General features: G+C 32.9%; 1 protein-coding gene across 1 annotated transcript; it reads left to right on the top strand.

Annotated features, from left to right (window-relative positions):
• Positions 1 to 58,666: 58,666 nt before the first annotated feature.
• Positions 58,667 to 204,663, top strand: LOC123690186. Its single transcript, XM_045633296.1, has 5 exons — positions 58,667 to 58,899; positions 84,285 to 84,422; positions 85,638 to 85,736; positions 88,567 to 88,725; positions 204,563 to 204,663. The coding sequence occupies exons 1-5, from the start codon at positions 58,683 to 58,685 to the stop codon at positions 204,661 to 204,663; spliced, it is 714 nt and encodes a 237-aa protein (XP_045489252.1). The 5' UTR covers positions 58,667 to 58,682.
• The last annotated feature ends 83,695 nt before the right edge of the window (positions 204,664 to 288,358 follow it).

Below are 288,358 nucleotides of genomic sequence, written 5' to 3'. Positions count from 1 at the left end.
TCAAAAATTTCAACTCGTCATAAAAGTAGGTCGCGCTTTGTGTATTTGCAAATACCTATTGTATTTTCGCCTTGATTGTATCGAAAGGTGACAAAAATGCTCTTTGTAATCTTAAAATGAATACCCAAGCTTTGTTTTCATTAAAGTATTGTATTAAGGAATTGTTTAAGCAGTTTTGTTTTAAACTATGATTGCTACTTTTGACGTTCATAAGTGTACATTTGAGTACATGAACTGGAGTTCTATATCGGGCTAGTAACCTTTTTGCTTCTTTATAGTTAAATCATCCAATCATACTAACCTTGCTTAGTTCTTAATTCCTAGAGTTGTTAAGAACTAAAAGTCTTCTAGACGTAGCTACGGTTCGTTCATCTACATTTAATGCTCTAGTGCATAGGTTATCTCTATATTACAATTTAATTACTAACATTATTTTATATTACATATATTTTACAACAATCTTCAATACTTACCGAATTTTGTGAATAACGCTCCTCGTGAGATTTTAGTTTCTCTTAGATAGTTTTTTTGCTGTTTACTTGTTTATTTGTTCCTTGCTAGTAAGAAATTTTGACGAAATATTTTCATGTATCTTTTAAGGATACCTACATATTGATTTAACACTGGTCACACTCGCTGGTCGTGGCCACATGTTTTAGGGTTTTTAATATTTTTGTTTGTATATTAATTTTGACATGTGTTTGTCCTAATTTTGTGGTAAAAAAAACAAAACACTAATACTACTACTACAAGTTACTTATTGGATTACGGTCAAAATATCGCAGTATTTATTAAATTTAAAAGGGCATTAAAGATACACATTCAGAGCCTAGGTGACTGAAGATACAAAATAATACAATTGTTCCAAATCCGCAATTCATATAATAATTCTCATAATAAAACATATTCATTTTTGTTCATGAAATAAATTACTATTGACATACCGAGAAGGCAGGATAGGGTTTTTTGATATCATCAATTGGTATTTTATCGATACATATGTTTGTTGGGAAGATAAGGTATCATTTCTTGGTTATGTTTAAATTAAGATGTCGCAAAGTGACAATTCTTTCTTGATTATTTTCTTATATGTGCCTTCTGTCGGAGGTTTACGACGCCGTATCTCTTGCGAGAGCGATAACTTAGTCATTTTATGTTCACCTCTTGCCTCGCTACTTTGGAAGTTCAACGTGCGACTCCCTACGGACCATAAATACATATACATACATATTGCATGGAAATATTTTAAACTTGTGAATTAAAATAACTTTGCATATAAACAAGGTTGAACTTCAAAGGAATGATAATTTTCAGTATATTTTCCCCGTTGTGATAGGCGGGTCTTGTCAGAGTTAACCGACTTTAAATATAAAGTGATTAACATAAATATGTTAACGTACACTGGGTCTATAAAATAATTACCAATTAACGTGATATTTTTATTTTGGCTTGTTACGTGAATTATAAATATTGTCTATTTTCATACATTGAAACAATTGAATAAGCTGGACTCTGCTTCGAAGAGCAAGTGACATCTTTGTCATGACATCATTTGTCATGACTATAAAAAAAGGAATTTATTATTACTCTGACATTGTCTTGGAGTTTGTGTGTAAGGCATGTCGCGTTTGTGGGTGATTCTGTTTACCGATAACAATTAAACAGCGCGATTCCGTCTATTGTTTTTTGTTCCATATTAAAAAAAAACGTTTTATTTGGAGCATAAGATCATTAAGGTAGCACTTATTCCACGTCATTAAATTTGAACCTGTAGGCATCGGCAAAGACAAAGCGTGTAGGCCGAGAGAAAGCGCCGGCGTAAAGAACTCTATTTCGTGGAAGTCCGCTAGCAATATTAAAGCGACTGATCGTGGATGCCTTCAAACGTCTCCAGGTTGACTTCCCCAGATTGTATCTATGGTTCAGTCGGTAGATCCTGTAATAATTTCACTGTTAATTTTTACTATTTATATCGCGAGCCCTCTGGCATTGAGAGTGTCCATGGGCGGCGGTATCACTTAACATCAGGTGAGCCTCCTGCCCGTTTGCTCCCTGTTCTATAAAAAAAAAACATTATTTTTCTTATTTTGCGACTGAGGTGCAAACTAATTATTGCTTTCTCTGGCAGCATGACCAGAGATTCACGTTCTCCACACCACAACACACACCCACATAAAATAAGATTTTTTTATTATTTTACTGTTTTGATTTTAAAATTTTTTGTTTCGTTAGTAATAAATGTATATATGTCTATCTCTAAAATTGCTAATAGATAAAGCACCATTCGCATTGGTTTTATGCGTTTTTTGTTGTTAATCTCAACTTGCTCAATAAATGCGACAATGGAAGGTAAGGTTCGAGCAAAAACCGTGGGTTGGTCGTGAATCGTAAGACTGAATCGTTTGCAAACCACACTTTATAGTTTTAATATCTACGCGGTCCTGTGGTCACCGGAGTTTATAGCTTGTCGAACAAGCTTTTTTATCAGTTCAATATTATTTCAATTTACGGGACTTTTTCGTATTAAATTCTTGAATTTAATAGACATCGTTATATAGAGATATATATATTTAATAGACATCAGACATCGCATAATTAATATAGATATCGTTAATTCATTCATTTGTTTTCGTTATATATTACTTACGTCGTATAATATATTATTACGTACGTTTAAAAGCTTAAATATGAATTCTATTGACATAAGTATTCATACTATATTAATATATTAAATATAAAGGAAGGTAATGTTTAACAAATAAAAGTAATGTATAAAGCAGAAATATATATGAATACTTCGTTGCAATAATCCTTTTTTCTCCACACGAAACCACCATTTGGAAGGAGCAACTAGAATTATCTTTATATTTTATTTAAAGTGCCATTTTAGGTGATGTTATTGGAATTCTTCTTCTTCTTCTTCGCTTTCGCTTTCGAGCGATCTTTTTCAGGCAGTCACTGTTGAAAAAAAAATTTAATTAGGTAAGCAAAAAGTGCATAATACATACAGTTATTTAAACAAAAGTAATACAAGAAAAAAAACTAAACTAAAAAAATAGTAACATGTGATAATGCACAACTTTTACTTATTTTTTTTATTATTATTCTAAGGGCAATGTGACGCCCTTGGGTCCATGGGCGCAGTATCACTTAACTTCAGTCTCCCGCCGTCAATTAAAAAAAGAATTCAGTTTGATAAGTTAAACATTATTATATTAAAATAATAAAAGTCTTTAATGAATTTAAATGAGAATTTATAAAATTATTCACTTAAATAGACGGCTATTTACACTTTACAGCAGTCGTTATTATCTGAGTCGCTGGATATTATATTAAATAAAATAATAAATTAACATTTACAATAATGAATTAATACGATCATTTAAAGAAGAACACTTTTTCAGTTTACAATAATACATAAATTGACGTTATGTATTATTGTAAACTTATAATTATTGAAACATAATCTTAATTTATTTCCCCGGAGTTGGTATCGACTAAAAGATGTAGGGTTTTACATAATTTTTTAAAGTTTACAATAATACATAACTTCAATCCGTGGAAAAAGTGTTTTTCTTTAAATGTTTAAAAGTTATGTCACTAAAAGACAATATTTAATATTATCAATTTGAATTTAGCAATTTTCCCACACCTTTACCTTTCATCCACCATTTAACTCTCTATAAGTCAGAATCAACACACTCAAGGACACACACACACACTCAACAGAAAAGTAATAAGAAACATTTCCAGCGAAAACGCTATATTTATCGCCTTTATAAAAATGTATTTACATGGCTTAGGCAGGCGTAACTTATTTTCGTTTTTACGTTTTCCTTAAGTCACCAGGGACGGTTTCTCTCGGGGAAGATAATTTCGTAGCTACGTGCCACGACCCACATTATTGGAGCAACTTGACCTGAAGTATCTTAAATGCTGATTCTATTGTATTGAAAGGTAAATCCAATTAAAGAAATACTTTCAATGAAATTAGCTTTCTATAATGGAGCTTCAGTTGTTCAAGGATGTTCAATATTGTTATGTATGACTGTTATTTGAAATGTTGACTTGTTATAAATTTGTTAATGTCTTGTTTTTTTTTCGTGTAAATGATTATGATTTTTTTTTGTATAGGTATCAAAAAGACTACCTGGAGTTGCTTATAAATTCATGATACATATTTACAATACATATTTACAATTCATGGTTCACTATTTATGATTAATTTAATTTCGATTCCAGATTGATTTTTTACGTAATAGCAGGCAATGGAGGCTTACCTGATGTAAATGATACCGCCGCCCATGGACCACTCACATTGCCATAAGGCTCGCGAGTGCGTTATCGGCCTTTTAAGAAATTGTACGCTCTTTTCTTGAAGGACCCTAACTCAATTACAATGACACCTAACAAAAAAAAAACAATTGAGGATCCTAGATTAAGGTAAATATTAAATTTACACATAAAATTATGTTAATTAAATAAAAATATGGATATGAAAAGCAAATCCAGTTAGACTAGCGTTCTTAATTACCTCTCTCGATAAAATTCAAAAGACCAAGTGTTTTTACCTTGCTCCAGTTTGTTCCGTATGGACTTCTGTTTCTGTGTGATTTTAATAGATTAGAAGCTGACAGGTGAATAATATTCAGGTGAATTATATATAATATCTCTATCTATCAATTCCTGATAATCATTGTAAGAAGCTTCATTATGCGTAATCTTATGTTTAACGAACTTTATTTCTCATTACAAAAATGTATTTTATTTACATGGGAAACTTAATATGTATATGAGCGAGATACACGTCGCCATTAGCCGTCTCAATTTTAGTGAACTATGTTCACTCTTACATGCATCTTTATAATGCCTTTTTGAATTTGTCAAACGCCTTTGTTAATCTAACTGTTATTATGACAAGTGCAAATAAAAACATGAATATTATATATAATTGAGATGCTGTTGTTAATAAATATAGGGAGTATGTTCCGAGATCCGATTAGTGGCGGAGGGAGAGCCTTATCATTACCAGAGAAGAAAGGGGGGGGGGGGGTCTTGTACCATTTCTGCCACTATATTTTTTTTAACTTCATACTTTTAAAATTAGTTATTTCAACTATGATTTGCGTGTCTTTCCCACTAGAATGTGAGTGCGTGCTCCTATTTCACCATGCTGATAGGTACATGACAAATTTTATTTTGATTAAAAACGAAATTAATTTTATTATTATTTATTACTAAAGAAGTCATGTGGAACATAGTGTTATAGGTTGCAGCTCCTTACTTGTGTTAAACAAAAATCTTGACGGTTACAAGAGTAGCGAAGAGATTATTTCCAGTGATATAGTTCTTCTCTTCCGTTCTACACACTTTTACTTCATTTCTTTTACATCATCACAAAATTCATAAAATGTTAAATTAGAAGCATTTCATATGTATTTCCTTTTTTGACGTTCAAAAGTGTACATTGTGTTACCTATATGAATAAACTTTTCATTTTAGGTCTTTTGACTATCAGAATAAACTTATATAATTATATAATTAATATGGTGTAGTAGTTTGCAATTTATTCGTACAAAACACTCGTAAGGGATTTAGAAACGATACATAGCATTGCCCTGTTTGTTTTGGACGTACTGTTGTTATACTAAGTCTCAACTCTGGGTCTTATTCTTAGCCATCAGGTGTTTCCAGAAGCAGTGGTTAGTTTACTTTAAGTGCCTAGTTTGCTTAGGCAATTTAATTAAAACCCTAATAATATTTGGATATTATCGAAATTTACAAATTGAAAGATTTGCTTTGCCAAACAAAAATAAACAATCAACACAGGCTCTTTTTATGTTTATGGTTTACGTGATTCGAAAGTAAGTGGCGGCCATGTATAAAATTAGCAATGAGACACCTAATTGCATTCATGAATCGAATTTAAATGAACGTTTGAATACTGAGTCGAAACTTAGTGCTAAATCTATGAATTACCCAAAGTTGTGGTCATGTGATTAGCCTAGTAGACCGCTATGGGTACCATTTTTTGAAAAATTAACAGATATGTTTACAATTTTGAAATCTGGAGTTGATTATCGCAAATTTATAACAAGCACACGCAAACAATGGGTGTCTACGAGTTGCGATAACTGCCCTTTTTGGCTGGCGCGAAGCCGATTGCCCCCTAATATATAAAAAAATGCTAGAAGTGATATATGTATATATGTGTGTTGTTTTTTGTTGTTTCTTAGGTATATTGTTAATTAAATGTTCTTTGAAAGTTATGTTGTTGTTATTCAATAAACTAAATATATAGGTGCTAATTAAAGATTTTGGTATATGAAAATATAAGCTCTTAATATAATTAAATGCAGAGGAGAGTAGGATAAATTGTGACCAGGGACACTATAAAACAGAACGGAAGGTAAGCCGCACGCCCTCGTCCTAGATTCGACCTTTTTTACGACGACAGGACGCTATCGACTTTCGTAACTCGAAACTTTAGATGATAACGTTCATGGTAACTTTATACGGCTTAGCCAAATATTTTTCTACGAAACGCCTACGAGTGTTTGAAGCCTGACAAAGTAAGTTGTTAAGAAAAAAACGATTTATTGTATTTTCGCAATAAATTAAATGAAATTTTGAGGCTGTTTGAGTTCAGTTTTTTATTTAATAAACATAGTGATTGATGAATAAACAATGGATGAATTTAGAGTGTCTGTGGGCGGTGGTATCACTTAACATCAGGTGAGCCTCCTGCCCGTTTGCTTATATATAAAAAAAACTTTTGTCCGTTTCGGTCGTGAAGCAAACTAAAACTAAGTCTCACAATCAAACCATGTTTTTACAATAAAGTCTGCCATTTTTACAGCGCTCAAAATTATCTGGAAAACTGGAATTGGAACACGCCACTTGGCCTTTTCTTTTCTATATTATTTTAAAGCTATACAGTATACTACGTAGTGAAATTCTTTTAATTTTAAAAAGATGTATTGCCAACGCTTCTTTCCCCAATAAAACTGTGAACCAGTGACACAGATTGTGTCTCACAGTTATGTCAGCAATTTTCCTCTAGATTTATGATCGTCACCCCAACTTGTAGTAATTCACAAATGCGCGAGAAAATGTGAAGGTTTTAATATAAAATCACAGATTTTAACATACTATTATATTACCCTATATTTATATTTAAATATTATAATCTATAGTATTGAGTTGTCTCTCTCTATTATAGAGTTGAACCAGATACCTGGTTGGTTTACTTAGTAAATATAAGTAACATATGTATCTTTTGAACAGCACTATTGGCCGATTGGCTTCAGCATGATACACTCATCCCTGAGGTCGTTGGTTCGATCCCCGTCTCTATGCCTATATAACACTCACTTGTACAGTGTAGGAAAAACATCGTAAGAAAACCCGATGGTAGCAAATCGATTAATTATGTCAAGCAGAAGTCTAATCACCTACTTGTCTATGAAATCAGTTTGTACGAAAGAGAGGGGAACGATGTGGACAGGTAATGTTTGTACAGTAGATATTTAAAGGAAGATAAAGAAGGAAGTAGCGAAGAGAGACAGGAATGAATTTCATAGTCTGACTACAGTCCTTAAAGGATTCGCCAAGGAAGAGTTATGACTAGGAATTTCAAGGATATAGTTTTCAAAAGAGCTATTTTCTTCCAAAACTTTGAAATTGTTTTTGAGACAGCAAGGAGTTTTAGGATTGAACTGGATGGTTAAGAGACGGAGAACGTGAGCATCATCATCGTCATCGCTCAGGATTTATTTATAGTTTTTTTGCAAATTATGCTGTTTATTTGTTCATATGAAGATACTTACTACTAAATAAAAAACTAATATAATTTATATTTATTTAGAACCAATGTCTACACACGTACAAAAGTATTTCATGAAAGTGTTGGAAATGGAAATCTTTGTTTACGGTCAGAATGTAGGAAACAAATAGGAAGGCAGTTCGGAATCTATAACTCAATGCCAAGTTTTCTGAAGTTTGGCAACTCGTATAGAAGTACTTTGCCCGAAGCAAACAGCCAAAGTCGAAAATTCGTTGTTCTAAACTTACCTGTAAACAAAAACATTTCTGCCAATTCACCAATTACGATTCTGAGAATATATTTTGCGATCGGATTGATTTGTTTGAACATTAATTTGTATAAGCAATACTTGCTCTTTTTGAGTAGTGTTAGCCTCGTGGCTTCAGCGTGCGACTTTCATACCTGAGGTCGTAGGTTCGGTTACATGTATTACATTAAAAAAAAATCTTATAATAAAATTGTTTGGGTTATAGATATTTATACGCTCTCCAAAAACGGTGTATACACTGACTGATAATCTGCAAAACATTTATCTGTAGTGCTTTTCAAAATACTTTTTTTAATATGCCCGTAACAAGCGTGCGTATAAAACACAGAGATCTGAGGATGAAAGCTTAGTATATAGTATTACAGAAAAGGTACATTCATTTCATAATGACACAAGCTGTTACAGGTTTCCTATATGTCCATATCGTATGCGGCTCTCACTCCGAACATAATTTATTTTTAATCTCATTCCTCATGTTTCAGCTCACGTAGAGCTGTCGACGTAAAAGTTCACCACCTGCAAATTGGAAACTGTTCATGTCATTTTAATGCACGTTTTTACAGGCCTTATGTGGTTAAGAATGTGTGTTTAGAATTGTAATGAAGGATTAGTTGAACAAACATTTTTTTTTATTGAAGTTCAATGGGTTGGGTATCTGCCATGAGGTTTACTGCATATACGAAATATGTGATACACGCGTTAGAAGTTATACTTCTTTGGCATAACAAGAAAAAGTTATTTTTTAAGAATTTTATCTTTCGCCTTATTCATGAAAACATCGACACTATTAATAGAAAAAAGTAAATAGTAAAAGTTCTAGTTAAATAATGTTTTTTTAAATAAATAAAAAATTCTACATAATTTAAATGCACACATTTTTTATTTTATGATGTTGACTATGCTTTCTACAGTGTGTGGGTTTTTGTGATGGTGTGCGCGCGAAACGTAAAAATTGACTCTCATGATTTTTGCCTAACGCGCCAAAATAAGTATAAGTTCAATAATTATTATAACTAAAGCAGACCATCATAAATTCGATAATTAATTGTAAAAGTGTAACCTATTGTGGATGCATCCAGTGTGTTTGTATTGTATTTTATTTTTGACTTTGTTTTTATTATAAGGATGTTTCTGTTTGGTTTCCGAATAAATAAATAAATAAATAATAAATTCATATAAAATATCATCCCCGCACATATGACTACAATAAAATTCACAAAAAAGAGTGCGACTTTACTTAAATTACAACCTAGCTTATACAATAATTATGGCTAATAATTAACATTATGCTGAATTAATTTCCTACAATACTAATTAATAGCTTAAACTAAGGTAATGTTGATTAACAGTCACAGTGTTCTATAATGTTTTTACTTAAACATAGTGTAAGTGCGTGTGTTCGAGATACCGCACTAACACTTATATTCATTTTCTTTACTTTTCTTACACTGTCTTTATTAACCCGAAAGGTTTAGTTCTCTTTAGGCGTCTTATTCCCGTTATGTTAAGAAGTTCGATTGCCTTTCATCACATGTCTGTGTCTGTTTTAGTGAGCAAAGGCAAAACGTTTCGCCGTATTTAGGACTGTAGCCACATTAAGATCCTTGTGGATACTTATATTTTTAATTTACATTGTATTTTTATGTACATTGACAATTTCCCGAAGAACCTTGTTCTGAAATCGTTGTATTATTTCTAAATTGCTTTTCGTTGTACTCGCCCCAAAGCTAGATGCAATGCCATACCACTAATAACAACTAATCTTTATAGTTTGCATTATAAAGAAATAAAAAAAAATATGTTTATTTTGGAACATAAGATCATCAAGGTATCACTTATTCCACGTCATTAAATTTGAACCTGTAGGCATCCCTACTCATCGGCAAAGAAGAGGGTGTTGGCCGAGAGAAAAAGCCGGCTTAAAAAATCCTCCGTACTCTTTAAAAAAATAAGCAAATCATCAAACATAACCAGGGATAAAGGCTAGATATAGGACTGGTGTCATCGAAATAGTAATACATTAGTTAGTAACTTTTTATCAGCATCAAGTTAAAGCTGTGAGGTACTGCGGTTTTCTCGACCTGAATAGTTTAGTGAATTTCAACGAATGGTCCGCTGGCCGCGTGCCGAATGTTGCAGTTAAATAATTTGTGATAACCGCTTTCATTTATTCAACTTTAACTAGAAATTTCATGAGTAATTGGTGTTTGTATTGTTCACGTCTGAAATGACTTAATTGTGAAAAGTATCACTATATTTCTTGTAGACAATAATCGTAGCTCGTAGCTACGATTAAGACTCGTAGCATAAATGTATTTTTAAAATGATAATTAAAGTGTTATCTAAAGTCAAGATCCAATTAGGAGAATTTTTAGACGTCTTTTTATAATGCATTTAAATAAATCAATAAATCGTGGTCTTTTAAAGTAATTAACGACTTTACCGTGAATTTAAGAGCTTTTACGAATGTCTTTTCTCTACTGAGAAAAGTCGTACATTATGCATAGATTTTCATAAATCTTAATCAAAAATATGTAAACGTAGCAATGATGTGTGTATAATAGATGCCTTATCTTAATATATATATTTCTTGTGTGCGTGTGTATGTGACTGAACTCCTCCTAAACGACTGGACCGATTTAGACGAAATTTTTTGTGTGTGTTCAAGGGGATCTGGGAATGGTTTAGATTCACAATTTTGTCCGCTGGACAATGTTTTTTTAATTAATTTTCAATTTATTAGTTGTTGTTGATTTTGGAATGTTTTACATTGGATCCAACAGACGGCGCTACCATCGCAGTGTCAAATTTTAAATAATATTCGAATTTTAATTTTAGTCTGTCCCGAAATTTGAAAAAAGTTTTGTTATCATTGTGTTATATCGTGTGTGACCATGTGCTGGATCGTTAGATATTGTCATAACATTTGAATAATAATTTTCATCAAAATGGCTTATTAAAAATTGAAATTTTGAAATTAAAGACGTGTAGACAGGACAACGTCTGTCGGATCCGCTAGTTATATTATAGTACTAATGATAAGAAAATTATTACAGATGTTAATAAAGCATTTTCAGAATAAATCATTCAAATTGACAAATTCAAATGATGCATCTGTGCAACTAATTCAAAGTCAGTCACATCACTAAACATTCTAAGTTTGAATATTTTTATACAAAAATGACGTAGACATTTTCCGATTGAAAAATATTGTATTGCCAACAATAGAAGTTTTCATTGCAGTTAGAGTCTATTACTATGAATTTGTATTCTTCGAGTTGTAATTGTTGGAAAGTCTCAACAATTGCTGACTTATGTCAAGTTTGAACCAGACGAACTCGGTGTCCTTCCCATTATCCCGCACTCTATTCTTGAAAAGGAAAAAGTTGAACTCTTTATGAGATTTTGTTTGTTTTACTCCGAGTTCTTATTAGCTCCCCTGTTGTTTTGCGCCATGTTGCTTTAAAATTGCTAATTACCTTGTTTAACTTTACAAAGGAATATTTAAATAAGGTCTTGTAAAAATTAGAACTTGATGTTAAGAAAATAGCTGTTAATTACAAATTAAAGTGGTATTTTAATGTTTAACAATTTCTATAAATAATATATTTTTAAATATTTTTATTGTTCTTTGATATTCATCATATATATCAAAAATGATTATTGCATATTTCATATAAATTTAATTTATATTTTTATTTAATGTAACATGCCTAAAAGGCATACAGATATTTGTTTTATCATACTTGTGTCTTTAACAAGACATGGAACAGTACAATCTAGCCTAATATAAGACCACTGGTATTGTATTTTATTAACATAACTTTTACACATTTAAAGAAAAACACTTTTTTAACGGATTGAAATTATGTATTATTGTAAACTTATCCTACGTTTCGCGTGCTTTCGCTGGCGCGTCAGCCCCGTTTGTCTCGTCTGTGTAAAAGCTATGTTAATAAAAGACAATACTAATACACTCTGTTACTGTGTTCCATTTTTCAATCATTCTTTAGTACTTAATACTAACTTGCACTCACACTAATTTACAAGTTCAAATGGCATTGCCCTTTTCACTCGTCTTATTAGGGCCAAGGTGTCAAGGAGTTGAATAGCCTGGACATTCACGTTATGGTAGAGCCTATGTTTCCATGTTTGGGTTCCAGCAGTCTTCTTTATTATCGTGGTGACGTCCTCTATATTCAGGTCCCGATAGAGGTCGTTATGTACAAAATTTATAATAGGAATAGATTTATGTGTAAAAGTATCTGAATACAGGATATTATTATGAAATATCAATTTAGTTTATGGCCCTGAAAACAGGTATTTTGCAATATAAATTGTTTTGCAATGGGCTTACTATTAAAAGTATTACTTTTAAAAGTATTTAATTCATCTAATAAGGATACCATTGTGTCTGTGTAAATTTGTTACTATTTGACGAGTATTAAAAGGAAAGATACGTTTTTAAATTACAAAATTCTCTAATCCATCACGAGCCACCGCCTGGCGACACGTGCTAATGGAATACGAATAAATTTGTGATGAGATGAATGGTATATTTATGTAATATGAGGCAAACGAGCAGGTTCATCTAACGGGAAGTGATACCGCCGCCCATAGATAGTGAGTAGAGCCAACGCAGGTGCGTTGCCGGCCTTTATAAATGTTACATTGTTTTTTACTCATATTCTTGGTATGAAAGTTATATGGAATATATTTTTGACATATAATGTTCTTTATATATGAAATAATTTATTTTTGTGAATGTTATATGGGAGAAAAAAAAATATTATTATTATATATGAAATTTTAAACTAAAGTTTTGTCTAAAAGTTAACTCTAAGTATTTTAATAATAATAACAATAGTTTTAATTACAACTAACAAAGCACACACACTTTTACTAGGTAGGCGTAAACGTGTGAGTATGTGAATGAGTGTGTTTGCGCATATATTTTTTAGTGTAGCTGAGAGTTGTTATAAGCCTGCATTGTATCAGTTTTAATTTTGGAACATAAGTGTCATGCCAAGATACGTAGTTAGGCCTGTTTAGAAATCCAATTCGGCAGCCGTAATTTTACGTGATTTATCAGTTTGTATTTGGATATTCCTATTGTAGTTTTTTGAGTATTTTGGACGAGATTTATATTATAAATCTGGATCATTACGTTATGCTGCTTAAAAATACTTAATAAGAAAAGTAAATTAAGTTCTGTCACTAATATAGTACGATTTACGAAAATTAAGAATTATGGATTTAAAAAATAATTGTTTCATGTAAAGATTGTTTGATATTTATGATCACCGTTTATCCGGATGGCAGTGGAATTCATTACTTACGTAGAGCCCGAGCTGTTATCTCAAAAGATGTGCTTTTGTAATCACATTACGCAAATGAGAGCTCGAGAATTCACGGCTGCTTCAAGATAGGGTCGTGATCCCAACAAATGTCTCACACTTCACGACAAGTAAATCTGGCTTTTATCAATGGCACAAAACCGTAGATTTTGATACTTTATTATGTAAATTACGTGTTAGCTTTGTCTGGCCTAGTGGCTTTACGATGCAATTTTTAATCTTGAAGTCATACGTGAATTCGCGCTTAACGTCTTTTTATATATAGATCATATGTGCATGTGTGCGTTGAATGAAAACATAGTGAATACATCAGCATGTCTTATATACAACAATTATTAACGACCCAGAATACTGTTTATAAAAGATGTTGTGATGAAAACATAGATTCAATTTTTATTATTATATAATCATTTCATATTCCTTAAAAAATAATAGTTTGAAAACATTGAAATACATATTAAATGTTAAATGCTTTTAATTTTACATGTACTGGCGGTTTTCAAATCAAGGGCGTAGAATGGACAAGAAGATCTCGCAATAAACTCTCTGCGACTCTTTTATAATCGCCAAGGTTTTTTGTTTTACACAGTGTAAACACTTAAAAAGTAACTAATATTAATGATATTAAAATATGAGACTATATATAAATATATAAATATGAGACTTACAATAAGGTTTATAATTTGTATTGATTACCATATTATATTTTTGGATTTCAGTGATGTAAATTTCAGTACTTACTGAAATTTATTCTTAGGTAAAATACAATCAGAAGTATACAGTAACAGCCAGACTAAAATCGTCTATCTTTTTAAGTTCGTGCGTAATAGAAACGTTTTGTTTAATTAAAGCGTAAAATTACAGCCATTACCAGTTAACATTTAATGGATTTAACTGAAATCCAGAGTGCGCCGCGAGAGTAACTCCATTTCCTGCTACGTGCTACGATTGCTATGCCGTAGCACCGTAGCTCTAGTTCCGTAGCTACGAATGCCTTTCATTGTGAATAATTATTCTTTACAAATTGTTCTCCATTTTTATTTGAGATTTCAGCATGTAGGTCAAGTATCTGCGTTTATTTTACTTGATTAAAGTTCGAAGATGTGATAATGTTTATTAGAATACACATGATTGAATTCACAGTCTTGATTATCAAGTGTTTATAAATAAAACTCATTTCACTTCTTATAAGAAGATTTTTTTTTAAAAAGCCGTTTAAGTATTACCTAAGCAGATTACTGCAATTTATAAACCCCCCCATCCCTTCCTCTTGTAAGCAAAAGTAAGTAAAGCTCCCAAGTAATAGTACATAAACGTATTAATGTTTTGTAGGAATCCTCGAAAATGCGTTTCGTTTTCAAGCATAGACAATGTGTGGGTAATATGTGAAAAAGTACTGTTGACGTAATCACAAAATAAAAAATCAAAGGCCCCCTCCTATAGTGCTTAAGTAATACTTGAACGACCCCTAGTGCCATCACCTTGCGAAGGTTGGCGATCATCAGGGCTTATTTCATTTTGGATGCTGCGCTTATAAAAAATGATTTGGTGCTGGGCAAAACCAAGCAACTAGACGCAAATTGTTTTTCTTAAATTAAATTAATTTGTTTGTGAATTTTTGATTGTTGTATTTTTAAAGTTATACTTCTTTTGGTGCGATGGAGAAAAATGATGAGGGTGAATTTTTACGATGCGGGCGCACACCGACACCTGAATTCGTCATCGTAAAGTTAGGTCTAGGTGCCATGAAAATCGATAACTATGTTCAAGTTGTATATTCTAGTATTTTTTATATTTAAAACTCGTGTTTCGTAACAGTACAATTAAACAGTGTGAATAAATAAATATTATTTTGGTGTTTTCAATTAAATTTCATATACGACGGTGATAGTATTTACTAATAATTTAATTATTGTAATAAAAACTTTTTGATTAATTTTATTATGTATCGTTAATCACTATTGCATTTAAGTTATATTTTTTCCATACGCCAAAGAAGTATAACTTCTAAAAAGAGTGCGTGTATATAAGCACACACGTATATAAGGCAGGCGTACCTGGAGTTACAATGCGCATTTATCATTGAGTACGCGCGACAATTACAACGACACAATTATTCTATCACAAGCCAAAGAGAAGGCTAAAATCTTCGGTTTTTATTAGGCACCACTTAACATGTATTATAATTTAATATGCGTAAATACACAATAAATAGTAATTTACAAGAAAAGCTTAAGTTTCCCACTGATTAGAGCTTTTTAATTATCAAAGCTAAACGTTGAGTGGAGGATCGGCAGCGAGGCGAACGCGACAAAAACAAAGCACTGTCGGTCGCCACTTAGCAATGCTTGTGTATGTTGCTTCTTCATTATCTACTTTTTTATTTTCATACAGAATATTTTCAAATGTGCTAGCCTTTTACTTTGTTAATAAGATAGAAGTCTTCTTTTTTTTTCTTGTTGTTTCTGTGTGTTTTAATGTTATGTCTATGTGTTGTCTTCTTGGCAATAGGGTAGTCATTAAGTATGTCTTATTATTTAACGTTTAATTTGTGAATATTGGTTATTTGACTGTAAAATTAACATAGTGTTAGCCATACTTTTATGAAAATCTACTTTAATAGTTTTGCGTATGTCGCTAAGTAGACATAATTATATTATCATAGATGATAATTAAAATGCGATTTTTGAAATTTTTTAAGTTTGCTATATTTACGTCAATTCATTTAAAACTGAAATTCATATTAACTTTTATTTTTCAAACAATATGTCATATTTTTGTTTCAGTTTTTTATTGAAGCTTGTTGTTTCATGTTCCTTACATTAACACTATGCAAAAGACTCGGTTTTGTATCGCACAGCCCGGAGATACAAAGACCAATATTTAAAACTTGACTTGTTAAGCTATCGCGGAATATGTTTAAGGAGTTTTAAGATATATAATAATCATGAGCACTCCTAACATATACCATTTTGCACCATCACACAATACAGCGAAATTAGGTAGCATTGTTAAATGTGTTGAATATTTTTTATTGTTTGTTTCCTTTTGTAAATTTTTAAACTTTTTATAGTTAAATATTATGTATTCCATCTCTGGCTATATTTCAGAGTCCTTGTTTGTTATAATATATATTTTTTGGTAGCCGTAGGATTAAGAGATAAATAAAGATTTCTTAAGAAAGACTTAATTATGTTAAATAAAAAAATATATGTTTTTTTAAAAGAGTTGAACGCAAAACCAAACTGTTGACAATCAAGCTTAAATCTAACATCGCTTAGTAATAATTATTAAAAGACAATGTAAAATTTCCACACAGGAAATTAACATGTGCGTCGGCATTTATCAAGTATGTAACATCCGGCGGAGATTAAACCATTCGTTATTTATACTAAAAACGCTTTATTAATATTGGAGTAACAATTACTCATTTAAAAGAAAATTATTTGAAATTACGGAAGCACATTAGTTTTCGTCAAACTTTTTTTTATGTGTTAAAATTTTCACCTATTTATATTGAAGTCCTGACTAGAATACAGATTTGTGGATATGGTTATATTGTTTAACATTAGTTTTAATAACATTATTGTATATTAAATAATGATTAAACTGAAATATAATAAGCTATACTGCCTTCGAATACATTCTAAAAAATACAAACTCCACTTTCATTTTAATCGTGTAATTTTAGCATTAAATTTCTTAAATAACTGAATATTTTACCATAAATTAAGAAACCTATCAATAACATTACGATACTAACTTAAATTTTAAGAGTTGCATTGCTTTCAGCATTGCATTGTTTACCAAAAAATAAATTCTTTACAACTCTTTTACTTAACGACAAAAACAGATTTTAAAAAAAGAAAAATTACGCAACAATGAAAAGTAAAATTCATGCAAAAATATAACGATACAGAACCAAATTCACAAACATTGGTTGCGTATTGCGTTACTGTTTTTTTCCCGCCAATTTGTTGAAATATTACTCTTTTGTCATTGTTTTCTATCTAATCTGTGCCTATTATAGACTAATGCTATGATCAAAAAAGTATGCAGATCGAAGGTTCTACTATCCTCATACTCATTTCATGAAGTTTAAAAATCGAATGTTTTTATCAGAGATTTAATGTATCCAATATAATTAGAATAAATCAGAACTACGTCACCGCGGTTAGGTAACTTGTTATGTTTTTATAAGCTTTGTATTTTTTAATGATTTACCTTTGTGACGAGATTTTTTTATACAAAGGTAATAACGATACGAGGCGATGAATATGTATGGGTTTATTAGCTCTTTTGCCTATAAAGCGTTTTTGCATGATCTTGCATAATTCATTTAGGTCATTCTCTTTTTCACTCTCGTATCATAGAGTTTTAATTAATTCGAACAAATTTCTCATTAATGTTAAATGTAGAAGACTTTTTATTATTTTATTTTACAGCTAGTTTTTGCATTAACGTCCTAATTGTAATGTAAATGTTCTATCTTTATAGTTTTATATATAATATTAAGACACACAAAGGTATGAGCCATCGCTAAAGTTACAAACGCTTTTGCTTTGCTCAAAAACTGAATTGGCATTGAGCTGGCCATGTAGGAGAATGTCTAGCAGAAAGTAGACTAAACGCGTTACCCAATGGAAAGGACCACCAGGCAAAAGGCAGACGGTGAGACCCTTAGACCGCTGGGAAGATGATCTGAAAAGATTACTATTATATAACAACTACCGACCATTGTAAAACAGGAAATAAAAAGGCTTATTATTGTTATAAAATAAACAATCAAATAAAAACGTAACTCTTGTATATATACTGTCACGCTATTTTAAATTAATGGAAACACTAATAAAAGGCAAAGTAACAAATCAAAGAATAATCCTATTGTAATGGAACGAGTTGTCAAATGGGCACGACCCGAGTCCGATGCAAAAATGACGGTATCAATTAAAAGGATGGTTCTCCTGGACCTCCATCCATCAGACCGAAAGGTGTGACATAGACAAATGAAGCGCGATTTGATCATTGGATCCCATTCACAACTTATGCAGCCAAGAAAGAATTTAACACCTTTGCTTTCAAATATATTCTAATTCTTACATGTAAAATTATGGAATTAAATACTAACTAATAAACTAACTAACTAATATGTATGTAGTCATTTTAATAGGATGGTTATTAAGTTTGAAGAGGTTGGAAAAACGTCTTGCCAATATCCACGAAATTTGCTCGACATTTGAACGGTAGCTAGTAGATATAAAGTTAGTTTGATACAGTAATCAAAGGAAGTACTTGGCAAGTCCACTTGGCACTTTATGTAACATCATGAGACGACCAAATTAACTTGGTAATACTACGAACCACATATTTTATTAAGGACCGATCTGATCGGCAAACTCCAAAATAGTACATTGTTTCTTTCCATTGTTTTCATAATTGCTTGAAGTAAGGAGAATGAAAAAAACATGTGGTGGAGTTGAGTAGTTTATGTAAAATAAATAAAAAATAAAAATAAAATACGTTTATTTTGGAACATAAGATCTTCTAGGTATCACTTATTTCACGTCAATCAATTCAAACTTGTAGGCATCCCTACTCATCGGCAAAGACAGAGGGTGTAGGCCGAGAGAAAAAGCCGGCGTAAAAAACTCTCGGTACTCTTTTAAAAAAGCAAATCATCAAACAATATTTAAAACAAATATATCAAATTAATTAGAGGCAGCCTGCCCAGCACTAGTCCCAGGCCCTTTTATCAACTGTATCCATTTTGACAGATCGATACACAATTTAAATAACTTCGCTTGATAGAAAAGAAATCCAAACATAGCCAATTTATGACACTTTCACGATATATATTAAGCCAAGTAATCCATATCAGAAAAAAAAATTATATTTATATTAAATTTAAGTTATGTAAAACATTAATTTAATGTTTTACGTAACTAATTGTTCTTACGGGCCGGCGCAACTTAGTGTTCCAAATCCCCACTTCCCGCAATCCGCAGTCATTACTACAATTCTTGCTAAGATTCAGTTCTTAATTTAAAACACGATTAGTTTATAAGTAATTGAGCAGTGTTCGCCTAGTGGCTTCAGCGTGTGACTCGTATCCCGGACGTCGTAGGTTCGATCCCAAGCTGTAATCCAATGGACTTTTTTTATGGCAATAGTTATAACTTTATGCTAGTTTCATCGAATGGACTTTATTTCTATTATATTCAACATTCGCTGAAACGGTGAAAGGTGAAATGGTGAAAAGGCACATAAGGTTGATCTTCTAATTGCCAATGAGATCAAATTATCATGAAACGTATACAAAAATCTGAGGCCCCGACCTAAAAAGAGTGTAGTTCATTTTATTTTTATTTAACACTTATAATGTTGTAATTAAACTAAGTAAATTATTTTATAAACAGCGCTGAAATTTTTAGCTTACTATGCTATGCTAATATGTTAAAAACTATATAATTCATTTATGTTAAAACGTTCCAAATACGATTCAGCAAAACAAAACTGTGTAGAGTAAACATTGTCTATTAATTTACTGATTCGTTTTTCAAAAACAAAAAGACGTTTCACAGACCCGAAGAGGGGTTGACATGGACAAATGAAGTGCGATTTGATCCAATGGTCGGCAATGACCCAACTTATGCAGTCAAGAAAAAGAAGCCAGCTCATTAGGACAGCTAAAGTCTGATGTTTTATTCAGACGCTTGAGAAAACGCTAACCGAAGTAATTTAACTTTTAAACGAGTGACGATTGTTCGATTCAGTGCATTTTTAATAGTCACTCTTAAGTTTCAACGCAATTAGGACTAGTTTAGAAGTGATTTGTTAAATAAAAAATTTCCTATTCTTTAGCTTTGCGAATACAGTAATGGATAGGTTTCAACGCGAATGGTTTTAATAGATCTGTTTAGTAACACAACGTCTAGACAGAATACAGAATGTCACCTCGACGTCGTTTAACTGAGCGTTTCTTATGTCAATTTTTTAAACCACTATGTGGAATTGCCCACTGAAATTTATCCGAATTCGAATTAGTGTTTTTAAAAAAAAGAGCGTACCAATTTTTAAATGGCCGGCAACGCACTCGCGAGCCCTCTGGCATTTAAAGTGTCCATGGGCGGCGGTATCACTTAACATCGGGTGAGCCTCTTGCCCATTTGCCTCCTATTACATAAAAAAAAACTTCTATTATACTATAAGATGTGTGAGTGCTATCTGCTTGTGAAGGTTTATATTTATTTATAATTATTTCCTATGTACTGTCATTTCTTAAGACTTAGGGCCTATTTCACAATGTATGGATAAAGTACCAAATAGCTATGCAACACAAATTATTTGGTCGCTATCTGACAGTCGGAAAACGCAACAAACATTAATTTATCCTATCAATATGTAATAAATAGATTATTTGGAACTTATCCGGACATTGTGAAGCAGACCCGCCCGTATTAAGGTATTCAACTATCAAATTTCAAGTCATTCCAAGTCATTAATTCATTTATTGACTTCGAATTTTGAAACAGTATAAAAATAATATGATAAAAGGAACATCCATAGAGTTTTCAACTAATTATGTAGAACATTAATTATTACAGTCTTAATATTATGATCAGAGTTGGCAGGTGTCCCGTTGACCCGCGTTGGATAATTCTGTTTTCGACTACGTGTTATGAATAGTTTGTGGCTACTAACAGCCCGCTAACCAATGCATCTTAGAAGTTTTGAAACTCGAAATACCACTTCCCATACAAAATACTGTGAAGCACTAGGCTTACACCCAAACCCAATAACCTATCTCATTCCATTTTTGACCGTGAGATAGGCAACTTAATTCAAATATTAATAAAAATGTACCAATAACCAATCGATTGTAATAGCCATCTGCCCTATCCACGGTAAGTCGGATCGGTGTATGTGGATAGACCTTTCTTTGAAAATGACAATTCAACTGTGCCAATATTCTATCTTAAGATTTTATCTTAAACCATTTTTTTAAATAATTAAAAAGCTATTTGATATGTTTTAAACATAGACATGCATACTCTAATACTATTTGTACGGTTTTATTTAATTTATTTGGTTTATATTGATTATCAAATATGAGTGTAAAGAGCGAAGAGATTGCATTCTATCCGTCGCCAAAAATAGATTGTCTTCGTAGGGTTTGGTTATTGGGATGCAGATCGCTCGACTGTCACGGTCTGATCTCAGATTGTTTTCAATCTGAGATTGTGGATTAATTATTAGGTTCAAGCGTTAGTGGCACCTTCCCTGAGGTCGTAGGTTCTTAATAGCCTATATTAATCAGTGTTAATGTAGCATTATAATAGTAAAAGAATTTTTAAATTAGTCCCATAATTTTTGAGCCAATTCTTTACAAACTAACATACAAATCTTTCCTCTTTATAACATTAGTTTAGATTACTTGAGATCCTAAAACAACACATAGGGTACATAAAAGAAAATAGAGCAAACATAACAAAAAACAAACAATGGGAATGAGTAATAATGGGCGTTGGAGAGTTATAAACATTGATTTGAAGGGAGTTTTCGTTCAGTTATTATGTTCGTACGTTTATATGTTCTACCGACGCATATATGGTAACATATGTAACATTATTATTATATTCTAACGTTTATTAAAGCTTACATCTAGAAACACAAAACAATAACGAATTATGCGAATGCGAAGCTGTGTGTAAAAGATCAATTTCGAGGAAAAATGAGTAATATAGACACTACACTAATGAATTTCTATGTGCGCATTTTATACTCACATACATACTTGCCTACAAATAGCAAATCATCACGAAGCAGATACAAATCTGAAGCCCAGACCAGGCCAGAGTAGACAAGTATTTTTTATAGCCGAGATTTTCAGAGTTTTATACAATTTGCCAGAAGAGAACCGGTTTCGACAAGCTTATAATCTAGGGAACTGTGTGGAAATTAAGACAATTATGTGTCTCAAGATGCCCTGAGACAAGTGGAAAGAGCTAGAAGCAGTGAGTCTACGTATAATTTCAGACTTTTCTAGTCTGATATCACCTTCGATTTTGAAGACTTTTCTGACCTTCAGGAATGATAAAGAAGAAGTCTAAAAGGTTTTTAAAATCAGAAACAGAATGTAAATTCTTTAATGTAATGTAAATCCTTCAAGAGCGTGCCAACTCTTAAAAGGCCGGCAACGCACTCGCAAGCCCTCTGGCATTGAGTGTCCATAGGCGGCGGTATCACTTAACATCAGGTGAGCCACCTGCCCGTTTGCCCTGTTCTATAAAAAAAAATAGTTTTGTCTTTTGTATGTTTAAATAATTATAAGTCTAAAATAATACATAACTTCAATCCGTTAAAAAAAACAACAAAAAAAATTGTTTTCTTTAAGAGTATGTAAATAATTTTATTTAAATTTTTTCATAACCTTTGTGTTCAAACTGATTTATTTTGTATGATTCTCATTTATATTTAACGTTAATATATTTAACGTCTAATGTACAATACGCATAAAAGCCGTAAGTAAATTAGTTGCTGACCTCATAAATTTTGTGGGCTTTACGAACACTGATATTGAATAGGGCTATAAATTCGGCTTACTTTAATATTTATAGTTAGTGAAGCGGTAAGAGACAACTATAACTACTATAGTTAATTTATAAACGTTAATTTGTTTCTGTTGTGATATAACACTAACCGTGTATATATGCAATATTTTTTGGCACTTTCCAGCACCCATTTACGCTCAAAACACAGTTTAAATATCACTACATAGTATAAAACAAAGTCCCTTTCTCTGTCCCTATATCCCTTTGTATGCTTAAATCTTTGAAACTACGCAACGGATTTTGATGCGGTTTTTTTAATAGATAGAGTGATTCAAGAGGAAGGTTTATATGCATAATAACATCCATTAAATAGTGGAAAAGTACTGTTATTTTTGAGGTTTCTAATGTGATGTCGTAAATAATTACATTTTTTCCGCTTACATTGCAAACGCAGGCTGAACCCTTCGAGTTTTATCAAAATAATGCACTAAGTATAGTACACATTGAAAAGGTCTACAGAAAAGTCCGTGATGGTATATGTCTATATGGTATATGTCGCGTATATTATCGGAGCTTTCTAGCAACGGAAATAACAATACATAATAAAAACCTGCTTTTCATCAGCATTGCACCCGTGCGAAGCTGGGGCGGGTCACTAGTTTATAAATAAAACAATATTGTATACGCACATAATTTTCCATTTCGTCAAGTGTCAATACCTACTCTATACACTACGCTATATTTTCGTTTGCAAATATTATCGAAAGCGTACATCCTATTTATATTTTCGTATTTAGTTGAACTGAGCGCAATTCCCAAAACATACTTTATGCTTCAATCATTATCATCATTAATTATCACTAGTAGGAATACTAGTAGGAAATGAAGATGTTATTTCATCTAATTTAGACTAGAACAAGGTGTGTGAGGATTGGTTTCAATGAATAAAAGTCACTTTAGAAACTTCGGCCTATTGTTTTGCGCTTTTTGGGACATTACAAAATTTATATAGCCTATGTTACTCAGTACATATTGAAATTGGTCTAGTATGTATTTCTTGAGTTTTTATTTACAAATATTTCCACTCATAATAAAAGCCTTTATTCAAATACATTTGTTATTTACATTTAAACACATTTTCATTTTAATCGTCTTCTAGTGTATCTGTGTGCCCTTCAAAGACAACTTCAAAATCCTGCCATTCCTCTTAGCACTGCTCTCTGCCATGTTCCTGCTGTTTCTTTTATTTGGTCTGTCCACCAAGTGGTCTCCCTCTTTACTTTTAGTAGTTTTTTTGCTCCACTTTTCTATACCACTTGCCATATTTCCACTAAAGAATTAGTTAATAAAACTGACATTTACATCCGTCAAAGAAGTTTTAATAAAAATATCATAAAATTGATTGACACGTGAAATTAACGTAATACGCATGTCTGAATGTTTTAAATGAAAACTTTTCTGACAGTGTCACGTGTCGAATTAAGCCCCTTATTCCCACTAGTTTGGGTTTGTTATCACTACGGCTTATAGACCTTTTGAAGCAAAGGGTACTTTTGACGGCAGAACCACTGAATTATTAATGCAATACGGTGACTGTGATGTACGATGTCACGAATGTAACTAGAATTCGTTCACATGAGACTCACCAAATATTTCAATGGAATAAAAAGAACCAGTGGCGCTAAAATCCCTGGTCCTGGCGTCAGACTTCTCTGTCTATTGTTATTTGAATTAATTTGAATTAATTAGTATATATTATTTCTTTTTTTGTCATTTAGTTTAATATGTGTATGTTGTTCGGTTGATATTTACTGTAAAATGCTGTGTACAGATATAATTGGATATCAGATTTTCAAATGTTGTTTAGTGTGTAATAACTATGTAATCAATATGTTTTCTGTTTTTGTACCTAAATGTAAAAATAAAAATAAAATAATAAATTTGTTTTGTCTAATAGAGAGAAGTATAAAAATATATTTATTTTGAAATATAAGATTCAGGTATCACTTCTTCCACGTCATTGAATTTGAATGGGCATCCCAACTCGTCGGCAAAGAAGACAGCGAAAAAGCCGAGAGAAAAAGCCGGCATAAAAAACTCTCGGTACTCTTTTAAAATAGCAAATCATCTAACAATACAGATATCGCAAATTAGTTGTAGAGGATTAGCTTGCCTGACACTTGACGTCGACCTTTTGTGCCAAAATGTTCACGATGTTACCTTTAAACGTGCAAGTGTTAAATGTGTGAAACTACGTAGCCACAAGAAGGCTGTCGTACCGGGGTACAAACTCGCGGGTATAGATTTTTTAAAAAAAGCCATGAGGGAGAGAATGCAATGACTAAATCGAGTTTGTAATTGGATAATGTATTCTCATGAAGTCTCACCTCACTCATTCAAGTGTTGCCTCTGATATTTTTTTAACTGGCGTTGACCACAAACGCACCAGATGCTAAGTGAGAAACGGAACATCGGAAGGCATACCTATCCAGGAGACGCCTATTAAGCTGCCCTTGTTGACTCTCATACAGTCAAACGCGTCGCACGTTTCTTTCCTTAAAATTCCTAGCATCACTACAATTTAAATAAAATATACGCTTTGCTTAAATTTGAATAACATACTTATTATATCCCGTTAAAACACAAAATAAACACTTTGCTGGTGTGAGTAACTCACCAAGTTTGATGCGATGAATAGTAAAGACTATGATTTTTTTTATTTTTTATAAGAGAACATAATTATAAATCATATAAAATATATCAGTGCCGCTACAACACTTTTAAATCTAAGCCTAAGACAAATGATCATGATTATTTGTCAATCTAATAGTCAAGTAGATGATGACACACGCCGTCGTTTTCCTTCACCGTTCGAGTGAATGGTAAATACACACAGAAAGAAAGTCCATTGGTGCATATCTGGGGATCGAGCCTACGACCTCAGGGATGATAGTCGGAGGTATGACACCCAGAAGCCACTAGGCCAACTCTGTTCAACATTGAATTATTAATACTTCGTAAATTTTATAGCAAAATACGTAATTACTAAGAATACATTAGCGGATCCATTGTATCGGGTTTCGGGACTTATTCTATGCATATATCGTGGAATATTCATATATCATTTCCCGTCTCATACGGCTGTCAAGCGTTATAATATAAATGTTAAGCTCTTCATAAAAATTGGCTCCGGAAAAATATTGAGAACTGACATATTATGTTGTTCATACGCGACGTTCACTGCGTACGATCCGTCGAACGTGTCTCACGTATCTGACATATTTCCCAAATAATTTGCGATGTTTGCTCGCGTTTCGTAATGTGTTTATATTACGACAGCGTTTACGAATTACAAGTGTGCACAGTGGATCGAATTGAATTTTTCGAATTTGGAATTACTGGCTGAATGTTATTATGAAGATACCTGAATGTTTTTTTTTCTATTTATTGTCAATGAAGTTGAACTATTTAGGAGTGAAATAAATGACATTCGAATTTTGAATGCCCAAAAAACAAAAACAATAGAACATCACTTAAAAAAACCTTAGTGTTTGTCTATTTAATACTGCTGTTAGTTATTTTTTTTTAATAATATAATAATAAATATAATAATACAAAAATAATAATAATAATAATACAAATTTTAAAAGTTTAGTCCCTGTAACAGTGTACCTTTAACGATGGCAGCACTTCCTCTCTTTATCGATGCTAATACGTTGAACGAGGAAAACAGCAGCTTTTGGGTCTGACCGGTACTAGACCCCAAAAATGAAAGAAAACTTAATTAATTAAATTATTAAATAAATTAAATTAAATAATTTAGTTATTAAAATTAACATTAAGATATTTCAATACAGAAAGTTGCTAACGTTTCACTGACAGTTATTTTTTTAAAACCTTTGATAGAATAAAAAAAATAAAAAGTAATATAAATATATTTCAAACAGATATGTAAAGGCTTATTTACTGAAAACGGTTTTTGAATTCTCTTAATTTAGAAATACTATTTAATTTTTCACATTTTCATTCAAAGCGTATTCCCAATTCGTATACATTTTAGAATTACATATAGAAATGCGCTCAAATATACAATTCATTACTATTCATGTATATACCAGCGGGACCTGGCTTTGTACGGACTGACTTCTTATCAAATATTTATTGTACATACGGCATTATAACAGTGAGAGAATTAAAAAAAAACAGGCCAGAAGTTTTTTATATGTTATACAAAGATTCAATTATCTCGACATAAATAAGGCTATTTAGCCGTTATGCATACAAGATTTCTACCGTAAGGGGTGACGACCTCCTGAACACCAAATGTTCAATTTCAATTTCAAAAATTCTTTATTCAATGTCCAACAAAAATTAAAAGCTAGCTATATGTCCAGTGTACATTATTATTTTCTTGGAACTTATAACTAAACACGTTTCTTTTAGTATTGCTCTTTTTAAAAACTTATAAAAAAACAGATAAAAATTACAGGTATAATGTTTCGAAGTTTCACATTAATAATGAGGTAAACTGGGAACTATTCAATCTTTAGATGACATTTTCATTTTTGTTATGACGAACACCAAATATTGCGGCTGCAGAATGTCAGCTTTCTTTATCCACTCGCTTAGGAGCCAGTGTTCCAAAGACACTAGACTCATTTCGTAAGTTTTTAGATTGACTAATTAAACGAAGACATTATTAAAAACTGTGCAATTAATTTTATTGTTGATATCAAAAATTCTTTGTCGAAAACAGTTATTATATTTTTTGAACTACTAAAGTTTTTGATGAAACAAGTACAATTAAAACTGTCTGAACAACGTTTAAAGCGAACCGTGTATAATTTACGTAATTCTTAAACGTAGGGCTGCCAAATGACTGGTGGGTTAGTGCAGGTTTTATCGAATAAACGACAACTGAAAGGAAAGAAAATATTAAATAAAGATATTATAATCAGGGTGTTTTATTAATAATAAAGTGCACTAGCTCCCACACTAGGAACACACTTCTTGTGTCGTAGGCTTCAATTTGACATATTTACAGTATTTGACAAAATAGTATCTACATAACTAGGAAGCTAGCGACTCTCTATGATGGAATGGAATTTTTTCAAAAAATCTACATACGTGTCAATACGACGACGACGACGACTGTTTCTTCAGATTTGTTGTCAAAATGAAACAATAAATTAATACAAAATAATAATTTAAGGCACTGTAATTACTAAAATTGAGCCTAATGATTAAGTTTATATTACATTATATTTGTTAATAATAAAAAATATATTATTATAACTTTAAAAAAAGTATATTACAATTCCTTCACTAATTAATCGAAAGGAACTTCGTTCCATCCGGGTTTCCCTTGAAACATCTCAAGTTTTTTTTATAACTAAAGTACAGTTGTACAAGAAGAACCCATACCTTTTCAGCATAATCAAATCAAAATCATTTATTTATTTAGGTTACACAATGTACACTTATGAACACATATAGACACACACCATTAGGGCATCGAAACTCGGTTCAATTCTGAAAACCCGGGTTTTCGGGTCTAAGAGTAATCAAAACCCGGGTAGACCGGTTTTTTCGAGCATTTCGATCTTTTGGCCTCAATCAATTGTAAGCATTCATGGACCCGTGAATGCGTATGAGACCTAGATTTCGAAAACTGCTATCCCTTGCAAAATTTGGTGAATGTAAAGTGATCCCTATATATCTTCTATTTTTCATAGATGTCCATTCATCGAATGATATCGAAAACTTCTTTTCATCTGACAGTATAATTTTTATCTCGTTTATTATTTCTAGCTTCCTTTTATCAAAGTCTTTGAGAATTATGTGGCGAACGGTATCAGCAGTAGTTGGTAATTTGTTGCCGGTCTTTTCAGAAAGGTACTTTAAATCTTGTGATTTTGAGAACGTTCCAAGAGAAATTCCATCAACTGCAGCCATATGAGACACCATAACCTGCATACTTGGGTTGGCATCAGTCTCAAATGGCGCCGGTATTCATCACCCGCGCAACGATACACCCTCCCCTCTCAACTGCTCCACAGTTCACCCCTCTCATGTCCTGAGATGGACGCGCATTTAACTTGCATGTCTTGTTTATGGGTAGGAACGTAGCAAGGAAGCTACTTTTTGTGTCATAAATAATAATTTATCAAAGCGAATTTTTATTCAATTTACTTATTATTGCATTCAAAGTGCTTTAAACTTAATAAACAACAAAAACAAAAGTATAAAAAAAAAACCGAAAAACCCGAAAACCCGAGTTTTAAAAATTGAAACCCGGTTTTTTTTGTAATCCTCAGAACCGGGAAAACCCGGGTTTTTACGGCCCGGGTAAACCCGGGCTCGATGCCCTACACACCATACATATTAAATGCTAAATGCTCCTTATTTCACATTTCCTGCCAATTCTCAAGTCAGGGGCGTAGAAAGGAAGAACTGGCAATAAACTCCCGACACTCTTATTAATCGCCTACTTTTTGTTTTACACCATGTTTGTAAGCTGTTCCTTATGACATCTCAAGTAATTAATAATGATAAAAAAAAAGTTTGACCTCTATCACATAGTTTTGTAAGTACTTGCACTATTATTTATCGTGCATAAACTACATTAATATCCGTTTAACCTTGGATCATTAATGGTTTTTCTTGCATGCTGCGCAGCAATAAACGTTATACAACGCGATAATACAACCCCGTTCGATGAATCTCGTGCTAGGCCTCATAAGGTTCCGCCTTTCATCTTACAAGATCCACTTAAACAATGCCTAGGTGACGTAAAATGGAGCTCAAAATGCATGCTACAATGTCGGTTGTATAATGAGAGGCGGAAACACGGTTTTCTAAGACATTTGTAAGTGAAATGTATTCAAGACTGGCATACCAAGTTGAATTTACAATCTCTTGTGTGAGGTAAAGTGGCAAGCGTATGCAAACTGCTGTATTCAACTAGATCCATACGAGATATCTAGAAGCTGTTTTTTTTTTAATTTGATTTATGTCCAGTAGACGTATTCAGGCAATCTGTAAGGAGACTTTCAATGCGAGATATAGAGAATATGCACAACTAACTCCATATTGTGTATTGTGTTTGTGTGAATAGACACACGAAATTACTCTAATACGTAGGATTAATTTTGCTTTGTGAATATTGCTTCGTGTAATGTAAATCTGTGTATTGTTAATATCAAAGTTAATATTGTAACTATATGTTTTTGTTTAGTTAAAATTGCACATTTTAACTAAACAAAAACATATAGTTACTTTCAATGAATAATACCAACCAACTTTTAAAAACTTGGTCAAAATCACATCCATTCGGATGTTTTTGTAGAACAGGGGTAAATGGGCAAAGGGCAATCCTGAGGTTAAGCGGTACTGCCCGTGAACACTCACAATGCGAAAAGGCGAGTCCGTTTCCGGCCTTTTTTACAATTGGTACACTCTTTTCTTGAAGAACCCTTGGGAAGCCTTCAAGTATAACGTAACGAATTTGGGAATGGGGGGTTTGGGGTAAAACGTTACGATGCGGGACGGGAATTAAATTATGTTTAATTTGTTATTGAAATGTTTTAAGGACTTTATTTCTCATTACAAAAAAATATATATTTTATTTACATGAGAAAGTTAATATGTATATATACGAGCGAGATACACGTCGCCATTAGCCGTCTTAATTTGAGTCAACTGTGTTCATTCTAACATGCATCTTTACTGCCGTTTTTTGCAATAATTGCACACCCTCATACCTAATAGATTTCTTCAAATAATTTGTACGCGGCTTCGGCAAGATAAGCAAACTCGCTCGACGAGTATTGTTAATTGTTAATATTATTTTCGACTTTCCGATACTTTAGGTTTAATGAGTCACTGGATGGTAACGAAGCGTTTTAGTTTTAGGTATAGAAAAACGTTACGGAACGTTACATGGGGGGGGGGGGGGGGGTGACGTAATACTTGAACGCTCCCTTAGTTGAATTGGTACGGACATACTTCAGTGGGTAGCTAGATCCACATAGTCCTTTTGTATGTAATAGGAGGCGAACCCGCAAGAGGCTCAACTAATGTTAATGCCCCGCCGCCCATGGACACTCACATTACCAAAAGGATCGCAAGTGCGTTACCGTTCTTTCAATAAATGCTGATGCACGTGAAAGTTCCTTCAACAACGATCAGTTGTAGAACGGTATACGTTGAGATAATTCGATTCTTTCTTTCTTTTTTTTATAGAATAGGGGGCAGATGGGCAAGAGGCTCGCTTGATGTTAAGTCTAACCGCCGCTAATGGACACTCTCAAAGCCAGAGGGCTCGCAAGTGCGTTGCCGGCCTTTTCTTAAAATTCTTGCGAAATTTCTTTTTTTTCTCCTCAACGTCCTATACCTCACCTAACCTACGTATTCAATAAAGCAAACGCTCCCCAAACAGGCCTGAATTGTTTTCAAGACTCAGAGATTTATGATAAGTAAAATTAAATAAAACATAATCTGTCAGCAGCAGACAAAATCACATACAAGTGATTTCAGGCATTGCATTCAGTCTTATGAGAATAGATTTCAACTATTCCTCCCCATCTGCATTGATAGATCCTAGCTCGTATAGCTCTCAGGGGCTTATCGGAACGTCTATTCAAAGAGACAAACGTTCATGAATATTTTGACTAATGTAGCCTCTAGGTATTACGATGTTCGTAATATAGAAGATTATTAAAAATAGATTTTATTTTCCTTAAATAGGCTTCAGGTGTGGTTAATGCCATCTTTATTGAAATATGTCTTGGTGTAGTGGCTCCAACGTGTGACTCCGATCACTGCGGTCATAGGTTCGATCCCCAGCAGTGCTCCAGTAGACTTTCTTTCTATGTGCTCGTATTTGTTCGAATAACGTAGGAAAACATCGTGAGTATACCGGCTTGCTTTGAACCAAAAAGTCGACGGCGTGTCAGGCACAGGTTGATCGCCTACTTTCCCATTACAATTAAACAGACAATGGTCTAAAATTCAAAAGTGCGTGCGTACAAAGTTCATATGTCAGAAGAGAAACTTCTTTGTAAATTAATGTACAGTATATGATCTATATTCACACTGTTTACACACTGTATATGTGCTGGTTATTATATAAATAAATAAAAAATCTGCGTTTACTGCACAAGACGTTAAACGATATAATTGCCACCTAAAGTTCTAACATGTAACTACTAAACGAATACATCAAACAATAGTGTATATTATTCTCGATCTCCGTTCACTCTCACTCTCTATCGCAATAGGTCTCAATCGCTCTTTTCCTTTTGCTCAAAAATAAAAAACGCTGCACAATTTCGTAACGATCTGTAACAATTTTTCCCTCATGCGCCTAAAGAAGTTTCGCTTCAATAACTATTAATAATAAGTCATAAATTGATGTGAGAATAAAAAACAAAAAGATGGAATTTCGTTTGATGGATCATAATATCCTTCATTTCTGACGCGTATATATAGGCAATTGAATTTGAATATTGAAATTGTATTGAAAACGATGGAGACATATGTATTTTTATGTAATTCGTATTACTTATAGTACATTTGAGTAATCTACAGTGAGAGACAATATTTTTTAGATAAATAGATATTATTAATAGCCTACGAAAATATTTAGATTAACGCCATCTATTGACCCAAGGTAGGAATTACCATGGATTGGACAACATTGTGTCCCCGTTGAAGTACGCGTACGTATTTAAATAATACGCGTAAACCAGAGACATTATATTTCCAATATTATTTATCTATAGTTGGGTCTAGTTTTTTATTGACTGCAAAACCGCTAGGAAAAAACCCTAATAAAAGAGACCATTATGTATGCATTTCACACCAAGTTCGCATTTCCAACGCCATTTTAGAATACGCTCATTTGAATGTATGAAATAGGAATATGGAAATGCCTACATTAATTGCATAATTGAGCTAATTTAGCAAGTTTGATAGTGATAAATCTAGTTAGACATAGTTTGCGGTCAGCGTAACTTAACATTAATTTCGTTCATTTCGGCTTGCCTGTTCGTATCGACATTTGACGAATAGTTTCATTAGGTCTATTAGCAATGTTTGTGAAACATTTGGAACAAAATAGTCATAATGGTTATTACTTGACGTTCCAATTATTAAAATTATAACGTGTTTAACAGCAATAATATTCACAAAAATATGTAGAATACATTTAAACAATCAATTAGTAATAATTAAAATAATTAAAATTAGTAAAATTAAATTAAAAAAAATAATAAAAAAATTGATCCATATACCCTTTACGCTCGCAATATTTCCTCGCAGTGTTGCGATACTTATTCGTTGAAGTAGCGATATCACCAGCTCTAGGGTTACCAGTAGTGTCTACTAGGCGCTAAGTTTTATCTACTATGCCTGTGTTGACTTGAACCCTACGGTCTATTCCAAAGGTAAATAAACGAAGTTAGAGGAAAGACTTATACCTGCAGAATAAATTAAGTTATTATATAAAATATTTTAGTATTATTCAAGGAAAAATGAGCAGTGTTGGTCTAGTGGCTTCAGCGTGCGACTCTCATACCTGAGGTTGTAGGTTCGATCTCGGGCTGTGCACCAATGGACTTTCTTTCTATGATTTTATTTAACATTTGCTCGAACGGTGAAGGAAAACATCGTGAGGAAACCGACATATCTTAGACCCAAAAAGTCGACGACGTGTGTCAGGCACTGGAGGCTGATCACCTACTTACCTATTAGATTAAAAAATGATCATGAAACAGATTCAGAAATCTGAGGCGAAGATCTAAAGAGGTTGTAACGCCACTGTTTATTTTATTATTCAAGGAAAGCATAATAGCGTAACTTATCTAATTTTGTTTTCTAATCCAGTTTAATAAACTAAGTGCTATGTATGCAGTAAGCTGCTTAAGTGAAAATGAACTGCCGGCTTAATTTAATTGTTTGCGTATACTATTTAGTAGTTATAAGAGGATTAGTTTTTAATTCCTGTTTTTAATATTATTACCCGTGACGTAGCTACCTTGGGTGGCAACCGGTGCAGAAGTTGGTGGTGTTATCTCATCGAAAGTAAAAAGCAATAAGTTTTATATGATAAAATGGCAACATTTATTAAATGATATCGAGTATGGGACGGGGAGTCCCCCAGACAGCGTCAGGCTCTTTTGTGGGAATCCCCGAATTCTACATAGAGTTGATCTAGGGCTGAAGGAATCCCTGAAAATTGTATGCTAGTTTTTTTTTGTTTGTATATCGTTCTTAAAGCTGGGAGACCGGGTGGGTGTCACCCCAAAAAAGAAGACTCCTGGTGCGGCCTTACTAGCCCCCCCCCCCTCCTGCTACGCCACCGATTATTACCATCAAAGAAAAATTAAAGATACCACAGACCATGTTGCTAGATTGTGATTGGTTAAGGTCAATGACACCATTGCAAATGTCGTTCGATTTTCAAAAATGCATTTCAACCCTCACATAATTCGAAATACAAAATCAAGAAATAAAAGGAAAATTCCAAGAAATAAATAGCCGACTTCTGGCTTTATGAGCCCCTTGTTAGCCTGCCCTTAATAAATTATTTATTTCGCTCGAACCTCGGTCCGGACTTACACAGTGTTAATTTTGTTGATTATTTTTAAATAAGTTTAGACAACTCTCTCGTTTGCCTCATAATTTATTCCTTTAAAGATGTTTGAATGTTTTAATTATGGCTTTTGGATACTTTCTTGTTAAATATTTATATTTTATTAGGATTACTTATAATACGAACGTGTGAATTATGATAATGTAAAGCATGTTGAATCATGAAATCAGTTTGACAGTAGTCAGAAACACCCACTGAGCTGATTTCCTTTTGGTTTCGGGTTTGTAGCAATATATCCAGATTTTATAACCTGACGATGTCAAATACATTTGAGTCACCGCCGTTGAACTTATCTTATATTTGGCGACACCAGTGGACCGCAGGTGGTTCTGGTCGTCCTTTAAATATGGGGAATCCATATGGTACAAATCTTCCTGACGCCTACATCTTCGTGTAGTATTTTTTGAACCCTTATCTTCCTCTAACATGCATCGCACAGCACTGATGTTATCTTCAGTAGCCGCTGTTAAAGGACATCCCCCTCGGATCATCATGAGATTGGTACGTCCACGCTTAAACCTGTTAAACCAATTGTAAATAGTGGCACGAGATGGGGCTTGATTAAGAAATGCTAGTCGTAGAATATCATAGCTTTGTTGTTGAGTAAGCCCACAAAGATGGCCATACTCAATCTTTAACCAAAAATTTTCTCGCGTTAGGTTAATATTCTACTGTTAAAAGAGTTTTAAATTTTCCGCCAATTCAAGAAATCAGATGACAAATGAATGCAATATACTACATTAGGTTGCCAAAGTGTTCTAAACTTGAAATTTAAAAAAGTTTTCATTACCAATATTTCTAACTGCTGGCCCTAAACATTTTCAGTGTTACCCATTAACAAACAAAGGAAAAAATTGTTTTGTATGCATAACAACGTGCAATATAATTCCTAGAATCACCGTTGCATTATAACCCTAACGGTGATATGAATTCATCTTAGCATAAGTAGAATGAATGGCGTAGGTATATTTGCGGAAAAGATTTTCCAGCAAGAAATTTTGATTTATCAGCACTTGAGGCCGGACCTTCAGCTATAAATTTTATTGTTATGATTTAGGTGTACGGTTATGGTAAACACTTTCTTTGTGTGATTTATTTTGTGTTATGTCAATAGGAATAGTTTCGCAGGATAATAATAATCGGATGATCGGTTTTAGAGAAAGCATTGTTAAGTCCGAAGCACCAAATCCGAAGTTTTGCTGGTAGGTTTTTTCTGCTAAAGAATAATTTCTAATTACAATCGATGTCTTATATGCATCCTTATAACCAAACCCTACGAAGACAATACATTTTTGGCGACGGATAGAAATCAATCTATTCCCTCTTTACACCCATATTTGATAACCAATATAAACCAAATAAAGTAAATATAACCGTAAAAATAATATTAAAATATACATGTCTATGTTTAAAACATATCAAACAGCCTTTTAAAAAACTGGTGTTAGTTAAAATCTTAAGATTGGCACAGTTGAACTGTCATTTTCATACAAAGGTCTATCAACCTACATTACATGCGCATTTAGATGACTGCATAAGGTTATTCTTTACAGTATATAGATGAGTTGAACAATGATGATGAAGATACACCGATCTGACCTACCATAGATACTTTGTATCGACAGATAGCTATTACAATTCGACGATTACTTATTGGCAAACTTTTATTAATATTTGCATTAAGTTGTCTATCTTCGATAGTCAAAAATGGATTAAGAAAGGTTATTGGGTTTGAGCGTAAGTCGTCCCAATGGTATATTATCCGTAGATATTACACGTAGATATCCCGGGTCACCGTAAGCTGTCAATACTCGTTGATTTGAATAACAAAGCTAACTGGTATTGGTTTCGAAAAAAATATTTCGAATAAATCAACAACGTTTAAACGTGAAGCACAAAGATACAACAGTCTATCTGTTTCCTGAAATATCACTACATAGTATAAAACAAAGTCGCTTTCTCTGTCCCTATGTCCCTTTGTATGCTTAAATCTTTGAAACTACGCAACGGATTTTGATGCGTTTTTAATAGATAGAGTGAAGAGGAAGGTTTATATGTATGAAAACATCCATTAAATAGTGGAGAAGTACTGTTATTTTTGAGGTTTCTAATGTGATGTCGTAAATAATTACATTTTTTCCGCTTACTTTGCAAACGCAGGCTGAACCCTACGAGTTTTATCAAAATAATGTACTAAGTATTGTATACATTGAAAAGGTCTACAGAAAAGTCCGTGATGGTATATGTCTATCTCTTATGGATAACCCACATTTTTATTTACAACGTTCACAGATTTTCTGTAGTGTCAGTTTAGTATCAGCATTGCACCCGTGCGAAGCCGGGACGGGTCGCTAGTATACAATATTTCATTCAGTTGTTCCAATATGTATAAGAAAAACATATACGAAAGTATCTACTAAATTTACGTCGTAAATATTTGTCGATATCCTAGGAACCGTTTTTCAGCCTTCTGTGACAATCTTGGCCAACGTTTTTTCGAGACTACAAGGCATACAAATTAACATTTCTCAAATCATACATAAAGCTGAAAGTAAATTAAAATTAAATTCATTCTTCGAAAGTAGAATGTTATTATGCTTAAGAACTGCTTTAAAAATCTCAAATGCGACATTTCTCTAGTTTTCCTAAAGAGAATTTAAGAATTATTTCCAACTGAAGCTTGATGGACGGCTGAATATTCTAGAAAGATCTTTTCATGAAATTCACAAAACACACCTTTTAAGAAAATTATAATTGTACATTTCTAAAGAAAATAGTAGAGTAAGTATATATTGTATTATAAGCCTGACTCATTGTTAATAGTTATTATAGCACCTTCCTACCGGGAATTGAATCCAGTGCTGATATTACTTTTTAGATTTTTTTATTATTGATAATAGCTTACCAACGCTCGGCACACTGATACATTGGTGAAATACAAAATACCATATTAAGGGCCTGTTTCACAATGTATGGATAAAGTGTCAAATAGCTATGCAACACATAAATTATTCGAAAGATAAAAGTTCCAAATAAGATACTTGGAATTTCATGACGTATAGCGCTATCTGACAGTCGTGAAACGCAAAAATACTATTTATCCTACCAATAAGTAATAAATAGCTTATTTGGAACTTATCCGGACATTGTGAAACAGGCCCTAAACATATTAAACAAAACATCTAATTAACAAAACACTTACTAAAAATTGAAATTACAAAACACTAAACAAAAATGTATATTAAAGTGTAAGCTTTGACCAAAACGCGTTCTTTTGAAAGAAGGGACAGATGGAATGATGGGATTCATGGTAATCGAGAGGGTACAGGAAATTGATATTTAGAGAAAATTTAGATTTAGATATTTTGCTTTGTGTGACAAATTCTTTATAATATTACACATATTACACTAATATTATAAATAAATAAATTTGTATGTTTGTAACGAACATGGCTGGCTGTATTTACTATATACAACAAATATGCCACAAGTATACATGACAGCCATATTGTATATGTGCGAGATGAGGGGCGGGGACGCGACAAACGTGATTCCTGATAAATACAGTTATACATTTTTTGTTGGGTTGCGGACAATAGGCGTTTTAATTTCGAGGAATCACGAGTATTGTGTCTTTATTATCAGTATTTGTTACAACTTACAATATCATCGTAACAATGTAGACTTCAGGCTTTTATAAGGGCCCATATTTTTAACATAAATAGACTCATTTTACCACACACTGCACCCACTGATACGTGTTGTGATGTTAAAGAAATCAATATATTTTGTCTTTTATCAAGAAATATCAGGGTATCAGATTTTAATTAACATTAAATTCAATTACCATATTCTTTTATTTATAATGCACAAATACATTATATTTATAATACACTTATAACCTGCACAAATGTAAATCGAACATTGCCTCGGAACACTTAACTATAACAAAATAACTTATATAACTCCTAATTTATTCACACATTAACTTCAACAAACACACACACACACACATCCTTTTAAAACCAATTGTGTTATTCATTTTGTTGGTTTCTAACTATTCATAGTTTAGTCGACAAAATACTTTAGATATAAAGGCAATAATGATTATTTTACAATACTTGTTCTAATATCATCATTATATAGCTATAAGTATATTAATTAAGTAATGCTAAGGGAAATTACACATAATCAAAACTATATCTTAAGCAAATGAAACTGTATTCTTAAAAACATTAATTAATTTTTAATTAAGCGATGTCACAGTTCTTTGACTAAGAGAGTCCACAATCTCTACTCTGTACAATAGCTAAATAAAATATTAATTCTTTTTCATTTAGAACCCAAAGACATGGACGGTAAACCAATAAGCCTTATATTGCATTGCCATTTCCAAAGAAAGATGAGTGAAACGGAACGCATCAAATTTCTTGTTGCGCTGTCTGTTATTATGGTTAGCTGGTAATTACTTGGTTGCTTGTTACTGACAGATCCAATTACAGGCAAGTAGTCAAACCATACCGATACTATATTGTTCTTCGAAGAATATCCTGATAGTTGTTTTATGTAAATTGTTGAGAGAGCCGCCGAGTGATTAACGCATATTTCGAGAACGCCCTTTGAAAGGCAGAATAATATTTAATACATAATAGAAAAGGATTTATAATTAAGAGAATGTGTAGTAGTCCCCTCGATAGGATTCCCTATGTCGTGGGCTTTTTAGTCTTTCTAGTCTTCCGTTTGATATATTAATGATTTTAGGTACTTGACGTATAAATTTTACATGAAAGATACTTAAATGTGTCGGGTTACTGGTCACTTCATAAAATAGAATTATTAAAAGCATGCAATGAAATTATCTGTGGTTCATTGTTTTTCATCTATTATAAACATTGTTCCTCATATACAGGTTTTTTTACGTAGTAAACATTTGTTTCTCAATGAAAGTAAACGCTGTAAAGATATTTGCAAATCTACCAAAACGACATGCATCATCAAAGAAAGGGACGCAATCCGAAGTCATATAGGCTTGCGCTATATAATTTTTACTATTTCCAAATATAACACCTGTATTTAAATCATGTACCTCATAAGCAATAAAAATAATTTGACAAAGCGGATAATTGGCGGAAAAGTTGACGTAGCCACAGATTAGTAAAAAAAATATGTCATTCGTTAAACAAATGGCGCGGCTCAAATTTTGACGTTTTTAATTTGCCTTTACTGTATGACTATCAACATGGACTTTGATTAAGTTAAAGAAGTAAAAAGAGATAAGTTTAATCAGGATGGGTGGGCGTCAATCAGGCACATCGTTATCTTAACGAACCGTAATTCTTTTGCTGACCTAACGCTTCGAAAACCGATCTAGCTGTCTTCACCTTTAATCGAAATCATTTTATTGTTTGCTCAAAGTTAGTACTTGTAGATAGACGCCCCTGGTACTTCACTAGTATATATTGAGTCTGGTCTAACATTATATATTGAGAAATTAGTATTAAAACGCTTCAGGAATAGTTATTTTAAGTATAGTTATAGTATTTTTTTTATAGAACAGGGGGCAAACGGGCAAGAGGCTCACCTGAAATTAAGTGATACCGCCGCCCATGGACATTCTCAATGCCAGGGGGCTCGCGAGTGCGTTGCCGGCCTTTTAAGAATTGGTACGCTCTTTTCTTGAAGGACCCTAAGTCAATTACAGAATATCGTATAAACTATTCAGAGAATAGTGCACACTTCACAAATTATATAATAAGATGTATAGTTTGTATCCCTTTAATAGCATAAAAAAAAAATCGAAGGCTTTTGTCAAATTCCGTCGAAGTCTTGCCTGTAAACATTTCACATGAAAACTATGAGAGGTTGACGAGAACTAAGTGATTGGTTCGCACACACGCTGTCTATACGCTGAACCAAATATAGTTACATAATAACGCAACGTTGTTTTTATTTATATGCCAAGACATAATTTTTTAAATAAATTTTGGCTCGATATTTGGTGCGTAACGATTTACTCTAAATTCTTAAACATTTTAATTTAATGTAATTCATATAATAATTTAATTCATTAAAATTATTATTTTGGGTTTACAAACAATCAAAAAATATATTTGTTGATTATTTTTAGTTACATGTATACAATTTTTTTATATTTATGAAAGGAATTTAACATGAAATGTGTATCGCTTACCATCTAACAAAAGACGTTCTGATTAAATTATACTTCTTTTGAAAACGATAGTTTAATCTCAAAGTGAATTTAGAAAAGTCGTCGAAGCTGGAGATAGTATCAAGCGAATAAGTTGCAGGATTGCAGTGCCAACCAACGGGTGTGATTATCCCGAGCGCAGACTCCCGGCTATAATGATAGCAATAATTTGACCGTAATCGGCCGCATGCCGCTTTGTAGCCGCCTTGGGATCCAGGTCCGATTTTAAGCTTCGACTATTTTGCGCATCAGTGGACAACTATCTAAATCAACCCGGATAATTGCCTCTGTTTTGTCGTTCGCCTTATCGAATGCTTTTAAATGGCTATGGAAGTCTAAAAGGTGTAGGTGACGACCAGGAATTGGAATTATATAAACTAGCATAACTTTTTGAGGAAAATAAAAGATGGGAGGATGATAGTAGTAGTAGGCCTGGAAACAGAGAGGAGTTCTCGAAGCTCTTAGAGGAAGTCTTTTAAACAGAATAAAGAATAATAATCGATGTTTAACACAAAAGTGCGCACGCAAAGTACACATGTCAGAAGTGAAACTTCTTTGTAAATTAATTAACACCAAGATAAACGTCCCAATACATGACCAGTATATGATCATGTATTTCTATATCTATATTCACACTGTCTATACACTATATACGTGCTAATAAATAAATAAAAAATCTGCGTTTACCGCACAAAACGTTATGCGATATAATTGCCATCTAAGGATCTAATATGTAACTACTAAACGAATGGATCCCTTTCTCTCTCTCAATTTTTCTCACTATAGCTCTCTCCCACTTGTCGCTCCATGGTGTGCGTCATGCGACGTTCGCCCTTTCTCCATTTTTCCCGACAAAAACGTTGCACATCTTCGTGACGCTAATATTATCATTATTGCGTTTCATCCGTAAAAATTTTACTCTCACGCGCCTTAAGAAGTTTCACTTCAAAAGAAGTCGGCGTTAGTTTGAAGCGATGTATGATTTAATAATTTTCTAACGTACAACTTGCTAGACAGGAATGATTTAGTGAGTCGTTAATGGGATAACTTTGCTAGTACCAGTTCATGATTTAGTTTTCAGCTCAATAATGTAAATTTTGACGGTTCATAGCACGTTCGTGTTAAGTTTGATAATGTGTGGGTTGAGCCTAGTGCTCTCGTAAATGATTATCATCAAACCAGCGTTCGTTTTTTGCTCCTTATCTTATTTTCTAAGCAGGAAAAATCCGTGAAAAATTTAGCCAAAATTAGACGTATACAGGAAGCCTTAGATGGCAATTTTTTTTTGGACGAGTGTCCCCCAACGCGGGCCCCACAGGATGCTATTCGAAAATTTATTGAAATTATTTTGAATTAAAATTTAAGTTTTAATTTATGTTTTACTTGTTATAATTTTAATTGTAAATACTTTCCTAGTAATTTCTTCCTAATAGGGAAAAATATGATAGGTATCATTTATTTTTCATTAATTGAACGATATTAAAAAAAATGTATTTTAAATATTGGGAAAATAATTTTCTGGATGACTAAGGGAAATAAACAAAAGGCTGGAAAATACTGTTTTAGCCGAAAAACAAACATTCATGTTTCATGTCGGTGCAAAAGTTTAAATATTGTATACTCGCAAATGAGTTTAAAACTGTAGTTAAACACTTTATTGCCAAGAACATTTTTCGAATCTCCGATGTTGGTGGAAGAATGTTTCATTTATTTAATAAATTGACAAACTGTTTTGTGACTCTTTTACTAAGGTTATATTTTTTAAAACGTTATAATTAAACGATTTATTTCCAACACATAAATATACATATTTCAATATACTTAACCTTATGTAGGTTAAGTAACAATATTTTTTTATACATTTTCAAATCATTTTATTTTTCATACAAATCTTATACAAATATTATAGAATCTTAATCTAATTCACAATTAAGCAGGGTATGATATGGTTAAGAAATGTGTATGTCGAAGAGTTATGAAGGTGAATTATTATTTTTAAATTAAATAAACTGTTTTTAATTAATTATATGTAACTTAATATGTTATTTCTATTAAAGTAATGTTTCAGTTTCTTTCTGTGTTGAGTTAGTTATGAAAAAGAAAATTTACAATTGAACCACCCCTGTCCATTTTCATAACAATGCTAACTCCGTTTGATGGAACGAGATGCAATAGTACTAAAATAGTTTTTGTTTGCTTTAGAGACTAAAACATCAATTATTATGCTCTTTTTAAAAATGTATACATATTTTTTATAAGGCAATAAGAGGATGTAATAGCGGCATGGAGGTCACCTGATGTTAAGTGATACTGCCGATCATGGAGGCTCGCAAGTGCGTTGTCAGCCTTTAAGAATTTGTACGCTCTTTTCTTGCATAGAAAGGTCTAGGTCGAATTTGTCTGGAAAGTGACTGGTCGTTGACGATTCTAATCGCTCTTCATTGAAAACGAGTTTATTTTTAATTGCTAACTTTTTATCTTTTTCTTAATTGTTAACATAATTTCTAGTATTGAAAGTGTCCTCAGTCGGCGTAGAATACGGCTTCATTCGAAAAATGCTACGCAATATTTAGTTGCGATACAAAGGAAATTTAAAATTTGCAGTTTACGTTCAAAGATATACAAAAATATATCTCATATAAAACCTATTGACCCAAGGCGGTTGTAACTCACGTGCACACGGCACAGAGACAATAATGGCTGCCATAATTTGCTTGTAATGGGCCTTACACTATCGCACTGTCAGCTCCACCAAAAATAAGCTTGCTTAAATCTTTTTGGCGACGCTAAGATGAATCGGTTAGTCCGCTGGGCCAGATGTTAAAATGCTCTTTTGTCTTCTCTTTACAGCTTCGCACAGTGCGACATTTATTTGTCAAAATATTTTCAAGTTTGTTAACACGTTGAGTACCTAAACCATGGATACAAAGTAATAGCCGGAAACCAAAACTTTTTATGGCGAATTTTGATTGTGAATGTTTGAAAATATGTATGTACATTATTATTTTTATTAAAAAAAAATCGGATCCGAGTGGGCGGGCAGCCTGTCGATTGCCGAATATTCGGTTCCGAGAGCCAGAAATGGCAATGCTTTAAAAAATGAACGGGACCCTCGCACGAGTGGGCACGGCTACTCGGATCCGAGAAAAGAGCCCTTAATGTGTTAACCTTTGCACGATTTTGTTTCCATATAAGTTAAATAACCTGACAATCTGTGAGAGGCATGTAATAACTATGTATACTTGTATAGGTTATATATAATAGGTTTATAATGTTTAATGTTTAAAGAACTTTATTTCTCATTACAAAACAGAAATATTTTATTTACATGAGAAACTTAATATTAATATGTATATATTATATACGAGCGAGATACACGTCGCCATTAGCCGTAACAATTTTAGTCAGCTATGTTCATTCTAACATGCATCTTTAATGCCTTTTTGAATTTGTCAAACACTCCTCGTTTATTTATTTCGTAATCCTACAGTTTTCAGAAAATATGTATAAAAACAAATATAATTACACTAAAAGTATCAGAGATGTAATACATAATGTTTACAAATAGATTCAAACATTTACAAAAGCGAAAAAACAATAAAAAATATTCAATTCATTTAACGTAATTCAAAGTAATACCTTATTTGGTTGTGTATGTAGGGTATGCTCATGATGCAGTTGATTTTGCGGATATTCTTAATATTAATATCAACCATATTCCCCGATAGCTTAAACAAGTCAAGGCTTAAATATTTGTCGTTGTATGACCGGGTTACTCAATGACACTTATAGATATACAAATACTGGCACTCCATGTATATTCACACTCGTGCTAATGATAATATAAATAAATAAAAGATCTGCGTTTACTGAACAAGACGTTTTGCGACAGAATCGCCATCTAAAGTACTAATATGTTACTATTCGTAGGAATTCAAGAAAATATATTTCGTTTTCAAGCTTGGATAATGGTATTGTAATGTGTTAAAAAATTAAATAAGTATTATTGACGTTGTCACCAAATAAGAAAATCAAAGTAATACTAGAACGCCCCCTATGTTTAAAGTATTTTAGAATAATTTATTTAGGAATAATGAAGCTTTAAGCGAATATCACAAATATAGTATTTTTTGTTCAATCAACACAAATTCATAATATAAAATTATTAATCCAAATTCAGTATTATTAAACTAATTAGGTAACAACTATGATAAGCTTAATGCCAATACAAAGTACGTAATTTTCAATATAAAATGCTTATTTTCAACTTAATTAAACCTATTTCCGGATGATGTTGTAAAAAAATTAAATAGAAACTGCAGATATGCAATATTTTCCTTCAAGTCTTAAAATAAATAAAGACGTAAATTCTGGCTAATTTCTCTATAATATATTAAATGATTAAAAAGTAGTAGTAGTAAGTTTATACGCGCCTGAAGATACGCGTAGTGGTTATGAACATGAAATAATTGTATTGTTAAAATACTTTACTTTATATATTGAGTAGATAACACATTTGTGCCTGACGCACTTTGTTAAATTTTGGTCTCAGATTTGCTTTACCTCATTTCCTTCGACATACTAGCAAAATTATTGCCGACAGAACATAGCAACTTCAGGTAAAATAAGTAAAAATAAATAAAGAAAATACGTTTATTATGGAACATAAGACAGACAGGTATCACTTATTCCACGTTATTAAATTTGAACCTGTAGGCATCCCTACTCATCGGCAAAAAAGACAGAGGGTGTAGGCCGAGACAAAAAGCTGGCGTAAAAAAACTTTTAATACTCTTCTAGTAGTCTAGAAGTAACCTAGCCACTAAGCTAACACTACATAAGTGTTGTCGTAAACTGCACACGAATTCAGCATTGTATTTTTTTCAACCAATAAAATGCACGTGCGTGTAACATATCAATTCAAATGAATTGTTTTGCTAACAATCAGAACCTACCATGAAAAATGAAATCGAAATACATGTTATTCGAAAACTGTGATTACAGTAATCTTTCTAGAGGTATCATCAAATAATAATCTTTATCAATAATCTTTACAAATGTTGCATATTATACAGTTTAGATTTGTTGTATTTTTTTTTCTTGTCACTCGATTTTCTATATTCCTTCAGTACTATTGATAGGAAATTTAAAAAAAATTAAAAAAAAATCATCGCCATGTCTTTCTTTCTCCATTTTCTTCCTGCTAACGCTTCTATATCACATATCCTCTTAAGGTCTTCTCCTTTACATGGTCCTAATCTTTTTTAAATCCACCTTTTTCTGTGCATCTACTTATTTTCCCGTCCATTTTTATTTTTTTTATTTTTATAGAACAAGGGGTAAATGGGCAGGAGGCTCACCTGATGTTAAGTGATACGGCCGCCCATGGACACTTTCGATGCTAGAGGGCTCGCGAGTGCGTTGCCGGCCTTTTAAGAATTTCACATCTTATTTTTTGCTTTTTATGTATGAATTGCCTTCTTATTTTTATTCAGCTGTCTGACATGCTACTAGTTTGGTATTAATTGTGTAATATGTCCATGTTTGGCAGCCGTATATGGAAGTAGATATGTTACAAGTGTCTATCGATAACTTAATAACTATTATTATTATGATCAGATAACGATACCTACTTGCTGAGCTGTTGGCCTAGCTTCAGAGATTCTTATCCCTTAATCCTGGCTGCACTCCAAAAAAATCTATTCTATAAGCGCATTTAATACCCTCTCTTATGGTGATGGAAAATATTGCGAGGAACCTTCCTTAATTAAAAAAAGTCGACGTCAGGCACAGATGGCCTACAACAAATGATCACGAAACAGATACAGACATCTGAGGCCTGGGCCTTCGTGAGGACCAAGGCCTATAGATTTTTCAACAATAGCCAATTTGCCTTTTAACCATTACTTATAAAATTCTGACGGTTTTATGAGTTGAATTTAATATGCACTATTCTGATTTATAATGTTATATTAATCATATACATTTAATAAAACAAAATTAATTTCAACGCACTTAATAAAAAAATGACATATTTTTTACAGATGTATCATAAGGATTATTTAACGATACAGTAATTTATAATAAAAACTTTTATATTTAATAACTATGTTGAGTTTTATACAACACTCCACCATTTCATTAATTCTTAAATTTATGATTGAATCTCACTTTTATATCTTTAAACGAGCAATTCAAGATGTATATAACATATGTATATCTGGAATCTCGGAATCGGCTTCAACGATTTTCATGAAATTTAGTATAAGCGGGGTTTCGGGGCGATAAATCGTTCTAGCTAGTAATCATTTCTAGAAAATGTCATTTTATTCGTATTTTATCAACTTAAACATAAACTTACTTTTTTTATCGGAATTAAAATAACAAAAAGGTGTCGTTTGAGTAGTCCAGTTCCTATTTTTTATATTATTCTGTCGGTAAGATCGAAAAATATTATTCATATTTCATCATTTTATTACTATGTAATTCTTACTTAAATGTAATTTACAAAAAACAAAATTTATAAAAAAATTCGGTCGTCCAGGTACTCTTAATCTTAAACTTCGTCATATATTCGTTAATAAAGTTTTTTGTAAACGTGTCGTGAACGAAAGACACACACCACATAACGGATAATAATTTTTCATCTATAATATCTTTGAGTTATTATTTACTTTGGTCCTGTTTCACATGGATAAAGTACCAAATAGTTATGCAACACATAAATTAATCGAAAGATAAAAGTTTCAAATAAGATACTTCGCGTTTCATGACTAATAGCGCTATCTGACAGTCGTGAAACGCAAAAATGCTGTATATCCTACCAATAAGTGATAAATAGCTTATTTGGAACTTATCCGGACATTCTGAAACAGACCGTAAGTGTCATCTTCATTTCTTATCTATTATTTAAGTACACAGAAATAACTTTTGTGTGTAAAATAAACGTACAATATTAAAAATTGATACCGTACAAAGGCTTGAACAAAGCAAAATACTTCTTATTGTAATATTGTGCGCTCCATTGAATCGAAATACCCATAGCGAAACTGTCCGATTTCTGTTCGCGGAAGCTTTATAAATAAAGGGTTTAATTCAAAACCATTCGAGTTCGATTCACGGTGTAACAATTTGTTTTACCTCGTCACCTATTGTGCCAATAACGCAGTCATGTTTTGAGTTATTTTGGTGCTATTATATCGAATTGTAGTTCCTACATACTAGTTTAAATAAATTGTTGACAGTTGACTCTCGCTGACAGTTGTAATGTGTTGAGATATCGTATATCCTAAAGCCTTAATTGATTGGTGGGGCTTGTTATGTGTAGTTGTAAGTGAAAGTTTGAAAGGTATCGGTAGAGTACTGTTACAAACTGTTTTGGAATCATTCCGGTGGTGGACTTATGAATATTGATACTTTGTCACGACATCTTCATAATTTGATCTTTAAGATCTGTATATTTCTTGTATATGGGCTACTCTTTCTTGTAAGTTATGGGTGTTGGATATGTACTAAACATTTCACAGTACATGGCCTGCCAAAGGTAGTTGCCGTTGGCTATACCCAGATAATTTTGGAGCACTCCGATCTTCAGCCATTCTCTCATGATGTTTAAGGGAGTTTTTGGGTTTAGTCAATTGGGCTCGCCTATCCTCGATCTCCTAGTGTTTCCTGACTCTCCATCTCTTTGTCTACTAATCATTTCTCCCTTTTAAGTCAATGTCCAAGTATCAGATCCAACAACAACAACTCTAGCTAAACAACAGTAAGTGTAAATGCGGAGTTCGGATGCAAGCAAGTCTTAAGTTTTCGAGGCTTGCCAGCAGAGTAAATACATATTTCTTCGTATGGGCAAAGCCCCGTGAAGGAGCCATACGATGGGAACCTAGCCAAGTGTGCCGTCTCTATCTTAATTAATAGCAGTCTTTATTGCAATGCTCACGCTTGATTTAGCACCATTCGCTCACGCAATGAACTTTGATTAATTTGTTCGTAATAAACTAATAAATCCAGTGAAGTAGATATTTTACTATAGACTTACGGATATAGAAAAATAAGGGCATACTAAAACCAGTTGTTACGCTGTATGTACTTGCGTACTTCCATATCTGTCATATAGATGCCAAATGCCAGAATTTTCAATAATACTCTAATCAAGAAGTATTAGAAAAGAAAAGAAACTATTCTCATAATTGTATCCACATCACTCCTGCCACTCGTCTGATTGTCCTCCTTTTTTCTATTAAGATAGACAATATTTATTGCGTTTCAAATTGTATAGTTTATTTTAATGATAATATATACATCGGGATTTAAAACATATCAACGTTGACACGCTGCGGCTAACGCAAATGGCGGCGGCTTAAGTTTAATGCTCGTTCTGATGTATTTCGACAATAGATATTTACTGAAAATTTTTGCCGCGCAAACCGCAAACCAGCCACTAAAGTATTTCCGAAACAATTCGTCCATCAAGAAAAGAGAGTGCTGTTCCTTAAAAGGCCGGCGACGTATTTGCCCTCTGGCTTTGTGTGTTCCAAGTCCATGTTACTTATCATCAACTTCATGACTGGTTCTCTTGTGCTAATAAAAAAATTATACTGTTTAAATTATACTATAATTATTGTTGTGCAATCAGATTTTGACAAAATGAACAAATATCAGAGTAATTACGGCACATAATATATAAATATGGGATAATAATAATTTGTATTACAAATATCACAATTAAAACTAACTAGTCCATGACAAAATATGTCTCATCTTCTCTGTTAATTGGTACGTTTTATTTAAACATAAATCGTTTAAATCAATCGAAGCGAAAATAAAATGCAATCGAATTGGATTCCAATCCTCAAAACTAATACTAATCCACGCTATTATGATCCATCATAATAGCGTGGATTAGTATTAGTCCAAGATTAGCTAAAATCAAAACATATTTTATACTACTATGTACCTAACATAATGGCAGCACTACTAGTTTGACATATTAACTTGATACACCGGGTTACCGCTAGATGGCAGCTTATAACATAAATATTAAGATAGTTCAATGATTACGTAACAGATGGCGCTGTACACAACTTATGTTATAGTCTTTTAATATTGTCCATGAGATTTAAAAAATATACATATTACAAATTGTAGAGTGTTTAAAAAAATTAGCTATCGTGTTATCGTATCTATATGTTTCGTTTAACTTGATTATATACATAATACATATAATATAATGAAATTTCAATTAACAAGACTTATAAACATGAAGTAGTACATTATTTTTTATCGCACACGTGTAATAATATTCGTTATTGTTCGCATTGCGATCTAGCGCAATTATTCAATATTTTAGAAACTTTATTTCTTGATAAGTACTACAAGAGCCCAAGTATCAAGATGACCTGTGTCTAAGTGAGTTTCTGATGTTCCCTGTCAATATCGGACCTTGTTTGAAAACTTTTCAAAATTGGAATTCCTAACTTTGGAGACGTGCCGGCTCGTAGCACTCAAGGTACGCTCGAGATCTCAAAGGAAATTTGGTAACGGGCCATACAGCTATTTAGAACGAAATTGAATTATTTTGTTGTGACTCAGGTGATTGTATTTATGGACCGTGAAATCACATTTAGAGATAATAGAATGCAGCTAATTTTCCACTGAAATGGGCTGTGTTCATAATGTTACTTTTTAATGATCATTTACATTTATAATATAGTTATACAATATTCAAAGCGAACATAAAATCTTTCAATTTTCCGTTTGTTATGGTCAATGTGTTTTAATTTTATTGTTCCATTCTATTTCGAAATAATAGTATATCTTATCTAGTTTTTACATTATTTACTACACTGCCAAAAATTCGTACTGATTGCGGCCAGAGTACGATGATAGTTGAGAGAGCGCAACTATTTTAATACCCTGCGTCGATTGGGGTGCCACAAAATAAACAGACAAAAAAATTCCCGTGTTGCGTGAAGCTTTTGCTAGATGGGCTCTTTTGAGAAGCTCAGAATCTGAATTGGTCATAGGCTGAAGGATATAAGCCCGTTGATTATGAAAGAAAATTTTTATTTCCACAATATATAGAATATTTAAGGTAAACTAAAGTTTTGAGGGTAGCTAGTCTTTTGCTTTTGTAAACTGCATTTAACTTTATGATTTTTACATAACACAACTTTATTGCACAAAAATAATATTTTTATACATACTTCGTTACCACAATATACATAATTATACATATATAAAAACACAAAGTAAGTAGGTTACATTAGTTAATAGGCAACGGGCGGCCTTATCGCTAACAAGCGATCTCTTCCAGGCAACCCTTATATGGAACAAGAAAAATATTTTCTGTATTAGAATACGATAGGTTCATATTGATTCAAATTTATAGTAAGTGTATGTAATTTTCCAAATGTTAGTAATAATTTAATTTTTAAGGAAGTAGTTAAGATGAATGGGCATCGGAAGCAGGAAATTATCTACTCCATGATGACGTGTCTCCTTTAGAATACAGTGAAATTTGACTGATTTAATTGTAGAAAATACGAAGTTTGACTAACTTAACCAAAGTATTGTTGAGTAGTTGTTATTTAAACACGTTTACTAAGAAATTTCATAAAAAGTCCTACTAACTCACACACTAGTTGACACATATAATTCCGGTAGTAACTAAGCTTTCAGGGCGTATTAAACGCGACAACGAGTCTAAAGTTGCATTGTGGATTAAACGCAACCCAATTAGCTAGGAGTCCGTCTCTGAGTCGCACCGATATCAGATTAGTTCCTAGCTGGATTACATTAGTGGACGTCATACCAGTTAGGTACAGCCTTCACGTATATCCAATTATAGAACCATGGAGCTCAATAGTCATGGAGATTGGATCTGTCAACATACGTGTTATGTGAAATACATTATATACGTTGTGAATCGTATTAAGTTCTATACATAAGCTATACAAATCTATATGGTGTCAGCTATGCGACAGATTATTAAGGTATCTTTAAATTTTGCTTCATGATGTAATTATTAAGTTCAATCAATGAATCATCATTTCTTAAGGACTTCTTACATCGAATTTTCTCTCGATTTGCATGAATATTTGTTCGTTGTGAGCATGCTCACAACATTAACATCAGGTGAGCCTCCTGCCCGTTTGCCCCCTGTTCTATAAAAAAAAAACACCTGAGTTATGAGTATTCGCGATTCGCCTATGCTCCATTCCATCCACAGTTTCAGTCAAAATGGCGGACGTAGAGGTGGTGGCGACTGACTTGTAATGTAACATTCAAAGGGATTCGCCAAAAAACCGACAGTCGAGTGGAGCGCGCTCGGGCGCTCGGCTCGATATACTGACATGCCGAATATTCGACTTGTAACGTGCTCACATCGAGCGAAAATTCAATGTCAGTCGCCACCTTTAGATCTTCTACCTAGGTAGTAATAGTAGTCGTAGTTAAAGTACGTCCCTCACTCGGATCATCATTGAGATCGCAGCCTATCATAGCTTTGTTGTTGACTAAGCCCACAACTAAAGTCATAATAAATCAGTAACCGAAAATTTTCCCGCGTTAGGTTCGTTTAAACGTGTTAACAAGAATTTTAGATTTGCCGCCAATTCACAAAAACAAATGACAAATGAATGCAGTATACTACATTACGTTACCAAAGAGTTCTAAAATTGAAATTCAAAAAAGTTCTCATTAGCAATGTTTCTAACTGGCTAGTTCTGAACATTATCTGTGTGTTACCCATATAGTACTGTTGGATTGCGTTTCGTAGTTTTCTAGTTGTATATTATTTGTTCATAAAGTCGGCAAAAACTGCTAGAAAACATGACTTACGAAAGCCTCATTATTCTTACGCGTAAAGCGATACGATGCTTCTATTAAAATACATGCGTTATGTAGTTTTTGTACTCATATTATGTGTTAATAAGACGGCAAAAAATGTATTAAAACTGCTAGAAGTCTTGCTTTACGAAAGCCTCATTATTCTTACGCGTATACTATAGTATAATGCCCTTAAAAACTACGTTTCGTATTAAATGTTATCTGCCTGTTTATTCATAAAACGTTCAAGTCGGCAAAAATATCCGAAACACTACTAGAAAGCAGCTTTTTCAAAGCCACGTTAGGCTACCTTGTAATGCAATACGATAGAACTGATACAGTAGTTTGGTATTCATATACATATATGTATATGTTTAAATAAATATAAAATAAAAGTATATTTATTCATACAGGTAAACAAGAACACTTATGGACGTCAAATAACTAAATTAATTGTTAATTTAAATTTACTATCAGTTCGCCAGTCAAGGGCGTAGAGCTGGCAAGAAGAACTGGCATGAAACTTTCTGCCACTCTTTTCAATCGCAAAGTTTTTAATACAAATTGTTTGAACAATCATCATATCACATCAATCCCAAGGATTAGGATCATTTAATTTTATCTGCCCGTTTATTCATAGAAGGGGCAAGTCGGCAAAAAATGCTCAAACACTTCTAGAAAACAGCTTTTCGAAAGCCGCATTACCCTTACGCGTCCTATCAAAACGATCGAATATTTCACATTTATCGGTGGTTATCAATAAAATCTGATATATTTCACCCCTAATCGAATATTAATCCGCGTTATTGGGTTGGTAATTATGGCGTGTCGTAAATTAATTAACACCTAATACAGTGTTGATATCTGTCTCCGTTGATACATTCCGAGATAATAATGTAACCGTGGTATGATCAGTTAGCGAGCAATCTCTATCTATCAATATACGAACTTGTAATTTTATATGCATTTAACATAACATTTATTACTAACGAAACACACAAATAATAATAATAAATAGTTTGCTAATCAAATAGTGAGCAATCTTTACACTTGTTATTTTATATGCATTTAACATAACATGTATAACTAATGAAACACAAAAAAATATATAATAATAAAAAAAAAGAATAAGGTAACTTTTAAGTGTGTAACATGTGTGTTGTGGTTATAACTGGTCCTGGCTCAGTATTATGCTGTTTAGCAGCCGCGGTTTTTTGTATAGCCTTGTTATATATAATACTAGCAACCCGCCCCGGCTTCGCACGGGTGCAATGCTGATACTAAATACACTACAGAAAATCTGTGAACGTTGTATATAAAAATGTGGGTTATCCATAAGAGATAGACATATACCATCACCGACTTTTCTGTAGACCTTTTCAATGTGTACAATACTTAGTACATTATTTTGATAAAACTCGTAGGGTTCAGCCTGCGTTTGCAATGTAAGCGGAAAAAATGTAATTATTTACGACATCACATTAGAAACCTCAAAAATAACAGTACTTTTCCACTATTTTATGGATGTTATTATACATATAAACCTTCCTCTTGAATCACTCTATCTATAAAAAAAACCGGATCAAAGTCCGTTACGTAGTTTCAAAGATTTAAGCATACAAAGGGACATAGGGACAGAGAAAGCGACTTTGTTTTATACTATGTAGTGATGATGCGTGAATAAAATATTTAATTTTGATATGATTTTTTCATCGCTGAGGAATCTAAAAAGCTCTTCATTTTTGTAACAACACTCTCATCATAGCTCTATATTTTATTTGTATGCAGAGCTGCGCTTACAGACGGCGTCCCAATTTTTAACGCGCATTGAGCCTAGTAAATCAATATACCTAATAAAGAAAGTAATAAAAGGAAATTTAATATAATTTATTGTACATACAACTTTGGGTAAACTTATCAGAGCAATCGCTTTATCTTAAACAGTTTGCGTTAAATAGTTTTTGGGCAAAATTAATATACTCGTCCCTCATATCCTTTTTAGTTTAAAAATTAAGTTAACAAAACATCATTTTCCGTTGTATATTCCATAATTTTGACCTCATATGAATCCAAAATATTATTTTATTTAGTCAGTCTACTATGTATGTTAAAATAACACCACGTGTGGTTCCGAAGAGCTTTTGACACATAACACATGACATAGACAAAATTGTAAAATAGAGATTATAAATATTGAAGAGTAACCTTGTTACATTTTCCCCTATTCTTGTACAAAATGACGTTGCAAGTTTAGTCAATGCGAGCTGGGAGTTTGGGACTCACGTCGCTGAACAAATCTCGCTGCTTGTACGATCATTTATTATACTATTTTAAGCCTGAAACGAATCTTTTTAGGTTTATATTGAATCACCAACAGAGTAATAGGAAAATGTATGAATATCTATGTATAATATATATGTAAATACTGGGTATTAAAGTACTTGATTTCAAGTTATTAAAGAATTTATATAACCAGTCCAGGAATTTTTAGCTTGATATATAAATTGTTAAAAAAAAATAAAAACAAAAATCAAAATGCAATACTTTTTTCTATATATTAGAGATGACATTTGTGGGACTTCAGTGTCTAAGAACTACCCTATACTGTTTACATACAACACACAATATTTGAAGTAGTTTTGTTTTGTAGCATCAAAATAATTTTATGTTTTGAAATTCCGATTCGGGATAGGCGCCCATAGGTCAAACATTTATTTTGATACTTAATACGTTATATAACAGAACTTTAATATTTTTCATGGATAATTTTTTTTACAACAAGGGCTGTTATTATGGCATTACTTGCTTAAGATTTTTGAATATGTCATTTAGCCTTTATTAGTCAGTCATCTTCCAACTGGTGAAAGAGTTTGAAAACGGTCCAGAAGTTTTTGCGTGAAAACATTACAAGCATACAGATAAAAACACATTTGTTTCCTCTTTATAATATTAGTATAGATTTATCGATTTATAGGCTGCTATTCCAGTTACCTCTACAATTTTTTTCACCATACAAGTAAGGATATTTTTTTTTTCGTTCATAGAATTCAATAATTCATTAAGAAAAAGTATGATAGTAACTCCCGTTTACACTAAGCGAAAGATGCAGTTTTAATATAGCAAAGTCTGCGTTTAGCTCATATTTCTTATGCCTGTCTTGTTCCCCATTTGGCTCACGCTTATTTTATACGTGATGTGAACCGCAATCTTGAGTATCTATTTGTAATCTTTTGTTTTGGTTCGCGTAGACCCGTTTAGGATATCAGTTCTTGGAGGCTTGTGACTTTGTTAATAATAATAAAATAAGATATTACGTTTACTTATTATGCGTATTTCTGGATATCATTTTTGTTTTTGAAATAACTCCTTGAAATACGTTTTAGTTATTTGGTTAATACGAAACCTGTAGTTAATTGAATCGCGTTGTCGATCGCAAACTTGGTCGTCAGAATAAAGCTGCGAGGATGTTTAAAGAAAATTACGATCGTGATTAGTATATATTTATAATAATTTGTAGCTGGCCTCTAAAAGAAAAGTAGTTAGTACTTTATCAAATCGTCCAAAAATTACACATATCTATGCAATAAAGAAGTTTTAATGTATAAAATATTTTTTTTTTTTTATTTTATTTTAAAATTCTCAACCCTGTTTAAATCACGGTTGTGGATCAATAAATTTTCTTTATATTAATTAATTATTGAATAATTATCATTTATATTTAAACCGGCTTTGCTATATTATATTCCTATACTTAGGCCCACAGGGTGTTTAGTTAAATTAATTGTAAATTTACATTTACAACCAGTTCGCAAGTCAAAGGCGTAAAAATAAAAATTTAAGTGCTAAGTAAACAATATATATTTAAATGAAACGTTCAAATTTAAAAATAGAATAACTACACAGAACAATACTATAAAAAAACAATAAAAGAAAGTCTGTAACCAATCCCCACAGAGGTTTAACGAGTCTATTATTATAGTCTAAAAAGTTCCCTTCAAGGTTCAAGTATTTCAAATTAATTTGGGTGCATACTAATTGAGGCAGTCCAAATATTTGGAATGACAGTGGATGGTGTTTAATAAATTCTTCCTTTAGCATTTTGTTTCCGCTTTTAATATACACGATATACATATTCATTATTATATAGCGTACACCAATGAAATTGGATTTTTGTTGAGTAAACTCGCTTTGATGTCGACTTTACATTCCCGACGGCACATTATACGATTCTTAACGATATTTGACTTTAGGAAGCTATTTTATAATTACGATTTACATAGACACAATTTAAAATGTGATAAGAATATTGTTCTCTTTGTAATTAGTTCTAATAAAATACAAATTTTAGTATAAATATTAAGATAAAATAATAAATTACTTTACTAATGTTATTATGAGATTTTCGAAACAATTCTGCTTTTCCTAGAATTTAACAAGATTGTTCTCTTTAATACTTTGACTTTGCAACATTATACTAGTATTGTGAGACTTTAAAACTGGAATAATTATTGTTTTCTTAAAGATCTCCCTGTTTTTCTTGCGTTTCCAATTAGGAGATATCAGATACTTATATTTTTCTCGTGAACATTTGATTACCTCTAGAAGCAATAGAATATAGAAGAATTTTTGAATTTGTTTGAGTGTGAGTTTTTCACTCACACACTCAAACAAAATTTGAATTTAGAACACCAATGGCTTGTATTGCAGTTTTCATAAAAACAATTGAACGCGTGGAAGATTACTAGATTCTAACTGAATCGATATAAGTTGTTTTTAGTGCACAAAACGATCGTCGTCTGGACGGAATCCTATGGATTAGGCCTCGAACACGCACCCTCACCAATTCACCAACTTTCTATTTATGTTGGGTCGCTGAGCAAACAACTTGTAGGCTCTTTATTACAGTTGTTCGTTTCCGCTCACGACGTCGTTATGCTATAAAACAACGTGTCAGTTTTTATTTGCAGAATGGAATTTGATAGTAGGGTTTCAATTTTGCTTCAAAACAAAACTATACAATTAAGATATAAAAAAAGTGAACAATTGTTTAGATAGAAATTACTTAGATTTAGATGTCTAGGGATTACGGCTGTACTGTCATGTAAATAACTTTTAAAGAGGTATAATATATAAAACTCACGTGTCACAATGTTCGTTCCCATTCTCCTCCGAAACGCCTCAACCTGTTGTTATGCTTTTTTTATGCATATTATATAGTCTCAGAATCGGCTACTATCTTGTAAACCCCTAAGTGATAAGGGGTTTCCGACCCAATTATTTTTTAGACGAAATTTGTTTTTTTTTCTGATACAGCATAAAAAATACATACAACCCTTAATTTCCATCTACCCTCTACGATCAACCCTTATTTTTATTTGTTAGTTAAGAACTTACAACGAACTCTGAGGTTTATATAGATAAAAATAACCCTAAAAACTTTTCATTCCGGAAAACCGAACAGTCTCTGGGGTAGCATAGGAAATTGTTCCATGTTGGTATGTACTAAAAACTTAGGTTAGTAATTAAGGAAAAACGAAGTTCGCGCGGGCAGCTAGTAATATATAATATACGATGATTTAAATTAGAAATACTATATGCTTATAGTATAATAATAAAATATAATATATAAGCGAGCAGTGTTGACCTAGTGGCTTCAGCGTGCGACTATCATACCTGAGGTCGTAGGTTCGATCCGGCTGTGCACCAATGGACTTTCTTTCTATGTGCGCATTTAACATTTGCTCGAACGGTAAAGGAAAACATCGTGAGGAAACCGACATGTCTTAGACCCAAAAAGTCGACGACGTGTTCAGGAACTGGAGGCTGATCACCTACTTGCCTATTAGATTTAAAAATGATCATGAAACAGATTTAGAATTTAGGCCAAGACCTAAAGAGGTTGTAGCTCCACTGTTTTTTTTAAGCATTTGACACCAATAATAATGTAAGATTTTCGTCCACAGAATGATGGTATAAACATCAAGTATGGAGCGGTCCGGTCGGCGGTCAAAGGCGGGTTCGCTGAGCGGACTGTCAGGCGGGTTTCCGAATGGAGTCGCTAATTCGGGTAGTGTACGCCGTCAGCGCTCGCTCGAATGGAGTGGAGATAGATACAGCAGCAGCGACGATGACCGTCCCCAGAAGCAGATTGATGATCGGGTGTTTGCTTCCCTTCTGGCTCAGGCTACCCAACAATTCGACAGTAAGAATACATCTTTATTCAACTTAGATTAGAGACAAAGAAAGATAAGAGAAAGAAAGAAGAATATCGTTATTACACACACATACACCCATTCAACTTTATTTCTGTAGGAATCTTTATTATATGTTACAGCTTATGTATATATACATATAATTAAGACAATACAGAAAGCCAAAACAGATTAAATTATATACAGATAAACAATATATATGAAACAGAAAACAAGTGAGTACATTAAAGATACATTAAAAAAACCAAAGAAAACTGAAATTTAATTTCAAGTACTTCTTGAATAGAATCAAAGTCTTCCCGCGTCTCATCAGGCGAGACTCCTGCCCGTTTGCCTTCTATTACATAAAAAAATCAGTTTGAGCATAATACAGGTTCAGAAGGAGGTTTCTTTAGACTGTTAGTGAATGTATAAGTTTTGCATCAAGGCCAATGTTGGCCTAGTGGTTTGAGCGTTTGACTCTCAGATCTGAAGTCGTCGGTTCGAACACTTGTTGTGACCAAGTGGAGATTTCTTTCTATATGCATATTTAACACTGGCTCGTGAGGTGGTAAACATTGTGAACCTTAGGCCCGAATACTCGTTGGCGTTCGAAGATCATCTGTCTATTAAATAAAATTTATCGTCATCACCTTATCACGTGGAATTGCCTGTTCAAGATCACATATAAGGGGTTTCATATTATTATGATTACAGTCTATGCTGATACGATAATACCCAAAATAAAACTTTTACAAAAATTGCTACTAATGTAATCTAGTAAAATAAATAATACAATGAATTTATTTAACGTAAGGTAAAGTTTAACTATGCGCAATTATAAATTGTTAATGAAAATTTAGTTTATTTATTTTATTATTCTTTATTACTCAAGGTGTCATATAGAACATGGTGTAATGGATGCAGCTTACAAACTTTGTGTAAAAAAAACTTGGCGATTAAAAAGAGTGGCGGAGAGTTCATTGCCAGTTCTTCTCTTCCGTTCTACGCCCTTGATTTGAGAACTGGCAATGAATGTAAAATTTGAATCATTCAATGTATTTTTTTTAACGTTTATAAGTGTACATTTGATTTGATTTAACAGTTACAATCACAGTTTAAATTTTTAAATTACAGTTAAATACAAATCAATCTCTTCGTCCTTTTTTTAATCGGCATAAAGACAATTTTACGAAAAGAAACTCATTAATGAATGCGGGGATTAAATTCTTAAATAAAACAAACAGTCTTAAAACTCTACACATGCAAAAGCTTTCAACACACATATACAGGTATATTTATTACGCATCACCCTGTATTAAAGCGATTGCAGCCAACTAAAGCGTAGGATCAGTCCAAAATTTGTTATTCATCGGGTGACACGGTCGAAGGTCCGCGTTGAGCCCTAACAAGTGGCATCATTAGAGGAACATTGAGGTATGGGGCAGGGGGCAGGGGCTGGGCAATTGATAGGGGTGCGCTGCGGTGAGCTTATGAGGAGAACTTTGTGGAAACTTCAGCTTCAGTTATCATCTTGTGTAATGCTAACTAAGGCACCGTGCCTTTAAAATTATGTTTATAGGCAATTTTGTAATGTATAATTAAGTATACATATATCTGGACTTCCTAATTAAACAATCTATGTCTTATATATAAAATTCTCGTGTCGCGGTGTTTGTGGTTAAACTCCTCCGAAACGGCTTTCCCGATTCTCATGAAATTTTGTGTGCATATTGGGTATGTCTGAGAATCGGAAAACATCTATTTTTCATCCCCCCAAATGTTAAGTGTAATCCACCCCTAAATTTTTTTTCAAACTTAGATAAAAATATAAATATTTTTTTTATGATACAACATTAAAAATATATATAACCCCTAATTTTCACCCATCTACGATCAACCCCTATTTTTTATTATTAATGATATACATGGCAAAACGACGTTTGCCAGGTCAGCTAGTAAAACTATAAATGAATGTAGAATATTGATTCCGACAATATTCTATGCCATTATATCATATAAGTAATACCCAAATCTTTATATTAAGAAATATATCAAACTATTAAAAACCATATTGCATATTATTAGACCATAATTAAAAGAAATTTGTTTCCACGCAGTAGTTTTGTTTACTAATAAAACCCAAGTGATTCTTGGTGATATTATCAAAATAGTTGGTGTTACGTTCTTATACAAATTGTTAAACGGTTAAATACATAAGAGTAACTTAGCCCATATTAATTCCTGCAAATTCCTGCAAAACCAACCTAGGAGTTCAGACACCTCGCTCAAATTCTTCGCGAATTCCTAACCCGCCGTATTTCTAGCAAAAAATACTAGTAAATTATTAAAAAAAATACTAGTTTTTGTAACATTCATCTTTACTTTTAACTGTCATATATTTTAGAATTATAACATATACGGTAGATAGAATATTGTATATATGTATACTTTTTTATCATAGGGGGACAAACGAGACTCCAGACGCCCAAAAATTAGGGCTGTTATCGCAGCCCATAGACACCTATTTTTAGAAGGTTGTTGAATTTTGAATAGTTTAACGTTGTATCTCTTAGGGAAGACCCACCGGTAGTCGATTCCACAGTTCGCTAGTTCGCAAAAGAAAATGCCTCGTGAAATAGACTGTGGAAGATTTTCAACCATCAAGGTAATATATATATATGATTCAATAAATAAAAGGTTTTAAAATTGAAATACGAGGCCCAAGACCGAACGCGATGGAGGCTCGATGTGGTCGCCCTCTGCCCACCTAGGGGTTATAGGAAATGAGAAGAGAAGAGTAAACAAAAGGTTTACAAATATATATATATATATATATTGTTAATCTAACTGCAGCTATTAGTATTTTCTGTACCGAAGATATATGCTTGTTTATTAAACTATTTCTTCCATTTCAATACACCGAACATAGCTAAGTATAAACCTTATGACATGATTACAAGTCCATAAATTCAAACGTTGCATTTAGGTGATAGGCATTACCTTTGGCGGCCCCTAATGTGATTAGTCTGGTCATATTTGAGCTTTATATGCACCACTAGATGCCATAACGTGTTTTCATATTCGGTATGTCTGGCACGTTCCGTTATCCCGATCAACTAATCATCTGCTAATGGATTCCTATTAATTAAGTTTCGCTTTAGGCGATAAATAAACATTGATAGAGTGGTTTAGGAGTTGTTTATTCAATGTATTAATTAAAAATCGGCTTTACAACTTTTTTAGTGTGGGCCTCAGTTTTCTGTATGTGTTTCTATCGTTTGTCAATCTAATAGGCAAGTAAGTCAGACTCCTGTGCCTGACACATGCCGACTTTTTTGGGTAAAAAAAACTAAAATTTTTAAACCAGTTTCATCACGATGTTTTTCCTTTACTATTCAAGAGAATGGTAAATGCGCACATAGAAGGAAAGTCCATTGGTGCATAGCCGGGGATCGAACCTACCTCTAGGGCGAGAGTCGGAAGCTGTAGCCACGGGGCCATACTGCTATTTTAGATTCCTTTAATATCTCAGTTACTGTAAAATTCTCGTAATTAGTGACATATGCCTAAACAAGACAATATTGTTTGAGTATACTAATATATTTTTTTTAATAGCTTTTTTTTCCAAAGATATTTTCAAGAATAGCTTCACTGTAGAGTGACTTTTAGCAAACTTGACCAGTGCAAAAACAAACTGAGTTTGTTAATATACACAATATTACATCGAACGTAAGGAGCTACATTACTTGTAAGAATTGTTTTAGACTATCCTATCTTTACTCCTTAGATCTTCAAGCTATGATACTATAGTTTGGCAAGTGCTATAAATGAGCAGATGGAGGGGGTCTACGCCGTAGACTACGAGGGCTACATAGTAATCCGGTAGAACTATCACGAATTTTAAAAAACATATCAAGGCTAATTCAGCTAATACTGGTTTTTTTATTGATTCTGAATCTGTTTTAAGATTTGTTTTTGATACATATGATCGGTAGTGTTAGACAAACGCAGTAGGTTTCTTAGGTCGATGTTATGAGAGATGCAGATAATAGTCTCCCGCTCAAGAAATTAATGACATATTTTTAATGGCATTTACTACGTAAAATATTGCTGAAAAAATGCATAACAACGTTTGATTTCCTATCATCGAAGCTAGTAGCGTGATTGGGAATTGTGTAGTGTAATATTAATTGATGTATTACTGAAGCACTTCAAATCTGAATTTAAGATTATAATTATGTTTTTATTTAAGGAGGATAAAATTAACTAATCACCCAACAGATATAAAATCTGTATTATAGAGAACTATATTTTGCTGAATATAATTTAGTAATTACTAAATTATATTCAGTAAATTATAGTTCTCTGTTGTTAAAAAATATTGTTTTTACAAAAGATTATATTACTGTCGATGATATAGTATTTTTCATAGATAAAAGCTAACGAGCTAGACTGGCAGCTTAAGTGAAGGCTTGCAAGTGCGCACGAACTTTTAATAATAATAATAAATGGTTTATTTGCAAAGAAAGTGGTATATTATAATTTATTAATTATAAAAAACGTAAATGTACACGCGTTACAGAAGTTATACTTCATTGGCGTATATAAAAATCGTTATAAAAATTTTGTTCCACCTTTGTAGAAAAAACGAGACTTATAATAAAAAAGGCATTTAACACACTGAAAGTTTATTATAACGCATTATAAAGTTTATTTAAATATCACAAAAAACTGCAATTTTGACTATAGCTAACTTCATGGTATCGGTTTTTTGTGAAGTTGTGTAATAATTTACTAATAATTTTTTACTAACGCGCCAAAAAAATTAAATAACTTAAAAACACCGCAGCCATGTAACAGGCATGCAAATATCAAGCTAATTATAATCGTTTTCAAACGTTATGTTCTAAATACTCTTCCTAGAATCAATAAATATATATTGTCTTTTATTAAGATAACTTTTACACATTTAAAGATAAACACTTTTTTAACGGATTGAAGTTATGTATTATTGTAAACTAATAATAATTCAGTGTGGTCAGTCATCGTGACGGACGCTGTAAAGCACGCGAAACGTCGGTTAAATTTAAAATTATGTTTAAATAAATATAAGTATATAATACATAACTTCAATCCGTTAAAAAAGTGTTTTTCTTTAAATCAATAAATATGTTGTTAAAGAAAGAAAATACTTTAAAAATACTCACAATATTCGAAATAATATAAGTCTCCATTACATTTTCCTGTCGTGCCATTGTTATTAGAAGGCCTAGCGCAATATCACGAAGCATACTCCACAAGAATCCTTACCGTTATTGCATGGAAATTCTTCGACGTGCAACTTCATTGAGGGACTCTTTTGTATAAGGAGAATGTTTTCCAGTTATTGTTTTTCGAAAGCGAGGGAGGTGATATTACCTTTCTGGAATCAAAATAGACGGTTTATTAGATTAAGGCGGCTCCATATCTACGAAAATATTAGATATTATAAAGACTGGTTTCCGTCTGCGTTTTATGTATGCTTTTATCTCAATATTAAACAGTTATATAAGGATTAAATACTGTATGATTTGTAGTAGTCTAGAGATTATGGTCGTTGACTCAAGGGTTTTGCGTTCGTATCACGGCTGTCAAGATTTCTGTTCTTAAATGTTTATTATTGATGGAACCAAAAAAAATCATTACCTCCGCTGTTTTTCTAGTAATTTTTTGTTTATGCTGAAATTGGAAGTTTAATATTTTTTAGTAAGTAATTTGTAATAATATATGACGTTGTGAACTTTAATAAGTAAATAATTATTAGCCAAATATCCGGTTAAAAATTCAACCTAAAAGAGGCTGAGACTAAATAACGATACTGTCATACACATATGTCTGTTAAAAGCCCATGCTGAGCGAAACGTGATTATTATAAATGTTGGTAACCTGTCAGGTGGCTGAGAACGCCGGCAGGTGGGGCGTTTTATCGGCAATATTGATACATTATAAAGTCATGATGTGTCCCGGTTCTGAATAATGAAATGATAGGGAGATACGAGAATATGACAATGTGAAACAAAAACCATACTAAAATGTTCAGGGATTAGTGATTTTAAATAAGTTAATTTTGGGTCAGCAGTTTATTACACGTAATAAAATGATGACCCAAAACTGAATTTATTTAAAATCACTAATCCCTTTATTAAAACATCGTTACATATTAACAGGTTACATTGACTCAGGTCTTCATTTTATTGTACAGGGGGTAACGGGCCGAATGCTGACCTGATGCTAAGTCATACCGCCCGCCCATAGATTAACACTTCCAGAGACTCCCAATTCGCACAAAAACGTGGCCGGCCTTTTAGGAATCAGTATCAGTATCTTGAAGGACCATATGTCAAATTGGTTCGGAAATACTACCTCAGTAAGCTGATTGGTCCACATAACAAAAACTGCCTTAAGAAACGCTCAGCTGTGGAACGACGGCCATCGAGGTGATATCCTCCATGGTAAATGCGGTGGAAGATGCAAAGAGTTATAACTGAAGTTGTATGCTATATAGGGTCTTGAAGTTTTTATAGAAAATGTCATAATGATTCAATTGGTAAAAACTTTCTTAAGATATGAATCAATCAGAAATGAAAAAATAAAAAGTTTTAAACGTCCAATAAAACCCATTTTATCGCACTTCAATTAATTAAATAGGGGTATTCACAAACAAAATCAGTATTGTGTCGATGGCCTCGATCTATGCGGGCTGTACTCGACTGTACTTGGTGATAAGCCACCGACCTTTCACTAATATAATTGGACATTAAGTTAATATATTAGGGCTCTAAGTGACCTCTTTGTAACAATTACAGTTTTAAAAATGCATTGATTTTTCCGCCGACAAGATACTGAAATCTGTACATACAATATCTATAAATATAAAAATTAAACTTTATTATGTAACTACGCGTGAACGCATGGAACAATTTCCCTAAATATTTTTTGTTATTTATGGTCAGCAGAAGATTCGTATGAAAAAAATTAAGGAAGTAGAACATAGCACCATTAAGAAAACTTAACGACAATATTGACTTAGTTGCTTAAAATAACTGTCAGTTATTTTATATAGTTGTATAATATAACTCTCAGTTGTTTAATATAACTCTCAGTTGTTTAATATCACTCTCAGTTGTTTAATATAACTCTTAGTTGTTTAATATAAGTGTCAGTTATTTGATATAACTCTCAGTTGTTTAATATAACTCTCAGTTGCTTAATATAACTGTCAGTTATTTAATGATATAACTATTAATTGTTCTATATAAGTGTCAGTTTGTTTGTCAGCGATTGACAGAATAAAGAAGAAACGAAAGCAAAACATGTTTTTGAGTAAAATTGATTTTATTCATGAATTAGAATTCAATATTTATAGTTAAGATATGACAATTTCCCTCGGTCCAGCTATATCAAAATAAAACTCTTAAGCTACTAAATAATATATAAAAATCATTTATATATAATTTAGTAGCTTAAGAGATATTTAATGTTTTTATATAAAATATTCATTATAGTTTCTCTTATAAGTAGCTCTCGGTGCTTGTGAACTCTCGTTATATAAAGCTCTTATAATAAGTGCTCATTAGAATTATGGCATCTCAAACAAAAGCTTTTTCTTTCATGAAAAAAGATATTCGAGGATAAAATTGAATGGAATCCCATAAATCTTGAAGATCAATTGCAATGCTTGTTATAGTCTAAATGCGTTTTCCATTCTTAGGTAGATTTGTTTTCTGAGATTGCAGAAAACCACTGCGTATAAAATTTATTTAACATTAATATTTTTATGCTCATACTTGGTCTTCTAACAGTAGCTGATATAATACGTTCATAAATGTGTTGTATTATAAATTACTATAATTATGTTTAAAAACTTTTTGAAGTAAAAGCATTAATGGCCTGCCCGGGAGGCGTCAAGCCACATTTCCTAACGAATCCAAATAATCTAATCACGATTGCTTAAATGCCGTGGACCGTTACATCGTACTTCGCTCACTCCAGTCTTCTGATCAGTGTGAGCTGCTGTCCAGGCGATTGACCACTCCGTGACGGCCCAAGACGACCCTCGACTTGCAGGAGACTCCCTTGCGATAGTCGTGGGAAAACGCCCATTCCGCTCGAACTACGCCCGATCTACGCTCGCCAAGACAGCCTAAGCTGAGCTGTGAAAGCTTCTCAGGACAACAACGAGATTCCAATGAAAAATTGTTCTAGTAGTCTTATATAAGTATTATTATTTATACATATAAACATTAATAGAAAATCTCTAAAATATACTACTAGTACTGAACACAAAGGCGTAGATATAACGGACTGGAACTCTTTGTAAAAATAATTTTGAGATGTGAGAGCATTGTTAGCTGTGCTAGGATTTTTCTCCGTGCGAATTTAATACTTGATCGCGATATTAATGAATTTTTGACTGATATGTGTGAGTCGAAAAACATATACTATTATTATTAAACATAATTCTTCTCTTCGCGGGCATTGATAATAATAATAAAGTCTTTATTCATTTGAGTACATCTTTCTTTTCATAGTGTAAGATTCGGGAACCCTTTTAAGTAAAAATACCTGTGTTAGGGTTCCCAGCTCTTCCATAACAATTCCACACAACTAAAATAGCTATCAAAAAACATTTTCGAGGTACAGTGATGTGTTTGTTATACATTAAAGAATACGATTCCAGCGATATATGTTCATGGTAACAAGATTCTTTCGGCTGTTTGACTACCTTAAAATACAATGTGAGACACAGATGCCCTATAATGTGACACAAAAAATGAAATTAAAAAGTCCCAAAAACCTAAGTGAATAAATATCTGAAATTGTTCTCTTTATCATTCAAAAATAATTCATCTACTTAACATTTTCTTTTATGCTAAAATACTTTGAAGTCGAGAAAAGCTCCCAAAAGTAATTTTATTAATTACGAGTCAGGAATTCAAAAGTTCCAAGCCCGGAAGGTTCTTTTCTTTTGAAACGATCCATTATCTTATAAGATTTAGAAATTCCTGCGGTGTGGCACGCCAAGAGAACACAAAGTCGGAACATTTTAGCTTTACGCTCAAATAATATATGAAAAAAAACGAATTAAAACCAAAATTAACGGAATCTGGTTTGTAATTAAACATTTGTATATAAATACATGTAAAATTCTGTAATAATCTATAGTAAGGTGAAATGAAATCATTTTACTATTTGTATTCATGTCTATGATAATAAAAGCCTTTATTTACTGCAAATAAATTATTATATTACAATATAAAACTGAATTTAATTAAATAAGTTAAAAATAACATTAATATACCTAATAACTAACCTTAAAATTTAGTAATAAAAAGCCTTTAGTTCAACTTTTTACTTTACTAACCAACCAATTTCTGTAAAGCTATTTTTCGAAAAATAAAGTCATAAAGAAGTTTCACTATCTTACAAGTGTACACATACTAGAACACATTTCACCATCCTCCTGCTGATAGAAGACATTATTTTTATAGAACAGGGGGCAAACGGGCAGGAGGCTCATCTGATGTTAAGTGATTTATTTTAATATCCTATATTAAGATGTGATATGGAACATGGTGTAATGGTTGCAGCTCCTTACAAACGTCGTGTAAAATAAATCATGGCGATTAAAAATAGTGGCGGAGAGTTTATTCCCAGTTCTTCTCCTCCGTTCTACGCCCTTGATTTGAGAACTGGCAGTAAATGTAAAATTATAAGCATTCAGTGTATATTTCTATTTAGACGTTCATAAGTGTACATTCTGTTACCTATATGAATAAATTATTTATGACGCATACGGCGTTACCTCTGTTCAATTTAAGGCTTGAAGTGCAAGCGAGAGCGCGAAACGAGCGACAAAGTGGCACAATCGGCTGCGTTCATTCGTTAAAAAATTGACATAATTGTATTTATGACTACAAATTAATGTAACATGATCAATTCAATTGTGATTTCCATTTATTCCATCTCTATATACATACAAAATATCTATCATACAAATAAAATTAAAATTTTCTTTGAAAAAATACAACCATTCCATCAGTATTTTTTTATGACGTCACTAAACCGACTTTACAGACAACGGTTTTTTTATAACAAGTCAATCGTTTAACCTTCCATACAAAATGGTTATATCAACGCGCTTATCCCAAACTAACTCAAATAGAAATTCAGAGAAATTAATTACCCTTTACTTATTGCGGGAATTCTCAGCTGGTCACCGTCGAACTGGGAAAACAAAGGGTGTAGGGCCGCTTGCTGCCTCAGGGCCGTTTTCTGTATAAGCGATTGAAGTCTCTCTCTGTTTTGTTCCTACAAGGGTCATAACACAAAGGAACCTGGACGCGACTGGTCGCGGCTGAGTAAAAGATAAGGCTAGGTAATGTTTTCGTGACCGACTTGAACTATGTAGGAAATTTTAGAACGTTACAAACGTTCTCAAGTATGTCAAATAAAAAGTCACATTTAAAATTACAAGTTAAATTTAATAAAAAATGATTCTAGTTTCTCCTATACTCTAAGGTAATAAACGTATAGTGGTTGTAAAGGCCAACTGGTTCCACCTGTGTCCTGATTGAGATTGCATCAATCAGAACCATTGACCTCCTCAATAAAATATAACAAATTACCGGAAAGTTTGAAGAGCTATGCAAATAATACTTTTCAACTTTAACGGCAATAAATGCCGTTAAAGTTGAAAAGTATTATTTCCAATTTATTACATTCTTAATTTAACTATGCCTTCGGACGCATGAACTTAAACTTAACGTTTTTTATACGTCTATGCGTAAGCCAGATCAAATTTCCATACAATTTGTCAAATATTTCCGTATTAAATTCGAGAAATGCGTGTTCGCACTATAGTTACGGAGCGCTTACGTTTTAGATTTTGGCCACTAAGGCACATCGTTAAACTATTAAACGAATACATCAATCCATAGCGTGTATTTTTTCTCGATCTCCCTTTCTCACTCTCTCTCAATCGCTCTCTCCCTTTCTACGACAAAAACGCTGCACATATGCGTGACGTTCCGTAAATTGTTACAATCATGCGCCTAAAGAAGTTTCACTTCAAAAACCCATTGGAGCACAGCTTGTTATGTGGTCCCCACTATATTATTAATATTTCTATTTACTATTTCTTTAACCATCTGTTTACGACATAATTTAAGATTTATTAGTTTGTTCGACGTAATTTATCCTTATTCTTAAAAGACAAAACCCAAACCCTTTTAAACATCTGTTAACGATAAGTTAAGATTTATTAGTTGTTCCATGTAATGTGTCCCTATTTTTAAACGACAATACTCAAACCTTTTAAGTGTCAAGTTACAATTTCTTTTAACCATCTGTTTACGATAAATTAAGATTAATTAGTTGTTCCACTTAATGTATCCCTACTCCTAAACGCCAAGACCAAAACCTTTAAGTATCAAGCCCCGATCCTTTGAAAGACACTTCCATTCCATATTCCTATTTGAACACTAGTTTTGTAAGCATAATTTTAAATAAAGTTTTTATTAGTTTAAAAACAAGTTTTTGTCACTGCCTCATAACAAATTTGGCGCAGTCGGTAGGATCTACTTGTGTAGCAAGACGAAAAAAAACGTACAAAGGACAAGCATCGCCTAGTACGGTAGCCTTAGGCTTTTAATAGTTTTCGCCGATACTATGCTCTTGTGGTTCGTGTTACTGTGGTAAGTGGCATTTTACTTGTGGCTCATTCTTTTTCCTACTTTTCTATATTTTGTGTGTTATATATCCTATCCTATATTACTATATTTTATATATATTTTAATTACACTATTCATATCTACTAACAACTACACACGCATTCTACATTTTTATCATGTCAGTAAATACCAAAAACATAATGAAGGCATCACCCGTCAATATTACGACACTTATAAATCTAATTCCTCTATTCGACACAAACAATCATGACGAAATATACGGTTACATTCGGTCCTGTGATACTGTGTTTAAATTGTCATCTCCGTCCGAAAGGGAGACTTTGTTAATTTGTGCTCTAAATAATATTAAAGGCGTCGCGGCCTCAGAAGTTCGGTGTAAAACGTATGAAACGTGGGATGAACTTAAGATATTTCTTATTGAAAGATTCGCGAATACTAAGACAATTCAACATTTAAATTTAGAACTTCAGTCAATTTTTCAGAGACCCGATGAGTCCTTAACGCAATTTTATCATAGAGTAGATCTTTGTCGTTGCAAAATCTTAGAGAAACTACATTCAGAAATTAGTGATTCGACATTAGACGGACGTGTAGCGACTACCGAGGAAACCGCCTTAAGCATATTCCTCAACGGTCTCTCTACAGACATGGGTATAATGCTCAGAACAAAAGGTTTCAATACTTTGAGAGAAGCAGGTCGTTTCGCAATGCAGGAAGACCAAATTAGGGCTATGAACAAAGCTAGGCAATCATTATTTAGGCCAGTTCCAACCCCTAGGCCAGCAATAAGGAGTAGTTCTTATCATAATAATTTTCAATTTATTCGAGACCCAAATATTCCATTTAAGCCTCCTAACTCTAGATTTTCTCCAATAACATGTGCGTATTGTAAAAATATCGGGCATACAATAAACGAATGTCGCAAGAGGGCATACAACGAAAAAAATAAACAGCGCGCTCTCCCTGCACCAATCCGTCATTTAAACTTACAAGCGACCAACGAAATGAGCGACTCGTTGGAAATCGCTTCCAGCTCTCACTCAATGAACCCAGCTTATTAGACGATTCAATGCCGCCACAAATTCAAAATTCAAGTCGAGTGTTACAAAGCACTGTGCCTGCATCCTTGCATAATAAACCAGCCTATCGGAGGCAATGCAAAGAAGCTTGCACACAGACTGACTTTGAAGCTAGCTTTATACAGACCTACAAACAGGGTAGCCAGTCCCAAACCTTAGGTCTCAATACAAACTCTACTATTTCTTATAAGCCCACTGTATCTTTGAATCTCACTGAATCTACTATATCTAATAAGAACGATGTATCTCCAAAACCCTCTGAATCTAAGCATCTCATCACATCTTCTAACCCCACTGTATCTCAAAATAACTCTGAATCTTATAAGCCCGCTGTATCTCAAACTACTACTAAATCGCATTCAAAATGCCATTATAAGAAAAATAAACGTAAGTCGAAATCTAACAACAAGAATATTCAATCTTTTCCTATTTCCGCTTTAAATAATGTACCTCCTGAAAATCTGTTACATGCTACATTCCACACAAATAATAAACCTGTGACTCAAAACTCTAGGCCCCCTGATCTTAACACAAATACTATTGACTTAACTTGTGACAAAAGTACTGATAAGAACGAAATCGATTCTCACGACGACTATTTACAATTAACCTACCAACACTTTACAGAAACTTCAGATTATAGTTTCGACACTTCAAATGTACATATTTCACAAGATAAGCTGTTAGACGAACGACATAAAGACATATTTATTCAATATGTCCTATAATAAAAAAAATATTTTACATATATATATATTATATTATACAAAATTTATATAATTATAAATAGACAATTACAAATAGGTTAAATTTTAATTTTTAAGAAGTCGTAGCCTAATTCTTGAATATTTTTATGAATAATTTCTATATCAGATTTTATAAAGTAGTTATTTCCATATTTAAGGTGGTGTTACCGGCCGTAAAAGATGCCGAATACTATTATGAATGTATTTCTCTTAGAAAAGCAACAAATTTCTACGAATGACATTTTAAAACAATAACCTTAAATTAATTAATTACTTAAATTAATAATTAAAACAATACTATTGTAAAAATTTCATACGATGAACATATTATAATGAACGAAAATTAATGGAAATTAATTCCTATATTATATTCCAAGGATACTTTACTCTTTAATTTTAGTGTATCTATTACAAATCTCAACTGTTTAATACACTACAATAATTTTAGAAATCGTCACGCCTCTAGAAAACAAATCGATAATATTGTTGAAAGCATTTTATTCAGCAGTTCATCCTTCGTCTTATTTTTAGTAAGTCTTTACAAATAATTATTAGCATCAAGTCACCTAAAACATCAGGTAACCTAGTAGTAACCGTGATTTTTCAAAACATCAATAAAATTCTAAACTCTGCTACAATTACATCATACATTTACATGAACAAAATTATATATATTAAATTTTCCTTTAGTCATAAATAACATATTTACTTTATACACTTTAATTTCAATTCCTATAATACATCTTCCTTTTATTCCACAATCCTACCTGAGCACATGTATCTTGCCATGAGCAAAACAGTCAACGATACCTGACGACGAACTCCGTGGACAAGTGTAAAGAACACTCTTCAAACCTTCATGTATGCAGTAAGGTCACAGTCTACAATTCTAACGCACGACCTATCTGTGAAGTTTCCATCTTGCTGACGAATTCTAAAGACATACCTCAAAATTGCGCGGTATCCACATTCTCCGCGTACTTCAACACATTTCATTAATTGAAAAATAACAAATGGATTTTCATACTTTCGAAGAAAATTACATATGCTATAGAATGCAACAGAAAAACCACACATGGCGAAATATTTGGACACGGAATAATTCTGCTACAACCTACATGCAAATTTTATACATCAATGGTTACACTCATCGCTGAAGACTCGGAATCGAAGAACATAAGTCCCCATTGTTACTGTCGACGTGGAATATACCTGCATCGAAGGGACTCCAGATTTATATAATCCAGAACTCGTACTTATCCAAATCAACGATTTCTTTAGACTCTCTCAATTAAAGACGAGATCAAATATCACTCTAAAATACTAAATCAAGATAAATATATAATTCAAGAACATCCATATACTTTCACTCTAACGAGTTTATTATTTGGCTCAATCCATCTTATGTATACTCTTTACAAGTTTTACCCAAGAAGAAACTCTCACAAACAAGGATGCATTCAAATATTTAATAATTGTTTCGACCAATCCCGAAGACGGCAACAAATTGAAATCCCGATGTCTGCATTCAACACGACGACGACGACGACGGTTTCTATCAGGTCGAACGATGAAGAAGAAAACACCCAACCAAATTCCTCAAAAAGTTCACGCCAACAGGCGCAACCTTTATTTTAAGGGGGGAGGTGTTATGTGGTCCCCACTATATTATTAATATTTCTATTTACTATTTCTTTAACCATCTGTTTACGACATAATTTAAGATTTATTAGTTGTTCCATGTAATGTGTCCCTATTTTTAAACGACAATACTCAAACCTTTTAAGTGTCAAGTTACAATTTCTTTTAACCATCTGTTTACGATAAATTAAGATTAATTAGTTGTTCCACTTAATGTATCCCTACTCCTAAACGCCAAGACCAAAACCTTTAAGTATCAAGCCCCGATCCTTTGAAAGACACTTCCATTCCATATTCCTATTTGAACACTAGTTTTGTAAGCATAATTTTAAATAAAGTTTTTATTAGTTTAAAAACAAGTTTTTGTCACTGCCTCATAACAAGCTCTTACGTACGCATGGAGTGCCGCCAACTTCTGCTTTGTTCTAGGTAAAACAGGTATTGTCCGAATTAGACCTATGTTAGGGCTAAACACAATTTAATTGCGACAGCTGAACCCGGGACCTACCAATGGGCCACTTAATCATGGAGGCATTAAAAAATAATATGAAACCCGTAAATTGTTTTCGTGCCTAATTGGTTATTCCGTTACTCAAGGGAATCTGAATGTTTTATTAGATTTCCTGACTTGTGTTGAGATTCAATATGGCGACTACATATTAAATAATCTCTTTCAAAATTTAGCCGTTCTACTTTTGAAGTTAGCCCGCGACTTAATGAAGCTCCAAGAATATACAAAAATTTTGAAATATATACGGTTGTAAAAGGTTAGGTTTTTTTACTAGAAAAGACAAAACCACAAAAAATACAGTCGAAAATGTCTTATCCATTAAATTACAGTTTTGTTTTCTTTAACTAAACTGTCATTAAGGAAAATATCGAAGACCTTAATCTTAATATATTATATAAACCTGTCACGATGTTTGTCCGCGATGGACTCCTAAACTACTTAACGAATTTTAAATTAAATTGACACACCCTGAGCAGTCTGGTCCAACTTAAAAGATGGGATAGCTTAGAGCTTTAATAATTATAGTCTAAATTTTATTTTATTGCAAATTACTTGTTACAATTCTAACAGATGGCGCTGTGTTAAAAGTACCAACGTTTCACATAAGCTATCTACCTTTCACTTAAGTTCTCCTACCGTTTCCTTTGAATCGCACTCGCGAGCCCTCTGGCTTTGAGTGTCCATGGGCGGTGGTATCACTTATTATATCACTCGTGCCCGTTCTATAAAAAAAATTGTGTACGCTTATAAATAATCCTATGTTTTGAATCCGCGACCTCTGGGGTATTTGAATTGAGATTAAAATCAGTGGATCAGACAGACGGTTAAAGGTAAATAAAGTTAAACGTCTCTAAACAAAATAATACGTCTTACTTATCTAGCGTCTGTATGTAAATTGTAATCTAATCTATTTAATTGTAACATACGCTGTTATTTAATGATGACTTACTGTAGGAGCAAATTGTGAAGCTAACTTTCAGGGGTTTTTTAATTGATCTTTCTGAGGAGCCTTGACACTAATAAAATAAATAATAATAATAATAGCCTTTATTCAGATACGTTTTACATTATATATACATTTAAACAAATTTCCATTTTAATCCAATTCTGGTGCATCTGTATGCCCTTTTTTGGCGAAGGCCTCCTCCAAATCCCGCCATTCCTCTCTGCACTGTGTCACTCTCTGCCATGTACCACCTGCCGTTTCTTTAATCTGGTCAATCCACCTTCTCAGTTGTCTACCTCTTTTGCGTTTGCTGTACCTTGGGTACCAGTTAAGCAGTTTTTCGGTCAATTTTTCTGTACCTCTTGCGATGTGTCCCACCCATTTCCACTTTAGTTTCGTGATAATAATATTTTTAATAGTTAAATTTTAAGGTTAGTTATTAGGTATATTTTTATGTATTTGTGTTGAATAAAATTGTAACTTAAGTGTATGTATATATAAATTAAAATATGTTTATTGATTGTTATTGTAACATCTGTTACCTTAGTTATTTTCCCTTTTTTATTTAATAAAATAAATAATATACAGTTTTTGCATTAGAAATTCATCATTCATACCGCACTTAATTCGCTACTTCAGTCCTTTTTATTAACATTTATATTTATACAAACAATTTATTTGAACGTCACAGAAGAACCGATATGTATATATTTAAACGTCACAGAAAAACATTAAAAGTGCAAATTGAAGCTATACTATTTATAATAGTTCCATTCAACTGGCCTTAGCAGTGGTAGGAAAATTTCATTATCTCCGTAGATTTGCAAAGAGCCGTGCGCACGTGTCCCGGATTACGAGTAATTGATGGGTACCGTGACTAATCTGCACTTCGCATGGCCATTGCACGATTGCACTATTTAAATTGGAGATACTCTGTCAATAGTAGGAAAGTTTTTTTAAGTTGATACATTAAGGGTCTGTTTCACAATGTACGGATAAGTTCCAAATAAGTTATTTATTAGATATAGATAGATAAACAGTATTTTTGCGTTTCACGACGCTCAGATAGCGCTGTTTGTCATGAAATGCGAAGTATCTTATTCGGAATTTTTATCTTTCGAATAATTTATGTGTTGCATAGCTATTTGGTACTTTATCCATACATTGTGGAACAGGCCCTTTTAAACACTCTCACATCTTATCGAATAAGATAATAGAGGATGTCAGACGTAGTGATTTTTCTAAAGTTTGAGGTCTTGTCAATTTCGAGTAAGACATATTTTTGAATTTTATCGGCGTTGGAAAAAACTACCGTCACGTTTTTCCGTTACGTGCCATCTTTTTCTTGTTCCTACGGGTGATTCAAAGATATAATAACGATAACAATGATAGTAATAATTGTATTACAATTAATGAAATTCTCTAATAATTTTAGTTGTAATATTTGTAATAAAAGCCGTTTGTTAAACTTTTACGAATTTAACTTTATTTAACCGATTACTATATAGCATATAGTAGATCATTGTTCGAAAAATAAGGTCATAAAGAAGTTTTCCTTTTTATTTGTGTGCTAGTACACGCACACATTTTTAATTACGTATGTACCATATTCGCAATGCACTGTCCATGGTTGGTGTTATCGGGCTATGAGCTTATGATTGTTAAGTTACTACTAGTCAACCGTTGCATAGAGAGTACCCTGATGTACAGGTGTTCCTAGACTTAGTTCAGGGACTCTTGTACCTTCTAAAACAGTTTTACTTGTTATTGAATATAGAAATTTTGAATTAGGATTTTTTTTAATGATGTTTAGTTTAGATAGTGAACTGCACACAGTTGCTTACATATCTCAGTATATTGCCAACGGAGATTAGACTTAAAATATATAACAATATTTTTTTACAAACGTAATGGAAAACAATACTAACCCTAGGTTTATGCTATGATAGATAAAAAGAAGGTATTTTATAAAAATAACATTGTTGGATTATCTAAGAATTTTCTGAAGTCGTATTTTAAAAAGTTTAAGTCCAGAGACTAGGGGGGAGAAAGAGAACTTCTAAAATAAATATTACTTCTAATCAGAGTGAGACACATTACATTTGATGAGTTTTAAAAACTCAATGGCCGAACCCACAATTACTTTTGCAGTGAAGTATTGAATATACATATAAATATATTGAATAATAATATAGTCCAATCAAGAGAACCTAAACCCACACTTTTACACCATTACACAACACAACCAAATTAGGCTTAGTTAAATAAAATAAATCACAATTAGTTAAATGTATTAAATACTTTTTGTTTGTTTGTTCCTTTTTGTAAATCTTTTTGTAGTAACTAACGAAAACTATATCCTTGAAATCCCATCTCATAACTCGTCCTTTCTTGGCGATTCCTTTAAGGTTTCAGCAGTTAGGCTATGGAGTTCACTTCCCGTCACTATTCGCTTAGCTCCTTCTCTATCTTCCTTTAAATTTCTGCTGTATAAATACCTGTCCACGTCATATGCGTTGACAGGTATTTATACAGTAGCCCTAACTTGCGTACTAACTACTAACTGACGTGAGACTCATCTTAAATTAGATTGTCATGATTCATGTGCACTTTTTACTGTTTCTTATATCAGTTTAGGTAAAATTTTTTAAGTTTTTTTCGGTCTAAAGCGATAAGGCCGCCAGATGCTTTTCATCAAATTATGTTTAATATTTTTTTTCCTTTTATGTAATGCAACGAAGTGTTAATAAATAAATAAATAAAATCTATCATGTATTCCATCTTTGGCTATATTTTCAGTGTATTTGTTTGTAATTAATAAAATACAATACATAAAATTAAAATAATAATATAATTTATGTTAGCTGTAGGATTACGAAATAAATAAATAAAGTTTCTGAAAGGCTGGGAACAACCCGTAAACCTGCCAGTGTTGCAGGTGTTTATAGGCATATATGCATTTAATCACAGTACCCTAAATTACAGTACAAAAGTTCCCCTTAAAGTTATAATAACGAAATGTATGAAAAGCTCAACTCTTAAGTGTTATAGCCAAGCGACGTGGCGTAGCACTCGCGTGAGCTTCTTATCTCTGGATATTTAAATTCCACTGTGAGCCTCAAAATAGTTCAAATTAAATGGGCCTTGTAAATTAAGTGTTGCTATCACGCAATTTTGTTGAAAATTTTGGCTTTTGCGCATTGCAATCTAATTTAGAGCACAGTCCTCTAGTATTGTCTTTTACCATCATAACTTTTACACATTTAAAGAAAATACTTTTTAACGGATTGAAGCTATGTTTTATTATATTTAGTTTACTTAATTTTAACTTTACTTTCTTTAAATGTGTAAAAGTTATGTTAATAAAAGACAATACTAGAGGACAGTTTTTAATTAATTATAAGGGAATTAATAAAAACCTAACGATTTTATGACCATTTGACAAACATTTGTATGCATCACAGTTATAATTTATACATTCAGTTTTTTACAGTTAATTAAATTAACGACAGTTAAAACAGACGTTTAACTATAAATATTTTAACTAATGCGAAACTACGTGGCTATGATGAATTCGATTCCCGGTGAAATTATAATATTAAGATGGACACTAACTTTACCTATAAAATATCAATGCGGAGTAATGAACCCCATGCCTCATTAGAGCATTATTAACGTAAAAAGGTTAAATATAATAACATAATTACCTCCTATCATAAACAATTAGGCAGATCCAATATCATTCATAATTAGGTATCATATGATAAATTATTCCGACAATAATTAAATTAAGCTGGCAACACTCAATGCGTGCTATCAATCGTCAGTTATATTGATAGAGTTGCCATGAATAAAAATTAATCACCTTTTATTTTTGATTGTTTTGCATGTATTTTTAAATATATTTATCCGGGATGTTATCGATTCTCAATTCTTAACTCCAGTCCAGCGAATTAAGGGATTTTACTAAATAAGTATATGTGTGGTGCTTCAAGCTCTTTAGGTCTTGGCTTCAGATTTCTGAATCTGTTTCAACATTATTTATCAATCTAATAGACAAGTCGGTGATCAGCCTCCTGTGCCTGTCTAAGACATGTCTGTTTCCTCTCGATGTTTTCCTTTATCGTTCGAGCGAATATTAAATGCGTACATAGAGAGAAAGTCAATTGGTGCACAGCCAGGGATCGAACCTACGACCTCAGGGATGAGATTGCATGCTGAAGCCACTACGACAACATTGCTCTGCCGAAACTATACGGATGAAGAAATAGCCATCATAAAATGATGTCAACCACATTTGTTTACTATTGTTATTGTTTATTGAAAGATCACTTATATAGTGAATATAATATAGACTCTCAAATATATATTATATAATACGTACCGCAAAGATAATATAAAAAATAAGTTTTTTTTTAAAATAACAGTGCCGTGTCCATCAGTTTTTAAAACGTTTTCCTGATTATTGATAGTAAAATAATATGATTATTACTAATACTGATAATACTGTTTTGCTGATATTAGACTAACCTTCTGTGACGGTTACTTCGCATCTTGGACTCTAACCTACCCCCTAAACGAGCCATTTTTATTTACGTCTATAAAAAGTAAACTTTATGTAGGAAATATTTCAAAACACACATATTTACCATATTTATTCAAAAAAATGGAATTTTTCTTTCTTTTTATTATTTTATGTACAGTATGTGTGTATGTTTCGGTAGTAATAAATGTTATGTCTATATCATGAACGCACAGCCGTCATTAAAGAGCTCAGAACGACGTAGTTATAATAATTTTTGTTTTTTGTTTTTTTTTTTTATAGAACAGGGGGCAAATTGGACAGGATGCTCACCTGATGTTAAGTGATACCGCCTTTATTGATGATTGGTTTATGATTTTCTTCCAAGCCCTGGAGTACGAATTCAACCAAAACAAAATTATTAATGAAAGCTCCTAATATACGCCGTCTAGGTTCTCTCTAGGGTAAATAGTATGATTGTATTTGAAAATTTAATTCGGCTCATCACTGTAGGTATCATTTTCCTTTAAATAAATTTTCTTTCCAGCAAACATTTCTGTTTATTAAAGCGCCGCACGATGAGTGTGCTTACTGCTTATTTAAGTATTCCTTTCGCAACCATTACTAGTATTTAATGTTAAAACAACTTGTTACTGTGTAAGAGAATTTCCATAAACGTTGAATACGCTTGTGAGTTCTGCGCTGCTTTTAATAATACAATGCATATTTCTTATTTACCAAGAACGTAAAGCTGAATTTATTGATTGTGTGTTGGTAGTATAGTTGAAGTGAAGCTAAATTATTGGTTGTATGGTATTGGACAATTCTATGAAACTATTTGAATTTCGAATGAATGACATATTTAAAAAGGCAACTAAAAGCTAACAAATCAAAGAGATAATATAAAACTGATTATGAACAATTATGTTGTTTGAGTAAAAACTGATCAGCTGTATCTCGTTTCTCACCAATGCTAGTCTAAATTAAATTACGAATATATAGTAATTTGCTTGATGATTCAGTAAGCATGCAAAGTTAAATTTCGAATCTTATGAATTTTTAGTAATGTTTTAAATGGTTATCCTTAAATCTATTATGATTGGTTTTAATATTGATATTGTAACAATCGTACAAAATAAAAGTTATTATAATATGTCATAACTCCCATACCCACAGAAAATGAATTTTAACATTTTACGTGAACCTATTTATGTTTTTGTGTTACTAAAAGTTAATATGAACAAAAAAAAACATTTACATATAAATGACCCATTTCTTTCTCACTGTTGTGGAACGCGAATCGATAAATAATAAAAAGATGTATAAGTGATCGAATGAATTAATCGATTAAATTTTCATATTCAATCTTCCCTTGTTTGCCGAGGGGAAGCAACATCGGGATATAAACGTGGAAATATGAGTCTTAAACTCTAATAAATAAGGGTGGAAACGGAATATCTTATGAATATTAAATAATAAACCTGTCTGCGAGCTCGAGTAGGCATAAGATGAAATATCTGATCTCAACCAAACCAATGATAAATCGACAATGAAAAAGTAATACGATACAGTTATAGTAATGATCTACTTTGGAGGAGTTATTGTTTCTTTTATAAAAGTAAACCTAATATCCTTAAAAGATGTACTTTACCTGAAGGTAAGTTATGAAGTAGTTGCAACTTTGACTTATTAAAAGATTGTAGCGTCAATGGCAAATATAATTCAATATAGATTTAAGTTATCTCTCATCAATCAATCAATCAAAATATCTTTATTCATATAGGTTAACAAGTACACTTATGAACGTAAAAAAATTGTTTTATCATTTAACTATTCGTCACATTTATAAAAAGCTTTATTGATTATTTTAATTTAACGAGAGCTTTGATTCCAGGCACTGGAGGCTGATCATTTACTTGCCTATTAAATTTTTAAAAATGAAACAGATCTGAGGCCAAGACCTAAAGTGGTTGTAGCGCCACTGATTTTGTTTTTTTTTTAAATATATTCTTCTTCGTATAATGAAACCAAACACATGATTACTTGCACACTTATCCAGTTGCTTTACCTACTAATTGAGTTTCCAATTCGCCGAGTAAACTAAAGCAAGGTGCTTAGTTTTGCATAGCCTTTGGCTATTTGTGGACCTTAATGTTACGTTTAAGTCCTGTTAAAACAGTAATTTTAGATGTGAGGTCGAACTAGTTAGATCCCCTACTGTTTAACTTAAAATAACATTTATACATTGTTATATTTACTCAAAGGTAAAAGGGTATTTTGTTGTAAAGGAATATATAAGACTTGTTAATTAGAGCAGTTCTATCATCTCTGGGGTCTTAGGTTCGAATCCCGGCTGTGTAGCAATGGACGAATGGTTTGTCAGTATAATTTCTTAGTATGACGCGAAAGCTCACTTTGCAACACACGCCTCAGAAGGAAAACATCGTGAGGAAAAGACTTGCCGATTACGAAAGATCACAGAACGGATACAGACGAAACATTTGTCTTCTCTTCTTCGTGTCGCATGCGTTTAGTGTTTTACAAACTAATACAAAACAATGTCCTAGAGAAAGAGGTGTAAACATTCTTATACTTCTTTCTATGTCAGAACCTCTCCCCTTATTTTCATAGTGTGTTCTGTTTTAATATAAGTCTTATTGACACAGCTGCCTAGACCTCGAGGCGAGAACCCTCGCCAGTTCGACCACAACATCCGCACTTATATTCCAGTTAATTTAACTTGTTCTTAAAAACAATGGCTTAAATTAATTATGAGTGTTCTCAAGGAGTATTCTAAAGGAGCCAAGGATATTTATACCGTCTTTTGTTTAATATACAAAGGATTAGTGAATACAAGGCTACTGAATATTTTAGATCTTCAGACAGTTTAGGACAGTATATAAGCAGTGACCTAGTGTCTTCAGTTTTCGATTCTCATCCCTGTAGGTAAACCAATTTTGTAGACCAGTTTTTTCCGCGCGCCACCACTTTGTGGAACCAGCTGCCCACTGAAGTATTTCCGAAGGAATTCGACTTAGGGTCCTTCAAGAAAAGAGCGTACCAATTCTTAAAAGGCCGGCAACGCACTCGCGAGCCCTCTGGAATTGAGAGTTTCAATGGTGGGCGGTATAACTTAACATCAGGTGAGCCTCCTGCTCATTTGACCCCTGTTCTATAAAAATAAAAGTTGACGGCGTGTATCAGGCACAGATATTTTGGTTGAATTGACAGATTTACAATTTGATCATGAAACTGATACAGAAATAGCCAAACCTATCTGAGTTATATTATGCCGTTTACACTAGTGAACTAAAATTATATATAATATGTTATATACCATACAAAGCGTCTTAGAATCTCGATAATGGACTTTCTGTCTATGTGTATTTTAAACATTGGCTCAAACCATCGTGAGCTTACATGTCTGTTAGATGGACAAGTCAATCACTAAACATAATATACCGAACTAAAAACCAATTTATTTATTTTATTTTTATGTCGTTAACACTAGTGAATTATTTAATGCATAAATCTATTTTTATAGGCACAGTTTTTTTTAAATAATTAAATTAAACATAATTGTTGTATTAGTTCATCGAGGAACACAATAATAACACTATGTGGAACCAGCTGCCCACTGCAATATTTCCGAAGGAATTTGACTTTTGTAATTCTAAGTGGCGTTTGTGTTTTGTAATGTAGCGGGCTTTTATGAATTGTTTAATGTTAAAAAAAACATATAGAGAGATAAATTAATTTAATTTTTATATTGTACAGGTGTGACACTTAAAAAAATCTTTCTATTTTCAGAGAAACAATTTCTGGTTTATTGAAAATCCTCAATAATATATCTTATAATAATTTAACAAATATTTGTCGTCAAATATGGGTCATTATTAACCTAGAATCTCAGATCAATCCATTCGACTGGGTTTGCAAGAGAAGACCTAAAGGGCCGAAATTGCACTTGCGAGCCTTCTGCCAGTTTGAGTGTCCATGGGCGGTATCGCTTTCACCAATCTCCTGCCCGTTTGCCCCCTATATATATTACCTACTATAAAACACTTAATTACCGTGGGGCATATCAGTATATTACAATTTGTGCCAATTTTGATAGAGCCACAATGTGAAGTAATTGTTACAATTACCAGTTCGCTCTGAATCGTCTTTTTTATCCAACTAGTATTCCGTTGATAACAAAGCCATGTTGTTGCAGGTGAGCAACGGCGGATCTATGGTTCTGAAGGTGGTGATGAAAAGCCCCGCTTCATCAACAGTCCACAACGACAGGCCTCGCCATTTCCAATCGAAAGCACTAACCGTCGTTTCTATAGACGCAATAGGAACTCCAAAGGTATGTTTATTCAGTATAGGCAGAGATATTCACTAATATTTTTAAATTGTCTATGTATACATTAATTGAAGAGACACAATATTACGGCTAGGCACAAATGGGTTCTACGAAACTATTTTTTTTTATATAGTGTTTGTGTGTTGTGGGTTGTTGTGGGTTTTTAAGGTAAGCTACCAAACATGGTCAGCCATCTTTTTAGTGTTAACTAATATACTTACAAACTTTAAAGCACAAATGGCCTACACTAAAATGGTCTCAATGCATCAGTCTTTACACTCATCATCAACCTAAGGGAATGAAGAATTTAAAGTTTGTATTATACTTATGATTAATTGTTAACAATAAGTTAAATAAAGTGTAACAGCTATGTTTATTAAAGGAATTAAGAAATTTGTGCGAAATATAGAATGTAACAATCAGCTGAAAAGAAACTACTTAATAAGATACAAAAGTGATATCTAGATATCTCTCTGTCGCATAAGACAGATATTCTATAAAAAACTCAATGTTTTTTTTTACATGTCTTTAATAAAACATCATAGAACATTACGATCTAGCCTAACTTAGGACTAATAAGTAATTTAAGTCTAACCTAACTAACTATTTTTAACATAAGGAAGTGTCAAGCTGTTCAGCACTTACACTAATTCACTAGTTCAAATAGTCTCACTAAACCCGTGGTGTCACGTTGAATAGCCTCGACATTCACGTGACGGTAGACCTGGGCAGACGTGGGCTCCAGGAGACTTTTCTCTGGACTCCTGGAGTTTACTATCAGTGCGACGTCCTCTATAATCAGGTCCCGATGGGTGTTATTCCGAATGTACCAGGGAGCATCGACTATTCCCCTGAACATTTTGTTTTGGAATAGTTTAACTCGATAATGAATAAAAAATGTGCATAAAGAAATGTCGATTATTGTGGACACATTAATCGACACACAGTTACTCATGCACTACTCTTGTACTCACTCAGGTGTGATGATAACGGTTCAAAAAAGAAAAATAAAAAGGAAACGAAAGGTTCTAATAAAATAGGTTAAATAATGTCATTATTTTAAGTAATTAAGTTTGTTATGGAACAGCTGGGAACCCTAACACAGGTATTTTTACTTAAAAGGGTTTCCATATGCCACTTTGAAAAGAAAATGTATTTAAAATGAATAAAGATATTTTATTATTATTATTATATTTATTTGATAATTATGCTTCCCAGGCGAGGAAATATTCAACAATGAGGGAGGCACGCTGTCACGGCGGGGCCGAAGGCAGGATGACAGTGCGAGCCGCGGGGCGAGACCATGCAACCTCAATGGTATTTAGTTAATAATAGCCTATAGAATATACATTTGTAAATTTGTGTGTGTACGTACAGAGAGATAGAATATTTAAAGGCAACGCTTTTGCGAGCCTTCTGGCAATGTGAGTGTCCATGGGCAATGGTATCACTTATCATCAGATCAGTACGTTTGCCGTCCATTACATGAAAAACAGAAATTTGTAAATGTTTCTTATTTTTAAGGTTAGGTATATGTGCGTTCACCTTGATAATTCAATACTCTCTAAACTCGTTAGAAGGCTAATACGTGATTAGGATCATTTAATTTTTTTGATTGATTTGCTCCAGTGTAAACAATTTTTATGACTCAAAAGTTGGCTATTGAAAAGAGTGGCGCAGTTTTTTACTAAATGAAAATTTTGAATCTATTTAAAATATTTTCTGTTGACCTTCATAAGCGTTTTTACCCATATGAATAAAGTTTTTTGGAGTTTGAGTTTATTAATATATGGCTAGCCTATAGCCTCTACAAGAAGCATTTAATATATAATTCAGAGTTCTAATATTTTGTACCCAAGTTATAATAAAACGTCACTTTTACCATTAAGCTTTTAACTAAATCTAAATTTCGGTTACCTTCTAGATACCCTAGGCATCCCAACACCTCCCCTTTCGAAAAGAACGCATTCAGGCCAAAACCCACTGATATTCAGATTGATCATTCTGATAAACAAGCTACAACCATATTTTAAAACATTATATCTAAATTAATTGTTCGAAAACTTATACTAAATCATATTTTATTCCTGCGTAAAATTCAAATCTGGTACTGGTAAGATAAGTAATGTTACTTAAATTTTAAATTTCCGCTTCGATATTTCTATGTTTTTCATTGATTTTTCTATGGCAATTAGCTATCTGGGTTCACTCTATTTTATGTGGGGCCCAATCATTTAATTGTTACACCTGTATTTCCAATTCAGTATAATTAGCATACACAGGAAACATATAGCGCTGTCTCGAGTCTCAGATGAGAGGAGATGTTAAAGCTGTATTGGATTGTGAATTATGGCACTCAGACTATGCTTAGTCGTTTATGAATACCCTAAGGCATGACAATTTTCCTTCACGTTAAACATCGCAACAAAATGTAAATTTGTCGAATCACGGCTCAAAACTCCAAATTTTTTGAAGTGAAACTTCTTTAGGCCCCATGAGGGTAAAATTTTTACGGAACGTCACGAATATGTGCAGCGGTTTTTTGCAGAAAGGAAGAGAGCAATTGAGACCGATTGAGAGAGAGCGAGAAAGGAAGATGAGAAAAAATGGACACCATTGGTTGATGTATTCGTTTAGTAGTTACATATAAGAACTTTAAATGTGTCGCACAACGTTTTGTGCAGTAAACGCAGATTTTTTATTAATTTATATCACCATTAGCACATATACGTTAGCACCTATACACCATAGAAAATCATTAAAACATAATGAAGAAAAGAGTACCTTGCCTCAAAGGTCGGCACCGCACCCACTAAAATGGACCCCCATGGGCTGCGACGTCTTCCCCTTTTTGGCCATTACGTAGGCTGCCCCCTAACCTGCAAAAATACATTGTTTTTACAGCTATTACGATTTATTAGTGAATAAACACATCGAGGGGTACAGCCGAGATCCGATGCATATACTCTGGAATCTTGTGTCAACTATGTAAAATGGAATATTCACTTTGCATAATAAAATATGTTGAAAAATTAAAACTGCTAATAACATTGTTACACTGTTATGCTTACGCGTGCGTCGGGCTTCGTTGAAGTATGCCGAGCATTCTCATCAAAGGCATGCTCCCACCTTAGAGTTACGCTTATAATAGGCATGCTACACACAGAATGCCTAACAACTACAACGGTATTTATTGAATATATGCCTCGTTCATTCCTTACATTTCTCGATTGTAGCGGAATATGTGATATGCGTATTTCATCACAAGTTTAATATATGAGTAATATATGAAACATATATTTTCCGAAAATTATTTCTTGGTAACAGTTTATTGGTAAATTTCTTGCTAACAGATAGAATGCAAAGTGTTTTGATTTCGAATATATTAGTTAAGTTACAATTATTATAACCAATTTCGTAAAGTAATATTTGGTCCTTCTTTATCTTTAAATAATATCAAGCCGCGTTTTTAAGCGATACTCAAGCGAGGTAGTGAGTTCTTATCCCGGCCGGTATTAAGTAATCAATAGAGTGATTCCCATGTTAACGTAGTCCAATTTTTTATTATTATTATTATTAATAATGATGTTATGAAGAGCATGGTATGCTCAACGCCAATCAAATATTTTGTAAAACAGTTTTCCATAGAGTGTAGGTAGTTGCTAGTTGTGCAACTTGACTAAGTACTAACGTACTACGTAACTAAGTTTAGAAAGTTTTAAATATTTCTTTGTAAACACTTTAGTACATCACCACCGAAATATCTCAGTACATAACTCACACCCCACTCCACTCACACGCCAATGCTTGCTTTGTCAATGATTATTATGTATAAATAAAAGAAATAAACACAGCAAAGTTGCTTTAACGAATCGGTGCGCTTCAAGTAATATTAAATAGAACCAGAATACGCGTTCTATTCAACTATGAGGTGAAACTCAAAGACTTATCGCGTTATCAAAACAAAATTATCATCCTACATTTTACATAATAACTGTTATTAAGTTATATCATTTTTAGTGAGTTTCAAGTTATATCATTTTTAGTGGTGAAACTCAAAGACTTATCGCGTTATCAAAACAAAATTAATTGAAATTATCATCCCACATTTTACATAATAACTGTTATTAAGTTATATAATTTTTAGGTCCAACAAATGTTTGCCAAAGTGAGAGAGAGTGTGAATCGCCACCGGAGCCAGCGCCACCTGAAGTTCCACCGCGGGGTCCATCTCTTCATGTGACCCTAAGGCACCGCCCGGCTCCTGACCAACCACCTGATGCAGATCGCCTGTTCCTGTCTGAAGGTAGGAACAGATTAAGTTTGAACAGTTATTAAATTCAATGTTAACAAATGTATATGAGACTTTATTTTACCATGTGTGCGGTTTTCCTTTCTGCGTGAATAAAGATGGCGGATTTCTATGTGTTTTTCACAAGAGGTGAATATTTTTTATTAAAATTGGCTGAAGTATAATGTATTGTTCAAGAAGTCAAACTACACCGGAATCAAAATATGTACAATAAGGAATGGAGTGAGTAAAAATTTAAGTTTTGTGGCGGTAGTTGTATGTATATGTTCAGATATATGTCAAATGTAACACTTCGTTTGAAAATGGGTAACAACTATCTTTAATTGATTAAAACTTGAGCTTCTTACTAAGATAACATTAGGGGTAGTCAAATTACGATGTTGGATTAACAAAAAACTAACATGACTTATGGAAGAGTTTGTAAATCTATAACTTATGTTATTGGATATAATCGGAAACGAGAATCTTAAATTACAATTTATGAGTGGTAAAAACTTAAGGACTGATATTAGCTTCTAGTGTGTAATAATTGTTTAAATTTATTATAATAGGGAATTTAGTAACGTAAGGGTACATAAGTCTCTCCCTTAACTATTTATTACACTAAATTAATTATTTATAAAGCTAATCTGAAACCCTCTAAATTACTGTCATATAATAAAAAAGTGTTTATTCATTTTAAGTACATTTTCATTCCTAGGTGTAAGATTTGGAAACCTTTTTAAGTAAAAAATAACTGTGTCAGGGTTCCCTGCTCTTCCATAAACAAACTTAATTCTAAATTCCTTAAAATAATTAAATTATTTAACCTTATTTATTTTTCATCATAACACGCCTGAGTGCATGAGTAAGTGTGTGGGTGCAAATGTGTGAGTGAGTGTATGTCAGTGAGTGAATTAATGAATATATACTTATTAAATTACAACGTAATTCAAAATGGAGGTGCCTATCACACTTTCTCTCTTCATACTATGTCAATAATAAAATTAATGTAAAACAACTTATAATATATACTTTCTATAAATTCTTTTGACCTTTAACAAAAGTGTATAAATTCCAGTCTAATCTAAAGTTTGGTAAGTACGGCTAATATATTTCACTCGAAACTAGTTCTGGTTGAAAATACAATTTGTTCTTAAGTGCTCAAGGGCATCGGTAGGGAAGCTCTTCTGATAACTTAGTTAATTTAATTTCTACCGTAAGTGTATAGCTCTGTTGCGTTAAGTAGGCGCTTCTTGTAGGTAAAGTACATCGGAACTTTAATCGAATTGCAGCGGTGGCAAAAGTCCGCCATTGCAAGTTTCTGCTGACAAATTAGCCATTTGATTTAGCTCTAGACGTAGTTTGACTTTTGTTACTAGCAACGTTTTATATGGCCTTTACAAATAGAAATAGTATGAGAATAGAAATACTATGAAACAGTATGATAGTTTGAGTGAAAAGGTATGAAAAACCGAATTCTAAACCACTTGCTTCGTTGCTGACCATGACATCGGCTGCCGAATATATATATAAAAATCCATCAAATCTCCTTCAAGAAAAGAGCGTATCGGTAAAAGGCCGGCAACGCACTCGCAAGCCCTCAGCCATTCAAAGTGTCCATAGGTGACGTTATGCCTTATCGTCCTGCTCGTTTAAAAAAAATGGTTTATGGTCTACAAAATATTTGAGCAATGAATAAAATTTATGTAGAAATGTCCCTTTATACGTATGAATACTTTGATGCATTTAAAAAAGAACTGAGCTTTTGACTGGTAACGAAAGAAAAGTGCTCGCAAATTCGATTTGTGCGAGCGCCCGACGCAATATCACCGTTTGATGTGGCGTGCCCCTGACGCTTCATCGTGAAACGTCCCTATAAAATGGCGTGCACTTACAGAGAAACTCCTGGCGTAATTTAATTTTTATGATAGCGCATTGTAAGTATCCCGTTGAGATTTTTATTTTGATTTGTACCTCACTTAACCGCACTAAGGATCAAGAAAAGAACGTACAAATTCTTAAAAGGCCGGCAACGCACTCGCGAGCCCTCTAGTCCATGGGCGGTATCACTTAACATCAGGTGAGCCTCCTGTCAGTTTGCTCCCCTATAAAAAAAAATCATTCGAGACTTCCGCAGTTTGGGCTAAATTAGAATCCCTATTCAAAAAAGTAAATAGCTTCAAAAGATGTTGAAAGTTTAATGGAATCGAACGGGCTCGACGTAAGTAGTCGGAAGTTTGCGCGGGTGACAAATTGGGCACTTGACCCGTGCGCCGAGCGAGCCTCCGGGAGCTTGTTTCTCGAGGATCGTAATAAGTTTAACTTAAGTAAACTATATTCCATTCCCTCTAATTTGTCCTCTTGCTACACTGTTAAGGCACTTTTTGCAGTTTCAAATTAACAGTTTCTATTTACATCTAACTTGGTACTCGGCCCGGTCTGAGATTTACTATTTTATTTAGAATTACGGTATAAGTAGCTACGAGTAGATCTTATCCGACATATCTCAACCAAATATATAACCTCCAAATGCGAATCCTCAAACACATCGTATCAAGAAATGTGCTCATATAAAAATGAAGAAAGAGGACTTTTTAAATAATGCAAAATACTGCCGATAACAGGAAAAGTAAAAATGTCTTCTAGTCGAGCACTTTTTTCGAGATGACATAAAAAAACTAGCGGTAACGCAAGTTCGGCTATGTACATCGAGAGCATACAACGTATATGGCGAGAGAACGTTGTGGTGTTACAGCGGCTAATAAATAGTCTCCCAATCACATAATAGATAGCCTAACACTAACCAACATAAATTCTAAATTAAAAAAACTACTTTTACATGCATTTGTCACGCTCCTAAACAAGACTGCTATGGTTACATTATTACAAACCACAGTGGTTTTCTAATGTAACATATTGTAAAATACTATATTATTTTGTAAAATAAAGAGAGAAAAAAATTATGTAAATTATAAACTTGTTTATTTTGCGAATACAAAGAGAGCTGAATTACTCTTAAACTGATAGGTAGATAGGCGTCGACTAATTATGGAAATTTAAGTTGCAAGGATATTATGCAGAGAACAGCGAGCATCGTCTCAAGTTTACGAAGCATTTTGAAAATTGAAACTTGCTGGATTCATTGTAATTTAATTTTTTGCGTTGTTGAAGCGTTGGAGCTTTGAAAGGGATTCTTTGTTTAATATTGGAGATCAGACGCTTTGCATGTTGGTATTAATATTTTCTTTTCGATTTGGTTTTATATTTCTTAAATCTATTTTAAAAGAAATCTTTCTTTGTGACTGTGTTTTATAAAAAAGGGACAAATGGGTGGAGGCTCATCACTACATAGTATAAAACAAAGTCGCTTTCTCTGTCCCTTTGTATGCTTAAATCTTTGAAACCACGCAACGGATTTTGATGCGGTTTTTTAATAGATAGAGTGATTCAAGAGAAAGGTTTATATGTATAATAACATCCATTAAATAGTGGAGAAGTACTGTTATTTTTGAGGTTTCTAATGTGATGTCGTAAATAATTACATTTTTTCCGCTTACATTGCAAACGCAGGCTGAACCCTACGAGTTTTATCAAAATAATGTACTAAGTATTGTACACATTGAAAAGGTCTACAGAAAAGTCCGTGATGGTATATGTCTGTCTCTTATGGATAACCCACATTTTTATATACAACGTTCACAGATTTTCTGTAGTGTATTTAGTATCAGCATTGCACCCGTGCGAAGCCGGGGCGGGTCGCTAGTCTGATATAAAGTAACAATCAATCTAAATCTAAAATTACAATGCATCATGTGCACTTTTTACTTTTTAGTTTTTTTGGTGTATCCTGTATCAGTTTAGTTTATTTTTTGTAACTGTTAAGTTTTTTTTTCTTCTTATTGTATATGTAATATGTATTTTTGCACTTCTTGCCTACCTTATATAATATAATACATTTTTTTTCCTTTACTCACAGTGGTTGCCTGGAAGAAATCGCTCGAAAGTGATAAGGCCGCCAGTTGCCCTTGTTTTTATTTAATTATGATCATTTTTTTTATATTGTAATGCAACGAAGTGTTAATAAATAAATATATAACATCGCAGCCCATGGACACACAATACCAGATAACTCGTGTTGCCGGCATTTTAAGAGTTCATACGCTCTTTGTTAAAACAATTTAAAAAAAGAATTTACTTTAGCATGTATTTCATAGAAACTGTATTCATAAACTTTTTGTCACTGCCCATAAAAATGTCCTCGACGATGAAATCTGACATTGTCATGTTATAAGTAGAGCCTACTCGATCCCACTGCGGTCTCGGATGCTCAAGTTTTAAGCATCCCTCTTTGGATGGCACTTAAGTGCTCATAAAACACTCATACGACTCTGTCTAGATCATTCACTAATTCCATTTTTTCATTTGAATTTCGAATTTTTACGTTTTAGGATGCAATTGTATTTTTATTTTTAAGTTATAAAACCTTTTTACAGCACGCTTATTCATATTTAGAAAAATTAACATTTTAATTATTTCGCTATAACGTGTCTTTTGAGTTATTTATAATTTTTAGTTCATAAAAAAACCGTATTAGTTTTAGTCTAAAATAGTTAACATTAAATAATGAGATGAAGAAAGAATGAAAGAGATTGTAAGTATTTATTATATATTATGCTATGACTCCAGTTTCTAGCATAGTACATTTCAGTCAGTTAAAAACCCAGTTAAGCCTTTCGTAAACCTCTTTGCAGTGAGAAACTTTAACTCTCAATTTAACTGGGGTATGCATGTGAGGCCGTTAACTTCGTAATAATGTAAACATGTCAAACTTATAATTCAAGTGGGTCGTGCAAATGATCAAGTGTTCGATGTGTCACAGTAACATGGAGCACTTTAAAGTTTTTCCTCGGCGTGTATTCGCGGAAAGTAGGATAAATGATTGATGGCGGTCCTCCAAGTATAAACTCGATTATCCGAGACGCGAACAACTTACAAGTTCTGTAACGATGGATCAGGATTATGCCGAAGTTTGAGGGAAAAATCTACTCATGACAATCATATTTGGAGTAAAGTACAAAGTATTTACTGGTGTTAATTAGAAGATTTTAAATTTAGAACAAATCAAAAACGCAGAAAAAAATAACCTGCTATTTTGTTTCGGCGAATTTTTAGGTTTAGAATAGCTTAACATTAAGTCGAGTGCTCTGTGTCGTGATTGTCAAGCGATGTTCTTAATGACGCGTGTTTTTAAATTTAGAATATTTTAAAAATTTATTCGATATGTATCCAGACTGCTGGTTGTAAATTAGAGTTATACAAAGTTTTAAATTTAGAACAACAAACTAATGATCTCAAAGGTTCATGTTGGATGTGAGTGCTCGCACTATTATAGATGCAAAAAAAATGAAAAATGTTTATTGTATATACCTACCCAATGTTTCTTATGCAAGAGAAGTTTTGGCCTAGTGGCTTAAGCATGTAATTTTCATCCTCAAGCTCGACCAACCCCAATGGGCCTTTGCACCAATGGACTTTTCTGTCTTAGTAAGAAAATTCGCCCAAAAAAATTTATTTGGGCGAATTTTTAAACTTAGAATAGCCAAAAAATTATTTCAAGTGATCTGTGTCGTGCCTAGAAACGTTATTATTGGCGCGAGTTTTTAAATTTAGAATAAATAATGAACGTGTTTCAGACATAGAAAGCTCACCGAATTGGCTATAAAAAAAAACAAATCCCGAAACAGATACAAAGAGGTGGTAAAGTTTTTTTTAATATTTCCACACCAATACAGTCACTCGTTGAATTATAAAATGCCTATTTAATTTCTAGTTATAATGTTCTATTTACGATTAAGAAATTGTTTTGCGTCGCGTCTGTCAAAGGGCTTTTTTACACTTTTAATAAGTTCAAATGAAGTATTTTCTTCAGTAAACATTTGTATAGCTGAAAAATGTTCTGTCATAACTAGAAAGTGCAGAAAAAAAAGTTTTCTCATCCGCACGTTTCAATATTAGTTTTCTCGAGAGACGGGGACGCAGGGAAAATGGCTTCGCCGCTTACTATTCCGAGTTTTAATCAAGGAAGAAAGTCTTGGAGGGCCGTCTGGAGATCCTCGGTGTCGCGATCATCCAACTAAATGTTAATTTATTCTTAAGGAACACAAATTAAATCAAAATTCGTTTATTCAGTTTAGATGCGTCTGAGGGCATGCTTATGAATGTCAAAAACGTTTACAAAATTCGCGAAAGAGCAAGACTACGCCATCCGTTCGCAAAACTACCAGGAGGCCTTGTTCTGAGAAGAACGGGCAAGAAACTCAGCAAGTTTTACACTCCCTCTACATTACAATTATTCAAAGGAAAATGTCATAAACCACAAAGTCATTTAAGTAACACAGACACCAAAAGAGAATTTACACCAACAAAATGCAAAACATCAATTACATATACATGGTATATACAAGACACAATTTTTTTTAAACTTAAATGCAGAACATCATTCGTATGCATACACAGACACAAATTAGACGATGAAATAACAAAATATCAATGATAATTATTATTAATAAACATAGATACGTAAAGAAAATGTACACAATTTTTTTTCATCAATAAATATAATATGATTGACATGACAGACATTAAATTAAAAAAAAAACACAGCATCTTGATATTTTATTTGAAATGTATTGAATAATAAAAGTACAATTTTCGTCAGAAACATATTAATTATAAAATATTAAAAAAACAAAAATTAATTTAAATGTTTGGTTTGTGGCAGTGTAACTTTAATGCTAGCATCTCCTTGTTGTATTGCGATACATATTTCTTGAATGGCGAAGTGTGACACATCACAATTATTGTTAAATTGATATTTAGTCACTAATTTATATAATTTTTGACTCGACTACTAATCAATTTCTTTTTTATACAATTCTTAAGTCTGGATTGGGGCATTTTCTGTTGAGTTTCATAATAAACTAGCGGATCCGACAGACGTTGTCCTGTCTACACGTCTTTAATTTTAAAATTTCAGTTCCATGTACTGGTGCACTCTATGGTAAACTTTTAAAAATCCTTCTCAAGTTTAAAAAAATGGATCTAACAAGCTTACTACAAAATACTCTCTTTTTGATATATAATAATAATAATAATAAAGCCTTTATTGCTGCATTTACATATTAGGTACATAAAAGTGTGAAATACTAAAAAAGTTACCACTAAAAATAAAAATACTAATAATTAATCGGCAAGCCGGTTAATTTTGATATAATGAATTTCTACCAAGTATATTTCAAAAATTTACTATTGAAATTTCTACTAAAGTTATTTTCCTGGCTGACCATCGCCGAATTCACTAGTTAAAAGAAATGTGAAGCAAATATTATGTAAAGCAAGTGTTTTCGTAAACGCTGAACTAAACAAAGGCACACAAAAAGGCATATTTACCGTTCATTTAAACATAGACAGACGAATAAGGATGTGTACAAATCGTTTTCTTTGATAGGAAACTCCGAGCGCTCGGCTGGAATAATTCGAAACATTTGCGCACTCAAGCCGTGTTCAGCGTCTCCTCAAATGGGATTTAGCGTTGCCACTGTCTATGAAACAAAGGTGTTTTCTTAGAAAATCTGATAAAAATCTGTGTTCATGATGTTCCTTTTTGCAGTAAAACTAACCTAGCTCAGACACCTCTCTTCTGGCATATAACTGCCACTACTTATCCAGAGTTTGATATATTCGGTAGTGATTAGGTATCAGATTGGTGCATAGCCGAAGATCAAAACACACTGAAACCTAGTTCAACACTATTCTGTTCACACAAAATTGTTGATAAAAATTACAAATTTGATTTGCTTACTTGAGGCACTGCAAGCAAATACGACCACATTTGCTTACCACGCCGAGTGTGATGATTTGGCACTCTCAGTCTCAGTCTCTTCATCATTTCCACATTATATTTTCTACCCGTAAGGACCTTGAAGAAATATGCTCAAGCCTTACTCAACTTTTCAGATGAATGGATTAAAGCTTTTCTATATTGTATTATTTATTATTATTCATATACTGCGCTTTCATAGTATATTTTCATAGCAATATTTCTATTAGTTGATTCACTTTTGAGCAGTGTTGGCCTAGTGGCTTTAGCATACGACTCTCGTCCCTAAGTCGTAGGTTCGAGCCCCGGCTGTGCACCAATGGACTTTCTTTCTATGTACGCATTTAACATTTGCTCGAACGGGGAAGGAAAACATCGTGAGGAAACCGACATGCCTTAGACCTAAAAAGTCGACGACGTGTGTCAGGCACTGGAGGCTGATCACCTACTTGCCTATTAGATTTAAAAATGATCATGAAACAGATTCAGAAATCTGAGGCCAAGACCTAATGAGGTCGTAGCGGCACTGATTTTTTTAAATTCACTTTTGAATGCACGGTTTTTCGTATTAAAACTATAACAAGAATGTGCGTATACATTTACAATAGAATTTACAATAGATAACCCATTATAAATATGTAAAGGCAGAAACGAACACTTTGTCTTAACAATATTCACCATAATGCGAAATTTCATCCCTAACAAACCGATACAAAGTGAGAGTCCGTCCATAAAGGTGTATCGTTACTTGGTATTTTCTTACAATCTCGGCAAGGAGGCTGGGACAGCGCTCCTAATGGACCAATATATCAAATAGGATTAAGTATAAATGAGAGCGGTGGAGCCGTCTAATACCTTGTTGTACGTTACTAAAATAGCTAGTATTAAATTTTTTATCCTTTTATTAGCTTGTACGTTTTAATGGTTAATTATTTTTGAGAGCTTGGTTACTAGAGATACGATTGGCGTTCTTGCGCTCTTAACACTCGCTCGTAGACAATATAGTTAGGAAACTGGCGTGCCTTAGAATCAAGTCGACTCTAAAGTCGAGTGGTGATATTAGTTGTTTATACTTCGTATTTGCGTGTTGTTCTCATGAGTATGTAAGTGCGTGTTCCTATTTCACCATGCCTCCTGCTGATAGAGAACAAATCTTTGTTTTTAATTTAATTTATTATTCTTTATTACACAAGATTTCATATGGAACATGGTGTAATGGTTGCAGCTCCTTACAAACATTGTGTAAAAAAAACTTGGCGATTAAAAAGAGTGGTAGAGAGTTTATTGCCAGTTCTTCTCTACCGTTCTACGCCCTTGATTTGAGAACTGGCAGTAACTGGCGGTTTTACTTTAGTCTAGTCTATGCATATGTTTATAATTCCAACGACTGTATGTGTTTTATTATTTTTTGGTTTTTAGTACATTTATCTTAAGCATTGCAATGTATGTTTAACATAAAACCGTTTAACTTAAAAAGTTTTTTTACCTATTTTTATTTACTAGTTTTTAGTTTTTATTTCGCATTCTGTTTTATTCATTTAGTTCTTCATTATTGCAAGGTTAATTGCCCGTTATTTATTGTACATTGTATTCTGCTTGTTGAGCCCTTTCATTTGATACCCATATTGATGGGATTGATAAAACCTACGTTATCCGCCATTTTGTAGCGGCTGCCATCTTAGATTTCAATTTTTTTATAGTATATTGTATTCTGCTTGTTGAGCCCTTTCATTTGATACCCATATTGATGGGATTAATAAAACATAAATTATCCGCCATTTTGTAGCGGCGGCCATCTTGAATTTATAATGATAATGAATAAACATAATTGTATTGTCACCAAAATCCAAAGTGTATACAAAATTTCAGATTAATCGGTTGACAGAAAGAGGGTGAAATTTGAATTACTAAATTTGACTCAAGAAGAAAGAATAAATAATAAAACAAACGGGGTGAGCTAAATAAAACCGTTTAAAAATGTTAAAACCATTCCATGTATATTTTTTTTGTACGTTCATGAATAAATAATGTTTGACTTTGATTTTGAGTTAAATACATATAATCGTTTAAATTTTTGCCCTGTATCGAGGAACCTAAAGAAATTTTACGCAAGTTATCGATATGTGAGTAATATTGATTGATAGCGTAGTATTCACAAATTGAAGGGATCTTGAATCGCTCCTAAATTACACTCCCCGCTTAGGCTGTCAATTCATACGCGCAATTTGATACTATTTAATTAGTATTAAATTTACCGCAATATGTTTTGGGAGATATATCGTATAAATAAATAAATCAGTGGCGCTACAACCTCTATAGGTCTTTGCCTCAGATTTCTGAATCTGTTTCATGATCATTTTTAAATCTATTAGGCAAGTAGGTGATCAGCCCCCAGTGGCTGATACACATCGTCGACTTTTTGGGTCTAAGACTTGTTATGTCGGTTTCCTCACGATGTTTTTATTCACCGTTCATGCAAATGTTAAATGCGCACATAGAAATTAACTCCATTGGTGCACAGCCGGGGATCGAACCTACGACCTCAGGTATAAGAGTCGCACGCTGAAGCCACTAGGCCAACACTGCTCTCTCAAATATATATTTGAAGAATTGAATACTATATAGTATAAATATTACAATTATCTTGTGTATAAGAAGTGGTTTTGTTAGAACTGTATTCCATTGCAATGTATGTTTAACATAAAAACGTAAAAAGTTTTTTTACCTATTTTTATTTTTTTAAAGTCCTGATAACGTTTTTCGGTCCATTATTTTCATATAATTTTATAACTAAATAGCAATTTAAAATTATCGTCCGAATATTGCGCAAACAAACGGTCGAAAAGCGATAACGCCTCCCTCTCTTTACTGATAAAAGACGAAAAATTCAATGTTCGAGAGATCCGGTATCAATCTATTATGTTTCTGACAAAGAGAGGTTTTTAAACTAAAAGAGGTTTGTAACTTGAGTAGCTCTAATGCGATGTTTTGTGCGTTCCTGTTAAATCACTTTAAAATACAATTCTTCCTTGGGATTTAGGAATTTTAAAGAAAAGAGAAAACAGGCATAAAAACACGTTCTGTCTGTTGTATGGTTATTATTTTTACTGTCTTATTTTAGATTTAGTTAGGTAATTCTATAATTTCAGTTAATTGTATTTTTTTTTGAGTTCTTAGGGGCTGATCAAGTATTATGTAAGCACTATAGGGGGCAGGGTCTTTAATTTTCTTTTAAGGTCATAATGCCAAGAGTAATTAATTATGAAAGTGAAACTTTTATTACATCGTCTCAAACTTTGTGGTCTGTGTGGCGCATGTCGCGTGACGGTCGCCCGCGGAGTAGGGATAAAGTGAAAGGCGCTCGTCATAGCAGCCAAGGCCAATATGGCGGCGCACATAGTTCGCAGCAGCTGACCGTGTAGTGTATGTAGACTATTACTCATGTGTGCCAGTGCTCCACGCTATTTTAAAATGTGAATTCAATAAAAATATTAGTTGGAGACTCTGTCTACTTTTATTAGTCGATTATCATTCCAATTTTCCAAGTATAAAATTAAGATGGATAAAGCGATTTTATACCCACACATTGTCTAAGCCTGAAAACGTAATGAATTATCGAAGATTCCTACAAAAAATACGTTTTTGGACTATTATTTTTGATAGCTTTGATTACTATCACTGTAAAGAGGTACGGGGAAGAAAATCCAAGGCAACATAATTGCTTACGTATTACTCGAAACGCCCAATATGCACTTTTTGCACTTATTTCCTTACTAGGGTTACCTTGATGGCTTGTTAGCGATAAGGCCGCCTGTTGTCTCCCTAATAATGGATGTATTTGTTTTTCCTACAACTACTCTATTATTTCTACATGTAGATATACCAATGACGATTTCTCTAATGTTTAATGTTTAAATAATTTATTTCTCATTAAAAAATATTTTATTTGCATGAGAAACTTAATATTAATAAATACGAACGAGATGCACGCCATTAGCCGTCTCAATTTTAGTCAAATATTTTCACAATAACATGCATCTTTATTACCTTTTTGAATTTGTCAAACGCACCAATATTGCGAATTTTAGATGGTAATTTGGTAAATAATTTCACACCCTCATACCTAATAGACTTCTTCAAATAATTTTTACGCGGCTTCGGCAAGATAAACAAACTCGCTCGACGAGTATTGCGTGTAGTTATGTATTTGATTTTTTAATATTAAGATACAGGTGCTAAACATATAGTTGTTTAATCGTCATAATTTTGGTTTCTTGGCAGATTTTATTAGTTTGTGTTAAAAAATTGTATCTAAATAATGCTTAATAATAATCATGTATTTTCATTACTATTGACATAACCAGGGTTCAAAGGAAATATAATTTTAACGGAGGTAGAAACATTAACAATAAGTTACAGTAATAGAAAAAAATAATTGATACTAAAAAATAAAAATTGAAAGCTCGGATGTTAAGATTTGTTATTATAATACTTCATAAAAGAATCCGGTCTAGTCTAGAAAGACTCTTCGGGTTCGTTGACACGTAGCGTGGAGTGAGTAAAATATTTTCTATGTTAGTGAAAGTGCTTGTGATGGCACGACGGCACGTTGCCATCAATCATTTATCCTCACTTTCAGGAATGCGAAAAGCTTTAAAGCTCTTTTAAAATTATCTTAACTTTATACACCTATCTAGTATTAAAACTTATGAGTTTCTTGTCTCGTCCGTTTAACTAAGAGGTATTTTTTCGTATGCTTTTTGAAGCTTGTTAGCTTTGGGCGTCGACGACGTCAAAAAAGTTTGGTTATTCTCGGTTAGTTTCGGTTAGCTTCGGTTTCGGTTATTCTTGGTTAGTATCGGTTAGTTTCGGTTATTTTCGGTTTCGGAAATTTTCGGTAATCCTCGGTTAAATTCGGTTGTTTTCGGTTATTTTCGGCTAGCTTCGGCTACTTTCGGCTATCTTAGGTTTCGGAAATTTTCGGTTACTTCGGTTATTTTCGGCTAATTTCGGTTAGCTTCGGTTTCAGAAATTTTCTGTTAGTTTTGGTTAGCTTCGGTTTCGGAAATGTTCGGTTATTTTCGGTAAGTTTCGGTAAGTTTCGGCTATTCTCGGTTAAATTCGGTTGTTTTCGGTTATTTTCGGGTACTTTCGGTTATCTTCGGTTTCGGAAATTTTCGGTAATCCTCGGTTAGCTTCGGTTTCGGAAATTTTCAGTAATCCTCGGTTAAATTCGGTTGTTTTCGGTTATTTTTGGTTAGTTTCGGTTATTTTCGGCTAGCTTCGGCTACTTTCGACTGTCTTCGGTTTCGGAAATTTTCGGTTAGTTTTGTTTATTTTCGGTTACTTTCGGTTATTTTCGGCTACTTTCGGTTACCTTTGGTTTCGGAAATTTTTGGTTATTTTCGGTTAGTTTCGGTTAATCTGTTTATCTGTGCGTCAATTTCGCTAAATTTCTTTACATGCCGTCGATTAAGTTGTAAAACACCCGAAAATGTTTCATTTGAAAACGGACTTGGGAATTAAATTTGCATACTATTTACATTATCTCAGCAGTACACTTGGAGCCCTTTCATTATCAAATTTGAGTGGGACGCAGCCGGAATATAAAGTTTACGCTATAGATGATTATCACCTAAATGTATGCAGAAAGTAGCACCCCATAAACATTGATACGGGGATTTGGAAATTCTTTTTTTAAAATGTTTGATGAGTTAATCTGCCACAGATAAATTAGCTATTATTGCTAATCTATGATATTCTACATTTTCATAATTTAATGTTAGAAAGGAAATAAACTTATAATATGAATTATATGTTTCCGTTAATTCAATTTAGTTCAGTAAAACATAGCATACAATATTTAATAAAAAGAAATTATAGAAAACAATAATATACTTTATATAAAAACAAAATGAAAATGCGATTGCTCCTAATTCTTTAATAATTTTCTAAAAAAAAAAAAATTTCTAATGGCTAAAACGCGTTCTTCGAAATGGGGACAAATGGGATATGTACTGGTTACAGTATGATGATTGAACCTCAAAGGTGTTGCAGAAATATGTACTACAAGAAATAACATTTAGATTTTGTTAAAAATGACTTAAGAAATCATTTTTATCCTATTTTATCTTATAAATGTGTTCTAACAAACAAATCTTCGAATAATAATTTATATGATAGGTTAAAACTAGAGTCTTTTCTACAGACTAACATACAAATTAAATGCAACAAAATCACTAAGAAATATAATTATTTCTTTACATATTTTTATAATAACTGAAATTTGACGAATGAATGCTTCAATTGACACTGTAATTTATTAAACTTTTTTTGATACATTGATTTGATTAATACATTTAATAGCAGCCGTTCTTTAATTTTAGTGACATTGTAATTTATTTTATATCTAATTGTATATGAAATGCCTCGACCGATTTTTGGTAAATTTTGTATGCCGGTTAGGTCTACGAATCGGACATCATCTTTTCTTCATCCTCCTAAATATTTATTTTTGTCCAAATTATTTGTTTTATTTCTTTTATGATACAGCGTACAAAAATACATACAACCCTTACTTTTCACTCATCTACGATCAACCCCTATTTTTTATTATAGTAGATAGTTATTTGCATTTAACAAAACTTTTCTATAAATAATATACGAGTACATGGCAAAACAACGTTTGCCAAGTCAGCTAGTGAATTATAATTAGATTTACACTTAGTTTCAAATCGAGTTAAAATTACGATAATTTTTTTAGAAGATTTACAGTTTCGGTGTTGAGATAATTAAATTCAACCCTTTCACTCTCTAGAGTGAAAGTCTCGTAAATTAGAAAACTAAACTGTGGATCTCACCCCGAGATTCAATTACCTACTAATCATATCTAAAGGGTGTGAACGGATCGATGGTAGCCCTTCCTGCATTTCAAATACTCTGATTTTACTGGTGTTGAATGTGAGAAACAAAAGTCATTCTGAAGTGTATTAAGGGAGATTGGAGAAACTTCAATATTAATTAATTTTATTATATCATATATCTCTATTCTACTAGAAAGATATTATGTTTTTTATAGAACAGGTGGCAAACGGGCAGAAGCCGAAGAAGAAGGGCTTACCTAATGTTAAGTAATACCCATGGATACTCTCAATGCCAGAGGGCTCGGGTTGCCCGCCTTATAAGAATTGGAAGGCTCTTTCTTTGAAAACTTGTGTCTTCTTGGGGTAAATTGGACTAGGTTTAATCTACTCCACGTAGTAGAGTTTCGACTTCAGATACAAGTTCGTTCATATACTTGACAACAGCCACAGAAATACATGCCCCGTGTAAAGAGTATCCCCATTGATGTCATCCGTAAGCAATTAATTTTGCTGAGTAATATAAACTTTGAAAAAGTCCGATTTTTTAATAGTTTATACTTGAATTAGTAATTCTTGTATAAAAATATGATCATCATGTTAGAGAACGTAGGATCGCATGTATGTATGTGGGTAGGAGGACTATGTGGGTAAGTTATTTCTGAGCGCTTAAATTGTCTCTGCCGAAGGGACTGTCTGACACACAAAAGACAAAGAGATGTTGATTTAACTGTTTATTTCAATTAAATTAAGGCTACCAGCCCCAAAACACCAGATAGCTCTATGAACAACGTATCGATGGATGGATTTTTAATATAAACATATATGTATTTGAATCATCCAATCATACCGGGCGTATATTTCTCGATCCCTTGCTAGCTTTCGCCTCGGAGTCTATCGAACTATCGTTTCTGAGAAAATTTTGCCAACTCATTCAACTGTAAACTTTTGTCGCACACATTGATGTTTCGCTTTTTGCTGCATATTGCAGGAATATTGAAGATGCATTTTGAAACGAGTAATTTTATTAGTTATACGTTTTTAAATATATACCTTAGGTAGTGCCATCTAGTGCACAACACAAGACGTCTAATAGATTCGACGCCATGTGTGGTAGACAACAGTTCTAAATTGCCTATTAAAGCCAGACAAAGGCTGTGTAGACAATTTTGAAAATTCTGTCAATATCGGGATCGATTTTAAAGTTTAAGTAACTGGGCGCTACAATCAAAATCAATACTAACGAGTATGTAAGTGCGTGCTCCTATTTCACCATGCCTCCTGCTGATAAAAATCTTTGTATTTAATTTATTTTATTATTCTTTATTTCTCAAGATGTCATATGGATGTCACAAACGTTGTGTAAAAGAAAAAACTTGGCGATTAAAAAGAGTAGCGGAGAGTTTATTGCCATTTCTTCTCTTCCGTTCTACGCCCTTGATTTGAAAACTGGCAGTAAATGTAGAATTAGAAGCATTTAATGTATATTTCTACTTTGACGTTCATAAGTATACATTATGTTACATACATGAATAAATGACTTTGAATTTTTATGACCTGCCCATTTCCATTTATGCCTCAGAGCTGGTTCAAGTGCATCTGTAAGTTTTGTTTTTTCTTACGGATGTCAACATTTTACCTTACAATATATTTCCCGTAAATGATTTAAAACAAAATGCAGGAACAAATCTAAACGAGAATGCACTCCACTCACGTTCGCGAAGAATGTGCGGTATACTTCCCATAATAAAGTGTAAACACACAAGACACCGTAGTATTGACCGCCTACGTTTAATACGCCTCGGCATAATTTAGTCGCAAATATTACTTTAATCCCAGCGCAATAAAGTTCGGAGCGTCTGTGCTTGCGGGGAATGCAATAAAACTAATTTGAGATGTGGTTTCTTTACTATATGGAGTTTTATAACCACGATGGCATACGTACGACAGATTCATGATTAATATTTCGTGATCAGTATCACTCTACAATATCTGTTTACGAGTTCTAAAGAATCGTGACGCTAAAAGAATTCATTTCTAAGACATATTTGTTTTATTTTATAGACCAGGAAGCAAAAGAGCAATAGGTCATCTGAAGTTAAGTGATACATGGACACTCAAAGAGCCTCTTTTCTTGAAGGACTCTATTTTGGACATTTGGTTCGGAACTGCAGTGGGTAGTTTCTCCATAGTGGTAGATCGCGGCAGAGCATTAAATGATTCTTGGTTATGGATTTCGAGGGGTTACGGGTGGGATTATGTATGCCTCGACATCCGATGGTGAAACGTCTCTGAAAATTCTTTAAGATTTCCGTAATTTCGAAGCATATTTATATATATTTAACGTTCCTTAATCCGGCTTCATTTGACTTCCTAGAACGAATGCTACGGCCCATAAAATGACCTAAGCAATTGCTTGCAGTACCTTGAGCGCTTACAAATTTGCTCAGAGAAGCGACATTTACGCGAGACTTGTGCTCCCTGAATATTATTGCATGTGGAGACGGATATATTTAGTTGCTAATAAATATTATTTATAATTAGTAATATAAAGGTTTAGGTTTTATGTATTATTTTATTATTATTATGTTTAAAGTACCTGGATGACCACTTTGCTCCGTATTTTTTTTTTATAAATTGTGTTTTTGGAAATTATATCTAAGTACGAATTACATACTAATAAAATGATGAAATATTAATAATATAGAATATATGTGCTGGAATAGCTTTAGTGTTGTGTTGTTAAGGCAATTAAAACAATTGTATTATTATTCGCCGATAGGTCATTTTTTATTATTTTTCAGTTTTAATTGGAACTACTCAAACGCCACCTTTTTGTTATTTTTCTTCCAATAAAAAAAGTTAGTTTATGTTTATGTTGCTAAAACACGAATAAAATGACATTTTCTAGAAATGGTTCCTAGCTAGATCGATTATCGGTAAGTTTCTATTACATGAATATAAATAAATTAAAGTACATTTTGATGGCTCCAAGGCTTCATCACAGCATACGTTTCCTATTAACCTATGCCCGTGAAGGAGGCGTCTCTTTCCTATTTTCCTCTATATTGCTTAAGATATGAGCCCGCGATGAGAATTCCTGTTATAAAACGAGGTTTACGTTATAATATCATGTTTTCATTACTCGGATCCGCACGATGAATTTTGCCAGTGCAACGGAACATATATTATGAGATTTACATTTATGGGTATATCTTTCTTAGTTGTTTATCTTAACAACAGAGTAAGGTATACTTAACATCAGGTGAGTCTACTGCCCGTTTGCCCCCTATTCTATAAAAAAACTTGTATAAAAATATAACAATACTAGCATACTCGGCTAAGCGTTGCTATGGCTAAGGTTGTTTTATTTTGTATTATTTGTCTTTTGTTATATTACATTACTATTCAAGAGAAACGGTAGGAGAATTTATGTGAAAGATAGACAGATAGCTTCTGTGAAACGTTGGTACTTTTAACATAGCGCCATTTGTTTTGAGTTTTCAGAATTGTATCAAATAATATTATCAAACAAATAATTTGAAATAAAATAAAATTGCGACTATAATTAAAGATCTAAGCTATCTCTTAAGTTGGACCAGACCGCACACGGTGTGCCAATTTTATTTAAAATTGGTTAAGTAGTTTAGGAGTCCATCGCGGACAAACATGGTGACAGGAGATTTATATATATTAAGATTATGAATGACAACATTACTAGTATACAAGAGTATTATTTAAAATGTGGCATGTATTTCGTTACCGTCAACAGTTTCTCAATTTAATTTTGGTTCTTATATAATTTTCTTATTAACAAATTTTCTACCTAACGCTTGGATGGATACGTTTGTGATATGCTGCGCATTACATATAAAACCTGCTTTTCCACATATCCTGGGACCATTGCGACGTTAAGGCCTTTGCCGGTTATTATTTAAAGTACTTACACTACCTTAAAAGCTGACAACGCACTTGCAAACCTCTTGTTGTCTTAAAATGACATAATATATTAAGGGCCTGTTTCACAATGTCCGGATAAGTTCCAAAAAAGCTATTTATTACTTATTGGTAGGTTAGGTTAGTGAAACTATCTGACAGTCGTGAAACGCAAAAATACTATTTTTGCGTTTCACGACTGACAGATAGCGCTATTCGTCATAAAATTTGAAGTATCTTATTTGGAACTTTTATCTTTCGAATAATTTATGTGTTGCATAGCTATTTGGCACTTTATCCATACATTGTGAAACAGGCCCTTAATGATATAAGCCGTTCACGCATGTCGTGACCAAGGGAAATAGAGATTCATTTATATTTTAAAATAATAAGCCCAGAGTACTTACCTCGTTTCCATATTCTTAACATGAAGAAAAAAACAAATTGTTAGTCGTAAGGATAAGGCGAAAATTAGTTTGGTAACAATAAGAGAGGATTGTCTTACCAGTGATAATATTTTACTTACACTTTGCATATAATACAATTACAATACGAACAAAAAATTTAACAGTTTATATAATCCACAGATTTGGATCTGATCTATGTGGATAATATTTACTATCTTTGAAATTATATAGCAAAATTCGTTTATTCAGTTTAGATGCGTCTTCAGCCATATTTATGAATGTTAACGTTTAGAAAATTCGCGAAAGAGCAAGACTACGCAATCCGTTCGCAAAACTACCAGGAGGCCTTATTTAGAGAAGAACGGGCAAGAAAGTCAGCAAGTTTTACCCTCCCTCTACATTATAATTATTCAAAGGAAAATGTCATAAACCACAACGTCATTAAAGTAACATAAGTATAAATAAAATAAAGTCTGTTCTGTGATTTAGATTTAGCCATGAACATTACGTACCAAGACAATTTAAACACACAACTTATAATTTATTGGTTGAGTTCTGTGTGTAATATGTGTGTGTGCGTGAATGTGTATTCTTGATTTATATGTGCATAAATTGAAATTAAGCATAAAAAGATCAGTTAAAATACATTTGTAGCATCACATGTTACTTTTCAACGTGTGCCACGTTTGTTGTGGCAATTTTCCCGGATTTTCGCTAAAGGAAAGACCCAATATTGTCACTTTATCGCTCTATGTTGCCATATACGAGTAATAACGTAGGGAGTGTTGTAAAGAAGTTTTATGATGGACACGTGCAAGGGTCAAAGGACGATGTCAGCTATTCAGAATTCTATTTGATTTATACAAAATTGTGTTTATATTTCATTCCTATTCACACTTTGTATTTTTATATTTTTTATTAACACTTCGTTGGGTGTATACAAAAATATAGTACAATAAGTAATAAATAAAACGTACAATAATTAAATAAAGAAAGTGCGTGCGTAAAAAGTACGTACACATGTCAGAAGTAAAACTTCTTTGTAAATTAATTATTACTAAGATAAAAGCCCCAATAAATGATCTTGTATCAGTATAAGATCACTCCATATCTATCTTCACATTGTATACTAATGATAATATAAATAATTTAAAAAATCTACGTTTACTGCACAACAGGTTATGAATTGCCATCTAAAGTTCCAATATAACCACTTAACGAATACATCAATCAATAGCGTGTTTTTTATCGATCTCCCTTTCTCACTCTCTCTCTCAATCATTCTCTCCCTTTCCTTCGACAAAATCGTTGCACATCTTCGTGATGTTCCGTAAAAAATTTACTTTCATGCCTAAAGAAGTTTCACTTCAAAAATCACCCTCGTTTGTAACTGCTGTAAAAAAAATAGCTAAGATAAAGTGCAGAAAGACAAAGGACATATTTAGACAGACAGTAGAAAGTTATTTAGACAAAATAAATCAAACAAACAAAAATCATTTATTCATGTAGGTAACATAATCTACACTTATGAACGTAAAAAAAAAAGGAAATATTAAATTTAATTTAATTAACAATTAATTAAATGATTCTAATTTTACATTTACTGCCAGTTCTCAAATCAAGGGCGTAGAATGACACATAACAACGCGATAAAAACGCGTTATGTTTCCTAGTATTGTCTCTAATGTGTATTTCATAACAAAATACAAAGTAAAAGACCGATAATACACATTTTTGGTGTTTTTGTGTTCTTTGTCATTATCAAAATTAGGAGAGCAGTGTTGGCCTAGTGGTTTCAGCGTGCGATTCTCATCCCTGAGGTCGTAGATTCGAATCCCGGTGTACCAATGGACGTTCTTTCAATGTGCACATTTAACACTTGATCGTAAAGGAAAACATCGTGAGGAAACCGACATGTCTTAGACCCAAAAAGTTGACGGCGTGCGTCAGGCACAAGAGGCTTACCTACTTGCCTATTAGATTTAAAAATGATCATGAAACAGATTCTCTTTACGTCTGGATCTCTTTCTGATTTTTTTATCAATTATTAGAATGAGAATTAAAATATAAAATTTTCGTTAGTATATAAACGTAATGATTTGAGGAATTTAAGTTCAAAGATGGGAGCTTTTAACAAATAAGGACTTATGATCTAAGATTAGTTTATAATCAATTATAATGTATATCTCTTTAATAGCTGCCCCCGCGAAATTCGTTTCTTCTTAATGCCTAGCCTAGCCTACCTTTTTTAGTACATACCAAAATGGAACATTTTGCTATGCTACCCCAGAGACTGTTCGGTTTTGCGCAATGAAAACTTTTAGGTTTTTCTGTGAATTTTTTCTATCTAAACCTCATTAACAAATTAAAAATAAGAATTTATCGTAGTGGAGTCATGATAAAGGTTTGTATTATTTTATTGTAAAAACAAAAAAATTGTCTAAAATATAAAAAAAAAACAAAATTTGTCGGCTTTTCAACAGCAATATGAATGAAAAAAAGATACCCATTTCGCAGACATAACCAATTTGCACACAAAATTTCATGTGAAACGAAAGTTTTATGTATTAGATAATTTGGTATTTTTTATGAATCTGGCGTGTGATTGGATCTAACATATAAAAACATATTTTTTTCTCTATGTTTGTTGTAATGTTTTCGATTCGTTTCTTGTATTAATGGTATTTTTAACTGGTGGTTCACCTGAGTGTGGTACCAATGTTAAAATGTATTTTTATGTTATCAGTTCTTTTAGTTTATATATTAAGCAATAATATAAACTTGTACACTTACTGTGTAAATCGACAAAAGAGTTTAATAATTGACTTAAAGATTTATGTTTGTGTTTTTTTATAGAGAGCTAGCCAGCTACAAGCTACTAGCTAATACATAAACTTGAACATACTACATATAAAAGGCAGTTTCGCAATTAAACTGAAGACAGCGAAACAAAAGAAATAGTTAATTATCTATATTGTCTGGTCGTTGATGGGAATCTGTGCTTTCATAGGTTTCCAGTCTTCCTGTAAATTAGATCCCTGGGGATTGCTTGATTATTAAAACAACGAGGGTAGAAAACTGTAGGTAGATCAATAAGGGTAAACAAATTGCTATCGGGCGCCATATTACACGTCACATCAATCATACATCCTTGGTGTCAGGTTGCAAGGTCTATTGCAGTTTCAACTTGTTCATAATGGATTGATACGAAGGCGTTTAATTTTGGTTGTTTCAACACAGGTATACTCTTATGTATGTGGGTTTTTTGTGGGTGTAATAAATAGTGTCACCGTTAAAGAATATTACTTGAGAAAATATACTATTTCGCTTACTACTTCATTTTTATATTACTAGGTTAATTATTATTATATAGTTTTTCGCGAAATACACATTTAGACATTTTTTTAACTGGCAACAATAATGTCGCTACAAGCATGTCACGGCCTCAGATTACATCCGTTATTAATTTTTATTATATTAATTTCTCAATAAAATAAATATACTATTTCACTTGTTTGTATATTACTAGGTACATTATTATGAAATATACATTTTAGACATTTATTTAACTGGTAAAATCACGCACAACGGACCTATTGCAAGTCTAAGTGGTGAAACGGAGTCCTTACATATGTATGTAAGGACATATTATGTACATACATAACTGGAAACAGTAAAATCATAATCAAATATATATAATGATAACAGCGCCAGGCTACAACCGTTTCTTCATAGAGAAGCATCAGTCTTTTTTATTTGTTTCTTCTTCAAATGAGCGAATGTGAGATTCGCACAAAAAGTCGAATGATACCCAACCGGGGATCAAACTCCCGCCCTCAGGATTAGGACTCATAAGTTGAAGCTACTCCGCCTAATCTTCTTGGTGTATAAACGGGAAATTATCTATTGCATTTTCTAATACTCACTCTAGGCTACGTAAAAGCAATCATAATACCTGTACAAACAGTCCACAGAAAAGGGATATTAATACCAGCAGAAGCCGAGAGTTTTATTACAGTTTTCCTGGAAAACAAAAAGCTGACGACTAGACTTCATTAGTGGTCGTTTACTGTAGCGGATAATAAAAAATGTAATCGGCGGTGTGACGTCACAGGCCACTGAGCTGAAAGGGGGCCGCCCACCGCCGCAAATACGAGCCCGGAAATTCAATCAAGCTCGCACGGAGATTCGATCAAGATTGGGGTAATTAAAATGAGCACAGTTTTACCTAAACACTCTTAGCTGTGATTTCTCACAGCCCTCATGTGACAGTCATTTGTTTTTTAATTGGTTACTGAAAACAAATGAATAATGAAATACAAATTTAGAATACACGAAAACAATTAACTACCAGAATGATAAAAGAATTAGAAATGTTAAAAATTAATACACAGCAAAGATGGTTCGGTAGCCGGTTATACACAGTTTTATATTAAAATAATAGGCCTTGAGTACATACCTCGTTTATGTAATCTTAATATGAAGGCACAACTTATCAGTCAAAAGGACACAGATAAATAAGACCACATCAGTTACAGCGCCTCAGACACAAACACAGAAATAGTATGTAATAAAAATAGTAGAAAAAAAATAGAATTAACAATGAAAGTAAAAAAAATAATAAGCAAAATATTTAAGAAATTGACAAATAAATATTCTTGGGTGGATTAAAAATTAGGTTTCGTGGGATTTTCAATCAACACGTCTGCGGCCTCTATCCTTCTATCTGCCATAAGTTGAAAAACTACGTAATTAATGTTACTCTATGCAGTTCATTTATTATTTTCGAACATTGTGTCATGTTTTCGAGTGTTCATTTAGCAAACAAAAGTTCGAACAGTACTTCGCTACTTTTTGACTGAGATGTTTTTAGTGGGTTCTCGTCCATCTGAATAGCAGAGGAGTGAAGTCCCAGCCCCATAGACCCCGCGTCAAACTGGTCTGCAAAACATTGTAATCGATCGCTATTCCATACCACACAAATCTGTATAATGATAGTGACTCTAAACTTATTATAAAAGTTCATTAGTGTAAATATATATATACTACTGACAGCGATATAGAAATAATGTGTCATAACGATCTTATCGTCCACTAATGGCATATTAGCTGGAAATATGGTGTCATATAACTTACTATGTCCTATAATAAATAGCGGAGTAGATAAATAAACTCCAGTAATATTTATTTACAGAACACCACGCTCGGCACACTTATTTAATTATTACTATTAATCCACTCCAAGTACACTCCCAAATCAGAGTATATTACCCCCATACGCTTCCCAAATAGGTCGCTCTCCGGTGAAGAGTCGAGAAACCCATTTAGTTTTATATATTACATATTATTATATACATAAAAATTACAATTAATATGGGGTACGGCATGTAAAAACATAATTTCTAACTTACAAACACTACAAAATAAATTAATAAAATCATTATTTAGATACAATTTTTTAACACCGACTAATAAAATCTACCAAGAAACCAAAATTATGACAATTAAACAACTGTATGTATATAGCACCTGTATCTTGATAAAAAAAATTTTAAATAACTCAATCCATAGTTGCTTGTCGTTTAAAAAAATCAAACACACAACGACACGCAATACTCGTCGAGCGAGTTTGCTTATCTTACCGAAGCCGCGTACAAATTATTTGAAGAAATCTATTAGGTATGAAGGTGTGCAATTATTTAACCAATTACCATCTCAAATTCGTAATATTGGAGTGTTTGACAAATTCAAAAAGGCATTAAAGATGCATGTTAGAATGAACATAGCTGACTAAAATTGTTACGGCTAATGGCGATGTGTATCTCGCTCGTATATAATATTATATACATATTAATATTAAGTTTCTCATGTAAATAAAATATTTCTGTTTTGTAATGAGAAATAAAGTTCTTTAAACATTACAAGGGATGCAACGGGCGGCCTTATCTCTAACAAGCGATCTCTTCCAGGCAACCCTAGTAACCATTTACCTGCGACAGTAACCGAGGGATGGGAGCTTGTCGACGCTAGACAGTGCGAACCGAACGCACAGCAAAAAGAAATCTTATCTAAGTCGGCACTATGATTTTGGTCAATATAACTGGTATGTTGTTCTAAACGATGTCGTCGTTAACGGTTTTGACTGTATCTTAATATATATATTTCTTGTGTGCGTGTGTATGTGACTGAACTCCTCCTAAACGACTGGACCGATTTAGACGAAATTTTTTGTGTGTGTTCAAGGGGATCTGGGAATGGTTTAGATTCACAATTTGGTCCGCTGGTCAATGTTTTTTTAATTAATTTTCAATTTATTAGTTGTTGTTGATTTTGGAATGTTTTACATTGGATCCGACAGACGGCGCTACCATCGCAGTGTCAAATTTTAAATAATATTCGAATTTTAATTGTAGTCTGTCCCGAAACTTAAAGAAAGTTTTGTTATCATTGTGTTATATCGTGTGTGACCATGTGCTGGATCGTTAGATATTGTCATAACATTTGAATAATAATTTTCATCAAAATGGCTTATTAAAAATTGAAATTTTGAAATTAAAGACGTGTAGACAGGACAACGTCTGTCGGATCCGCTAGTATATTATAAAATGTTGTGTGGTTTTATGAAACCACAGTAAAAGTGCAACTTTTTTTGGAATAATATTCCATTAAGAGTTTAAAATCGATTTATCAATTTTTATTGTATAGTACTTGGAAAATGGGAATGATAATGGGACTAATAAAAGTAGACTAAGTCTCCAACTAATATTTTTATTGAATTCTGTGTCTTAGAGAGTACGACGTACATAATACTTTTAACAATTATTTAGATTATATACACATATTAAAATACCGTGGAGCACTGGCACAAAGGAATAATAGTACACTACACGGTCAGCTGCTGCGAACTATGTGCGCCGCATTGGCCTTGGCTGCTATGACGAGCGCATTTCACTTTATCCCTACTCCGCGGCCGACCGTCACGCGACATGCGCCACACAGACCAAAAAGTTTGAGAGGATGTAATATAAGTTTCACTTTAATTAGTATTTGGAGTGTATAAGCGACCATTCATGCATCTATTTTATGGAAAAAGTACTTGAACATCTAAGAAATGCTACAGATTAGATTAGTCAGTATCAATAGCGGTTTCTGGACTTATTTAACGTCCGCAATAGAAATTCAATATTCCGATGCGACAGTGTGGTCGTGGGCAGGTCGTTGGTAATTAAAAACACGTCACTCGCAGCCGACCTTTCAATTGGACCGTGTGTCGAAATACGAAATGAATCATTTCCAGTTTATATTTGTACCGCGATTGTCGTTTTCTGATTGAAATATTCACAAGTTTTCTTGTTAGCGCGAATAAAATACAGCAATTAAATTGCAATGAATGTATTGCAAACTATTTATATGAAAACTTTTATGTAAGGATTATTAGCTCCCGTGTCGGATTTTGGGTCTTATATTCAATCAAATCAAATCAAAAATCATTTATTCATATAGGTAACATAATATACACTTATGAACGTAAAAAAAATACATTAAATGATTCTAATTTTACATTTACTGCCAGTTCTCAAATCAAGGGCGTAGAACGGAAGAGAAGAACTGGCAATAAACTCTCCGCCACTCTTTTTAATCGCCAAGTTTTTTTACACAATGTGTGTAAGGAGCTGCAACCATTACACCATGTTCCATATTATGAACTAATGAATACAATAGACCAAACCAGGCGCTACAATCTGATTTGTGATCATTTGCTTGGATCTGAAGATGATCAGCCTGACACAGGCCGTGGACACTTTACCACGTGTTTCCGCACGATATTTTCCTTCACCGTTCATTTGTACGCATTTGTACAGCCGGGAATCAAACCTCAACGTGGTCGCACGTTGAAACCACTAGGCCAACACGATACGAGTAAGTAAATTGAGTACTAGGCTTAAAAAACGCCAGACATTAATGAGCTTTCGACACTTGTATCAACTATTGCTACAGAATATATATTTTGAACAAGGGCGCATCTGGTCACCTCCAGCCAGCGCTGAAAGCTGATTTATCTTCGACATCCGTCAGTGGAGTCTCTTATGCGGTTGCTTATCTCCCCCTATCCCGCTTTAGATTCATGATATTCAATTAACCATTCTGTCAACCACTTATTTAGAAGTAATAACAATCAAAGTATACGTCGAAACTAAGAATGTAATGTGTACGTTTATTATTTCGCAATAAGACTTTTAATTGTTAAAAGTACATACAATCAACAATAGGACAGTAATATAAAGATATCAAAAACACAAAGTTTCGTCATCGTTACACAACTGAGCGGTATTTACAGTTTTGCAAAACAAATATTTTGATACTTTGCAACTTTACATATTGACATATAATATAGCTGCATGTACCTCGGACAAAGAATTAGTCTAGCTATTCAAAGGGCGAACGCTGCCAGTATCTTTGGAACCTTGCATAAAGGGACCTTTAAAATTTAAATAATATATTTTAGTTATTACTTAGTTAGTTATTGTTTATGTTGTTACTTACATAAAGATTACTAGTTATATATTACGTTACACTATGACCTAATTATTTATTTAATAAGTGTTTATATTTTTGTAAGATGAATAAATATATCAATTATAGATTTAGATTCAGATATAGATGAATAAATATGTCAAATTATATGTACATAACACATGATACAACCCTACGAATGAAAAATAAAATTAATTTCCGAAAGTCAATTTTGTTAATATTCTAAATGGCTAGAAATAAACCAGTACCAGTAACATTTTATTCAAAAAGATTTTATTGATTACAACAGGTTGATACAGTTTTATATTACTTTATAAAACTATTACAAATGAATTAAAAACGTCCAATAAAGTAGTATTCTGTTAAAATAAATCTCTTCAAAAATACATGTGAACGATTTTAGTCGAAACACCTGGCTATTCAATTTCATTGGTCCTAAATCTTCCTTAATTCCGATTTGGCCTTTATTCGTTTAGCATATAAATTATTATTTTAAAAGGGTGTATGTACATGTCGTTACATACATACTTCCTCATAGTAACGGTAAACACGGATTTTATAGAACATGCGGCAATTTGATGGTAAATGATATCGCCCATGGACAATGTCAGAGGGCTCGCAAGTTTGAAGCTTTTAAAAACATGTTTTATTATTCTTTGATCACTGATACTGCTTAGGCCAAACCAATGTGCTTATTATATTATTATATTATTATATTATTATATTATTATATTATTATATTATTATATTATTATATTATTATATTATTATATTATTATATATTAAAATGCTTATTTAATTCGCATTGGGTTTAGGGTAAGATTCAGACTCCAAATTATAGCTGTCTGACTGTCATATGACAAAAATGTATAGGATTTTGACAGTTATAAGTTTTGGTAAATACATTAAATTAACTTTTATCGATTTTTTTTCATCACCTTCATCCTTTTGATAACCAAATGAAATTTATTTGACTGATAGTTTTTGATACACAGAATATGCCTAGGTATGCTTGCCTACTCATTTCAGTGTATAACTACCTGGCAAACAGGTGTAAACAGGTAAGTCAAAATAGGTGACTCCATCGATCTGCTAACTTATCTAGGCATATTCTGTGTATCAAAAACTATCAGTCAAATAAATTTCATTTGGTTATCAAGAGGATGAAGGTGATGAAAAAAAAATCGATAAAAGTAAATTTAATTAAAAATAGCCAGTACCACTTTTCGATAGGCAAGCAATTATAGGCTTATTTTTTTATAAAAAATATTTAATAAAAAATACGTCTCATCTGGTTATCAGATCGGTGAAGCTACTATTAGCCTACACCCAAACTCGCATAAAAAGGATGTTTTCAGAAAAATATCTGTAAGGAAATAATAAATGGATAGGGTAGAAATTGTAAAACCAAGTTAAAGGGTATAACGTCACTGTTATGGATGTATTTACTAGATTTTAGCCGATTTTCAGATTGCAATTTGCATGTTAAACGTCAATCGATGCGTCCCTACCGCTGAATATTAATGTGGAGATTTTGTTTTACTTTGTGGATATTCGATTATCATGCAAAGTAGGTGACGGTGATGCGGGGATGACGCACATATCGGCGATCGTATGAATATTTCTTATAAAATGTATTAATATCTTTCCTTCCTCATGTCCATACTGTGCAAAATTTCTTTTATATGCAAATAACACAAAACAATGCATATTTTTGATCCTAGTCAAATGTATAAAAGAATTGTCGTCCTCACTACTAATACTGTTGAGATAAGAGACAGATGCAGTCTATTCAAAACTCTCAACTTAATGAGAACTGATACATACATACATACACGAAAAAATAGTTAAAGTAATTGTGTATTCTCGATGGATATTTGCATAGAAAAAAACGACCAGTTTTTTTTAGAATCATTGAAACTTAACGATTGAACGAAAGATTGATTGAAGGCTGTAAACCGACACTGTAACTATAAAAATTGTATGTAAGTTCAATTATTATCTGTTAAATATAGATAGCAAGGGTAGTAGTAGTGTTGCAGTGGTATCATCGTGCGAGTGAACTATTCAACTATTCAACAATTAACATTCCTAAGATGAACCTGTACCTGTAATACCGCCGACACTAAATCTAAAATCTTGGTTCGTACGGTGAACGACTATGGTCATCGGTGTGTTTTAGGTAGGCGGCTGATCTATTTGCTCATGAGAACTAATTATTACGAAACAGGTATCTGAATCCGATACTAAAACGTTGTAGCGAGACTTGATTTTTTTGTTGTATCCCAGGTGGTTCAATTAGATACATTAATTATTTTGTCCGCTATGGACTCCTAAACTACCGACCAGACAGCAATCAAATTCGCAGACCGTGTGTAGTTTGGTCTAACTTTAAAGAAAGGATAGCTTAAGTCTCAATTTATACCCGTAATATTATTTTATTGCCAATATTTGTTTATTATTTGATACAATTCTAACAGATGGCGCTGTGTTAAAAGTACCAACGTTTCACATAAGTTCTCCTACAGTTTCCCTTGAACAGTTTACTACAATGTAATATAACAAAAACCTAGCCACAGCAACGCTTGGCCGAGTCTGCTAGTGTCATATAATACAAACATTAACATAATGTCATAATAATAGGTTAGTTAAGTTATTTATTATTATTATTATATTGAATTATAATCATATTTATAATCTAGATACTTGCCCACGCTATAAAAGCACCTTGCCTTTATTTTTTTTTTTATAGACCAGGGGGCAAACGGGCAGGAGGCTCGCCTGATGTTAAGTGATACCGCCGCCCATGGACACTCTCAATGCCAGAGGGCTCTCGAGTGCATTGCCGGCCTTTTAAATTTAATAACCTTCCTTGAAAGAATTGCACGTCAGTGATAACTTCTAGTAAGGTGATTAAATAGTTTAGCCGGAAATTACAATTTGCTTTAATAAGAATAATAAAACGCGCGCCAACCAAGTCACTGAGGGCGAGTTGTCCTATAGATGTGTTTAGTATAAACCGTTGAGTCACCACTGACTTTGTTTGTTTTCCCCGGGGTCTACCCGCCCCAAATGTCAAAGTTTTCCTTAGAAAATAATATTATCGATTTCGAACACAAGTTAAATATGCCGTATGTAGAAAACTAGCAGCTTGTCCGGGCATTACACAGTTGGATATGTATGTTCAATGTTATACCATGCATCCTGCTGCTAGAGGACAATTCTTTGTTTTTAATTTATTTTATTATTCTTTATTACTCAAGATGTCATCTGGAACATAGTGTAATGGTTGCAGCTCCTTACAAACGTTGTGTAAAGCAAAAAACTTGGCGATTAAAAAGAGTCGCAGAGAGTTTATTGCCAGTTCTTCTCTTCTTCTCTACGCCCTTGATTTGAAAACTGGCAGTAAATGTTAAATTATAAGCATTCAATGTATATTTCTTTTTTAACGTTTATAAGTGTACATTATGCTACCTACTTGAATAAATTATATTTGAATTTGAATGTATAAAAATTAATATTTGTTTGTTTTTTATGAAAAAAATATTTGTAAGCGACAGAAAACCCTCGTTATCTAAGAAGGTTATTCATAAGCCGCTTTGCCTTAGTTTCTTCAGGTTTTGCGATTTCCGGCAACGATTTGCGAAGTCTGGCAATGTGAGTGTCCATGGGCGGCAGAAAAGCGTGCGACTATCATCTGGTCATGCGTTCAAATGGCTGTGCACTTATGTATTTTTGGTTCTATGTGTGCAATTAGTACTTGCTCCTAGTGTAGGCTGATCTCGTGAGTGAACCCAAAATGACATGTGTCAAAAGGCTTTTCTATAATATAAACATGATGGACGAAGCCAATTCAATCTAAGGCTGAGACCCGCGTTGAACGGCAGCTTGATTATGAATGAATTATGATTTATGAATGACTGAGTTTTGATTTCCATTAGCGCGATTCCATACTTTAAATAAAGTAAATTTACGCGGCTTCCTTCTGTTTTGCATTTCTATTCCATATTCAAAAATCTTTTAAATTTAGAATACACTTGCTAAGTTTGTTTATTATGACTGTAACGAATGTAATGTCTATAAAAATCGTAAAGTTTTATATTCAATATGTATTTAAAAAAACATCAAAAAGGCCTGTATAGTTTTACGACGACGAGCGTCTAAGAAATTATTACTATTTATTAATAACACAATGCGTGTTGAAACATCGATGCCCCACCTACCTGCATTTTCGTAAAAATACTGTATCTACATATTGTTAGAAACTATAAATTTTATTTTATAAAACCTACTGTCAAATAACTTAAACTCGTATACAACTCACCCATTCTTAATTTTCTCGCTAAGTGAATGTAATTCTTTGAGAAAATAAGCTTTGAACCTAATGTATCTATAAATGTATCCATATATATACTTTAAGCGTAAAAATAATGTAATAAACATCTTAACCATATCAACATTATTAATATTACTAATATCAAATTATTATCTGTATTGTGGCACTACGAAAGCTGTTCTAAGAAATCGGTAAAAACTTTACCCTATGAACTTACATGATACGGCAATATTAAGAAGGGGTCTATACCTCATTTATAAAATTTAAAAGGCAAGTGTGAAAATTTCTTCCCCTATTTTACAACCTAATGGTGTTTGTGTTACGGAGGTCAACTACTATTTAATCTACCGTAAATGATTTATAGGCGCTTTGAAATATAGTCGGAAAATTATTCGTGCGGCTCAACTTGTGTTGGATGCATTGTGGTTAACGAATATTTCTTCGTATCTAACAGGACAGTATTTCTACGCTAGGCTATCCGCCATAGTAGGCAGCTATCGCTGTTCTGAGAGATGAAATAAAACAGTATTCATTCAAAACCATTGTTATGTAAGTAAACAAAAATAGGCTTTTATAAAAGATAAAACACCTATATTGAGAGATACATACTGAATAATTAACAGCAACTTCATATTAAAAAAAAACTTTTTCGAAAAGTGAGGCAACTATCCGGCTTTTACCATCAGTTTATTAGGTAGGTAGCTTATTATATGTTTCATCATGGGACGTAGAGGCAGAATACGAAATTCCACATGTATCACCTCGAATCTCGATGTCCGTCGTTCCACAACTGAGTAGTTTTTTAGGGCAGTTTTTGTTACCACTACTGTATGTACCTACTGAAGATTGCGACAGCGCTTGCGAGCCTTCTGGCAATGTTATATAAGGTCGAGGCGTTTCAGAGGAGTATGGGAACGAACATTGTTACACGATTTTATATATTAGATAAGCATGGTTTAAATAAATAAATTATTCGTCGCATTTTGATTGTACAAATGCCGACAAGCCCTCGAAATGTCACGTATAATCTGTACGAAGTTATGTCTGTAAAAAAGTTAATTAAATAATCAACGACAATATTTAATAAAGTTTTAATTTTTACCTGAAACGTTGATTTAACTAATTTATAAAATCCCATGCATTGTAGAACGTAGACTAAATATTGGTAGTTGACATAAATCTGTTACCATGGTAACAAGCCGAAGTCCATTTTATAAAAGTAATGTGTCGCAAGATCGGTTTTAAAAAGCGTTAAAAAATTAATTAAGTAAGTAATAAGTAGTATATAGTAAGTAAGTAGTTATGAATATTAGTATAGTTTTATATTACAAGTAAAGATCTCTATATCTCTAATTATAAAGTTGCCAATATAAACTGGGGATAAGGGATATTAAAGTAATGTAAAATATACCTGCTATTTAGTATCTTATAGGCTTAAAGGACAGCCATTTTTCTTACTTAAGTGTAATTGATATAGGATCCACCCAAATTTGTGTAACAACACTAATTCTTCGTGGTTAATAAAAGTTTATATATAATAGTATTGCACTTAATTAAAACATGATTAACATCAATATTATACAGATAAGTCAATTTTTTACATAATATTAAGCTACCTAAAAGTTATATTATTTTCGTTTAGTCATCTACAGATCACACAAGTACAAAGATACAAAATTTAATAAAAACGAATATGACATGATTTCTTTAATAATAATAATAACAGTTAAGTCAAGTGTCATAAAACGATAACTTTATACCTAAAAAATTCTCAGAAATATCTACTAATAAAATAGAAAGTCGTTCGAAAATCGGTAGTATTGTCATTATCGCGTTCATACAATCGAGAGACATACATATATAACATTTATTTTTTGTTATAAAAGACAAATTAAACCACAAACTGAGGCAACTTATATGATAATATGTTCTCGCAACAAAATTTAAGTTGTAGGCAAAACTGCAACCAAACCATTGATATTAAATCTCAAACATCTCAAGCACTTAAATCCATAGGCTGCAATGACTGACATTTGGGAGTCCAGTAGGCTCCTATGCCATCCTATCCTATAAAAAAAAACATTAATTAATATAAATATTCTTTAGACTTTTACGTTCATATTAAAGTAAAAAATAAAACTTTGAAGCTCAATACAGAAAAAGCTTTGAATAAAACAAATTGATGTTATTGGAGGCTTTGCCTATCGGCGTTTAAGTGGATTGAATGAAAATATTAACAAATTGGCCTGCAGTGGATTAAACAGTAAATTCTCATATTCTATATTAAAGTTCCCCTTGTGCAAGGGTAGCCTAGGGGATGTAACCTCAATCGCTGCGCAAATCACTACAATATTGTTTAACTATAGGAAGCTATATATTAGTGTCTAAGGTATAGTTGTAGTTTTGTATATAGTGGTTCAACTCTTATGACGTTTGAACCAATATATTGTTATAATAGATAACTTTTAGGGTCTGTTTCACAATGTCCGGATAAGTTCCGGATAAGCTATTTATGACTTATTGGTAGGATAAATAGTATTTTTCCGTTTCACGACTGTCAGATAGCGCTATACGTCATGAAATTCGAAGTATCTTATTTGGAACTTTTATCTTTCGAATAATTTATGTGTTGCATAGCTATTTGGCACTTTATCCATACATTGTGAAACAGGCCCATAGTATTGTCTTTTATTAACATAGCTTTTACACATTTAAAGAAAACAGTTTTTTACCGTTTGAAGCTATGTATTATTGTAAACTTATAATAATACATAGCTTCAATCCGGTAAAAAAGATAACTTTTATTTATTAATATTTAGTTACTGAGTTGCGTACAGCATATATTTTTAAAGAGACAACTGATCTCATCGCTAACTAGCTCTTGCTCTTATCTTAGGGATGGTGGGGTATAATACATCTCATAAATTTTAAACATTGTGAAAAAAAAAACTTGGCGATTAAAAAGAGAGGCGGAGAGTTTATTGCCAGTTCTTCTCTTCCGTTCTACGCCCTTGATTTGAGAACTGGCAGTAAATGTAAAATTAGAATCATTTTATATTTCTTTTCTTATTTAGACGTTCATAAGTGTACATTATGTTACCTATATGAAAAAAATATTTTTGACTTTGACTTTGAAATAAATTAGAAACCAGACGGGACTTACAGTTGGCATACTATGCACTGAAAGTCTTGCGGCGTCAACCCAAGTTTGCTTCAAGAACTGGGTTACTTTTTACGTATGGGATATGAGTGACGGCGAATGCCACGCTTATTTGACAGAACCAGTCTATTGCAGAGATCCTCGTTATCAAAGACGTTGCGTCTACTGAATGCTGTCGACTCTACCGACATTTATGTTCTGAGAGTAAATGCATAGTAATGTATATGTTTAATATTATATTATCATATTGGCATAGTCTGTAAGAATAATGTAGGTATTTCTGTAATAAATAAATAAATAAAAACCTAGTAATAAAAATATTAGTAAGGACAAATAGTGTATCAAACTATCGTCTAAAACTAATAGTATTTAAATATTTTTTCAGCATTATAGCAGTGTAAGTTGTTAATTAATCCATTATTAAAATAATTAATTTCTCGTAACTTTTTAAGAGCTACCAAGAATTTGGATTCCTCTTCGTTTTGTCATCGACAGAAAAATCTTCGTCATTTCGTAATTTGTATTAAGAACAGTAAGAGAATGGTTTGACACATGGTAAAAATTTTATAATTTGTAAACGATACGTAATAGACAAAAAATGGGCATTCATAAATTGAGTCCTATTGCATTGTTTTAATTGATAAATTGCTCATCTGTTTTATATCACAGCGTAAACAAAATGGTAGAGAAAGAACACACGTCGTCATAGAATAAGCACAATTGATGGATTAAGTAGTTCTTGATTTTTTAGATTGTACACACTGCTAAAAAGGAGTATTAAGTATATATCTCTAAATAACCTGCATCGTGAACACACCCCACAGACACACCTTCTCATACATACCCCCACTTTCACACCATCACTCAACGCAGCCCATTTAGGTATTACGTATTTAATCATTTTTATTGATTTGATCCCTTCGTAATTGTTTTAACCTTTTTATGTTATTATGTTACTTATGTGTAGACTACTTGCTTTTTGTTGTATATAACGAATGTAAGCTGTAAGAATACGAAATACATAAATAAGAGTTGCGTCTGTAAATAGGAATAATAAATATACAAGTAATTTCAGTTGCAAGTTTTCTTGTAAAAATCAGATAAGGTCGGATGATTTGATTTGGTCTTCGAAGCCCGATTCGATGAGTTTCTTTTTGAGGGAGGCAGCCGTGCCTACGAACTGTCGCAAGACCAATATTGCCGAGGAAATTAGTTTATGGAAAATGTAGAACAGGAAAATATCTCAGGTAAATTGAGTATTGGGAACACGATAAATACGATTTTAATATTTTCATGCAAAGTGTTATATAAAACCGCGGTTCTGATATAATATGTATTATATACAGTATTTAAAGAAAACACATTTTCTACGGATTGAAGCTAATAAATTTATAATTATTTTTACATAATTTTAAAATTTTCCAACGCGTGTTTACAGCTTGCACGGTCACGTTTGCTAAAGACAAAGGGGTGTTGAATGTTAAAAAGTATCAGAGCTGTAGAAAATGTCGTTATCTGTATTTATTCCCCCGGAGTTGTTAAATTTAAAATTACGTACATAACTTCATTCTGTTGAAAAAATGTTTTCTTTAAAAGTGTAAAAGTTATGTTAGTAAAAGACAAAATATACAGTATTTTTAATAATCAAATAAAAACATACATCGTTTTTTAAATTTGTTTTTCCTGGATCTGTTCTGCCAATGTTGTGGTGCTACACACCTTTTTGGGACCTCTGATTTCGATACTTGTTACGTACAAAAAAAAAACTTGTCGATTAAAAAAAATGGCGGAGAGTTTATTGCCAGTTCTACTCTTCCGGTCTACGCTCTTGATTGGAGAACTGGCAGTAAATGTAAAATTAGAAGCATTTCATACATATTTATTTATTGACGTTTATAAGTATACTTTGTGTTACATAAATGAATAAATGATTTTGAATTTTGTATTGCACACACGTGTAACTCTCAACCCAGTCGTAGGTTCGATCCCCGGCTGTGCACTTTATGTGTACGGTGATGAAAAACATTAACTTGAAACCTTTGATTTTGACCGAAGTCGACGTCATATGTAAGGCACAGAAGGTTGATTGAATACTTACCTAATATAAATTTTAACGGAATCGTTATATAAATCTAAGTACCTACTGCCATTATTTTTATTCCTAAATATCCTTAAAAATAATAATGAATCTGTATCAATTTCCGGAATCATGAATAATAGATTTTCTGCAATAATCGACTGCCATGTGATCGGATAATGGCGGACTTTGCTATGAATAATTTAATTAAATAAATGTGTTGTTATGATCGTTCAAAATAAACAAGCCTAAAGGAATTTACATTTTATGTATTAATTGCGATGCGCATTAATACATTTGTTTGAGGTAACTCTATACCTATACGTATTTTTTTTTAATTTGGTACCTAATAAACGCGTTCTAAATTTGAAATAAATATATTAAATAGAATATTATTTTTTATGGTTTTATTATTTATATATAGACTAGTTAGAAATAGAAAAATAGGAATTGTAGAATAAGCATTGAGGTTTCAGCAAAACTAAAATTCTATTTTGCCAGCTAAATCCAATTCAAATTAATTTTATGATAAATACAAGTATAATATTTATAATGGCGGGAAGTCGAATATTTTTCAACTTAACAAATGTTATTTAAAACAAAGATTTAGTTTAAAACACAAAGGTTTTATGGTAAAACTATTTATGGCCAGTACCAATTACAAAAAAGTTATGAATACCACTACAACTGCAAAAAGTACTTTGTAGAGTGTATTTAAAATATATTTTAATTTGTTAGTCTGTCGGACTAGCGTCCGCATATCTACCACATTCAAGTGATGACTTATAAGAAATTATACTATACCTTCTCTTACAATAGTTTCGTCGTGTATTCATTCGTCATCATTCATGTTTAGCTCAATGCAGTATCAAGTTTGACAGTTCGAACGGATTAGGATTCACAAAAATACGTGGAGTTTACAAGAATTTAGGTGCTTTAATGCATAACTGGCAGTTAATATAAATTTATTTTTTTCTTATTCTTATTTCAAATTATCTGAAATCTATTCTGTTACAAGAATGCTGACAGCAAAAGACTGACTTCGAAATTCGAATATATTAGAAAAACGTTAAATTATGCAAAGCCGTGGCGTGTAGCCAACTCAAGGATGCGTTCAAATGCAGCCGTTGTGCATCCAATTATGTTTCAACCCTAAAATATTAAACTATGTGCCTAGAATACAAATTAGGTAAATAAATCAATTCACAAAGAAGAAAGGGTTGAGATAAAAATTTTGTACCCTTATCGCTTGTTACATCCCCTTCTAAAAGCTTTCACAAATATTAATTTAATAAATACCATTTCTCTAGGTATTAAGGTAATATAAGATCTGGTCTCTAGAAAGATAATGTTAAGGCGATCCTCAACTCTGAGGATGTGCGTCAAAAGTATTTTTCATTTTCTGTGCCTAAAAAAGACAGCACATACGGATAAGGAAATTATAGTATATCTTAGGAGTCAAAGAGTCCAAACTTCAAGATAACATTGATTATTCTCAGTTAAGTAATCATAATTAATTCTTTAATTCCCTGAGTGACTCTTAGACCCTTAGTCCGTAATTTCGATTTTCAGTTGTGCACATATCTTATCATATAAAAAAAGTGCGTGCGAACAAAGTACACAATATGTCAGAAGTGAAACGTCTTTGTAAATTAATTATTACTAAGGTAAGAACCCCAACACAACACACTGTATACGTGCTAATGATAATATAAATAAATAAAATCTGCGTTTACTGCTCAAGACGTTATGTAACAGAATTTCCATCTAAAGTTCTAATATGTAACTACTAAACGAACACAACCACCAATTGTGTGTATTTTGATGCGTTCGCCTTTTCTCACTCCCCCTCAATCACTATCAATCGCTCTCTCCCTTTTCTTTGACAGAAACGCTGCACATCTTCGTGACGTTAATATTGTTATTATAGCGTTTCACTTCAAAATTCTAGCGCGACCGGATGAAGGCATACAGATATATACCACCCATAAATCCAGAACATGGTTAAGAAATCTGAAAAATATTTTCCTGAAAAACATTAGGGGATCCCGTTGTTAACTGACGTCAATTGCATCGAACAAGTACGTAACTGAGTCGTCCAAGTTTGGCTATTACTAGAGAGTTGTCTAGTGAATTATGCAATATTGATATGTTTGGTATGGCCCCGAGTTCAGTGATTTTGGGAGCTAAATTCCTGTCAATGTAGGTATAACCTGCCAGTTGTGAACTTTGATGAGGAAACTTTGACCTGTCTTCGTGTTCGATCGCAATTTATAAGCTTAGATTTAGTTTTTAATCTCTAATGTAAAGTAGCATAGTATCGAAGTTATAGCTTTTGTTTGCTTTTATAGTTTAAATTAAAGTTTTTGGCCGCAACCACATTGATTTTATAATATTTGATGATGATTTTAAGGAGAGGGCTCGTGTTTTAAGAATTGGTACGCTCTTTTCTTGATCCTCAGTCGAATTGGGTTGGAAATATTTAAATAGGTAGCTGGTAGAGGTATTTCGTAATTTCAACGTCGATCAGTTATAATATTAAATTATTTAATTATAAATAATTATCTCATACGTTTTAACGTGAAGGGGTGAATTATCACAGCATACATAGATTTATCTTAAATATAATATATTTAGGTTTAAACTACATCAGGTTTAAATCGGATTATTAATTGCCGTGATTTTGGATTGATAATTGGTGCTAATAAGTTTGTCAACAAACGCCTACATTGCGGATGTCCCGTGTGGCAATTTGATTTATTCTTGCGGATGTTTAAATGTAATTAACTTTTAAAGTGAAATTTTTATTACATCGTCTCAAACTTTTTGGTGTGTTGCATGTCGCGTGACGTTCGGCCGCGGAGTAGGGATAAAGTGCGACTATAGCTCGCAGCAGCTGACCGTGTAGTGTATAGACTATTATTGTTTAATATGTGTATATAATATAAATAATTGTTAAGTTTTATGTATGTCGTACTCTCTAAGATAGGCACAGTTAGACACACATACAGAGTTCAATAAAAATATTAGTTGGAGACTTAGTCTACTTTTATTATTTTCCATTATCATTTCAATTCACCATGTAAAAATTAAGATTGATAAAGCGATTTTATACCCTTAATGGAAAATTATTCCATATTTTTTTTAGATAAATGTCTATAATGTGAAAAAATGTTTCACTTTCACTATCAAACCACACAATCCTTTTTATTTATACATATATAATGACATAAATATATCGTAAAAAAATTATATTCCTTTCGTTTGTAATACTTTCACTATCTATCTATATAGAACCAGTTTTACATTTAAGAAAGAAGCGTAATTTTAATAGACATTTACAATATGCCTCACCCTACACAATTGCATATAAAATCAATATTCGACACAAGCGGCTAATAACAGTGCCCTACAGAGAACTCCTCTTTTGTAATCAGTCATTATGATGATAATCTACCTCTGTAAAGCACGTACAATTTGAGTGCACCGCTCAACGTTCGCAAATCCACCATTGATTGTGTGTGTTCGTCGGGGCTTGGCAACTGTACAATAGCTGTAGTTGAATAGGACCTCAGATACCGGCATTGCTATATGTCCCTGTATGTAATAATAACCATGTGTTGCGTCCAGTTAATTTACTGTCTGGACAAAATTTTGTATGTGTATTAGCCAAGTTAAAATTTTGAAGATCGATTACAGGCCTGCTCAGTTGGCGGTTATGCGTTTGGCATGCTTTATGATAATAAATTATAGATTTAGAGGTGAGATAAAATACAAGAACATCACGAGGGCAAGCAATTCTGTGGTGAGACGTTGAATTATTTACAGCGGCTAATAAATGGAACGGTTATGAGTTAGATAGCCTAACGTTAAACCAACATTACAAGTATGAATAATAATCTGCTTATAAATGCTTTTTTCGCGCTCCAATAAGACTGCTGTGGTTAAATGTATACAAACTACGGTGGATTTCTAATATGTTTTTATAATTTATTATACTACAGCTGAGAATAGGTGCAAAAACTGTTTTAAAGTTGTAATACTAATAAAGATTATATTATCAATTTGACTGACTTTAGTTCGTAACCTCATTAAGATAATTTCTGCTCTTATTAGCTCGCTGGTATCTTTCGATAACGGTATATACATAAATTTAATTCTACTATGACTATTTTTTCTTGCAAAATTCTATCGTTTCTTTTCTATTACCAAAACTATTTAAACGTATTAATTGTGCGAAGATTTGTGCTGAGTCTGTATATTGAAAATAAGAAATAAAATCGGTTTTAATGGGTTGAATATCTATATATGATAATATAGTATCGGATAATGTTCGACTATATGTATATTTTAGTGCACAACTCATAGAAGCTAGATAATTGATGATTTTGATCTGAATCAGGTGTAATCCAACTTAATCATTCATGTATCATCAGAATAGTTCCACAGTGGTTATGGATTTATAAAAAAGTACGTACATGCAGGTGAAAGTCAAGTCAAAATCGTTAATTCATATAAGTAACACAATGTACACTCATGAACGTCAAAAATGAAATACACGTTAAATGCTTCTGAAGACTTAGAAAATTAGATCTAAAAGGTTGAAGTGCCTTTAATATGAAATTGAACGTATGAAACATCAAGTTTAATGTTTTTTTCATGTTTACATTAATTTAGCTAGTCTAGTGCAGTAAAATAAATACACTTCAAGTACCACACCTATATATTGCAAGTACTTCTCGTCCGTTTTAAACCCTTTAATTGAGAACTGGCAGTAAATCCTGTATAATCTGGATACAGGAGACATAAACAACATTGGTAAATAGTTCAAGAGTAGTATTCTGAGTTACCCAACTCTGTGAAACGTAAAATACAGGTCAAGGGGAAAAGTCACGTCCCCATTTGCTCTTTATAACATCCGGAAAAATTACGGTAACATGAAGTACGCATTTTATATACAAAAACATTGCTTTGAAATAGAATGTATATCGTATAATGCAAGTTCATATTAAATTCAACAAATACTAACACCATTATACGGAATACAAATTTAATCTCCCGGGCTTCACTACATATAAAGGACGCACTAAAATACATAATATTCAGTAAATTGTATGTGAAAAGTCCAACTTTACACGGCCATGCCTGTCTAATGTAGCGCTGGTGTTCCGGTGGGGAGTCCAAGAGGCATTTAATCTCGCGTTGAATTATGTGTTGATGTCGGAAACCCGGAAAACGCCCTTACCCCTGTAATTCCGTTTTTATCATGTCCTTCACTTTTTCTAAGGTGAATTAACACGTAGCCTTTACAGTACAGTTTCTATTTTTGAATTTAGAATGTGATTCCACTGATATTAGACAAAAAGACTTATTAATTTTAGTTCGAAATTTGAAAAATAGACTTACCGACTGGTTTTTTCGTTGTAACTTAAACCTCTAGTGGGCATGGAGTAGGCACATTTTTGCATCCTATTTAACATAATGGAAATGCAAATGTGTCTATTATCCCATAACAATTACTATATTATGCTGCTAACTGTATGTATTATTACTTACAGTTGTTACAATATATCCTCTGTACATCATTGCTTTTCGTTAATATTATATTAGAACAAAGAAATGTTCATTGGCATAACTATCGGTATTGTATTGTAAGAAACTTATAAGTGTTTGTATTATAAGTAGCTTTATAATATAAATACTTGTAAGTTTTTGTATTATAAATGGCTTTATAATATTTCACTTATGCATAAACTGTCGCGAAGCAATTTAAATACACTTTGCTATTACACATACTATTATACCTAAGAACATTTGTTTGTTAAGTTTTTTTTCTTCTCCTTATATATGTAATTTGAATTTTTGCACTTCTTGCCTACTTTATGTAATTAAATACATTTTTTCCCTTTACTCAAAATGGTTGCCTGGAAGATCGCTCGAAAGTGATAAGGCCGCCAGTTGACCTCCTTTTAATTATGTTCAATTTTAATATTGTAACGAAGTGTTAATAAATAAAATAAATATCTTGCAGTAAAATTTATGAATTTGATTCAGTCAAAGCACCTACCGGAGTGACACGGCATAAACTCAATTATTTACTTTAGGTATTGTTAAAATTCCTATTTACCTAGGTGCAGTGTGAGAGCGGAAAAGGTACGGCAAACTTTGTATTCCCTGATGTAATTATTGCGAAGTTGCCTGAATGTATCCGGTTACACAATGACCTACGTCCTGGGTACGAGTTAGGGAACCTTACACGGGAAAGGCGTTTTAATGTGAATTTTGTATGGCTGACCCTGGCTGATAGGTTTGACATAAAATATTAAAGTGCTAATATAGCTTTAAAATTAAGGAGTGCTTATAAAGACATCTTTTTTAGCGTGGTTAAATAAAAGTATTTTTAGTCGGTATTGTAGATCAAGAGCAGTGTTGGCCTAGTGGCTTCAGCGTGCGACTCTCATACCGGATGTCGTAGGTTCGATTCTGGGCTGTGCACCAATGGACTTTCTTTATATGTGCGCATTTAACATTTGCTCGAACGGTGAAGGAAAACATCGTGAGGAAACCGACATGTCTTAGACTCAAAAAGTCGAGGTATGTCAGGCACTGGAGGCTGATCAACTACTTGCCGATTAGATTTAAAAATGATCATGAAACAGATTCAGAAATCTGAGGCTAGGACCTAAAGAGGTTGTAGCGCCTCTGATTTATTTTACTTATTGTAGATCAAAATAAAGCTATTACACATAAGCTGTTTCCCAATTTCATGTGTACAAAATTTCATAAGAATTGCTTCAGTATAAAAGAGGTTTCGTAATAGTAGTAGAGTGTATGGAGTTGATAATCTAGTTGATATTAAAATTAAGCTAATATTTTATTAAGAAATGGGGATGGCTTTTAAAGATATTTTTAAAATAAATGTTTTGCTCAGAGCTAGAAATCTATAATTGAAAGAATTGTTTAATACTTATTCTACAATAAATACTGATTTTATAAAGGGCTAAGCTAGCTTTCTATACTCACTCTCTCACTCTAGTTTGACGGCCACGGTGACTAAGCACGCTGTAACGTCGGATAAATTTAAAATTATGTTTAAATAATTATAAATTTACAATAATACATAACTTCAATCCGAGAAAAAAGTGTTGTCTTTAAATGTGTAAAAGTTATGCTAATAAAAGACAACTTTCTCTTGTATTATTATCTATATTATATTGTATTATTTGAAATAAAGGCTTTGAATAGAATGTAGTGGCTTATCATGCCTGCATTCTAAAACTTATACAACATATTTCGTTAGATTTTACGTGAAATATTTTTCCCTAGCCCCAAGAAAGTTTGCGACTAACAAGTAACATTGCCTATGTCATAAACAAAATCCGCGAGACCCTAGTTAGCCTTACAGATTTATCCTCAGAGCGTGTTAAGGGGTCTAAGATATAAAAGGAAAATGTATCAAGATAAAACTTGTTATTAAATGTGATACGTTTTACGACTTATTTGTGACGCGCGTGTCACTAATTTGAATTTGGAATAGAATATTCCAGTAATCCTCAAATAATTTTGGTAGAACAGAGAAGTAAGGTTGTGGTTTTATATCGCTAAACAACAATACAGGATTGTATTGAGTTTACAAGCTCAGGAATTAGTTTTGGTGTAACTTTTCTTTAAAATACTTATCTATCTAGTACGTCAAAAATAAAGGCAATATAATATCTAAAATACTTTTGGACTTTAGAAACTTGAAAATTCTTCTTGTTTATTCTATGGGTTTTGGGCATCCCTGAATTTCGTTCTATACATGGGCAGTTCATTGCATCGCTTCAGAGTCAAGTCCCACTAGGCATATCAGGAATGCAGAAACATTTACCATAGAGAGTGTTCGACTTCAAGAAAAGACCGCATAAATTCTTAAGCTTTTCTAAGCCCGCAACGCACTCGCGAGCCCTGTGGCATTGAGAGTGTCCATGGGATGCGGTATCACTTAACATCAGGTGAGCCCTCTGTTCTATAAAAAAAATTAAATTTGAAACTAATCGGAACAATTTCTATATAATATTCTAAATTGTCAGTTTAGATTAAATCTCAGTTTAGAGACAAATAGAAACAGTTGCTATTTAAATATCGAATCCGGGACAGCCCACTCATAAATAATGAAATTAAACCTTCAAAGTATTTCGGTTTTATATAACTAAGTGAAAGATAACTTTATTGTATCGTTTTTGCCGTACGAAGCGATGCTCTGTAATTTGATAACGCTTGCAGGCAAATCCATTTACGGTCAATTAAAAGTATGCCACTCTCTCACCGGTTAACAGGAAATCGAGTTATGCCTCTGCAAAGATCTTTGAGCGGAGCAAATTAAATATTTGGTTGGACAAACTTGTTTTAATAACTCATAGAAGGACAATGCACAGTCGTGTAATAAGCCCGCTCTTTGGTTTTACGCACGTCTGCAAATAGTGCACCATGATCCTTATGTGTTTATCATTATTAATGAATCAGTATAAATAGCAAATGGAAAAACTGCTTTAGCGTTGAGTCGAGAGAGTTCGTAAAATATAAATAACGTATAATTAAATCATCAAATAATCTAATTTTGATTTGACATTTTTAGGTCCAAGGCGAGACAATCGGCTGTTGAGTCAATAGTAAATGTTAAACTGTCACATAAGACATTTAGATTTTCTCAAAAAGAGATTGTCTACAGATACTAGCCAAATACGGCAATTTAATAATTAATTTTAATTTAATTTTCTTTACCCAATAAATATAATTCTCAATAATTTGTTGTTTTTGGAAGAAATCATTTTTAAATGGAATTAGTAATAATTGACAATTTCTGTGATAATTTAAAAATAGAATAAGTGGGACCTTAAAAGCTATGATTTCAATTAAGAACTAGCAACCTTATGTCATGAGTGTCAAAAAATTAAATTATAAATAGAATCAGAGATAAATGAAATTGTGAAGTAAAATTTTGAATTTAGAATAAATTACTATTAATGCTTTTTAGTTTAAATTTAAAACTAGAATTAACGATCATTGGTACCTTGAAGTATAGATTTAAATTAAGAATAAACAAACATTAGTACTTTGGGATTTTAATTTAAAAATAGAACGAAAAGGGCCAGACCATCGACAGATTTTCCAATCAAAGATAATCGCGCGTCTCGCCGCAACATCGTCTAATTTAAACTTGAAACAAGGCTCTTCGGGTACAAACACGAGAGTTCTTCTCCCGTGCGTCTGAATGAGACAGTGTCATTAAATTAAAGTTTCATTTGTCTTCATTTGCTAAACAATAGCAATTATATAAAGCCCCACAGCGGGCGAGTAATCAAGCGTCCCTTTAATTAAGTACAGAAACAGTGCCAAGTAATTGGATCTGAACAACTGAGTAAACAAATCGAAATGGAAGGTAATAAATCTAGCAAACACCTCCTTTGGAATCAGTGAGCATTGAGTTTATATCAAAAATAATGCTTCACTAATCACGCCGAAGCAATAAACCTCGACTAATTTGAAATGTTAAGCCCTCAGGTTTATATTTTTGTTGTTTTAACATAATATAAATAGCGCTAAATGAAAAGGCTTCGTTAATCAAATAATAATATTACATTTTACATAAGAAAAGTGTAATGAAAATTTGTATCTAGTGTATCTCTTCATCGGCTATGGGAGCCTAGTACTTTAAACGTTTAGTAGTAGGAATTTTTTGTTATTACTTTTACACATTTAACTATATGTATTTATTTACAAATAAAATAAGTATATAATAAGGAGGTCAACTGGCGGTCTTCAAGCGATCTCTTTCAGGCATCCACTGTTCGAAAAAAATTTAGATAGGATAAAAATATGAATTTGAAAATTAAGATAAGACATAAAATTACATAGACAAAATTAATCGTACAAAGGAAAACAATTAAAACATAAACAGCGGACGGAATAAAAGAAAAAACTAACAACTATTTCAAATTTCGAATTCTTTCCGCCACAACTATACTTAACGAATTACTCAGTTATTAACGTGCCCATCAACTACTTGTTGTACTAATTCTAAATTTAAATCGCGTTGTTGGGCACATCCACAAAGCACAGGCTAATCATTTAATTATATTCAATTTAAGCAATATATACCCAATCTTATACATGAATTAAATGTATATATTTGTACTTTGTTTCTTGTTCCTCACATCAACACTAACTATGCAAAAAACTCAGTTTTCGCCCGGACATACAACGACTAGTATTATCAGCCTTGACATGTTTAAGCTGTCGTGGAATATAGTTAAGAAGTATTAAGAAGCGCAAAATCACCTGCATCTCCCCACAAACACAACTTCACGTACATACCCTCACTTTTACAACATCACCAAATTAGTTATTACATAGTTAAATTGATTGAATATTTTTATTGTATTTTCCCTTTTGATAATTTTTTAATGTAATTGTTTGTTTTATATATAATTTGTGTTAGCTGTAGGATCACGAAATAAATATATATCCTTGGAAAGTATTCGTTTTATTCCTTTACGCAGTTGCCAGACGACATATAAATGTATAAAATAATTCAAGATACAATTTCGTTTTAGTGTCTCTACAAAGTCGAAAAGCTTAAAAATTTAAAATAGTTTTCCCGAGGAGGAAATATAGTAACTGCATTTCCTGTTATAGACTGTATGGTCGAGTCCCCACCTACCCGGATACGTAGTCGTATTCATTTCCGGTTTCTTGCATTTTTATAACCTTTATACTGTCGCCGTACCCATACGTAGGGATAAATTTTACTGCAACGATAGCATATTAACTTTATTAGACTATAAAACCTTTATTATTTACTAAATGTTGCTACAACCTCGATTTCTACCCTACCGTCACATAATTACCTAGTTCCATATTTAAATTCTAGCTGTAATTCTGAGAAGTGGAGACAAAAGACTCTGTAACTGGTTGTGTCGTTATAGATAGTTATTTTTATTTTATTTTATACAAATCTTTAGGTCACCGATTTCTGTATCTGTTTGGTCTTCTGTGCATGACCCACAGCGTTGACTTTTTGAGTTAAGGTGGCATATGTTACAATTTCCTCAGACAGTCTATTGCGCATAGCCGGGGATCGAATTTTGAATACCGGGAAGACCGGAGAAGACCGGGAGACCACCACAGTTCGATAGTTCGCAAAAGAAAATGCCTTGTGAAATTGGTGATGAATTCTATTTTCATTGGAATGGAATCTTGGTAAGGGCCTTGGAAGCTCAGCTCGGGTTGTTTTGGTCTCGGACCTTCGCTGGAGCCGTCGTTGGGTGGTCGATCTCCGGGCAGAACGAATGTTAACTGGAGTAAGCGAACTACGAAGTGAAGATCACGCCTTTTTCGGTAAAGGCAGTTTTTACTCTAATCTGATTTGAAATAAGAAGGTAATACTATCAGCTTGTCTAGGTTCAAAAATCATTTCAAATATCGAATCCGCTCACAACAAGTATGCTTATCGAAATGTGTCCAATATACTCCAATATTTATATTCATAGTCGCGAACCCTTTTATCTCGATACTTCTTACGATTCACAGCAATAAGCTTTACTTTCTCGATTTGATTGTAGGGATCTCTTTTATTATCGGATTTATGGACGATTCGACTTTAAAGAAGCTGTAGGTAATGTGAAAGCAGTTTGTGAAATAGCAATATCATACCCAAAATTTATTTATTTTCTATATTTACAGTAACTAAATACTAGTACTATAATAACTTAATAATATAAAAATAAAGTATCGTTTATTTAACATATACAGTATTTACAATTTTCCTACCATACATAGTAGATAATAATTAACTGGTGATTAGTTAATCTATTCTAATAATACAGTGGTTGCGTTTAAATATGTATTAAATATAAATTTATGAGATTTAATACCGTGTTCATCGGTCTTTCGACAAATGATTGTAATTTCCACTCGGAAATGCATCGAGAAGGCGGAATGGGCTGCTAAGCGGTGCCCATTTGGCGAGATTGCTTCCCGGATTCAGATTTTATGTCCGAATATTTAATAGTGTTTCAGAATTTTTCCGAAAGCCCACTTTAGCCGGATAGCTTTATACCTGTTCTCGAAAGATAAATTTTACACAAATGTCTCTATAACTTGCAAATACATTATTGTTCATACATATTTTAATAGTAACATACCTACAATTTATCGTATTGAACTGAAATGATTATAGGTAATGTAAAAAAAAAGTCTTAGTATATTTGTTTTGATATTAATTATTCTGTGTAAGAGCGTGAAAAAATTTAACATTTACATCAAACAATTTAATGAAAATTAATTATAATTAATTACATTTACCATGGAAAGTGTTCAGAAGAGTTTCATCATTGTCAAGGCAGAATACAAAATACCATCCGTATCACCTTGACGTCCATCGTTCCACAGCGTTTCTTAAAGAAGTTATTGACGCGCACCACCATATGTGGAACCAGCTATGCACAGAAGTGTTACCAAAACAATACACGAAAAGAACGCACGCAAACCAACGCACTTGCGTACCCTTTGTCAGTGAGTAAGTGTCTATGGTATCACTTAATAATACAAAAAAAAACGTGTGATTAAGTACTTACTACGCTAGGTGGTTCTTATATACAAAATGTTTTATATCTGTATATGTGCTATTATCGTATCATAATGGAGACATAAAATTCTTATATGTGTGATATTTAGTATATTGGGGCCGTTCAAGTAGCAGATTTACTGCTATCGATTACCATAACCCCCCCCCCCTTCCTCTTGTCAGCAAAATTAAGAAAAGCCCTCAAAAATAATAGTATAACAACGTATTATTTTTTTGTCGGAATCCTCGAAAATGCATTTCGGTTTCAAGCATAGACGTGAATCTTAATATATATAAATCTCTTGTCACGATGTTTGTCCGCGATGGACTCCTAAACTACTTAACCGATCTTAAATTAAATTGGCACACCGTGTGCATTCTGCTCCAACTTAAGAGATAGGATAGCTTTATCTTTAATTATAGTCGCAATTTTATTTTATGCCAATTATTTGTTAATTATTTGATACAATTCTAACAGATGGCGCTGTGTTTACCAACGTTTCACATAACTATCTACCTTTCACATAAGTTCTCTTACCATTTCCCTTGAATAGTTCACTACTATGTTTAACAAAAACCTTAGCCACAGCAAAGCTTGGCTGAGTCTGCTAGTGTGTGTATATAAGTAAATAATTATTGTTCACATAATCACAAAATAAAAGTACCCCCCCTCACACCTATAGTGCTTACAAATGGATTCACTACAAATTCTATATACAAATACCATTCTATATAAGTAAAATTTATATATTTTTATGCATTTATATTATACAAATAACACAATTTGATAAGCAAGTATAACACGAGTTTATAAAACAGTGCTGTGAAATAAATATTAAACGACCTGAACATTTGCTATAACTTCAAAGCTTTGTGTAACGTAGTGACAATTAGCTTAGTATTTATTGACTGGCATCGCTTATTGCTTGTCTGATGAATCCCCTGGCACAGTGCCGTAATCCAGTAATCTCTGCTGTGCAAAGCAACAGAACCGACTTCGGTATTAGAGGCTTTCCTACCTTTGTTTCTGCACCTATTCCGGCTCTGTGCAAGTCGTATATCAATTAATTGGATACAGTTAATCCACAAACTTTAAAACGAGGCTATTGGAAAACTAAAGGTGTTTTGTAGTATTTAAAAACTCTGATAAGTAATCTTACAGAAACATACATGTATGTAAAAAAATGAAAAACGTAGACGATTTAAAATTGAAGTAATCTGTTTCGGGTTTGTAATACACGATTACTTTGATAAAATGTATTAAACAGAAGACGTATGAACTTTAATAGTTCAAATAAAGATAACAGACATTAAAAATTTAATGTCAGTTATCTTTATTTTGTATTGGGTCTGAACTCACCTATTAAATTCATATTGTTTGGCTGGAAAAACCCTGAAATAATTCAAAGATAAGAAAGTATTACTGAAATTACAGTAGAATGTTTCTATATGTATGTTAGAGATAACCCACGAGAATGTAAGTGCGTGCTCCTATTTCACAAATCATAATGCTGATAAACGACAAATCTTTGTTTTTTTTATTAATTACTTAAGATGCCATGTGGAACACGGTGTAATGGTTGCAGCTTACAAACATTTTCAAAACAAAACCTGGCGAAAAAAAAGAAAGTGGCGGAGAGTTCGCCAGTTCCTCTCATCCGTTCTACGTATCTGATTTAAGAACTGGCAGTAAATGTAAAAGCACAAGCATTTAGCATTGAATATGTATTTATCTATTGACGTTGAAAAGTGTACATTGTGTTTGTCACAGAACAGATTTTTATTTTATTTCTTACTTATGTAACTTAAATGACGTTGTGGTTTACAACATTTTCCTTTGAATTATTGTTATGTAGAGGGAGTTTAAAACTTGCTGAGTTTCTTGCCCGTTCTTCTCAGAACAAGGCCTCCTACAACGGATGGCGTAGTTTTGCTCTTTCGCGAATTTTGTATCTTTTGACATTCATATGCATGCCCTAAGACGCATCCTCTTCCCTCCGGACCTCAGCTCTGAGTTAACGTGCCACTGTACCTTTAACTATTTAATTAAATATTAAAATAATACTTTTGTAAAATAATATTCAAACAGTAAAATAGGAGTGCATCAATTGCAAGGAGGTGATTCGAGCGCTCAAACAAGAATTCGGTGAGTGAACCACTCCCGCGACGGGGATCTACTTAATCTGGACGGAAAATAATTTAATATGAAATCGTCGATCACGTCCAATCTATGAAGACCCCTTACGACACTATTATTGCTAATACTGCCTTGTAACTCCTGGTCGCCTGGTACTTGTGAATCTTAACTACGCGACGAAGTGCTGAATACGTCACGTCGTGACGTCACTCTGAACAATTTATAAGACCTACTGGTAACTTTTGCACCCCTGGTATATCTGCGCTGTAAAGAAGTATCCGTTACAACTACGCTTCGCTGATTTTTGATTATAAACCATTCGAGGCTTCTAGTTTCCTAGTACAGCGATCGGGCAAAGCACTGAGCAAGTCGGCACTTAACTCAAAATAATCACGTGACCTACCTAAACGCTCCTGTTGATATGAACATGTCCTTAGAGAAGTCATCATCTGAGCCTGAATTGTCTGTGACTCCGACTAACTTTGCTGTCACGCGCATCAAGAGAAGGAGAGAGGAGGATAGCATTGGAATGGCTGAATTATCCACTTTTAGAGACGAAATGATGAAATCAATGGCTGCCCACTTCGCCAAATCTGACAAGAAAATTTGTCAAATGGTTTCGAGTCTCAAAGAGGTGCAAGAATCCAATCGTGGCATTGTGGACTCAATCTCGCTCCTTACAGAGCAGAATAAACTATTACAAGACAAAATTTTGTCCCTGGAATCACAAAGAAGAGAGGATAGTGAGTACATATCACTGCTTGAGAATAAAATTGAGGACTTACAAATGTCAAACCGCAAAGCAAACTTTGAACTGAAAAACGTGCCACGTAAAAATAATGAATCTAAAGAAGACCTGATTGAGATGGTGGTTTCAGCTCTCTAACACTGTGGGCTGTGAAATCACAAAAAAAGACATAAAAGACATTTACAGAGTCCGCGGAAAGACGGATAGTTCCAAAAACACACCGATTATTGTTGAAACTGGTTCGACTTTGACAAAGAGTGAACTTATGAAAATGTGTAAATTATTCAATATAAAACACAAGTCCAAGCTCACTGCCAAACATTTAGGTTTCCGTAAGGATGAGGATGTTCCTATTTTTATTTCCGAAAATTTGACGAGTAAAGGAGCTCGACTTCATTTCCTGGCACGTGACCTTGTGAAGAGCAAAAATTACAAGTTTTGCTGGACTGCATATGGCAAAGTTTATGTCAGAAGAGACGAAAATTCTCAAATCATCAACATCAAGTCTGAAGCTCAATGTACCCAACTCATGAATGCGCAATGACTAGTTATTAATGTCATAATAATATGTAAGTTGTCGCCTTGTCAATCTGAATTTCAGCTTAACTCTTTGTACACTCACTTAACTATAAGATTTTTTGATTTATGTAACACACATTCACACACACCATACTACACCGATTTACCCACACACAAACTCTATTACACACGCGCCCATTTTCTCTATACCAACTCTATAAAATCAGTAATAATAATAACTAACTACTATTTACAGCTTAACTACTCTGAAATCCTAAACAAAAAGTCATCTTTGTTAAAGACTGCAAACTGTTTATCACTCAAATATGGCTCTTAACACGATAGCTGACCTAGATAACATGGAAATAGCGTCTGCAATTAAATGCGATCCAGAAGAAATATGTAGTTACCTCCCAATTAAAAAACATGACATGACAATTATATCCCAAAACATAGTAAGTGTGTATAGCAAAATGGATGACCTTAAAATAACTTTAGCATCTATTGATTTTAGACCAGATTTGATAATTTTAACAGAATGCAGACTACAAAAAGACAAGCCAATTCCACATCTTGACAATTATTATTCGCATTTTACCCATGATCAACTTAATCAAAATGATGGAGTTGTAGCTTTCATAAATGACATACATAGAGCTAATACTAAAGAAATCAAGCTTGATGATGCGTCGTGCCCTCAAATTGATCTACAGGACCACATTGTACTTGGCATTTACAGGTCTCCATCAACTACTAATGTTATTCCTTTTGTAAATTCGCTGTGTTCACACTTAGAAACTATTAAAAGCCACAAAAATATCACAATAACTGGAGACATTAATATAAATCTAATAGTCACTGAAAATGAAACAGCTCTTAAAAGGAAAAACAGACACTACTACCTCAATATGTTAGTGTCTTTAGGTATTATGCCTGGACACATGTTGCCGACGAGGCTACATAACTGTTTAGACCACTTTATGATAAAGTTAGATAGGAGTACAACTGTTGCACGAATTGCTGTCGTAAACACCACTATTACCGACCACGCCATGATTGTTATGCTCCTGTCAAATCTTAAGACTAGTTCTAATGTGTCCAAATATGCTACAAAAACTGACTACAATAAAGCTCTACTTAGTTTAGCCGAGAAAAACTTATCTGAGCTAATGTTCTGTAATGACCCACATTTACTCATTGACCTTCTCACAAATGCTGTATCTGAGTCTTTACAAGCAAACACTAAAACTATAACTATTCCAAATAGCAAAAGAACCATAAAACCGTGGATAACTCCAGGTTTACTACGCTGCATACGAAATAGAAATAAACAACAAAAACAGTTAAGAAATGATCCTGATAATGATGTCTTAAAAATTACTTACAGACGCTATCGTAATTACTGCAATAATCTTATTAAAAAAATCAAAAGATCATATGAAAGACGACTTTTGGAAATTTCTGCTAAAAACTCAAAAAGTCTTTGGAAGACTATAAATAGTATTACTTACTCTAAACTACCCAAAGCCGATAACACACAATTACTTAGCTTAAAACAATCAACTTCACAGTCTTTAAATTTTGTCAATGAATATTTTTCTAACATTGGAAGTGACTTAGCCAACCAAATAACAACACCACCTATGCCTAACACATTAAGTGCTGATTATTTAAATTTAAAAAATAGACTACCGGACTCTTTTGCTCTATTAGATACGGATTTTGAAGAAACAGAGTTAACGATAATGAATTTAAAGAGTACAAGTGCTTCAGGTTATGATGCTATTCCCACTAGCTTTATAAAACTTGCTAAAAATGAATTAGTTCCTGTGCTGACTCATTTTATAAATCTCTGCATTAATCAAGGTGTATTTCCCATTGCCTTGAAAAAGGCTATTGTGACACCAGTTTACAAGGGAGGGGACAGAGACGATGTTGGCAACTTTAGACCAATATCAGTACTTACAGTTTTTGCTAAAATATTAGAAAAAATTATCAATAAAAGGCTGATCAACTATCTTAATAAATTCAACATCATATCTGACCATCAGTTTGGATTTAGACAAAACAAATCAACGGAAGACGCTGTTCTAGCTCTAAGTACATTAATTGTTGAACAACTTGACAAAGGAAACAAATGTCTCACAGCTTTCCTAGATTTAAAAAAGGCGTTTGACACCGTGTCTGTCCCGATTCTTGTAAAAAAACTGGAATACATAGGTATAAGAGGTATACCTCTAGCTCTTTTTAAAGATTATTTATCTGATAGGCAACAGTGTGTCAAAGTAGATAATAAGGTGAGTCAGTATTGTAACATATCTTTTGGAGTGCCCCAAGGAAGCGTACTTGGGCCTACACTGTTTCTCATCTATATTAACGATTTACTAATGTCTCAACTTAAAAATGCAAACTTTTTCTCATATGCGGATGATACCGCTATAGTTTTTACGGGTAAGACTTGGAAATCTATAGTTAGCGACACTCAAGCAGGACTCTCTCAAGTTGATCTTTGGTTAAGCCACAATCTACTGACCCTAAACACGCAAAAGACGAAGTATTTATGCCATACTATAAATAAATCCACTCAACCTCCTCCAGATCTAAAAATATACATACATAAATATAGCTGTCAATCCCTGGAAGATTGCTCTTGTCCCACAATTGAAAAAGTTTTCTCTATAAAATATCTTGGTATACACTTAGATCAGCACTTAACGTGGTATGTACATCTTGAGGCAATAGGTAATAGAGTAAGGAAACTTATCTGGATCTTTAAAAACCTACGGCACGTGGCATCCAAGCTTCTGCTAAATTCAATTTACTTGGCTCTTGCGCAATCAATCATAATTTATTGTATTACGGTATGGGGCAGTGCCGCAAGAACCAAGTTTTTGGATGTAGAAAGATCACAGAGGGCTCTTCTAAAAGTTGCCTACTTTAAACCTAGACTGTACTCCACTGAGAAATTGTATAAAGATTGTGACCTGTTGTCGATTAGAAAACTATATGTTCTTCATGCAACACTCAGAAAACATAGTTCCATTATTCCTGATCCCGCCCATCTTTTGAAAAGAAGAAAAGATGCAGTTGTCATGTTGACCAGTTTTTCGAGCAGTTTTGCTGGGCGTCAATATAAAATACAAGCAGAGCATCTGTATAAAGTGGTAAATGGAAGGCTTAGTATCTACATGTTAAATAAACATGATGTTAAACATAGGGTGACTGAATGGTTAAAGTCATTAGACTATGCTGAAATTGAGGATCTTTTGATGTACCCTAGATAAAGCTGCACGCACCGCACTGTTACCTACACACACACACACACACACACACACACACACACACACACACACACACACACACTCACCACACATTTCTTTCATTTCATGAATCACAGAAATCACAACTACATTCTTGTTTACAAGTTTGCTTATAAATATACCTATGGTACGAAAATCTTTTTGCTATGGAAGAGCGTGGCCTTCTAACACAGGTGTTTTTACACTTAATTGAGGGTCGCAACCATGGAATGTTTTTTTTTGTACCGTTTTTGAAGAAATAAAATATTTTTCATTTTTCATTTTCATCAAAATTGAATAAATGAATTTTCTAAATGAATAAATGATTTTGAATTTTATACATAACGAGATGGTTATAGATTAAAGACAAGCCGTCATAGGACCGAGGACGAGAGACCTCTCACGAAGACTTCTCTCTAATTCATACATGTAGCAAGTTCTTTCAAACAATCCACCTCATTTTATTAGTCTCTATAGTGTGAAGGTATTACGTGTAATGTATTTTCTCTATGTATGGGTAAACAAAATTACGTGCGTATATAGTATAGATTACAAAAGAGCGTACCAATTCTTAAAAGGTCGGCAACGCACTCGCGAGACCTCTGGCATTGAGAGTGTCCATGGGCGGCGGTATCACTTAACATCAGGTGAGCCTCCTGCCCGTTTGCCCACTGTTCTATAGAAAAAAAAAGTTCTTTCAAAAAATCCACCTCGTGTGTAAAGTAGTAGTAGTGTAGTGCAAAGGTTTTACGAGAAATGTATTTTCTCTATATATGGGTAAATAAAATTACGCGCGTATACAGTATAGTATAAATTGGCTGGCAAACCTGTCTCGAACTTCATTAATTGAATAGATACGGCTCTCGCCTCAATCTAACCTTAATCGCTCTTGAAAAGACCGTAGCTTCTCAAGAGTCGAAACTGCACTATACAGGGAATCGCACTCCGATTTTGATTAACGTTGATGAAGCGTATAATACTTTCTATTCAGAAACTCTCAGTTTGCCATGTAATATTTTGTATTAATATTAAATAAATTGTTTAATAACGGTCGTTCAAGCCGTGTAAAATTGGGAATGCTAATATCCTAGTAAGTTTAGTAGGCCGGCAACGCACTTGCGAGCCCAGGCATTGAGTGTCCATGTGCGGCGGTATCACTTAACATCAGGTGAATTTGTTAATTTTAGGTGTTAATTTTAGGCCGCTCTATTGAAATAATAAATAATCGTCGGTTAAATTTAAATTATGTGTAAATAATTATAAGTTTACAATAATACATAATTTTATTTCGTTAAAAAAGTGTTTTCTTTAAATGTGTAAAAGTTATGTTAATAAAAGACAATACTATTATATTATTTCGAAAATAAAGAAATTAAAAATAAATCTATTTAAACATCTAATCACCATCGAATTTAACCCACGTAAAAATAATATCGGATGGCAAAAAGCAATTACATTTAGCGTAAGTGTTCGTCCACATTTGCAATTAGCAAAAACGTGAAAATCGTTAACTGCCGCCGAGGGCCGTGTCTTCGCATATTCATGGCCTGCTTAAAATATTTTAATTCGAGTCGACTCGTTTCAAGCCTTTCTACTGTTGAGTTGAAAAGGACAAATATTTGTGCACGATTTTCCAATCAAACACAATTTATTCGCGATGTTTTTATTTATAATTAAATTCGTATTAGTATGTACTTACAAAACGTAATATTTTGTTAATTAAAATATTACCGATGAAGTCGGGGCGTATTTACCGACGCGTAACACTTCCAATAAGCTATTTCACAAATAGTAGCAGTGAAATGTATGTTTTGTTTGTTGAAAAAAAAAATGTGAGATATATAAAGTCCCTGGACACGAGTGGAGTAAAATATTAAAAAAAACCTTGGTAGGGTAACTGAGGTATTGAAATAACTATAAAATAAGTACTTAAACAGTCGTTATTATAGTACTTATTCAATCTGTGAAGTTAAAGTTTAATTAAGTTTACCAGGTTTAATCGGGTATGCCGTTAACATTCTTAAATCTGTCATTTACCTCAAGACGATAGTCAATATGCAATAGATATAAAATAATGTTTTATTTAAATATGCATAGGTATATCTATAAATATTAAAATTTTCCATTGGTCACGGCATAACGCATGAACGAATGGACCGATTTTGCTTCTTCTTTACTGTTGTGTTTTTATTATCAGAAGAAGGTAAGAACCTTCATAAGAATGAAAGAAAAAAATAAGAAAATTGCGCGGAAAATTAGAAAATTTAATAATATTGAATAATTATCGTTTAAAACAAATGCTTTTTTTTATAGAACAGGAGGCAAACGGGCAGAGAGCTCGCGAGTGCGTTGCCGGCCTTTTAAGAATTGGTACGCTCTTTTCTTGAAGGACCCTAAGTCGAATTGGTTCGGAAATAATTTAAATTCAATTACTAGACAAACTAGACCATCGTCTTCAAGAACCAACTACTATATCATATATTGTATAACGAATATTTTTAAATTGCAACAATCACAATCTTCAATTTGGTTGGAAAATTTTAATTGTGCATCTCCTATTACACACATTATACTTTGCCCCTCACTCTCTTACCCTCTCACCCTCTTCCTTCCTCGAACTGCTATACTCTTAATTGCTAGTGAAATATGTGATTTGAAATTCTCATATAAATGCCAAGCGTTTACATTAATGTTAAATATTATTCGCGAGATTGACATGTTTTTAGATTCGTGTTTTGTAGTAAAATAAGTTTTGACGTTTTCAAGAATACAGGTAACCAAGCGAAATTCAAAAACCTTTTTGAATATTTATCATTAGTTTAATTCTGTTTTTTAGTCACTATCGTGTTCCCCAAGCTTGTTACAGTAACTTTTTAACGAGATAATTAGGTTTCAATACAGTCCGGTTATTAACTCGCATTTAAACATTGTTTGATTGTGTCCTCGAACAAAAAGCATGTTGCGACTTTGACTTGGACTCTTGATGGACTTCAAAAAGCCACTTACGCACCCAGGCGTAATCTAGACATGATAATAATAGTGTAACAATAATAATAACTATTATTTATTGCATGAATATGGTACAAAAATATGTAAAGTGGTAGAATCGTTAGTTCTCAAATATTCTGCCACACAATGGGGCACAAATTTGTCTCTAAAGGAATTTTACACTAATATTCATATGAATTGGTCAACTCTTATATTGTTTGTATCATACATTATTAAATTTATATCAATTACAGTGTCTCACACAAATAATCATTTATTGTTATTTTTTCTAAAATCAGTAAAAGTCAATTCAATTTAAAGGCCTTGTGTACAGGCAATTTAAATAATTTTACCCATATATTAAAATATAATCTAAGTATAGAAATGTTTGGGTCAAAATTAATAATAATAAATACATTGAAACATGAAGATTCGTATCAAAGGGGCGCTTCAAGTACCACACAGCCTCTGCAATACAACATCAGTATTTCACAAATAGTAGCAGTGAAATGTATGTTTTGTTTGTTGAAAAAAAAAGTAAGATGTATAAAGTCCCTGGACACGATGGCAGGGGAGTAGAGTTTTTTCTTAAAAGGCTGGCAACGCACTCGCGAGCCCTCTGGCATTGAGGGTGTCCATGGGCGGCGGTATCACTTAACATCAGGTGAGCCTCCTGCCCGTTTGCCCCCTGTTCTATAAAAAAAAAAAAAAAAAAGGGGAGTAGAGTAAAATATTAAAAAAAAATACATCAGTTTTCATACAGCTTTGGGCTTATAAACTGAGTTAAAATTACTATAAAATCGGCCGAGTATCTAATTTAAATTCAGGCCAAATGAGATATTAAACTAATTAGTCACGTTCAAAGATTTCTAAACGGTTTCATTTATAACGCCCGGGACTTAGTAGGGTAAAGTTTTTAATGGTATATCATTGGTTCATAGTTAGAAGTTTGGTACATAGGTGGTGCTGTGTTCAAAGCTTAAGTCGACCTATATCATTGTAACCTAACCTTTAGGAAGTCTAGTATTGTCTTTTATTAACATAACTTTTACACATTTAAAGAAAACACTTTTTTAACGGATGGCTGTGATACTTTTTTGACATTAAACACCTTTTGTCTTCAGTCACCGTGACCACGCACGCTGTAAATCACGCAAAACTTCGGTTAAATTTAAATTATGTTTAAATAATTATAAGTTTACAATAATACATAACTGTCATCCGTTAAAAAAGTGTTTTATTTAGGAAGTCTGCGTCTGGGATAAAACCCAAACGCTGTTGGTACTGATCCTGGTATATGGCTGTGTTAAGAACATTCCGTCACATTGGGCTATGATTATATATTTTTTTTATAGAACAGGGGGCAAACGGGCAGGAGGCTCATCCTATGTTAAGTGATACACCGCCCACGAACCCTCAACGCCAGAGGGCTCAAGAGTGCGTTGCCGGCCCTTTACTTCAGTGGGCAGCTGGTTCCATAAAATGATACGGGTGTAATTTTGTAATCTGCATCGATGTCCGATGATAGTGCAGCTTAGTGATATTCTATTCTATTATATTATATATCAATGTTATTCGTACCACGTGTGTAGCCAAGAGTCAATAGAAATAAACATTATAAAAAATCACCATTTGGTACAAAGATTATTGAGCCATGAAGACCATAGTTGGTCTAGTGGTTCCATTGTGCGTCTCTTATCCCTGAGGTTGTTGGTTCAATTTCCGACTGTACATCAATCGACTATGCATTTGATATATGCAATGGTGAAGGAAAGCATTGTGAGGAAACTGGCTTGTCTTAGACCCCAAAAACTGACGGACAAAAACACCGTACCCTTGTATTTGTTGTACATATTTAATAAAGTATGATATATATGATACAGATAATATAAGAATTGACTCTAACTAATAATGTAAAAAGTTAAGATAAATTTGCGCACCACTGTGGGCAGAATATGCGAACGACTTACGATTGTATCACCTTAACATTTTCTACCATATTCTTGAAATAAATAAATTATTATTATTATATTTTTTTCTTTTTCCAGTTGATTTTCATTTACAAGTGAATTGTAATTAAAAAACTTAGGTACGCATTTTTTGTATTGTATAAGAAATTTTATGTATATATCTTATGTATAATCATTGCTTATTATGATTGCATAGGATACTTACGCTGTGAATTTTCGCTTTTAATAATCATTAGAAAAGATTTTGCGTCGACGTGGTTTCTCTTGTCAATAACGATTTAAGTGGATCCGGCGAGAATTTTCAATTAGCGAGGACACTGAGCGATGTCTGACAATTGTCTTCAATGGCGTCTTTTCCCGAACCCATCTATCTACATTTGAGTAACCAAGTGAAAAAGCAATGGGCCGCGTTATTACCAGTCTTTACGCAAAAATTTTTGAATCACATTTCTCATTGCCATTCAATTTACTGCGGTTTCCCTTTTCCTTTATTGGATGGGGCAGATGCTTAATTTATTTTACCTATAAAACTAAGTAACCCTTCAGGATTGGCTAGTTGAAGATGACTTTTCAGTACGGCGAACAGTTTCTCATTTTGTCCGGTTTACGCCTTTGGCTTGAGGCTGTTAATGCGAATTATTAATATGTTAAGAATTACCGCCGCCCATGGTCCCTCTCAATGCCAGAGGGCTCGCGAGGGCTTTGCCGTTATGAATTGGTACAATCTTTTCTAGAAGGATTCTCAGTCGAATAATATAATATATATAAATATATAGCTTACTATACCCACCCATGATAATAATATATATTATATAGTTTGGTTATTGGCATAGGCGCAATAACATCATCAAGTTATGAAAATTTAATTTTCCTATAATAATTCTAATGACATTATCTAATTGTCTTTATTACCAAGTTACAGTAACGTATAATTAAGCATTTTCTACTCATTGTCCTTGTTTTTCCCCATGACACGTGACAGCTTGACATTTGGACAATAATGACATGCCAGAAATCGCTTATAGCACTCTTCTAACACAATTAGACGTAATAAAATTAATATACAGTTATCATCACTAATTTTACGTTAGTAAAATTACGTGTTAATTTCATTGGAACCCTCATAGTAGGTACATAGCACAAATTAAATGTTGTCTAAAGAGCTAAATGCACACACACTTTGAAATAAGACGAAACGCAGCTATTAGAAGAAAAAAACGGTTGTCTGTAAAGTTGGTTTACTGACGATAATTGAACGTGACAACGTCATAGTCAATACAAATCACAAATGGAATGGTTACATTATTCAAAGGAAAATTTTAATTTTATTTGTTTGATAGATATTTTATATGGATATAGAGGAGGTAAATGGAAATCACAATTGAATTGATCAAGTAACATTTATTTGCACAAATAATTATATAATATATTACATTTATGACAATTTTTTAACGAACGATCACTGCCTGCACTTCAAGCCTTAAATGGAACGCCTCAGAGCGAGGTAATGCGCGCGCGCGTCATGTTTTTCGTGCGTGCAGCCGGCTCCATCGAATTATAAGACGTAGTCACGTCAAAACAAATGAAGCCGATGTTCTTGGTTTAATATAGGGCTGATGTTAGATGATGCTACCCCCCAAACACTGACGGACGGATCGCAAGTGCATTGCCAACCTTTTAAACGGTATTGTATATTTTAAATTATTGTTAAATTACAATTGAATTTTGCAATTTTATATCTATCCTTTTCATTCTAAATTTTTGTGTGCTACTTTTATAAGGTAACTTAAGTTCCACATGACAGTTTTAATTAAAACTTTCTATGCGCTTCTGAATTATCTCATCAACCTCAAAAAGAGACAAGCCGTATTACGACAGCAAATATTAACCGAGAGAAGATTGCTCTGCGTTATTGACGGTTCTGCGTGCAAACAGTCACCCTTCGTACTGGGACTTAATTTTCGAGGACGACACATGTCAGAGGACATCACACGCCATATTCAAGCTATTAACATACAAACCCGGCTAAATAGACGTAGGGCGTGGTCACGGCGTGATTAAAATGTGTTCCAAATTCAAAAGAGTTCTTTGAAATAATGGAGGATATGGTGAATGGTGTCTATGCCAAATAATTATTATTTATGTTTTAGTTCTGTAGCTACAAAATCGTATGTTGGGGTACAAAAATTGTATTATTTGTTATTTTTTTCATGCGAGTCCTCTAGAATCGAGAGTGTCTATGGGCGGCGGTATCACTTAACATCAGGTGTGCCTCCTGCCCGTTTGCCTCCTGTTCTATAAAAAAAAGGTGATTACTGCCGAACTATAATGATGTAACATATACTGTTATTGCACACAATAAAAATGGTAATTCAGAACAGAAGCGACCTCAAATCCCACAACAGATCTCTTTCTACCCTACCAATAAAAATGATTTTTGTCGTACATTGTTAAACCGAAATTTATTATAAAAATATATACTTAGATAAATTTTTACAACTTGCCAACAGTATTCGTTAATGTTATACATTTTTTCAATTTAATGTTACCATTAAATAATATATAATCATGTATTTAAATTTCTTTTTTTCTTCATATTTAAACTTAAAACATTTGATATTAAAAAACAGTATAACTATACTTAGTTAACTCAAATGTAGCAAACGTGTTAATTTCAGTCTAATTTGTGTAATAATAATTATTTATTTATTTTTCTCCCATATAACATTTACAACAATAAATAAGATTACAGTGGTGACGGTATTGGGAGACTGGCTTCCATTCCATAGCAATATGACTTTACTATGGAATGGAAGCATGGTATGGAGCCATGTATTCATTAAAATGGGTAAAAAAATATAATTATTTAGGAGAACATTGACGTATGAATTCCTTTTATAAAAGATGTCTAACTAAACATAAAACTAAAGTTTAGTAGCTACTTGGATTCCTGCAAGTACTTTGGTATTGAATCCCTTGAATGTAGACGTAAACAATGCGACCTTATATTTTTACATGCTATTTGCAATGGTTTTGTTGACTGCCCTGACTTGTTATCGCTTTTACTATTTAAGACCCCTTCATCACCCAATACAAGGCAAATCCAATTATTCGAAATTCCTCGTTCTAAGTCCAACTATTTGTTATTAAATAAGTTTATTAAATATATCGATTTGCTGGTAATTTATGTTGTAATCTGTAGCATACCTACAGATTACAACATAAATTACCAGCAAATCGATATATTTAATGTGACTAAAAAATTCTTAAAAAAATATTTTAAAAAATTCAGGTAACTTTTACCAATAATGGCTTTGTTTGTTGTTTCATGTTGAATATATGTTTTGATTTACCGATCTCGAATCTGTGCTTTGTAAAACTGTTATGTTATGTTTCTGTTTATATGTGTATTCCGTTTTGGCTTTTGTGTGTAATGTAATTGTTTGGTTATTGTTTAATGTATTAGTTGTAGAAATACTTAAATGAATAAAATAAAATAAAAATAAACGCCAAACTAATATATATTTGATACAGAGATTTCATAAAGAGCTTAGAACTCAGACGGAGTCGGACATAAAAGCGGGTTTATTGGCTTTTATTGAAAGATTTTTACTACACGAAGCATTAAATGTCCTTTAAGCGAATTTACTCATAGAAAAAATTCAATGAAAGATGAAAGCTTTTGTATGAAACCTAACATCGATCGGTAATATTTAGAATTTAGTTTCTAAGAGAAAGCGAGAGATATCCGTTATAGAAATTAATAATGATAACATTAATACAATAAACGTAACAAACTTTACACAGTTCTTCTGTCGCGCTCTTCATTTCTGAAGTTCGCGTTAACTTCCTCCACTAGCCCAATCTTCGGCAACTTCTCGAGAGAATTATAAATATATAGGAATTCTAAAAACTACAAAGAAACTTCGTTGGACTATAAAATTTACTTTTCTTTACCAGTTTCTAACGAAATTATAAATCAATTAAAATTTTAAATTATATAATAATAATGTTCCCTATTTATAAATGATATTAAAATGTAGGGAATCTCTAAGAGATAAATTTAAGGAAATTATACTTACCTTTCCCTCGCAATATATTTTTGAAAATATTATGTATGTGTACAAAAATAGTGATAAGTATACTAGTAGTAAAGGGATACTTTTCTTTAATAAAATCCCAGAGGGTCTTTTATCTCTGTCATTTAATAAGTTTAAGAAATGTATTTAAGAACTAGATAATTGGGCCTGCGACTAGTTCTAGGCTGGCTACTTCTATTTAATTTGCTGTATTTGTTTTAAAATAAGTATTGTTTAATGATTTTCTTTTTTTTAAAGTACCGAGAGTTTTTTTAAACAAGCAACCACTAAATAAAAAATAACTAAATAGAGTTTAGAGCCTCAACAGTTAAACCTCATTAAGAGCGTGTTTGTAGATTGTTCTAAAATATATAAATATTCTCATAATGATAGCGGCTTAAAGATATGTCTATAAAATACCGATACCGATTATATATAAATTCCATACTATATAAATTAATTTACAATTCATTGCACAAATAAAATACAAGATAAACTAACAAAAATAAACCACCATGTACTAACGATAATATATTTTTTATGTATTGTTTTTAAATAAGATTTTGTGATCCATATACATATATATACACACACAAATAAGTATTTATTGTATACGATAGGACAAAACACGCCAATACTTTTTAGACTACCTTCACAATTCTACCTGTTGCTATCACGACTGTAGATCCAAGTTAGGGTATTATCACCATGACAACCGTCATCCCTCGCCCCCAACTTTTCAAAATATCACTAACGATGTCTGATCACCAAAACATTGAATGGGATGGCGGGCGGTTTTGCTTTATTAAAGTATTGTAAGAAAAATCTATGAAATTGGCAATCTTTGATGAAATAAATAATTTCTCTTAGCCCTATCTTAAATTGTAGATATATTGATTTCGTTATGTGAATGTGAAATGGTTTTTTGTATGAGAAGAGACAGTAGGTACCTCAATAACAACGGCGTAATTATACTGCTTTAGATTAATAAAGAATATATGTAAAGAAATAATTACATTTCTTAGATTAGATTCTTTATATTATTTATTATGTATTATGTGTTTACTGAAGTTTCATTTAATTTGGTTTCGTCTATAGAAAATACACTAGTTTAAATTCTAATTTGTTTTTTTTACGATTTTTTTGTTAGAACATTTTGAATTTGGTTTTAAGTAAAATAACAGACTATTATTATGTTTCTTACAATACAAATGAGTTTCATACATCAAATACATATTACACTTTTTTTGTTTGACAAATGATTGCTTACTTATAATTTGATTCATAAACATTCAAACTCTACAACCCTAGTAAGATTCAGAGACGAGAACAAATTATAATTAAAAACGGAATCGAAATGAATTTCGTCATCTATTCTGTGTACAGTACATAGTACGTCGTCCAAGGTTTTTAATACTTCAAATAAACTAACAATCAACTCGTCAAACATCAACTGCCAAAGACTAAATTGTTTAGGCAATGTCTTCATCCCTTGCTTAATTTCGCACTCGTAAAGCTCTCCCTAAATTTGCAAGTCGCAGTGCAAGGGTGCGTCACGTGCCAAATAGATGACGGGATTATTTTTGTGTTTGACATAATCATAGTGACAAACTCCTCAGAGCTGTCATATTTCATATGAGACTCCGAATTGGGGTTTAAAGGCGTAAAGACTGCATGGTTGTTGGTGAACAAAACATCGAAATTTATTTAACAGTAATAATTTCATAAGTTTTGTCATCAAGCTAACAAATACATCAATATGATTTCTTAACGGATTGAAGCTATGTATTATTGTAAACTTCTAATTACTTAACCATAATTTTAAATTTATCCGATTTGAATCCGTCCAATCCGTTAAAAAAGTGTTTTCTTTAAATGTGTTAAATTTATGTTAATAAAAGACAATACAATATGTTTTCTACTTAATTCAAGTCAATTCGTATATTATATGAAAGTTTATATCGGGTTTTAAAATAATACTTTGCTGTACTTTGATGAACATAATGTGTATGCCATAACTTTGGATTTAGACGAAAAATAACAGAAAACGAATAGCCATCAACTATCTCCATTTCGAAAATTACTTGACTTTATGACCCGAAGTCTTGAGCTTCGTATTTCACCTCGCTCCACGTCTTTCTGGCTCCGTTTGCCTCATCTACTGTACGCTGCCGCCAGGTTTGCTTGGGATAGCCAGGCTACCACTTACCTTGCTCCAATCTGCGCCTGCTTGGGGATATAATTGTAATCTCTTGGGCGTTTCCATTTTTACATGCGTCGCTTGATCTGCAGGCTTATTTTGGTGTCCATTTTTCAATTTCATAGAGCACGAAACCAAACTGAAATATTCCATGGTTAGTGGTTTTCTAAATAAAAGTAAATAATCTGTGTAGTCCTTTATTACATTAATACTCAGTACAAAGCTAAATATTATCTATCGAAATCACAAACCCCTAAAAAATATAGCTATAATAAAGTATAATCGTTTTGAAAATAGCAGATGTCGTCCTATTGTGGCTAAATAAAATAAGTTTCTATAGAAATAAGGGGATTATATGAACGTTTGTTGGTGCGATGACCGAAGACATCGCTGTTGAGGGGTCGTGAGTTTTATAAGTACTATTGTTGTATCAGATATTCACAAAATTTTGCTATTTATTTAATCGGAGATACAATTATATTTTATATCAACGACAATCATAGTAGTGTATTCGTTTTACGTACGTTTTAGTAGTGTTTTAGTTTTACGTGTGATTTCAGACCCATAGGGGTCTGAAGGTAAATCACACGTATCACTTTGAATAAAGTACTTGAAACCGTCAATGGTAGGTTTCCGATCTTTAAAGAAATCTTGAACGCCTCTAAGTCGTATCAATTTGAAAAGACAACCAGAATGTGGAATTGCACGGAAAACGCAAAAAGTGTAGAAACGTCAGATAAACAATTGCCTTTAAATTAAAAATATTAATAAAAGTACACATTAGTACGGGTAAAATACAAAACACTTCTATAGATGATTACAATTTTATTAACTATCAAAGGCATATATGTATTTTATAGTAAAAGTTAAGTATTAAAAGTAACAATAACATTAGCGAACATAGTGGAGTACGACTTACAGACTCGAGGTAATGCTAGTACATAGAGAACGTTGAGGTATTTGCTACCGCGTGCAGTAATAGATATCCTAACGCTAAACAACATCATCATCACTACATAGTATAAAACAAAGTCGCTTTCTCTGTCCCTATGTCCCTTTGTATGCTTAAAACTACGTATCGGATTTTGATGCGGTTTTTTTTAATAGATAGAGTGATTCAAGAGGAAGGTTTATATGTATAACATCCATTAAATAGTGGAGAAGTACTGTTATTTTTAAGGTTTCTAATGTGATGTCGTTAATAATTACATTTTTTTCCGCTTACATTGCAAACGCAGGCTGAACCCTACGAGTTTTATCAAAATAATGTACTAAGTATTGTACATATTGAAAAGGTCTACAGTAAAGTCCTTGATGATATATGTCTATCTCTTATGTATAACCCACAATAACTTCTTTTTGTCATTTACTTTTTACGACAAATGATGGCTAATTTTCGAAGCGATTTTAACCAATACAGCATTAATCCTTAACCACTTAAATACCTTGAATACATTGTTCATTTAATATAGATCTTATAGCCCATTACAGCTTATTTAGCAGCGATCGAACGCGTATATTATCGGAGCTTTCCAGCGACGGAAATAACAATACATAATAAAAACCTGCTTTTCATTAGCATTGCACCCGTGCGAAGCTGGGGCGGATCACTAGTAAACTCTAAATTTAAAAAACCACTTTTATATGCATTTGTCGCGCTCCTAAACAAGACAGCTATGGTTACATTAATACAAATCACAGCGGTTTCCTAATATAACATACTATGATATATTATATTATTTTGCGAAATAAAAAAAAATTGCACATAGAAAATCCACGACCTCTGAGGTGCGAGCTGAAGCCACTAGGCCACAACTGCTCGAAAAATACTTGAATATGAATTTAAATTAGCCTCTGAAGAAAAATGTGTTATCTCAAAGTTTAATATCATGCAATCACAAGTTAATTTAGAGAGCATGACAGGTATATTCGATGTCTTAGCAGGAAAATGTAAAATTATCTTTCATCATCAAAGAGATGTCATCCACATCTGTGGGGCGGGCAGTTCCTAAGTTGTTTGCGTTCAAAATCGCTTACCTTATCCCAGCTTTGATATTATATAATTTCCAAGTTATAGTCAGATATTGATAGAAGTGTTCTGTTGGACTGTATTTCGTTTTGACAAGCGTAAAGTTTGTAATAATTATCGTGTCATTTAGATTTAATTAAAAAAACAAAAAAAATATCTATGGCGCTTCAACCAAAAGGTCTAGGCCTCAGATTTCTGAATCTGTTTCATGATCATTTTTACCAGTGCCTGACACACGACGTCGACTTTTTGTGTCTAAGACATGTCGGTTTCCTGACGATGTTTTCCTTCACCGTTCGAGCAAATGTTAATTGCGCACATAGAACGAAAGTCCATTAGTGCACAGCCGGGGATCGAACCTACGACCTAATGAATAATTATCGCGTCATTTAGATTTAATATAATAATAGCCTTTTTTTATCGGACATTTCGGCGTATTCTTTATTTTTATTTTTCGTAGATTGATTCTTTCTTCCATTTCTGCTTGTCCGCTTGCCAGGTGGCAAAGGCCTCCTCCAATCTACTCCATTCTGGCCTTTCTAAGGCCACTCTACCCCATGTTGTTCCCGCGACTTAGATTTAATATATTTTTATATATCTTATCATACAATCTTTATATGTCAGAAAAGTTAAACACTTTTCTGGTTAATTTTCGGAACGGTTTCGGGATAATTTCCTTTGAGTGCAAGGTAGGCCAAAATTATTCTCAGAACACATTATTTACGCGTTTATCGCCAAAAAATCTTCCCAATAACTCAAAATACATTTACAATCTTAAGTAAGATCTCAACCTGCCCTATGCTGAAACAGGAAATAATCTTATTGTGCAACATTAGTATAGTTATAAAATGTGTCATGTACAATATATTGTCATAATAACACGTCAAAAGGAAGAGAGTGGCTGCCCACAACACAGCAAAACCCAGGCACATTATTTTACCTAACTATGCAATTTATTGTCTTTCTTACTTCAAAGACACTTATAAAAAAGCCAGGAAGCAAATGTTTTCATGTGCTAATGAGAGAAAAATACCGTAGGTTAACGATTTTTTAAAGTAAAAAAAATTAAAATTACAAAAAAAACGATTATAATTCTAACGTAAATAAACTTTACAAAGGTAGCCTATCGTTTTACGCAGACTCGGGAAATGTCACAAACAGCAAACAAAAATTGCACCTCAAAGGGCCGGGTTACTGTGAAATGGATTTTGTTCATATTACCCTGTCATGGTCACTCTTTGAAACCAAACGTTATTAAAATTGCAGTAAATTAAAGAAAACCTTGTTAGAGACCTTTTGCAACCGTCATATTATATTCAGTGTTTTGTTTTATTGTTATTAATTAGAAAAAAAACAGTTATACTATTATTAATTCTAAGCCAAGCAGAATTTATAAGCATATAGTGTATTTTTGGTTTTAGTTATAGATTTTTTCCCTTAAAATGTTTATATTTTTCTATTTATAATTGATTTACTTAATTGATGTAAATCATTTTTAAAATTACTTAAACCATTAGAATTTATGCTTCAGTGTATCCTTTGTTATATAATATTAATCGGTTATTTTACCTAACTTAATTTTTGAACTATTTTACTCAAAAAAGTTGGTCAAATGGAATAAATGAATTGACTGTTTGACTTTGACTATGTTTTATTGGCTGACATGTGTGTGTGTATACACATGCACACAAACTGTATTTACTAAACTAAATACAATGCTAATGAAATAAAATAAATCAGTGGCGCTACAACCTCTTTAGGTCTTGGCCTCAGATTTCTGAATCTGTTTCATAATCATTTTTAAATCAAGTAGCAAGTAGGTGATCAGCCTCCAGTGCCTGATACACGTCATCGACTTTTTGGGTCTAAGACATGTCGGTTTCCTCACGATGTTTTCCTTCACCGTTCGAGAAAATGTTAAATGCGCACATATAAAGAAAGTCCATTGGTGCACAGCCGGGTGTCGAACCTATGACCTCAGGTATGTGAGTCGCATGCTCGGCCTAGGTCAACACTGCTCTTATAAATAACGCTAATGAAATAAAATTATTTTAAATAGTTTAGAGGAGTTGCGACATAATAATTATTCCATTGGTAACGACATAGCGCTCGTTTTAATTAACTAAATTGTACACGTCAAACAATATGCCAGCGATTTTGAAACTAACTGGCCGTGTCAAAAACTCTTTGTGTGAGATGGTTCATAGTTTTGTAAATTAATTCGTGGTTTCGTGCTATTACCCAAACTGTCAGCACAGGTGCCCGCGCCTCAGGATTTGCATTTGGAAATACTAATTTAACTTCTGTGTTTGCTAAGTTAAACTAAACAACACCGTTAGTTTCTGACTCACGGGAGTCAAACATTATGCAGATAGACATAGGCACTTTTTGACTGACTTAGTCTATTACTAAAAAATATTATGTACCTGTAATAAATAGGATTAAAATCCATATAACCATAAATACTAAAAAATAATATGTTACTTAACAAGCATTCATTAAAAGTATTTTATAGATCACTTAGCCGTGAACCATTTATTTATAATTAGAATCACCAGCATTTGTTTTAAGTGAAGTGTTCATTTGTTTATTTTTTTATCGCAACTCAATTTGACAGAATGTAATAATCTTAGTAGTAATAAGGTAAAATGAAATAATTGTATTATTGGTATTCATGTCTATGGTAATACAAGCCTTTTGTTAAACTTGATCTAATTTTACTTTATTTAACCAATTTCTGTAAAGTTGTTCTGTAAAAAAAAGCATATAGTAGATAATTTTTCGAAAATTAAGGTCATACAGAAGTTTCACTTCCTTCCTGTGTACACCAGTACAGGCACACATTTTATAAGTGTATTGACAATAATATAATAATATTCCATCAATATAAATTACGATTCATTGCATCATCGGATGTGTAAAATACTATATTACAAGTATATATCATGTACCCAGGCGTCAGACAAATTAAAGCCATTGTTAGATGGATTACGATGCGCCCATTTGTATGTAAAATAGTGACGGAGCATACGACCGTGCTGTACCTATCACCCTGCCTACGTCACACCTATTGGTGATTTCGTAAGCCATGAATTTATGCAATCAATTTTAAATCCAGTGGCGCTTTATTGCTCTAGCTTTACGTTTATGATTTAAAGTCAGTTTTATTGAAGACTTCTTTATCGACGTATGGGAGAAATTTTGTAAGAAAACGTCACGTTTTTCGGTTACGCGCCATGTTGCTTTTTTTATCGAAGTTTAGTATTGTGATGTAAAGAATATAATGTAATATATGATAATAATAACAACAATATATTAGTTTTGAAGTTTGGTTTGAAATAGGAATAACAATATATTAATTTGAAAGTGATAAAATAAAAAGACTTGTTCAAATTTAAGTGAATTTACAAGAAAAGTGAGAGTGATTATACATTTCGTTATATAAATTCAACACGTATGAGCATGATTTTAATATTTATTTGAGGTTAACCACAGTTTTTGATTGTAAGTATCAGTGAATGTATATAAATCTATTAAAATTAGCAAGTATTAATAAATATGACTGAAGAAATTGTTTTTCTTAAGGCTTAAGCCTTATCTACCCCATTTTCGTGAAGTTGCAAATAGTAGAAAAATGATATGTCGTAAAGAAGTTTCACTTCTTACCTGTGTACTCTGGTACACTCGCATATTATTTAGTACTAGCGGATCCGACAGACGTTGTCCTGTCTACACGTCTTTAATTTCAAAATTTCAATTTTTAATAAGCCATTTTGATGAAAATTATTATTCAAATGTTATGACAATATCTAACGATCCAGCACATGGTCACACACGATATAACACAATGATAACAAAACTTTTTTTAAATTTCGGGACAGACTAAAATTAAAATTCGAATATTATTTAAAATTTGACACTGCGATGGTAGCGCCGTCTGTCGGATCCAATGTAAAACATTCCAAAATCAACAAAAACTAATAAATTGAAAATTAATTAAAAAAATATTGTCCAGCGGACAAAATTGTGAATCTAAACCATTCCCAGATCCCCTTGAACACACACAAAAAATTTCGTCTAAATCGGTCCAGTCGTTTAGGAGGAGTTCAGTCACATGCACACGCACACAAGAAATATATATATATTAAGATTAAACCTGGCATCAGAAATAACCGCGTGAAAAGAAAGAATACGCCCACCAAGAAATCTAGGAAGATTTTAATATCCTATATTAATATATAATAATAGTTGTGTTTCATCCTCGGACATCAAGGCAGAATACAAAATACCATCCGTATTACCTTGACGTCCGTTGTTGATCAACAGAGCGTTTCTCAAGGCAATTTCGGCCACTATGTGTAGCTATAACAATAGAGCTTGTCTTAAGCGAATTTGAGATATATACGTTCTATATTTAAGTAGATTAGAGCAGTGTTAGCCTAGTGGGTTCAGCGTGCGACTCTCATACCTAAGGTCGTAGGTTCGATCCCGGGCTGTGCACCAATGGAGTTTATTTCTATGTGCGCATTTAACATTTGCACGAAAGGCGAAGGAAATCATCGTGAGGAAACCGACATGTCTTAGACCCAAAAAGTCGACGACGTGTGTCAGGAATTGGAGGCTAATCATCTACTTGCCTATTAGATTTAAAAAAAATGACATGAAACAGATTCAGACATCTGAGGCCAGGACCTAAAGAGGTTTTAGCGCCACTGATTTTTTTTATATGTATTTAAGTCAATTACCAAAAAAGTTTTGGTGATTGACTGAAAACAATGCAATTATATGCCATTATTAGAAATTCGAAATGCATGCAATATCGCTATGATATCATCATGAGTTTAACAGTATGCGAAATTAATACTATCATCTACATCTATTTCCAATACATAAATGGATATATACAATATTCAATCCCTACATAAAAATATTGGTCACTGTTTAACTTTAATGTTGCAGCAAATTGTGTGTTGTGATACTTATGTATTAAGCAAGAAAACTCTGGGCTCAACGGTACCTATCTACCAGGCGCTAGCTAATCTTTATTAGCAGCATGCATTTGAATCCCACGGTCAAAGAGTTTTTACTTTTAAATAAAATAGTAGCTTAAAAATATCTGATTTAAATTATATTCTTTGTATTAAATTTTTTTGTTGCGGCGCACCGCTTCCTTTCAAGAACGCAAAGACTGCAGGTGACAGACATTTGAGCAAAGTTTCAAACAAATAACTGAAATATCGTCACTTGCAGGCAGTCTCAGAGCTCACATTCAAGTGTGAGCATTCGTGCCTTTGTGGAAGTATAATCAACGACCCTCATACGAATGTAACATAGCAACCGCGCTTGCTCCTTGTAATGTGGGGAGATTATACAACATAACTTATGTATTAAAACGAAGTTATACAAATTGCGGGTAGTTTTAAATTAAACAATAGTTTCCAAATATAAATTTTATTTTATTTGATTCATATCAGATCAGTGCTAGTGTGATGCTAACCTACGGTCGTGGGTTTGAAACCCGGCTGTAGACTGATCTATTTCTTTTGTGGGTTTCGATTGGTTCTCAATACGCTACCAATACCACTCGTTTTAATTACGGTATCATGTATCAAAAAGAATGGAATATATTTATTTGTTTAAACTTCAAAATTTACATTATTAAGAAACGGGTGGACTTTTTAATAAAAAAATCTCTTCCAGGCTCCTCTTCTGCAAATTAATAAAAATAAAATTAGAAGTATCGCTTAAGATTACTCCAAACTTAACACAATAAAAAAATAATTAGTATAAGTTATTATACTTAAAGTGTATTTAATTTATTTTATTTACAGAAATTCAATTAACATTTATTTTAAAGAAGATAGCTTATGACTTATTGTATATAATGAATGTAGGTAACCTCAAAAAAATAAACATAATATGCTCTTCAGTCTTTATTACCTGTGACAGCAACGTAGAATCTGCATGATATAAATTCTTTCGAAATTCCAGTACATTGTAATACTTCGAATGGTGTATTCGTTAGTCGGTTGTTTCAGTTCGCACGTGTCCATATTTACATTTCAATGCGTCTATATTGGTCGTGCTAGGGAACACGTATTGGCTAAAATGTAACACGAATTTTATAACAATGGCGAGTTCATAAAATCCGTTCAGACCAGTCCGCAAGATTAAACAGATTTTTACATATTCATAGATTTTTCTGTTTGCATTTTTCTATATTGGTGCCAGAAATCCGCAGAGGTGTACCTGAAAAAGAATGTTTTGGTTGAAAAATATTGATAGGCTTCCCAACCGGTGGTGCTTTAGCGATATCAAACCTTTTAAAGAAAAAACACTTTTTTAACGGATTGAAGTTATATATTATTGTAAACGAAAAATTATTTATATCATAATTTTAAATTTAACCGACGTTTCGCGTGCTTTACAGCGTGCATGGTCACGGTGACTAAAAGGTGGTTTAAAATTATGAAATAAATAATTATAAGTTTACAATAATACATAACTTCAATCCGTTAAAAAAGTGTTTTTCTTTAAATGTGTAAAAGTTATGTTAATAAAAGACAATACTAATATCAAAGCTTTAAATAAAATTGTATTTCAAATTCAAATATGGAACATATTGTATACGTAAATTTATAAGACAGTCAAAGAAAGGCACGTTTTCAGAAAAGAAAATCAGCTAACAAACTCGAAAAATACGTTTTTGGAAACTTGAAACTAATATTTAACTAAAAAAATCTCTCATAGAATCCTCATACTTGAACATAAACAAACTATTCTTAGTAATACAATACCAATAAGATATATATATTTAAGAGATATAGTAGGAATTAAACAGATAGCCAGTGTAAATGAAAGACAATTTAAAACAAATGTAAGCGATAAAGAAAGAAACCAATTAAGACAGTGTTTGTATCGCGACTTGAAAAAAATATTAATCATGAATGTTGACATAAAATATACTGTAGTCCTTCCCACGGCGCTGTCGCATTTACGAGTAATTAAGTGTAAAGTGTAACTATAATACATAATTAAAATATTTAACAAAGCCGATAATCTCGTTGCATGCGTGGAATACGATAGATTTTTTTCTATGAGCTCCTTGTTCGTGTGCTGCCGGTAAATATTGTTAGGAAATCGTTGGAAATTGAGATTCTATGAGACAGTGTGAACGAAACAAAAGAAGAAAGCGTTGTTTCGTTTCTGAATTGAACCTAAAATCCTAACCTAAAAATCGACGACATTTAGGCACAGATAGAAAAGAAATATGTGGCCAATTATTATAAAGATGAACCAGCATTATAATTTTAGATTATTAAAATATTCGGATCCAACATCAAATCTGTGTTGCTCCTATGGGTGTGAAACGAGAAAGCTCACTAACGACATCTCGCACCGGCTCCTGGTCAAGCGCTTCCTACGGGCCCAAGAAGATTTTTAATGAGCAACTTGAAAAACGCTATCCATAAACCCCAAATGGAAATGGGTAGGTACACTCCGAAAACTAAAGAGAGTCGAAAAGACTTGGAGCGAGGTGAAATAAGAGACTAAAGACCGAACGCGATGGAGACTTACTGTGGGCGCTCTCTGGCCCATTTACATATATACACTATATTTAATATTAAAACAAAACACTTTTTTAACGGATTGAAGCTATGCATTATTATAATCTTATAATTATTTATATTATTTTAAATTTAGTCGATATCAACACCGGGAAAAAAATACAAATTTGTCACCTTTTCTCTTCAGTCACCGTGACTTGTTTGAAAATTAAAATTATGTAAAATAATTATAAGTTTAAAATAATACGTAGCTTCAATCCGTTAAAAAAGTGTTTTCTTTAAATGTATAAAAGTTATGTTAATAAGATACTATATTTATAATATTTCTATATTGCGATATTGCGCCAAGACCTTACGTCGACATTAGATACCAAAAAAATATTAACCATTAGTAAATAACGATATATTTTATAAGCTAATGTCAAGTTTACATTTAATAATCGGTACACCCAAAACATTAAAGAAGGTATTAAATGTTTGTTTAATGGAAAGCAGGAAACAGGAAGTGGTACCTTCGTAATGGAGCTTATCGAGCCTCCACGTAGCGCTCTTAAATGCCTTAGGTTAAGCAGTACTTAAGAAACAACAATATAGAAATAATTTGTTTATGGTTTTAATTTTAATACAATTATTACATACATGTAGATCTTTTGATTCGATTTTTTTTTATATAATAGGGGAGCAAATGAGTCTACGGGACACCCAAAAGGAACAGTTATCACAACCCATAGACACTCATTTTTAAGTGGGTGCGTTGCCGGCATTTGAAAATGTTTTCAATATTTTAACCTACAAAGTAATAATAATTAAAAATGGATATTTTTTTTTATAGAACGGGCAAACGGGCAGGAGGCTCACCTGATGTTAAGTGATACCGCCGCCCATGCACACTCTCGATGCTAGAGATTTAGTTTACTATTGCTTTGTTTAAAAGTGTGGTTCTTGTACCCATTTTTAAAATGCGGGCGTTGTTAAAAGGATTCCATCTGCCCTTGTGCGCAACCATTTGAATCTCTGAGGGCCTCCAAAGTACTCCTTAATCAACAAAGACATTAAATGCAGCCTCAAAACTCAATAACGAATCAAAGTGCACGAGTCAAGCCATATTATATATGAAAATAGCGTTCGATGTCTGCTTGAAATGGGATTTCAGGTGAACACTGAAAGGTTGTTTCCAAGGGAATTGCTACATGAAAATGTACTAACAAAAACGTGAGAGCTCAAGATAAACTAGTTTGTCGAAGAAACGCTGAGGTGACAAGGAAAATGTAATGCAGTCGCATAGTAAAATTCCTATAAAATAAATCAGTGGCGCTACAACCTCTTTAGGTCTTGGCCTCAGATTTCTGAATCTGTTTCATGATCATTTTTTAATTTAATAGGCAAGTAGGTGATCAGCCTCCAGTGCCTGATACACGTCGTCGACTTTTTGGGTCTAAGACATGTCGGTTTCATCACAATGTTTTCCTTCACCGTTCAAGCAAATGGTAAATGCGCACATAGAAAGAAAGGCCATTGGTGCACAGCCGGGGATCGAACCTACGACCTCAGGGATGAGAGTCGCCCGCTGAAGCCACTAGGCTAACACTACTCTTAATCTAAAATTCCTATATGGAACGTAAATATAATAAGTAATATAAAAATTTGTGAAAGTTTTTATATAGGTAAAAACGCCCCGGCTTCGCACGGGTGCAATGCTGATACTAATTACACTACAGAAAAACTGTGAGCGTTGTATATAAAAATGTGGGTTATCCATAAGAGATAGATTCTACAGAAAAGTCAGTATATATATCCTGTATATATATAGGACTTTTCTGTAGACCTTTTCAATATGTACAATACTTAGTACATTATTTTGATAAAACTCGCAGGGTTCAGCCTGCGTTTGCAATGTAAGCGGAAAAATGTAATTATTTACGACATCACATTAGAAACCTCAAAAATAACAGTACTTCTCCACTATTTAATGGATGTGATTATACATATAAACCTTCCTCTTGAATCGCTCTATCTATTTAAAAACCGCATCAAAATCCGTTGCGTAGTTTCAAAGATTTAAGCATACAAAGGGACATAGGGACATAGAAAGCGACTTTGTTTTATATGATTAAAATGAGACTATGTAGTGATTAAAATTAGGACTTAACATCACATTTGATCGCAATTTTTTTGTTCTGTTTTCAAATTTCTATATAAATTAAGAAATAGTCAGCCGTACTTTACACACGACGTAAATGTTAGTCACGAATATTCTGGCCAAAAATTAATGATTAGATTCTCATGATTAGAAAATTAAATTTTATTTTTTTTAATTTTGTAGACCGCAGTACTGGCCTTGGTAAACTTTGAAAATGACTTTGTGTACAAACGGTATAGTTGCCCAAGGCTTGGGTATATAGCTTGGGTATATGGCTTGCTACTATACCGCTGCAAGGCAATTGTATGTTAAGACGAAGATATAGCCTGTTTTTCTAAGTAGCAGAAACAGAGCAATGTTTCCAAAAGTGGGCATTTGATTGTTAAAGTTGGCAATCGAAACCTGCTGGGTATAACAAAGCAGAGACTTAAGAAAAAGCAATTGAGACCAAATTGGAAACAAATCTCTGTGCGCTAAGCAAAGCATAGCAATAATCGTTCACAATAATTAATATAGAAAAATCTTTATTAAAATTATTTGGAAATTGTATTTTTTAATGAAAGAACAAGTTCAGGTTATACAATATATTTTGACAAAATCACGACATTACATTGAGATTTTCGTAACAAAATCTCAAAAGAAAATTCTTCATATGTAAGAATACAAAGATATGTTTTGAGTACACCAAATTGATATTACGTTATTAGTCTGATTTGTTATATGAAAGAAATTTTCAATAAAGAAAATACTTTGCCAATGTTATATTCCCAGTTGAGAGTTATTACTCCTAGTTACGGGAATGAAAGAAATCTCTTACATCTAGGCTCTGATGTTTTGCAATGAGAATTTCAAATTAGCTATTTCATTTACATTAAGAATTTCTTTCTGCTCATGTTAAGTGAAGTGCCCATGGACACTCAAATTTCCATAAAGCTTGCAAATATGTTGCCGCCTTTTTAAGAATTGATGCGCTCTTTTCTTGAAGGAACTTAAGTCGGATTGGTTCCGAAATACTTTAGTAGGTAGCTGGTTCCGTATAGAGGTGGTGCGCGAAAAATTATTTACTTTTTTTTTTATTTATTCAATCAGGTATCACACTTACAGTTGAACGTCAGTAAAGAAGTATATAGTTTCTAAATTTAGATTTACTTTGTGTCTTTCGACCAAAAAGGTATAATATATTTTCTTAATTCCTTGGGATTAATTTTGAAAGACTAGGAACGGTGGTCAATTTTGTTATAATGCACTTTTACATACTAACGCCTCTCTTCCGCTCACATCTGAGCATTGTGGTCAGAAAGGAGCTGACAATCTCTTTTTATCGGTTTCTGCCCAGTGCTTCTCTTATTAGAGTCTTTTTAAGAACGGTCTGTCAACTGATAGATCTATCCACGAGAATCACGATCAGTTACTCCAAGTTCCCATCGCCTCTGCTCATTGTATGTCCAAAATATGAGATAATTCGTTATCGTTATATGACAGACCATATAAGAGTGCATATTATTATTATTATAATATATATTTAAGTATTCCTACAGCTTATCACTTAACAATATTCAAACAATTACATTACACACAAAAGCCAAAACGGAATACACATTGAAACAGAAACATAAAGCACAGTTGTAAGATTGATTGATTGATAGATTAAAATATATATTTAAGATGAAGGAACAAACAAGCTATTATTAGTAAACGATATTTGAGTTTTTTAAATATTTAAGAATTTTTAGTCACTGCTTATTACACATTTATGTTGTAATCTGTAGTAATACGATACGAACTGAATTTCGTAAATAGTTGGTTTTTGATCGAGGAATTTGGAATAATTGGGCTTGCTTATACTGTGTTGTATATTAATATATATTAACGTTACTTAAACCAATAAACACCAGCCATTAAATATTATATACCATTGCCTGAACGCTACTTACTACGACCACGAAAATATATTAAATCTTTCATGCAATGTTTAGCAAACAGATAGAAAATATTTATTTCACCAATACATGAATTCAAGTATAGAATCTATGGCTAGCATTCGTTCAGAGATAAGTCTATATTAGAAATAATTCTAATAATGTTATTTTGAAATTCGAACACGGTTAAGTAATCGAATCGCTATTATTATAGATAATACTCAATGCATATACTATGTAATTCTAGATTCTCACATTATAAAAGCAAAGTCAACAAGTCAACGTTGCTAAAAGGGCGCTCTCCCCTAGACAATGAAGCCATGTATAAAATTACAGGAAAATGATTTTGTTACATGTACCTTTTCCCCATGTGCTTTAGCTAATGGTACTACCATTAGCTAAAGCAAGTATACAACGACATATATAATGACTAAGTTACCTGATTTTTTTTCTGTCTAACTGGATATTGGAAAAACAATATAAAGATGTGTTTATATTGTTTTTCGAATTTCCTCATATATTATTAAAAAAAAGACATGACGCCCACAAGAAACCTGAAAGATGGAATAAAAAGTGGCGAGGTTGAGAGACAAGTGGAAAAATACTAATATTAAACATTGACTTAATTAAATGTAAAGTAAAGGTTAAGTTTAAAACTTATTATTGTTTGCTTTATGTAATAATTTTTTAATTTAAATTTAATATTGTTATATCTATTAAATGTAACACATTTAAATATATTAATATACAATTACAAACTAAAAATATATCTAATAACTAACCTTAAAATTTAATTATATAAAATATTATTAAAAACTTATTTAATTAAAGCACACATGTCCGAGGTGAAACTTCTTTGTAAATTAATTATTACTAAGGCAAAAGCCCCAATAGATGATCATGTACCAGTATATGATCACTCAATGTATATTTGTATATCTATATTCACACTGTTTACACACCATACACATTACACGTGCTTCTCATTATATAAATAAACAAAAAAACTGCGTTTACTGCACAAGACCAATCAACCAGCCAACACTACTGGCCTAGTGACTTCAGCGTCCAATTCTCATTCCTAAGATCGTATGTTTGATACCCAGCTGTGCACCAATGAACTTTCTTTTATGTGCGCATTTAACTATCGCTCGTACGGTTAAAGAGAACTTCGTAAGAGGCTTGCCTTACACCCAAAAAGCCTCGGAGTGTCTCAGGCACAGGATATTGATCACCTTGCTTATTAGATGCAGCGCCATTTTTTTTTTGTACTTAGGAGTAACAGCTAACACAAATTTCATATAATAGCAAACAAATACACCGAGAACATAGCCACAGATGGAATACATGATACATTATATAATAAAAAGATTTACAAAAGGGAACAAACAAACAAAAATAATTAATTATATTAACTAACTGATTAAATTTAATTAATTAAGCCTAAATTGGTTGTGTTGTGTAATGGTGTAAAAGTGTTGGTGTGTACGTAATGGTGTGTATGTGGGTCGTGCTTATATTTATTTATTTTAAACATTCCATACGAGTCTTTCAAAAACACATTGTAATAATATCCGACCAAATGCTTCTACTGAGTTCCCTTACTATACATATATGTATGTATATCACATGTGGAAAAAACATTTTTGTAAGGATTACCCGCATTACAAAAATCTTAAACGTAAATCCATATGTTGTTTCCACTCGCTACATCTACTTACAGTATTGATTACCGATTTAAGGATTTTGTTGTATTATCCTCTTTTACTCGTATAACGATTGATTTTTATCTATGGATTACAAACGCTATCGTACACGTATTCGTGAAGTTTTATTTTTATTATTAATTGTGTACATAATCTTAAATAGAGAAGTTGGTGTGGTGGAATCACAAACTGGATGCAGTTATTTAAATAATTATGTTATTTACAAGTGGCATATACACTATAACATTATTAACATTTAACCATTAAAGAAGCTGGTAGCGGGTTTATTAAATTTGGAATATAATTGATATAATTTTAAAATTTGGAATATGTAGATGGTCTTATGTTTATCTCCATATAGATTATTGTAAATGGGTGATAGAAATTAGATTATCAATTTTCTACGTTTACTCGATGGGAATGCAACTATCAAAATTGTGTTTTAGTACTGATTAATTTTGACGCGTTTGTGTCATAATTTTTTAAATCATTGTACTTTTAGTTCCAGTTATCTGAAAGAGATTGCTTTGAAAAAAATAGCTTTATACTAATATTCAAAGTATATTTATTACGACCATTCTATAGATTTTTGTGTCCGGAACAAATGTTATAATAATCTGGGTTTGATATCTGAAATTTAATTTTAATCTGAGCTTCAAATAAGATTTCACCCCTATCTGGGAGTGAGCGATGTCTGACACCTTTAGGTATATGGGGGACTTAACATTAATTATTTTTGCAGATTAATGAACTTCGTTGCAGGTCATTACCCCTTAATGTTAGGTTTCAGTAAAAATTCTCTGATAGAAACAAATTCAATCGCTTTTTTTAGTTGCTAAGTAAAATTTTTATATGCGTCATGACGGATACTACCAGGATATTATTTAATTGTTTACTTATGTATATTTTCAACAAAGGCATGTACGTTGCTGGCTTTAACAACGTAACAGAATCTGCAAATATATAATATACCTACTAGTGGACCAGATAGACGTTGTCCTGCATTATATTTCAAGCGATTAGTATATTAAACAAGGTATGAAATAAAAGACAAAATAATATAAAAATTTCTATTTCGAAAAATGAAAACTGATTCAGACTTATCAGACTGCGTATTGAACCCAGATTGCTTGGTTACTCGCCAAAAGTTGCCGGTTAAGCTACCCGTGACTAGTACCTGAAAAACCAGCTGTTTAGTTTCAGTATAAATAAATAACCTAGATACCGACTGCAGCGCCATCTATCGGGCTGATTTGTGTATCAAAACCATGAAAGGCATCCTAATGGAATGCTCATTCAATTCGTTCTAGCTGTTTAAGAGGAGCGGTGACATACACACGTACAGTAGAATGATGATATATATATATTTATATATATATATCATCATAAATATATATATATATATCATCATTCTACTGTATATATATATATATATATATATAATGACTAGCAGACTAGGCCAATCGTTGCTGTGTCTAAGGTTTTTGTTATATTACATAGTAGAAAACATAACATTTAACAGGAAATTTAAGGGAAACGGTAGCAGAACTTATGTGAAGCGTTGGTACTTTTAACACAGCGCCATCTGTTAGAATTGTATCAAATAATTAACCAATATTTGCAATTAAATAATTGCGGGTATACATTGAGATATCTTTTAAGTTAGATCAAACTGCACACGGTGTGCAAATTTGATTGATATCGGTTCGGTAGTTTAGGAGTCCATAGCGGACAAACAACGTGACACGTAATTTATATATTATATTAATATAAACATTTTCGTATAACAAAATTGTCATCGATACTTTAATTTGACAGTATGTTATTCAGAATGTAATAACGTAATGTGAAGGCCAATACATTACAATACATTTATTATTCGAAAACCGTACTTTAATAAGAAAGTATAACGTGCTAGCTATTCATACGTCGGGTATAACATTATGGTATATCGTAATAGCTTGGAATCACAATATCTTGTTATACGCGAATGAACAGGCTGCGTGCTTAGAATATAAAATTCAAAGAAAGCCGCGGAAAGGTAGTGACACTTTCCGTAATTTAAAAGAGATGTTCCATTTTTAAGATATCACAGATAGCGTTCCTAATTCAAAATACTACTTGTGTTCTATTAGGTACACTTTTTTATTCGATTTAATTTTTATATAGAGTAAGGTGTAAGCATTAAAACGCATACTAAAACATCCAGAATCGTAAAGGTATGAAACTTATATAATTTACGAAAGTAAAAAGAGTATTGTTACAGTTTATATCTCAATAAATTGTACAATAAAGCAAGCAGATGTCCTACGAACCTACAGCGGCCCTTAACCTAATTTTGGCATTCGTTTCGCCAGTTCACTCGTAAAATTTTAATAGCTTCCGAGAATGTGCGTCTTAAAGGAAAACCATGGGATCGCCCTGCCCTTAAATGAATCAAGTTTTAGTAGCTATATTAAATAGTAAGGAACAGTGTTAGCTCATTGGTTTTAAGGTTATATCAAAGGTTGTACGTTTTTTCTACCTACGCAGTCGTAAGTTTTCTTTTTAAGAGATTTTAAGAGCTTCAAATAAGATACTTGCATCTGCTATGAAGGAATCCTATACTTTACAGAGGGCTTACCATTCATGAATAAGAAATTTTTAAGGTCTTTCTAAGGTTTGTATAATGTATAATGGTGAATCCCCGTGGATGCGATAAAACTTATTATTAATAGTACGGTAACTTAAATGATTACAAAGGGAATAATAATATGGAGAAAGTGCAACAACAAAAATACAATTACAAATTTGCACAAACTAAAACAATTAAGATTGAGTAATGATTGATGATATTTAGTTAGTATCACTTTGCATACATAATATATATTACATAAATATTTTTTATATAAATATTTACAGAAATATATTACAGTTGACATAATTAAAAGAAAAGAAGGACGATTGTCGGCCTTTCGAGCGATCTCTTCACAAAAGAAGAAAACATAAAAGGCGAGCGCGAGAAGTCAAAAATACTATTCCTTTTCACATAGTCCTTGTCCATGTCTAATACATATATGAATTGTGAAAAGGATTATATAAAAAAGGTTAAGTTCCAAAGAACAATCAAAAGAGGGAACAATTAATTTTTAATATATATCACAATTATTTTGCATAAGTATATTAAATATGCTTCATCATATACCACTACTGTAATATAAATCTAAGCAAATCATACATTGTATACTTTTGTGGTTTTGTTACCGATTCAAGCTCTAAGGAAATTTATGAAGCATTTTAGTAGGCTATATGTATTTGAACGCATTCAGAGCCCTACGAAGCGGAGGATGCCATAAAGCGAGCATTAAAACGACGACTCTTTTTACACTTTATTATCATTGGATGTGAGCGTCGGCTCAGATTCTATCACAATTTACTCCACTGTCGGACGTTTTATCGCAAAATCAATATAACTGATGATGAACTGCTTTCAAAGCCGAAGCTTAGGAACTCAACTTTATGATGAACTTCGCACTTTATTGCTAATCTTTGTATTTTATGAGTTATCAACTTAAGAACATGACGGAAGTATATAGTTTTATAAGGGGTTTGTAAATAAAACCTATCTGCGTTAATTGAAACACTACAATAATTTTCTATTAAATTAATTTAGTTTTGTAATAATTGATTGCAGTATTGGCTTCACTGTGTGAATCTTATGCTTGAGGTCGTTGGTTCAAACCCCGGATATGCACAAATGGACTTTATTTCTATCTAACATTCGCATTCGAACGGTGAAGAAAAACTTCGTAAGGAAACCAACTTGCCTTAGACCCAAATAGTCGACACGTGTCAGACATAGCAGGCCGATCACATACTTGCGCATTTGATTGACAAATCATCTTGAAACAGATATCTAAAGCCCAGACTTAAAAATGTTGTGTCACTGATCTACTTTGATTTTTGTTAAATAATTTATAAAATGTTTAATTTTTTTTTAAATTTCATTAATTTTTTTAATAATCATTAGAATACTGTGTATGATGTCGTAAATTTAATAAATAAAAAAATAAAAAAAATAAGTGGTTATGTGTTATTTTGTATAATTGATTCCAACAATTAAGAATAAAAATATCGTAAGCGTAAAGTCTTATAACGAAGGGGTAAAGTTAATGACGCATTGTCATCAAATCGACGTCCGATGGGTAGAAAGCGATCGTTCAAGTTTCGGCCAAGTTATAACCCCCGTTGAAGGCCTCTAACTATCTTCCTTAACGCCTTAGTTAAGAGCGTCTTATGAGAACTTTGACGCTGAGATTGAGGAAGCCATTACCCAGATATAAGCGTGTCACCGCCACGAGTCGAACTTTACTTTGACAAGTGTCTAATTGAAGTTCAAATTTCGAATACAATCGATTCCTAATTTAAAATGAGAGCTATTCAAATATTGTATGACGAAATGTTATCTCAATAATTGTGTAGTGCATTACAGTTGGGAGTCGCCAGATCTGTGGGCAGTTGGTTGTATCTCGTTCTATCATTACTTCCGGCCTGCTCTCATCTAGGGCAATCGATAATGGCGGCGAGAGGGGGTCTCTCCCTTGCGCCCTATCCTCGTAGGGCTTCGAGCGCATCACTTGTATGACAATCATTCATATTTTGTTCCTGGAACTTAGCTGTACGTCGCTTTTGAAGCGCTATTTTCGATAAATTTAGAACAGTATTCTGATATGTATTGAAGAATCTGCTTCGTATAGATGATTACAGGTTCTTTTAGTTGAACAGCATTTGTAAGGAAACATATTACTGTAATTTTTATTGACGTTAATTAATTATATTTTTTTATCATACATAAAAATATACAATAGTAATACGTTTCTGTTAATAAGTGTATAATTATGTTCTACTTAAAAATAACGATTTTAATATCATTTTTGTATTTAAATATGTATGTTAAAAGATTTTGGTCATATAAAAAGGGACAGCAGCGAAATCTGATCCGAATTTATATAGACATATGTTTTTTTTACAAATAATTCCCCGACTATGTAGTCTTCGGTGGTATTAAATAGCTTACGTAAATGGTATTGGTAACTCGGATGTTAAAACACTACTACCTATTTCTTTTCACTACCTTTACAGCAAATCCCAAAAAGATGCCTCTTAATTTAATGTTGAACGTATAGACATATGTTAATATATATTCGTTTAAATGAAACTATGTAAACATATCGTTACTAATATATTAAAGAGGAATAATTTGATTGTTACCATTGAAAAGGCTTCAGCGACAGTACTGACTTTTACGATAATGTATTCCAAGAATAAAAAATCTGTATATTTATTACGTACGCTGCGAAATCTATTGACAATAGAGGAAAGTGATAATAGTCGAAAAACTCTGAAAAAAGTCCGCGATATCATATGTCATACATTAAATAACTGAAGCCGTGCGAACTACTGAATATTCTTACAAGTTAACATTTTAAGTGCTTTTCAAGCGAGACGCTGTCACATCGCGTTGACAAATAACTATTTAATATTGTACCAAACAGTGATTTAAGGCTTGGACTACAGATTTCTGTATCTGTTTCAAGATCATTTATTTTTATTAATAAATATATTCTGTGATACAAGATTTGTTGGTCAGCAGCCGGTTACTTACGATGTTTCTATCAGCGTATGAGTGAACATAGAATGATAAATTAGTGCACAGCCGAGATTCGAACGCACGACCTTATAGTTGTAAGGTACACGAGCTCTAGGCAAACAATGTCCTACTTTTTATTGTAATGCAATATCAATATCGCCGCGTAGTCGATAGATAATTTAGTTGGACTTGTTGTAATTTAGTAATCTATTTAATATCAAAGATAGTTTGACATACTATCACCAAAACACAGCCTTTTGTGTGTACCTACAGTGCCATATTTTTGTGCCGTTGTATGTATGAAGTTGGACAGACAGCGGAAATGCCCACTTGGGTCCATAATGTCCCCAAGGAAAGGAAATATAAGAAAGTTATAGTCTCTCCCCAAGCTTCCACCTGCGCGCAATCACTGCATCTATTCTAATATTTATTGCGTGTGAATATTATAGTATGCGTTTTCTTTCTTTACTTAAGTAACTTATGTTTACATATATTTCTTATATGCTTTGAGTAATAGAGGTTAGGTAATTAATTTACGTGCTAACGTAATTAAGTTCCAGCAGATTATAATAACATAACAATTACGAATCCCAATATACGGAAAAAAATAATTAATGATTAAAGAAAAACACTTTTTTACGGATTGAAGTTATGTATTATTGTATTTAAACTTATAATTATTTAAACATAATTTAAAATTTAACCGACGTTTCGCGTGCTTTACAGCGTGTGCGGTCACGGTGACTGAAGACAAAGGTGTTAAATGTCAAAAAGTATCACAGCTGTAGAAAATGTTGTATTATTAGTATTGTGTTGTATATCTGTATTTATTACCACGGAGTTGGTATCGACTAAAAGATGTAGGGTTTCTGCAGGGTGGAATTTCGTTTTCTGCCTCCAAGTCCGATGATGAAACACCTACTGTGTGTGTGTGTATTAATTCATATATATAAAATCCAAAGCTACTTCTATTTAAGAAAAAATATACATTTTGTAGTAAAATGTATATTTTTTCTCAACATACTATAACCTTAATTGTCTATTCTCTATTATTTATTATCTTTTGTCGATCCGAAGTGGTGGAGGCTTGATGGCCTGTAACACAGGTGTTCAACCTTTAGCAGGCATCAGTCTCACGTAAACAATAACTATCCCTCAAAAGAACAATGACAATTATTTACATACATTAATAAATAGTTGTAACTTATCATGTATGAAGTTTTGTGAGAAAATAAATAAAGATTATTATTATTATTATTTTATGGCAGCTCTTCGTTCTCCTGTAATGTCGACTAACCTTTTTGATATTTCCCTAAAAAGCCTTATAGATCTAACTAGTATGAAAAAGTCTCTCATTAAGGATATAGAAACATTGTTAGTCATAAGGTTCTTATACTAAGAGTCTTATGTTTTCTTTAGCTTGAGCGAGCCGCTCAGGCCTAATCCCAACGAATATTATAAAAACGAAGGTTACTTGATACGGGTTTATGCTTACTGGATAATCGACAATGTATTTTGTCTCATTACAAAGTAGAAACTTATGAAATAAATTAGTCTAAAGTAGCTTGTCTCTTTTCATCACAGCGTAAACGTAATATGAATAGAGAGGTACAGTTAGTTACTTTTATAAATAAAAATAAATCAATGGCGCTACAAAGTCTTTAGGTCTTGGCCTCAGGTTTCTGAATCTGTTTCATGATCATTTTTAAATCTAATAGGCAAGTAGGTGATCAGCCTCTAGTGCCTGACACACGTCGTCGACTTTTTGGGTCTAAGACATGTCGGTTTCCTCACGATGGTTTCCTTAACCGTTCGAGCAAATGTTAAATGCGCACATTAAAAGAAAGTCCACTGATGCACAGCCGGGGATCGAACCTACAACCTCAGGTATGAGAGTCGCACGCTGAAACCACTAGGCCAACACTGCTCCTACATTATTATGTAATAAAAAATTTGTTACATTTTTGTACATATTTGTACAAATTATAAAATATTTTTGAGACGAGATTTTATGAATTTTCCAAGAGTTTTATTACAATTTCCGTCTAGCATCCAAAAAGGAAGGAAAAATCTGGTTCAAAGCGGCCTGAGCTGGTTTTAATTAAACCTTAAGTTACGGTTCGAAGCTTAATGAAGCGGTTAGGTCTTAACCAAGCCGCAAAGTTATTGTTATCTAGTCTACGTATACGTCCTAGAGAGGGAACGAACAAAGGCCTAATAATTAAAACGTCAACATAAGTCAAGATTAAGTAATGAGTCTTTCATTTGTCTAACACGCATTTAGAAATTATTATTATTATTATAAGATGATATTCTGCAGACAAACACATCTTGGGTAGAACGTAGGACCAAACAGAATGGTAAAAAAGGACACTGGCGCTTCAAACTTATAGGTACTAGAACTAGAACTACATCTCAGATTTCTGTATAGATCGCACTTTGAGACAACTATACCAACACTGCACAAGCAGTGAACCAAATGCGTTTTTTATATTCTGTTTGGAGAACAGGGGGCAAATGTTAAGTTATACTGCCACCCATTGACACTCTCAATCTACACCTCTCGGCCTACACCCTCTGTCTTCTTTGCCGATGAGTAGGGATGCCTACAGGTTCCAATTGATTGACGTGGAATAAGTGATACCTAGATGATCTTATGTTCCAAAATAAACGTATTTTATTTTTACAATGCCAGCTGTCCTGTGCATTGCTAGTTGTTATGGGTACGTCCTTTTCTTGAAGGACCCTTAGTTTAATTTGTTTGAAAATACTTTAGTAGCTCGTTCCACATATTCTTTAAAAAACGCTCAATCGTGGAACGACGGACATCGAGGTGATGTCCGATGATGAAACTCAGCTGCAGCTGCTCTTAACATGGCGGAGAGTTGAATGACGCCCTTGATTTTTCTTTTTTTGACATTCATAAGTGTACATTTCCTCCATGAATAAATGATTTTTGAATTTGACATAATGACTCATATTATGTTAGGACAGGTAACGCTTATCCAGTTGAGATTTTACTAAATACATATTTGAACCAATCTATATCTTAATATATATATATTTCTTGTGTGCGTGTGTATGTGACTGAACTCCTCCTAAACGACTGGACCGATTTAGACGAAATTTTTTGTGTGTGTTCAAGGGGATCTGGGAATGGTTTAGATTCACAATTTTGTCCGCTGGACAATGTCTTTTTAATTAATTTTCAATTTATTAGTTGTTGTTGATTTTGGAATGTTTTACATTGGATCCGACAGACGGCGCTACCATCGCAGTGTCAAATTTTAAATAATATTCGAATTTTAATTTTAGTCTGTCCCGAAATTTAAAAAAAGTTTTGTTATCATTGTGTTATATCGTGTGTGACCATGTGCTGGATCGTTAGATATTGTCATAACATTTGAATAATAATTTTCATCAAAATGGCTTATTAAAAATTGAAATTTTGAAATTAAAGACGTGTAGACAGGACAACGTCTGTCGGATCCGCTAGTATATGTATAAATAAACGACTCAATCTTTCCTCCAACCTTTGGAGTACCTAAAGACTCTTGGGCCGTGGGTTCAGTTAATTAAAGATTTAAGTTGGCGCCTGGTAGATAGACCCCACAGCTGGTACTTTTCTCGCTCAACGGCAATGCACTTGCGAGCCTTTTGGCAATGTGAGTGTTCATGGGCTATAACATAAAAAAGCTTATAAGTATCTCTATAGAAGATACACTGGACCTAAATATTTAATTATTATTATTATAGTATAATAATTAAACTACATAGTTTACTTACAAGAATTTAGTTACAAAATATACTAAATACTGTATTTATAAGTCCCTTTGTAAGTCCAAGGCTTGTAAACGGATGCGCATTTGATTATGGGAGTTTAGGAGGAAAAGAAAAATTAGGCTTGTCTAATGAAACAAATTTTCTGAAAGGCGACATCCAAAACCTTTGTGCTTTGTCAAAACCGCCTGACCCGGGGCAAGACGCCTTTGTCCCGTTGCAAATATTGCTAATTACGATTAAAAAAGCCTCCAACGCTTTTACGGTACCGTCTACGGAGTCTTTGTTTTTTATTAACTGTTTCGTGGGATTTTCTTCACTTTCCTGTTTGACTGACTTCAAAATAGGAGGATATCTGATCTACATTCATTAATTATAATATTCCAAGCACGTAACTTAAATGCCGTAAGTGTTTCAAAGTCAAAATAACTTTATCCATATAGATAAACAAGTACATTTGTGAATGTTAGAAAAGAAATTAATTTTTTTTTTTTTTTTTCAACAACCACAAATTAATTGTAAATTTACATTTACTACCAGTTCTCTAGACAAGTAGAGCGGACAAGAAGAACTGGCAGTAAACTTTCCGCCACTTTTTAATCGCTAAGTTTTGAGTCATATAAATTGTTTGAACTGGAGCAAATTTATTTATTTATTTACATTTTCCCACAAATATCTTAAAAGCTAAGTTATATCCTTTTAAGTATATTAAAAATTTGTCATTATTTCATAGTTTTTCTTTATTTGAGTCTTATATCACCATGGCACCTTTTTTACATTCTGGGCCTCAGATTTCTGTATCTGTGTCGTAATCATTGGTATTTCCTAATAGGCATGCAGTTAGCCCTCGGCCTGTCACACGCCGTCGACCATTTGCGTCTAAATAATGTCGGTTTCCTCACGATGTTTTCTCTCACCGTACAAGCCAGTATTCAATCCGCACATAGAATGTTCATGGGAACATAGCCGGGATTCGATTCTACGACCTACTAGAGCTCAGCTAATAAAAATAATAATTATAGGCTTTATTCAGATACATTTGTCTTTTACATTTAAATACATTTTCATTTTAATCTTCTACTAGTCTAACTGTGTGCTCATTTTTGGCTAAATCCCGCCATTCCTCTGCACTGTGCCATGTACCACCTGCTGTTTATTTTATGTGGTCTATCCACCTTCTAAGTGGTCTCCCTCTTTTCCATTTACTGTACAATGGGCACCAGCTTAGTAGATTTTTGCTCCACTTCTCTGTTCCTCTTGCCATGTGCCCAGCCCATATACATTTTAGTTGGTTTATTGTTATTATATTAAAGTTACTTAATATTGGTTTTATTTTATAAACAAACACCAAATATGTCTCGTTTCTGAAACTTATATTAAATTCTTTAAGCCGACGAAACTATATTTTTGTTGTTTGCAGCTAAGTTTCATCGAGATCGTCGAGGCAGAATACGAAATTCCACCTGTATCACCTCGATGCCCACCGTTCCACAACTGCGCGTTTTCCTAGGCACTTTTTGCCGCGCACCACCACTTTGTGGAACCAGCTGCCCACTAAAGTATTTTCGAACCAATTCGACTTCAAGAAAAGAGCGTACCAATTCTTAAACGGCCGGCAACGCACTCGCGAGCCCTCTGGCATTGAGAGTGTCCATGGGCGGCGGTATCACTTAACATCAGATGAGCCTACTGCGCGTAAAAAAAACTATATTCAAAATTTAGCTGCGGTTATAACATTTAATGGATATGTTTTGTTACCCACATAGGGGTGTTACGGAAATCGTGGCACAATTTCATGTCCGTCGAGCAAGCAGCGCCCCCTATAATAATGTCTACTTAAGAGCCCAGGCGACACGGAGTACACATTACGCACCGTTAAATGGGAAAAGCTTTTTTCGTGTTTACTGTCACAAAAACTGTTATTAGCCTGAATTGTGACAGATAAAGTCATACGCCGGCTTATGATAAGGCAAATGGGTTATAATAAAAATTTTGTTTTATACAATTTATTTTTTAAAACTGTGTTCTTTGTAAACATTGCAAGTGCGTTGACGACCTTTGAGTGGGTATGGTCTTGTCTTAATTATTAGATTTTATCTTAAAAAACACAGACTAAAGATACATTTTGTGTGAGACAAAACAGCAGCTTTAATGTTTTCTGCCGTCCCAATGTTTGATCCAATGATTAAACCAAACTAATTTAACACATTGTTTTTAAATCATTTAAATTCCGCAGCTACTTAATATATAAAAGGTTTCATACTTTAATAAAATAACTTCTTCTCTATGTTCTTAATTATAAAGCGCTTTAATCTCTTTTTCTTCTATGTACTCCACATTGCATTCGTTGGAAAAATTTATGTGATATGATTCCCAATAATTAAAATTACAATTGGTAAAAGATAACTAAAAAAAAATCATAAAATATCTTCACTCATTATTCCTTGTTTATAGCTGGTTATATTATAGCTATATGTTTTAAATACATGTACCGCGAGCATTAGTTGAAAATCATGAACCTTTACATTTATTGCTCGATTTTGTACTACTACGAGTTTTGACCCAGTTCTAGAAAGGAATATCAAACTAAATAGGCAATGTATGTGTAGTATATACGAGATCTAAAAACAAATTATGTAAATCGCATCACGGGCGACAGGTTATGTAGTCTGCTCGCTTCATTTTAATACTTTGTAGCACTGTTGCGTTACGTAACTAATATTGTATAGAGGAAATATCGTCGTATATAAATAAGCCCAATAGGGCTATTGTCTTCATCGTTTAACGTTCGTTCAAGAAAAAAGTTGAGGAAACAGGCATGTCTTAGACTCAATAACGCTCGAGCGCTATAATTAATCCACAATCTCAGATTGAAAACACTCTGAATCATACCTAAAGTTAAACGAACTCCTATCTGCGCCCCAATAACCAATACCTACGAAAACAATCCATTTTTGGCGGACGATAGAATGCAATCTCTCATATTTGATAATCAATATAAACCAAATAAAACCGTACAAATAATATTAAAATATACATGTCTATGTTCAAAATATATCAAATAGCTTTTTAATTATTTTAAAACTGGTGTAAGTTAAAATTTTAAGATAGGATATTGGCACATTGAACTGTCATTTTCACACAAAGGTCTATCCACATACACCGGTCCGACCGACCATGGATAGCATGTATCGACAGATGGCTATTACAATCCGTCGATTGGTTATTGGCACACTTTTGACAATATTTAGATTAAGACGTCTATCTCATATGGTCAAAAATAGATTGATATAGGCTATTGGGTTTTAATAAGTCAACGGCGTGTTAGGCTCATACTTACTTGCCTAATAGTAAGAACAAATGATTAACAAAGTTTAAACTGGAGTCTACGATGTTATATCATCAATGAATAAATTATGGAATAATTAATGTCTAGCCGTTTCAAGCCGGGAGAGACAGTATTAGGAGAGGTTATTAATAAAATGACCTGATTCATTTACTTATATACTTATTTATTCATTAAATTATAAGTAATCTTACAGCTTATACTATACATATTATAAGGCAAAACACTAAGACAATACAGAAAGCCAAAACAGATTACATAGATAAACAATATAATATGTATATGAAACAGAAAACAACCAATAAATAATTAATAGAAAGATACATTAAAGAAAAACAAAAGAAAACTGAAATTTAACATTTGAAACAACAAATAATACTTAGAATTAAAAATTACTAGTTAAACAGAATCAGAGTCTTCCCGCCTCTTCAAGTACTTCTTGACATCTTTTTTTGTGAGGTGGAAAATATAAATATCCTGATAATTGGGGTCATAGTTCGATAAAACCCGAAACATTGGGGAATTATGCAGGTAATTGGAGTTCATAGGAGGCACATGGAATAAAATTTTGTGTATCTTGTCGCTTAAGGAGGAGGAATTCTAATGTGTCTTAATTAAAATAGACTTAGAATTAGAACCTGCAAAAATATCGAAACGTTGATATTTTGTTAAAACAAAGAAATTTAATAAACTTTTGTTCTATATTTTACACAGCTTTTTTATATTTTATATAATACAGATATACTGTTATAACTTATTCCATAAATTAAGGGTGCATTAAGAAAAAGTCAATATAAAGTGTGGCGTCAAACGCGCTAAGCAGGCGCGCCCACAGATAAGTAGAATAGTAATATTACCTATATACACGCGCCCACAGACTATATTGTACGCTAAAGATAATAAACTTCTTGGTAGAAACTCCACAGAATTGATCTAAAATTATTTGTATTACATGTAAATTAAATTACAATTAGTTAAATGTATTAAATAGTATTTGTTTGTTTGTTCCCTTTTATAAATAGTTTTGTTGTAAAATGTATCATGTATTGTACTTTGGCTATATTCTCAGTGTATTTGTTTATAAATATATATAGTTTATGTTAGCTGTAGGAGTACTAAATAAATAAATAAATAAACATAATTTATTTGATCGATGTTCTGTGCATAAAATACGTTATAACAGAATAATTTTCCCGTTCGTCCATAATTACGAGATAACAGTAAATTTACATAGAGTAATTGTGATGTTTTATTAAATTATTTGTGGTACAAAATAGAACAACCCACCGAACAATTGTCCGAACTCCAATTCACCTGTATGTAGTAATTGAACGCACCATGTCCTTGTCAATGGCCGGTGCTTTCTTGACTGACAAGCTTAATGCGAGGCTCGCGTGGACGGAAATGGACATTTTGTATTCACGTCCGATGTAAATCGTCTTCTTGTCATTAATAAAATACATTTTTTACGTTCACCCTTCGAATTATTTACCAAGCATGTTTCTTTATTAAGACGATCAAATTATAATTCCAAATTTATAAAAAATATATTTCAATTTCTAACGTCATCTGTGGTAATTTTCTCATAAGTCTTATATCTTTAAACGAGCAATTCTTGTATATATATATATATATATATATATAATTGGAATCTCGGAATCGGCTCCAATGATTTTCAAGAAATTTAGTATACAGAGGGTTTCGGGGGCGATACATCAATTTAGCTAGGAATCATTTCTAGAAAATGTCATTTTATTTGTGTTTTATCAACTTAAACATAGAATTGCTCGTTTAAAGATGTCAGTCAAATAATAACTTAAATATAATTATTTTTATTCGATAATTATATTCATATTTCATAATTTTATTAGTATGTAATTCGTACTTAAATAAAATTTCCAAAAAACACGATTTATAAAAAAAGATACACATACAGGTGATACAGAACATGTCAATGCTATAAATAGGTTTTTACTACAATTCAAATTTCGAATGGTTTTAAATCTGATAATTATAGATTATTGATATTAGGTATAGTGGATATGTTTTAATATGAGTAACGTAATTACGGTCGCGTAATTAAATTTCGTTCCGTATCAGTTGCATGATTAATTAGCAATATAAACCGGTAATTGATTTTAGTCTAACAATGGTATTTGTAACCGCAGCAGTCTCGGCCACGCCCCGCCGCAGGCCGCTAAGTGACAAAATGTCGTTTCACGCTCCAAAATCCGTGACGAATGACACGCGACGTAATTTTATGCACAACGAAACCGCATCGTCATAGTTTTACTATTTGTATTAGATACAGTATTGGCTTGAGTGCGCCATAACCTTGTGGTCGTGTGTTCGAATCAAGGCAGCTCCAATAAACTTTATGTGCAATTAATACTTTGTTGTTAGGTGAAGGAAACCGCACGCGATATTTCATAGACAGTGTGCGTCTCTGATGGCAGGCTGATCACCTACTTGCTCACTAAATAGTCAAATTAGAATTGAACTTTTATCGTTCCGGTAATGTTCTGTACATTATCTGTGAAGCATTACCTGTCCATATCGTATAACTAATATATAATGTACATATATCTTTGTAATTGCAACGATGTTTTAATAAATAAATAATATTACTTAGTTAGCGTTTTACTAGTTTGTCTCTTCATATTTCGAGATCCTATTAAGAAATACGCACTTTTATTTCTTCTATTTAAAGCCTTAAAAACAAAATGCTGTATAATCTTGACGATAAGTAGGATATTTAAATAAGAAAACAAATTAATAGAAAATGATCATGTCCAATAAACATCCGAAAGATTCTGATAGATTCTATAAAAAAGATTGACCCTTTTTCGCACTCCTCTACTGCTTGATTTAAAAATAAAATAAAACAACTGTTAATGTCCTAACTCTTACATGTATATATGTCATTGTCATGTTTTGTTTCGTTTGTATTATATAGGTATATAAGTGAAACCTATTGTGGATACATCTAATGTGTTTATTTTATGTTTTATTTTAACTTTATTTTTATTGTAAACATTTATCTGTTTTGTTTCCAAATAAATAAATAAATAAATGAAAGGAAAAGAAAGCAGGCGATGGATTCTGCACGCGTATCGCCCGAACCCAATAACGTATATTAATCCATTTAGACAATCTGAGATAGAGATATTAATCCAAAAATTGATTAAAGTGTGCCAATAACCAATCGATGGATTGATATTAGATAGGAGAACGATCGACTGTCACAGTCTGAGATTGTGGATTAATTATTGGGTTCGGGCGTAAGTCAATATACCATCAAAAATAATATCACGTAGACAGCAAACAAGGTTTCTTTTAAAAATATTTATATTTTACTCTCCGTTACCATGGATACATTGTATAGTGTCCTATCGTTGCTATGGTAACAGATACGATAATTTAACCACAATTAAACTAATTAGCAAAAAAACTGTAAAATTGTTATACCTAACGCGTTTTATCAGGTATATATTTTGTTTCTATACTATTTTTATAATACGAAAAGATATCTGTCACATGATAAATATCATTATTTATTACTCACAACTTTCTTCCTAAACTAGGGCAAGCCTATCTGACAATTGACTTTTAGAAGTCTTGACAGGTCAGCGTTTTGACAAAATGACAAATAATGTTCTGGATGGTGTGTTTATCTGTACAATTTGTTGAGTGTAATTTATAAATGGAGATATTTACCTATATATATGTATGGAATTTACATAATTTATTGGATTCATTTCAAGTTTTCGTCTCTCAACTCTGAGGTTTTTTTGGCGTCATTCATAAATTGAAAGTCATTTATAAATTGAAAACATTCTTCAGGCAAAGGCAACGCAAAGAATATAAGTAGAAATTAAAATATATATTAATTCTTATGCTTATCATAGTTTTATTATTAGTATCCAGATAATCTATTTTATTTATTTATTTATTTATTTAATCACACTTCGTTGCTAGAAAGAAACACAAATAACACAATACATATAAATTACAAGGGATGCAACGGGCGGCCTTATCGATACAATGTTGACTTTTAAATTCATTGTAAAGAGACCATTAATTACCATAGTGATCGAAATGGGTTGCGCATGACTTGAATATCTTTCAGGAACAGACAGACTGAATGCACTTTGATAAATGGAAGAAAATGAAAAGTATAATAGCAATACCATAATTGTTTATCGGGGCGAAGGAGTGACGGGGAGTGTCTAGCGGGTATTAGTTTTCGCCACATTGAACCCGTTGTGCGATCCAACTTATTAGGAGATGTGATCATGCGAATAATACCCGTTTTATACATTTTATTACCACTCTCTCTCTATCTGCGGATATATTTTCTATTTGATGCCTCTCGAAATGACGACTCACAATTGTATTGTGTTCAAGCGATTGAAAGATTTAACGTACGAAATTATGATTTATATCTTTATATATAATTCTGCTGTGTGTGTACATCACTAAACTCTTAAACGTCTGGGAGCAATAGAATGAATTTTTGTATATGGTTAGGCGCCCTGTATAGACAAATCAGCCCAGTAGATGGCACTGCTTTGTGCATATTTTATCTTCGTTACTTTCATAGTTCGATTAATTTCCTAATCGCCTATACAGTACATAGTGTATAAGATTATACACCATGTACTAATATTAGAAAGCTAAAGACTGTTTGTTTGAACGCTAAAAAAACCCCTGGAGTTACGTCCATTTATCACGTGGGCTATATAGCAATCCATCTATGTACAACTATGGAAGCTATGTAATTAAGTGTCAAATTATAAAAATGGAACTGGGTGGGAGAAATCCAAGTGACATTGCCTCACATGACCTGGACCAAAACCCAAGAGCAGCCTCTAAGCAACCTGGGTAGGATCTGGTGGACCACACCGGATTCCCCAATCAGGGATCTCATGTAACAATGTGGACCGCCAGAACCGTACCAGGGACATGGGATCTTTAATCAAGTCTTAAGCTAGTCTTACAATTTATCATTTACAGTTACGAATAAAAAGTATTCTATAATATATAATTAAATAATTAGTCACACACACGTCGTCATTATCAAGATAATGTCAGTCGCATATAAAAAACTGTTACATGTCAAACATTCTGAATTCTAAACACAAAATTACGTAATAAAAGCATAAACTAAACCTATTTAAAAGTTAGATTTAGAACTCGCTTATTTTAAAGAAAACTATTTGATATTAGGTTCAACGTTTGCATGTTTTCAGCTCGTAATTACATTTTCTATGTTGAAAATATAATTTATGTGCATTCCCCTTTGAAGTTATGTCCTCTATGAAGCCTTATGAATTAGAACTAAATAAAGATTATTTACATAGGTTGATATTCATATTGGTAGGTTAGAGGTTAAACGATATTCCAGTCGCGGAACGAATCCTGGGCTGTGTACGAATAGGATAGAATTTGGAAGAGTTGTTAATATAAAGAAAAATGGATTCTGAACAATGACTTGGTGGACCAATAGTATCCAAAATTAGGCAACCTTTGAATGGTTAAGAAGGAAAATCGTACTGTTTTTTTTTTTGTAACAGCAGGTAAACGGCATCTGATGTTAATAATACCGCCTATAGACGCTCATATTGAAAGAGGGCTCGCAAGTGCGTTGCCGGCACCGAAAACATATAAACAATGGTTCAGAGACCAATATTAACATTACATTCGTATATATGCTTTAAATAGGTATTTTTAGTAGCAATTTGAAGATAAATTAATAACTTTTATGAAACGTTATTTTACTAGAACCAAAATAAGTTTTCGGCAGAGTCAATAACATATGATTATTCTAACAATAGCAAAATTGGCACACGATATGTTTTTTATGAAGGCTGTATCGAGAAAGGGTTTACATATTCATAGCTTTGCCCCACTTGGCATGGTAATCAAGTAAAAGGACAAGAAAAGTAGTAAGACTTTTTTATAAGTGACGATGAACGTCCACCTTCGATCCAATCGAGTAGAGTGCAGGACTCCAAGTTATTTCGCTGAAACCTTTTGGCTGTTGACACGGCTCACCTACCTTTACTGCCATGTAAGGTGTACTAAGAGGAATATTACTAGCCGTTCTCATTCTTGAGATGGACTTTTTAACAATTAATACTTAGTCAAGGATTATTAACAGTATCTATAAATATCCAGTGTAAGACCACTATCATACAAAAATTTAAATTGATGCAAAAACATGCAAATATTTTTATCGAGAAATTATGCACAATATTTAATCAACTTTAAATATTTTTAATATATCAATTTTCGCAAAAAAAAACAATGTAGTGATTTAGTATAAAATTCATACTTTAATCACATATGAAAACATATCATATAAGTTTGAGTCGCCAAGCAATGTATTTTTAAATAGCATGAAGGTAACGGGCACGATCACATGATATTGAGTTGATACACGCATAGACACACACATACACAATGCGAGAGAGATCGCAACTGCGTCACCGGCATTTTAAGAATTGGTACGTTCTTTCTTGAAGGACCCCAAATCGATTGGTTCTTATTTCAGTAGGCAGGTCTGATTTTGCCTCGACGATACAATTACAATCCTCTTCATGACTACGACTCCCGTATGTGAAAGCGCAATATGCACTATATGACCCAAACATCAACGAAGTTTCAGATTGCGAATTGTTAATAAAATAAATCCGATGCGAATACGAATACGAAATACATGTCTAAGGAAAATTAAATTACGAAGTTCGAAGTAATAAGTTAATAGCACCTACTAACCTATTCGTTTTACGTAAGCAAAGAACAAAAGTACAATGTGTTCTAAAGTAACTAATGGGTGCCAAGTTTCGAATGTACTTAAGCGGCCAATTCCAGTGCGAAGTCTTTCGGAGAACACATTAGTGGCCGCCGTTGTTTCAGTGCAAACCTTAACTACTTAAGCCGGTGTGAATTCGCTAATAAGGCTTTTTATTTTCCTTTATTGACGCTTGATTTCGGTTCAATTTATATTTATTCAAAGGCTGGCAACGATCTGGCGAGCCCTCTGGTATTAAATGTCAATGGGCGGCAGTATCACTAAACATCAGTTGAGCCTCCTGTCCGTTTGCCCCCGGTTCAATGTATATTTTATTAAAAGGCCGGCAACGCACACGCGACCCCTCTGTCATTGAGTGTCCGTGGGCGGCGGTATCACTTATCATCAGGTGAGCCTTCTACTTATTAACTAACACATATAAACATATATATGTGTAACTTAATGTTAGGTTATATAACTGGAGACTAAGTTTTTTTACAAGTTTTGTTTTTGAAGGCTTATAAGGTACTTAATTAGCATTCATTAACTAGACACATTTACTTTCTAAGTATTGTTAGAATTTGGGATAACACTGGCATAATTTAATTAAGCCTATGTAGGTTTTAATTAACATGATAAGCCTTTATAATGAACTATTTTACCAATATATTAATGTTTATTACATGTACGTTAAACTTGTTAGGCTTAAATCATGTTTTAATATAATTAAAAACATATTTAAAAATACCATCTTCCAATCAACCCTTCCGAGCTTTCATTGTCTCTAAATGATTAATGGATGAATCTTATTTCATTTCTCTGAATACGTCCATACCTAAGTTCCCTACTACAATTTATTTAATATAACATACAATTTCATCACTTCAACACACAAATATATAATACTAGCATCTCGTCCCGGCTTCGCACGGATGGGCAAAACATACAGTAAATGCGAACTTACCTAAATAATAATGTATTTATCAATAGTTTATTACTGGCTTTCTACAGGCTGGTACAGGACTTGATAAAAAGAAAATAAATGACATCAACGAGTTATTTTTAACATTTAACTGAGGTTTAGAATATATATCCTTCTTTTTCTTTACATTAATTATGTAAATCAGCGATAATGTAGCATTTAAATGTTGATTTTTTTTTAAATCAACCCAGTACTTTCTGGGCCAATTCATTACAAACATACTTACATACACATAAAAAATTATTAGTATAGATTCACAATATTCTTAACTTACATCGTAATAATTAATATTTGATAAATAGAAAATTAAAATAATTTAAATGTTTAGACCTTAGTATTTTATTCTTATTATTTTTATACATGTGTATTTGCGTTAGAGGAGTGTAGGACAAAAATCAGTGGAACTTTGGACGAACATTTAAAAAAAAAATAGTGAGGATTTTTTAAAGTTCCCTGCACATCATACCGGCCCCATCTGCAAGAAATCGTTCCTGTGACAACTTAGCAGAAGCATAGCGTAAGAATCATACAGGCTTTAATAATAATAAAATAATAATTCTCGTATGTATTTTGTTTTGAGTACATTTGTCAAATCACTGCGTGTATGTTATCGAAAAAGCAAATATTCTTATATAGCTAAAGAAAACGCCAGCTAATTACGTACAGGTAATGTGTTACAAATTCGGAGTGGCAAAACTTCAATACTAGCATCGGCAGTTCTTCGCTTCGGAGCTAACTCAATTAGCACGAGTTTCGCGACAAACTGGCAATTTATAATCTTGTTTGTTCACCATCAAATGCCACTTCAATTTAAGAAATTACTTTGGTCGGGAATTTGTTTGGCTTTTTAATAATTAGTGTTTATTGGAAGTAGTTTTCTTTCGTGAAATTTACGCTGAATTTTACTATTACTATATACTTTTATTACTTACTTATTACTATACTATTAAAAAAATCCAGGGTAACCGCTTGTTAAAAATCAGCAGATTCTTAGAAATTCCGACTGTAATATTAATGCCAATACAACAGAATTCAAAACTCAAAACTCAAAAATATCTTTATTCATATAGGTAAACATGTGCACTTATCAACTTCAAAAAAACAAAACAAATTAATTGTAAATTTACATTTACTACCAGTTCGCAAGTCAAGGGCGTAGAGCGGGTATGAAGAACTGGCAAGAAACTTTTCGCCATTCTTTTTCTTCAAGTTTTTAATACAAATTGTTTGAACTGGAGCAAATCAATCCCAAGGATTAGAATTAACGCCGCCTATTCAAATCTTGATATATTCATTAGTGGGCTACTACCTAAACTGTATTTCGTATGCGAATAAATATTTTAAGTTAGTAAATGCTAGTTAAGTCTATCATTTGTAGTTAGAAGTGTATGTGACATTTTAATTTTATTGCGAATCTTGGTTTTGCGTTAAATGTTGATAGGACATGCAAAAAGGCTTACAAAAATCTGGGGTTCATATACCTAACCATAAGCTAGGCATCACGAATATCAGTGCAACTAAATTTAAGAGAGACAGAGTGCAACGCAATGGTGTGGGTCCCATATGAGGATAAATACAGTCTCAGATACTGTATGGAGTGTATACAGTATGTCACTTACACTTCCAACTACAAATCATAGATTTAACTAGCATTTACTAACTTAAAATATTTATTCGCATACGGAATACAGTTTTGGTAGTAGCCCACTAATGAATATATCAAGATTTGAATAGGCGGCGTTAATTTTAATCCTTGGGATTGATTTTTTCCAGTTCAAACAATTTGTATTAAAAACTAAATCCCTTGTATCCGCTTATAGGGGTTTGTTCTGGATTACGACCCACCATGGGTTACGACCAGCTATGCCTCAGAAGAGAGCTAGCTGTATCAGTGTATTTAGCGAGCAATACAAATAATTAACAAAATATCTATTGAGGAAGACCTACTTATTTGTTTGTACACTGGCTGAGTTCACAAGAGTTGCTTGCTATATTGCTAGTTATAAGATTTAGGCCAATAAATATGATGTTTAAGGTTTTTATGTAAGATAATTGGTGTGGGTATTATTTTCACGTTCTATCGAATTAGTACTAACTGTTAAGGTGGAATCATGTAGTGGAATAAATAAATAAATATTTTTTTTTGCGTAGTTTATATTTACCGTAATCGTTACCGTTTATACCGTTTATATTTTAGAAAAGATAATTTGTAATTTAAAATATTTCTAAGCAATGAAAGCGTCTTTATAATAATAAATATATAGAATAAATAATTATTAACATCAATACCATTAACATACAAATGTAAAGATTTTCATATCGGTTTCAACAGTTCTCTGTTCATATTTAAGAATAAACATTATTAGGTAATTGAAATATTAATGAATATAACCTCAGTATATCACTTAGCAATAAAACCACACCCTTATACACATGCCTCATAAAAATAGGTTTGTTTAATGACATCGTAAAGATTCGATCGAAGGTGCGAGAGTATACAGCTATAAATCCTAAAATGTCGCATTTTATCACCATACTGTTCTCAAATATTTGTGTTCAGTAAGAGCTATTTATTGGTAGATTTTCGTAAAGTATTAACATTTAGTCTTTGTAAAGATATGGTTAGAACGTTTTGAATCAATTGAATATAGATGAAACCTGTCCTATACAATATTGTTTCCACTATATTAACTTGGTCTGTGTGGTCCTAGCGCTATAAGGCTTTTTAGAGAAATATCAAAAAGGTTAGTCGACATCACTAGAGACCGAAGAGCTAGTAGCTCCCTCGGACAAAGAATTAGTCTAGCTATCCAAAGGGGGAACGCTGCCAGTATCTTCGGAACCTTGCCTAAAGGGACTCCTTTTAATATATTTTAATTATTACATTTTAAGGTTAGGTATTAGGTATATTAGAATTATATACTCTAAATTTTCCCGCTAACTGAATGTTATTCTTTGAGAAATAAAGTATTTATTACTTGGTTCCATAGAAATACTGAAAATACATTTATGGTTGAGTCGAATCACTGGAGATTATAAAAAAAAATTCAAATTGGCCATTAAGGGTCGTGAAGTATAACATAAGCACTATAATGGAAAGGTATTTAATTTTCTCATTTGATTGTGAATACGTCAACAGTAATTATACAGTTTTTTACACATATTACCCACACATTGTCTATGCTTGAAAACGAAATGCTTTTTCGAGGATTTCTACAAAAAACGAATACGTAGTATTATTACAAGCTTAGCTTACTTTTGTTGACAAGAAGTCCTCCTACGTAATACGAATGGCTCCTCATTGACTGGTAAGGAATTTTTTATTGAAAAATCAATCTCTAATAAATTTTACATGTCCTAAAAATATCTGTTTCATATTCAAAGCATCATGAACGTTATTTGTCTGAATTTGTGGCGACAATACAAATATGGTGAAAATCGGATTTTACTAAAGTTTGGACCTACGTCTCATCATCAACATCAATGGCTATATAGCCCTTGCGAGTTTCATCATCGTTTTCTCCATCGTAATCTTTATCGATATCTTCTTGCGTCCAACTTCAAACCCCTAATTTTAATGTTCTTGACAATTCCAACTCACTAACGCAGCCACTCGAGTCTTCAGAGTTTTCTCTTGCCACCAGATTGCGAGTTTAGTAAGGTGCACATGCCCTAATATTCTCAGAAATCTTAATCTCATATTGTGATAATCTACTTGTCTAAAAAATATTATAGTCGAAATATTTTTTATTTATTTATTTATTTTCACTACATTTTTCTATCTTAACAGTAACTACTAATACGATAGAATTCCAAAATAACTGCCACACCAACTATTCTAGATAAAAACATTAAAAAATTAAACTTATATTCCTTAATCTATTTATCCATAACTAACAATTTATATTGGACGAAAGTTTATTTTTACTAAATGCAATTGAATGCTGTTGACCGAAAATAATTCTGTAGATACAAATTGGGTACTTACTTGTAGTTGCCGTCTGCTGAAGTGGCGAACTGAAAAGGTTTTATTTTGTACATTTAATGGTTGTCAAACTATTTAGTATTCATATATAATAAGAACACTCTCACTACTTTACTTAAGGCTAAGTAAAGAGTTTTCATATTTTATAATTTTATTACTTTTTGCTCTCCTCTGTATAACCCTTAGCTCTCTTTTCCCGCGATTAACATGGAACACTTGTAAGCGATAAGGCCGTGCGTGCCTTCAGCCTTTAGGTAATTACCGAGTTTTATTATTATAGCTATCCTGTATAGGAAGTATAAAAAGAGGCACAGGAATAATACATCTAAAAAAAATTCATGGTAGATTATGTTGTCTGTGTGTAGCTGTTAATTAATATTCCGTTTTATCCGTCAGTAAATCATATCTTTGACTATAAAACTGGAATGCTTACAGTGACCTAGCAATCAAAAAACATTGTTTTAAAACTTTTAATTAGCCCTCCAGTGCTTTTCGGAGCTTTTTTCACAGTTTCCACTACAATGACAATTAGCCATCGCAATGCTTGATTGAACACTTCTGACGATATTAACCTATAAAACCAGTAGATAGTGAAATAAACAAAGAAAAAAAGCTCTTGGTAAGCTTACGCTTTGTTCGCGATTAAATATTAACTAGAAAGGAGCGGTGATATTTTTAGCCAGCCCTTTTTATAAACTGCACATTTTTTAACAGTTGTTACCCCAGGCTGGAAGTTTTAACTCTAGTGTTATTATATTAAATTACTTCAAGAGCAGTGTTCGCCCAGTGGATTCAGCGTGTGCCTCTCATACCTGAGGTCGTAGATTCGATCCCCCCGGCTGTGCACCAATGGACTTTCTTTCTATGTGTGCATTTAACACTCGCTCGAACGGTGAAGGAAAACATCGTGAGGAAACCGACATGTCTCAGATCCAAAAGCCGATGACGTGTGTCAGGCACAGGAGGCTAATCACCTACTTGCCTTGATTTGAAAATGATCATGAAACAGATTCAGAAATCTGAGGTGAAGACCTAAAGAGGTTGTAGCGCCACTGATTTTTTTTTTATTATATTAAAGCAACGAACTAGTAAGTAGTAGAATGTAATTCGAACGCTGGTTCGATTGAAAACAATCTGATATAAGACCGTGACAGTCGATCGATTTTCTATCTGCATCCCAATATCCAAACCCTACGAAAACAATCCATTTTTGGCGATGGATAGAATGCAATCTCATCGCTCTTTACACTCATATTTGATAATCAATATAAACAAAATTAAGCATCGATCCAACTCGACCTACCATCGATAGCTTGTATCGACAGATGGCTATTACAATCCGTAAATTGCTTATTGGTACCCTTTTATCAATATTTGGATTAAGATGTCTCTCTCAGATGGTCAAAAATTGATTGAGATAGGTAATAAATTTTCGGCGTTAATCTAAAGGGAATTTTATTGATGAATACATTTTGACGTGACCGCCGGATACAAGCAGGAAAAAATATGATTCTGTGTCCTGATACGCTCATTGTACAGTTACGCTCATTATACGCTTGTACCTCTATCTCTCTATCGATTAGCTCTACGTTGGAGGATTCACTCCATCTAGATCCGATTTTGTGTGGATTGTATCCAATTGTGATAATTCAATAAAAAATGTTTAATTTTTATTAATAAAAGATTACCACCATTTCATCATTTTGTTTTTATGTTAGCACATTAAACTATCGTCTATAAACCGACTTTACAGACAAAAATTTCTTTGGTTTACGCTAAGCTAAAGGAGACTAAAGTATAAATTTCTTAATAAATCAACAAAGTTTCCTCAACAAATTGTAAAAACAATCCCGAGCGTCTTACATAGTTAACTCGCATTAAATAAACAGAAGAGTGACGGTAAACAATAAATTACACACGAACTTTCTGAACTCGGTACTTCAAAGGCACGTAAATGAGATCAAGTAATTTAGAAATAAGCAAAATTGCTCAAATCGGAACATCGGCCCCATGAGTATTTTGTTAAGGAGTTATATTTATGTAAAAATAAATATAATTTAAACTGTTCTTCAGCGTGGGACTTTCATCTGAGTTCGTAGGTTTGATCCCCGGTGCACCAACAGATATGTGCATTGAACATTCGCTTGAACGGTAAACAAACAAACAAAATATCTTTATTCATCTAGGTAAACAAGTACACTTATGAACGTCAAAAAAATTAAATTAATTGTAAATTTAGATTTACTGCCAGTTCGCACGTCAAGGGCGTAGAGCGGGCAAGAAGAACTGGCAAGAAACTTTCCGCCACTCTTTTCAATCGCCAAGTTTTTAATACAAATTGTTTGAACTGGAACAAATCAATCCCAAGGATTAGGATCATTTAAGTATTCGCCACATTTATAAAGGAAAACAACGTGAGGAATCGTGCCTTTAACCAAAGTAAACGGCTTAAGAGGCTGATTATTAGATCGACAAATAATTATGATACAGAAATCTAGTATGCTCTTTTCTTCAAGGACCCTAAGTCAAATTCCAGATAGCAGTGTTGCGCGGCAAAAACCGCCTTAGAAAACAATCACTTGTGAAAAAAACGGATACCGAGCTGCTACGGATGATAATTTATTTATTTCTAATTTTATTAGACAAAAAGCTAATATGCAGCATTTGACTGTTCGACTTTGTGACAGAAGTTCAAAACATGCCTTTGAAAAACATTAAAAATTTATTCTAATTTGGAAGGTTCAATCAAAGTTTTTATTAAAGCAGTATCTTTAAAATTCCTATTACATAAACGGATTGAAAGTATGCTTTATACATGCGGCACACTTGCTGCGACTATGTTATCCATCCAATCTCATTATATGCTAAAACGTATCTGCTTTATAAAAACTTGATTTATTGGCACCCAAAAGTTACGCTAGCGATATTGTTATTATAATATGATATTTTGGCGCAAGCACTCGGAAAATATGTATGAAAAGATCGTAAACATTGGGACAATGCGATGGCCCTTCTCTTAGTATTCAGTGGGCGTTTCAGCAAAATTAAGGTAGGCTGACATGCCGGCTTTGATTCTACAATGATTTTTTTATGTAAAATCGGTGCCTCATACGGTATTCATAAAAGCCTGTACTGTGTTCTGTGGTTTACGTATTTTGACAAGTCATTTGTTAATATTTTTGACAGCCTGTTTTTTTGGCTATGACAGCTACTATAATAAATATACCGAAGGTATGGTATGCTTAATGGTAATCCTAAGATTACAATCAGTACTGAAATTAAAATATTCAATCAGGAACTAGTGTGGTTAAAAACAGACTGTCTAATGGATAAAAATCAATATTTTGAGAAAACCTGGGTTATATATTTAATGAACTTGGATATTTTTTTTATTTGCTCAGGAAAATGAACTTGTCCGAAATAAAACCTATTTCATTTATTTATTTAAAAAAATTAAAACAACTGTTAATGTCCTAACTCTTACATGCATATGTGTCGTTCGTTGTCATCTTTTGTTTTGTGTGTATCATATAGTCATATTAGTGAAACCTATTGTGGAGACATCCAATGTGTTTATTTTATGTTTTATTTTTAACTGTAACTTGTAAAGATGTATTTGTTTTGTTTCCAAATAAATAAACACGGGTGCCCGTTGTTACTATAAATAAAATAGTATTGCAAGTAGTAAAAAGGGAGCATGAAAATGTTCGCCGTTTATTACAAGGGATAATCTTAAGGTAAACAAGAAATTACATAACAACTCGTAAACTATACTGTTATTAACATTTTTGCCTCCCTTCGTCGCAGAGCGCTTAACTTACCAAAGTTATCTTAGTTAGTGACGATCAATTTTCATTTTCCCTCGATTACACGTTCCTAGAAAATTAAAGTACAGTTAAATTGTTGTCTTAGCTATTAGTGTTCCGTGTGATGTTACCGCACTACGGTAAAAACGATGCGGTTATTAACCAGCACTGTTATTTAATTTGTTAACTTAAAATAGATCAGTGTGAGACTCTTATCGCAGAGATCGTAAGTTCAATCCGCGACTGTGCACCAATGATATGTGCGCATTTAACATTTACTCGAACGGTAAAGGAAAACGTGATGAAACCGGCTTGCCTTAGACCCAAAAAGTATAAGCGAAAGGCGACACACATTGACAAATGATCATGAAACTGATCCAGAAATCTGAGGCCCAGGCCTAAAAAAGTTGCCGCACTGAGTTATTTTTACTGTCTAAAAGTTAATTGCAATCACAGATGACAGCTTTTGACTGTTTTGTTGACTTTGACTGGACTAATGTTTAACTTTAACATCATCTGTTTAGTTAATATTAGTGTGCTATGATTTCGTTTAGATATAATCTAAGAATATGATTGAATTTAAGTAATTTTAAACGTTTTCTCGTCGCGGAAACCCGCAGTGCGATCGCTCAAAGTAATTATAAATATTGCTACGCCCGCCGTATCTTGCACAAATGATATATTAGCATAATTTAAAAGTTTAGTGAACAACTGCGAGCTGGCAGGCTCTACTTGTGACTGCCGGAAAGTTGCGTACATACATGAAATATATTCAATGAACTTCAGTGTATTACTTTCAGCTTTGTAAATTTCGTTTACTTGAAATGCAAACCATATCTTGCAACTATCCTTATTATGTATATTTTAATAAAATGATTACACAGTTAAATTGTTTATTTTATCTTCAAAGTTAAGTTATCCAGAATACCCATAACTGATGTGAAGACTTCTTTATTTACAGATTGAAATTTCTACACAAAGTCACCTTTGGATAATATACAAGCAAAACACCAGTATAAGGGTGCATTATAATGATGCATACATCCTAGTGAAGCTTACACGGTATTGTAGTGTCGAGCATCATTTTGGTGTCCCAAAAACCCTCTCCAAACAGCTTGAACAGCTTCACCTACTGCCTTAAGGCTCTATTCCAGCACGACTTGCTGTGTCAGTGTCTCGGGGTGGACTATAATGCCCAGTGGAGTACTGAGGCGCGCCGGCCCGTAATAACAAGTAGTTATGTTAAACATTACATGAATGTAATTTTATCATTTTTTTCTGAAATGTATTGCTCGGCTTGCGATACAATTCATCGGGTAAATTAGATAACCATTCTATAAACAATTTCGTCATAAAATGAATTCAAAGTGTCAAAATATGGATTTTTTTTTCTATTGAGCGAAGTTATTTATACCGTGTATTGATTGGTCTTTCAAAATTAATACATAAACTAATTAACTCCACTATATATATTTTCCATTCGCCCTACTTCTAGAATCGATGACGAAACATGGAAAGATACAGTGTACTTTTATGGACTTTTACGAGCAGATAGGTCCTTAACAGTCATATATGTTTTTTATATGTATATATATATGTTAATATTTTTATCTAAAGCTAATGCTCGTATGGCATAAATTGATGTATGACTGTAATTCATATGTAAATTTCACTTTATACCTTTGTTATTATTATTATTACCAATATAATATATCTCGTGGTGCCAGGAGATTAGCAATCAAAGGAGGTTGTTCCAAAGTATTCATTTGTCATAAATCAATTTACATTGAAAACGTAATAATTCAAAAATGGAATTTCATTTATTTCAAACTTTCCATCAACGTGGAATAAGGACCCGCTAGATTTGTTTTCGTTCCTTCCGCTTTCCGCATATTTACATATTACGGAAGACCTTCGTAATACATGCACAAGATGATAAACAAAACGAAATGCGGGAAGTTATATTTTAGAGTTTCGAGCGGTATATCAGGGGAGCGGCACGTCACATTTGATGTACACGAATGTTTGTCAAAAATTATGAAATATTTTAACTACTGCTTGTTTTGACAGCGCCTGTTATGTCTTATTAAGAACGCATAAATCACCGCTTAAATTATAGTTTCGAATCAATAGTTGGATTTTTACACGGTAAAAAATTGCTTTATATAAATAAATGATACACCACTGTTGTTTTGACAGTTCCTGTGAAAGCTTATTAAAAATGGAATATATATTGTGACAGGGTAAATTATACATTTAAGGATTGTCAAAAACTATTACTGCTTATTTTGACAGCTCCTGACTTATCATTTCTTTTTATTATAGAATTAATTATATTGTATATGTATACGACAATATGTTTATATTCTAAATAAAAATATGTTCTCTTATACTTAATATTTTAGTATTTGTGGTTTACTGGATAACTCGGTTCAGTTGATTTCCAGTTTGCATAAAGGTTGCATAAAAAAATCAACGGCAAATACATCTTGCCCTTCTATCTTTTCATGATAATTTGTTAATGTAATTGGTTCTGTGCCTGACGCAGTTGACTTTTTGTGTCTAAGGCATATCGGTTTCCTCACAATGTTCACATAGAAAGAAAGTCCATTGGTGCACAGCCGTGGATTGAACCTACGCGGAATGAGTGTCGCCCGCTGAATCCAAGCCAAACAAACTTTATATAAGTTCTTAATAGAACAATGAAATCTTTAGACTTTTAGTCTGACTGCACTATCTATATACCTAAACCAAATCGAACTTCTTTTAATTCCTTACAACTTAATTTAATTCCTGTAATTATCACTCTAAACCAGAGATTTTTTAACTTACCAATACTTGACGAGGTTTAAGATTCAGACTCAAGGTTCTTGTAATTAAAGACTGGCAACGCACTTGCGATGTTACTGGCAATGTAATTGTCCATGGACGGTATCATAAAACAAGATGACTCTCCTGTACATTTTTATTTAAAAAAAACATGACTTCCGTATATTAAATGTTGGACAGGAAACTATATAATCTAAAGACTTCTTTATATTTACTGTATATAGTATTTCCTATATACGATTAAATCAAAAGAACACAGGTTTATCCTACTTATACGTAGATACAATCCCGATAGTGCGGTCTACTATCAATCCTTCTGTCACTATCGACACCGCATTTGTTTGTTCCCACAATTTTTGTCTCAGTGTTTCCGTTCTTACTATATTTACGTCGCTGTGAGCGGCTACAGCGATCAATCTGCAGCCAGTGATCATGATGGATGAAGCGAACGAACCAACGTGGTTTTTTCCTGATGAAATCTTGGCGAAATATATTTAGGCTGTATTTTATTACGTATCGAATGTATTCAACTTACAATCGTACTGTAGTGTTCAGAGCTATTCAAATGAATACCTGCACAACTTTAGTTTTTTTTAGGCCCACGCTATGAATGGGGATGTGGGGCTGAGTCTACTCTTAAAGCCTTCTTTCTGCTATTCAAAGAGGTAGTGAGACCCTACCCCTTAAAAACACCCCTGGCCTCCATGCGTTCTTAAGAGGGACTGGGAAATTGCCAAGGCATTCAAACCTGGAGACCAAGGTATTAATTTGAATGGCTCTGAACAGGTTGTGCAGGTGCACAACTTTTTTAAGTGAAAATGTGTTCACGCCTGCCCACGTCTTTCCTATCCTATCTTAACAATTACAACTAATGCGATAGAATTCCATTATATTACCCACACCAACTAACCTACATACAAACATTAAAAAATTAAACTTAAATTCCTAAATCTTATAACTAACAATATAGCAAGCAACTCTTGTGAACTCAGCCAGCGTACAAACAAATAGGTCCACCTCAATGGAAATTTTGTTAATGATCTGTATTGCTCGCGTGAGTGGCGCTTTGCTAACCAAGTTAAAGCCTTCTGCTTTTCAGAGGCGTAGTGAAACCCTGCTCCCTAAAAACCCTCTGGCCTCCACACGCCGTAAAAAGGGGCACTCAGGTTTCAGCAAGGCATTCAAACCTAGAGACCAGAGCTCATATTCGATGTACCTCAACTCAATCATCTTTCCGTTAATTTAACAAACTTGTTGTGTGTGACATAAGGAAGTCTGGCATAGTTGTCTCAATTCTGAATGTTACTATTGTCCATAACTCCTGTTAAACGCATGATACAACTAGTTCTGTCTACAATGTAATCGTGATTATATCGTCTATATAACTTTTAATTGTATTAATAAATACGTCTGGTATTAGGGACAAACTAAAAATATTGCTGTTGACCACTGGCTTAAGGTTGCCCAAACTAGTTTAAAATTGTCATTGAAGTAGGCCTTGACCGCTGTGTTTTAATAATTTAATATAAATTAACTAATTGTACAAACTTCGTAGAAACATTTATTCTATAGATGTGATGATGTTTTCTTATTACAGAATTCGTGCTTTCTGAAGGCGGTCATGCTGGTAATTACCCGGCAAGGTCACCCTTGTCTACCTCAACTACGGGTCACTCCAGCTCCAGTCATCACAGGTAAGGAATCCAAACTTAGATGTATGGACTAGTTAGGAATATTCTAACAACGCCTAGGACTACATAACGCACTACTATTGGCGAATTTTAAAAATTTGGGAATCTGGTAACACCGCATGAGGATTTCTTTAATAAAGTAAAAATAGTTAGTTGTGCGTACACTTCATAACACAAGTGAGATTTCTTTGTAAATTAACTATTACTTAGTTAAAAGCCGCAATGGACGATCATGTAGTATATAAACACTCAATGTATTTGCATATCTATATTCATAAATAAAAAACTGCGTTTACTGCACAAGACATCCTACAAAATTTTAAAGTTCAAATATGTAACTACTAAATGAATACATCTCCCAAGACGTTAATTCGTCGGAGTTCGGTCAGAGTAGGCACTGTCTTTGACTGTTAAATTTCAATCATTCGTTTCATAGAAATTAACCTTTTATTAGTCCACTCATATTATATTGTTATACGCAACCGGTTAATATAACGTAAGACAAAATCTTCTATTATTTAAAGCACCCGATGACCCAGGAACCGTTACCACAGGTACAGTTACCATAGCAACCATAAGTGGTCTTCAGCTCACATTTTAACTCATACATTGTCAAGGCTTTATTATTCTCACTCAGGTTTCTTAATTTTATAAGCGTAGCGATTACTAAATTCGGAGTACCCTCCAGAGTATACCCAGACACAGACTCTTCATTATAAGCGTTTCATAGCTTTAATAGCTTTTAATTAATTGGAATTTATTCTTTTGATAAATGCGAGTGGCATATAAATATAAATAAAAGGCGCTCAACCTTTTTAGGGACCTCAGATTTTTGTATCTGTTTCTTATTATTTTTTGTGAATCTAATAGCCAAGTAGGTGATCAGCCTCCTGTGAGCGTTACACGCCGTCGACTATTATATATACTATATTATAAGCCGGTTACCTCACGGCGTTTTCCATCAGAGAGTGAATGATAAATGTCCATGAAAGTCCATTGGTGCACACGCACAGCCTGGGATCGAACCTACGACAGTAAGGATGAAAGTAGCGCGATAAATACGCTAGGCCAACACTGCGCCAGGTATATAGGATATATAATAAGAAAATATTAATCTCTATTTAAAATATATCATTAACACAGGAACCGTACATACATTAAAATACAGAGTGCAAGCGACGGGCTTATAGCTAAGCCATAGTGTTTAAATGTACTCTTAGTAAGTTTTTTTTGTTTCGAAATACTATTCGCGCGACACATCACACATGCTAGCGATTTTCGACATTTCCTGAATGTGTTTTCGTGCGATAAAAATATTACAATACCTAGCTTTCGATGTTAGAGCCTCTAGAGAAAAAGTTTATTAATGCTTATGTTAAAGTTTCCTTTGAGCCCGAACCCTCGGAAATTAATCTTATTCCAGCATCGCAAGCTACAAAATATTTGGAATTCCGTCCATCTATTGAGCTTGACGTATTTTTAAAAAACGTTAATAACTTTTCTATTTTATATAATTTGTGGCAGCGTATGAGGCACATGGTGTCCTAGATTCATTTCTCGGAACACAAATCAATGAAATAAAAGTTGTAATGTGTCTGCCCATATTGTATTGTAAAAATAAATCATCATGATCCAGATCTAAAGACTAGTAGGACTGAACTGAACTGAACTGGTATGAATTTCGAGACAAATTCATTTTTCAGATTGCTTTGACAATTTGTAGCAATGTCTGGGTTTGAAAAAACAAGAAACTTCGGTCCTGTTTTGTTATTAAAATTGGAGGTCAAATGTTTATTTATTGACTGTATTTCAATATACATTATATATATATATTAAAATTTTAAATAATATTTCCCCTGTGACAAATACCTAAAATATTTGGATTTTACGTTACCGACTTAAACATTGTAACTTTATTACTATATTTTTTTATTGAATAGTTTAGTGAAGTCTGAAATTTGGTACTGTTCTTATGTTTGAGTTGTCTAGGAGAAACTGCCTTTAGCAGTAAGACTGCCAATTTACACAGGGTATTTATTTATTTAATTTAACTTTTCTCCTATTGCGTTATTGCGATGTAAATAAATTGTTTATATTATTTCAAACAATTAAAACATAATTTAAATAAAAAAATAACAGTTACATTATTAATAATTCCAACAAGTTTAAAAACAAAATTTGTACCATTATGGAATAATCTACGGAAATAAAAATTCGTTATTATAAAATGCATTAAATGTGAGAACTGAATCCAAACGCTTGCGTGTTCTGCGCAATTCCATTTATTTTAGAAAAGAGCAAATTTAAGTTCGCATCAAAGAGAAATGGAATCGTTGTTTTTGGTAGCTAATTGAATTTCATGTTGTGATCATGAATTTCTAATTTATATTAACAACCTTTTACTGACAGATTTGTCAGTATAGCAATACAAAACGCGATAATATTAAACATGTTGATATAAAAATGCAATAGGAAAGTTTCTTGAGTTCTCGTCACTATAATCCCTGTACATGTCACATCTGTTATCCCGCTTTAGCCATGCAAATCTTTATGCATCTCATATTTTATTCCTCAGTTGTTTGTTGGATAAATATAGTATATTGGCGGATTTAATTTTTTCCAAATTTAGTTTTTTTATAAATAATATACAACATAATATCGAGTTCGAGAATTTTACATAAAAAACATTTAATATATAAATATTTAAGTAATATTACATTTTAAAAATCTTGAAACGCCGGCAACGCACTTGCGAGCCTTCTGTGAGTATCCATGGATCCTCAATTAACATTAGGTGAGGCTGCTGTTACATTTAAAACAAGTTAAACACAAATAGATTGCTATAACACAAATTCTATTTAGCGAGTTTCTTTCTGAATGTATAATTACCACATTCAAATTTGGATGTTTTTCCTACAAACAAATTCTATGTAGTCTCTTGATACGGAGACAGCCCATTGTTGTATGCAATGTATGGATAAGTCTCAATTGTGTCATGCACATGCATAGCATGGCCTGCATACAAACAAGTCTCAAAAGAGACAAGCCGTCATAGTCGAGAGCATACATTAGTAGAAATAAAGGTTTAAAAAAAGCAAATCTATTTCTCTGATATAAGAAATTTAAGTGCTCATTTCGACGCTCGCCAGACTCGAGAATGCTTTACTGAAACTATTTTACAAAAACCGCTTAACCACAATTCGTGCTGTGAAAAATATTAATGCAAATTTTTTACGTTTTACGGTGTTTAGATGTACTTAAGTGTCAAAATCCTATGTACCTGCAAATTTGACGCCGATACTAATTGCTTTTGGTGTTTGGAATGTTTTGTTATGATAATGTTTTTGTCTATTAACAGAATATGAATTGATATTACATTGATTATATTTTCTTGTGTACTCTGTGGGCTGGATTGGACTGACTGACTTTTTGATACAAAAAGCTAGTTTCTGATGATGACGGTTCGATGTACCTACACATTAATGAATCACAAAAAAAGTTTCAAATGTTTCACTAGCTGCTTTCTTCTACTAAATGTTTTGAAGTTATACTTCTTTTGGCGCGATGGAGAACAGATAGTTTATATAGATAGAGATAACATCAGTTTTACTTTTTATCTTACAACAAATACAGTTTGGGGCGTAATTTAAATATTTATAATAACAATTACACTAAAAATATAGCCAGAGTTGGAATTACATAATATTTACCAACAAAAAGGTTCAAAAATTGACAAAGGGTACAAACACCAAAAATATTTCAATACATTTAACAAAGTGATACCTAATTTGGGTGTGTTGTTATATATAGTTTAAAAGTGAGTGTAAGTATGTGAAGGTTTGTATGTGGAGGCTTTCTAATGAATACATAATATAGTACACGTAGAACACGTGACGCTTATAAAAATATTTTATGTTAAAATTGAGAAGTTATACTACTATATACTATATTGTATGGCGTAGCAAGATAACAAAAATTTTTTTTTTTTGAAAAATGTTATCTTTTGCCCTATAAAATATGACTTCTTAGAAGAATCTAAAATGTTGACAATAGCTTAATCCTATAATCAGCTTTAGTATATTGTTAGTTATGGATAGATTTAGGAATATAAGTTTAATTTTTTAATGTTTTTATCTAGAATAGTTGGTGTAGGATTTTGGAATTCTATCGTATTAGTAATTACTGTTAAGATAGAAAAATGTAGTGATAAATAAATAAAAAGTAGTTATTTATAGCTAACTAGTGACGTGTCGGTTTTTTGTGACGCGCGCGCGTCGTAAAAATTTACTCTCATCAGTTTTCCCTGACGCGCCTAAAGAACTTCAAAAAACTCTATTCGGTGCCAAGGCTCGAAATGAATTTTCCATCTGTTTTTTAATAGTATCCATAATGGAAATACATAAAAAAATAAATTTAAATTGATATGCACATGGTGTGAATTAATTGAAAAGACCCCTCAATAATATGACTTTAAACGTGATGTAAGCAAAATATTAATGAGAATTTCATATCGTATCTCGGGATGGACATACATTAATAAGTTATAGGGTAGACCAGTTATGCTGGCTCATCCCAACCTTACCCTTAGCTTTTAAATTGAACTTAAATAATACATGATCCAAAAATTGTATTCGTAGATGGCAATTTTATTTTTGAACAAATTTCTGTGAAGCATTTTTATAATCTTACTATTCTATAGAATTTTATCAGCTTTGATCTGATTAATATTGTATCACTATGCTGTTGTTCAAAAACTGAGCGTTTTTGGCGCAGACTTACTGACAGACCACTATGTGGAACCAGACTGAAGTATTATATTTCCGAAGCAATTCGACTTGCGGTCTTAAGTCTTAAAAAGCCGGAGACGCACTCGCGAGTGTCCACCTGTTTTATAAATAATAATAAGATTCTGTAATGAAAGATATGTTTGATTAAATTACGAGGTAAATTCTATAAGTCTGACTTGGTTGGGTCGCTTCACAAGTAGTGTAACACCTGCCGCAAGTTAGCAAGTGCGTTGCCGGCCTTTAAGATACGCCTTCAATAAAGGACCCTAAGTCGTAACAGCTCGGAAATCTTGCCCGTTCTATGCGGTTGATTTGCGAACTGGTAGGTATGTTTATCAATTTAATATATCTTCTCTTGATGTTCATAAATTTATTTCAAGTTATAATATAATAATAAAATAATATAATATAAGTTGGTTACCTATATGAATAAAGTTATTTTGAGTTTGAAATTCCTAGACTGGCAGCTAAATTATGTTGTACGGCAAGGTATTAAAAAAATCTCGTAGTTAAAAGCACAATAAATCAGCATCCAAGTTTCTTCATTAAAAACATTAAACTAAATCCACCATTTAGATTACTGTGGATTCCCCTCTGAATGGAATTCGTTTTAGCAGACTTTTAAGAGTTGAAAAAACTTAAGAAGTTCAGGTTATAAAATTTTATCACTCGTTAAATCAAAGTAGATTTTATATGATCTACGCGAATGGGAATTGTAAAATACTTAAATTCTTTGTTATTTAAAATTAAAAGAGATTTAAAAATCGATTGAAGTTGAAACATTCGTCTGGGCTGCAGAATTCTGTTACCGCTTTCAGATAGGCAAGATCTGTTTGATTCTGGATTTTTGGATTAAACATTTTTTAATCCCCACAGGTTTTGATACCGCCCACGAAAACTCACATTGCCAGGCTCGCCAGTGGATTGCCAACGTTTTGGGTACGCTGCTTTTTTAAAAGACCCGAACGCCCGAATCCAATAATTAATTCAAAATCTCTGGACAGAGAACAATCTGAGATTGTGGATTGTCAGACCGTGACAGTTGATCGATCTCCTATCTGCATAATCTGCAAAATCTTAAGATAGGATATTGGCACAGTTGAGCTGTCATTATCATACAAAGGATGGATAGACCATATATTATGTATATTCGTCCTACCATGGATAGCTTGTTTTTTTATTACTCTCTATTTTACGGTTCCGATATTTGTAAATATTTCAGGAACATGTATACTAACAATACATATACCTGTATAGTAGTTTTATTATCATTGTCTTCACATATAATTATTTAACTAATGTATACGAATATTTTAAATTCTATTTTAAAAGAGAATGTGTGGAGTTTCTTGGCCATTCTTCTGGGTAACTGGAATCATGTTTATGTTTTATTTAACGTTCAAAACTAATAATAATAATAATATTTATTTGCAAGAATATGATGCAATAATAAATTATACACATACAATGGCGTGCAAATTTGTCTTAAATTGAATTTTACATAGATATTACATATGATTCATAATATAGTCAACTAACGAATTAATAATTGAAAAATAGGTGGTGTAATTGAAATAAATTATTCTTTTTTATCTGATTTAACTGTATTATTTCAACTTATTAATGAAAACCCGTGAATCATTGGTTAACAGAAACATGGAGGCAATGAAATTACCCCTTTGGAGTGTTAAGTGGTATCGAATCATATCCTATCATTAATCATAATTGCCCCTCTCACCTAAACCCCATAGGGATCCTCTACATAATTTTATTTCTTTACTTCTAATGAGAAGCTGTTTGGACAGATTAAACTATGTTAGTTACTAATTAAAGTAATTGTAATGTTACTGATTTTATGACCAATTTTCATTAATAGTAAAAAAAAATTTTGGATCAGAGCGCTTAATTTTTTTATAAGATTTTAACAATTGTAATAACAGCAGTTGGTACCCAAATGCGTCATTTTTATTTAATTATTTATTTATTGTATACATAATCTTAAATAGAACTGAGTTGGTGTAGTAGAAACACAAACTAGAGATAGTTTTTCTATTCATCAAACCTAATTATATAATAAACTGCTACCAATATCGTATTAGCAGTTTAGTATAGAATCTACTAAACAAATCGCCATTTAAGTTCTAATCCAGGGGGAGTAGCAGAGACCCTAGAGACCTGGAAAGGATCTTGCTTCATCGGAAACGTGAAATTAATATTGTTTCAACATAGACTTAGTAAACACTTCAACTTCTGTATACATCAAAGATCCTGTCCTGATGCAGTGTGTAAACCTACCTTTGTCACAATAATACTAAACATAATTAAAGAAAAACACTTTTTTAACGGATTGAAGTTATGTATTATTGTAAACTTATAATTTAAACATAATTTTAAATTTAACGGACGTTTCTATATAACTTCAATCCGTTAAGAAATTGTTTTTCTTTAAATGTGTAAATGTTATGTTAATAAAAGACAATACTACTAAACATAATCACTACATAGTATAAAACAAAGTCGCTTTCTCTGTCCCTATGTTCCTTTGTATGCTTAAATCTTTGAAAATACGCAACGGATTTTGATGCGATTTTTTTAATAGATAGAGTGATTCAAGAGGAAGGTTTATATGTATAATAACAACCATTAAATAGTGAAGAAGTACTGTTATTTTTGAGGTTTCTAATGTGATGTCGTATATAATTACATTTTTTCCGCATTAATCCTTAACCAATTAAATACCTTGAATACATTGTTCATTTAATGTAGATCTATACAGCCCATTACAGCTTATTTAGCAGCGATCGAACGCGTATATTATCGGAGCTTTCCAGCGACGGAAATAACAATACATGATAAAAACCTGCTTTTCATCAGCATTGCACCCGTGCGAAGCTGAGGCGGGTCACTAGTTACCAAAAAAACGACAAACCATTAATATTAATCCGTTTGGCTCGGTCATCAAAAATACTATTTTATAAACGATAAAAATTGTGTAGTGCCATTGAAACACGAGGCACCCTACATAACAGGGGTCATACAGTTTGCTGACCGTATAAATTCTTTAGCTAATAGTTATCTAAAGCAGTTCCCTATCAACCCATCATTCAAAGGACAAAATAAAGTAATCCTCAACCACACAGCGGACATCCCCTCGAACCTTCACGAAAGTGAGTGACGTTAAAGAAGCGCCATTAACCACGAACTTTAAGGGCTCAAGCAAGATGGGAACGCGTAATAAATAAGGCGCCCGAGACAGATAAATTATCTTTGACTCAGCCAGAGTCACTTCAGACAAATTGTCTGTCATAAAATCGTAAAACTCGTAAACTTAAACTTCGTAAACAGCGTAACGCCTGAATTACGAAATGGACGGTAATTTTTCATTGGTTATTTTGAAAGAATTAGTTTTTTGTTAACGTTATCGTTAAGAAAACTTGATCGATACAATCGATCGTTTTCTTGTGGTAGCGACATTGCTAAAATGCACACGAAACGTTGTATAATGAGTTATGTAAATAATGCAAACAATTTTCAAATAATTAAGAAGAATGAAGTATACAGACTCGCTGATCACGACGAAACTTTTTAATGAAGATTTTAATTAATGTTTTCGTAGAAAATGACCTTTATCTTTGTACTATATGTACTTTGTACTTTACGGCCGCGTATATGTGATTCTGATAGATACGATATCTATCTCTATTAAATCAGAGAATTTTCTAATGCATGCCGCGACTAATATAACATATAGATCATTCATATGTTGTCATTTCTAATAAATAAGTGAACAATCAAACACCTCGCCGATTTCACAGACATGCAGTGATATTTTTTTGGTACAAAAAAGAGTAACACAGTTGAGAATCAAACTCACGACTTCAGACTTCATTCACTTGTATATACTAGGTACTGCTGTACTGTCTAAACTCTTATCCAAACTGATAATAACTTTCATATAACTAAACAAGTACACTTATATTTCGTACCGAAGAGCTGGCAGTTATCTCGGACAAAGAATTAGTCTAGCTAATCAAAGGGGGAACGCTGCCAGTATCTTCGGAACCTTGCCTAAAGGGACTCCTTTTAATAATATATTTTAATTATTACATTTTAATCTTAGTTATTATATTATAATTATTTATAAAATTAATAAGTACACTTATGAATGTCGTGAAGAGATTTTAAATTGATTCTAAATTTACATTTATGACCAGTTCGCAAGTCAGGGACCTACAGCAGGCAAGAAGAACTGGCAAGAAACACTCCGCCACTCTTTTTAATCGCTAAGTTTTGAGTCATATAAATTGTGTGAACTGGACAATTTAGGATTAGGATCATATAATATTCGTCAAATTTATATAAAGCTTTATTGATAAATTCACGTTTAACGAGAACTTTGAATCCAGTGATAATTCTCTAATCGCTTGGGAGTTTGCTTTTAAAAACGTATTTTAATTTATTTTTATTTTTACATTTAGGTACAAAAACAGAAAACAGATTGATTACATACATACAGTTATTACACACTAAATAACATTTGAAAATCTGATATCAAATTATAACTGTACACAGCATTTTACACTAAATATCAACCAAACAACATACACATTACACATATTAAACTGAATGACAAAAAAAAGAAAAAAAAAATATACATGAATTAATTCAAATTAGTAATTAAGGTTGCAAGTATTCACCATGTATACGTTATATGTTAAACGGAAATATAGTAAACAGAAACTCGCTAAAAACCTATAAATGGATTGTTGAAATTAAAGCGCGAAAAGAGAGGGTCCGATGTTAAACTTTTAATTGCTTTTATAGCTTTAGCTTTTAAAGCCCAAAGTGCGTGTGACCATGTACAGTTATCGAATTAAATCTTTCAGCTGAGTGGTTTTACAGCGGACAATTTCATGTTAATACTATTAAATTAAGGTTCTGTCTGAGCCATTTACTTACGGGAAACAAGGTTTATAGATTCGAAATTCGAATGTAAATCGAACTTTTTATTATATATAGTTTTTTTATTTATTTATTTATTTATTGCACCAACAAAATAGTCGCTGATACATGCATGTAACACAAAGACAAGCCAAGTGCTACCCGCATTATAGGCGCATACAACATTCTGATTATATAAAGCTTATACACTAGAAAATAAGTTTTTTATAAAGTAAAAATAAAAACAATTACAATATTAATTGGATATCCCTGATAAAATCCAAATTATTAATCAGTTGAGCCGCTAACTTTTTGAAAATTGTTGAGGAGTTTGAAAAAATATCTATTTGGGGAAATTATGACCCCCCCACCGATAGAAAACTAATTAAAAGTGATGTGAACATTAAGATGACGTAATAGGAAGTTTCCGTCTGTCGCTCACAACTGTGCGTTTTTGTTCGCCGCGCACCACCAGTATGTAAAACCAGCTGCCCACTGAGATATTTCCTAACGAATTCCACTTCGGTTGCTTCAGAAAAGAGCGTACTGATTCTTAAAAGGCCGGCAACGCAATTGAGAGTCATTCAACATGAGGTTACAAATACAGTTACAAAATCTTCTTACATCTTTAATATACTTTCTTATCGGCTACACCACATATCTTAAGTTAATTAAGTCTCTTTCCAACAGTCGGGAGAAAAATTTCCTTCGGTTAGGCTTCTTCTAAAAAAAAACAGCTAAAGATATTTATATAAAAAATTGAGAACTGCTTTGATAAATATTTACACCCAAATCTTACCAAGTTCAATGTAACCTATTTATTACACTGTTTCGAGGGAATGCAGCCAATACGCCAATATATCCTCCACTTACTTATGGAACTGACTCTTACTGTCAATAAACGCAGTAATCGCTATGAATATGGCGGCCATTTGGCTGACTATAGCAGGATTTATTCTGTGCACCGGTTTCGGCAGATTTAGTTTAACTCGTTTGTTTCAATGGAACAATATGTCAATGTTACTACGGAATACAGAGACCAAAGTCAGTGGCGAAATAGCATATAAAAACTTTAAGGTATGTTTAATTAATCTTGCAAAAATGGGCATGGTTAGTATCAAACGTTAAACATTTAAACTGTAATAATAATAATTTATTTCAAGTTTGTTTCACAGGAAAAACTTATATCTAATTGCGCTAGTTATATAAACGAAATTAGTCAGGTTTATCTGACGCTGAACTAGGTGTGAACCTATATTTCAGCATACAGCGCCTAACCCCTTAAATATATTAGACAAAAACTCTAGCATCAAGTACTTGACTCATTGGCGAAACTTAAGTATATGTTATAATTTACAATCAATTTAACAAGTAATTCTATTATGGTGTGAAGTGTTCAAGTGTTTTCCCTGTGAGTAAGATGAGTGGGTGAATGTGTGTGTGTGTTAAATACTTTATTACTCAAAAACCCAAATTGATGAAGTCCTTTAACAGATTGTTATATGATTCAGGTAAACATTAGTAAGATAGTTATTTCTTTTATTAAAATAACTTTTACACATTTAAAGAAAACACTTTATTAACGGATTGAAGCTATGTATTAGTGTCAACTTATAATTACATATTTTACATAATTTTAAATATTCCCCGACGTTTCACGTGCTTTAGTACGTGCATTATAATAATAAGTTATGTTTAGGTTCTTATAAACAAAAAATCTTAAATATTTAAATTAAGAAAAACACATATAAAATCTTATGAAATAATTAAATTACGGCTCTATTATATCTAGTTATTACAAATAAAAGATTCTTACAATCTATGAAGTTGGTTCACTATAATTTTTTTTTGGTTGCTATAAGCGATAAAGGTCAGGCTAGAGAATTCTGCAGTTACCTTTCATTATAACAGTACAATAATATGCGGGTAGTCAGACTATTGTCCACTATCCAATTAACAGGAAACATGTCAAGTACGCTGATGCGAAGTGATGTTTCGCTGTGTCACTAATTATCAGCCTTTTGTATCGCAAATATTATTACGGTGGCCAGCTGAATGTAAATTTGTGTTGCAATTAAAATTATTTTGCATCACAAACACACTTATCGAGGGAATGATAAGTCAAATAGGGTGTGGTGAAATGTTTCGTTAATTTCGATATGTCACAAAATATTGGACTTTGGTAACCAACATTAAACAGACGAAGACTGAAGAGAAAATATTTCAATCAGAACAATTTTTTGTGGTTTCTAAATCATTTGAATATGACTGAAGTATTCAGAAACCAATTTGACTTAGGGTATCGACTAAAGGTACCTCTAAGGTTCTACCTTTAAGAAAATATTGAAAAGTCGGCAACGCACTTGCGAGCCATGTGAGTGCTTCGCGCGGCGGTATCACTTAACATCAGATGAGACTCCTACTCATTTGCTCCTATTAAAAAAAACACAGTACCGAATAAAAGACCGAAGAATTTTTAAATTTTATAATTAGATTTAGATTTTTTGAGATTTTCATCGTGGGAAAAATAACTTAGTGGTTTCAAGCAGTATTCAACGGTATAAAATAAATTATTATATGCCAACGCATCGATCGTAATTACCCCAGTCATAAGAGCAAATATCACCCACTAATGATCTTAGGACAAAATCATGAGTCCATGCGAAATCCTCTTATACTAAGCCCTCTCCCTCCGGCACTCATATGATATATGTTATTAATTAGATGTCGTTTTCTTGAGCCATTTTATTGAGAACCGGAAGGTCTTAAGTACCTAAGTGCAGCCAATGTAGCGAAATATCTCCCCTAATATTTGATATTGAGTTTGTTGAAGATAAAGATAGGTGAGAGAGATGTCTGGGAAAACATATACACATATACATATTTTTATAGAACAGGGGGCAAACGGGCAGGAGGATCACCTGATTTTAAGTGAAACCAGCCATAGACACTCTTGATGCCAGAGGGCTCGCGAGTGCGTTGCCGGCCTTTTAAGAATTGGTACGCTCTTTTCTTGAAGGACCTTAATTTGACACATATCGTTCAAAGAGTTTTCTTGCAATAAGTTAGCCCTTATTATATTTATGCCTTGGTAGCCGTTAAAAACGATTTTCCTATTTGTTGTTACTACGTTAAAATTTCCTAACAATTATAAAAAATGTATACTACATATTATAATTATTTAAAGATAATTTTAAATTTCACCGTGACCACGCACGCTGTAAAGAACGCGAAACGTCGCATAAATTTAAAATTATGTTAAAATAATTATAACTTTACAATAATACATAACTTCAACTCGTTAAAAAAATTATTTGTTAAAAAAAATTATTTTTTATTTTTGTTTTGTTTACTTAAATTTTCCTACAGCTTAGATGGAAGAGTTTGTAAAATATGCCGTAGATTTAGTGCTGTGTATGATGTAAGCTTTAATAAATAAACAAAATGGAATAATTAACATTATTTACAAAACACGAGCCCACATTTACACGCCAATTACCGCGTTCATAGTTGACAGAAACAGTCGGTACAATTACGCTATTGCGACCAGACACCGAATTCAATTTTATTTTAAAACCGTGGGCTACTGTTACGACCAATGGGCCGTAATTTGATATTCGAATGACAAATTAGTTGGCGGAGGAAATTGCAGGGAAGCGTTATATCTTGTGAATGTGATTAATCTTCATTTAGAATTTTTATGTTTATGCTTCATTGTATCGATATGTTATTTGTATGTTATTTTTAACGTGATGTCTTATAATTCGATGGAGCCGGCTGCACGCACGAAAAAACATGACGCATGGGGCGTTACCTCGCTCTGAGGCGTTCCATTTAAGGCTTGAAGTGCAAGCGAGAGCGCGGAATGAGCGACTAAGAGGCACATTCGGCGTCCGCGTTCGGCAGTATTCGTTCGTTAAAAATTGACATAATTGTATTTTTGAGTAGAAATAAATGTTACTTGACTTTTCAATTCAATTGTGATTTCCATTTACCTCGTTCTCTATATCCATACAAAATAATATAACATAAATAAAAAAAAATTCATTTGAAAAATGCAAACATTCCATCATTATTTTTATTATTATCAGTATTTTCTTTGACGTTGTCTCGTTTAACTATCGTCAGTAAACCGACTTTATAGACAACCGATTTTTTTATATTAATTGAAATTATTATTGGTAAATTAGGTTTTAATTAATTAACTTAGTATTAGTTATATCTTGTGAGACCTAGAGAGATTTATGCTGTATAAGAGGCCTGTTCTGGGTTTAAGTAATAAGCAAGAAATTAAATATGATGCAATATATTCTTGAAGCCTTGTTGTATGTACAAAATAAATAGACGATGTCAAAAGAAATGGTGACGTTCACCATTATAATACTCGAAACAGAACAAATTTATGTTATTTTTAAGTTATTTAATTTATAAAGTTTTTAAATTTCCGTTATTTTTATTAATAAATTTTATAATATTATTAATATATATTATAAAATTAATTAATAAAAACCACTCCTTATATGTATATTTTATTCGTTTTAAGTCCAAAGTGAAATTAGGTAATTATAACTAAATATATTCAAAGCTTTCGTTAAACGTAAATTAATCAATAAAGCTTTTTATAAATTTAAGAAATTAATGATCTTTGGGATTGACTTGCTCCAGTTCAAACAATTTGTATGACTCAAAACTTAGCGATTAAAAAGAGTGACGGAGTGTTTCTGACCAGTTCTTCTTGCCTGTTCTACTCTCTTAACTTGCGAACTGGTAATAAATTTAAATTTAGAGTTCATTTCTTTTATGATGTTAATAAGTGTAGTTACCTATATGAATAAAGTTATTTTGACTTTTATTTTCCATGTTTTCTTAGTAAAGACACAAAAAAAATTATATAACTAAAGTTACAAGATTTTTTAGGCACCAGTAAACTAGGAATAGGATATATTTTGCTATGCAATTTTAAGCAGGCGTTGTTTAAAAACCGAGAAAGCCATGATAATCATCATAGGTTTTGGCCTCATAATATATCTCAATTTTATGTTTCCTTCAATCAAATAAGAATACATTTATTACACTCCAGATACAATCACTAACAATTCACACTCGACAACGATTTATTAATAAAATTAAATTGTTCAAGTTTCTACTGATAGACGTAAATTGTGGTAATATTTTCAGACATGCACTTTCTATATATGGGTGATTCCATTATCGCGGGTGCAACATTTTGACGCATGTTAAGTTTCATAATAATAAAACCAAAAATATTTTAAATAAACATCTTCTTGTAAGTGCTACGTTTCAACAAGTTCACTTTATATTTCGTAAAAAGAATTTTATTGAAATAATTAATATAGTCAGGAATGAGGTTCAAAGTCCTATCGCGGGTGCAACAAAGTTGGCCGAGCCTTTCTAGATCATTAAACAAAAACACAAAAGTCTGTTAATTGTGAAACTTTTATTATGTTATGCCTTCGTATTTCGTAAGGCGTTAAACTAACCAAGTAAACAAATATATTTTTTTATCGGAAACAAAAATAAACACAGAATTATTCACTTTTAAAGCAATCGCGGGTGCAACATCAAATTATCGCGGGTGCAACCCGTCTAATTTAAGTGAATACAAACATCAATAAAACTTTTACAGGAATAAAAAAGGATATCAATCAATGTTTATTACTAATCAGAACACTTCTTTGTCACTTATATTATTTATTTCTTTTCAAATACGTCTATATTCGCCGAAAATTCTACAAACGTATTTTTTCCGTCAATCTTTTTCTTTGGCGCTTCCAACTTCGCGATAATATCTTAAAATCGTACGTCTGCTTTGTCATTAACAATTTCAGTGAAATGCTTGCCATCAACCGTCGTCAGGAATTATACTCTAACCTCTCCATCTTCGTCCATATCGCTCTGACACACCCCTACATAGCGGTATTGAGTACTTTTTTTGCCAGACTTACAGAGCAATTACACGAGCACGTAAAAACCAACGCTAATATCTCTTGGTAAGACATCAGCACAGGCAGAACCAGTTTCAGGGCATGCTTCTGCGAGTATTTTTGAGGGTTGAAGAGGATATTCGTCGTCTGAAAACATCTGAAATGCGCAATTTTGTTTTAAGTGGGACAAAAGATTTACTCTGATCTGATACTGAAGGACAGAGATTTCCTTCTTGTATTTTATTTGTAAGAGGTTCCAAGTCATCGTCATCCCAATCACTTTTTGTTTCAGTAGTGGTTTTCGGAGATTTCAAAACTAGTCTGCATATGAGATGAGACAGTGAAGTTTGCGCCACGGAAATACTATCATTCCCAACTTCAGGTTGGAAGAAATGTTTTTATTGAATGCCTGGTATATTTTTCAGTCCTTCTCATTTAGCATCCAACATGGCCATCTTTTCTTTAACTTCTTCTTTTGCTACGAATATAAAGAAGATGTTTTTAGACAGACTGCGTGCCAAATCTGTAAAAAAATACGGAATATAATATAACCACACATTAAATATTTGTCACCAATCATGCACACCATATTATTATTATTTAAAGCATAACAAAAAAATCAAATATGTGATAAATCAGGCAATACGGTTATTTGTCAAAGAGTTGCACCCGCGATCCTAACATCACGATCGCGGGTGCAACCAATTTAAGTTTAAGTAAATTTCAATTCAACTAACATTATACTCCTAAAAACGATTTAAATACGTTTGCCTTTGATTTTTTTTTACTTTTACAAAGTTTGAAAACTATAGGATTTCATTTCTGTGAAAAACACAAACTTTTATATCTTTTGTATCGCGGGTGCAACAAGCTAACAGTGACTTTTTATATTCAATAATGCTTAAAAAATAACAACAAGTACTTACATTTTTTTGCACATAAGAATAAAACAATATTTTCACTACACATTTAGCCGGTAGAACATAAACTGAAACTGTCGGTAATAGCTCTTTCGTGCCAGTGTTGCCACGTTGTGATTTTGCAGATTCAGCCAATTCTTCGAATGATAATGTTTTCCAGCGCGCCAAAAATTTAAATATGAAGTAAAATAAAAAATAAAAAATGTTTTAATAAATTTATACCTTTTTCTTTGTACCGATATAAAAAAAAGTAACAAATAGCGTGATTTAGAAATTCATGTCAAAAATCGTCTATAGCGGAATCGCCCATATATAGATAACGATGAGTAAGCTCTGATTTGGTAAACACAAGCGTTCAATGACTCGCTTCCTTGACGGGCGGTAATTGGACGGCCGTAATTACTGCGCGCTTGTAAAGCCATCATCTTATCATTTTCGAAGGGGTATTAACGAAAAACACAGAAGGTTGTGGCCGCACTGCGGGTTTATTCGCGCGCGACTCCTTTGTCCGCTTAAGCGTTTTTCAAATCATTTAACGCATATACGTTGTATTTATTGATTACTTTGGCGAAAAATTATTGGCGGAGAGTTTATTGCCAGTTATTGATTGATTAATTTCTTTTTTGACGTTCATAAGTGTATATTGTGTTACCTATATGAATAAATGATTTTGAAAGAAGATTCTTTGGATTCTCGAAGCCTTAATAAGATCGCTTATTACTAATAAAATTATCTGTCTACGTAATTGTATTTTCCTGAAAATAATATTAGCCCGAGAGCATATAATATTATACCTCATTATGAGTCGGTAAAGACGCGGCAGTTTCGTTGCAGTGCGTTCTCAGTTTAAAGGGGGGTAAACCACGTCGTGGTATAGACAAGGAGTAATATCTTTGAGGAAATGGCGACGGGTTCTCAAAGCGTAAACGTCAAAAGCGATTCTGAGTTTGTCTAATTAGTTAGGGTCATAGTTCGATGTACGTTGAATTCGTCTTTACATTGCAAACGCAGGCTGAACCCTACGAGTTTTATCAAAATAATGTACTAAGTATTGTACACATTGAAAAGGTCTACAGAAAAGTCCGTGATGGTATATGTCTATCTCTTATGGATAACCCACATTTTTATATACAACGTTCACAGATTTTCTGTAGTGTATTTAGTACCAGCATTGCACCCGTGGGCGGGTCGCTAGTTTATAATAAAACATAGATAATTAAAGTAACAATTTTAAACATACAATAAAATTTACTGACAATTTTAAACGTACAAAAAACATGTCAATTTTAGCTTAATTTTCTTGGCCTTTGACAATTTCTTGGTGTAAAAGAAATAATTTTACTATCTGGTAGATAGTAAAATTATTTCTACATCTAATAAAAATCCAACTAATGAATAATACAAGTAATATACATAAAGTAATATATACAAAAATAAATATGTACAGGTTATTTATTAATATTCCTTGTATTATTAATTACAATAGCAAAGTTTTAATTATCAAACGGGTCAGGTTACTAGGTATCTTAAAAGATATTATATTAATAGGAGAGGTAACAAAACCTATCATATCACATGTTCCTAAGTTTGTGTTATTTAAGCCCAAAACTGTATTTTCTAGATACTATACATTATTATTAAGACATTTCAATGAATTATAAAGTTATGCATAGCTTCAAATAATTCCCCTTATTTTTGATTTACTGGCAATACTAATATCCATAATAGCTCTTCCCAAGAAAAGTATGTGGCATTGTATTTAAACACTTTTTACTTTGTTGGTCTTTTGACCAAACGTCGTCAAACTTACATAAACTATCAATTCGATTTTTACTTTTTCCATTAATTCTGTCAAAGCCAGTACGGCTTTATAAGGAAATTACTTATTTAAAACAAATCTACTAGAAGTTTGAATGCCATTGAGGGTGTCCATGGGCGGCGGTATCACTTAATATCAGGTGAGCCTCCTGCCCGTTTGCCCCCTGTTCTATAAAAAAATCAAATTAATATTAGCGCGTTAGCATTAGCGTAGCACACAAAGTTTGAAACGCCATAGGATTACTAAGATATATCTGTATTTATGCCCCAAATTAACTCCGTGCAATGCCTGTGTACCTTCAGATCACCCTTTGCCTCGATTATCTAAAAAAGATATCAAACTGAAAGGTAAGATAGGTACTTAAGACAACCTAGTTCCAATAGTGTTTAGGTCTCATCAAACACTGTATTCGAGGCCAAAATGCCAAAAACATGATGTGAATGTCCATGGGGATCAATTAAAATCTGATCATCCTTTTTGAGTTTTTCTGAAAAACAAAGGTTAGATAGGTACTTTAGGTTAACCTAGGTACAATCGTAAGTCTCATCGAACGCTTTACAAGTCCAAAGAGTCCAAAAGGCCAAAATCATGGTAATGTGCATAGGGCCAATTAACATAAGATCACCCTTTATCCGCATTTTCTAAAAAAAACATATCTAACTGAAAAGTAATATTAGTACTTTAGGATAACCTAGGTTCAATCATAAGTCCCATCGAACGCTTTACAAGAGGCCAAAAGGCCAAAATCATGGTAATGTGCATGGGGCCAATTAACATAAGATCACCCTTTATTATCCTTTATTTTCTAAAAAAAACATATCAAACTGAAAAGTAATATTAGTACTTTAGGATAACCTAGGTTCAATCATAAGTCCCATCGAACGCTTTACAAGAGGCCAAAAGGCCAAGAGAATGGTCCTTTCGAATAGCGTAGAAACGATACCCAAAAGTTTCAATATCTGATTCTGAAAGGGTTAAGATACGCGTTATATTTATTCGACGGTTTGTCATCGCGACAGAAGCTGGTGTAATCTGATTTTTGATAAATGATCCTGTTACCAACTCTCTTTTATAAGCATTTTCGTGTGATATAAAATAATATTTCTTTTTAGGGACTCTTATTTTCATCGTTCATATAAATGTCAAATTATCAATTGGATATGTTTTGATTATTAACACATACACGCCGGGGCAAACGAGATAATTAAAGGCCACTATTGCAGGCCAATGTTAGTGGGTCTGTTGCCTGTCTTTTAGGGTGGGGTTAGGTTTTTCAATTTGGAGGTCTTATCTCCCACGAGTAGAAGAGGCCTGAATACTTACATACCCTAATGAAAACTTAGACTTACTACAAGTTATATACTTATTCATCGATGTAGCATGTTATAGCATCCTTCTGTATGGTATTCTCAATACTAAGGTCGTGTGTTTGAACCCCAGTTAGGTACTTTTAGATATTTCAGTGTATGTGAGCGTTGTGAGGAAACAAAGCAGATCAGATTACAATTCATATAAATGAAACATGCAATATGGGTTATATGAAACATCTTTTGGTAAAAAAAACCCAATGAAATCCGGGAAACGAAACAGTTAAAAATAAATATTACAGCAGCAAAAGTTCAACAAATCGAAGCAGATTATCGTGATGGAGTTAGAAGGAACTGGCAAATTGGTTCAATAGCCACTCAAAGTGGGTAGGAAGCAATTTAAAGTTTTTACCCAATAAATACCGTACAAAAATGTTTTCGTGACTGTTTACACGATATTTCCGAATTCATAGCACCCTTTGTTGATGGAAAAAAATATTACGAATTCTTGTTCCTTTTTCAAAATTTCAAGTACTTTGTACCTGTATAAGGTGTTTTGTGTGTGACCCAATTTTCAAATTTCGAATGTTAAAAAATAATCTACTATAATCTTATACCATTAAATATTTACATGAGTTTTTTGGCTACTTACCTTTTTTTAAAGACAAGAAACTGAAGTCGATGACAAAGTGATATAGAAATAAACTAAGGCTCATTAAAGGGCTATGCATCATAAAGCGGGTAATTCACGCGGTGTACACCCAGGTGTACTTTGTACCTGTATAATGTGTTTTGTGTGTGACCCGATTTTCAAATTTCGAATGTTAAAAAATAATCTACTATAATGTAATACCATAAATTATTTACGTGAGTTTCTTGGCTATTTAGCTTTTTTTGAAGACAAGTTTCTGAGGTAGATGATAAAGTGATATAGAAATGTACTAAGCCCCATTAGAGGGGAAACCTATGCATCATGAAGCGGGTAATTCACGCGGTGTACACCCAGGTGCATCCGCTATTGAGCCTAATCACCCAACCGGGGGGGACGAGACGAGTCGTACACATTCCGTTAATTTTAAGGTTTTAATCACACACACAATTATCTCTTCAAAATATTCTAATAACACATACATACGTTAAAAGTAAATTAAACAATAAAGCTTTTTATAAATGTGACGAATACTTAAATGATCCTAATCCTTGGGATTGATTTGCTCCAGTTCAAACAATTTGTATTAAAAAAGTGTGTAACTTGGCGATTACAAAAAATGGCAGAAAGTTTCTTGCCAGTTCTTCTTGCCCGCTGACTTGCAAACTAGTGGTAAATGTAAATTTACAATAAACTTAATTTCTTTGACCTTCCTATAGGATAGATAACACTTATGGATATATATATATATCCATAAGTGTTACCTATCCTTTATATCCTATTATAAATAAAGATATTTTGAGTTTGATACGGCATAAAGCACAAAATCCAATAAGAAAGAGCGTACCAATTCTTAAAAGGCCGGCAATGCACAAGCGAGCCCTCTGGCATTGAGAGTGTCCATGGGCGGCGGTATAATTTAACATCAGGTGAGCTTCCTGCCCGATTGCCCCCTGTTCTATAAAAAAGAAACAAAAAATACGAAATAGAATCAACCCCTCTCAAATATCTCTTACTGTAATAAAAATTTTGTTTTAAACACTTTCATAAAGGTCAACAAAGGGAATCCTCTGTTGTAATGCCCTTTGAAGTCAGCGAATTTTCACCTAACGAAATTGTTCTTTTACTCTATAAAATGCTCCTACTTTTTGAATTTTCACTCGCACTGTATGCGATGGCAAAGTGACTTCTCTGAAAATTTCAATGTCTAAATTCGATTCCTTAAAATATTGAAGGAAAGCTGGAATTTAGCAGCTTTTAGTTTTGTCCTTTTGTGGAACAGGGGACAAACGGGCAGGAGGCTCACTTGATGTTAAGCAATACGACCGCCCATGGACACTCTCAATGCCAGTAGGCTCGCGAGTGCGTTACCGTCCTTTTAAGAACCGGTACGCTCTTTATCTTTTTACCTTAATTGATTGGGAGCTTCATGAAACGTCTCGTCTTCCTGTTCATTCATTTCGTTTCGTTTCTACAATCTACCTCCATACAAAATACATGATATACCAAAAAATATATTTCAACCAACGACCTTAAATAAACATAACATACTCCGCCTTTTCTACCAAACTCCACCATCAGGAGTCTACTTATGCTGGACCTTCGGTGTGCCAGAAAAACGAGTTACTCATTTCAATGTGCAAATCGATTTTCTACCTATAATTATTTAGATATATAATTAAAAGTAATATGTTATTTTAAATTCTACTAGTTGGCTGCTACGTTAGTAATATAACGTTTAGAGGCTATGGTCAGTGCATATGGTGTCGTGATGAATGTCCTTGAAGCTAAATACTTCTGTAGTCTCTGGTCCAGCTGCCCATAGTATTAATTAAACTTCTAAATCGACACGTTTTATATAGACTATATTTCTTACAGTACAATTTTTGCTGTAACAATATTTCTGGCTAATACTACTTATTTTGAGATGTGGACTCAATAATTAACTAAAAAAAATAAAATTATCATTATAATTTTTAAATTTTCTATTTATTATTATTGTAGTTTAATAATATTGCAAATACTGTATATTTGAGTGAGAATAAAAATAAATTAACAATAATATAAGATACAAAGCAATGTGATTCAAATGTTAATTTTGATATAAAAATCCAAAAAATAGTTTTGAATAGTCAATCCTCGGCTCTTGGATGTAACAATGTACCTAATTTTCAAAGATAACTGAGGCAAATAAAATTCAGTCCGCTTTGCATGGCCGCTACGCCTGATAAATATTTAAAGCAAATATTCACAAATAAAACACTGCGTAACATTGTAAGCTTATTATATTTTTATATATTTCATATAGAACCCTATTATACAAATTTACGTAGAACATATCATGTTCGTTTAGTAATTTGATGTCCTTGAAAATCCATTTAGCTTCCAGCCTCAACCAATTTTTTGTTCCGTTATCCTCGGTCCCGGGATGACATCGATGCCATGTTTTTTCCAAGCCTCATCACATGATATCTACATGTTCATGAGTCAAGAACGGACACCTTAAGAATATCTATGTTAAATATTGTTTGATCCTTTGCTTTTTTAAAAGAGTACCGAGAGTTTTTACGCCGGCTTTTTTTCTCGGCCTACACCATCTGTCTTCTTTGCCGATGAGTCCCTACTCATCACAATGCCGACAGTTTCAAATTTAATGACGTGGAATAAGTGATACCATTATCATCTTATTATTTTATGAAAAATTTACAAAACCTAACTTTTTATATTTGTATCCGGTGATCCAGATAACCCACTTGTTATATTGTTGTTAATTTCTGTTACTAAATTAATTTTACGGCCAATTAACATGGTCGTTATGAATACTAAACATTATATCAGCTATTTGAGACTAGGGTGGGCTATTTGCCCAGGCGAGTGCTTAGTACTCCGATATTTTTATTTATTATATAATTTTTTTACTTGTGATATATATATTTTATATTATAAATAGATATTAGGCGTTAAATATAATTTATAGTAATTGAGTTACACAAGTATCGCTTAGGCTATTACCTGGCGGTTGTTTAGTTAATAAACAAATCCAAATCAAATCAAAATATCTTTATTCATATAGGTAAACATGTACACTTATGAACGTCAAGAAAAACAAATTAAAACAAATTAATCATCTTTATGAGTACCATATCAAGTGAAACAAATGTACAATCAAAGAAAATTACTTTAACACTGTCTCAATTGTATAGATTTCAATCCAGTTCCACGCTCGTCTAAAGCCAGCAATATAGATTTCAATATTGTAACGCAACTGACATGTGTCTTTTGTTTCGATTCTATATTATTTGAAATGGCATGTTCATTATAATATCCGAGTATCCAACACAAACGATGCTGAGTCGGAAATCAAAGGCGCACTGCAAGCCAACGTTCAATATTGCCGCATATTGTAGTATCGGGTTAATCAAGTAGCACATTCACGAATCACTAACTTCATATGAAATGTATGCATTAAGACAATTCCATATTTGAATTAAAGTATTGTTTCGAAATTTGAAATTCGAATTCTAAGTTGTAAGTTGTGGTAATAGCAAAATGATAGTTTAGTTTTCTTCAATATATTGTGTTGCTGGGTTTCCTGGATTTAAATTCCCTAGGATTTTGTATGTATGTTTGGTACAGAGTTTAACTTACCTTAATACGCAGCGTCCCAGCGGTCAATATTTGTACTATGTATCGGGTTAATCAAGTAACACGATTCATATGAAATGTATGTATAAGACAATTCTGTATTTAAATTAATTAATTTTTGAAATTTGAAATTCGAATTCTATGTTGTGGTAATAGCAAAATGATAGTTTAGTTTACTTCAATTTATTGTCTTGCTGGGTTTCCTGGGTTTAAATTCCCTAGGATTTTGTATGTATGTTTGGTACAGGTTTAACTTACCTCAATACGCAGCGTCCCAGCGGTCAATATTTGTACTATATATCGGGTTAATCAAGTCACACGATTCATATGAAATGTATAAGACAATTCTGTATTTAAATTAATTTATTTTTGAAATTTGAAATTCAAATTCTACTTCGTTCACTCTTGTTTTTGTTACTCTTGCCTCAATACAGACAAAAAAGTACCCAAAATTTAAATTGTCTATTAAATAAAATTATCAATATTTTACAAAGTAAAATAGAGAAATATTGAAAAGTAACACATCTACCTTTGTCCTTCATTAAACCAATATAACTTGCAATTGAATTTCAAACCTAGAAAACATAATTCTCCTAGGCGTGTCAGACAGTCCCTTGTATAGTACTCGTAGTTGTTTCACCATAGAGGAATCAGTCACCCACGTCCTGGAATGCGTGGCTGTGGCTTCCCAACGAACAGAATTCCTTAGAGCCCAGGAAACTTCTAAATTTCTGGAATCAGTCTGGCTTTTGTCCAGGGCTTTCCAGACCACAAGAGCGTCTAAGTGCGGAAACTGATTCAACACATACTAAACCTCGCTAAACTTTAAAATCATTCCAATGCCGAGGCCTTCGGGTAGCTTAATTAATATTTACGTACTATGGTTGAAGTATTCCATATATCGGTGATCAATAACGGCTGAAATGAGGGGTCGGAGTAATGAGAGCGGCTGAAGGCGTTCGCGCGTTACGTCAAGTGAGCCGTGACAATTTTGTGGGCTCAAATGTGCGCCCCGACATACAAGCATTATACTAGGATAACTCGATTATTCTGGGTTATTTTATAGTCTTCGTTGACACGTGATGATGCGATGACGTCATACCCCGAAACGCGGTTACGAAGTTATTTCGCTGATATATACAAGTCGAACACTGACTTGGGGTCAGTCAGTTATTAGAAGGATTGAGAATCCTCTTTGGGTTGGAGGTACTGTTCACCAACGCTTCTCCACGAAATCTTTGATTTTCTTACTAATCTAAAACCATCAAAACTATACCCAAGACATCCTGGGCCTTTTCGAATAGGTGCAGTATTTTCCCAACAAACTGTATCAGTCGGTCATAATAACATGTCATAAGTAAAAGCTCTTTACCAGAAAAAATATCGTGATTCGGGTGCACTTTTGCATTTTTGAAGTTTTTTTTTACATTTCATTGTGGTAATAAAATAAACTTAATTTTACTAGATAATGCGTTATAATAAAACTTTCAATATATTAAATACTTTTTTTTATATTGTTGGTGTCGTTTTTTCTACAAACATAGAATAAAGTTTTGACAAGATTTTATCTTGTTACGCCAAAGAAGTATACCTTGTAACACGAGTACATACATAAGTACACATACGTTTCATGTGTGCCTAATCTATTTTTTTTTCACATTGGTCGCCAGGAAGGGGTCGCTTCTTGGCGACAAAGGATAAGGCGGCCAGTTCTACTCCTTTTCATTTAATTATGTCAATAATTTTTCTGCAACGAAGTGTTAATAAATAAATAATATTATGTTAATGGTGATATTTCAGAAAAAAAAAAATTATTTTTTTATTTAATTATTTATTTTTAAAGTGAGTGAGTTTTTAAATATTGTGATAAAATCGCTTTTATATCAGTAAAATATATTTCACGTATTCATTTATTGTTGTTATTTTTTTGTTTTCATGTATTGTTTTTTTTTTAGTTTAAATTTGTATTTGCTGTATTTATTACAGGTGTTATGTTTAATTACTATATTTTCTAAATGTTATACACATGTACTAGTTTTTTAATCGGAGTAATATACGTATTAACAAACATATTGCAACGGTTGATACCCTATCAAACGCTTAACTGAAATTAGCTCGAAGTACACATTTAAATTTAGTTTAGGAGATTAATTAAACCAAAACCGGACGCTCGCCGCGTTCCGTCAGAACCGTCAATGGCAGCCGTCGCTCTGTTTTATTCTCACTAACGCCATCAATGGGAGACGCAATCGAATTTGCCAAATGACGCTCACACTAAATTGGTGAAGAGTGATTGATTGGAACACTCCAGCGATAAAGTATTTTACATCCGCAATAATTGAATCTGAATATATAGAAACGGTGCGAGGAGCGCGAAATAAAATTTTCAGTTCATATGACGCTTTCGTTCCGCCCGGTTACCTAATTAGATCATATCAGCCTGAAATATGGCCGAGTAAATATTTTATGCAAAATTGCATCTTGAATTTTCACATGCTAAATTTTCTGCTTGTTCAACTACTAGGGCTTGTGAATTCTTTGAATTATTGCTCCATTGTTCGATCAGTGTTTACTATACAAAAGATTTAACACATGAAGTGCGCTTTTCTCGGATCCGAGTGGAGCGGGGTCATAGTGGCGGTGCTGTCCACTCGGATTCAAGTATTCGGCACCCAATACGCTGTATGTGGATCACTCGGATCCGAAAAATGTTTTTTTTAGTTAAAATAATAACAAACATAAATATTTTCAAATATTCATATTTACTTAATCAAAATTCGCCATAAAAATTTTTGGTTTCCAGCCTTTACTTTGTATCCATTGTAAGCAATCAATGTGTTAAATAAAATAAGACGAGTTTATCAAAGTGTGTAGCTCAAAGACTTGGAAGTAAGATAGATCAAAGCCAAATAGTCATTGTTCAGAAGCAAAAAAGACGTGTGGCACGGAATACGGATCACTAACAATAACATTATTTTTATCAATAATCTGAGACTAAATCCCATCCTGGGTTATCTCATTACAGTTTTTATAAGAAATAATTCGTAAGACTCTCTGTGACTGAAACATGAAGTCAATATTTAGCGCAAAACTTAAATGAACCTCTAGTATTATTCGTTCAGTGTGAAAATTATTTAACGATTTTACCTTGCAACTCTTGATAAATGGATTGGGCAGCAGGTGGGCCTTCGCCTCTACCCTGACACGCAGAGTTAGCCTTATTAACTCTGAGACAGTCTGCAAAAAGCTTTAAAAACATCGGCAAACTCCGTTAGCGGCGGGACTTTGTTTTTATTCTAGCATAGTACAAGTTGGAGAATTTAAGCGAAATCACATTTAACTACTTTTTATACGGATTATAATTTTTTTTTCCATACGAAATATAATTTATCTTTAATCCATCTGTCGATACAAGCTATCCATGGTAGGTCGGATCAGTGTATGTGGATAGACCTTTATATGAAAATGACAGTTCAACTGTGCCAATATCCTATCTTAAGATTTTAACTTACACCAGTTTTTAAAAAATTGATATGTTTTAAACATAGACATGTATATATTAATATTATTTTTATGGTTTATTGACTTTATTTGGTTTATATTGATTATTAAAAATGAGTGTAAAGAGACAAGGGATTGCATTCTGTCTGTCGCCAAAAATGGATTGTCCTTGTATGGTTTGGTCATTGGGATGCAGATAAAAGATCGATCGACTGTCACGGTCTGATCTCAGATTGTTTTCAATCTAAGATTGTGGATATAAACCTTAAACCGTTTCGAAAATTACTTTGTATTATAGATAAGTCAGTAAGGTTTTCCTAAATAAATATTGATTCCAAACGTGGCACAGTCGAAATATCAATTTTAAAAGATAAATACAACGATTTCAGAACAAAGTTCTTCGGGATATTGTCAATGTACAATGATATATTAAAAATGGAAGTACCCATATGGATCTTAATATCGATACAGTCCTAAATACAATGAAACAGTTTGTCTTAGCTCAGTTTAAGCTACATAACTGTAGAATTCTGAAGCAATCGAATTTGAAAAAAAAGAAAACAGCGTACCAATTCTTAAAAGGCCGGCAACGCACTCGCGAGCCCTCTGGCTTTGAGAGTGTCCATGGGCGGCGGTATCACTTAACATCAGGTGAGCCTCCTGCTCGTTTGCCCCCTGTTCTATAAAAAAAAAGAATAAGACGCCAAAAAAGATCTAAACCTTTTGAGTAAATACACCTAATGCATTGAATATAAGTGCATGTTTGGTATCTTATATACACGAACATAGTGTCAAAACATTAATGTATGTAGATATAATAATATAACGATAAGACATTGTAGAAAATGAAGCCTACATATTACTAGGCTAGATTTTAATTCATGAAAGACGCGTTCTCTTTTGTTTTATTGTAGGAAAAATTAATAATATCGCCAACTAAAGGTCGTTAATATAAGAAACTGTATTAAAAATACGTTAAATAGATTGTAAGAGACGCCAGAGGGTACACTAAAGGCATTCTACGGCTACTGTAACCCGACAATAATTAGATAGGGCAAGCTTTTACAGTGGCGCGACTCTGAATACAGACCAAATTGCCGCCATCCTGTTTATAGGATGGTACTCTGAAGTTTCGTTTGGCGATTTTTTACTTTACTCCAACAAGTTTCCAGTCTGTAATTTTATAATTTATGCCATTTTGTTGCGAGCGGAATTCCAGGGTTTCGCTAAATCTGAAAATTTAATTAGTGTCGCTTGCAAAGTTTTGCTCAGGATTTTTAAGATTAATTGTTGATTAATTGGGTATGAGGCTTGGGGTATACACAGATATGGTTATGATTACGGTTAACTAAATTAATAAAAGTGTGCCAATACGCAATCGACGGATTGTAATAGCCATCTGTTGATACAATGTCGGTGTATGTAGATAGAAACGTATGAAGAATTATATGAAAGTGACAGTTCAACTGTGACAATATCCTATCTTAAGATTTTAACTGACACCAGTTTTTAAAATAATAAAAAAATTATACGTTTTAAACATAGACATGTATATTTTAATATTATTTGTACGGTTTATTGACTTTATTTGGTTTATATTGATTATTAAAAATGAGTGTAGCGAAGAGATTGCATTTTATATATTTATTTATTTATGTATTAAGTCCACAACATCATACATATTACGAAATCTACTGATAAATTTATAAAATCTTCTATCTAATATGTACGACAATATATGTAAACATAAGTTTTGCTAAAAATAGGAATAATAAGTTTATTATATAAGTAATAAAACCTTATATAAGTAATAAAACCATCTATATAGCCTTGATATCCTAGCTACGGGAGGTTTTGGCGTTACGTATAATATGAGAGAGTGCGTGCAGGGTGTGGGGGTGTATTTGTGTGTGTCTTTAAGTGACTATAAAATTGGCTTGATTTTGGTGAATAAATGTGTGATAATGTTTAAAGAATATGAAAGAGTTTAAAAGGGAAATTAGTATGTTAGCAAAATGTAGCTAAGATGTAAAGTGCGTGTTCTTAGGGTAAGGTTTGAACAAGCGAATAATACAACACAGAAATTAGTTATGAGTAATAATTTTATTAATTTTTACTGTGCCTTCTTGCTAGTTGACTGTGAAATGTGTGTTTAAAATTTATATGTATTGAAGGTCATGTCAACAACTACCAAAAAATTTCTGGTCATTTTATTTTATTTTTTTTATACATATTTTATTTCTATATTTTGTAAAACTTATTTTTACTTCAATTGTTAAATAATCTAATTGTCACATTTTAGAATGAACCAATTATCGTTTGTTAATTGTCATTCACTATAACAAGACTCACATATTATTATAGATACGTAAATGATGAAGTCCAACAAAATTAAAATAAACGTTTGTACGGTACATTTAAGTTCGCATCTTTTGGTAAATTTGCGCGAATTTCGACTAGTTGATTAGCAAGAAACGGATGGCGTGTTCCCGCTTCCATTCTGCACCTGCAGTTTTTGGCACTATTGTCTGATAGAAAGGAATGAATGGGCGCTATTCTCGTGAAATTTTAAACTGACGTAGCAGGAGCATATATTAAGCGCTCTGTGAATCTTTTATTAACCTCGTCGTTACAAGATTTTGTAAATTTCGAAATAAATTCACCGCAATTCCTGTTTTTTTTTTATAATAGGAAAATAAGCCTACGGAACGCATAAAAAGGACAGTCATCGCAGCCTATGAACAGCCGCCGCAAAAAAATAATAACAGTAGCAATAAACATCACACTAGGGTAAAAAACCGCCTTCAACGGGGAAGGCGAGAACCTTTAGTTCATACTTCGCTCACTCCAGTGAGCTTCCGGCCTGCCTTGCAATCCTTCAGGCGATTGACCACCCCGCGACGGCCCAAGCCGAGGTTCGAGTCTCACAGGAGACGCCTTGCGCGAGTCGCGGGAAGCCCACCCTTTCAGGCTGAGCTAAGCTCGCCAAAACAGCCCGTGCTGAACTGTAAAGGCCCTTAAGGCCAACAGCGAGATTCCATTCAAAAACAAAAGCCTATGAACACTCATTTATTGAAAGAGTACACTGTTACTATGAAAAAAAATTGTAGCGACTTTTAGAAATCACGTGACAAATTCATCGTTATTTTTACTTTATTAAATTATAGATTGTAGATTCGCGGACGCTTGGCGGACCCAAGCGACGTCATTGATACAAAAAGTCTCAAAGGAATGCTGCGATATTGCAGGCTATAAGAAGTTGCATGGATCTTACCGCGCCTTCTTATGTTCTTATCTCTATTTCAAAAAAATTCAACATGCTTACATATTTTCGTAAGTGTTTGATTGTACTCATTTTCACATGTGATGTTTGAGAACATATATGAAATAAACTGTTTCTTGTCTTGCTACGAATATAGGTGTGGATACGCATTCTACTTTCTACCTATAGTAAATAAATCCGAAACCGAATGAGTTTCTAAAATATATGTCACATATAAAAATAATCTTCAGAATCACATTTTAAAAAGGCACACTAACGTAAGATAAACAAACATACGGAACACATGACCTACAACAGTGAAACATTACAATGATAAAAGAGAAAACAAATTATAAAATTTAAAAACAGCTACAATAAGAATAAATATATGCAATTAAAATTAATATATTTCAACTATCTGATTGTTATTATTGGTGGTCACAAAGGGGCCAGAGAAGAAAAAGGGGCCAGAGAAGAAAAAGAGGCACAATCGGCGTCCGCGTTCGGTAGCGTTCGTTCGTTAAAAATTGACATAATTGTATTTATTCATACAGATAAATGTTACTTTATCAATTCAATTGTGATTTCCATTTACCTCCTTTTCTATATCCAAACAAAATATCTATTTTAATTTCTTTTGAAAAATGCAACCATTCCATCAGTATTTTCTTATTACGTTGTCATGTTCAAGTCTTATCCGTTTATGTTATAGTTGTTTATTATTTTACAATATTAGAAAAAATACTATAAAAGGGGGTCTCCCCTTTTAAATTCCCAATTCTTAAACATATGCGGTGCCTAACAATATTCTGCCCTAGTTGTAAGAAGTATGTGGTAAATAAGGTTAGTACAATTTATAATGAAAATAGAACAATGATCCTAATTCGAAGAAATGAAACATCATCTTGTTAAGGAAATTGCATTAAAAGTCGCTTCAATAGTAAAGAGGATTGTGAAATTGTATTCAATAGTTTCTTTTACGTGTTAAACGGGATTCAGTCTCACCTGCAACGGTATAGCTTTCAACAGCGATAGCGATTGCAATCCATACTTTGATTTCAATATACTGCGGGAACACCTGGGATATACAGTGTATATCCCCGTATTATGCCATCATTGACACTTCCCACTTACCTTCAGAGAGTTACCAACAGACGACGACGACCTTATCTCGAATTGGTCAAATGCCTATCAGCCACCGACGTATTCCTCGGATATGTAGTTGTGGCAATATTATTTTATTGCAAATATTTGTTTATTATTTGATACAATTCTTACAGATGGCGCTGTGTTAAATGTACCAACGTTTCACATAAGTTCTACCGTTTCCCAGGAATATTTTACTACTAAGTATGTAATAAAACAAAAACCTTAGCCACAGCAACGCTTGGCCAAGTCTGCTAGGATTAATATTTAGTAAATAACGTTGAGAGGCATTTTATACCATGACACGCAGGGAATAAAATAAATTGTAACTGCATTGTCACGATAATCAGATAAGGATGAGAACATTCGTCGGAATTATAGGTCGAAAGGCTTCTGTCGTGACCGCGCCTACGCACATATTAACGGAATTTCAACTATACAGCTAGTTGTAACATAAATGTGATTTTGAGAGTTTCTTGTGGTTTCATTGGTATTATCAGTAATAGGACCTGGATGACTGAGCTTAGCTCGGTATTTTTTTTATAAATCGTGTTTTTTGGAAATTTTATTTAAGTACGAATTACATACTAATAAAATTATGAAATATGAATAAAGATAATTATATTCATATTTAAGTTTTTATTTGACTGACATCTTTAAACGAGCAATTCTATGTTTAAGTTGATAAAACACAAATAAAATGACATTTTCTAGAAATGATTCCTAGGTAAAGCGATTTATCGCCCCCGAAACCCTCTGATTTTCGAATTTCATGAAAATCGTTGGAGCCGATTCCGAGAATCCAATTATATATACATATATATACAAGAATTGCTCGTTTAAAGATATAAGATATATATACTGGTATAGAATCTGGGTTGGTGATATGATGTTAAAAAAAAGATTGTTTTTATGTAATAAGAGGCAAACGGCAGGAGGTTTATATGTTAAGTAATACCACCGCCCATGGACAAACAAACATCAAAAGACTCGAAGATCCGTCGCCAGTCTTTTAAGAATTGGTATATTCTGTTCTTGAAGAACCTTACGGATTGGTTCTGATGTCTGAAAGTATATTCTAGATGTCTTTGTATAATGCGTATAAACAAACATGAATTAAAAGAATGTTGCTAAGCGCAAAACTCAAATAAATTTACCATATTTTATTCCTTGATGGTTTTAATGGAAGAGAAATTTGGAAAACATAAACATTTCTTTCTTATTTAGGTTTTTATTCCCAAAAAGCAAACAGTACCTATGGACATAGAAAAATGTTCCATGTATTGATTGATACGTAGCAACTAAAAAGGTCGGCATATAAAAAATTATATTAACTCGAAGCGAAGTTCAAGTTGTAACTTTACTTAATATAACGAGCGTCTATTTGTATCTAATCTTAAAGTTTATGTCCAATTCAATTTAACAGTTTTGCGAAATTGCGTTTAAACTAATTGATTTTACTACTTAACTTAAAAGTCACTTTAACGCGATGACCTTTTTAACTTCGTATTAAAGTTACTCCGAGATCTTTTGATTTGATTTTAAGTGATACCTACATACATACAGAAGTCTCGCCAGTGCGTTCCCATTTAGCACCTTCTTATCTTGAAGGCCTTATAGTCCTATTGGTATATCTTACATCAAAAATGACCTGTGGTCGATTTGAACTATTGCACAAGCGAAACGAACATATTATAAGTGACATGGATTATTTATCATCAGTACTTTAAATGTAAATAACAAGCAAAAACCGTTTCTAAATTGATGAATAATAACTATGAAAAATAAAATAAATGCACTTTTTTCTATATCGAACCACATACTTTATTAATTAGACAGTCTAAAATAAAGCAGTTTCTAAAACGAAATTTAACTATTTATAAAACGTAAAAGCGATTAATAACAAAAGAAATAAAAATCCTCTTATAAGTCTCCAAAAAGCTCGGTATACTCAGGAAGAAAAACAGAACACACATGGCACATGTTCTAAACTCTGGATGGTAGCTAATACTACTACTACCCCAGTACCAGCTCCTTCAAATTTAACTTAAAAGTTTCTTTTCGTTTAAGACAAAGAATATACAGATATCAATGCCTCTATTTACACAAATTCCGTTACACTAGCAAAATCCGGTGTCGTAAATTTTATTACTCGTGAATTGAATTTGACACAACAAAGGATTAAAATATATTTTATATGAAAAAGTTTAACTCCTATGAAAGGCGTTGCTGAGAGCTCAGTTAAAGTATAATTACCACGTCGTTACATTTTAAATTCCATTAGCGCCACCCACTTTAAAATTTTATTTCAATTTTGTTTCAGGTATGCTCCACAATTGTATTTGCAAATAACAGGTAAGTTTCAACATTCGATGCAGAATTCATCTTAATTAATATTATTTTATTAATAAAACATAATAATAGTGATAAAAAAATCTTTATTCATTTTAGGTACATTTTCATTCCTAGGTGTAAGATTTCGAGACCCTTTTAAGTAAAAAAATACCTGTGTCAGGGTTCCCAGCTCTTCCATAAACAAAGTTAATTCTTAATTAGTTAAAATAATTACTTTATTTAACCTATTTTATTTATCTTTTTTTCAACTGTAAATAAAAGTTATCATCATGCCTGAGTGCATCAGTAAGTGTGTGGTTGTAAATGTGTGAGTGAGTGAGTGAGTGAATGAGTGAATGAGTGAGTGAATGAGTAAAGTGTATTAACATCGTGGGTCTCAAAAGCAGCTCTAACACTGCATAGGGCGTGTTCATAATCCAGTCCTGTATTAGGGTTTTTAGTGAGCGGGTAGATATTAATTTAATAGAAATAACACACACATACAGAATATTTCGAATATTCTTAAACGACATAGTAATAATAATACAAAGCCCGTTTAATTTCCAATCGTGCTTTCTTACCATTGCTTAGAAGTTTATGTAATATAATGCAACGAAGTGGTAATAAACAAAATACTCAGGCAACTCGAAGTCAGAGATTCCAAAGAACAAGTTGTGTTAATGAAAATAGCTATTAAGCATGAATTTCATACAAAATGTAATTAAACGATACTATTTAATTAGAAAACTTTTTTTTTAAATATTTTACTCTACTCCTGCCATCGTGTCCAGGGACTTTATATATCTCACAATTTTTTTAATTTTTTTTATTAGAAAAGATTTATGATAATAGGTATAAAAATTAGCCTCCAAAAAGATTGGTGTGCTCAGTAAGCAAGTACTGTTCTCATCTCTGAGTGGGAGCTCCCCAGTACTAGCTCCTTCCACATGATCGTATTCAACGAAGAGTGGTTCGAATCGTCGACGACCAATCCCTTTCCGAGCGGCTTGATCCTGGCTTGAGCATTTTAAACCAATTCAACTAAGGGTTCTTCAAGAGCGAGCCCTCTGGCATTGAGCGTGACCAACGGCGGGCCCGTCTATCACTATAACTATCTATAATAAAATTAAATAACTTACAAATGTACAATAATAATAACCTAGAAGACCCCCGACAGCTTTTCCTGTGATGATTTCATTGTTCAAAGAAAGTTAATTATTTTTAAGTCAATTTACATTAAAATATATCTACTAACGAACCGCTTTAGATGTTGGAAATGATACAAAAGTCCGATTGAGTTTATTGGGTCCATAGAGACAGACGCGGCAAGGGAAAGGCCAATGTCCTTATTTTTTTTAGTTCTATCACAATTAAACATAGAAGTTGAGTTTCATCATCGGACGTCAAGGCTGAATACAAAATACCATCCACCTTGACGTCAGTCGATCCACAACTAAGCGATTCTTAAGGCAATTTCTGGCGCGCACCACCACTATGTAGAACCAGCTGCCCACTAAAGTATTTCCGAACCAATTCCACTTGGGTCGTTCAAGAAAAGAGCGTACCAATTTTTAAAAGGCCGGTTGTGCGCTTGTGAGTGTCCATGGGCGGCGGTGTCACTTAGATGAGCCTCCTGTCCTGTAACATAAAAGCAAATTATCTATATTCAATTCTATTATATTGTCTTTACTATATAAACATCAAACTGGCTAGACTCCCCTTAATTATAAACAGGAAAAACGCGCCTATTAAATTAATTCTGAATTTCAAAACGCCTTTGTCACGGGTAGATTTCGGAAGCGATCGCATTTTCACCCTTCACTTCTAGCGGGCGATTCTCATTACGAACTTTTTTAATCGTCCTTTATGCTTAAAAAACGTAAATTGTGATGCCGGTCGTCGCCTGTGCGTAATTAAACCGAGTTTTGGATGTTATTAGAATCTCTTTCGGGCTGTCGCTTCTGATTAAATGTGATTCTTTGGTATCAATTGTTATGAATAGTTAATAGATTGGTTTTTATACATTGTGTTGAGGAATTTTTATTTATAATCTCATTTGAACTACTTGACTGTGTAATTTTGTGATAATATTGTCCCAACGCGCGTTTACAAGATTTATAATTAATCGCGATCAGTATCTGTTAAACGAGGTTTTGTTTATTTGTATATATATATATATATATATATATATTATATAAGGTTGCTCGTCGTAACAAATCAACTCTTAGACACTTTACTTTAACATTGATTACTCAAACTCAAACTCAAAAATATCTTTATTCATATAGGTAAACATGTACACTTATGAACGTCAAAAAAACAAATTAAATTAATTGTAAATTTACATTTACAACCAGTTCGCAAGTCAAGAGCGTAGAGCGGGTAAGAAGAACTGGCAAGAAACTTTCCACCACTCTTTTCAATCGCCAAGTTTTTAATACAAATTGTTTGAACTGGAGCAAATCAATCCCAAGGATTAGGATCATTTAAGTATTCGTCACTTTGCACATTTGTGACAGCCATCTTCAGAAGTTTTGGGTGGATCAATTTCAAACCTTCAAATCTCAACAAACATTTTTACTGTTTTCTTTAATTAGATTGCCTACAAAAGAACACGTAATTGTTATAAATTTATTGTTTGTGCAATTAAGTGATATAGCCTGTATTCACTTTGATTAGTGCGAGTGTAAGTGATTAGTAATTAACATTGATTAGTAAGTCAATTCAGTTATCATAATATAGTCTGGCAGGCATGCTGCAAGTGAGGGGAAAGGGAGGGCGCACGCGACGTCACCACTCGCAAAAAAATAGAACACGCTTCTAATCAGTTTACTACGCAGCCAACTAATCACCTGCACTAATCAGTCGCGGTCCACACTTGTTTTCACCTTATCACCTTCACTAATCACTAATCAAAGTGAATGCAGGCCTTAAAGTACGCGGTATCTTGCTAGATACATGAATTTTGTTATAAAACTAGAAAACCCCTAAAACCTAGGTGTACCGTTGTTTGTGAGAGAGCGTGTTGACACTTCTCGAGCCGCATCCCGCTTCACGGAAAAACAAACAAATTTGTTTAAACATCGACACATCCATGTGTGTGCTTTGAATTTTAATTAAAGCAATAATTGAAATCGAAATGCGAATTTCCCAATTTACTCTCTAAACATGGGTTAGAAAACCTTAGCTGTTTATTTTTTTAATTGTCGTACAGGTGCTTGTACGATCTTTTTTATAGTACAGTAACTGGCTCACCAGATGTTAAGTGATTCCACAATGCCAGAGGGCTTTGGAGTCCTTTGCCGGCCTTTGGAGTGGAATTGGATCAGAAATACTTCTGGGTGGCGATTGCCGGAAAAATCTGCCTTAAATACTTCACTTTAATAATTATTTACTTAATCATATATTTTTACATAAATATTATGTCAGTAAAGTAAGACTACATCCATAATAATTTATCTAAATAAATATACTTTATCAAAATCTTAGTGGTATCTTCAATCTATCTTTTACAAATATGTATACAATATGTCACGATATCGATAACCCAAGTTAAAATTATAAAATAGTTGCTATAAAAATTCACGAAACTTTATAAATATAATTTTCAAAATGTTCACTATTAAATTAATTTAAACTGGATAAACTCTATACAATAATTAAGAACAATAATAAAATATCAACCGCGTTAAAGTACACGCGTAATAGGATAATTAACAAATGAAGAAACTTGTTAAACGTATCACAATAAAATCCTTAAATATTAAATTTATTACTATACAATGATCATAAAATACAGACAATCCATTCTAATTCTATTTTAAATGATTAACTAATTAAATACGTTAATCGATTTATGTATGTCTTAAAATAATAAATGTGTCAATTAATTGAAAGGGACGTAATCCGTTCGCTGACAAAACTGTTAATTATCACCTGAAATTTCCTTTCACAAATTAGAATTAATATATTTAGACGAATTTGATGAGCTTGGCACAGCGCCAACCCTACTTTCTCTCAAAACTATATCCTTCTCTATATTTCTTTAGTGTCACGATTTCCGTGAACTATCTATTACAAACGGAGCGATATTTTGTTACTGACAAATTGCAATGGAATTGTTGACGTAATATTATTCTCTATTTACATAATATAAGTATTAAGAGTATTTATATATCATGCATACTACCATATGCCGACCGCAAATTAGAAAAAGAATGGCCTACCAGATGGACCGACAAAGACAAGGACTCTTCGTCCTTAAAACTATATACTGTTATAAGCGCTGGACAGAAACAGATGGAAACAGATTGTCCGCTCCAGATGTTTCCTTGCTGGCCACGACACTGACATCGACCAACGACTGAAGAGAGAGATTATTATTTATTATTGTATTATTATTTTAATATTCGTGATATAATTTATACTTGTGATGTTGCTTCTGTGCAGACTTTAATCTAGTGTATTCTAAAAATCTGTGGCCTATAATGGTGTTAGTTACCAGTTCTCCGTTCAACGCCCTTGATTAACTGGTAATGCAAATTTCGAAGCATGTTATTTTGTTAAGTTTTCAAGTGCACCTATACAATATTATTATAAATCTGAATTATTTGAATGCGACAAATTTTAAAACATTTTTAACATCAACGCGTTTTCAAAACGCTTTGTTATTAGTAATAAATGAGGTTTTGAATTATAAATAACAGCTATTTGTGAAATGTGTGCCACATTTACCGGATCATTTTGTTTGACACCGACAATTATATTTGGAACAATATCCGTGCGAATTTGAATGACGAATTTAAATATAAATGAATACCGTTTAAACACTGTAATTAAACAAGAGTTTTTAATTTAAAATCAACCAAGATTCGACCATATATTGTAGAATAATATATGTACACTGATAAACAACCACAATCATCAAAGTATGCTGGTTCTTATATGTTTTATTGTTTGTGTCTATCACACACACCCAAAGACTCCCAGTCTTCGTCCGCCACTGTCTTCGCTGTATTCTAGACATATACTGGAACGAAAGATCTGTCGAGAAACGCCCATTAACCGGATCAAGCAGCACAAATGGAAATCCCAATCATATTCCCAAGCCAGCTCTTACTTGAGCCTACTTAACCTTCAAGGATAGTGGTAGTATGGCCTTGCCAGGAAAACATGGCGTCGTTGAGTTGCATATGAGGCAAAAAGAGCCAGTAAGACTTGGTGCGAGGTGAAATACGAGGCTTAAGACCGAAAGTAATGCATACTCACTGTGGTCGCCCTTTGCAATATAAGGGTTATAGTCATATTAAGTTAAGTGTTTTACACACGTTATTTATCTTTTTTTCGTTTAATACATTATGTATTTATTAAAATCTCAATGTTTTCATATGAGGTCTTAAAGTAATAATTCCCTGAGGGAAATTTGTCCCCGTCGTTTTATTTTATGTGGAAAATTATCGTGACATAAGTGACATACGTTTTAATATGTCTAACGAAGCGCGTATTTGAATCTGATTGGTCAACAGCACTGAACACAAATCACAGGGATGCGACACGATCCGTTCCCTTTCACCACTAATCTAAACTTCCTCAAAGCAATGCTTAGGCATAGTGATACAATCACTGCGATGACGTCATACCTTGAAACGCTCTATCGAAGTATTTTCACTAAGGATATATCAAGTTCTCGAACTGAGCCACTAAGTCGGAACGCTCCTCGTCTCTGCCATACCAAGGACTATACGCCGGCCCCAGTACCGTCCTGCAGCAGCAGGACGCGAACATCCACACCACCAGCAGGGGTTCTGCCCGAACTGGCTGATGTCCACTCCTCAGGATAAACAGGCGGATAAACACAAGCAATGAATGGCCACTAAGTCGAGATTCTTTACTTCGCTCACTGAGCTTCTGTCCTTCCCTTCAGCTACCACGTGACGGCACAAGCCTATGTCTCGCAGTAGACGCCCTTGCGCTAGTTACAGGAAAAAGTCAAATCAAGCTACGCTCGCTGTAACCCCCCGAACTTAGCTCTCAGCCCGTCAGGCCAACAGCGTGATAGTCATAAAGCTTTGAGGCCAGTCAGTGGTTAAGACTGGATTTGAAGGAACCGTTCCCCATCCTACACAGACTTCTTTTTCATATTGAATATAAATATAAATCGAGCTGTTATTTGTCCTGATTTGAGGTATAGAAAAATAATAGTAGTTTCCAACAAAGCCTTGTAATTCAAGGTGAACATGAAAGGGTAGAGGTACGTCATTCGAGATTGTAGGGTTGATGTTCAGTGAAGAAGCGTAATTCGGCTCTCAGGGTGTAAATAAAAAGTTGAGCGTTGTTGAGTCACAGACAATGACAATACAATGTGTTAGAAGAGACAAGAGACACTCCATAACCACTGTACGCCCTCCTGACCTCATTCGACTGGCTTTTCAAGTCTCCAAAACATTTATCATACTTTTAATTATTCTATAAAGTAAAAAAAAATAAAAAAAACTTTTTTTTTTCATTTATAAAGAATTTCTAATTGCTTTGTTGGAATGTTGCAAATCACTACATATTATAAAACAAAGTCGCTTTCTCTGTCCCTATGTCCCTTTGTATGCTTAAATCTCTGAAACTACGCAACAGATTTTGATGCGGTTTTTTCAATAGATAGAGTGATTCAAGAGGAAGGTTTATATGTATAATAACATCCATTAAATAGTGGAGAAATACTGTTATTTTTGAGGTTTCTAATGTGATGTCATAAATAATTACATTTTTTCCGCTTACATTGCAAACGCAGGCTGAACCCTACGAGTTTTATCAAAATAATGCACTAAGTATTGTACACATTGAAAAGGTCTACAGAAAAGTCCGTGATGGTATATGTCTATCTCTTATGGATAACCCACATTTTTATATACAACGTTCACAGATTTTCTGTAGTGTATTTAGTATCAGCATTGCACCCGTGCGAAGCCGGGGCGGGTCGCTAGTTACGAATAACTTCAAGACACTTTGGCAGATTCATTTCTGCATCGTGATCATCGATTATCTAAGTTCTAAATCTGATATTTAAGAAAAAATACAGAATGGAAGAAAAAAATTATTAAAGTATCCAACATCGTATAAACTAAATCTACGATATATGTTACAAAAACTCTTTGATGTTTGACAACATTAAAGGTTTGCATACCACCACTTTGTGGAACCAGCTGCCCACTGAAGTATTTCCGAACCACGACTTAGGGTCCTTCAAGAATAGAGCGTACCAATTCTTAAAAGGCCGGCAATGCACTCGCGAGCCCTCTGGCATTGAGAGTGTCCATGGGCGGCGGTATCACTTAACATCAGGTGAGCCTCCTGCCCGTTTACCCATATTCTATAAAAAAAACCTGGGAAACATCCTTAAGCCAAGTCATACCATGTTCATGGCCTCACATGTCTCAATCTTGATATATTCTTATATCTTAGAATTCTATTTTTTTATATTCAACGAAATACAAAAAAAAAAAATTTAGTATAATTATTTATTTGGCTGTAGTTTCCCTAGAACTGTCGGTGATATTTGAAACCTGGTTGCGCATTCACATTCTAGCGTCTGTCATTTTATATCGCAGAGGCCGAACGAATAATAGAATTAAAAGGGGACTCATAACATCCCAGGTGGGCATGGCGCAGACATCAATATTGCGTCGAGTTGAAAACTCAGGGTTATGTAATTTATATGTTAAAATGTATTCCATGGAGATAGTTCAACATTTTGGTCATCGACTAAAACATTTTGAAGTCTGATTGAACGTTTCTTTCAGAAGGCTTTGGCGTTTTATTGTTGTCAATGTTTTATGGGGGAAAAATAAATTAATTATTATTTGTTGTACCTAATGTTCTTTATGATAGTTCATTTATTTGGCATTTACATAAGGTTTGAGAATGACAAATTTTTAACGTTTATAGAACTTTATTTTTCTATTTATGTATACAGGTGTCAAGTGTACCTACATCAATTCCATATAGGGCCAGGCACCATACGGCAGGAATTAAAATTAAATCTGGCATAATGTCAAAAAAATTAGTAAATATAATTTCAGTAGCCAGTATTTACGGAATCATTGCTGTATAATTTTTTAGTCAAATAAGAATTCCTACCTCTGACTTGAACTCTCATCACACTTCATTCCAAAATTAATTAAAACGGAATTAAATTCTCGGTTAATTTAATAAATGAAATAGAGTGAGCGTCGAGACATAAAAAAGTGGCTTTGTATTCACAAGAGTGCTCAGTAGCTAATTATAAATTAATACTTGTTACGAACCAGCCAGCAGGCTTACTACATAAACGATTCTTTAGTGTATTTTCGTACCACATTCACATTTTGACTTAGAATGTAAAAATTGTTTCGGTTTGCATTTTATAGGACTTTTTAAATTAGGTTGCCTTTTTTAGAGTAATTAGACGTTTTAAGATTGAACATAGAGAGCTAATAAATTTCTTTATTCACATTTATTTTTGAGATGGCAAAATATTATAAACATATGGCTCATTTATAACTTACTAGCGACCACTCTATGCCATAGAGGCGCGAGTACGTTGCCGGCCTCTTAAAAATAATGATAACCTCACAGCTGTTTAAACCTTTGTTCGTTGTTTATAAAAGTTTCGATTCACATACATATAATTATGTATGTGTGTATTTATTTTAAAGATGGCTAAATAATTATCGAGCCGTAATATGTATATTAATAACGGAGGAGGCTCATCTGATGTTAAGTGACAACTCTTACCAGAGGCCTCGCGAGTGCGTTGCCGACCTTTCATCTTCCTTTTATGAATCTTCATAATATGAAGCATTTTAAACATTCCTAAGTTATTCATAAAATCCTATAATCATACATGTTTCACAAAAGCATACATTTACAATAGAGTTTAATTTTGTATGAGACGTTCGCTCGGTGTCGTCTCGGTGTACCTACGTACTACTGTCTGCTCGTCTACGCAGACACTCCAATAGGCCCTTAGTACAATCTTTACGATAGTTCTCAAGTATTCGTATACGTTATACGATAATGTGAGTTACAGAGAATTGCTGCTATATTCAATCAATGTTTTCCTTTCTTAGGAATCGTTTGCTGTATAATTTTTCTATTCAATGTATTGTTATTGTTAGTTTGATGTGTGATTGTCTTTACACGAATCGTAATTCTAATTTTAAAATTGTTAATCAATTCCATTTTTAAACGTGTCGAACCTTTTTTATATTTAATTAAATATTAGTAATCATACAGATAATAAAACCAAATACTTAGACAATATACAAAGCCAAAACAGATTACATAGATACAATATATAGGATACAGAAAACATAAGTTCATTAACAGACAACAAAACAAAAAGAAACTAGTTTAACATTAAACAAACGACAATTAAAACGTAATATTTCAAAACTAAATTGTTGTTGTTGTCAAAGTCTTCCAGCCCCCTCAAATGTTTCCTTACTTTATCTTTGGTGAAATGGAAACTATCAAAATCGTCATAATTAGTGTCATAGATGTATAGCACCCGATACATTGGCGAATTGTGCTAGTAATTCGTGTTTGTACGAGGCACATGGAACAATTGGGAATATCTTGTCGCATGCGGTGAATTCTTAGAGATATTAACGACAATAAAATATAATAGGCTATCTATACATTAAGAATATCGTGAAAAAGTAAGTGCGTCTTGCTGACTCCGTCGACATTGTAATGATCCTGCAATATTTGCTAGAATTAAAAATGTTTGTCTCTGTACTTCACAATATTAAAAAAAAAAATAAAGGAGGTTTATTTTTGATGGATAAATAAATTGAAACAAATGAATGCTTCTGATGAAATTTACATTATGTTGATAATCGCTTAATTATCATTCTGTATGGTTCGTCAAACACATGCTGGTTGGTTCTGTACGATAACTGCATTCATTAACGCCTCGAATCGAGTACCATTCTATTAGATTAACTTAACTAGAATACAGGGTTAAGTCGAGACTTAGTTATAAATCCCATATGTCAAAATTTGAACGTCTAAATATTACAAATAAAATGTGCATTCTCAAGAGAGCGTATACTGATATGATATAAATACTTGTTTATGTTTAATATTTAACTAAATTGTCCTTAAAAACGTAGTACGCGTAATTCACATTCACAACTGTCAGACATAAAAAGAAATTAATTAGTACAAAAAGTGTGGATGGCGCCAAAACCTAACTTATCCTCAAACACGCGCTGTCGCGGACATTGCTACAAATAAATAATACTATACCATAGAGGCGCGCGAATGCGTTCCAAAAGCAAAAGTTATTGATGAAACAATTTCAACTAGTCTGTGATGGCTTAATGTCATAGAGTTGACAAACCTCTGTTTTCCTCAGAAATTAAATTAATTACCGTAAGATGTATTAAGTATCATTCAGGACTATTATTTAAATATAAATGTTGTATCATTTTTATGATTTTTCATGTTTTCTGCAGCGTTTTGCCAAATCTAAGTGTGACTTGTTTTGGCTGACATTTGGATTGGTGTAATTCGAAAAACTTGTTTGAAAATTAACAATGTAAAAATTTAAAAATTAATTAATTTTGCTTATAACAGTCCTTGTCAGCGAGTCACTGTAAGCCACTCGAAAATTCGAGTTATATAAATAATTTAATAAATGCTGTATTTGCGTAAACACACCTAAACTAGATGGCGCTGCACACATTCTAAAACACGCTATCATTGCACCAACCATTAGAGAAACTGGTAGCTAGATATTAATAATTCGTGTACTGTAGGGACTATAGTCCTATCGAGATGAGACCCAATTGCTCTTGAACAAACATTGGAGTTGGGACATTCGAAGTTTGATTGTTTATTCAGATACGACCAACTTCTGGAATTAAGTAACCCGGAATAGCCGCATTAATTAATATTTGTGTTTAAACTGTATCCATGCCCTTCAGTGATTAACTTTGAGTTATTTGCACCCCTTTACTTATAAACGTCTTTCAACAAGATTTGTTGTTAATTAATACATTTTTAGGATTTATACGTTGAGATTAATATTAATTGAGTTCTTGGTGTCGTAGTTTTGAAGTTCAATTACAACCACGCTCGCAGTTTGAGTCCAGGAGATTAAATATTTCCTAATTTTAAAAAGTGTTAATGAATCAGATATAGAAGTCGGTACTCCTCCTATACTGAGACGATTACTAAATTAATTAAAGATAATTCTCTGTCAACCTTATTCAAATTAAAATATTATAAAATTTTGTTGAATAAATTTTTAGCCGATTTATAATAACATCCTTTATTATTAATTTACTTTTCTTACGATTTATCATACAAAACTCTTGTTTAAATTAACTGTATATAACTATGGGGCAACTAGGAACAATTTGTATATATCTAAGTATACTACAATACGAAAAAAAAATAATTTAATATATCCTAAACACATCGCTGGTTGATTGCAATAAATTTTTAAGAATTGAGATTATCCGTAATTCCTTGGTGATATAAATAAAGAAGAATAGAATAAAAGTATACCTTACTGTTTGAATATAAAGTTCAAATTTGTTTATTCTCTGTTGACTCTTCACATGTCTCGATTGAACAAAACACCGCCAGGCTTGCGAGCAATTTTCGTATTATTCTCCAACAATAGTAATGCGAGACAATATTGGGTGTATCGACATTCGATCTTATCCTATTGCCAGAATCGTAAATAATATACGAAATAAATGAGATGAACCCTTTACATAACGCATTTACATATATATTTACATCTAAATAATCTAAATAAAATAGTATATATTTACATATATACTATTTTATTTAGATGGAAAATGGTCGCATAAAATCAGCTTCAAACTTAAAAAAATTAAGCTCTTCCATTCCAACCATTTGTACTGGAATCAGTTTACCACGATTCATATGTACATCCATTATCGTTCGCCAGATGGACACGGCCAGTGTTAATAATAATATATTAAACATATATATGTTGTGCCTACAGAGTATGCGTAAAAGGCAAATGCCCCAGTCTATAGACACCATGTTAATGGCGTTGCAAGCCTTTAAGAGAGGAGGATTCTCTCTTTAAGACCTTTGAGATTGTATTTTCCAGGAAGGACTAAAGTCGATTCCACAGCTCACCAGTTGACAAAAAGACTAGACTGTTGATTGAGTCATTGTCTTTGGTTTAAAAGATACTTAAAGGCCTGCATTCACATTGATTAGTGTGGACAGCGACTTATTAGTGCAGGTAATTAGGGTTGGCTGTACTGCGAGTAGCCACGTTCCGAGAGAGTCTCCATGGGCGGCGGTATCACGTAACATGAGTTGAGATTCCTGCCCGTTTGCCCCCTGTTCTAAAAAAAAGAAGAACCATTTAATAAAAATTGGACTCTACCTGCACTACTCATCGTCAATTACTAATCACTTGCACTAATCAAAGTGAATACAGGCTGAAAGATTTAAAGAAGATTCACCATCAGTCTTAATTCTATTTTTTTTGCACAATTCCACACAATATACAGATAAGTGTCTTATTATTGTGATTGTACATCCGGTAAAGTAAAAGGATTTGGGAACACAATTTGAATTTATAAAAAACAGGTCGAGTAATCCTCTGATACGTGTTTGCTTGGGACGTTCAGGTATCGATTGTACTCAAAGGTATTAGGGATATTTTTAGATGAGACACGAAAGTGCTTTGCTTATATTCCTTTTCATGTTAAATTTAGATGGTCAAATACATCAACTTTATTATAAATACATTCGTAGACTTGGGCATATTTTGTTGTCACTTGTGTAATTCACACGTAAGCTAAAGTGATCCCATAGCCCGTATCCCTTATATTAAATAGGTTTAGCAAAAACATTCCATTTCTTTTAGTTAAAATCATTTAAAAGATTTGTTTGAATCAGAAGAACGCGTTTCGGCCAAAACTCACCGATATCCAGATAGAGCATTTTGATAAAGGAGCTAGGTCTGGATAACCATTGCTCCCCTCACACTTTGAAATAAGCTTTTTTAATTTAATTGCCTTTATGTATTTGTTATGTTTGCATTGTCACATTATTTATTATTTTATTTTTCTTGAACCAATTTTATTGGCAAGATGCGTTTGCAAGATTTTATGAATAGATAAAAGACTTTATTTCTTAAAAAAAGACCAAACTGTCACTTATATGAGAATATTACTTTAGGTAAACATTACAATGCAGTCATTCCCAAAGTAAACACAATAAAACGATAGCCGTACATGCAATTAACTTAAAAGTAAAAGTAACCAAAGACATATGAATAAATATTAAATTATAACAAATGAAGTAAAAAGTAACTCTGTCTAACATTCACTTAGCTTCGATTTGAATGTATTGAAAGAAATAATATTTTTTATACTTGTTTGAAGTAAAATTTTTTTGCCGTAGTTCGTGTGTATTTTACGTCATCCAAGATATTTCGACGCATACTTCTATGACTCACACGTTGCGGTAATAAATAAATAATATAATAAAAAGAATATATTATAGTTATTACTAAAAAGACAATACATACAAATTGTACGAAACACCGTCATTCTTGTCTATTCGAAAAAATATAAACTAGCTGCAAACAGTGCGATCCCAAATTCTTCGCACAATACGTCATTGTTGCTGGGACATAATACACGGCATTTCATTTGTGTCATTGATTGTTACCGTACATAATTAATCCCACATTTTTTATTCGTTTCGTTTACGCGGTGACATCTGCCCTATTGTGTCTTAAGTATAACAATGGAGTATTCTTAAAGAGTTGTTCTTTGACCTTGTGAAGTCGAGTGTTTGTTTAGGGATTAATCTGTGTATTTTGTCAACCGAGGCGAACCATTGTTTAGATAAACGGGCTTTTAACTAAGGAGTATTTATAAAAAAGTCTAGAACGCATACGTCAACTGTAGATGATACACGAAGCGTATCTAAAGATTTAAAAAAAAAATGGCGGACGCACTACTCGGAATATTAACTGATTTATTGCCGTTGAGCATTATTATCAGTTTCGTATTACTTCTCAATAGATGGCGTACGTTGTAGCTTTCTTTACTAGTCCATATACTAAACAAATTATGTGTCAACTGGAAACGTTGATATTAGTTCTTTTGTTTATAAAATCACACTTTTACGAACAAAATGTTAAAACTTTCGTACGTTAATTGTCTGAATTATACACCCTTTAAGGCTGAAATGGGAATAGGCAATTGATATATGTAGAGCACGGATAAAAGACGAACACCACAAATTCGTCTGGACCTGATGGAAGGAGATGATATAGGACGACAAAAGAAACGATGGCTTGCGACGACTAACGGGGAAAACTGGATGAATGTTGTTCAAGACAAAGAAAATGGAAAATGTGGAAGAGGCTTTTAACCTAAATGGGGCCATACAAATACAAGAACACTAACAAAAGTAACCATAATTTTTAGAACTTAATAACAAAACTGCAGTGTTGGCCTAGTGGCTTCAGCGTGCGACTCTCATACCTGAGGTCGTAGATTCGATCCCCGGCTGTGCACCTAACATTTAACATTTGCTCGAACGGAGAAGGAAAACATCGTGAGCAAACCGACATGTCTGAGACCCAAAAAGTCGACGACGTGTGTCAGGCACTGGAGGCTGATCACCTACTTGCCTACTAGATTAAAAAAAAAATATCTGAGGTCAAGACCTAAAAAGAGTGTAGCGCCACTGATTTATTTATTTATTTTTATTTTACTAAAAGATACTTTGACTACACAACGATTGTATAACTACTAACTACTACTACTATAGTATAAAAAGGCTAGCCTTTCTTATGAACTTTATGGTAAGAAAAAAAATCTGATAATTAATTGCAAATTATAGGAAAAAGACCTTTTGTATAGCAATCAAGGTTTGTAAAAATTTACCCAAATTATAAAAGATCTTCCAACTAGTTTTAAAAATCATATTAATGATTATTTATGTGAAATAATATAATTAATATTAATTTTATAAAGTAATATATTTTAATAATCCTATTTTATAACTACAAATTTACAATAATAATAATATGACGATAATGTGTGTTCTATGTAAAATAATAATAATTACTATTTAAAAAAATGGTTAAGTTAAGTGTCATACAAAAAGTTCACTTTTGTATTACTTCAAATTACTGAATACATTTCTTAGGCCTCTTTCAACTGATTTCAAATTTGATAGTAAATGAATTTGAAGGAACTAAGTAATCGTTTTAAGGACAGTTTCATTAAGAAAATTTTAATATTTTTAGACTTATTGCATCAAATTAAGTGATGTATTGTCTCTTTTATCATCTTCAACACACGTGATGCCGGTAGTACAGTCCATTATGTAAACAAAGAATTTATTGACGCTGTATAAGTTTATGTTCTAAACAAAGGCTTGTCAAGACTTCGGCCCCCAACTCCCGGCGCCATTGCACTTGTTGCCCGCATATGTCTGCACGTGTGTTTATCACATCTTTCAAGACATAAATAAATCACATTTTTTGTAGATGCAAACGTGACTTGCGCTTTTATATATACTGCGCTCAAATTAAGCGTAATTAAGTCGTTCAACATAAGTTTTTAAGTTATATTTTTGACGTGTTAGGGAAAAATGATGAGAGTATTACGATGCGCGCACACCGTCTAAAAAAATGGACACTCTGAATTTAGCGTAGTTAGTATGTTAATAAAAGGTCTGTAATTATGTAGAAATATTTTTTGTGGGATATTTAAATAAACTATACTTTAGTAGATAATGCGTTATAATAAAACTTATATATTACTTAAATGTATTTAATATATTTTTTATCGTTAGTGTCGTTCTACAAATCAAGAATAATATTTTTGAAAAGATTTTTTTTCTTGTTACGCCAAATAAGTATAACTTCTAATGCGTGTTTTTTACACACACTTGATTTTTATAAAACAGTGGGGGGCAAGAGGCTTACTAAATTTTTAGTCATACTGTCCCCATCGCATTGAGAACGAAATTCTCTGAAATCCAATTTCAAACAAAAAATTTCGACATATAATCCAAATTTAATAAATATTATAAGAAATCTTCCGCTGTTGAATTTTCTGGGTATATAGATTCCAATTAAAAAAGCTAAAGTACCGATATACTGTAAATATAGTATACATTTTATTAGTTGTTTTTAACTATGTGACACTAATATACGGTTACTGAGCATTGGCAGCCTATTAAAATTGTATGCTCTGAATATTGTATCTAATATTTATTGAAGTACATAGTTTAAAACACTATGTTATACATATAGTCGCGGTTCAACTTATAAATAAAATTAAGGGTATTAATTAAAATCGACGCTGAACTGATTTCATGTATTATAGATCTCTTAATAAATGATTATTTAGAAGATCAATTACTCTAAAGTGGTGGCAGATGAATTTTTCACTATTGTTAGAATTGGTCAGTATTTGAATTTGCCACGCGTAGTGTCGCCGTCTTTGTCGGGAGTGGGGAACCCCCACTGAGCGATTACCAATACCAACCGCCTCAAACCGTCACAATAGAGAAATGCCATTAATCATTCTATTACGAAACATATAAAAAATTACGTTTCTTGCAGTGTATTTTACACTACAACCTTTCAAGTCTGGGCCGCAGGTTTCTGAATTTTGTTTCGTGTTGTTTTTATCAGACTTTTGTACCTGACGCGCTATTTGGGACTGAGACATGTCCTCACGTTTTGCTTAGTGCACAGCCGAGGTTCGAACCAATGACCTTAGGGATGAGAGTCGCCTGCTGATAAACTTGGCCAACACGGCTTTGCTCTGATGCGGCAATAATATTAAAATAAACTTTTACAAATAAGTACGAGATTTAAAAAAAATATACGGCTCGCAGAGAGAGGCCAATTTTAATACATCATAAGTTAAATCATAACATTTACTCTTTCAAAGCAAGAAAGAGCAAATTTTTCTAAATCTGAACAAAAAAACCAATATATTTATTGAAAATGAAGGTAAGTACATACTAATGTAGGTACATATACCAACATAAAATTATCATAAAACAAACGCAGTTCCATACCCCAATGGAAGTTACGGAATATTAGTTGTTGCTTAGTCCACGGATTAAGTGATATTTTGACTTTGTTAGGTTAAGCTTACCTCAAAGGTTACTCCAATAACGATTTAAGCCTAGATTGAAGTTTGTAATGTCGGGATATTGTCATTTTCGTATTTCTACTGGTTCTGTCCATATTTTTGGTAATATTTTATTTAAAACATTTTCTTAATAATATTCACATATTTCTAGTTTTCGCAGACAAAAAAAACGCCTTTAGTAATGTTTTTGATATACTTGATCAGTATATTATAGCAATAATTTAATATGAGACAAACAATTTTAACCAATAATGCATATTAAAATATACAGTAAATACAATACATATAAAACAGACTGCGCAGACTACCCTCAATTCTGGCTTGTTTTATTGCGTTGCTTAAACGCTATGAAACAAACGCACCGACTTTGGGGTCACTTGTACTGTATGATGACCTTTAAGGAATTTAATTCCCTACGTACTAAATTGGGTTAGGAATTACTCCTTTGTAAACAAAGCATTTATTAACGTCTTTTTCCCGAAAGGGTAGGCAAAGACCACTGATCTCCACTGGCTACAGTCTGGACATTCACGATGCATGCTCGGTTATGGGTATTTTCCATTCTCTAATACCTCCTGGATGTCCAGGTTTGTACAAGACGGCCATACAGAACCGAACTCACCATCAACGGGTTGCCTTGTATATCCTATTTGTTAACCACTTCTGATTCATCCATTCTACATGGCCAAACCGCCTAACCAATCTTTCTTATTCTGATTAAAACCAGGTTTTTTGGAAAGCATTTGTTTAATTAATGTCATGACTTGCTTTATATAATTAAAAACTTGTATAATAACAATTAAAAATTAAGAACATTTGTACATGAAAGAAAGATGTAAGGAACGAAAATGGCGAATAGCCACTTCTTTCTTGCCTCTGTCTTCTACTGTGTAATATTATTTAGCTTATAACGCCACTTTGAATAAAAAAACACTTTAGCATTCCCTTTCGTATCTTTGTCATTACGTCCTCTTTTTACCCACATGATCATGTTAAGAAACTTACATATAAGTTAATACACTTATTATTTTTTCCATATTCATTATTTCTATTAATACATTTATTTATCATAACGTACACAAGATACACAGATTAAATTCGAAGGCCAGATATAATTGACAACTTAATCTTTGAATCCATTTCTGGACGCCATTTTAAATGGTGACAACAACATTTTAAAGTCATAAAAGTAAATTGCGGATGTTCATAAGAAAAGTAGAGCGAATCCAATCCGAGTTTGCAAACAAGGGAAGTTACGAGCAGGCGGGCGCCTCGGCTCGGTAAATAGGTATCTACTGTCCGATAACACCACGGCTCGTATTTAAACAGAAATGGTCACAGATTAAGGAACATTTACACAGACATTCTCTGAGTACTTTTCACGATTTGTTAAATAGATGTGGATAAAAATGGGACTACAATACGCTGTCCTCCCCTCCTTATGCCTCCTCCGTTTGCCTCAAAAAAACAAAAGACTGTTGGCTAGTCGTGACGTAGTGCAGGTGAGCCGGGCTATGAACCACTGGATTTTTCTTTAAAGTGCTTGGAAGAAAACATTGTCCGTATGTTAATGACCGCATAAATGGTGTGTCAGGTACGGAGACTACTTGAACTACGAACTAAATTAAATAAACTTGCTGTTTCCGCCCCAGGTAATTTTTTTACAATTTAAAGCGCACTACTAAAGTCGGTAATAACTCTATAAGTTATGATTAAAAATGGCGTCTATTACTGTTTGAAAATCTAAAACCAAAGACGACAAGTATGCTTATCGCTAATCTTTACGAAGAGTGAGTTTTTAGTCCGTTTCGCTAAAAAGTGCGATGCGGATTATGAGAGCTTTTACCTGGGTGGGGTTATTATGAACGCGGACGCACGATTATCTTGCAATCGCATTAACTATCATATCATAGCATCTTTTAAACATAATGCAAACTACGAGGGGTACGGGGGAAGATCAACAGGGGGCAAACAGGCAGGTTCATCTGAGGTTAAGTTATTAAGTTATACCACCGTCCATGGCCATTCTCAATTGCAGAGGGCTCGCGAGTGCATTGCCGGTCCTTTAAGAATCGGTCATTTCATTAAGGAGCCTAAGTTTATTCGGATTTTCCACTTCATTGGGTAGTTCCAGGTGTCAACGGATAACATATAAATTAGCGGTTGTAGATAAATCATTATTTCGTGTGGTTCCATGGACAAACTGTACTTTCTTTTAAATATAGTACAACACTATATTTAAATCTTGATATGTGCTAGATATTTTACACAGTAAAATATCTAGCACATATCAAGACTAAGATACAAGATACTTAATGCAAACTCCATTTTATTATGCACGGTATTAGGTTTTCCTGAATTAATCATACAAACATACATGACGAGTATCAAATGAAACATGTATATTCGAAACATAGTCCCAATAACTAAGAGAGTTCATCTGAGAACTGCAACGTTCACAAGCGATAAGATTGGAATGAGCGATTATGGCAGAACAGTTGCGATTTGCACTCTTGCTGTTAATAATAAGACCACGTTGTTCCGTTCTGGCGGAACCTACGTCATAGTTATTAAGGTAAGGCTTTGTTTGCGTATTCGACGATTCACGTTGAGCCTGGTAAAATATTAAAACATGAAATCCTGCTCATCGCAGACTACAATGCTAGTTTCTCGTATGCAATCACTGTAAAGGATATTTCGCTTTGTGTCTATATTATCTGTCAAGCATTGTCGGTAAATTTTATCCTTACAATCCTACGTATCCGATAAAATAGCGCGGAATAAAAAAAATCGGTTGGCTGTAAAATCTGAAAATGCTTTTTTCAAAGAAATAGTCAGCCACCATCGTCTCACACCTAAAGCGTGCGTAGACATATCACCATCGACATAATACCAGTAACATCGCGTGCTGACAGCGATGCGAGTACAGGTGCAATGTAACCATGTGAGCCTCCTGCCCACTTGCTCCCAGTTCTTTAAACAAAACATAATATATATATTAAATAACAATGTAATTAATGATTTTAACCAGCCCGCCTTTAATTTGTTAGGCGTTTTAAACGGCTTAGCACATTTGAATCGCAAATTTCTCAGAATATTTTAAAAGGGTCGCTGGCGCTTCGAGGATATTATCTCTTCATAATATTCAAAAGTGTATAGACTAGAGTTAATGCGCTGTAAATTTCAAATATTATGATAAAAGTTTATATAAAATATACCAACAGATATATACAGTAACTAAAGCGATGAGTCCACAGATTATATTTGTTCATATACTTTAATAAAAATATAACTGTAAAATGATGTTTTCTTTTGTTTTGTTATTAAAGTACCATCCTTAATTATAGGATTCCTTAATCATAATACGAGGCCCAAGACCGAACGCGATGGAGACTCATCGTGGACGCCCTCTGCCCCACCTAGGGGTTATAGGTCATTAGCTAACTAAAATCCTTAATCATATGTACCTTACCTTGAAAAAAAATTTAATAAAATACACACAGTTCTATCAATGATTACTTTTGCGTTTTACAAATTCAAAAAGGCATTAAAGATGCATGTTAGAGTAAACATGACTCACATTCAGCGACGTGTATCGCTTAATATTAATATTAAGTTTTCATGTAAATAAAATACTTTTTTTTTGTAATGAAAAATAAAGTTCTTTAAACATTAATTTTAATTACGTATATTCGTAAATTCTTATTACAAAACAGGTTAATAAAACAAATATAAATAAAGTGTGTATCTATTCCTGTTAAAGTACCACACACAGACAAAAAAAGGACACTATTACCAACCATTATGCATTTATCGCATTTTTTATTCATTATATTTACATTTTTCACAATCTAATTAGTAAATTAGCAAGAAGTAGATTTAGTTCTTGAGGCGACGGAACTTCGAGCCAGATCCAATCGGTCGCACATCCGCGCCCCAGGAACTTCGGCGTCTCCAATCTCTATTTGCAACTTGGAACTATAAGTGATTAGGTATTGACGTCTTCACTGGCAAATTGCAGGATGCTTCTATAGTAAATATTGCGAAATACTTGGACGTTTATAGCAAGTATAGGACGCAATTAGCGACCATTAACTGAGAAATAATACTGTTATAATATGTATTTTATTATACTATTACTAATAGTAAATAATTAATGAATTTTGTGGTATATTGACAGAATCAAGATGAATAAACGCAATCTTATATTGGTATTGACGCCACCGTGGTAAAAATTTTATGGTTAGCGTGGACAACAACAACAAATGAATCACTTTTTATAAAACCAAAACGCTTTACAAGCCAAAAAGGTTTAGGTTAGATAAGAACCTAGTTTTAGTTAACTATGTTGCTAACCATTAAATTTATGCCGCGGTGGCGGTAATACGTAAGTACCCTTATATTAATGAGTTTTATTCCATTTTTAAATTATAGATTCTACTAGTAGTCGCAATGGTGATTTTTAGTATCATAAAGTTTTGGAGAGGTTAAGAGTATTTTTTACCATGTGATAGTTGATATTAATTTCATATTTATTTGTGTTAAGTATATATTTGTTTAATGCTATATAAAAAGTAAATAGCAAATAAAGAACATTGAGTATGTAGTATATTTCCAGAATCAAGTAAACTTAAATTAAGTTCAAATTAATAATTTAAGTCTGCATTTTATTATTTTATTATTATAAATGAAGAATAAACTTAAATTTAAAAGGGCCGGCAACGTACTCGCGAGCCCTCTGGCATCGAGAGTGTCCATGGGCGGCGGTATCACTTAACATCAGGTGAGCCTCCTGCCCGTTTGACCCCTGTTCTAAAAAAAAATTACAATTATGGAATAAAGAACGAACAATTGAATATTTACTCTCTGTTCTGAAGACGCTATTAAGCGGATTCCATTTTTAAATTATGTATCGCAAAGCATTATTGGAGGGTATAAGTCTTTTTCACTACACAAAAGTTGATAGTGATTTGCATACTAATTGTGTAAAATATAGGGCGCAACATAACACAGATGACAGCCACCCTTTAATCCCGGAAGGCGTGGCACTCAAACAAACGGATGCGAAATTGAGAGGCTCGGAACTGTATACCTTTTCATTACAGAATCCCTTTTTAATTACCACAGCACAAATAAAATTTGTATTTTTTCAAGTACACGTAATTGAAAAGGAAATTACGGACTCGGTTGAAACTTTAATATAATGCATAGGGCTCTTTGATCTCTCGACTTGCTATCAAAAACGTGGAGATATCTTTATAAGTATAGCATCTGTTGAAGATTATATTTGTGCCTACTAGTAACACGTTTTTATATTATATAATAAAGAGCGTACCTCCATCAAGAAATGAGCGTACCGATACTCAAAAGGCCGGTAGCGCGCTTGCGAGCCTTCTGGCAGTACGAGTGTCCATGGGCGGCGGTGTCACTTAACAACAAGTGAGCCTTCTGCCTGCCTTCTTGTAACATAATAAAAAATTATGATAAAAACTTTGTTAATATTTCTGTTTACAGAATACAAAATAAGCGATACATTTTTCATCTTAATCAGGCTGGACAATTATTTTTATTATATTTTGGAAATAGTTTTCTATAACATTTCTGGATAAAATTATATACAGACAACTGAAGACCAAGGGCAGGTACTATTTATTTACCGAATATTCTAAAAGAAGAATAATAGCGATCCAATAGTTTTTGAGTATTTTTACAAATAAAACACACACGCAAACATACACAGAATACATATTAAAAAGTTCGATTTCTGACGAAACAATATTAATTTAAAGGATTATCTTAAAATTAGAAATGGACAAAACTTCATTGTTTTTTCTGTTTTCATTAATATTTTTTTACTACAGACGATATCGTTTATAACATTCCGGTTATATCGACCAAAATCATAGTCCCGACTGAATTCTATTGTATTAGGTACTTAATAACAATATATCGGCTGTTACGACTATCAGTTATTACGACCAAATATGAGTAGTCCCATCATTTTCGTTATAACAGATTTTGACTGTAACCGAATCTCTGAATAACATTGTAAGCACTACCTTGTAATTGTTATGTACAATTTTATTATGAACTTGGTATTTATGTGTTAAAACATGAATAAATGAACAAATAAATTAAGCATCTGTTTACCAGCATTCCTTAATAAGATCAAACAGAAAAAAGGCACAAAAGTGTGCCTTGTTAAAGTGATTCCAGACCTAAAAGAAACATAAAGGAACATAAATGTATGCTAATATACGAAAAGGTAAGACACGGAAACACGGTCAACGGGAGGATAATAAAGCTCGTTTTAATCCTTAGCCGAGTTGGGACGACTCCAGCACAATCGATATCCTACAAGTCGGCAGACATGATTTATAATGAATGTATTCGTTGATTTTAAGTTTAGTATATTTCTTCTTTATAGTAATGAAATGCTAGTATAGCAACTATCCAATGTCCAATGATATCTATGTTTAATAGTAAAAGGAATTTTGAAGTATTGCTCTTCCAACGCTGGATAACTATACAGAACGCATGGAGCGGGTTGGTAATTGAAGGATTGTTGTTAATTTTATTAATTTTTTCTTTTAAGTTATATTTCAATTAATAATTATTGCGGTTCAGATAATTTATTTCTCAAAGAATTTCATTCACTTTTAATTCAATTAATTAAGGAAATTAGGGTAAGTCAGTTATCAGATTGTTTCTTTTGTTTTATTCCCATGTTGTAATATCTCTGTATAATTAATAATAATCAATAAATAAAAATTCGTCTTAGGGCATGCTTATGAATGTCAAAAACGTTTATAAAATTCTCGACAGAGCAAAACTCCGCCATCCGTTCGCAAAACTACCAGGAGGCCTTGTTCTGAGAAGAACAGACTAGAAACTCAGCATGTCTTACCCTCCCTCTACATTAAAATAATTGAAAAAAAAATATCATACACCACTACGTCATTAAAGTCACATAAGTAAAAAATCAAATAAAAATCTATTCTGTGATTTACCACATTCACCATTACATATTCACAACACTTCCAAGATAACAAAACAAATTATAACAATATAATTATAACTATTAAATAATAAAAAACAATTCGATGTTTATGCAGTCTTGTCAGTGCTACAAATAAATATTATTAAGTATCCTATATACAGGAACATTACTCATATATCTTAAACCCCGGTGATATGTTATGGTTCACTAAAATCATAACCACAAGTCAAGACTGAAGCCGTTGTGGTCGCGTGTACGCACGTCATAAGGCTACTTAAAATGAAACCATAAACACAAAATAAGCTTAAATTTCACCCACCTGTCCACCATACATTCAAATAGTCTACCCGCTACGACTTCATCAAACTGTTATATGGCAAGAATGTTAATGTTATTCGACAGTACCTTAGCTTCAATGTACGTCAGAATGCGACATCGTCCACCGTTACTTCTGTGTAAACATATGCTTCGGTGTACTTATTTAGTATTTAGACATAGACATATCATTTATTACAAATAAAACACACACACGTAAATACACAACATAGCAGTAATCAAAGAGAAAACATTAAATAAAAGATATAATGAGAGGTATATATATTATTATTTATTTTTGTTTCCTTTTCCCATTCGGTCCGTCTCAAGACTCCTATTTGACTTACATAGATGCAGACATTTTTCATTGTCCGTTGAGTAAACTGTCAAAAGTTCTAGTATTTTTGGTCTATCTACTGTAGGCTTATTAGTTAGTCTTGTATTTGAAATGATTAATTTTGCTTTTTTTTGTTTCGTCTGTAAATGTTATTGTGCATTCTGCTTAATTTAGAGTCACCTGTTAGAGCAAGGGTGTTTTTATAAATAAAGAAAAACTTCCAATAGCTTAAGCACCCTTAAGATATTTAAATTACAATTGCAGTGTTGGCCGATGGGTCAACCCCCGGCTGTTTGTGGAGTTATTTGTGCTATGTGCGCATTTAACATTCTCTCGAACGGTGTAAGAAAACATCGTGAAGAAAGCGACTTGCTTTAAACCCGAAAAGGCTCACCTACTTGCCCAGCCCTAAAAAATATTGCACCACTGATTTTATTTTATTAAATCACAATAGCGGTTATATTCAACTGTTATATAAAATAATTAATGAACACACGATAAACCGACGGAACAAAATCGGTTATCGTATTTCACCCTGTGGAAGACGTGTGACAAAGCAACCGAATCGAATGCAATAAAAATCACTTTAACAGTACCTTCTGACGAGTACTGATGTGTATCAGTGTGATACACGATGCGGCTTCCATGTTTGTCACCAGGGACCGTCGGTCGACTATTATTTTTATACAATACAGAATTGATTGCTTCTTGTCAGTCTACGGTTACGATACGGGTAGCGTAATTTGAATAACGATTTACGAACTTATAAATGAATTTCCTGCAGGAATTATTTTTGCAAAACTCAGCTCACGTTTTTAATTCGCTGAAAAAGTGCCGGAGCTTAGTTAGTCTAGTTTAATTTTAACCCACTTTCTATTTAAAATTTGAAACATTTAAAAAAGTTCCGCTAGGAATGGTTAATGGATATTATTAGCAAATGTAGCCTTAGTATTTTTAAAAGGCATAAATGCTTTTTGAAAAGCAACCGCAGAAAAATCTTGGTATATATGAGGAAAATGACGTAGATTTCTGGGCGTATCAAGCGATGTGTGAAAAATGGAGGTAGCGCGCGTGTCTTTTAATGACATCGTCGATATCTCACCGCACTTGGGGGAGTCTTCCACCCCGTTTTATTATTTCAACTTCACCTTTTATGTCAAAACGCGAGTTTTATTACTCTTATGATTTTTTTTCATACAATTAACCCTCACCCTCCACTCGACCTGACAAGTGGCGTTTAAGTTTTTGTCACACGAAACGCTTTACAATTAAATTGAATTAATTATTTCATTGCCCCCTAAATTGTGCTTCAAAATCAAAAGAATTGTTTTGTTCCGAGATTAAAGATAATAAAATCCCAAGTTGAACGTAAGACTTAAGACTTTTACATCTCCATTACTGGCATTAATGGTCTTTTAAATTCACTCCGTGTCACTTTCGTTTTTGTTCCGTAATCTTATCCTTAATTGTCCCGAATTCCGTTACCCCGGGTGATGTTGCGTAATAATGTTGATATATCGAGCGCCACCTAATTGGGTGTCATGTGAGGTCTAGGGCTAAAAGCATACGCGTGTAGCCGCCGATCGCCACGATCCGATAGCCCATTGTCTACGTTTTATCACAACAAGTTGTAGGCAATAAATCGCCCGTGTTGCGCGGTGTCGGGTTAAGTGATGTACACTGCGTATCGGGTGCGTGAAATATCGTCCCGGAATGTTATTAGAACCAAGCGGAACGCTGCAGAACATGTTTTCCTGCAACGACATATTTTAACGGAGCCTTTTATGAAAAAAACTTATACAGAAATGTGGAGAGATAAATTTAATATCGTTTAGTTTTAAGCGCATTTGACTTAACAAACTTGTGTCTGCTCCCATGGAAACAGGTTTTAAGTCCATGTTTTATATCATTTTTAGTATCCACTTGATAGTCACCTTTGTACTTGTTATTATTTACGCGAAGAGATAACAAAATATCATCCAAAAAAATATATTGTTTTTTAAACAGGCTACAAAATTTACACTTTTGAACGCCAATACGGGCATTGAACGGAGAAAGATCAACTCTCCGCCGACTTTATATCATACATTATTCAAGACTTAGTGCTTAATCAGTGCCAGTTCTTAAATTACGGACATTGAAGGGAGAAGAACTGGCAACTCTCCGCTAACTTTATACTATACCTTATTAAAGACTTAGTGCTTAAGTTAATTATCAAAGAAGTATTAGAATAATCAAACTAAGCATGTAGTATTAACTAAACTAACTATTAGTAGTGTTAACTTAGTTGTAGTATTAACTTCATTAACTAAAAACAGATTTTATACAATATTATGCGTTAAGATATTTAATTCAATGTTAGTACGTAAAAATAATTATGCAATTGAAAAGCGGAATATGAAATGTATGAAGGAAGCAAGCATTCATTGCTTTACAGATAAATATCTGCTCTCGTATACTGGCTTTATGAATTAATATGTGGGTTATTATTAATGTCATTGGTATTAATTGAGTATTTACGTAAAATTAATTAATGCTGTCGACTATGTTTACAATACAGTCTTGTCGTAAGCTATTTTCAGTTTATAAAAATATGTACATATTAAAAATAAGTATATTCACATTTGAATTCGTTTTATATCGAGTTTTTTTACTACTAGTAGATACGAATGAAACATCTGTTTAGTTTATTTTAAGGCTAAATATATGCAAAAATATCGTAATCATATTATTTATTTACTATAAGAAATACTAGTTTATATATGTATAACCAATTGAAAATCTAATCTTACTTACAGCATACTTACAAGTTTCTACTTAAATTGAAGTATTGTTAATGAATAAAGTTTAAAAATATATAATATGTTTTATTTGTTTTATTAGGGCGGATATATAAATATACTCAAGTTCAAGTTCTAAAACTATAAACTTTATTCAAAAAGTGACAAAATATAATCACGCTAATATTTTTCAAGAATAACTTGACCTCTATTCTCTATATATTTTTTATTTATATATATTTTATGTAATTGGAGGCAAACGGCGGGAGAAGGCCCATCCGATGTTAAGTGATACCCCCCATTTATTGCCAAAAGACTTACAAGTGCGTTGCCGGCATTTTGATTTTTATCGCACCTTCTATACAAATATTTTTCTATTACGAACAACCAACGGCAGCATTTCTTTGATGCAATAACACACTAGTCACGTATTGAATTGTGCACGTGTGCATCCTGCATTATAATTGCCTATTTTTTGATAAAGATGAGAGAAAAAAAATCCCTCACATTAAGACAATCATTAAGCTTTCATGATATTTAGGGAACTTATAAGTTTACTGACTAATTATCTACTCACTGAGAGTAAGTATCAAACGAACTATTCACTATCACTTCAGCCTCCTTTCTGAATCCCTCAAAATCGTATGCTAAACATTCTGTAATACTAGTCAATCTAGAAACGTCAAACCTAAATCAAGAGCTGTCAAACCATATTTGACAGCACTCAAGACTTTAGATACGAATTAGCCTAGATATTAAACAGACGAAGTCATATGCAATGCAAGTTAATATTATACATATCTCTTTGGTTCAGAGGTCAATACTTGAATGATGACTCGCCAGTTTAAAAACCGCTTCATGTCAGTATATTCCGGAATGTTCTTAAGAATGAAGTGAAAGTTTTTTTCATAATATTGTATGAATAGTTGTGACACCGTCCTAGCTGGAGTAAAAGTTAATACAAAGATACATTTATGATCATATACCTCCAACGCCTATTCAGAAGCCCTCTCATCTTTAATTATATTTTAAAAAGTTTTACTATTGATTCAAAACTCAGTTTATTGCCAGTTCTTCACTTCCGTATATTTCTTTTTTTTGAAGTACATAAGTGTGCATTATGTTACCTATATGAATAAATGATTTTTGATTTAAAAAAAGAAAATATTTTCAAAAATAAGTATCTTCAAATGACCTTTCCATTCATGTTTAAGTACAGTCAAAACAAAAGTGAAGTTCAGCAATCCCGCTATAACGATGACCACTCACCAAGCTCTATTGTCCGCCTTTTCATTCCTCACTCCACAATAATAGAAATCTCAGAAATTGCAATAATAAACAGTTGCAACCGTCTCTTGAATTGTTGTTCTGGATTGGAGAGCTGAAGCAAACGTCAGGTTTTAGTGGGTGTGAGCTTGAGTCTTATTATCCCATGAGTAATGCGTTATATAGACCAGGGTCGATAATTTTTAAACTCAAAAAAAATAGTAGAATAAAAACCATCGGAAAAGGAGGAGAATATTATAAAAATTAAAGGAAAAATAATTTTCGGCAAAACTACAAGTCCTATGGAAAAAAGTAAAATGGCAAAGTTGTAGATAATAAAAAAATCAAAAACTTTTGTTTTTACACTTTTTTCATATAACCTCAATAATTATATTTATAATATGATATTCCTACAAGAATAGAAGATGTCTCATTAATTAAGTAGCTGATAACATTGCTTAAAATATGAATAGCGGTATTGGTGAGAGCAATTCAAGAAGCATTCAGTCTCGGCATCCATTCTTTATAAAGAAGAAAAACTAAACCTCCTGCGGCAAATAAAATCGACAACCAGTGTCGGGCCTGCTGCTACTGTGCTGATCAGTTGCTTAGTACCGAGAAAGACCTAACTATATACATATAAATTAAATAAATATATCAATATATATTTATAAATTTTAACCTGAATATACTTTTTAAGAAAAATCTTTCAATATTTTTTTTTCTGATTTACATGCTATACAAATAAAACATTGTAAGATAGAAGGATAGTACTTCTCTAAAATTAACATAAAATTTAAGATCCAAATTTCCGGGTACAGCTTCTTAATCGAGCGTGAATAAAACACACACAGAGACAGCGTGTCTACCATATTGTTCTTAGATAATTAACATTCTCATCAAACACCTTATATCGCTCAATATTCAAATACAGACCACCTGTCTTCGGGCATCGGCTAGTACGCGGAAACGGATGCGCACGCGCCGGCCATCTGTATGTACTTCCTCAATAAACCTTATAAGTGTTACACAGCGTTTCGACAAATAACGAACATATGGAGAAAGGGGAAAAGTTATTCACGGTTAAATATAAAATTGATGTTACTGTATATAGGTACTACAATACAAAGTTGTGTATTGTATTCCATTTTCAAAAATCTTTATTCTTTCGTATATCATCTGTGTGTTATTTATTGCTTTGACATAAGCTATTTAATAATAAGTTCTTTTGATGTAAAAAAAAGAGAGAAATAGAAATAAGCAAGAAAATATATTATTAAACCCACATTTGTGTCCATTACTCCCTTAACACAAGCGTTTTAAAGTTAATTTAAAAAAAAAACATACATTTGTTAGCCGGTTTCCGATCACGTTATATATTAAAACTTATTAAAAAATAAGCAATTATGAAACCCACATTTGTGTATGGCTGGTTGGCTGTTCATAGTCCTTTACTCTCTTAACACAAGTGTTTCAAAGTTCAATTAAAAAAATACATTTGTTAGCCGGTTCACGCTATATATAGTACTAATCCTATTAAAAAAAATATCAGGAAGAATGTTCTTGCGAAATGTTGGCATCACGTGCGACATTGCGTAGTATGCAAAGGGCGCAATACAACTTTGCATTCGGTCCGCGTTCCTCGAACTTCGAAAATTGACTTTCAATGGAACTTCTCGTTTCCACGTCAACTTTCCACTTTTCAACGAAACTGCAAACAACTGCACGTTTTATTTTTTAATAAAGTCTCGGAAATAAAATCTACAATTCGATTATTAACAAAAGACGCATTAATCACTGCCACAGTCAATCAATTAAGTAATTATAGCATCCAATCTCGATGCTTCGCTAGTAGTACAACGAGTAGTAAATAACGAACGACAGTTCATCAACTAAAGGCGTATTTAAAATTAAAAAAACAATAAATTTTGCATTGTTTTTAGTGAGTTTAAAAAACAAAAAAATTGATGACTTTGACGTGTTATTTTGTTTTCTTATGAACAGTGAGCAAACGCGCAGGAGGCTCACCTGATGTTATTTATTTATTTCTACTTCATTATTCTAGCCCTTTTCGACATACACTGTACGATGTTTTTAAAGAATTTATATTAATTATAAATTCTTTTAAAATCTTTTTTATCACTGGCATTATTCTTTGTTTGTGTTTGATGATACGCAAAGTAGGTATTTATCGGCTTTCAATCTTATTGATTGATAGAGTTCTTAGCACAGATTCATCACTTTGATAGACATACAAGTAATAGGAAACATGAGATTGTAATATGTAAAATCCCGTCACAGGGGGCATGGGGCATATACAATTATCAAATTGAGTAAATGAAATTTTTACCAGTTCATTATTATTTCATTCAAAACTTATTTTAAAGCGGGTTGATAAAACATTTGCGTCATATTTGCGGACGTGTTAGTTCGACATATATACATTATAATGTATGTATAAATACAAATCTTGGGTTAAAAATTAATGTTTGTTAATAAATTTTCATTTTTATTCTAAAGTAAATTATATTGGAACAGCCTTTGTAGTGCATTAAACTGTCGGTCTGTTCCTGCACTTGTGATATTCCAGAACATTATAAAGCACCGACCTTGTGTACTAACTAAATATTATTTCACTGGTACTTGCATTGAAGATATTATCGTATCAAAGAAGAAATAATGATACAAAGAGGCATTTTACTTCACTAGCCAAAAATGTCAAATATAAGACAGCTCTTTAGCAAACTATTATATACATTTGGAAAACATATTTTATAATTTGTTAGAAGATGCAAAAATTAACATCAAAACTACAGAATTTACAAATAATATGCCTGGGCTGTTTCTGTTTCTGTTTTTATGTTTGGTCAATTTAATAGCCAAGTACATGAACAGCTTCCTGTGACACGCCGTCGACTTTTTAGGTCTCTTGTTAACAAATCTTTTCCTTCAGCGTTCCAGCGAATGTAAAATACGCGTAAAGATAAAGTTGGTGCTCAACCGGGGATCGAACCTTCAACATCAAGGATGAGAGTCACTAGGACAGCACTCAATTTTAAAGCAGGTTTAATATAAAAACGCACACACCTACGATCTATAAAAAATTTGCATCTTCAAAATTCGACCGCCAATTGTAATTGGACCCAATGAAAGTTCACTGAAGCCAACATAATTAATTCACAATAGCCCACCGCTCCCATTGAAATACAGAAACATTCTTAAAAAAGGATATGGTTACCATAAGGGACGAGAGGACATCTCCCGTTGATGCACAACCAAGCTCATTTAACCAATTTATATCATTCGCACCCATTGAATAGCTCCCGCGTTCTTAATTTGAAAATAGACGCCTTTGTATTGCTATTGCTAAACGTCTCATGCGCATCTTGACCGGCTATTCGCTTTTATCTACTAGTCTGTTTACTATAAGACTTATAGTAGTTTTTTTACTTAAGTAGTTGATATTAATAAATTCTCAGGTCGACTTTGGAAGGGAGTTTTTAAATATATTCAGAACATATATAGCTATGTGCGACCACTATTATTGCCAGTTCTTCTCTTCGTTCTACGCCCTTGATTTGAGGCACTGGCAGTAAATGTAAAATTAGAAGCATTTAATGTATATTTCTTTTTTTGACGTTCATAAGTGTACATAATGTCACCTACATGGATAAATGATATTTGAATTTGAACTATTATGTGGAAGTCGCTGCCCACTGAAGTATTTCCGAACCAATTCGACTTAGGGTTCTAAAGACCTGTTATGCAATCGAGAGCATTGTGGCATTGATAGTGTACGTGTGCCCTCTATTCTAAAAAAAATACAGAAGGATTATGTAGCAGTAATGGTGAAAAATTTGTTTAAATTGGTCTAGTGTTTCACTTCACTACTTCTACTCAGTTCAACGTGTATTCAGTCAACAGTATTTATAATATATTGACAGGCAATAATATACAGACAAGTTAAAAACATATTCCTCTCTTACTACTTTTGTATTTACGATTTAATGAAATGAGACGGATTATCTAAATCACTGTAATGTTTTTAAAGGTAGAGTTCTTGGAATATAACTTTAATTTTACGAAATAGACATTTCGTCATAATTGCCACATTGGTGACAGAGTTATGGCCTATTAAATGAAACGACTGAAGTTTATTCCTGTAATTATTTACAGTTTTTTATTCGTTATTCCATGAAGGACACGTGTGCAACTTATTAAGGTATTCAGGAAGTTAAAAATATTGAAATGTTCTATTTTTATGATACTGTATATCTTCTGTTTAAGGCAATGATTATACAATAAGACTGTCAATTTTTTTTTTGCTTAAATAATTGTAAAAGTGAAGATAAATTGGAATAAAAAAAATAGAGAATAAGTTTCGTATTGATCTTTAAAGTACCGACGATGGAAATGACACATTTCTGTGTATATGACTTTGTAAACAATTCTTTGTTCACATTAAACTATGATAGTGTGTATGTTCTGTGTAAGGCAATGTAATTATACAAATATATTAATTCCTTGTTTTACCTTAAATGAATAATATAATTTAAAAATTAAATTAATTAATAAGTAGGGCAGACTTTAAACAATTATGACAATGATCTTGACTTAACTTTAATTGACTATAAATGAATTAACTATTCAAAGTCGATGTTTAATAATTGCAGATTGAGATTAGCTCTAGGTCGAAATGTATTTTTAATTGGTACTTATATATAGCTTTTTAAAAAGAATTAAATTCAATTTGCCGTTACCTTTGTATCAATAAATTCAACCTGAAGCCGCTTACAACACATAATTTACATACAATGGTGTGTAGGACGAAAGGGGTATTTATAGAAGTATTTCCTGAAGTAAATTATATCGTGGGCGACTGCAAATATTTTATCAAAACGCGTCAATTAGGCGCACTCTGTGACTCGAATCGTAAGATTCGTGGGGATAATGAATTGATGAAAAAAGAGGATTTTATCTAGGTATAATCTCTATTGGTACTGGCCATTTATAAAGATTATATGAATAAGAAAAATTTCTTTTTTGTGCGCAATTATAAACAAAACATTTCGAGGTAACTGGCAATAAACAATTGACATCTCAGATAGATAAGGCTCATGTAAAACACAGATTAATAATTATTAATAATTACATCGTAATATAAGATACATATTCCCATGCACAGATCCCCGTTGTCAAAGACATATATGTTCGCAGAGTGAATTCACAGAAGCGATATTGTGCTTATTATGATTTTAATATATATATATACTTCATTATATTTTATATAATTTTTCTCCACATTGTCGTATTGGCATATTCTATAAGGATAATGTATGTATTTCTGTTATTAATAATAAATAATAATATTGGCAATATGTGTGTCTGACAGATGCAACACTCTCACTATTTTAAAACCCCACTCGCTTTTGGAGTATCGTAAGACCAGTCCCCGACAAATTTATGTCAAGTCACAATCAAGATCCTAATTGCATAACCTAATCTTTTAAAATAATTATCCAACGGTTTTTATTACAACACATTTGTTATTAAGCTTTTTTGCCTCAGGTAATGCTCAGTACTCGTTAATAAGGGAGCGCCGCCATCTTGGATTGGAGGGTCAAATTAAATTGACATGTGGTTTGTGCAGTATTGTTTGCTGCGAGGCATTGTCGCCCCTAATTATACAGCCCTGCTGATAGTATGAGATTAGCGGCGGGCAATTAACGCTTATTGCGAATTTAAAAGCTCACGAATTTTAATACCTATGCCATTACGTTAATTGCATCTAATTTCTCATCTAACTCGTATTCTGACAAATATCATTGTGTAGACCTCAATTTAATCTTTTTCCATAAGTTTTTTTTAATTCAATCGAAAAGGTAGTTTTATAAGTTCCACAACTGATAGTTTTTAGGGCAAATTTTGCCGCGCACCACCATTATGTGGAACTAAGAAGTATTTTCGAACCAATACCCTTCTAAACAAAGAGCGTACCAAATCCTAAGAGGCCAACGTCGTCACGAGCGCTCCAGCATTGAGTGTATAGGCGGCAGTAACACTTGATATCAGAATCAAGGTAGGAAGGCATCAGCCTTCTGCCCGCTTAGCCGCTATTCTATAAATAATCATATTTGACCCTAATATTGGTGTAATGGTTCCTGTAACCATGGACATGGAGATATGTTAAAAATCATCAGATCTCAATTTGATGATTTTTAACATATCAAACTCTTTACCCGAAGTATTTCCGAACCAATTCAACTTAGAGACCTTCATGAAAAGAGCGTATCAATTCCTAAAAGGCCGGCAGCTCACTCGCGAGCCTTCTAGCATTGACAGTGTCAGATACGAAACGTGTGAAAGATACGAAATAACTAAATAACTAAAATAACTAACTAAGACAACGCCCTAAAAATTTACGTTACGTATACATTAATCGCCGTACATAACAATTTTCATTTACCCCGAATCGCAAGTGCTTAAGAAAATTCACTGTTTAAATTATAAAATGCGCCCCGAGCCCACAAGGATCCTGTCGTTAAATAATCACATCTTTCGAGGTCGAGCCAGACGCCGCGTCAGCGACGAAGCCACAAGTTTAGCATATCGCTTGAGCTCGCCAAATCCCTACGACATAACACAGACGTTTACCCCGGGAAAGCCATTATCGAACCCTAATACTGTTTTAAAAAATGGCCATCCTAAAACTGAACGTCCATTGCTCGGTGTCTTAATAGAATTGAAAGGAAATTGCGCAGGGATAAAGTTCCATACACCGCGTTAAAATGTTTTATAATTCTGGATTGAATCCTGTCAATTAGCTTGTCTCTAGCGCGGTTAAAACACTACATAGTAGAACAAAGTCGCTTTCTCTGTCCCTATGTCCCTTTGTATGCTTAAATCTTTGAAACTACGCAACGGATTTTGATGCGGTTTTTTTTAATAGATAGAGTAATTCTGAGGAAGGTTTATATGTATAATAACATCCATTAAATAGTGGAGAAGTACTGTTATTTTTGAGGTTTCTAATGTGATGTCGTAAATAATTACATTTTTTCCGCTTACATTGCAAACGCAGGCTGAACCCTACGAGTTTTATCAAAATAACGTACTAAGTATTATACACATTAAAAAGGTCTACAGAAAACTCCGTGATGGTATGTATATGTTTATATGATCGCGTATATTATCGGAGCTTTCCAGCGACGGAACTAACAATACATAATAAAAACCTGCTATTCATCAGCATTGCACCCGTGCGAAGCTGGGGCGGGTACTAGTAAATAAATAATTTGATAAATAATTTCAAATATGTAAAACTACTTATCTTACCAATCATCACATCAGATATATAACCTTTTTAGGCCTAACCTCAGAGTCCTGTATCTGTTTCACGATCAATTCTCCTGTGCTGACACACGCCGTCTGCTTTATGGAAATGAGTCAAGCCGGTTTCCTTCGCCGTGGTGCACATCCGAGTATCGAACTAGTCTAGGTATGAGAGTCACAGGAAACCACTGCACTCCAATACAATAGTTTGAATGTTTCTAATCAATTTTAAATAATAATAATTTCTAGGTATGATAAGAACATTGTGAATACTGTATATTTGCGAGTTGAAAATAAATATGTAATAAAATCTGACAAGGTTTTCATTGCAATGAAATCATAAAAGTCATATCGACTACAAATTTACAAGCTCATTGGAGTCGAGCTTCATTACACGAAAAATAAACGAATATAGATAATGGACGCCCGATCAATACAAGGTAATAGCGGATCCAATAAGCCAGACCAAAACAACGGGGGTTCGTCGCTCGGATCCTGGCAGCCATGGAAAACAATATGGCGGCATGCAAATATCGCCATTATCGCACCTGGGCAGGGTAAACAAGATTACGAGAATTGAATGGCTAATTAGGGGAAAAGAAGGCCTGAGTTATCTCGCCTCGTCTCCGCTATATTTCATGATACTAAGTCCTTATTGTTCAGCTTGTTCGGCTAATAGCCTTGTTAGCTTATCTACTGTACGGTGCATTAATGGGCACGTTGACTTAATTTTAATACTAAACAGATAGTCTCCAAGTTGTACTGCAGTCTTTTGTTAATACCTTATATGTGATTTAAATCTAGAAGTCATGTGTTCTATTAAAACACATACTAAAATACCTTAATATGTAAAGGTTACTACACACTTAATGACTACCTAGAAGATGAAACGCTTGGCAATAGTTCTAATTATATTGTTATAATTTGTTTTGTTATCTTGGAAGTGTTGTGAATATGTATGCAATGGTGAATGTGGTAAATCACAGAACAGATTTTTATTTTATTTTTTACTTGTTACTTAAACGACGTTGTGGTTTATGACATTTTCCTTTGAATAATTGTAATGTAGAGGGAGGGTAAAACTTGCTGAGTTTCTTGCCCGTTCTTCTCAGAACAAGGCCTCCTGGTAGTTTTGCGAACGGATGGCGTAGTTTTGCTATTTCGAGAATTTTGTAAACGTTTTTGACATTCATAAGCATGCCCTAAGACGCATCTAAATTGAATAAATGAATTTTGATTGATTGATTGATTGATATTTGTCTCGTCTAGTAGGTATTACTTCTTACTATTCGTATTAGATTTTGTGTTTCCCGATTTTAAAAGTATTCCAAGGAAACAATTATGTCTTTACCAGACGCATTATGACATTATGTTCGAAAAACACTACTATCGCCTATATTTGCGGTGTCCCCCGAGAATGTAAATTAATGATAGGAGAATGCCTCCTGCGAATACAGGAGGTTTTTAATTGTATTATGATAAATTAACTATTAATTACTTAAGATGTCATGTGAAAGTGTAATGGTTGCAGATCCTTAGAAACATTGTGTAATACTTGGCGATTCAAAAGAGTGGCTTAGAGTTTATTGCCAGTTCTTCTCTTACGTTCGACGCCCTTGATTTGAGAAGTAGCAGTAAATTTAAAATAAGAATCATTTAATATATTTTTTGACGTTCATAAATGATTTAGATGCTTGGGATCATTGTGAAATCATTATTTCGGTTTGGTAAACAACTAAGGAAAGAACATTATGTCCTTAAACAGAATTGGCAATCGGCGGGGTATAGCAATATGCAAAGCTAAAAGGTGGACTTTAAATGGAAAGGACCAAGGTGAACAAAAAGAGGGGGGCCTTGGTGGATGGTAGATACAAAAGAAGATGGAAGAAAACAAGCTGCTGGAAGCCTTTACCCTTGAAGGGGTCTCAAACTAGACATAACAATAAAAAAAAATATAACAAATCTAAACTGAATATTCAAAATTATTTGTTTGATAACTGCTACGTTAGCTCAGGACAGATTAATTTAATGCTGATACAATGTTGCACACCGACCTTAGCCAAGCGAAGACAGTTTTTTAATAAGTTACTATCTTTTGAAATTCTTATTATTAAACAACGAAGGCTAAGAAGGCAATTGAGATCGCGAAATAGATGCAAACGACTACTGATATGTGTATAGAAAAAAATCTGTAGATGAACAGCCTCCTGTGCTATATATGGCGTCAAAATTTTGAAGACAACCCGGTGATTTCACGATGATCTTTCGCCGTTTATGTTAAATACGTATGAAAAAAGTCTTTGGTGCCGGCCGGGGATGAAACCTACGACCTGTGGAATGAGAGTTCCACTCTGAAGCCACTAGGCCAACACTGCTCTAAACATTTGTATAGAACATATAAATACCCGCATTTTTTTATAACTGCTATACTAATTTTGATTACCCATTAAATATGTTTCGAGTTATACAAATTTAATGGGCTCCTAGTTAGAGCATTTTATGATGGCCGCGGTCAGGCATCGCAATAGACTTAATCATTATTCAATTAATTAATCAGTGACATTTACAGATAATAAAATAAACATATTTACGAGCTGACTTCGTTAATTTAATGTTATCTGTTTAATTATATGATGCCCTTGTGGCGCGCAATGTCCAATTCAGCTGTCATACTTCGTAAATAAATTCTCAATAATATTTCTAGTTTCGACATATGTGGAACTTTGAGTCGACTCGACAGCTACGCAATTAACGCCCAAACCCAATAACCTATCCTTTTGACGATCTGAGTATACATCTTAATCCAAATATTTATAAAATATTATAACCAATTGACGGATTGTAATAGCCATCTGTGGATACAAGCTAGGTCCATGATAGGTCTGATCGGTGAATGTGGATAGACATTTGTTTGGAAATGACAGTTCAATGTGCCAATATCCTACCTTAAGATAACTTACACCAGTTTTTAAAATAATTAAAATGCCATTTGATATGTTTTAAACGTAGACATGTATATTTTAATATTATTTGTACGGTTTCATTGACTTTATTTAGTTTATATTGATTATTATCAAATATGAGTGTAAAGAGCGAAGAGATTGCATTGCAAAAATGGATTGTCTTCGTAGGATTTGGTTATTAGGATGCAGATGGGAGATCGATCGACTGTCACGGTCTGATTGTTTTCAATCTGAGATTGTGGATTAATTATTGGGTTCGGGCGTAAGTCTTGACTTCTGAGCCATGGTCACAGCTTAGGTGACTGATAAACAATTCTAGAAGATGATTAATGTCAAAACCTTTTACATAAATATTAATTAAAATAGATACAATTGTTTGCGTTTGGTATTTATTAACATAACTATTTTGTATTGGACGACCTTTTAGATAATCCGGGATATGATTTAAAGAGGTCCGTTCGACGCTAGCCGTAATTTAATTAGAAACATGTAGCCTGTCACGGTGCCCACACAAAACCTATTTAATACAAGATTAATAAATTAGTGATAGAAAACATGCCCGATTTGTTTCTTAATCGATTTGAATTATAATTTTTTATTTAAATAAAACTTATTAAGGCACATGATGGTATTTTTTACGGATGAAACGTCACGAACTTGTGCAGCGTTTTTTTCGAAGAAAAGGGCGAGAGATATTGAGACCGATTGAGAGAGAGTGGGAAAGGGAGATCGAGAAAATACATGATATTGGTTGATGTACTGTAGTAGCTGCATATTATAAATTTTGATGGAAATTCTGTCGCATAACATCTTGTGCAGTAAAAGCTGATTTTTTATTTATTTATATAACTAGCACGTACAGAGTGTGTAAACAGTGTCAATATGGATATATAAATACATGGAGCGATATACTGGTCCTCACTTATTACAGTGTATAGTTTTGGGGATGTTAAGTCCACTTCATGGATCCATCTGGTCAGTTAACGACCACGTGATCTTTTGTTTCGTTTTTCGTCTCTTAACTTAGTATTTTTTTAATATAAAACAGGGGGCCAACGTGCAAGAGTCTCACCTGATGTTAAGTGATACCGTCGCCCATGGACACTCAATGCCAAAATGCTCGCGAGTGCGTTGCCGGCCTTTTAAGAATTAGTACGCTCATTTCTTGAAGGACCCTAAGTCGAATTGGGTTCGGAAATACTTCAGAAGGGCAGCTGATTTCACAAAGAGGTGGTGCGCGGCAAAAACTGCCTAGAAAAACGCGCTTTTTTCAATAAATACAAAACCAATATTTATTTCCAAGAAATATACATTCTTAACCTACTAATAATAATTCAAAATTGATAAATGGCAGAATCGCTTCGATACGTTTGGAAAAACACCAGCTCTTGGGTTACCTCTCTACTAGGCGTCTTCTCTAATAAACGCCTGTGAACATGAATACCACGGCCACTGTCTACTCTAAAGGAAACAAAATTATAGTTACAGGAAGACTTACGTAGATTATCCGTCTGCTCTGCGGTCGCACCACAAATAAAAATAAACTTAATATGTCGAGTGCTAAACCAGTATGAATAAAGAAATTTAATTTAAACGAGTACGACAAAAAAAATCATAAACTGAGTTCCGGGGCTGACGTGGCGAAAAAATCTCATTAATTTCTCAAAAGTCTTTAGTGACCCGCGAATTCGTGAAGGCAAACACTTTGTCTAGAAGCCAGAAAGTTGTATTCCTTTACCGAGATAAGAGGCGAAAGTTCAAACAGGAGTGGAGATTTATTACATCACCGTCGCTTTCACTAAATAATAAAAGGCTTTGCTGTAAAACGCTGTGGAATCATAAAAATTTTACGTCCATACAACCCGATGGTAGGGCGCGTTAGACGCCAAATCTCCATAAAAGGTAATCAGTGTCGGCACAATAGTCCAATGCCCCATAAATCGTACGCCAACGTATGCTTATTTCATTTGCTTCGGCTGAACACTACTTAATACCCAACCCCGCGCATAACAGACATTATACATTTTCATTTCATGTTCATAGTCTCAACGAATTACTAGGACTTCCTTTTATTCTTTTTTTATTTATTAAGACATACTCAAATTGCCAGGAGGCTCGCAAATGCGTTGCTTTTCAAGAATTGGTACGCTCTTTTCTTGAAGGTCCCTAAGTAGAATTGGTTTGGAAATACTTCAGTGGGCAGCTGGTTCCACATAGGTGTGATGCGTGGCAAAAACTGTCTCGAAAAACGCTCAGTTGTGGTACGGCGGTGACAATTCGACTTACGGTCCTTCAAGAAAAGAGCGTACTAATTCTTAAAAGGCCGGCAACGCATTCGCGAGTCCTCTGGCATTGAGAGTGTCCATGGGCGGCGGTATCACTTAACATCAGGTGAGCCTCCTGCCCGTTTTTCCCTTGTTCTATAAAATATTGTTATATAAAAAATTATCTAGTTTATCTTTTACTTTTAATGTTTATGTTATTTTATCAATGTAATGTTTCTTAATGTTGTGCACACATGTATTGAGTTTTTTTATATCACGAGTTCTCTGTAAGTGTTTCGTTAGTGAGCCTTTTAAAATAAATAACTCAACTTATGAGGAACGAATCGATCAATATTCAGTAATACTAATAAGAGCATGCTATGAATATAATAAATAAAATATTCATACAAAAGTTTCACACAATGTTCGATGGGGAAATTGGTTGTAAAAAATATAAACTTTAAAACGTGTTGATTGATAAAACGCTTGGCAACTTTTAACTTCACAGAAATCATAGTCATATATTGGCTCAATTAATACCAAAATGTGTAAAATATTGCAAAAATACGGCTCAATATCGACGTTTTTCATCCAAATTTCTGTATTTCTTTTCCGTTACACACGCTGTAAAGAACGCGAAACGTCGGATAAATTTAATATTATGTTAAATAATTATAAGTTTAATAATACATAGCTTCAATCTGGTAAAAAAGTGCTTTTTAAATGTGTAAAATCTATGTTAATAAAAGACAATACTAAGTTGTATAATTGTAAAATATTAACACAAAAATGTCGTTTACTAGTTACAAAACTACAGACCTATTTGAAAAAAACAGTTTATTTTAAATATAAAAGATTTAAAAAAGCCACTCGCTTTTATACTTTGCCGATTACTAAAATATCGGCTTACAAAAAAGCCGTCTACTTTTCCCTATACATTGTATTCAATAGGATTTAAGATCTGTTGAAATTCAAGATTTGAATCGGTTTTTTACGATTGCTTTTATGTTACACGAGATACTACTGTATAACAGAACAACCAACACAAAAAAGATGCTTTATCCGGAGTCTACTTGTTTAAAACTGTATATAGATTACAATTTTTGGAAGCAAACAGGCAATGAAAGATTTATACTTTGTACCCGGCCTTAGATAAGGCTGTGCGATAGGCGTACACTGCTATCATAACTTACAATTGTTTAAGTTACCTCACGGTCTGCCAAGGATAGACAGACATGGAAAGAATTGGGGGAGGCCTATGTCGACGGACAACCTGACCAGGGCGGTTAAGAATAAATTATTGTTTTTGCTATGAAATTAGATTTAAGAATATAGTAATATTTATATAGTTTGATAAGAATAGCATTTTAGCTAAATGGTCAGCGAATAAAGGGCTTTTATTATTATTATTATTATAAGTTAACTCACGGTTAGTCACGTGACCATATTTGTAGCCATAAATTGTCAGTAGATCAACTGCCTTCATATTATTTTAATCAAACCAATGCCCATGGGTCTTAGACATAAACACTGAGACATGTGTAGACTGCTATCTTAATATAAAAGTGATGTATGTAATATGTAGTAATACAAGCAGCCTCGGCCAAGCGTTACTGTGGCTAGGTTTTTGTTATATTACATAGTTCTAAACTATTCAAGGGAAACGGTAGGAGAACTTATGTGAAACGTTGGTACTTTTAACAAATAATTTGCAATACAATAAAATTGCTACAATGATTAAAGATCTAAGCAATCCTATCTCTTAAGTTGGACCAGGCTGCTCACGGTGGGCCAATTTAATTTAAAATTGGTTAAGTAGTTCAGGAGTCCATCGCGGACAAACCGTGACAGGAGATTTATATATATTAAGATATAGTTATTTCTGTAGAGTGTAGATCAACTTCAATAATAATAATAATATAGCCTTTTAATTCCGAAACTCACTTTCTATATACAATATATTTAACTCCAGTGTATTTCGGAGTTCGGTGTGCCTCTTGGCAAACTTTCTCCTCTAACCTTTTCCACTGTTCTCTATCTTTTGCGACTCTTCTCCAGTTGTAGCCTGCTGTTAGTTTCAGTTTGTCCTCCCATCTTTTGCGAGGTACCTCTTCGTGATGTATATAATGTGTAGTAATATATAGTTATGTTTGGAGACTATAGATCAACTACTTACATGTTATTTCAATAAATATCTAATGTGCGAAACTAACAAAAACCTTTAAAAAAAGCTTCAACCTATTTAGGTTTGGGACTCAAATTTCTAAATCAGTCTAACAGGCAAATAGATGGTCGAACACACACGCTGAACACTTTTTGGGTCTAATGCAAGGCGGTTTGGTCGCGAGCACTAAATGCGCATATAAAAGAAAGTATTCTTGCCCAACGGGGATCGAACCCACTACCTCGAGGATTAGAGTCGCACGCTAAAGGTCAAAATAATTAATCATCCTTCATGTTTGGTCACGTGACCATGCCCATACAGAACACATACATCATAGTAGTATGCAAACAAATGGGCAACAGCTGGTATGTAAGAGATTTATAAACTTAGATAGGATTTATTATAGCATTTGGTAGAATATATTTGCGAATACAATTTACACCTGTGTGGCAAGTGGCAACATACAGTTCCGCGGAATAATGCATAAGAAATTCGTCATCTTCCTTGTTCAGCTGAGTTTTGTTCACACGTACTGTTTGCTCAGTAAACTTATACAAACTTTATTCTAACACATTCGGTTATAAATATTTTTAACTTTCATACACCCAGTACATGGTGTTACAGTGAAGTTATGAAATATGAATAAAAAGCTTTTTTTAATCAGTCAGTGGCAATCTTCATTTCATGATCTTTGCCTGAATCATACCATCGACATCATCATCATCGTGGATTCCTCACGATGTTCTCCTTGAAGCATCAAATGCGCATATACAAAGATTTGTTGCACAGCTGGGAATCGAATTCACGACCTGAAGTATGAGACTCCAATTTTGTTTGTTGGATTATTCTGTTTTTTATATAAATAAATGCCCTTCAATATGGAGACCCGAAGGTTATATCGACACTTCATCAGATATATTGGTATTACTTATGTGTAGACGAAGATTGATTACAGTCTGTTTGTCAACTGCGGACTTCTTTTTTTGTTTTGAGCCTGTATTTATAAACTAGGTATATGTTTTTACTTATTCTGTATTAACTGTAACTAATCTTAATTATCCTATGTGTTAGTATATCTATTCTTATCTATTATTATCTTTTTGCAGTTCCTGTCCAAAGCTTGCCATTTTTATTTTATTACAAAGCCTATATAAGACCGGAGTTTGTCCAATAAAGCAAAGAATTAATTTTTCATATACATCTATTGTATTTCCGAGGCATTGGACCTCCGAAATACCTATTATATCTTCTAACGCTTTCTCTATTTCTAATATTTTTTCATTTCATGAAAGTGGTCCAACATTATTATTATTAATAGTTCCTTCATGACTTCTTTTATTGCTTTTTTTGTGTATTTCATGTATATTGGTAGGTACTTTGTGGTTTTTTGAGAGGAGGTGGAGTATTCGTTGCTATGCCTTTCTGATATAGAATTTGAAATAAATCATCTAGAAAATGCATGTTTTTATTATGCTTAATGGTGTGTCATGCTTAAGTGTCGGCAAACCATCACCTTTATTTGTTCTTGCGATGGATAAGGAAACAAAAAATGTTGTATATCAGAAAGTGCTTTAACATGCAGTATAGCATTATTGGCGTTAGAGAGAAGAGGCCTAAACTGCCATTCTTCTTTCGCAATGGCAGTCAATAAAACATTTCTGTATTATATAAATTTATTTAATCCTTAATTAAGTTTAACTCAAGTTAACACGATATTATTAAACAGTACGGGTCAGCTAGTATTAAATAAAGTAGTTTTTTACAAAATTTGTTTATTATTAAAATAGATTTTATTATAAGGACTATGTAGTCTTTTAACAATAGACTCTTGGTCCTCACTTCATTTTAAATAAGGTCCTCGTTTCTGACAGAATTATATGACGTTATCCTGAGATTGTCAGAAGTCGTTCAATACGTGACAAACAATGTTCCAAGGTAGGTTTTGTGCAACGTCATGCTCGGTCAATAGATCTGATACGATTGTACGGTTAATATACTTTGTTCGTTTTGTCACTTTTGACAAGTTTATTTTAATGATAAAAGTTTTTTTTATAGAAAAGGGGGCAAACGGGCAGGCCTACATGATGTTAAGTGACCGCAGTTCATGGACACTCTCAATGCCCTCTCTCTCTACTACTACAATACTCCCGTGAGTGCGTTGCCGGCCTTTTAAAAATTTGTACGCTCTTTGTAAGGCCGTTTTAAATTAGATTTAGTAAAGATTTTATACTAACAAGCAAGACATGGTTATAACGATCCAGCAAATAGACATGTTTTAGACCTTCTAACGAGTAAGTGGGATTGTCTATATAACCATAAAAAAAGCTATGAATCTCTATTCTTTATACAGTAAAAGAATTTTAGAGAAATTCTTATTGTAATAAAAAAGACTAAAGTAAGAATTTTGACGACTCGACACATATCAAAGCTTAAGAAAATATTTATCATATATGTAATATTTATTTCGACTTTTGACTCTATTTTGTATATCCAACGAGTACCTACCTACATTTTTCTTATGAAAGAGCTTTTACGACACGTCAAAACACTTTATATTTGAAATATGAAAGTCAAAGGGACATTCGGGATTAACATTTTGCGTTCTTTGGAATTAAAAATACATATATATTGCAAATATATATAAGATATGTTACAATCTGAGAGTCGACGGTGTTTGTAATCTAAACTCTTAGAAATGGTCACGGCACACTGAAAAATGAGACCAAGGCCATAAATTATACTTGTGTTAATAGAAGTCATTTCATATACATGCGGATCTTGTATTTCTTCAAGTCCTTCAAGAAAAGAGCGTACAAATTCTTAAAAGGCCGGCAACGCACTCGCGAGCCCCCTAGCATCGAGAGTGTCCATGGGCGACGGTATCACTAAACATCAGATGAGCCTCCTGCCCGTTTGCCCCTGTTCTAAAAAGAAAAGGTTCGCTACTACTGGTTTGTGATAACCCTACCGAATATTCTAGGGGAGCTATTATGTGTAATACGATCGAATTTCGTATTTGTTCGTGGAGTCGTTAACAGCACCTTCATGGCTGTTTGTAAAGAAAACAAGTGGGGAGACAAGGGTGGATGCCCTACACATATCGAAATTAATTCTAATACAACACTTGAAATTTGATAGACGTCAATTAGCAGGATTGTTTTATCGGAATTAATAGATATAATCGGGTTACAAAATATACACATTATAGTTCTCGTAATCAGCGATAACCGACTATGCGTGCGGCCTTCACATTGTCCTCCATTTTTCCTTATTCTATACCAATTTCTTCCACATCTTTCCAGACATCTTCATGATTTAATAGGTTCAAACTTTAAATCGCCCACTTGTTTCTTTTGTTTCCTATTGGTTGCCATAGTGTTACAATTTATCTGCTTTTCTTATGGTATGAATTAATTAGCTCACGCTGAATTTTCGATCGAATTTTACAATCGCGCATACTCTAAGCAACATTTAATCTATAGGAATCAAAATCTAATCAATTTAATGAAACATATCGCACAGTGAAACCATATTGGAGGCAATATTAGGAACAAATCACTTATAATTGATGAAAAAAATATGAAAATATACTGCGTACTGTACTTCCACAATTCATGAGAAATGTTCGGTTTATTACGCATTTACCTACACTTGATTTCGTTCGTCATAAATAAGACAGAAAGATGGTTTCAAACGATTTATTTAATAAACTATATTATATTATATGTTATCAAGTACTTTATAATATATAAATACAAATGTGCTGTGTAATATTATACTGTAAAAATAGTTGAATAGCACAGGTCATCCGTTTGGTACAAGCGATCGTGTAACTTTAAAACGATCAAATAAACCGTTCGAGACGTGGGCACAAAACCTCCGCGCGTGACTCTCTTTCACGCTCCATTGACTTTTTGGTATGTAACCTTCTTGAACAGGACCTCTGTCATTACATTCCATAAACTAGAGCTTTTACTTGCTTACGAAAGATAAAAATAATTGAAGGGAAATGAGACATATATATCTGTTAGATTTGTAATTGATAATTGAATTAGAATTAGAAAGAACTTTATTAGACACAATATACAGGAATGTTTCGATAAAGTAGAGTGCACTGGCCCCCACACTAGGATTCCCTGTTTTGTGGGCAGCCAGTCTCTTCCTTTTCTACATCTAAACAGTATTGCTTAATTAATTCTACATAACACATTTATATCTATACTATTTTTGTACAATAAGAATGTTTTCTGTATCAGTATAGGACAGCTTAACACGATATTGTTTGAGTTTTTTAGTAAAAGTATGTAATGTAAATTAGGAGGATAACGTATAACGCACTCGCGAGCGCTTTAGCATCGAGAGTGTCCATGGGCGGCGGTATCACTTAACATCAGGTGAGCCTCCGCCCGTTTGCCCCCTGCTCTAAAAAAAAAACGTGCTTTGTCGATTTCAATGCATCTAAACCAGCCAGGCATAAGGTACGAAAAACATAGGAAACACAACAACTCAAATATTAAGAAAAAAAATATTATTGTCGACGTTATACGCCGTCACTGCCTGACAGAAATAACAAAAAATACAATTACATATTTAATCAAAAAATCACATTTATTTATAAAAAATCGATCTTAAATACCCTATTACTTCTCGATCTTTTTCTTTCGTTCAATTAATTCTTAATCAAGAGACACAATAAAATGTATTGGTGCAATTACTTCGAACCCATGACTTTTGGTATAAGAATCGCAAGCTGACAAAGTCTAACAATAGCCGTCTAATTAAAAATAAATCTAATTGCACTTGATTTAAAGTTTATTTTCGCCTCGCCTCAATGTAGACATTGTGTTTAAGCTTCGACAAAAAAGACGGATGTGTACTTTAGATTACAAGTAGACAGATTTTTTAAGTTTACAATTTCATAGTTTATAATCTAGATCAGAGTTCCCCAAACTTTTTTGTGTCTTAGACCCCTTGCCGTAGACTACTTTCATGATATGGTTTTCCTGTAAATTTCTGTAGTAGTGAAGTTTAGTGTTAAAAAAAGTAAAAACACATGTTAATTTATACATTTATTAAACTTAAAAATTAGGTTTAGGGGACCCTAGGGGTCTATGTCAACCTGCCTCATCACTGAACTAGAACAGTTGCTGTTGCTAATTGAATTGGAATAAAATAATGAATTACATTAGGTTTAGTGGATTATAGTGCGACTTAAAATAAAAATCACGAAACGGATAGCCACTGGTTTTTAAAATGAATTACATAATAATACAATAACAATATTTATTTTAATTATTTAACTATAGGTTCACGCCCTTTTACCGAATGGGCAGGCAGATTTTTTATTTATTTAATTTATTATAATAATCTTACAGCCTATACACATATTATAAAACAAAATACTAAGACATACAGAAAGCCAAAATAGATTACATAGAGAAACAATATATATGAAACAGAAAACAAGTACATTAATAGACAAAAATACTTTAAAAAATTTAAGAAAACTGAAATTTAACATTTGAATCAACAAATAATACATTTCAAAATACTACTTAAACAGATACCACTCTTCTCGACTTACTACGGCCCTGACTTTCTTTCAAAACATTCACCACGCTCGTTGATTATGGGACAACCTTGATCTGGACCAAATCCAGGAGAATCTAACTCCAAGTCCCCTGCCGTTATAAATCAATTAACTGTTACTACCAAAAGTTCGTTCGTATTTCTCACAATAACCAAACATACATATTCTCAGCTGTTTCACATTACGACAATTTAAAATCCATTTTAAACACGAATTAAAGTGATTACTTTAATCGGCGAATGGCATTAAATACAAATGATGTCA

Source organism: Pieris rapae, chromosome 22 (genome assembly GCF_905147795.1).
Source record: "Pieris rapae chromosome 22, ilPieRapa1.1, whole genome shotgun sequence".
Taxonomy (NCBI): domain Eukaryota; kingdom Metazoa; phylum Arthropoda; class Insecta; order Lepidoptera; family Pieridae; genus Pieris; species Pieris rapae.
The sequence above is the reverse complement of the archived record's forward strand: the minus strand, read 5'-3'. Positions and strand labels throughout refer to the sequence as shown.

Coding starts and splice junctions, on each gene's coding strand:
- LOC123690186 (XM_045633296.1), top strand. CDS start 58,683: ATGGAGCGGTCCGGTCGGCGGTCAAAGGCGGGTTCGCTGAGCGGACTG. Junction 58,900..84,284: donor GGCTACCCAACAATTCGACA/GTAAGAATACAT, acceptor ATGTTGTTGCAG/GTGAGCAACGGCGGATCTAT. Junction 84,423..85,637: donor ACGCAATAGGAACTCCAAAG/GTATGTTTATTC, acceptor TATGCTTCCCAG/GCGAGGAAATATTCAACAAT.